Source organism: Schistocerca piceifrons, chromosome 1 (genome assembly GCF_021461385.2).
Source record: "Schistocerca piceifrons isolate TAMUIC-IGC-003096 chromosome 1, iqSchPice1.1, whole genome shotgun sequence".
Lineage (NCBI taxonomy): Eukaryota > Metazoa > Arthropoda > Insecta > Orthoptera > Acrididae > Schistocerca > Schistocerca piceifrons.
In genome coordinates this window covers 738,474,875-738,763,232 of record NC_060138.1, presented here as the reverse complement: position 1 = coordinate 738,763,232, position 288,358 = coordinate 738,474,875, and the positions used below count along the sequence as shown (strand labels likewise).

The window sequence follows — 288,358 nt, the reverse complement described above, 5'->3', positions numbered from 1 at the left end:
GGTGAAAGTGTGACACTCAACATGACAAACACCAAGAAAACTAATGCACGCACTTGCAACGGTAGCATATGGCATGTTGACCATGGCAACTAGTTCTTCCCACCAAATCAGCCAATGCGCCAGCGCGAAACCCAGCAGTGAAATTGAAACAAACTGGACATTATTGTTAGCGCACTAAATTTAAATATGTAATGGACTCACATGTTATGTATATAATATTTTAATTTCTTGTGGAACTTTAACATACAGAGGATAAACTGACATGTCCATTCCATTAAATAAAAAAGAAGCTGACAATAAAGGTCATTGCCCCTATCAGGAAATGTGAGTTAAAAAAACACTGTACGTCTCCATAACATGTCAACCTCCAGTGTGGGGACAATTGTATAAGTGCATGACAAAAGGTCCCCAGGATGCTGTAAAATTAAGATTTAAAAAAAATTGAAACACCAAATAACCAGAGGGTTTGGCAAAAACGTTAATTATAAATGTGCGATAAGGCACAGACAAACGAAAATATTTTCTCATTCAGCTGGTTGTACAGTTTTTTGTTTTAGACAGACTCTTACAGACTCTCTTGTACGTAGAAGGACGTTGAGGATGTGCGATTTTAGAGATATATTATGTGTGTGAGTGAATTATATAATGTTAAAAAAACCGTATCAAGCATTTTATTTATTGAACTGAAGAGAATGTTCGTCATCACGACGAGCGCCAGTGTCCCCAGAGACCTCTGCTGCCAGCAGCTTCAACTAGGTCAGCGAAGTCCCATCGCCAAGAAAAATAAGATGAGCACAAACATTTTAACAATGCAACAATATTCATAGTCATTTTAAATTTTTAAATATATATATATATATATATATATATATATATATATATATATATGTATGTGTGTGTGTGTGTGTGTGTGTGTGTGTGTGTGTGTGTGTATAAGTTACATAGGGTGTTCCATTCCTCCATCAGCATAATTGACAAGTGCTAGATGGTTGTTGCTGCATGTGGACATGCTGCAATATGTCCCCAGACGCATTCCACACTTGTTCAATAGGATATGAGTCGTGGGAACAGGTAAATGAGTTCACTCACTGAATATCCTCTCGTTCCAAGAGATCCTCCACCTGTGCGGTTTGATGCGGTGGCATATTGTCATCCATAAAAGTGAGGTCAGGGTTGATGCACCCTTGAAAACTGACCAGTGAGAGTCCTGTGTTCAAAGATTTGTAGGTTAGTATGCTTATGCAACATCATGTGTCCCAACACCATAACACATGGACCACAAAAACAGTCATGTTCAACAGTCTTCCTAGGTGCATTGTGCATTCCCATTTCTCACCATGATAGGATGTCCAGCATCATGAAACACAGTGACTTCATGTAATTATTGTTTCGAATAAAAGTGTCATTTCTGTTTATCTCAGTCTGTTTCTCTTCAGTTACCTTCTGTACTACACTGTAGCAGTTGTTTCGATGTATGGTACAAGTTTCATTGAGCTATGTTACCTGGCAGTGACACATCATGCAAAAATTACTTTTACCCTTGAGTGTATCAAGAATCGGAGTGAACCTATAATTGAACCCTGTAGGACACACTTTGTGATTTCTACCCAGTCACTAAAATTTTCAACCCTTCTGACATTGTCTGGTTTTTTTTCAGCACAAGTTATTACATAGCTTTTGTTAAGTATGATTCAAAGCAGCTGTGCATAAAGCCATCAATTCCATAAAGACCGAATTTTTCTAAGATAGTAACATTATCCACACAATCAAATGCCTTGGAAAGATAACAAAACATAGCAACTGACAGCCTTTTATTATTTGAGGCTGGGAATATTTGGTGAGAGATTGGTTAAATAGTTGAGCAGTGCTTTTGAAATACAAACTGTAGTATGCTAAGTATATTGTTTGTACTTAAATGTGAGACTACTCTTGAGAATATTATTTTTTCGAATGTTTTGGAGAAAAACTTCAGTAAGGAGATGGGATGATATTTATTTGAGTCTTTCTTGCCACCTTTCTTATAAAGATGTTTAATTATTGCACACTGAAATGACTGGAAAAATTCCATGTGCCAATGATACATCACTAACGACATTACCTGTTAAGTTAGGACAGATTTTCAAAATTCCATCAACACTAGATGAACTTTTGTTTTTTAGAATTTTTATAAATCTATTAATGTAAGAGAAAGATAATGGTGCTACTTTTAATTGACATATTAATCGTATATAGTTGATATTCCTGAGACATCCTTACCCTATGTCGATCATTCCAGTTTCTTAATGTATTGTAAAATGACAGTTTTAATTTATTCACTTCTCCCATTAACTGACCCATTTAAATCTATTTTTGGTGCTACATTTAGAAAATGATTATTAAATTACTTGCAACTCAAGGATTATGTCACAACATTGTCATTTAGCTTTATTTTTATTGTATATTATAAATGGAATCGTTGTCCTAACTCCTATTTGACAATCTTATTATTTGCAGTATTAATTTTTGTCAGGACACATATAGTTCTTCACATTTTAATGAGCTTCCCTAAAATGTTGCAATATTTTTTGTAATATGCAAGTAATGTTAGATCTTGATTTATTCGGGCCCTTAGATAAATTTTTGCCTTTCTCTTATAGAAGATTTTAATGTTCTTAGTTATCCATGACTTGCTTGATTTTGTTAAATGGATTTTCTGGATAACTGTTTGTGAAAGCAACTGTTAATGTTATCAGAAATTTTTGGTGAAATAAGTTGAAACTGACATTTACATTTCTTTTTATATATAACTTTCCATACCACTGGTCTTTCACTCTTAAAACATTGTACATTGTTCTTATTAATAGGATTCATTGTTTAGTATGAACTTGCCATTGGATATAATGTATTATATTGTTTACTTCTATTAACAACAGGGCACATATTAATTGTTTCAGGCTGAGCACTGTCTATAAAGTCCGCAGCTTGTGGTCTAGTGGCTAGCGTTGCTGCCTGTGGATAATGGGGTCCCAGGTTCGATACCTGGCCAGGTTGGGGATTTTCTCTGGCTGCGGACTGGGTGTTTCTTTTGTCCTCATAATTTCATCATCATCATCATCATTCGTGACACTGGACTGTGTAAAAAATTGGAGTGTGTAAAAATTGGGACTTTGTACAGGCACTGATGACCATGCAGTTGAACGCCCCACAAACCAAACATCACCCTCAAACTGTCTATAAAAATGTTGTCAGTGAAGGCGCTACTATCTTACTGCAGATGTGAAACTTCCTGGCAGATTAAAACTGTGTGCTGGACCGAGACTCGAACTCAGGACCTTTGCCTTTCGTGGGCAAGTGCTTTACCAACTGAGCTACCCAATCACGACTAACGCCCCGTCCTCACAGCTTTACTTCTGCCAGTACATCTTCTCCTACCTTCCAAACTTTACAGAAGCTCTCCTGCGAACCTTGCAGAACTAGCACTCCGGAAAGAAAAGATATTGCGGAGACATGGCTTAGCCACAGCCTGGGGGGGGGGGGGGGGGGGGGTGTTTCCAGAATGAGATTTTCACTCTGCAGCGGAGTGTGCGCTGATATGAAACTTCCTGGCAGATTTAAACTGTGTGCCGGACTGAGACTCGAACTCGGGACCTTTGCCTTTCGCGGGCAAGTGCTCTACTTGCCCGTGAAAGGCAAAGGCCACAGGTTCGAGTCTCAGTCCAGCACACAGTTTTAATCTGCCAGGAAGTTTCATATCAGCGCACCCGCTGCAGAGTGAAAATCTCATTCTAGTTACTGCTGATGTGTTGGAAAATTGGCAACTGAAATTAAACTGAAGAACTCAATAATTATCCCTTTTCATTTGTTCTGTCTGTGTCTTTTAAGAAATCTAGATTCAGAAATTGCTAACTATTTCTTCTTGACTGACAGGTGGTTCAATAATGCTGCTGGATGTGCAGCGGATCCTCAGACTTGTAAGATCCCCTCGCTTCTAAACTGATACTGTTATTACTCAGCTTAGCCGCGAGTCCGTAGAGGGTGGTATATGTGACGTACAGTATAACTGGTCAGCACTTCCACCCAGAATTTGCGAGTGTAAGTCGGACCTTCCTTGATCCGCCTTGGTGGCTCGTGTCGTCGGATTTCCTCCTACCTGTGCGCGGTGCAGCTCTCGTAAATGTCGTCCAGTGGAGATTCTTCATTGGCGCATTGGATGTCTGTGTCGGTGGAAGCTAATTATCTGAAATTGCTGTCGATCAACTTTGGGCTATTTATTTATTCGAAATTAACATTCAGAATGCCGTAATATCACTTTTATTCCTATTAGATCAATAATGTAGCACTCATGTCACAAACTACTCGTAACCGAGAGCATGGGTACCATCGAACAAGACAGGAAGAGCTGTTAACGCCGGCTGCCGACTTTGGCGCGCAGTCCGTATCTCTTACTAGTTTCGTCACAGTTCGTGGATTTCCGATCAAGTTCGTACTTACTAAGATATGCATTTGTTAATGAAACTAATAAAAGATGAGCTAACCCAATATGTCGGTAAGCCAGTTACTGAACATGTACTCACTGAACTTGCTCCATCAACAGCTGCGCAGAAAGGCATGGTATCTCAGTTAGCGGAAATTAACAAGGGACAACAGACTACGTCAGCACAAATGACGACGTTAGCGTCGGATTTGGCCAGGTTCACGGGTCAGGCAAGATACAGTAGAAACAGATATGTGTAACCTCCAGGTTGCTAACCGTGAAGTTCCGGAAACAATCGATGAAAATTAATATCCAGGAATGCAGTGACGCGCTAGAACTGTTTTCTGCTAATCAATAACAAAAATTTAATTAATTCCTGCAGCAGAAAGAAACAACTCAACGAGATAGTTGCTTTAGAGGTAAAGCAAGCTGTACACAGTTCTGTTGATTATATACCCACAGAACAGACAGAAGCATAGAAGTAAACTAGGACGGATCTCAGTCAGATTAGGGGAAACTCAAAATAAAGAGATATCCGAATGGTGAGATAGAGTTAATATCAACTCGGTAATCTACAAAAAGAATTACCCAGGACTAGAGAAATACGTAATGACAGTTCCAATTTAGCAAACAGAACATGGGATTTAAATGGTCATGTGATACCAAGTGAGCGTTTTCTTAGGGAAATAGCAAACTGTAACAATCTGGCGCCTGCATTCACTGCATATAATATGGGTAAGGGCCAACACTGTCTCCTGTGCTATGGGAAGAAACTGCTTTGAAGATCTGACAATCACAAAGATTCATTCCTAAAAAACGTAATTCACACCCTGCGGTGTTCATAAGATCGTTTAGGGGTATTTTACCAAATTCATGGCCAGAGTAACAGAAAATATAATACGTGGCAGGACTCATTCAAGGCAACATGGCCCTCTGGGCAACTGAAACTGTTGAATACTGTCAAATATCTGATCAGTTTGAGCAAGCTTTCCTTGTTAAGTACTGGTTGCAAGTTATTAAATAGCGACTGAGCCAACTGATTTTCAATCCTGAGAGGTACAATAGCAAGAACAGTAGTTTACAGAAACATTTTGAGAAGTATCTCAATAAGATAAAGTATTGCAGTGAACATTTCTCAATGAGGTGTGTTGAGGATACTAAAAACCAATTTACCCTTTGATATCAGGCAAAAGCTCATTGGGATACCCATAACCAATATAGAACATTTTCTTTCTGTGCTTGACTCCCTTGATGGGTATTATGAAGATATCAGATGTGTTCTAAATGGTGGTTGTATTAATGGCAATGATTCAGGTTACCAAAATGTTCCACGTCCATCATGTTACAGTCACGATAGGCCACCTTTCCCCAATGTGAAAGGTGGTGGAGTGGTTTCTAAGCCTGCATGGCAAAATTCAGACCCTCATTTATTTAATCCAGGGAATCCTAGTAAAAAACGTAGATCTCACAGTAGATTTCAACCACGACATCGCAGCATTGGGGCAGTTCATGGTATATCAGTAGTAACAATGGTAATAATGGTCAAAAACTGGGGTCCTACTGGAGTAAATCCACCATGTAACAGCAATAATAATAGTAATATTCACCCAGTGCATAACCCGTGACAAGGAACAATTTCAGTCACCACTGGCATCCTCCCAATGCGCCCATGAACATAATTGAAGTGACTGAGGGATCACATCCTCAGGTGACTAATTCGACATATTAAAGTCGGCCACATCTTGCCCTCATGTGTTGGTCAATGAATGGAGTGAGGACGAAATTCTTAAAGAGGTTAATCGTTTGTGATACAATGATGATACTGGTATGAGACAAGAATTATTGGAAGGATATAATACCTGTGTAGAGAAACCCAAAAGTATTGTACAAGCAAAAGCCAAAGCAGTGGTAGGCAATATCCCAACAGGTGTCATTCTCGATACAGGTGCGGCTATCAGTGCGATTTCCCAGAACTTATTTGACCAAATAAATAATGGTAATGAGGTGTCAAAGTATCTGGTACAGAACGTCGAGTTGTAGGTACTTTTGGCAGCAGGTAACAACCTATTAGGTGGCAAGCCTGTATCAAAGAAGAACTTGCAAATGGACAAATTGAATGCCTGTTGATTGTACTAGGCAAATTGATTACTGGCTGCATTTTTAAGCTCGATTTTCTTACGGAAAGGGTTGCGAAGATTGACCATTCTTAAGGTAAATGATATCTGTTGTCTAAGGGCCAAGTAATTATAGCAGATCTTTTACATACTGAGTCTTTATATGAGAAATATTGTCGAGGAATAAAGCTAAAATTTTTAAAAACTGAAACAGTATCTCATGGGGGTATATTTGATAGCAGTTATGACATAGAGGACTTAAAAATGACAATTAAAGAGATACACTCCTGGAAATGGAAAAAAGAACACATTGACACCGGTGTGTCAGACCCACCATACTTGCTCCGGACACTGCGAGAGGGCTGTACAAGCAATGATCACACGCACGGCACAGCCGACACACCAGGAACCGCCGTGTTAGCCGTCGAATGGCGCTAGCTGCACAGCATTTGTGCACCGCCGCCGTCAGCGTCAGCCAGTTTGCCGTGGCATACGGAGCTCCATCGCAGTCGTTAACACTGGTAGCATGCCGCGACAGCGTGGACGTGAACCGTATATGTAGTTGACGGACTTTGAGCGAGGGCGTATAGTGGGCATGCGGGAGGCCGGGTGGACGTACCGCCGAATTGCTCAACACGTGTGGCGTGAGGTCTCCACAGTACATCGATGTTGTCGCCAGTGGTCGGCGGAAAGTGCACGTGCCCGTCGACCTGGGACCGGACCGCAGCGACGCACGGATGCACGCCAAGACCGTAGGATCCTACGCAGTGCCGTAGGGGACCGCACCGCCACTTCCCAGCAAATTAGGGACACTGTTGCTCCTGGGGTATCGGCGAGGACCATTCGCAACCGTCTCCAAGAAGCTGGGCTACGGTCCCGCACACCGTTAGGCCGTCTTCCGCTCACGCCCCAACATCGTGCAGCCCGCCTCCAGTGGTGTCGCGACAGGCGTGAATGGAGGGACGAATTGAGACGTGTCGTCTTCAGCGATGAGAGTCGCTTCTGCCTTGGTGCCAATGATGGTCGTATGCGTGTTTGGCGCCGTGCAGGTGAGCGCCACAATCAGGACAGCATACGACCGAGGCACACAGGGCCAACACCCGGCATCATGGTGTGGGGAGCGATCTCCTACACTGGCCGTACACCACTGGTGATCGTCGAGGGGACACTGAATAGTGCACGGTACATCCAAACCGTCATCGAACCCATCGTTCTACCATTCCTAGACCGGCAAGGGAACTTGTTGTTCCAACAGGACAATGCACGTCCGCATGTATCCCGTGCCACCCAACGTGCTCTAGAAGGTGTAAGTCAACTACCCTGGCCAGCAAGATCTCCGGATCTGTCCCCCATTGAGCATGTTTGGAACTGGATGAAGCGTCGTCTCATGCGGTCTGCACGTCCAGCACGAACGCTGGTCCAACTGAGGCGCCAGGTGGAAATGGCATGGCAAGCCGTTCCACAGGACTACATCCAGCATCTCTACGATCGTCTCCATGGGAGAATAGCAGCCTGCATTGCTGCGAAACGTGGACATACACTGTACTAGTGCCGATATTGTGCATGCTCTGTTGCCTGTGTCTATGTGCCTGTGGTTCTGTCAGTGTGATCATGTGATGTATCTGACCCCAGGAATGTGTCAATAAAGTTTCCCCTTCCTGGGACAATGAATTCACGATGTTCTTATTTCAATTTCCAGGAGTGTATTATGAGATGCTGTAGAGACTGATAGGACCCAACAGAATGATCTAGAACAATCTACTCTAATTAGGAATGATGTAAATATTCCTTGTAGAAAAGATTTTTTATTCTGTATATTATAGCATTCTTTAGTTTTAAGACTTTTTTCTCATAATAGTAGAAGTCAGGGAACTCATGGTCCTCACTAGACACAGTATAGTAATTTTAAGAGGGAGTCATAGATTTAGCTACAACTTTAACTATGTCATTGGTGTCATGTTCTATAAAAAGTAGAAAATAATAGGTTGTTGTGTATCCTTGGACTTTACACATAGGTATTCAGTAAAAGATACAGACTTGATAGACTAAGAGAAAGAACACTATAGTATTACAGAGATGTAACTGTAGATATCTTGCAAATATATATTTGACCAAGTGGTTATTTTATTTAGTTATTAAATGAATATGAAACAGATGAAGAGATGTGTCTTGTTCCAAAGAACTTGCCTATAATGCTGTGTGCAGAGGTTTGTAATTATTTTCCATAACCAAAACTGATAGAGGGGACTGCGTTATAGGTACCAATGATCTTTGCCACCCGCAGTCCAAGCTAATCACAATTGTGATAACAAGAATTACTGTGTGTCACAGTGTCTTTGCTTCTGGTAGGCAGTTTATGTTTGTTAGTATGTACCTGAGGACAAAAGCGTCAAAGGCAGATGGGTGTATACTCTTGGGAATACCAAGATGACGTTATTCTTGCCTTCTGCCAGCACAGCCCATGATGCATACTGCATAAATTGTATGTAAACCTGACGTAAAATATACCGATTAAAGTGATGAATTTGGTATCATTAACGTCCTCTGTAAAGCATATGTAACAGAGAAAAATGAATCAGCACTGGTCGCAATATATAGCGTGAGATTGTATATAAATATTGTTAATATGTGGGATTTTGCTTACTGATTGGTCACATGTGTAAAGACAGTAAATTAGAAAGATACTGACTAGTAAACGATTTGGAGCAGTTTATAATGGTGAGTGAAGTGGGATATTGTAAATGTGCTAAACAGAAAGTAACAGATCAGCATCGGACACCTACTGTTAGTCTGACACGAGATAAAATTATTTTGTAGATGTGAGAATTGCTGGAACGATATTTTTCGTCCTGGTATATTAGTAAGTGTGTTATCCATAGTGGCGATTACGGTGTGCTATGCTTTTGACACACACTGTGATGGTCATAAGCAGATGGTGACGAAATGCAGAGAAGTTAATTAGATTAGATTAGATTAGATTAATACTAGTTCCATGGATCATGAATACGATATTTCGTAATGATGTGGAACGAGTCAAATTTTCCAATACATGACATAATTAGGTTAATTTAACAAAATACTTAAGTTAATAAAACAACTTTATTTTTTGTGTTTTTTTGTTTTTCTTTATTTTTTATTTTTATTTTTTTTATATTTTTTTTCTTAATTTATACCTAAAAATTCCTCTATGGAGTAGAAGGAGTTGTCATTCAGAAATTCTTTTAATTTCTTCTTAAATACTTGTTGGTTATCTGTCAGACTTTTGATACTATTTGGTAAGTGACCAAAGACTTTAGTGCCAGTATAATTCACCCCTTTCTGTGCCAAAGTTATATTTAATCTTGAATAGTGAAGATCGTCCTCTCTCCTGGTATTGTAGTTATGCACATTGCTATTACTTTTGAATTGGGTTTGGTTGTTAATAACAAACTTCATAAGAGAGTATATATACTGAGAAGCTACTGTGAATATCCCTAGATCCTTAAATAAATGTCTGCAGGATGATCTTGGGTGGACTCCAGCTATTATTCTGATTACACGCTTTTGTGCAATAAATACTTTATTCCTCAGTGATGAATTACCCCAAAATATGATGCCATATGAAAGCAATGAGTGAAAATAGGCGTAGTAAGCTAATTTACTAAGATGTTTATCACCAAAATTTGCAATGACCCTTATTGCATAAGTAGCTGAACTCAAACGTTTCAGCAGATCATCAATGTGTTTCTTCCAATTTAATCTCTCATCAATGGACATACCTAAAAATTTGGAATATCCTACCTTAGCTATATGCTTCTGATTAAGGTCTATATTTATTAATGGCATCATACCATTCACTGTACGGAACTGTATGTACTGTGTCTTATCAAAATTCAGTGAGAGTCCGTTTACAAGGAACCACATAGTAATTTTCTGAAAGACAGTATTGACAATTTCATCAGTTAATTCTTGTTTGTCAGGTGTGATTACTATACTTGTATCATCAGCAAAGATAACTAACTTTGCCTCTTTATGAATATAGAATGGCAAGTCATTAATATATAATAAGAAGAACAAAGGACCCAAGACTGACCCTTGTGGAACCCCATTCTTGATAGTTCCCCAGTTTGAGGAATGTGCTGATCTTTGCATGTTACGAAAACTACTTATTTCAACTTTATGCACTCTTCCAGTTAGGTACGAATTAAACCATTTGTGCACTGTCCCACTCATGCCACAATACTTGAGCTTGTCTAGCAGAATTTCATGATTTACACAATCAAAAGCCTTTGAGAGATCACAAAAAATCCCAATGGGTGGTGTTCGGTTATTCAGATCATTCAAAATTTGACTGGTGAAAGCATATATGGCATTTTCTGTTGAAAAACCTTTCTGGAAACCAAACTGACATTTTGTTAGTACTTCATTTTTACAGATATGTGAAGCTACTCTTGAATACATTACTTTCTCAAAAATTTTGGATAAAGCTGTTAGAAGGGAGATTGGACGGTAATTGTTGACATCAGATCTATCCCCCTTTTTATGCAAAGGTATAACAATAGCATATTTCAGTCTATCAGGGAAAATGCCCTGTTCCAGAGAGCTATTACATAGGCGGCTGAGAATCTTACTTATCTGTTGAGAACAAGCTTTTAGTATTTTGCTGGAAATGCTATCAATTCCATGTGAGTTTTTGCTTTTAAGTAAGTTTATTATTTTCCTAATTTCAGAGGGAGAAGTGGGTGAGATTTCAATTGTATCAAATTGCATAGGTATGGCCTCTTCCATTAACAGCCTAGCATCTTCTAATGAACACCTGGATCCTACTATATCCACAACATTTAGAAAATGATTATTAAAAATATTTTCAACTTCTGACTTTTTGTTCGTAAAGTTTTCATTCAATTTGATGGTAATACTGTCTTCCTCTGCTCTTGGTTGACCTGTTTCTCTTTTAATAATATTCCAAATTGTTTTAATTTTATTATCAGAGTTGCTGATTTCAGACATGATACACATACTCCTGGATTTTTTAATAACTTTTCTTAATATAACACAGTAGTTTTTATAATTTTTGATAGTTTCTGGGTCACTACTCTTTCTTGCCATCAGATACATTTCCCTTTTCCGGTTACAAGATATTTTTATATCCTTAGTAAGCCATGGTTTGTTACAAGGTTTCTTACGAGTATATTTAACTATTTTCTTGGGGAAGCAGTTTTCAAATGCATTTACAAAAATGTCATGAAATAAATTATATTTTAAATTGGCATCAGGTTCATGGTACACCTCATCCCAGTCTAACTGCTGTAGGCTTTCCCTGAAATTTGCAATTGTTAAATCGTTGACTGAACGTACTACTTTGGAGGACTGTTTAGTATTGCTGAATGGAGCTATGTCATATATTGTAACTAGCTGTGCACCATGATCAGAAAGACCATTCTCAACAGGCTGAGCATTTATCTGGTTAAACTTATCTTGGTCTATAAAGAAGTTATCTATCAGTGAGCTGCTATCCTTTACCACCCGAGTAGGAAAATCAATGACGGGTGTCAAATTGAAAGAACCGAGTAATACTTCAAGGTCATTTTTCCTATTACCCTCTTTCAGAGAATCTACATTGAAGTCCCCACAAATAATAATTTGCTTCCCCCTGTCTGACAGATAGCACAACAAGGAGTCCAAATTTTTCAGAAATAGATGAAAATTTCCTGATGGGGACCTATATACAGTTACAATTATAAATGTGCCTTTATTTAATTTAAGCTCACAGGCACATGCTTCTATATGTTTCTCTACACAAAACTTTTTTGTTTCTATACTTTTTGCACAATGATAACTTTTGACATATATGGCAACTCCTCCTTTCTCCATATTTTCTCTCATTACATGTGCAGAGAGCTTATAACCACTTACATTTACCTTATCCATATCAGTAACAATGTGATGCTCAGACAGGCATAGTATATCTATTTCATTCTCAGCTTCTAAATCTTCTAAACAAACCAGAAGCTCATCTACTTTATTCTTTAAACTCCCAATATTTTGATGAAATATACTTACATTATTTTTAATTATACTTTTACGAGAACCTTTCCTTATTCTAATATTTGCAGTACTCTCCTGTCTGGGTTTCTCATTGTGCTTAGGCCTAGTTCCTATACCAGTGGTCACATGGTGTTCAGAGAGGCAGATTATGTCAACTGGGTTGGGTGACTTTAATTCATCAATGCAATTACCTAGGACTGAGATACAACTTGGTGGAGATAAAATTTCTGGTGATTGGTGAAAATTTATAATTGATAGCTGTGATTGGTGATCCAATGTGCTAGAATTGTGCTGTTTAATTTCTTTCCTAAACTGAAGATTTGTTTCAATCCTGACCTCTCGTAGAACTTGACAACTTTCTGTCTTACATATCCTAAAAAAGGTACTGCTCCAACACCTGTAACCACTGGTATTATACCATTCATGGCAGTGCCTCCCCCCCTAAATTTCCTGCTATTACCCCAGCCAGTTTCCCCTTCCCTTTCCTGTCGAGATGTAGGCCATGCCTGGCATAGTCCCACCTACTGAGATGATTGTTGGTAGACTGTTTTCAGAGAGCTCCAGGAAGAATAATTCAAACTTCACGGCCAGCCTGCTGGAGACAAACTACTACGAACATGTCTTGATGAGCACATGTGTTAGTATGAAATGAACATTTCTTAAACCATAATTATATGTGTGATGCTATCTAAAATATAGATAACCAAAATCCTCAAGCTAGTATAGACTATGCAAGTAATAACATAAATTAATAACGTCATGTCGTTTTTTTGTGGGACATAAGGTGTTAGCACATGTTCTTTTTCAGACCATAATATGTAGTAAAAATGCAGTACATATAGTAATCCTGTTGTGTAATTTTACACATACTCTTTGTCAAATGGTGAGTGGTGACAGAAACTGTTCATATTCTGGATAAATCAGCTGAGACGAGATAAATTATCGATGGGAGGAAAACTAGTCGTAGCCCACAGTATGTACAGGTTGCTGAGCCTTTACCCTGCATGACTTTGGACGCCAGTTTCCATGGTGCACAGCTGCCTTAGGAGCCTTCTGTCAAACGCAACCCATTTCATAATTGTAAACTGTTGAACTTAATATGTTAAAAATATGTACTCATAACTACATACTTGAATGGAAACTATTAGATGATCGTTAAAATCACACAGATTTTTGCGGAAACTTTGTGAACACTTTACTGTAATGTAAATTTTGTCTATTTGCTCAACAAAAAGCTTAAACGTCTTTAATAAATATTGTCTTGTACAGTAAATTACTTAATATTGAATTTTATAAAGTTCTGATCAAAATACACCAATATGTTAAATTAACAGGAATTTATCTTTACCAGAGTAAATCGATGAATGTGTAACGAATGGAATTAGTACTACTGTCTCTGGAACAAAATTTTTTCTCTATAAAAAATATCTGTAAATTTGCCTATCTTTATTGGTAAAAGCCAAAACTTTAAAACATTCCTGTAATGTGCAAGAGTAATTACTGTTTAAAATTAGGCCAAAATTCTCTGAGTTCTGTATGTTGTGTTTATAATAAAATTACTAACTTACCCAATGTTATCTAATAATTGGTGATGCATGATTTCTTACTTGGAGACAGAAATAAACTAACAGGATAAAACCCTTGTGGATTTTGTAAATAATTTTGGCTAACAAAGATACTAGCTTATGAAACTGAGCTACAGTTACATTGTCAGTATTATATATGGCTTTTTAACTCTATTGCAAGGGAGTTTACCACTACATAAAACTACAGTACTAATATTTGTATACTGTTTTGTGCAAACCTATCAGCAAATTAGAGTAACTGTCACTTGTAAAAAGTGTACTAAGTGTTATGGTAACCTTTATGCCCCAAACACTAGCAGAGATGGGACGACATGTGTAATGGTGTGTTCAGTTAGTGTTTCACATGGTAATTATGAATCAGTTATCAAATTGTGACCTGTACAATGACAGCAATACAACCAGACAGATGTGAATGGCGGCACCAAAGACACTAAGATCATGCACTGCCACTGCAATTCAGAGGGCTGTGTAACGCCTCCAAATCGACTTAGAAATTTCTGTACAAAATCATGGTTTATGAATACTGCATTGGAGAGTGATAATTATTAGCTTGATCATTTTTCCAAAACGTTAACTGCAATTCTATGAAAATCAAAGGAAGGATGTGATTGATCTAATATCAGTGAACTCTATAATATCTTTTGATGGACGATAAAAAAGACTAGCGACTACAGGACTCTTTTCTTTGGTATCTTGAGCCAAGCACATTAGCATCTGTTTTAATCATCATCATCATCTTGGACAGTTTCCAGCCACTGGCTGGGTCTGTCGGAAACACAAGCCTCTCCATCGTGTTCTGACTTTCCACCATTTCCCCTCCTCCACCTTCGTCCAGTTCTCTCCTCTTCTCGTCACACATTCCTTCACTCCCTTCACCCATCTATCTCTTGGTCTTCCTCTGAGCCTCTTCCCCTCCAGTTGCAGATCAAACATCCTCTTTGGAATTCTTCCCTCATCCATTCTCTTCATGTGTCCATACCACTGCAGTCTTGATTTTTCTATCCTGTCCTGTACTGGTTCCTCCTTTAGTCTTTCCCTCACATACACATTTCGCAATCTGTCTCGTCTTGTTACACTCAACCTGCTATTCTGGAACTTCATTTCACTAGCCTGTATTCTACTTTTGTCGCTTTTGTGCATTACCCATGTCTCACTTCCGTATGCCAATATGGGGACAAAGTAGGTTCGGTATATAATTCCCTTGGATTTCTGTGGCACCTCCTTGCTCCAAATAAGCCCCCTAATGCATTTGTAGAACTGCCCTGCTTTTCTGCACCTTTCATTTATTTCCATTGCGTTTCCCCCCTTACTTTCAATCATGCTTCCCAGGTACTTGAAGTTCTCTACCACTTGTAGTTTTTCCCCTCCACAAGTTATATCCACATTTGGCCTATTCTTCTTCCTTGTTGTGACAATTATTTCACTTTTCTTTGCAGAGAAATGCATTCCATTTTGCATCTGCTTTAATCCATTAGTCTAATTTCATTAGTTGAATAATAATTAATTCAAATAGTAATGTGTTTTATTTCAAGTAGTATGACATGTATCCCGTTCATAAATGTTAACAAGAATTTCTTTGTAACTCATAAGAATTTGGTAGCATTACATTGACTACAAGGTTCCAGCGAATGACAACAGCCAAGGATCGAATCTTCTTAAAGTATAAATCTTGTTCAAAAAGTAACTTTACTTTTTATATAGCAGATAATAATCAGATCTTTTCTAAGTCAATGATCATGGAGCATGGCAGTTTAAATTTTTCAATGTAGTCAATTACTGATGTCCTGCTAAGGATGTATTTTATGCACAGGCGGGCCTGCTGGATAAAAAGTAGAGACAAGTTTTCATTCTAACTTTCAAGGAGAATAATCAGTTGAGGAATCATTTTAAATTTTAGCAGTTCAGTGTGTAACTGAAGCCAAATTAGGTACTTTGAACTAATGTAATGGGACTGCCAATTATAACGTTTCTACCCTCCCATGTCGTAATACAAATTCAAATATTACTTAAGGAACAGTTTATTTCCTCATTCTCTTACTTGCAGAAACGTTATGGACTGTCTGCCTATAACATGACTCTAACCTAAAATATTTAACTGCAGTAATCTCTGGCATTTTGTCTTGTGTGCTCATGGCTTTCCTTGAACGTTCTGCAGTATATGCTCATCTAATCTGTCCTTCCCATCGTATTCAGATGCAGGCCATGATTTGTGTATCCCTATCTTCGAATTGCAGCAATAGGCATACCACAGATACAAGACACTGTTTCAGTCAAAAGTAAAACACTCAGCTCTTTGTTACATAGCTCAAAGCAAATTTAACCCAGGGCTGGTCACAACACTGTAAAATCGCCACACAACCCAGACTAATGTCTGTTGTTGGTGGTCCTCTTTCCTGAGGGTCACCTTTAAAAGTACGCTCTAAGTCGCTAGCCAGGCTGTTTCCTACTTATCCTGCTACAGCTACGTGTTTCTTTCCATCAAAATTTATACACAAAGTCCTTATGTTCTCTGTTACCTGGTTAGGCTTGGCACTAGATTTCACAATGCTTGTGATATGGTTACCTGTAGCATTTGGCCTAACCCTTCCTGTGACTATTACCTTTCCTACTGACCTAGCGTTAAAGTTGTTCCTGAGAGTCTACTGCACTCAACTGTGCTCAAATGCTGTTGAGGCTCTTCTGCTTCAAGTAACAAGTCAATCTGATTGCTAACATGATTTTGAAATGTGAATTCTGAGTTTTTCTCCTTTTGCTTATTATTTGTCAGCTTTTCCCAACATCCATTGTCTCCTTCCCTCTTCAACTTACCCAATTCATAAAATGGTATATCATTTACAAGTCTGCATGAAGGGCACAAATCTTTCTTGCCTGTTCCACGGTTCTCTTGTCTCGAGTACATAAATTACGACACCATGCGAGAGCCTTATCTATCTGTTTACTGGCTTCGGCATTACATCACTCCGGTGAAACATCAACTCACTCCTGACATGTATCTTTCCCACTAACTAACCAAAGTCAAGATCCATATTTGTCACACATGACGCTATTTTGACAGTGAACTAAAAAATATTTAAATTGTAATAAAGTAATAATTTTTAAAAACTTATATTTCAGTGAGCTGTGCAGCTATTTCCTATGTGCCAAGCGGATGTGAAAACACAAGAACGTAAGCAACACACAGATGTTCACTGAAATTAAGTTTTAGGTGGTAGAAGAGATGAAATGAATGAAAACTAAAAAAACGATATATATATTTAATAAAACACTTAAACAGACATTATCAGGAAATTATGAGAAGCACTTTAATGCATCCAAACAACACATAACGACTAAGCAGTGGGCAGGTGTTAACACTTTAACGTAAATAACCCACAGATAATCACTGAACATAATTTTAAGTCACAGAATACATGAAACGAATGGAAACCAAAAAGCACAATATTTTAACAACAGTACCAGACAGACACCATCCAGAAACTTTGAAAAGCTTGACAGTGTATCCAAAAAAATACATAGCGTTCTCCAGTTACTGGTGTTGGTGTTAGAGCACTTGCAGAGTATGACAATCTGCCATGACTACCATCTACCAACTTCCAGATGTTAGAACTTCGTACAGATACTTTAGGATAGCTGTTTGTAAATGAGATGGGATGACAAGCAACTATTTCCATTCCATGGAATCATAGTTGAACTTCTAGAATGTTCCATTTATCAACTGAAATTCTCCTGTGCGCATTGCCTCCATCTTGAAGAGTCATACGGTTTCCATAAGTGCTGGATCTTTCTTCCATTTAGCAGCAATTTTATTCATGCAGCGTGACTGAGGTTTCATCTTCATAGTTGTGGCCTGCAAAGGATTCCTTGAAATGCAGTAGGCATGGTTGTATTTACGTTAACAGGTATTCCGAGCGGGTTGTGGCCCAAAGTGTGTCACCAATGACGTCACTGATGAGTCATGAGATTCCCAACCCCTGCTGCTCTGACAAAGGCGCTATGCATAAAATGGTGGGACATTCAAATTTTGCAAGGAATTTCAATATTGGTGGCAAATTCAAAAATAGCCCAATTAAACTAGTGTGTTTCCCTCCACTCCTGTGCAAGTAGGACTGTTGTTCTAATAATAAATTGACGGAAAATACAAAGTAACGCACTGTCATGCTGGCTAACATGGAATACTGCCACTGGCCCTATGAGGTCAGAGTTCAAGACCTGGAACAGTGGCACAGGCTCTATGACTTCAGAATCCAAGATGGCTGACCTACAACACTGACCCTGGCTCTATGATGTCAGAGACAAAGGATGTTGTGCAGTTCCACGGGATTCTGCTTGACAAAGGATGTCCTACTTGTTTCCCCCAAACCACTGTTCACTCAGAAGTGTATGGTCACTATGTACTACTTCTCCTAGCTCGATGTTTGATCATTCCACTTTATATCTTTAACACCACAGTGGAAGGGAAAGTGCTCTACCTCTTGGTCTACCTTCAGCATTATTTGTAACAGGCACGAACAAATCCATATCAAATTGGTCGTAGAACTGTAAATGTGAGAGTTTGCCTGAGCTGGTCGCTCAATTAAAGTTAGACTTACAAGGTTTCCCGGGTAATACGACCAAGCTAAAAACTACTGTAGAATCAATCATGCAAAAGATCGAAAACTTGGAAGTAGATCATCAGAAACACATAGATGAATATTTGGTTAAGAAGAGGATACGTCCGAATGGATGGAAGCCAAAAGTGCCGAAGTAAGGCCTCTTCTGAAATAGCTACAGCAATTCAAAAAACAAATAAAGATTCAAATACGCAGGAAATGATCGAAGAAATGAAGGCTGAGTTCAAACAAATAAAAGATAAGGTGATACTTGAACTCCCGAAATAGCAGGCTGACATTAGTCGTAATTTTACTGCACACGAAAACTATGTTTCCTTTGGAACCAACAAAAAGCAGAGCGAGTTTCCAAATCGATACAAATTATCTGAAAATGATTCACCTAGTTAGAGCTGTGGCAATGAACAGCGTGATCGGAAAGCAATGACGACTGTCTCTATCATTACTGAAACTTGAGCAAAGTATAATTAAAAACCGGTAATCCCACACACACTCCTCAGAAACTGATCTTCCACGCCCAACAGTATTCATCAAAAGTTTAGGAATATTTGTCCATGATCCCAGAATGAATATTAATAAATCCAGCTCGTTGTCTCAACGAAGTCCTGGAATTACGCAGTATGTGAGAAGCTTTAGAACGTAGGTTTGTCCCCATATTCTTGTCCTCTTGCAAAGAAGAAAAACTGAGAAAGGAGATATACATTCCTGAATATTACAGTCCGAAAAAAGGTAGCTTGCGAAAATATTTGAGCACTACGTAAATAAGACTCAATATTGGGATGAGCCAATTTTACCTTGAGAAGTGCTCAGAAATTTGAAAGCTAAATTACCAGTCAACATTAGGTGAAAAATTATCTGTGTTCCTGAAACCGATCTCGAACATATCTTATGAACAGCAGATTCCCTGGATCTGACCCACAAGGATCTCAAACAATTGAATGGAAAGAGAAATAACAAAAACCTTAATGGAAATTATAATAATCATAACAACAGCAGTAATGGTTCCTATTCCGAAAAGAATAATCAACATTACATGAGAAATAGAAATAGTATTGGGAAGGGCAATGTAAACGGGAATAGAAATTTTACATATAATTCAAGTCCGCCTGTAAATTTCAATCCTAATTTCCGTCCTTACTAACATCAAAACGAAAATCGATATGCACAGAACTACAACAATCCGAGAAAAAGAAAGTACAACTATAATGACAATTACAGCGTTGGTAATTACAATAATGATAACCAAAATATGAATCCTCAGTGGCATAGTAATAATAATTTAGCTTCTTGCCAGCCTTCTGGTGCTGCTGTTCCAACTGAAAAGCATTTGCAAATGTAAATCAGATGAACAATCATGTAAATAATCCTACACCCCTGCCAGGCCTGTCAAAATCTTGGCCACGGAATAAGAGTATAGTCAATGTTATGGGAGAATCCCGTAACGCACTGACTTACCAAGAAAAATGAATATGACAAATCTCTACCTGCCGAGGCAGGTCGCAGAAGAAGAGGGACGCAAATGTCAAAACCGATTTCTAATGCTAAGACACAATGATGGCAAGAAAATTCAGGCCGAATTAAGTAAAGAATATCTAGAATGTAAATCAGGAAAGGGCAAAAGCCATGGTTAAGGCATCAATTAATGACATACCTACTGATATAATTATAGATACGGGGCTACTATATCCATTATTAGTTATAATTTATAAAAACAGATCAGTGCGATGAATTTTAGGAACTTTATAGGTTTTCCGTAATTTCAACGCCAACCAGTGACATGGTAGCATGTTTCCCAGTTTCTGTATCATCGCTAAACCATCGCTCCACCATTTTGCGTGTACCATACAGTAGATTGCGAATGTAGATAAATGGCTGTGCAGTACGTCCATTCATGGTTAATTCTCGAACATATACACCGAAGTATACCAGACAGCACCCTATACCGATGCAGTTAGGATATCCACATATTTCTAACACTTTGGTCATAGTGCATAATTTACGATTGCGATTGGTCATCTCTCCGTATGTGGATGGGAGTCACAGAGCATTCTCGCACTCTTAGGATAAAATTGGAGATTGGAAAGATTTCCCTTAATTTTGTCTCTGACCAACCCTCCCTACAACACTGTCACCGATTTAATTTGCAGCTGATGATAAGCAGGAGGGTACTATACTCGCTACACTTCACACCTGGTGAAGGAACGGAGCAAGCAGAGTCTGTAACTGCTGTTCAGCGAAGACTGTTATGCACCAGTTTTACTCACAGCGCCCATCCAAGTGCACAAGATTTCTCCAGATGCACGCCTGTCGAGGATGTTAGCACCCCTTATCAGAGTATAGTAAATGTGAGAGTGTTGTGATAATATAACACACGGTTAAGAAGAAACGTACGATTTATCCGTGATGGAACTCCAGGTGGACGTAGTTTGAAACATTTTACATTAATCAACCATGCTATCAATTCTAAAGTATTGTTCCAGTGTTTGGTCTCCATACGAAGAGGTGACAGGATACATTCAAGTATAGTGCTATACTATATCGTGTGACCAGAAAAATGTTGCATTTGCGCTAGGTCTTGACAACTGTACTACAATTACAAGCAATTTTAGAATATGTGGCGAGAAGTGTTATCGTGATAGCATGGGTAGAAGTGAAATAAAATCGATAAATTTATGAAACATGACGGAAAACATTTATAAATTGATGGTAAATACGCCTAAACGCGGGGAAATTGAGAGCAAATGATGGAGTACTGCATGTCTTCTGCTTGGTGCAGGAAAATTCTTGTACATGGGAACAAGTAAGCGACAGCATAACGAATGCAAAAAAAAAGTTGACAGGGAAGCACCGGGAACCAGGGGAACAATCATTTTTCGTCGACAGCGATAAGACGATTGGAACAGAAAGTTTAACGTGGATGACCAGCAAACACAGAGTAATAAATATGTACTAGGTGATCAAAAAGTCAGTATAAATTTGAAAACTGAATAAATCATTGAATAATGTAGATAGAGAGGTACAAATTGACACACATGCTTGGAATGACGCGGGGTTTTATCAGCACCAAAAAAATACAAACGTTCAAAAAATGGCCGACAGATGGCGCTTCATCTGATCAGAATAGCAATAGTTAGCATAACAAAATAAGATAAAGCAAAGATGATGTTCATTACAGGAAATGCTCAATATGTCCACCATCATTCCTCAACAATAGCTGTAGTCGAGGAATGTGTGAACAGCACTGTAAAGCATGTCCGGAGTTATGGTGAGGCATTGGCGTTGGATGTTGTCTTTCAGCATCCCTAGAGATGTCGGTCGATCACGATACACTTGCGACTTCACGTAACCCCAGAGCCAATAATCGCATGGACTGAGGTCTGGGGACCTGGGAGCCCAAGCATGACGAAAGTGGCGGCTGAGCACACGATCACCACCATACGACGCGCGCAAGAGATCTTTCACGCGTCTAGCAATATGAGGTGTTTTTTTTTTTTTTTTTTGGTTCTAATAAAACCCTATGTCGTTCCAAGCATGTGTGTCTCTATCTACATTATTCGTGGTTTATTAAGTTTTCAAATTTATAATGATTTTTTGATCACCCGTTATATATGTGGATCACAAACACAAATGTGACCCTAAAGCTATAGGAAACCGCCTTATAAACTTTTAAAAGTATTCTTAGCTAAAGAGCGTTGTATTACCAGCTGGGGTGACTGCAATACATAACTACAGGATGGATCGCGTATATGACCCTGTTCATTATTATTTAGGTGTTTTAAACCCTAACAATCAATATTTACAATGTTCTTCTGTGAACTCCCCACCAACCGCGACTATGCAATTCTGTCGTATGTCTACTGAGATAATAGTGACACATTCAAGTTGACTGCTGTCTTTGATGCTTTCGTGGAAAAGAGAGCCACCTGCCTCTAAACTGTGTTAAAGAACGAAAGAAAGTAGATGGAGTGATCGGTTGAAAGAGAGAGAGAGAGAGAGAGAGAGAGAGAGAGAGATGTTGTTGCAGGTCATTTATCACGCATTTAACCATTTTTTTCGTTGTTCTCTTGGGGTGTATCAGCTATACGGCATAACCTGCAATCGACTCATATACAATTATGTGTTCTGTGTGTGACTTAGCACTATCTACCAGCGATCGTTAACAGCAAACCTCTCCACACCACAGTCATCAAAGGACACCCATCACAGTGTGATGAAATATGTTCATTGATGGAAAACCTGTTTCTGTACCCTCCTCTAGACGAACGAAGATGTATGCGAAGTATCCATTTCTATGGACCATCTTGGACATAAACCGAGTCTTCAGTTTCATATAGGTACGAAGCGAATGCTACTCTACTTTTCATGCTCGTCCTAACCTAAATGCATGCAAGTGGAGCACTGGGGAGAGGGCAAGTCTTAGAATTTTTTAGTAGGTTTGTGTATAAGATAAGCAAATATTCTCGTAGAAAATCAAACTGCACGTGATTGTGTCAGCAATATGACCATACACATGTGGAAAACTATGGGGAAAATGTGGAAAATTAAATAAAATCGGTAAATTTCGGGGAAAACCGGATATAATCACGAAAAATTTATGTGGAATACTTAAAAATTACGGGAAATACTACGAAATACGTATAATCGCGAAAACCTAGGAAAATTGAGGAAACTGATTGAGAATACATAAAATTAGGCACAAAAACCCTGAAATGAGCACTGAGCAAAATCAATAAAACTGGGTGTTTTGGAGGGTAGTAGACTGATTCTATACATACATACCTTAATAGTGGAAAGAGGGTGCATTCTAGAGACGTAGTGTCAAGGCGAAATGGCCATATTATTCCGCACATGAGCAGTACAACTTCGCATTGGACCACGACTTCTGTATGCAAGAGAAAGGTTACCAAGGGCAGTGGTAAACTGCGGTAAGACTGTTACATCTCGTCTGGTTACTGACTGCGGTGTTTATTTCCTCATAAGATGTCACTGTTTCTTCTTATGCAATTTGGCTGTCGACGGACATTTTATATGGCTGTTGTGAACATATCATCATTTACGAGCCTTAGTTGGGCTTGAACTTCGTAAACTGCAGGCGTCATACACCTCTGGAAATCTATGTAGTGTTTGTGTTACGAAGAATAGATGTTTTCTTTAGTTTGCAAGGTAGTAGTTTCGTCTCCATAGTTTATCGTAGAGAAATTTGCAGGGAGAATGTGTGTCATGCACTGGGAATATATTTCTCACATTGGAATATTTACCGTGTTACATTGCGAACGACTAATGGGTTGGAAGCCGTTCCGCTCTAGTGTTATAGTGTGTTTAAGAGCAGAACCATGTAGCCTTAGGAATGCATGACTGTGTTCCACAATCATTTCTCTCTTACCAATACCTTCTTGGTACTGATACCACGCACTAAAATAATGCTTCTGAATTGATAGTGCAGTTGATTTATGTAAAATTCTTCAAACTACATCTGTCTGGCCCTCCATCACGCATAAAACACATGTTTCTTCTTATAATCGTCCGCTATATCATCACAACAGTCTCATATCTACTATACACCGATGATGGATGCTGACCTCCTCGACATGCACGCATCTGGAGAGGTCTTGTGCACTTGGAGGAGGGCCGTGAGTAACATTGGTGTGGAACAGTCTTCGCTGAACAGTAGTTACAGAGTCAACTTGCTCACGACACATGGATTGTAGTGCGTATAGTAGCCTCCTACTTCTCATCAGCTGCAGGTTAAACCGGTGAGAGTATTGCAGGAAGGGTTGGTCAAAGGCAATGCAGGGAGATCTTTCCAATCTCCAACTTTATCCTAAGAATGCGAGAATGCTCTGTGACTCCCATCTGCATAGGGAAGGATGGGCAATCGTAATCATAAATTGAGCACTGTGATCCAAGTGCTAGAAATATGTAGATCGGTATAGGGCGCTGTATGGTGTACTTTGGTGTACATATGCTCGAGAATTTTAACCACGAATGGAGGTACTGCACAGCCATCTATCTACATCCACAATGTAGTATATGGTACTCGCAAAGCAGTGGAGGTGTGGTTTGGTGATGATACAGAAATTGGGAAGCATCCTGCTATGTCATTGGTCGGCATTGAAATTATGGAAAAACTGGTAAAATTGCTCAAATTGATCGCACTACAAACTGTGGTGCTTATTGTAGTACATCAACAGTGTCTTTCCTGTCTCATCTGTCCACTGCTATGCTATTGATTACCGCATATTGATTGACTGACATCACTTGCTTGAGAGGGGGATAGAGTGTTGGTGGGAACAACATGTACAGGATGGCAGCCGAATACTTTAGGTAATTGGTTTAAGAAATTTATTTCAAAGACCCAGTGGAATCTTTCCTAGTTTTCTCTCAGAGTAATTCACACCATGTCTACGTGACACAAGTCGCTTGCCTTTCAAAACCGAGGCGGTTCTGTACAGTTAAAGCTGCTGACAGGAGACGTACTGAGCCCTCTCCTGAAACTGCTAGTGAATTCACGCCATTGATTTTAGCCAACAGCGTGCGCATGATACCGATCATGTGTGTGGACGCCGGAGCGTCCTGCGGAGCAGACCTCGAGCAGAACAGACGTCTGTTTGGAAAGCAGAGCCTCCGGCTCTGCTTTCGCGACTGGCCACCAACGTAAGTTAACATGAACCACTTCCCCTTCCGTTGCCCATTTTAATTAATTACTCGACCTCCTAGACTGGCCTAAACCTGCTAACTTCCGACGCTAGGCACGCCCTTTGTACTCCGTATGTTGAAATATATACTGTTCATTGTACTTAATTTCCTGTTTAGTTATTTAATGGCAGCCCTATATTCCCACTATCAAATCCTGACCGCTCGACCTCCTGCACACTGCCGCCACGAGGCATATTTAACAGCCTTCTTCTCCATTCCCTGCCAAGCTATACATTAACATCGGTTGCACAAGTCCCTCGTAAACTACTCCTAACTTTACAAACACCCTGCAGGGATGAGCATCACCAAAACATTGATCATGTTCATAGCTGCAATATGAGGGCATAATTTGCACTATGTAATGTCCAGTTTCCTGTGAGAACCAATGGATAGAGATGTGTTAATGTCGGTTTAGCACCTGACACAGACCTCGAAGTTGCGATGGAAAAAACAAAATGATGACGGTGTACGTAGCTGTAGTCATACACTGCTGGGATGTGTTACAGCAGAAAATAGCAATGTGTCAAACAACGACACAGGGAGCCTCTCTTGTGATAGATAGCCTATGGGATATAATCCTCCTACAGGACATGTGACAGAATTTTACACTGGTCAGTGGAAGCGACTTTGATCATAAGCTTCCTGCTCAAATGGACCAATACCTGTATATTTAATAGGATCACCACATATGCTCAATGCCCACAGGCTGGTGGTATTGGTTTTAGATATATCAGAAGAGAGGGATGCGGTAATATCTTATCAAGTTGTATGTTGGGTGACATTAGTGGAATTTTACAGTTCATAGTTTTTCTCTGTTGGATGGTACAAAATAACAAGAAGGGAGGAAGTTTCCAGTGACAGCGATGCACCCTGAAAGACGCAGATCTTCTATGGACTGCAGTATATGTATTTAGTTTGGAGACATACCACAGCGCAGCAGCAAAAACCTCATTCTTCTTCCAGTTTCTGTACGATACTGAGTCTTCGCGATTTTCCTGATATAAAAGGCCACCGTAACTGCTTGTGCTACCTTTTCTACTACCTCGTATTGCATGACAAAGCTTTGTTTTGGGCTGGCCTTACACATTGTACATTGTTGGCAGAGGTATGACAACATGATCCCATTTCCACCGAGAGGTCAAAACTTGGTCTTGTCTCATTAACTCCACTCATTCTGTTTCTCCACAGGATGCAGTAGGTATTAGATATAGCACTCTCCGACTTTCTCTCATTTCCGACTTAAACTGAACCGATCACATGGACAAAGCTGCAGGAAGGGCCGGGCAGAGATTGAGGAAGAGCTACAAGATGCAGAGGGACTGTCTAAAACCATATTGAGTTTTGCTGTATGTAGTCCTTAGCACATAGGATCGAAAAAGGTGACTCGTTTCGAGTTAGAAGAGTGCCACAAATATGATTTGCCAGTGGCTGTAATCATTAAAAGATATCTCCAAAGGATCCAACACAAGTATGGGTTGAATGGATAGACTTGATTCCAAATTGGAGACAGCATTTCTACAAGAAAGTGTAATGCTATCAGTGATTCTTGTGTGCACCTGTAGAACCAAGACAACATTTCCTGTGGGGTGATGGTAACATAGGCATTGTGATCCTGTTTTTAATAGGATGGACCTTATGTAACATGCATTTTGCCAGCGGCAGAATCCTTCTGCAGTAACCTTACAATGTCGGTTCTCAATAGTGTTCCTTGAAAGGAACATCATTTTAACTCCAGGAGTTCCCATTTGAACTACACGACTGGCCATTAAAATTGCTACATCAAGAAGAAATGCAGATGATAAACGGGTATTCATTAGACAAATATATTATACTAGAACTGACATGTGATTAAATATTCACGCAATTTGGGTGCATAGAGCCTGAGAAATCAGTACCCAGAACAACCGCCTCTGGCCGTAATAACGGCCTTGATTCGCCTGGGCATTGAGTCAAACAGAGCTTGGATGGCGTGTACAGGTACAGCTGCCCATGCAGCTTCAACACAATACCACAGTTCATCAAGAGTAATGACTGGTGTATTGTGACGAGCCAGTTGCTCGGCCACCATTGACAAGACGATTTCAATTGGTGAGAGATCTGGAGAATATGCTGGTCAGGGCAGCAATCGAACATTTTCTGTATCCAGAAAGGCCTGTACAGGACCTGCAACATGCGGTCGTACATTGTCCTGCTGAAATGTAGGGTTTCGCAGGGATCGACTGGAGGGTAGAGCCACGGGTCGTAACACATCTGAAATGTAACCACCATATGCACAGATTGCTTGGGGTCTGGGAAAGTGATGTGTCAGTCAGCAGCTGCACCATGCATCAGAGTCCAAGAGGTGTCCTCGCAGACCCAGCGACTGACAGATTGGATGTCAAGCTAATCCCCAAATAAAAGTACCCAAGAAATTCCTGTCGAAACACTAGCTTTCTCTCTCTCTCTCTCTCTCTCTCTCTCTCTCTCTCTCTCTCTCTCTCTCTCTTTCTCCTCCTGTAACATGGCACTACTGGCCCTGCACATGCTGTCAGTCGTGTTCAAACAGAACCGCAAGCAAAGCAATGTTTACCCAGTAAACCCCTGTGAAATACTGATACACGCAAAATCTCCTTCAGAGGAAATACCTGATGAGAATGAATTCCGCCATGGGGCTCTAAGCTGTCGTCTGTGCTGGTAAGGATAGATCTCATGACAGGAAATTCAGTTGTATAGCATACAACCTACCATTTATTTATAAAATTCAATTCACAGTGGCTGGATCTCACTTTTATTTGGTGGGAGAAGCTCACATCCAGCAACTACATGTTCTAATTGCGTAATTATATTGATGCAGATTGGAGGTATCGTCTTATTGGAAAATTTTCATGTGTGTGCCCACCTTGACATGCAGATGACATCCCACCCCCTACCCCTACTCCTTGCCCCCATCCCTCCCCATCCATCCCTGAAAAAATTGGTAGGAAAAAGACACACTCTGTGCTGCAGAGGAAGAATCTCATGACGTGAAAAGTCAATAATATATTGATAGATATTCTTTATTTAATCAGGTCGCTAAAGATGAGGTACTCCCACTTGGGTAGACATCATGACTGCACTCCCAACCCTTGTTCTCCAACACAAAATAACTGTAATCACCACGGAATGGTTTGAAGTGCAGTATAGTAGCCACTATTTTGTGTCTCCTGCGCATGTGTCTATCGTCAGGGCGCCGCTATGAAGGTCCAAATAGCTGAGTGTCCTAATTACAAATCACGTTACTATACACTACCAACCACGGACCAGATATCGGATTCATTTTATCTAGAGGCTACCAAACAAAGCATCAAGTGTTGGCATTCTGTTGATCGGCAAATTCCAGACTCGCTTCCTGTCTCTGTCGCTCTCAAGAGGCCACTCCCTGCTTGTCTCTGTGAGCCAATGTCTCCAAATATGAGGATGAAGGTTCTCATCTCTCCTCAGAATAATGTATTGTTATTGACTAATGCTGTAGACAAAGGGAAAGCTGACGCAATTTCGCTATCAAAAATTGCGGGAAATAATCAATTTTCGTTACCCTGTCAAATTAACTTTTTAATAATTTGCAGGAGTCAAATAGATCGCTTAAAACACTCACTTCCACATTACGATGATCCTTCTTCAAAATAATATATATTTTAAACATTTGAGTATCACTCACAAACATTACACAAATCAACCAATGAAATTTCCATCGGAAATAGACCGTAGTGCTAAATGTGTCTGAGGTTTTATATGCACCTACGTTTGAGAGCATAAACATCCACCTGCGCCACAACATCACTACTAAACATAGCTATTGAAAAAAAAAAAGATCCTGATGATCTCACAAACTGGCCATACCCACGTGTACCAAATGTATGCATCTACGCAATACAACTATTAGAAACAGTAAATTGATCAATTGGGAATTTGATGTCGCGATTGGGTTTTTAAACGTATTCCAGACTTCCTAAAGTGGTTCTCTCAGCTACATCCAGAAGAAGGAGGAGGAGGAGGGGTCAACTGTGTGAGCAACTGTGTGAAAGTATACAACCACAGCAAATACTACTACATGACAGAGTCCACTGTGATGTATTGAGAAGCGCTAAAGACGACACACTTAAACCACGATCTAGTCTGTAGCAGTAGCTACCGTGGGTAGATGTCGGAGATCACTGAAACACTCACACATCCTGCGCACTCACCTCACTGACGTTCACATGCAGCGCGCCCGTCCACTTCTACACCGCCAGTGCCGACGTTCAGGACCAGAGGAATCTACATCCGCAGCCACAGCCGCACTCATGGACATGCATGTATGCCAGAGTGCACCACCTCCGGCCGTGGAGGGCATCCTGGAATGATAGGAGTGGTAGGAATTCGGATGTTATCAGTACGTTCAGTGCTAACATCCATCACCTTGAATTTTCTCCCGCCTGGCACACTGGTCACTTCGCCAGTCTCTCTATTCAACCACATATCCTATGGAGACGTCTTTTAATGACTACAACCACCAGTGAATTGTATTTGTGCCACCTCTATATCCCAAAACGTGTCACCTTTCTCGTGCCTGTCTGCTATAGTAAAACCCCAATGTGGCTATAGACAGTCCCTCAGATTAATCAATGTGATTGTCCCAATTTAAGTCGGAACTGAGCAGAAGTCAGAGAACGCTATAATTACCATCTTCTGCATCCCATGGAGAAACAAGTTGAACTGAATTAATGTGACAGCACCGTCTTCTTTGACCACTCGGTGGAAATGGGGACATTTTGTCATAACTCCGCCAATGGTGGATGATGTGTAAGGCCAACACCAAAATGAAGCTTTCTCCTGCAACACTAGGTAGTAGTAAAAACAGTACAAGCAGTTACGGTGGTGTTTCTTATCGGGAAAATTAGGAAAACTCCACATCATACAGGTACTGCAGTCCTAAGGAGATCTGTACCCATCAGGATCCATACACAACTATCACTCAAACATTCCATTATCGTTATTCTGTACCATCCAACAGCAAAAGATTATGAACTATAAAAGCTAAACTAACTTCATTTGACAGAGAAATGAATAAGATTTTTACCGCACCTCTCTCTTCCAATATATTGAAGACAAATACCGTTTGAAATCCGGAATCGAGCATATGTGGTGATCCTAATAAATATACAAGTGTTGATCCAATGGAGCAGGTGGACAGTGATCGAAGTCGCTTGCACAGACCAGTGTAAAGCTTCACTGCCTGTACTGTAGGACCATGTCCCACAGACTATCACCCGCAAGAGAGGGTCCTTGTTTTGCTGTCTGATACATTGCTTTTTTTCTGCTGTAACAAAAACAAGCACTGTATTATTACAATTTTGTACGCAGCCATACTTTTTGTTTTTTCCACCACGACTTGGAGGCATGTGACAGTTTCTAAACTGACATTAACATGTTTCGATGCATTGGCTCTCACACAAAACTGGACATCACATGGTTTAAATCATGTTGCTGCTGCTCTCAGAACATACACACACTGGATGACTGAAATAAAAGACAGTCGCAATATAAGGAAGCTGGAAGAGTTTTCGCCGGCCGCAGTGGCCGAGCGGTTCTAGGCGCTACAATCTGGAACTGCGGGACCGCTACAGTCGCATGGTCGAATCCTGCCTCAGGCATGGCTGTGTGTGATGTCCTTAGGTTAGTTAGGTTTAAGTAGCTGTAAGTTCTAGGGGACTGATGACTTCACATGTTAAGTCCCATAGTGATACATGCAAGCTGACTGCTGTCTTTGATGTTTTCCTAGAAAAGAGAGCCATGTGCCTCCAAACTTACATGGATCTGCATTATAGGACGATAGGAAGTAGATGGAGCGATCGCTTGAGAGGGAGAGAGAGAGATATGTTGCTGCAGTGCAGAGCAGTACATTTACATAAAATGCTAAAAACTATGTCTGTCTGGATCTACATCATGCATAAACCACATGTTTCTTCTTCATAACAGTCTATTATATCATCATAAAACTTTCATATTTACTATACACCGATGATGGATGCTAACCTCCTCGACATGAGAGCACCATGAGAGATCTTGTGGTCTTGAATGGGTGCTGTGAGTAAAACTGATGTGAAACAGCAGTTACGGATTCGGCTCCTCTGCTCCTTCACAAGACGTGAAATGTAGCTGTCTGCTTTTGGTCAACTGCAAATTAGAGCGACGATTATCCTCACAATGCGAGAATGCTGTGGCTCCCATCCACAGAGGGAAAGACGGGCAATCGTTATTGTGAATTATGCCCTATGATAGAAGTGGTAGAACTGTGTAGATCGCTGTCTGGTATACTTTAGTATATATGCGTGTCCAAGAATTAACAGTGAATGGAAATACTGATCAGTGATCTGTATACATTCGCTGTCTAGTATATGGTACTCGCAATGTAGTGGAGGGGTGGTTAAGAAACTGGGGAGCATGCTGCTATGTCACTGGTTGGCGTTGAAAAACTGGTAAAACTGCTAAAATTGATAGCACTATCAACTGCGATCCTTATTACAGAATACTGATGCTGTCTTTCCCAACCCATCTGCCCACTGGTATGCTATTGATTTCCACACAATGATCGACTGATATCACTTGTTTGAGATGAAGAAAGAGTCTTAGTGGAGGGGCAGCATATTCAGGAGATGACTAGCACTGAAACAATGGTTGCATGCATGACGGCAATATAAGGAATCAGTCTAAATGGAACACCGAGCCACCTGCTACCCTGTCACTTTGAAAGATAAGTTTAAATGTAGAGGTCATCATAGAATCACGCATTTCCTCCATCCGAAATACAGATGACCTTGAAAAGTAGTTGAAACTAGGTAGTTGAAAGCGTAGTGAGCCCCTTTTCCATACCAATAAGAACCAGTAGCTGCCACGTGGGATTCAGTAGCGTACATAGCCCACTTGATGGAGCAGGACAAGGAGTTGCTGTTGTCTCTCCCACTCATCGATTTGTGTGATTAGGTCACGCGTTCTGCCCCCAGCACATCGAATGCTGTTGCTGGCGGTGTTAAACAACAAGATGGAGGTCAGTACTGGTCACCAACATATGAGCCATCCCAGCAGAACATCCCTCTGATAGTGCAACCACAGAGTGCAGATACTGTGGATAAGAAGGCGTCGAGTGCACCTATACATTTCACCTCCATATACGAGGTGCATTCAAGTTCTAAGGCCTCCGATTTTTTTTCTCCGGACTGGAAAGAGATAGAAACATTCGCATTGTTTTAAAATGAGGCCGCGTTCATTGCCAATACGTCCCAGAGATGGCAGCACCGTATGGCAGATGGAATTTTACTGCCAGCGGCGAGAGTGAGAACTGTTTTAAATACTTAAAATGGCGACGTTTTCCTTAGTTGAACAGCGTGCAATCATTCGTTTTCTGAATTTGCGTGGTGTGAAACCAATTGAAATTCATCGACAGTTGAAGGAGACATGTGGTGATGGAGTTATGGATGTGTCGAAAGTGCATTCGTGGGTGCGACCGTTTAATGAAGGCAGAACATTGTGTGACAACAAACCGAAACAACCTTGGGCTCGCACAAGCAGGTCTGACGACATAATCGAGAAAGTGGAGAGAATTGTTTTGGGGGATCGCCGAATGACTGTTGAACAGATCACCTCCAGAGTTGGCATTTCTGTGGGTTCTGTGCACACAATCCTGCATGACGACCTGAAAATACGAAAAATGTCATCCAGGTGGGTGCCACGAATGCTGACGGACGACCACATGGCTGCCCGTGTGGCATGTTGCCAAGCAAAGTTGACGCGCAACGACAGCATGAATGGGACTTTCTTTTCGTTGGTTGTGACAAAATGAGACGTGGATGCCATTTTTCAATCCAGAAACAAAGCGCCAGTCAGCTCAATGGAAGCACACAGATTCACCACCACCAAAAAAATTTCGGGTAACCGCCAGTGCTGAAAAAATGATGGTGTCCATGTTCTGTGACAGCGAGGGCGTAATCCTTACCCATTGCGTTCCAAAGGGCACTACGGTAACAGGTGCATCCTACGAAAATGTTTTGAAGAACAAATTCCTTCCTGCACTGCAACAAAAAAGTCCGGGAAGGGCTGCGCGTGTGCTGTTTCACCAAGACAATGCACCCGCACATCGAGATAACGTTACGCAACAGTTTCTTCGTGATAACAACTTTGAAGTGATTCCTCATGCTCCCTACTCACCTGACCTGGCTCCTAGTGACTTTTGGCTTTTTCCAACAATGAAAGACACTCTCCGTGGCCGCACATTCACCAGCCGTGCTGCTATTGCCTCAGCGATTTTCCAGTGGTCAAAACAGACTTCTAAAGAAGCCTTCGCCGCTGCCATGGAATCATGGCGTCAGCGTTGTGAAAAATGTGTACGTCTGCAGGGCGATTACTTCGAGAAGTAACGCCAGTTTCATCGATTTCGGGTGAGTAGTTAATTTGAAAAAAATCGAAGGCCTTAGAACTTGAATGCACCTCGTACAATTTAACTCCCAGTGGATCGAAAAGTGTGAACATTGCTATAGAAGTGCATCATGTCTGGGGCTTGTATGAGAGAATGGAAACTGAAAATGTATCCAAGTGTGTAAAAATGCCAATTTCCGAGTTCGACTGGGATGAAATATGTCGTGCAGAGCGCTGCATCAATCATCAGATGACTATAGGGTATTACCCAACTCGTTCTCCCCCAGACATTCGCCTTACTGGTGTGGCACTTCCTATTACAACAGTGTATGATGACTGTGCATTATGTGTGAAATCAGGTGACAACTGTGTTTATCTAAGACATGCCTTAGTTATGAAGTTATACGATCTGGATACTACCATACATCTTGTACTGGACAGATGCAGGCGATTTGCTATATAATGGACGTACATTGCCCATAACCACCACAATAGCGTAACATGCGCGCTAGAAGACACATTAGAGGAGGCGATCGTGTTCTAAACAAACTACCTGTGGAATTACACACTCCTGGGTATAACTACTGTGGGCCTGGGACAAAGCTTCAGAAACGCCTGGCGCGAGGCGATAAGGGAGTCAATCTGCTCGACGAAGCGTGTATGCAACACGACATTACATACACAGCAAATAAAGATCTATCAAGTCGTCACATTGCAGATAGGATTTTAGCGAATAAGGCTGAGGCAATAAGGAGAAGAAAGGATATTGGCAAAGGTCAACGCATCGCAGAATTTGCAGTTGATAAAACCATGCATGGAAAAATCAATTTGGGTCTAGGAGTGATGAATTTGGTGATTGACGGTTTGAGAGAACACCCGACTAAATGAATCTTATTTTCCTAAGACCTCCCAGAAACCTATAAATTATCTATTTTGAGGTAGAGTTTCAACAAGTTTCTGAAGTGAAGTCTCCAAAAATTGTAAATAGTCAAGGAAGCGGAGTGTAATTTTTGGCGTCATTCGATTTGAGAAAGAAATGTACTTCTCGACACTTTCAGGCAGGACACTGACCTGATCTTTCTTCATACCGAAATTATCCAAGTGCTCAAAAGACAGGTATGTGCCGTGGTAACTTATACTTCAAATTGCATGCGTTATGAGCTGCACCACAGAACTTTTCCATAAGATGGCAGTGATCTCTACGGGGAGTTTCCACTTTCCTATCTAACGGTAGCCCACAAATATGACAATTAACCGCCTTTTCATACATTTCATCATCTTCCTTTGATTTGGTCATGGGAATTTTGGTGCTGTAGAGCTTATAAACTTCCCATGAAAGTTTTTCAAGTTCAGTGAGAAGCCAAACTGCAGGATCATCCCCGACATAAGTCTCGTAGCGGTTAAGTTTAGAATCATATCCACATACAACTTTGAACGCTGCACAAGGTACGCGTTTCTCTGTGCCGGTTGTATGTGAGGCTAAGGGGTTCCCTTTATAGGGAGTAATAGGAGCCAGCAGACATTCAGAGTCGGCGCACACTAAAAATGGGCATCATTCCTGATGGTGAGCATTTTGAAATTTAATGAAGTTATTTTCCTCTGTGGGCATAATAACACACACAGGGTGCTTGGAAGCACAATCTAATAGATGTATCGCTATTAACTCTTCTGATGAAAACTAATTCGGACACCTTAACCAAATATGCTCTGTATCGTTATTTCTTCAGAGAAGAGCAGCATGTTTACATGCAGCTCTCACTCACCTGCAAATTTTGAGACATGGAGGGGACCGACGACGGTGTGCTTGTCCTGCTCATCTGACTTGTCGTTCTTCTCCAGGCCATAAACGTGAACCTATATTCCGGTATTCTGAGCCTCAAATTTAGGTATGTCCTGGATCTTGACCGAGAACTCTATACTAACGTGGTAACTGTTCGGACACTGCGGATGATCTGTGTGTTTGTATTTTCTCTTGCAAGCCAGGATTGACCATGCAAAACAAGCTTGATCCTTTCTATTTTCGCCATCAATGCACGCCTTCTTGTTAGCTATGTCTTTAGGGAGCTTGATATAGCTGGACCCTCCATTTACTGGATCATAGACATGTATATGGCTGTCAAGGTGTGGTAGATTGCTGAGCGCTTTAGTGGATCCACGAACTTCCACCTTGGAAAACTGGGCCATAATAGCGCTCAAGGTGGATTCATGATATCATTCAGCAATGGAAGTGCCCCAAGAAATAACGGCATTATCACCCCATATATAGTGCTGAGTTGTAGCCCCTGCATCACCAGGATGTTTAGGTGGGTGATTCAACTCACAGCTTAGTACTGCGCTGCAGGTAATGGCGTTAAATCTCGGATCGTCTAGGACTTTGAGGAGCTTGGTCTCCAGGACAGGCAGGCAAGCTTCTAAAAATCCGACAGGATTGCGATACCTCCCTCCCGGATTCTCAGTCCCTGTGAATGAGATACGCCCCTCAAAAGCCCTAGCAACTGCTGAGTATTCTAGAGGGGTCATTATACCACTATTCTGATGTCCTTCACTATCAATAGGAAAGGGGAGAAAACTAACGCTAACCATAGAATAATTAATATTACTATTACTACTACTACAACTAGGAGTCCATCCCGTCGATGACGGGGCTGGTGAGGGTGCGTTTGCTGCGAGGAAACATACACCTTTTGTTGATGGCGAGGACGTGACAGAGGAGGAGGAGGTAGTGTGGAATCAGACCATTGCAAGCAGTCTGGTTGCTGCAGCCATAACCCGCTAGCCGATGGACGCCAGAGCGATGCTGTAACAGTCATGGCAGCTGGGACGGGATCCGAGGTAGTGGCGGCGGTGGTGGCGGCGGCGTGGGCAACTGCGTTAGCAGCTTCCCGGTGAGAGCACCCTGGGCTTGCTTGGTGCAGGTACAGGTGGAGGATAGCAGATGACGCTTACCCCACCGTCACTTAGCCCTCAGTCACTTGCAGAGGCGCTTGCAGCCTCCTGCAATCCCTGACGAGCAGCCAACAAAGTGGTGAGAGCCGGCGACGTGTGATAGTGGGGACCTGTCACTTTCGCAACCTCGTGTGCATCTGGGGAGGCTGCTGAAGCGCACACCATGCGCTGAGAAGGTGGTTCTGTAAAGATAGGATGGAGGCAATAAGATCGATATTATATTAGGAATAGAGCACTTGTTGATATAATAATAATAATAATAATAATAATAATAATAATAATAATAATAATGGTAATTATCTAATTCACCCTGCTGACAGGACTGCATCTCCTCCCAAATATCCGCATTGAAGAGTATATCTTGGGCATGGTTGGATGTTGTATATCCCCGCTCCTCAGCCATTTTGTGCACCTACTCGGGCACTGGTGAGGAGGATGGATGTGGATCTATAGACTCTGTAACATGAAGCGCATGAATTAATCAAAGAAAGTTCATATAGGTAAGAAAAGGGGTTCGCTACACTTTCAACTACCTAGTTTCACCTACTTTCCAAGGTCATGAAATCACGCACTTCCTGCATCCGAAATACGGAAGAGCTTGAAAAGTGGTTGAAACTAGGTAGCTGAAAGCGTAGCAAACCCCTTTTCTTACCTATATGATTAACGGAGTTTTCGCGAGCATGCACATGCTTTTAGCGGTGAGAACGTTTACTTATATTGAAACCAGGAAGGGTAACACTTGATGGTTGGGGTGCCACATTAGTACCGTGAAGAAGAATGCATTCGGCGTTGAAACTTCCTAGCAGATTAAAACTGTGTGCCCAAACGAGACTCGAACTCGGGACCTTTGCCTTTCGCGGGCAAGTGCTCTACCAACTGAGCTACCGAAGCACGACTCACGGCCGCTACCCACAGCTTTACTTCTGCCAGTATCTCGTCTCCTACCTTCCAAACTTTACAGAAGTTCTCCTGCGTTTCATATCAGCGCACACTCCGCTGCAGAGTGAAAATCTCATTCTGGAAACATCCCCCAGGCTGTGGCTAAGCCATGTCTCCGCTATATCCTTTCTTTCAGGAGTGCTAGTTCTGCAAGGTTCGCAGGAGAACTTCTGTAAAGTTTGGAAGGTAGGAGACGAGATACTGGCAGAAGTAAAGCTGTGGGTAGCGGATGTGGGTCGTGCTTCGGTAGCTCAGTTGGTAGAGCACTTGCCCGCGAAAGGCAAAGGTCCCGAGTTCGAGTCTCGTTTGGGCACACAGTTTTAATCTGCCAGGAAGTTTCATATCAGCGCACACTCCGCTGCAGAGTGAAAATCTCATTCTGGCATTCGGCGTTATTCCGCACTATTTTCGTAAACAGTTTCTGTTAGGGCAAGAATTTCCGTGCATACAAGTTGAGGCACAAAGAAAGAGAGCATTGCCTATTTCTGGGACACTATACAATTTCCGAGAGGTCGACTTGGCTCTTATTTTACATAGCCATGTGATGTCAATATAACATTGAGAACAGTTTAGATGAGGAGTCGCCATGCGGACGTTTCGCAGCAAGGTGTCAGTCAAGCTGGGGCAGGTATGCACGGCGTGACGCAACTCATTTGTTCCGTTAGGATCGCTGGAGAGAAAGCAGCCTGTGCTATTCTGGAACAGATTTCTATAGCGCGGTCTGTCACGTCAGTATCCATAGGTATAGCGTCAGCAACGGTAAACACACATGATGCCTGGAGGCATTTCGCATATGGGATAGATTTGACCACGCCTTGGAGTTCAGTGACGAGGATAACAGGGGTGTGTGCTGTACCTCATGTGATCGCCGAGGACGTGATGGTGGATGAGGAGACGCTGCGGAATCGGGCCGCTGCGAACAGCCTGGTTGCTGCAGCCCTAACCCGCTAGCCTGAGGCAGGGCGGTCCATGGACGGAAGAGCGATGCTGTGGCGGCTGTGGCCGGGGAGGGGTCGGGACCAGGGGCAGTGGCGGCGGCAGCGGCGGCGGGGGCGACGGCGGCGTCGGGCGTCGAGTGGCGGGATGCGTTTTCTATTAGCAGGCTTTTGTTTAAACCGTATTCCATCGATTTCACCGACCAATAGGATGCTGACAATTTAAAAAAAAAATGCTACCCCATACATGTGAAAAATATCGATTTAATTAATTTGCATAAATTAGTGGTAAAATACTTAAGGGGAGGGTGTGCATGAGTGCGTGACATGGAGCACAACAGCAGGTTAAGTGCAGAACACTAGGTTAATTTGCATAATTTTCATATAAACGCAGTACAAAAGTTTAAGGGGGTGTGTCACAAAGAATAATGCGACAGAAATGACGTTCAAAAGCATGTGAAATTCGGAAAGTGTACCAGAAAATGGTGGGAGGACATAACTAATTACTTAATTTGGTTTCAAAGATGGTAAAATAGTTTAAGGAAATGGGGGTGACATGGGAAACCACTTAACAGAACAATAGGTTAGGTGCCAACAAAGGGCCAAACATTAGGTTAAGACACCCAGAGTACAGTGCCAAACATTAGGTTATGCAACATGTTTGCTCCATGTAATTAATTCTTACAAGACCTACATGTTTAGAAACAGCAGAGAATGATGAGCAAGAGAAATCCAACCCCCACAAACTGATTTTTTAAATAAATAAACAATATATCCTCGAATTTCCTGTTATGAAATCCTTCCTCTCCACCACCAGACCGCCGTCTTGGATTATGTCATGGGAGGCGTTACTGTGTACCACGTCAGTTGGACTCTGAGACTGTGGCGACCACACTGTTTCTCGCCATTTTCCACGCCATCTCGGCCGGCAAGAGTGGCCGAGCGGTTCTAGACGATACAGTCTGGACCTGTGAGACCGCTACGGTCACAGGTTAGAATCCTGACTCGGGCATGGATGTGTGTGATGTCCTTAGGTTAGTTAGGTTTAAGTAGTTCTACGTTCTGGGGGACTGATGACCTCAGTCCCATAGTGCTCAGAGCCATTTGAACCATTTGAACCACGCCATCTTGGCTTACATCACAGAACCAACGACAGCTACTTTGGCAGCAGCACTGTGTACTAGGTCAGTTGGAGTGCAGACCTCATGGCAAACACACTGGATGGTGGTACTGCCTCTAATTGTTTAAATAAGTAGTGCATGCAAAATAAAGGCTTATGTCCAGAATCAGTCAAGTGCTTTTCCCACCAATTCCTAGGAAGAGGTGGCAGTCAGGTACCTTACGTTAGTGGATGTAGCCCAAGTGCTCTTTCTTTCCTGCCATTTTCTTAGGTTAGAAGAGATAGTCGAATTGACCTATCTTTCCTCCAAAATTCAAACTTCGCCCCAATCCCTAGGAATAGGTGGCAGTTAGTGGAGGTAGTCCAAGTGACCTATCTTCCCACCATTTTCTTACGTTAGCAGAGGTTGCATTGTCCTGATGGAATTTGAACTTCCCACCAGGGTGGGCCTGGCAGGGGGGTGTGGCACCTTCCAACCAGAGAGGTTAATTAATTGATCAATTTAATTAATTAGTCAATCAAATCGATAAGGGTGAGAGGGTGCCCACTCCAATAACTCAGACCTGAAAGTGTACCTGTAGCATGGAGGGGGAGGGGGTTTGGGTAGGTGGGGTGGGGGGGACGATAGGTTAAGTGCCTGTCAATCAAAAGAGAATAATAGGTTTGCCACTGAGTGCATACCATCCCCTGATGTAAGCAACCTGTACCAACAATATGTGCTCATTCTCTCCTAGCTCCACTACTACTGTATCCTTGTGTCTATTAAAGTCAAGGACAAAGGTTTTGTCTGAGCGACTCAGTATTTTAAATGGGCTCTCGTATGCAGGGGAGAGTGTTGGCTTAACCACCCCTTTGCAAACCCAGACAAAAGAGTAGGATTGCAAGTCTTAGTAGCAAAAGATCGGTTTTGAACATGACGCACAGAGTGTGGAGGTGCAAGTGTGTTGATACGTGATTGCAATTTGTGTAAAAAAAATTCAGTCTACAAGACACATGTCAGGTAAGGGGGTCTGGAACCGCACTGCTGCTACAGTCACAGGTTCGATCCTACCTCAGGCATGAATGTGTGTGATGTCCTTGGGTTAGTTAAGTTTAAGTAGTTCTAAGTCTATGGGACTGATGACCTCAGTTCTTAAGTCCCATAGTGCTTAGAGGCATTTGAACCATTTCAGGTAAGGGGGAAGGAGAAATGATTACACCTGGAACGTTCAGAGTTTCGCTATGAACAAACTGGTCGTTGAAACAGCCGATATCTTCCTTCAAGGCTGTACACTGGTCATGCAAAATCATGAGAAGAGTGTCAGACGATGATTTAGAGTGACAAGCCAAGGCCACCTTAAGTCGTGATGTGGGTGCGACACTAGCTTCTAGTGCAGATGTGGCCACACCTGCACGAAATCAATATCTCTGAAAATATTTTGCTTCAAATTGTTTACCTCTGTCTGTAGTAATGGCGTCAGGGATGCAGAAACGTGGAAACCACGTAGTGATCAAAGACCGAGCAATGGAAGAAATGGAAATCTCCTACACTGGGATAGCTTCAGGCCAACATATAAGTAGTGGGTCTATGTGGTTTCTAGGACAGCTTGCATTGCTGCGCGATCTATCTAACTTAGTGGATACAAGATGGTGGCCGTAGATGTGAAATGTCACACTGACGCCAAAGTGGGAAATTCAAATTTTTGGGGGAAATAAAGAAATTTGGGTACCTCCATTAACTCCCGCACCCCTCCCCACATTCCTATGACGTCACCTAACCCCACCCCCTCTCCACCTCAGAAAAAATCGGTAAAAGGTCAGTCTGCAGTGAGCTGCAGGAGAGGAAGGACATAAGATGTTGTTTTATTTATTTTTGGTGGGAAATATGTTATTGGTGGCGTTATCCTGCTTGTGGGTTGTCCTCCACACTACGCCAGTTCCTGCCCCCACTTTCTCCAATGTTGCGTGTGTATGTTTGTCTCGAATTTTGACAGTCCTAGTCCACCATTCCGCCACCACAGGATACTCGAAACTATCCTAGAGCCACCCATTGCTTTTCTCCACCTCCCACCCCTCCACATTTCGAGTTTCAGTTGCTCGTTTGGGGGCACTCTCAGAGAGAAAAAATTTCAGATTCATACAGCTACTTTGGTATTCATCACTTTTCTGAAACGCTGAGTGGGCCTAGTTTTTATTTGCTTTCCTATCGGTCTGAAATGCTAGGATGGTAAATCAAGGTGTCACTAGTTGGACTGATGTCCCTGTCTTGCTCGAACACGTCTGTAGGTACTCCGATAAAGGGCGTCTTTTAACTCTCTGAGGTCATGGAACTTCCTGTGAATGGAGCATCCAGAATGGTTTTTTACTGAATTTACTCGTCAAATGCTATTGTTGGTATGGGAGCACTGTAAGCCACTTTCTACTGATGGGCAGTTAACAAGAATTTCAGCAGAGAACTATCTTTGTACAGCTCGAAAAAAATCATACAGCAGTCATATTGCACTGACAGTTAAGCCCTGAAAAATGGTCTACAGGTCATGGAATACTGAAAGTATTGCCAGAAATATTTATGGTAGTAAATGATACTGCTCTGCTACCATCGAGGAAAGCTTCAATTTTTCGGCGTGAAACCGATCTCCAACCAGGCTATATCACCACTAACTATTGTGCCACAAATCCATTTCGCTATGTCTTACAAAATCATCACTTCAGCATTCTGCATATAGCTATCGACCACCAGAAAATCATATATATACCACTAAGACACACAGGTCCCAAAAATAGAAGCAGATGCGCCATATACAGTCGCAGTGTTTGCCCCTGCATGCACTGGCCTGATTGCATACATGTGCACATATAACTACATGCCCACTTTGATTTTGACTTAAAATGCTCTCTAACCATCACCTGATTTGTGAACCTCCCATCGTATTCAAATGCTGCACGACACTTAAACGATCACAGTTCATTAAATGTGTTAGTTCTTGAGTACCCTGACATGGCTCAATGGTGCCGACCGGCCGCCGAATCATCCTCAGCCATAGGCGTCACTGGATGCAGATGTGGAAGGGCATGTGGTTAGCACACTGCTCTTCTCCTCAATGGGTGGTAAATACCACCTTAGCAACTCGTCCATCTGTAGCGGTGGCGAGGGCGATTTTGGGCTGTCGACTAGTGGATCTAAAATAATGAAATTAGCTGTATGGATATCTCTCTCTCTCTCTCTCTCTCTCTCTCACACACACACACACACACACACACACACACACAGAGAGAGAGAGAGAGAGAGAGAGAGAGAAAGATATATCAACTGCATAATGAATTTAGCCACGAATTTTGCTCTGAGTATGTTGAATTTATGTGCAACATCGTCTTATGACACATTCTACGAGGAAGACCTCTGGTTCACTACTCCTCCGTAATTCTTCAGTGTAAAAATTGGCAGTTTCGATACTATCGCTGTCCTTTGAGATGTAAATTCTAGGGTTTGTTCGTTGCACCTTGGATAGTGTAAATATACCCATTGACCAGTTTGGGAAGTGTGATTTCACAAATGCTATCTTATGTTCTGGAATATATACAAAATCAACGTCATTAAATTTTTGTTTGCTTCGATCTACAATTGTAACATGACGATAAACAGAATTCAGAAGCTCATTATCATGTACATCAATTTGCATAATTTTTATTGTCCTATGGACAGAGAGATTCTGCATGTTGCCCATTTTAAAACAACCACAAAGGTTTAACACTCACCCACATTGCCCTTTTATTGTCCCATTCAAACGCTCCACAATACATCTGAGAGAGCATCAAATATTGACATATTCCATACCCTTGAAACATATGAAGCCATTCAGAGTTCTTTTTCTTTTCACTTTAAAAATCGCAGTTGGGTTAGCAGATGCCAGTAAAGCGCTGGTAATTCGATAAATTATTAATTATACTGCACAATTAGGTGCATATTAAATAAGCTGTTGAGAATGGTTGAGTTCTGCTTTTGGTTTGTGCTTGAAGGCATTATAAGTTGGCCTTAATCCTGTTTCCTGAAAGCGGTTCCACCCCTCCGATGGTAGAAACGGCATTTACGACTTGTAGTTGGGTCCCCGGTGGTGGAGGCAGCTAGCAGAGCCCTGCGCTGTGTCGCTTTCTAACAGGCAGGGGTCACAGAAAGATATGCAAAAGTGATTCGATAAGTAAAAATGGGAATCTAGTTGTAGTTGAACATAAGCTTGTTAAGTGTATAAGTTGTGTCATACATATTCAGGTTGTTATGAACTTCTTCAAACAGTGACAAATTACTTAACCAATTAGAATGCTGTGTAGGTCTATATGTCTTCATGAATCTGTTCAGTTGTCTGAAAATTCGTTTAGTAGGATTAGATTGTGGGCTAAACTTTGAGATAAAGATGCTCTTAATGCTATTGTCCTTTAAGAATTTACGCCATTTGTACCCTGTGTAGTAAGTGGTGCTGTCAAATAAAATTGCCTTGAGTTTTCCCACGTGAGGAATGTAGTCATATGAGAATCGTCTGATGATTGCGTTATCAGTTGCAGATTTTATGGTGTACAGCTCCACATCTATAGAAAATATATCATAAAATGCTAAAATATACTTCACACCACCACTACTTCTTGGATGTGGACCACTAATGTCTATACTTACTGTCTCCAGAGATTTGCAGGGTAGTGTGGAATGTAGATCTGTCTTTGAAGATAGATTCTGAGGTTTGAATTTCTGAAAAGATATGCATGTTTTAAGTACATTGTGAATTTTTCATCCCATATTAAATAACAACACATGCTAAGTTCTGCAACGCGCTTTTCCGTTCCATAATGTCCCCAAACTGTGTGTGCCAGATTAAGTTGTGTTCAGAGTTCTTGGGAACACATACACAACAGTCAGAGCCATCAGGATGACGACGATAGAATTATGTATCAGATAATGGCTAGACAGTGGATAGCCAGGTTAATCTATGATTAAAGTTCTTACCTTGTTGCCGTGCGGATAAGATTTTTGTAAAGCTCACATATATCTACACAAATCAATGTAGTATTGGTAATATTGTTTATGCTGCATTAGGAATATTGTGTAGTCGTTCACATTATCAAGATCATTCATACCTTCTGGAAGATGAGACAAAGCATCAGCAATTATGTTTTCTTTACCTTTAATATACACAGTCTCAAATGAGTAATTCTGTGGAGATAAAGACCAGCATGACAATCTAGGATGAACTAACTTAAATGTTAACAAAAATGTCAGAGCTTGGTGACCTGTATAATTTTTGTCTGGTTACCACACAAATAATAGTTAAACTTTTTGAAAGTCCAGACAATAGAAAGAGTTCCAAGTTTGATGGTTGAATAAGTACGTTCAAATTAACTAAAAGTATGGCATGCAAATCCAATGATTTTTACCTGTTCCTCGTCTGCATTCTTAACGACTTGAAATAGGCAGCAACCCAAGCTACTGCATGACGTGTCACATGTCATACAGAAATCTAAACTAAAGTCTAGATAGTCTAAAATGCTTGCATTCCCCAACGTGTGCTTAATGTTATCAAAATCTTGCTGGCATTACTCAGACCAGATCCGTACCTGGTTCTTCTTAAGTAAATCTAGGAGACGCTTACTATTCAATAAATGTTGTGACAGGAAACATCGAAAGAAGGAACAGAGTCCTTGTTTTTTAGTGTGAGGACTTGTCCAACTTCATGGATAAGGGTGTATACCTTGTGCATTAATTATGTCTCCAAGATACCTAATCGCACTACAAGGATATTTTGACTTCTTTAGGTTAGCTGTTACACCAGCTAGAGCAAATTTGTCCAGAACCTTTTCAAGGGTGTCAAGATGCTCATTCCAGGTCTTAGTATCTATCGAAAGATCATCGACATAATGTGTAACTGTCGTAGCAGCTTCTTGTCAGTTAGAGGGCCCAGACAGGCAAGGTGGGCTGCCAAACTCCCTTCAAGAGCTCAGATCGAAACATCGCCAGTGGATGCAAACGATAACAGGCTTTCTGCATAAACATGGAACTACTTCGTGAAAAGCCATGTGACAGTGATCCAACAATTGGAACTAAGGTGACTACGTGTAGCACTCACTGTGCATGTTCAGCTTCTTCCCTCTGCTGTCCCTCGTTTTTTTAGGGCCTGCCCAGTCCCCTTTGCTCTCCAAGACAAACTCCAGGTGGAACTTCGCCGCTTACATCCATTCTACCGTCGCGTACAGTCCCTGGGCGACACCTATCGTGGTAATCGAGAACCCGAACGGTGCTTTACGCATCTGTGTCGATTTTAAGGTGACAGTAAATTCTCAGTCCATCATCGATGCATGTCCTGCCCATTGGTGGATGACATACTCACACGTCTTGTGGGCTCAACCGTTTTCGCTAAAATTGATTTGTGCGATGCTTATTTGCAGCTGCCATTGGATGAGGAATTGCAGCAGATCCTAGTCATCAATACCCCATCTGGACTTTTCCAATACAACCGCCTCCCGTTTGGCATTGCCAGTGCCACCGCCATTTTCCAGTGTTATTTGGAACGCCTCACAAGTCAGGTGCCCAGTACAGCAAATTATCTGAACGATGTCACTGTCGGTGGCTCTTCTGCGATGCACCTCGCAGACAAGCTGGATAGGCTGTTTCACGTTTTTCGAGGCTAACCTGCATTGCTAGAAAGAAAATAGTGACTTTTGTGTATGAGAGGTCAGTTATCTCAGGTTCACAAGTGATGCCAGCGGCCTACAAGCCTCTAAGGAATATGTCAAGTTGATTCAAAACCTATCTCCTCCCAACAACACGAAGCAACTGCAATCTGTCCTTGGTCAAATAAATTAACTATCTGTGTTTTCATCTGCAGACCAACCGCAAAGGTTTGGTTTCTTTGTTTGTTGTGCCACAGTGCCCACATGGACAGCGCGCTGCCTCCAGCATTGGGCGCTCTTCCTGGCAACATTGAACTTTGATATTGTCTACCACACCTCTGAATGGCACGCAAACGCAGATTTTCTGTACCAGTTGCCTTCCAGGGCAGACCGTGAGTTTGATGCCTCCCCCTTGGTTTGTTTCCATGTGGAACCAGATGTGGACGCAACTCTGGATGCGCTTCTGTTGGGTGTCGATGTGGTCCAGTGGGCCACTACTCAGGATCAGACACTGCAAGCTCTCTGCCACCAAACTGCAGTGGGTTGGCCGACCAGCCGTCTTAGCATCCGTGATGCAGAGGTCCAGCATTTTTGGGATCATTGGCACTCTTTATCGCAGTTGCGTCGTCCTTCTGAATAGTGATTCAGACGTTCGCTGGGTAGTCATACCGCATGCATTACGCCGCCTTGTCCTTGACCTCTTCCATACTGGCCATTGGAACATCGTTCTCACCAAACAGCTGGTGTGCCAACACCTTTATTCGCGCGGTTTGGATAAAGACATTGCCTCCCTTGTGTCAGCCTGCACCATGTGCCAAACACATCAGGCAGTAACTGCTCTGTGGGAACGTCAACATTTGGATTTTGCAGGGCTGTCTCATGGTTCCCAGTGGCTCATACTGATCGACTCCAGGTTGGGATACCCTTATGTCTCCCACATGATGAACACCACTACTGCTGAAAAAATTCTCCGGCGCCTCTTTGCTGTCAAGGGACTCACCAAAACGATCGTTATGGATAACACTCCACAGTTTACTTTGACCGAGATTAAACAATTCTGTACTGCCAATGGAATTTCCTTCATCCACACTGCCCCATTTCACCCTGCGTGAAACGGCTGGGCTGAACGTTTTGTATGGATGTTCAAGACACAGCTCGATAAGCTGCTGAACCATTATCCACTGGAGGAGGCCGTTTTTTTCTTTTTTTTTTTGACTACGCACCACACTGCCCCCCATACCGCTAAAAGTCCAGATGAGATACCTCACGGTTGACCATTCCACTCTCCCTATCTGTCCTTTTTCTCGAAACTTCTCACCCTCCCATCCACACTCCAGCACACTCCTTCCGTATTGGGCAGGCCTAGGAGCGGATCTTCTCTCATCCATGGGCGGTTCTGCCCCCCACTGTGACCTCAACCAGCTCCGCCCCCACCTGATGGGCCACAACACCCCAGGAGAGCTGCCAGCGCCTACCGCCAACTGCCCTGTGATGGAACCTCTGCTTTCGCCTCTGCCTCAGCCACTATCTCTGCCACCAGCTGCCCCTGCTGCATCGCTGCTTCCTGCCCCTACCAGCCAGGAACCCATGGACATTGAATAGGACGCCCCTACTCCTATGGACATTTGGGTACTATGCATTTTTTCCAGGGAGAGAAATGTAGCAGTGGCCTCTCATCAGTTAGAGGGCCCACACAGCCGACGAGCAAGGTGGGCTGCCGACCTCCCTTCAAGAGCCCAGATCTAAAACATCGCCAGTGGATGTAAACAGTAAGGCCGTGTCCTACGTGAGCGACAGAAGCGACTGACAGCACGCAACAGCTTCAGGCGACAAAACAAAACCGCAAGTGTAGTTACGGAAGTGCCCTACGTGAGCGACATCTGTGTCGCTCCCTGTCTCTCGCTGCAACTGGCGACGTTTGAATTCAAACGTGTTTGAATCTTGTTGCTGCAGCACGCGCGACACAGAGCGACAGCCACGTGCCTTCTTGGCAAAGCAGTGGAGCGGAGTAGACGGCAGCTATGAATTACTTAACATCCGATTTTAAGAAAACTATTTGGTGAAAAAAATTGATTCTTCCGCAATCTATGGCTTGGTATCCTTAAACGATAAAGGTCGGAATTTATTTTCGTTATTTGTCATACTTAATGTGCTGCACTAAATCACATTGTGTAGACTTCCCGTATAGTTCGATTAAGGCCACACATTATTGCGTATGAAATGTAACCAATATATCTAAATTGTATTTAAAGTTGACATCGGAATGATATCTCTTTTCATTCTTGAGATATTGGTTGTTATACCCGTGGACGGGTCGCTCGCGGCGCGTCCGAACCTTTCCTGCGCTTCGGGAATCAATTGGTCGTAACAATCGTCATATCTCATAAAAGGTTCAAGATATCGAAACGACGAATTTTGGAAATGACAGCACACAGAAAGGACTATTTTATCATATGATTAACACTCAATGATTTTTGTAAACGCTTGATCAGAGCGAAAACAAGACTCCCTATAACTTACACCATGAGGTTTTGTCCAAATTTTCATAGCCAAACAAAGGGAGAGATAAAGATAAACGGGGTATCAAAGTAACCAGCATGAGGTCTAGTTTGGCATGAAAATATTTAACTTCTTGAAAGCAATCACGGTAATGAACGAAAACTTAATTAATAAGGTGAGGAAAAATTGAAATATTTCACGAAAAGCTGCTGTAAATGAAGTGTCAAAAATGTCATCTGTTCAAGACCTAGTTATTTTGCACATAAAAAGATACATTGGTGCGGTATTTAAATGTCAAAAAGGCTTCCTTCGAATCAAGTACATTAGGAAGACAAACGGGGAGTCAGTAAGATCGTGCTTTCTGACTAAAACTTGAAATTAAAAAATGAAAGGAATCAGTCAAATATTTTACGAAATGATCTGCGTAAAAGAAACAAGTAGATCAGAGAAACATTTTGCGTGCCTTTGAATGATGCTCGAAATCATGAAAAGAAAATGAGATGCACCAAACGTTTCCCTAATCTTTTTTACTTCAAACTTTTAGACAAATCATTACACAAAACGTTTGACTTTCTTTTCAAAAATTTTGTAAGCTTTACTTTTGCAGACTATTTAAAGTAATTGAAATGCTTGGCCTTAACAATGACTGCTGATGAATTACGTTCGCAACATCAAATATCTGTTAAATTTCGTGGTTCATTGTGATTTATTAGGAATTAAATGTGTGTGATATACTGGGATAGGTGTAAAGATCAAGTTCTTTGGCAAGAACTTAAAAATATACTTAGCAATGCGGTGTAAACAGTATACATAAAACGTAGTATACAGAATCGTAAGTGAGACAGTAAAATATAAGAACTTGCGGGAATCTAACCCAGGACCTATTCTGACAAATTATGAATTTGTGTACACTAGCCCTACATCACACCTAGCTATTGTTCACTGATATCAATCTGTGTGCTTACGTTGGCATTTAGCGTAGTTAGTCATGTAATAGTCATTTTTCCCCATTTATTGGCTGTAAAAAAAAAAACATTGCTATTTAATTTATTGATGAGATAGTTGAATGCTCCTCTGCTCATTCACGTGTATTCGAAGAACTTGTCTGGTGATCTTTGTAGTTGACGATACTTATGAAATTCTCCGTGGAGATTCCTCCCTTTGCAAATTTCATGCACAGCATTCCTTTTCGCTTTATTTTCTTAAGTACTCTCCAGCTACAGTATTCTACAGGTTAAGGACGCCGTTTTATAGAAACAGCCGGTTGGCTCTAAGCAGCCATCTTGTAGCGCGACATTGTCGCTTGCACGCAGGACACCCAAGGTTTTCGCCTGATGTTGCTGCTTCTCACTGGAGTGTCGTGTCTCCAGAAGTCGGTCGCTTCTGTCGCTCACGTAGAACATGGCCTAACAGGCTTTCTGCATAAACACGGAACTACTTTGTGAAAAGCCATGTGACAGTGATCCTCCAATTGGAACTAAGATGACTACATGTAGCACTCCGCCAAATCGGCGTTATAAACACGCCAGCAGTGTCAGACCGGCAGTCTGAACCCACAGATAGGAGAGCTCTGGCCAATACTTCGCTGGCTGTAGCATAGTAGACACTCACCTTAGTATTCAGTACAGTATTGTGTCTTTGTAATTGGTAGAGTAATATTTTGGTCATTATTTTCTTTCCATTGTCTTGTAATCTTATACGTCTGGGGTTTTTATGCCACCACAAGAATTGTTGTGCTTCTTGCTGCTCTTGCATTTGAAAATTAGTGCACGCCAAGAAGGGGTTTTTTTACTATAATAAAGTATGTTCAAACTTGATTGTCAGTCCTTTCCCGCCAACCACAGAACTCTACTGTAACAGTCTAACTAACTCTCCACCAATCAAAGTATCCAAAGCAGTAATAAATACGCTTGAACTGATGCTCAATCTGAAATGAATGCAGAATTGATATGTTCGCCCTCAAATACGAAATAAGTATATTTTCTGGAATCAGGAGTGATTGTCACTTTCCACAAAAAATTTGTCGATTGTGGAAAAGTGCTTAGCATCTAAAAATTTCTGTAACTGTTCCATTAAATTTTCTGGTTTAGTGCATGTTGTTGTTGTGGTCTTCAGTCCAGACACTGGTTTGATGCAGCTCTTCATGCTACTCTATCCTGTGCAAGCTTCTTCATCTCCCAGTAGCTACTGCAACTTACATCCATCTGAATCTGCTTGGTGTATTCATCTCTTGGTCTCCCCCTACGATTTTTACCCTCTACACTGCCCTCCAATACTAAATTAGTGATCCCTTGATGTGTCAGAAAATGTCCTTCCAACCGATCCCTTCTTGTAGTCAAGTTGTGCCACAAATTTCTCTTCTCCCCAATTCTGTTCAATACCTCCTCATTAGTTATGTGATCTACCCATCTAATCTTCAGCATTCTTCTGTAGCACCACATTTCGAAAGCTTCTATTCTCTTCTTGTCCAAACTATTTATCGTCCATGTTTCACTTCCATACATGGCTACACTCCATACAAATACTTTCAGAAACGACTTCCTGACACTTAAATCTATACTCGATGTCAACAAATTTCTCTTCTTCAGAAAGGCTTTCCTTGCCATTGCCAGCCTACATTTTATATCCTCTGTACTTCGACCATCATCAGTTATTTTGCTTCTCAAATAGCAAAACTCATTTACTACTTTAAGCATCTCCTTTCCTAATCTAATTCCCTCAGCATCACCCGATTTAATTCGACTACATTCCATTATCCTCGTTTTGCTTTTGTTGAAGTTCATCTTATATCCTCCTTTCAAGACATTGTCCATTCCGTTCAGCTGCTCTTCCAGGCCCTGTGCTGTCTCTGACACAATTACAATGTCATCGGCGAACGTCAAAGCTTTTATTTCTTCTCCATGGATTTTAATTCCTACTTCGTATTTTTCTTTTGTTTCCTTTACTGCTTGCTCAATATACAGGTTGAATAACATCGGGGATAGGCTACAACCCTGTCTCACTCCCTTCCCAACCACTTCTTCCCTTTCATGCCCTCAACTCTTGTAACTGCCATCTGTTTTCTGTACAAATTGTAAATAGCCTTTCACTCCCTGTATTTTACCCCTGCTACCTTCAGAATTTGGAAGAGAGTAGTCAACATTGTCAAAAGTTTTCTCTAAGTCTACAAATGCTAGAAACGTAGGTTTGCCTTTCCTTAACCTATTTTCTAAGATGTCATAGGGTCAGTATCGCCTCACGTGTTCTAGCATTTCTACGGAATCGGTTTCTGCAAGTTTTTCCATTCGTCTGTAAAGAATTCGTGTTAGTATTTTGCAGCTGTGGCTTTTTAAACTGATAGTTCGGTAATTTTCACATCTGTCAACACCTGCTTTCTTTGGGATTGGAATTATTATATTCTTGAAGTCTGAGGGTATTGCACTTGTCTCATACATCTTGCTCACCAGATGGTGGAGTTGTCAGGGCAGGCTCTCCCATGACTATCAGTAGTTCTAATGGAATGATGTCTACTCCTGGGGCCTTGTTTCGACTTAGGTCTTTCAGTGCTCTGTCAAACTCTTCAGGTAGTATCATATCTCCAATTTCATCTTCATCTACATCTACATCCATTTCCATAATATTGTCCTCAAGAACATCGCCCTTGTATAGACTCTGTATATACTCCTTCCACCTTTCTGCTTTCCCTTCTTTTTCTTTGCTTAGAACTGGGTTTTCATCTGAGCTCTTGATATCCATGCAAGTGGTTCTCTTTTCTCCACAGGTCTCTTTAATTTTACTGTAGGCAATGTCTATCTTACCCCTAGTGAGATAAGCCTCTACATCCTTACATTTGTCCTCTAGCCATCCCTGCTTAGCCATTTTGCACTTCCTCTCAATATCGTTTTTGAGACGTCTGTATTCCTTTTCGTCTGCTACATTTACTGCATTTTCTTATTTTCTCCTTGTTTAGTACATACAAGTAGTATAATTTTATTCATGGCACGTGCATCCAACACCACTCTAATATTTGTTAGGTTTCTTGACAAGTAATGGACTACAGTAGGAAGATGTGGAAGGTTCCATGATCTTCCACTCAAGTTCTTGGCACACCACTGGTCGTTGAGGTAGTGGTACATTATAGGTTTTGTTTCAAAATAATGATTCAAATGGCTCTGAGCACTATGGGACTTAACTTCTGAGGTCATCAGTCCCCTAGAACTTAGAACTACTTAAACCTAAGTAATTGAAGGACATCACAAACATCCATGCCCAAGGCAGGATTCGAACCTGCGACAGTAGCAGTCTCGTGGTTCCAGACTGTAGCGCCTAGAACAGCTCGGCCACTCTGGCTGTCGGTTTTGTTTCAGTTTTATAAACTTATGTCTTAATGACACCTGGTCTTTAGTAACGCTCTCTATATACGTAGATAATACTTCCTAAAGCTCATTACATTGATTACCAGTAATAGCAGTGGTTTACTTAACTTATGGCTAATCAGTGTTTTCAAATCATCATATTCTGTAACAGGTGCGAGTGTCTGTATGCTTGTCGCTCTCTTGCAAAACTTGAATTATGTACCCAGTACAAAACTTATCATGTTTGGGAGACCTGGTATCCAAGTCAATCGTGATTTCACTGCTCTTAAGTCCAAGGAAACATTTATGTTTCGATAAGTCAATAATTCTGTCCTTCACACATCTAAGCCTATAATACAATTAATAACTAGGCTCTGGAACACGAGGAATGGCCACTGTAGTGTTCCATTACCTATTTTAAAGGTCACAAAACCTGTTTCACAACTCTACTAGACTTATTATCGACGATATTTAAAATCTTATACTTCTGAACAGGAAACTCTCATAGAGGTTCAAATTCAGTCATTTTCTAACAAAAATTATATGACAAAACACTCACACCCGCTCCTGTGTCCAAAACAATACTGGTTGGAATACCTCCCACTATATCAATAGTTGTAGCTAGAACTATTTCGCTGCTAGATAACGACGTTGTGTATTTTCCTGCAATAGTTCATCAGATAAACTCTCATCGTGATTGTAGCATATAAATAACAGTGGTTGCTGCTTAAAACTATTTGCTACATAATCATTGTGTTGTTCATCATCAGTGATTGTATCAAACGATTTGATATCGAAGTCGCCACCCAAACCTTCTTCAGCCACGACCTGGGGCACAGTAGTGATTGTCTTTAGTTTGATGTCATCGTAATTGGTGCAGGTGATAATACAGGCGGAGGTGGAGTTTCTCATGACACTTCTATTATGTTTACACTGTGGAATCGTCTATTCCACTCTCCAATCTGTTGTGGCTTTTGTGGTTGAGCACCTTGACTTACCTGCTGATTGGTAGGTAAAGTCCAATTTTGATTTTGTAAAGGCTTTGGCGCCATTTGCCTCGTTGATGTTGTACTGAGTTAGTGGACCAGTATTTTGGTACTTATTATCGTAGTTACTGTTCCAGTTTTGCTGTTGATTTTGTACGGGCTGATAATTGTTTCTGCTTTTGTTCCAGTTCTTGTTTCCGTTATTGTTATTTCCATTATTGTTGCTGCGGTGCCTCTTGTGTGGGTTGTCGCTTGTTGTTTATGATATGTTATGATTGTTGTTCAAAATGGGATGTGTCTGCTGTTTTTGGTAGGTGTATTGGCTTGCGGAAGGAAGCTGTTGATTCTGCTGCGCTACGTAACCAACAGCTTTCAGTGCACTGAGTATATCATGCGTAGCTACAGGTCCCATATCCAAATATTTCTCAAAATATCGGCCCACATTGCCATGATTAGCATTGAAAGGTTTTGATTCCACAATCGGTTTCCTTAGACTTTCTTGTACGGACTGCAACCAAAATTTGGAAAAGAAAGCTCATTCAAATTGCCCATATGTCATGCATCTGTTGGCTCCATTATATCCCCAGAGAGCTGTGTCGTCCTGGATGTAGCCTACAATGTAATTTTCTTTCGGTCACGCCATGCTCTTGGGAACACATTTCCAAACGCTTTCAGAAAAATTACAGAATTTACAGTACGTTTTTCTAGAGTAAAGGGTTTAAATGGCCGATATTGAATCAAGACTTTCTTCTTTGACAGAGTAATTTCGATTGCTTTCACTGTAATTATTGTAGTGATCGGCTGGTGGATGCAAAGGAATGTACTGCCCATAAAAGTCACGACTGTAATTAGGTATCATGTGTATGGGGGTGTCTGTTGTGGCCACGAGGTGTGTGTTGTGTACAGAGGATACGTGTCATACATATATTTTTGTTACCAAAGCGAGCATTATGATTATTAGCATAACTACACTCCGGTCATATGTCATCGTTTAGTTGTTTCTGTTGGATTAAGCTGCCTCAGCTATGACATATGTATTACTTTTGACAAATTCGGCTACGGTGTTATGCACAACTGTCAGTAATTTTTCCTCTATACATTGGTCAAAATATTTATTTTTCTGATCAACCCAATCGCGAAATTATTTATCTTGGCAAAATGGTTGTCAGTGTGTAATTACAGTTTGTTAAGCCATAGTGTTAACTTTGCCTTCAATTACAGTAATGCATGTTATTATTGAGTCATGAATAGACGGATAAGATTTGACTTGAGTGGCAACAGCTTCGCATTTAGCATTTAAATGTTTGACTTTAGTTTGAATATCTTTCACGTCATTTGTAGTTTTTTCGTGCTGTAATTCAATTTGGAAAATTTTGAGTCAAGTTCTAACACTGTCCGCTCATTCTCATGTTAATCTCGTTTACTCCTACACACAAAGAGTAATTACAAGTTCAGCTTTAATCTCGTCATGTCGCGTTTTTTTAAACTGTCATGTGTTCATCAATGCCCTTTTTGTTTTGTCATCTGATTTTTGTTTTCAGTCATTTGCTTGACAATACCTTCAAATATCCTGGCAATATGTGTCAACTGAAACTGCACTGCCCCGGCCACACAATGGGCTCTGAGCTGTATTTAGCTATTTGATTAGTGGTCAGCCTATTTACGAAATTTCCGTCACTAGGCATGTTTACTGCTGATTGATCGTCACTATTGGAGGCAACTCTGGACTCAATGTCACTGCTTTGTTCAATGTCTACAGTTGGATTCGGTTTGCGTTTGTTGTCAGTCATGTACCATTTTTGCTAATTGTGTGTTACCACCATGCGAGAAAAATCTTTGAACATGTTTGATAATGCATTCATGAAATTAATTCAGTATGACAACAATGTTGACTTAACTGAGCAAGAATTCCAATTAACGGTGAAATAATTAACATTAATGGCTGCTTGCCATTTTATGGTGCTTATGACACAATTCGGCCACTTTGTGGATATGGTATGACTATTGTTGTAAGAAAGTGTATGATAAAAATAATTTGGAATACGCCATCTTGCGCAAAAATGACTGCTACGGTTACAGAAAATTTTTGCAAAGCTGGTAAGCAAGCTACAATTACTAAAAACTCTTGGACTAGCATGCTAATGTAAAAATGCCATGTCTTGCCTTGGATCCAAGTATGCAGTGTAGATTCCAGGTTTCATCAACAGTTTCAATGGTTCGTCTTTTTGGTTGGTCTTTACAAATATTCAATGTCAATGGTTCGTCCAACGAGTTAAAATTTCGTTGGGTTCGTCAGATATGATCCCATTGTCCATGCAACAAAGAAAAACAATGTAGCAAATACAATAAAAGGTCGAGACAGGAAGTCGCCAGTTTGATTTATCGTTGCTTTTCCTGTCTGGTTTGAGAATATCAGAGAACAGACAAATAATAAGAGGTAATGATAATAGTGTGTCATTAGTTTATACAAACTCTCGGCGCTTGAAATTGTAAGGTTGACCGTGACTGACTTTTCTGAAAATATTTCTTCATCGGACTTCTTAGATTGAATCCGAAAATCTGGTTCGTGCTGGTCTGCTGGACCATTTGTAACACAGAACCTTTAGTGCCAAGATGCCGTTTAATGGGAACAGCTTGCAACATAAATGAAACACAAGTTAAAATAATATCACTCTATTCACAAAATATTATACTAAATCAAATTATATTGATACATTAATTCTGTTGCTGTATGCAACTATGAGTACGTCTACTGAGACTGTCTCTAAATGAAATATAATAATGGCGTTGTGCCAAACAATTATCTGCAGCGATGGTAGATATGCGTCCGATCTCGACGCATACAAGGCCAAAAAAGGTGCCATCATCCTGGCAAGGCAACTGAACTGCGTAATCACTCTAAAGTTTAAGCAGTTGCACGCCACAATCAATAGAACCACTTATACTAATTTATATCTTGGGTAATTCTTTATTTATATTCTGAACTTGTATCTACTTTTTTGCAATATATCCACGCCGATCCTGCAAATGAGCCATTAAAAACCCTAACAGCATAAGTAGCTGAGCCTACACGTTTCAGCAGGTCATCAATTTGTTTTTTCCATTTCAATTTTTCATCAATGCGTACACACAGAAATTCTGAATATTCTACCTTAGCAACAGACTTCTGTTCAAAGTGTATATATTTATCAGTGGTGTTATGATATTTACTGTGCATAGCTGTATATACTGTTTTCTCAACATTTAGTGAGAGCCCATTTTCAGAGAACCATTCAATAATTTTGTGAAAGACGTTATTTACAATTTCCACAGCCTATTCTTGTTTGTTGGGTGAAATTACTATACTTGTATCATCAGCAAAAGGACTGAACCCCATGGGACAGCACTCTTGATACCTCTGCAGTTAAAGGACTCTCTGATGTTTGCAGACCATCTGTACTACTAATTTCAACCTTCTACATTCTTCTAGTTAAGTATGACTTAAACAGTTTGTGCACTGTCCCACTCATACCACAATACTTAAGCTTATCTAGAGAATTTCATGATTAGCACAGTCAAAAGCCTTTGAGAGCTCACAAATATCCCAATAGGTGATGTTTGTTATTCAAAAGATTAAAATTTGCTCAGTGAAAGCATATATAGCATTTTATGTTGAAAAGCCTTTCTGTAAACCAAAGTGACATTTTGTCAGTACTTAATTTTTACAAACATGTGAAGCTACCCCTGAATGCATTACTTTTTCAAGAATTTTGGATAAATCTATCAGAATTGAGATTGAGCAGTAGTTGTTAGCATCAGACCTATTCCCTTTTTTGGTGGAATGGTTTAACAATAGCATATTTCAATCTATGCAGAAAAATGCCATTTCAGTGAGCTACTACATATGTGGCTGAGAATCCTACTAATCTGTTGGGAACAAGCTTTCAGTGCTCTGTTGGAAATGCCATCAATTCCATGTGAGCTTCTACTTTTGAGTGAACTTATTATTTTCCCAATTTCCTTATATTATGCCATCAGTGTATCCAGCTACAGAGATTACCAGAGGCCAGCAAACAATTTGAGATGACCAGTTTGGATATCATAGGCCCTTTCAGGTAAGGAACTCCAGGAAACTGTTATATGTTAATGACAGCAGATCACTCCTCAGGCTATGTAGAAATGGTAGGCTAGCTATTTTGAATCAACAAGTCAACACATATGTTGATTATGTACCAAAGTACTAACTTCAAGTTAGAGCTGATAAAGTAACTTTGTCATTTGTTATGAATTTGTTAAATTAAGGACAAGCACGTTACACCAAGTAAACTGTAAAATGGAAAGGGTTCTTAGGACAGTAGGGAAGATGATTGAGTCACTATGTCAACAGTCATCATAATGACTGGGATATACTATTACCTTAGTCTGTAGGAGCTTTTAACTAGAAAACTAAATGAATGTATGCATCTACTGGTGTATGAGATAGTGTATGTATGGAAGACACCATCAACATTTGGGATAGTGAAACCCAGAGTGATGGAAAATTGTGCTTCAGTGTATAATTTTGCAAAGATCTGTCAGGCGGTATGTCAGCAAGTGCAGAAAATGAATACAATGGCCCTAGAAAAACAGGAGTGAATGAGACTGGAATTCCTAGTTGCTCAAATGCAATATAGGATAATGTGTGGCACTAATGAGCCCTTACACACCATAGGGAAAGGTTTTTAAAAAATTATGCTTATTCCCAGTACTCATACAATGTGGTTGAAATGACTTTGCTGGTAAATGTGACATTAGATCTCCTAACATGAACAACAGTACTCCATGTTTGTTCATTGAATATTTCAGACACACTGGAGGGTTTACACCATTATTGTCATTGATTCCAAACAAATGGGGAGGGGGCAAAAGAGGAACTGAGGCCTGGCAAAATGAGCAAGCCACTCCCATGCGGTCAACATGTACTTTGGCGAATGCATTAAGATCTCAAGCAATGCAGCATAGAGAAGAGAGTTGTGACTGGGGAAGCAGGCAGTAAAGGAAAATATAAATGTTATACAGTACGCTCATACTTGGCAAAATGGACATTTCATGGAAATGTATATATATTAGAATAAAGGAGTTTTCGCTAGTTACAATGATGGGAAGAGCCACATATTGCTGACAGCAGAAGAGCTATGCTGATGCCAGATGGGGCAGGTTACAGTACACCCCTGCATGGTGGTCCAGATTGTCATGGAGACATGCAAAAATGAACTATCACTGGGAATGAATACAGGAAGATGCTTGTGGGACATTCTTACAACCCACCTCTCAAAAAGTAGAAAATCAATGGCCTTACTTAGTGTATGACTCAGTCGTACCTGTCACTGTACAAGCAAGGATGCTCTAGGGAAGGTGAACCATTGGAATTATGAGTTCAGTGGGATACTGTTATAAAGACTCAAAGTTTCATCCTGTGTTTTCAGCTTCCAGTGAGAATAATGAGTATGCCTCTGAAACTGCTGTATCTATTCAATAACCCTTTTGAAATACTGCCAGCAAACAACCTAATAGTGCCCTTGATCACACCATACTTAATTTTCCCAACAGGCTATTAGTACCACAAAATGGGCACATTAGTGCACAACAGTTGTTCCAGCACTGGGTCACAGTAATGGGAATTCTGTCAGGGAAATTCTTAATCCTGATTGTTGCTTGTGTAGCCTATGTCCATTACTGGTGGAAAGCCTCCACTCACCTTGACTCGAAGTGCATTATCCACCCATTCTGTGGATCAACCACAAGACTTGATCGAAGTGATGGAATCTTGTTGGTGAGTTTGTTGCTGTACACTGGAATGTGTACAGAAGAAGACCAGACAAAGTGTAAATTGCAAATAATGGTGAGAGTGCACTGCAGGTGCTAGGAAAATTGTAAACATGCCAGTGCCATGCCGTTTTAGGTGTCAAATTCAGCAGCAGCCTCAAATTTGGAGGGCCGAATTCTCCCAAGAGAGGAGGAGTCGCCGCAGCACCAATCACCGGCACAACATAGCAGCCACTCAGAGAATATGCAGACCAGCCACTTTTGTAATTTATGATAATGCTGGCATAGCATTCTGTAATGCAGTAGTCTACCATAGTGATGGACTAAATGGCTACATGCTGTAGCATAATGCATTGTATGCGACAGGAGCGAGCTTCCATCATAATGCTCCCGGCTGGAGCAAGAATATCATTTATTACCAGGTCTTCGTTGTTCACCAGCCATGGCTGGACAGACTGAGTCAAAGTTACAATCAAGTGATTTACAATATAATGAATTTCAGAATAGCACCAAACCTTTATACAGGTAATGTATATAGACTATGTCATGTTCACTGTGGCCATTCACTTTCTTCACAGTCAAAGAATTCTTGGACCGAGTATAGGGGCATTGTTTTAGGCCTTCAGCAATTTGTTTCTTGAAGTTGTCCAGCAGTAAGGCGTGCAGTTCAACAGGTAGTTTGTTGAACATCCTCACAGCGATCACCCGAAAACTGTCTCTTGTTTTGGACATTCAGCAGGTCTTCTTTGCTGTGGGTATTATGTTTATGGATGTAGGTGTCAAGGTTTTCCCTTATGTGGATAATACATTATAATAATACGTTGTGGCTATAAACAGTCATTATACCCAATGTTCTGAATAACAGTCTGCAGTGTTCCTGGCTGCTGCTCGATGTAATAATTCTTATTGCCTTCCTTTGCAGCAGCAGCACATCCTTGCAGACTGCTAGCAGCATATCCTTGCAGCCTGCCAAATGACCCCATATCTGTAATTCATACACAATGTGGCTATGGAACAAAGCATAGTAGACAGTTATCAGAAACTGGCCTGTAATCACTTTTTTTAATCTTCGTAGGCAGTATATTACACGAAGAGAGTTTCTTGCATACATGCACAGTGTGTCCATTCCATGAGAGTTTGTGGTCTATTGTGAAGCCTAACAGTTTCACAAATTCTGTATGGTCAGAGTGTGTGTTTTTTCTAAGGCTGCATACCATACACTGGGTTTTTTCTTCATTTACTTTCATCTAGCTGGCAGTGAACCATTTTTTAGCGTTTTCGAACTGTACATCAGACTTCATGACTGCTTGGGCAGAATCTTCCCCTTTGGCAATAAGAGTGGTGTCGTCCGCAAATTGTAGTCTCACACCAACTTCACTTAGATCATTCACAAGAATGAGGAAGGTGTGCGGCTATGACCAAACCTTGTGGCATGCCGTGTTCTACCTTCTACTCCTGGGATGTTGCTCCTTGGATTGTTTCTGTTTTCCAAGAAAGACTGAATTGTAGCTAGGGCTGTACCTCTCACACCATAGCATTTTAGTTTTCTGAGCAGGATCTTGTGGGGGATGCAGTCGAAAGCTTTGGTTAGATCGCACAATGTGAGTGCCACAAACTCTCTCACCTCCAATGCCTGCAATACTTTTCTTAGTAAGTCTAATGCTGCAATGGTACAGGACTTTCCCTTCCAGAACCCGTGTTGTGCATCTTTGAAGAGATTGTTTTCTTCAAAATAAGTTAGGATCTGATCTTTCATGATGGATTAAATCACTTTTGCTGGTATAGGAATGATTGATATTGACCTAAAATTTGACACATTATCTAAGTTTCCTGTTTTTGTAAACTGGTTCTGTCCTTGCAAGTTTCGAGAAATCTGGGAAAACTCTTGCAGATAGGCAGTTGTTTATAGCTGTTGCTAATGGCTGCGCTATTTCTCCAACAATTTTCTTTAGGATAGTACAGGACATACCGTAGATATCTTGACTCTACGAAATTTTATAAGATTTTACTATTTTCACTATGTCATTTGCATGTACTTTTTCATGTTTCAAATTTACTGTGAGTTTTATGTGGTAAGTAAACAGCAGGATCTATAACCAAGTCTGGGATTTCAGCAACAGTGTTTTCTATAACTTTGATAAAGTAGTCATTGAAGTCATCAGGACTGCAAGCATTAGAAGAGGAAGTTGACTTCTTCCAATTTTCATTTACTAGAGTCCAGGCTGCTTTGCATGGATTATAGGCTTCTCTTATGAATATCATCCCCCCTCCTTCCAGCTTCTTCAACTTTTTTCTGTAAAATCTCTTGGCCTCTAAGTAATTGCTGTGTAACAATTGTTTACTATTTGGATCTGTGGCTGCTTTGGCACAGTCTTGGTTTAAGGTGTGTTATGCGATGCAAACAACTTTCCAAGTTAGTGATAAAAGTTTTCGAAATTTCCATTTTGTGAATGGTACAATGAAACAATAATCATATTTATATCTACTAGTTCTAAGCCAGACAGTTCTAAATCCATATCTGAGCAGTAATTTCTCAGGTCCACATCCCTACTGTTGAGATTTTTATTGGCATACACAGACACGCCTCCATGAGAGGTAGTTTCTTGATATCATGAGCTCACCATCTCTAGGTATTCAATGCATCTGTAATCTTCATCTTCTTCTTTGTCAAGCCAGTGCTCACATACACATATCACATCTGACTTTGCATCTTCTACAAATATAGATGACAGATCACATTTTGTTCATAGACATTGAACATTTACACTAGCTAAAACTATGGGTACATTATTTTGATTCCAGTTTTGTTGACCTGCAGTTGCAATAGTAGGCTCTATTGTACTGCTGCCTTTAATGTTCTCCAGAATAAAAAAAAATACTGTAATACTACAGTCTTAGGCCATATGGAACTGTTCATTACTTTTTTCTTTAGTTCGAAGTCAACGCCAATTTTGAAACTGCTGTTTAGACCTTTTGTAGTAAGTTTTTCTACTTCAACAGTTCCCAGGGGTTGTACTTTGTGAGATTACAGACTGTGTGTTTATACAAAGTCTTGTGAATAAAACCCTATTGAGAATGAATCTAATTATATCATCCCAAAAGAACTCGTTTTACTTCCAAATTGTGTGGAACAAAACATCCTTGAATAAAATAGTCTCCTAAAAGTGTAAATCCCACACTATTCTACTAATAATCCTGTAACCGCTGAAGGTTTAGGCTTTACTTCTTTACACTTATCCCTTGTAACCAACAAAACTCAATGTTTCTAGTCATGATAGTGTGGTAACATGACTGAGTACTATGTTAACATAGTCTGTGCGGTCTCACGGCTGTCACATTCCATTTTACCCTCACCACAAAGCTTGCACCAATAGTGAATAAATCCTATTGGTTGGTGCCCAGAAACTAATGGCGGACACCACGATTTACACGTGCCAATGTGTCACACAATAAACTATGCCTACTCACTTTTGAATTAATACTATACTCACATTTATAACACTCTCCTCCATAAGCAACACAAACGTACATGCAAATACAGCAATGTTCACTTAAAATGAAATATAGATGTGTGTGTGTGGTTTGAGGTTTTTGGGCGCTAAACAGCATGGTCATCAGCGCCCAAACGCATAGAAACAGGAACACATGCGATGAAGCGACGAAGACGGACAGCGAACAAGGACAACGGCTAAAAGACACAGACCGAAAGAAAACTGCTTACAAATAATGGCAGGTCAACAATACCTGCAATGAAAGCTAACATTTCAATGAAAGTAGTTTTATTACCATAGGCAAAGTTAAACAAAATTATGGTTTTTAATGGAAATAAGTGAATTTAAAGGTTCATCAGCTGAAGTACTGTTTATTCACACACACACACACACACACACACACACACACACACACACGAGATTTGCACCGAAAACCACGACTGCGAAATCATCACGCTTGGTGGGGATCAGCATGTTCATAGCACACAGTTTTTAACACGCCTGTGGTACAGTTAATAATTATTTACTCTGTTCTCAGCCACAACACAAACATACATCGAAGTTCTGAAACTTTCAATGTGCCTGCGATACTGTCAAAGTGAACACAGTTCCCCTCAAAACCCGTAATTGTAATGTCGTCCATACACAGCTGTATTGTCGTAGTTACACGCCCCAGTCCAGTTGGCGGCTTTACACAGTCCAACTTCTCTGTCCACAATAAACATTTTCAGAATCCGGTACAAAAAGAACAGAAATATATATCACCATTATTGAGTTTCATTTGCACCAATTTGAAAGAAAACAAACACAGACATCACACCATACGTGTTCGCACCTCCTCCATCCAACGCAGACTCTTCACACACACACACTCCATTTACACAGCATCTCAGTATATTTTTAATTGTACCAACTATTTTAATCACAATAAACATTTTCAGCGAATGATGAGCAAAGAATCAAAATATTTTAACTACGCAATAAACAAGAGAAACCTATTTACTGAGGCAAAAAATTAATTTCAAAAACATATTATCTCAAAATAATACAGGACAAATAAACACTATGCTGTATCCTCGGAAATATACACATACATATGAAATAGAAAGAAAGAAAAGAAAGGAAGAGAAAAAAAAAATTATCTCCCGCCAATAGCAATCCCTTCACAACTTCCACTGGCATTGTGCATTAACTCCGCACAGTCTATGTGCCAAACATTGGTCAGATGTGCAGCCAATCAGTAACAGCTAATCAAGCAACACAATCTATTAATTTAGCCAGTGGTCTATGAGCTGTTAGCTAACCCTAGTGTTTCCAAACTTGGAACTGGATCTCATGAGGTGAGAGCATCCATTCATTGCCTGACACTCCAGCCAGCCTTTGAGAGTTCCAGGCTTGACATGGGGTGTTTGCTCACTGCTACCAACAGCCACAGGCAGCTGTACTATGGAGCTGACCACCAGTCTTGCACTGACAAGACCAGATCGACATCAGCTGCGGGTACATCAACTCGGCATTCTATTTCCTCAGTGAGCTTGCTCACTACTGCCAGCTGTGCTCAGTACATGCGTACAGCCATCGACCTATTGTACAACAGACAACAAATAATGAAGATGTTTTGTTGAGCCAGTATTCTTGACGCCACACTTGACTGGATGATCCTACATCCATAACCTCCTACACCCACCATTTCTTGGGGGCAGAAGTGGCCATCTCGCAGCAATGGAGTCAGCATAGTGGTCAATACCAACATTATATAATCCGATTATTACCAAATTATAAAATTTGCTTCTTTGTTGAGGGTTTGGAGTGAGATTTTATATATAATAATTTCTCATTTGCCACATTGCAAGGTATTTGGAATACCTGTAATTTGAAAAGGTAATCAGAAACTTACTTATTAGTCACTCCTTCTATCTCTTCATCCAGATTACAAGATTAAAGATTCTTATTAACTACATAAAATTTAACAATGACATTGGTAAAGTGGCCTCTATTGTCATGGTGTGTCAGTTAAGTGCCGTGCTAATTATTAATGTTGTCCTACATATATTGAACTAGTTAAAAGAGATGTCATAGCTAATTTAATCAAACAGATATTTAGTATAAGGGAACAGTAGCAGTAATGTCAATCATAATGATTTTACAACATCAAATTCAGCCTACAGAAGCACAACTATCTTGTAGAAGTGTACTTGTAGTCAGTTAATGTTACCATTTCTCACAACTGCTTCACTTTGTTAATGAATTCTTTGCATTACTGCACATTGCTGAATGTTCTCCATCACAAGGTCCACAGAATATGATGAAATTAAATCTAAATTCTCAAGTCACTGATTGCTATTGGGATCTTCAAATGCTGTAATACAATGCAAAAGCTTGTAAACTGCATTGGAAACATTAGTGATGTTTTTCAATTAGTGTAGAATATGGAAGATATCATATTTCTTTGCAGGGTATTTAGAAATTTTTCTAAAGAAGACAACTTTTTCATTACATACCAAGTATTTTACTGCAGCTGGAACAGTTGTGAGCTAATATCATGCCCAACCATCCAACACCCAAATGATGTCATTCAGCAGAGGATGACATTGCAGTCTCTTGTTAAGAGCTCTAAAGTGCATGTTCCCTGGTGTTTCAGCATATATTTGCAATTTTCTTCATGCAAAGTGTAGATACAGTCAGTTTAGATAAATACTGTTCATCATGTATATCATGTTACGCCCAAAATTGAAGGAAAATCCCTTTAGAAACAAAATGTTTTTCAAACTTGATTTTTACGTAATAATTCAGAAATGGTACTGATAATAATTAGTTAAGAAAGGTATCTGAAAAGGGACAGTGAAACACGATGAATAACGAGTACCATGGCAGTGACTTGATGGTGCTGCTGAATGACAGCACAGCACGCAAGATGAGAAGAGTTAAGTTGGGTAAGGAAGATGTGGCAAACGAGTGTTTATTGACTTAATAAGGGCAAGAGAACACTAGAGCTGTATTTTTTATATTTATTTATTTAGCATTAAATTCCAGTGCACAATGAAATATAATATACGCTATTGTGTAAGACACATGAAAACTTGAAGCACCACACTGTTTTGCGAGAATGTCTTTGAAAATCATATTGTACAGGATTGTATTAATACTGCTGCTGAGTGCCTTTCTCTCTGTCAGTCTCTAAGGTGATTGATAACAACACAAGATACCAAAAGTTCAGTAGACATTTTTTTCTTCTTACACAGACTATTCCTTCCTGTGTTTTGGCCAAGCCTACCCCAAGCTGTTTCTGGCAGTTACTGTCACTGCCAGAATACTCGTTATTCTTCATATTTTCCTTCCACTGTTAAGACACATCATTGAACTGAATATTGTGTTTGACTAATCTGAGACTTCTCTATAGACCTATAAGAAACAAACCCATATTTTTGTTGATAGTAGATGTTGCATGAAAAACATAATGAGCAGCATTTCTTTAGACAGACTCCTTTTATTTGATCAAACAACTAAATTGCAAATATCTGCTACAACACAAAAGAAAATATGCCTGATCAGGATGACCACTCTATTGGCTGACTGAATTTCCTTGATTCTTCCAGAACATTTCCAGAACTTCGTTATATTTTTCCCAAGTAGCCTTTTTTGCAGAGATACGAGTCATCTTTGTTTCTTTAAACCTATGTTAAATTTTAGTGTAACATTATGGGCTTAAAAAGACAGTTTCAAATATGTGTATATCATAATATTTAAGCGAATAGTATCGTATTCGTCCTTCGAAGTGGCATTGTCCAATGCAACCTTTCCTGTTGATCACTGAGGAACTTAACAGGGAAGGCGTTTTCCTGCTTCTCGATAATGCCGAAAGGTGACACGCGAGGTAGCTGGAGAGAAGGGTACAAATGTGCTGCTGGGGTAATGAGACATCCCATTCCATCACAGTTTCTTGGAGCAGACATGTGCACCAACGAAACAAAGTTATATATGCTTCTAGTGTATGGTGAAAGCAGAAGAAATGCTGTTAGAGCAATAAAGTGATATGGAGAGCTGTATCCTGATTGTGAGCATCCTAGGCACCAGCTTCTTACACGTATTTGCAAGAAACTATTTGAATCGGGATCATGGAACGCCATACAGAGGACAAGGCAGAAAACTGCAACTGACGAAGTACATGTAGAGGGCATTCTAGTGTTGCGCATAACGACCCTATTATTTAGTCACGACGTATCGCCTCAGAATGTGGTATAAGTCAGCGGAATGTGGTATAAGTCAGAGAAGTGTTCTAAACATATTGAACTGACATAGATTTCACCCATTTCACCTCTCATTACATCAAGCACTCTCTGGTGTGGATTTCGAATGGCACCAGGAATTTTGCTGGTTTGCTCTGCAGCACCTCCAAGATGATCCAACGTTTCAACAGGCGCTTTTTACTGATGAAGCGACTTTCACCAACCACGGCAATGTGAATTTGCTTAATATGCATTACTGATCAATAGAGAACCCTCATTGGCTTTGACAGGTACAGAATCAGCAACCGTGGAGTGTTAACATGTGGTGCGGCATCGTCGGAAATGTCATTGTGGGGCCTATGTCATTCCGGGTATACTAAATGGCAATAACTATGCACAGTTCCTGCAAAACATTCTGCCCGTTTTGCTGAAAGGGGTACCACTAACTATGCGTCAATGTATGTGGTTCCAACAGCTGCCTTGCTCACTCTTCCTGTGTGGCTACAGAGCTGTTAAATGAAAAGTTCCCGGATTGTTGGATATGACAACGTGCTGAAATGAAGTGGCCAGCCCGGTCTCCTGATTTGACCCCTCATGATTTTTTTCCATGGGGAGCAATCAGACATAAAGTGAATGCTCAAATACCAACTATGGCAGATGACATGAAGCAATGTATCATCAAAGCATGTGCCGATATCTCATGTGACACCCTCACAGCCATTCACAAATCATTCGAATGGTAACAAGAAATGTGTGCTGCAGCAGAGGGGAAGCAGTATGTATTTTGCATCTTTGTGTGTATTTGCTTTGTATTGTGATCAATAGTAAATATTTTCAAATAAATAACAAATAGGTATGAAATAATTGTGACCAATAAGGGCCTCCTCATTTACATTTGTATTTCTGTTACTTAAAATGTATTAACATCTCGTAGCATTTTAATACTGTATGTTGTCTAGTATTTTGGTATCACAGTTGTCAAATAATTGAATAATAATTACGCGACATCATCAGTTAATTTTTGTGCAAAATATCACGGTATATATTACTATTATTGGATAAATGGGTGTGTTTGTGTAAGGATGGACTCCCGACATTTACCATCTACTCTACACAACAGGAAAGATCGCATTGGACAACGCCGCTTCAAAGGACAAACATGATATGAGAACATATCTGTGTCTCATAAACTATTCGCCTAAATATTATGATATACACATATTTGAAACCATCTTTTTAAGCCCATCATGTTACGCTAAAATTTAACATAGGGTTCCATTTAGAAAAACCAAAGATGGCCTCATATCTCTGTAATAAAAAATAGCACAAACATTAAATGTGATGTATTCAAGTAGCCCGTGTCCCTGCAATTCACTGTCCAAATGGCATCTTTGTATCTATTACAGTTGGGGAGATACAAGGGGTGTTATGGCTTAGCTGTCTAACCCTGTATATTAATAAAAGTTACCATATAATGTTAGTTAAACAAGGATGAATAAATATGTGTGCCATGTATTAATTGTAAAAAAATGAAATTCAAAACTTACCTTTCAACATATACTGAAAAGAAAAGAGTGGCGTGAAGTAATGAAGCATGGCTCACTAATATAGGTTTTGCCAAGTAGAGAAATTGCGCATCTTGTGACATCACCTGGTTCAAAAAACTAATAGATAGCAGTTGTGCTGTGGGACAAATACCTCTCGCTACTGACACTAAATATTTTTGGTTACTCTGTATGCAGTACCCCATAAGACTTTTTTGGAAGACACACACACAGTCCATGCTGTGCAAAAATCAATTTATTCTGCTACCTATTGGAGGCATATGCAGACAGTTTTAGCACGACTGTCATTATATGTATAGTTTGACTATACAGAGAAGAAAAATGTAACACCCTCAACAACTATGTACATTGGCTCCAGGGTAGTGCTAGTGAGGGTCACAAAATGGGCCTGTGGGAAGCAGGATGGATGTATTGATGGGTTGCTGTACAGGTTGATGAGTGGGATGCATTAGTGGCGTCCTGCTGCCTTCAGCAATGGTCTGTGGAACATTTCCATACCATTAGACCACATTGTGGACGTCCTTGTAGTACAGACATACACTGAGATTGGTAGATGTTGAAAGCAGCAGTGGTTGAGTGAACATCATCCAGGAAAGATATCTGGGCACAAGTTGCACCTGATGTGTCACCAAGGAATATTGGGAACCATCTGCTTGCAGCAGGACTGAAACCATATGTGCTTCAGGCCAGGATACCATGACACCATCAAGTATAGCTATTCTGGTGTTGAGAAGGAGTTGACTGGAGAGTGGAATGGCACTTTGTCATCTTCAGTGTGATAGTAGATTCTGTGATGGATGTACACATGTATGGCACAGACCTGCTGAGTGGCCTACTCCAGAGTGCAGTCATGTAAGACGCACAGGTCCGAATCCAGGCTTCGTGGTGGAGGAGGGTGCAGCATCAGTTGCAACTTGCAGTAACATCTGGTGTTCCTGCAGCGTAATCAATGCCTGCTGAATTGCACAAGTCATTGTCTCCACACCAGTGTCATTTTTTCAACAGGAAGGTGATGTACTTGTTCAGCAGGACAATGCACATCTATATATGGCTGCTGTAATGCAACATTCTCTTCATGTTATCCAACAACTGCCCTGGCCAGCAAGATCACCAGAACTCTCACCAACTGAACATGTATGGGACATGGTGAAACAGGAACTTGCTCATTCTCCAGAGTCTGGAAGAACTATTGCCGAATTGCAAAATAAGGTGTAAGGTGCTTCTGATAATCTTATCGCAAGATAACATTTGACATCTCTACGATCCTTTCTCCAGAGTCTGGAAGAACTATTGCCGAATTGCAAAATAAGGTGTAAGGTGCTTCTGATAATCTATCGCAAGATACAATTTGACATCTCTACGATCCTTTATACACAAGAATACATGCCTGCATTTCTGCCAGGGGGTGATACACTTTCTATTAATGTGATTGTCTGGGCGCTGTGACGTGTATTTTATTTGGTCTGCATTTGTTATCATATATGTGATGAAGTATCTGTCATTTCAAATGTCAATAAAATGGCTGTGTCCTTCAGGGTGTTGCATTTTTTTCAGCAGTGTGTATAAACCATTAGTTCCAGAATGACTTTCAGGATTCTTTTTATTCAAAACAGCTCATCGAAACAAGGGCATAAATCTGATTTTTCTTCTTCTAATTTTTGACGCAGCTGCTGAAGCTCTCGCAGTTGGCACTGCATTTTGCTGACATCAGTGATCATATTCCTTAGGCGAGTTTCCTGAAAAATATGAAACATTGTGAAGAGATGCTTAAAGAGAAATGTTTCTTTCATGAAAATAGTTTAAACATGTCTTTTGTGCAATAAATACGCCAGTTTTCCAGTCATTCTGCATATATTGTTCAAAAATATAAAATTCTTCCCCAAAAAGTTTTTTCCACATAGTAATGTCGTCACTTAATACTGGCTCCTGAGACTTCATAAGCAGGCTATTGAGTGATAGTTTGTGTCATTCTTCAAGTGCTTCCAGTTAAAACCTTTCAACACCTTTTCACAAGTGAAACGAAATTGTGACTACTCATGCATCTTTCTTTCTTTACTTTCAGTATCTGATATTATTGTTGATTGGATACCATGCTCTCGCTGAATATTCTAGGATACATCAAAAGAGGATTTTTACAAACAGCCTTCTTTGTAGGCTAGTACCATTTTAGCAGCATCCTACCAATGAACCAATGTCTGCCACCTACTTTACTTAACAACTGAACATATGAGATCATTTCATTTCATATCTCCACAAACTGCTAAACCGAAATATTTGTATGAGTTGACTGATTCCAATTGTGACTTACTGATATTGTAGTGAAAGGATATTACCATTTTTGTGTTTCATGAAGTGCACAATTTTACATTTTTTTAAAAATTTTTTGTTAATTTAGAGAAAGTTGCCAATCTTTGAACTGCTTGAAAAACTTATCAAGATGTGACTGGATACTTGTATACTTTTCTTTCAGACATTACTTCATTATAGACAACTGCATCATCTGCAGATGGTACGACATTACTATTAATATTGTCTGTCAGTTCATCGATATATAACATGTAATATATGATATGAACAGCAAAGATCCTAACACAATTTCCTGAGTCACACCTGAATTTACTTCTATACTTGTTCAGTGACTCTCCATCTAGCATCCTGCTTGAAACAAATACTCAATGCTGTCAAACATGATCCAGATGGCTTAGGATGTGAAGCAGAGCACGTTGTGTTCAGCTGCAATGTAGGCTACTGGGTGGTCAGCTTTGTTCTTGACCACATTTTGGAAATGGCAATTCATTCTGATGAACAGCTGGTCAGTTGACACACCAACGTAAAAAGTTGTACAGTCATTGCAGCAGAGTTGGAGTATGACATGGGTACTTTTACAAGTGGCCATGCCTCCAATGGGGTAGGAGAAACCTATGACAGGACTGGTTAAGACGTGCCGGGCAGGTGGATTGGCAGGCCTTGCACCTGAGTGTGTCTCATGGATAGATTCCTGTGGCAAGGGGCTGGGATTAGGAGGGGTGTAGAGATGAACTAGATGTTGTGTGGGTGATAGAATACCACTTTAGTAGGAGTGGGGAGGCTCTTGGGTGTAATGTCCCTCATTTCAGGGCACAATGATAGATAATCAAGGCCCTGGTAAAGAATATGGTTTAATTGTTCTAGTGCAGGGTGATATTGGGTGACGAGGGATGCACTCCTTTGTGAGTGGTTCCTGGGTGTGATGGGAGATTTAGGGATGTGTGAGAATATAGTACAGAAATCTGTTTGCAGACTAAGTTTGTGGGGCAGTGCCTTTCTGTGAAGGTTCTTGTGAGACATTCAGCATACTTGGCAAGCAAGTTCCTATCACTGCAGATATGCCATGCACAAGTGGCCAAGCTGTAGGAGACTGGAAGGGATGACAGCTGTAGAAATGCAGGCACTGTTGTTGGTTAGTCAGTTTCATATGGATTGGAGCCATCAGAGAGGTGGAGGTCAATGTCCAGACTGGTCACAAGTTGAGCTGTGGATGGGAGAGGTGGCAGTGATTTTGTGAAGGAATGATGATAGTGCATGTTGGTCCTGAGTCCAGAGGATGAGGTTATCGTCGATTAATCTGAACCAACCTAGATGTTTGGGATTTTGGGCGACTAGGAACACTTTCTGTAGATGGCTCATGGACATGTTGTCATATGAGGGTGCCAAGCGGCTGCACATCCCTGTGCCACAGATTTAATGTCCCCTCAAATGAGAAGCAGTTGTGTGTCAGGATATAGTTGATGAAGTACTAATGATGTTGAGAGAGGTAGCATTTAATAGCAACAAGGTAATGGGGATAAGGAATGTTGGAGTATGGGGAGGTAGCATCAACAGGGATGCAGGATGTAATGGGTGTGGGATGGTGGATGGTTGGTGAAGGATGTGGTAAGTATCTTAGATGCAGAGACTAGGTTTTGGGCAACTGGATGGAGGTGTTGGTCAACAAGAGCGGAAATTGTTTTGGTAGTGGCACTATAACAAGCTGCTTTGTAGATTTAGATTACAATGTAGTGCCCAGGATAGTTGAGTTTATGGATCTTGGGGTTCCTCCACCTACAAGCTTTGTGACAGGAATCCCAACATAACATCCAGTCCCTACAAAACTGTTAGGTTCATACCAGAACCTCTCCCCACAAGTCCATCTTCCTCCTCACCCCAGTGACACCTGGTACACCCACCTTCTGTCCATCTTCCTCCTCACCCCAGTGACACCTGGTACACCCACCTTCTAGATATTTTACATACTCCCCAAAATCCATATACTGAACAATCCAGGACACTCCACTGTAGGTGGTTGTTGTGCCCCTACTGAAACAATTTCTGCTCTTTTTTCTCAGTCATTATACACTGTACCAATGTTCTGACATACTAGTACTTCTCCTTTGAGGACAAGGTATATAAACTGAAACACGGTCTTGGACACCTGCATGATACACCCCTATGCTAATCTTTTTAGGGGCAATCTAGAGGAAACCTTCCTAGCCTCCCAAAACCCTTACCAGATATCTTCATCATCTGGACTCGGGACCCAGGCAACCTATCCTCATTCCTTCATAACCTCAACATCTCTCCCATCTGCTTCACCTGGACTTCCTCTATCCAGCGGGCCACCATTCTGGACATTGACATACACCTTTCTGATTTCTCCAGCCACTCCTCTCCCACATTAAAACCACTAACCACCGACAGTACCTGCGTTTTGACAGCTGTCATTCATTCCACACCAGAACGCTCTTCCCATACAGCCTGGCCATTTGTACATGGTGTATCTACAATGATGAGAAAACACTAGGCCATCCCTTTGTACTTCCACTCACAACCTCTTGCCACAGGGATCATTTCCCTTTGAAAGACCACGATGTAAGACCTGCCCAGTCCACCAACCCACACTTTCTACTCGTCTTGCCACAGGCTTCTTGTAACTCATCAGAGGCGCGGTCACCTGTGAAAGTAGCAATGCCATGTAGCAACTCTGCTGCAATTGCTGCACAGCTTCCTACATGAGTATGACAACCAACCAGCCACCCATCAGAATGAATAGGCACCACCAATGCACAATGTGCTTGAATTCAATGGCTGCTTCACAACCAGGTTATCTGAGTTCTTCCCTTCACCACCTGCTTATATGAACTAGGCAAGTGGTAGTTAGGCTTGTAACATGTGCTTGGCTCCTGTAACCCTCAGTCTCCATTAACCAACTGTCCTCACACCCTCCATCTAACAGTTTCCCCTTCCACCATCCTATCACCCTCCCAGCCCATGTCTCCACACGGCCTACTTTGTGTGCCACTCTGCACAGGATCCAACACCCACGCATCATATGCATATCCAGTGCACCTGTCACCCCTCCCTCCTGCAATCCTAGCCAGCAAACCAACTTCTTCCCTCCGTGCTACTAGCTATCCAACCCCAAACTTTCTTCATGCCTCTCACCTCCCCCTTTCTCTAACCACTCTACCATCCCCACTCGGTAAAACCCCATCCCAGTCCACCTGCCAAACGGTAATCTTGACACTGTGCATCCAGCTGGCACTGTGTCAGGACATAGGTGCACTTGTGTGTGTGTGTGTGTGTGTGTGTGTGTGTGTGTGTGTGTGTGTGTGTGTGTGTGTGTGTGTACCCCACCTCAAGAACGGGTTCATTTTGAAAACTAGCAAGTTCTTTTTCTTTTTGTGTGTGCCTGTTGATGACTCAATGGCTCTGCTTTTTGGTGAGTGGTCTCCTTTGCTCCTAAAGCATTTACTTTTATTACTGTTGTTTTGCACATTTTGCCATGCTCATCATGCATAAATGTGTAATTATCACAGTTGATTGTTGGATGACAAGTAGTCTCTTCCAGTGACAGTGATTTGATTGCTTGACATATGTATGAGCAAAAAATGCCTTACAAGCCCTCCACACACAGTTATATAGCAGCCCACAATGAGATGCGCATGACTGAGCCATGTAGGGGGCTTAACAGTTCTTGGCCCTATGCCAGAAGTCGACAAAGTCTCTGGTTCAAGCCTTACATTTAGCTAAGAACCATGTAACCACAATCGGTTCTAAGGACAAACCCACAGGTTAAGAGTTTCTGCCAGACAATGGAATGGCCCAAGTATGATCTTGGAGCCCTGAGAACAGTTGTTTGTTCCATGTTCCACAGTCTGCTGCTGGTTGTATCCTTTGGTCTCAATGGCTACTGAGATAGCCTTTTCAACATGCAGAATGAGACACCAACAATACAACTGCACAAAGTGATTCTTGTTATTCCTTGCTGCCATTTCCCTGTTGGGAGCCATTATTCGCCATACAGTCGAACTGCTTACATTTATAGATCGCTACCCTTTTGCTCTCACTTCTCCCTAGCATGAGACACAGCAGAGGAGACAGTAGCCATGGGAGATGATAGTAACAGGTACATTTGTTATCGCTGGTACAGGACTCATGGAAGTTCCCTCAACCTATTCACACTGGCTCCCAGTCACACAACAGCAACCAGAGTGATTTTTAGCTGCTTATATGTGGCAGTGAAATCACTCAGGCATTGAAGCTGGTGTGATGTTATTAGAATATTAAACAAAGAACTTCACATTAACATTATTCTTTTTTCAGATTTTGTTATGCTAAATAGGTCACAAGTACCCATTAAGAACTGAAACTACAATGCTTAAGAAAATGGTTTCCATTATAACAAGAGAAAGTTTTACTTATATACTGAAGATATTTTGAACTTGTACATTTTGTTATGTTGAGGTTATGCTCACTTAAGAGACTTCATAATAAATCCAAAAATAGTGCAAATTTATGGCAAACACAAATAGTACACAGATGTTTAGAAGAAAACTAACTGGAACATAATATGGCAGTTATAATATGTGCAATGTAATGGCACAACAATTGTCTTTGTAAAGCTGGTAGGGGACACACAACATATTACAATGGATGAAAAGAAATAGAAGTAACTTCAATTATGCCCAGGGAAGTGTGTTGGGATTTTTGCCATCCATGTTATATACTAGTGGCAGACAATATTAACAGTAATCTCATACCTTTTGCAAGTGATGTAGTTAATTATAATCATAATCTCAAAAAAGCTGGACAAATATCCAGGCAGATCTTAATAAGTTTTCAAAATGACAACTTGCTTCAAATGCACAAAAACATAAAACTGCTCACTTCACAAAATAATGAAATGTAGTATACTGTGACTATAATAACAGTGAGTTACAATTTCAATCAGTCATTCATACAAATATCTGGATGAAACCCTCTGTAGGAATATGAAATGGAATGATCACATAGGCTCAGTTATAGGTAAGGTAGGTGGCAGACATAGGATCATTGGCTGGGTGCTGAGCAAATGCAGTCACTCTACAATGGAGACTACTTACAAATCACTTGTGTGGCCAGTTCTTAAATAATTGCTTTTATTTTTATTTATATTAAGTATGGTAAATCACATGTTGTACAGGCAGTGAACTAGTAATATAAGAGAAATCAGAAGATAGAATACAGTATTACTCTAAGGAATACATTTTAAATCTAAGAACTCATTCATTTTATAAAAAAAGTTTGATCTGCAAGGGATGTTTCCAGGTGAGAGCTGCAAAGCCTGGGTAGAAATTTTTGAATTTTTATGTGAGCAGCGAGTATTGACACATGGACATGGATGGGCAGTTGAATTAAAACACACACGTCGTCACTGTTGATAAATGTATCAGAAAACACACACATTGCAATATACAGAATAGCACTACCATCACACTACATTCTTCTACCATTGTGTTTTTTCGCACCCTACTCAAACTGCACCAAAGAAGTACAGACAGAGAAAAGAAGCATACACAAGAAACCCTTGCCTTCCGAATGCTCTGAAAATGGCACTGAGTTTGAGTGATGGTCACCACATTAAGTAAACCTAATTACAACACTTTCCCTTGGTGGGCATCATGAGAGAATAATTTACCAGTTTTACACTGCAAAAATACATTATTAAACATAAGAACACAGATGAGACAAAATTTAACAGGCTGGTAGCCCAACATGAAATAATACTTATTTTAATCCTAACGTGTCTCTGAATCCCTCAGTTTTAACACTGCTAAGACCTTTAGTTAAAATATCTGCAACATTGTCATCAGTTGAAACATACTTAAACTTCAGAAAACCAACCAGCACAGTCTGTCTGACTTTATGATGGCACACACTGAAATTTTTGATTGTTTCTGATACACTCTTTTTCTTAGTAATCTCAGTGGCACCTGTGTTAGCAGCATTGACCGGCAGGAGTAGTCTAACAAATTCAGAACACATGATTCCATGTAAAAAGTTACAAACCATTCCACCTCTTTACATGTCTCGAACATTGCAATGTATTCAGCTTCTACTCTGGAGTTGGTTACATGGATTCCCTTTTACTCTTCCAAGTGACAGCTGCTCAAGCTAACAAAATTGTATACCTCATTGTAGATTTACTAGCAGCTGGGTCATTTGCCCTGTCAGCATCACTGAATGCACTAGGATCAGAACAACTGGCACTGAAACATAAGATCAAATCTTTAGTTTGCTGCAGGTAACAAAACACCCTTTTTACTCTGGCCCAAAGAGAAACACGTGGTTTAGAGTTGAACAGACTCACCCTTCCTGCAGTAAATGCAATATCAGATTGAGTACATGTGGATACAGACAACAAACAACCCACTGTCTTTTAGTACAGTTTTTGCTCAAATGGCTTGTCATTCTCATCTTCACCAAAATAGTTGTCATTATGTGGTGTAGCTATGCCCTTGCAGTCATGCACTTTGAACTCTCACAACGTCAGCTGAAAGTAACTACTTTGGTTTAATTTCACTTGCCCTTGAGACTGCTCAACCTTAAGTTCTAAAATAAACAACATCTCATCCATTTCTTTAATGCTAATGTGAGATTTCATGATATTCTTGAATTTTTCAATCCTCTCTTCCTCACCTACTACAACATCATCCACATGAACCCCAATGATGAAATTATTAGGGAAAAATACACAAGAATCCTTTTCACTTTGTTCCTAACTAACTGTTTCGTCGCAGAGCAGAAAAAATCATTCCAATCCTAATCTGCTTGGTGAAGCCTGTAAATCTCTTATTCAATAAAGAGACTTTATTCCCCTCACTAAACAATTTTGATTGCTCCATGAAAACGGCACCACTTATGTGCCTATTACTATAACCAGTTTCTACATCAATGTGTGTGATTTTCCATTCCCTAAATACTGCAATTACTCTAGCCTTCAGAGGGAATAATGTCTCATCAGACATGACATCCCTTCTCAAAAGGATTTTTCTTTGTCCAAGATTCGGCAAGACAATGTCCTTTTGATGCTGCTTCTACTCCAAGATAAACATATTCTTCTACCCATTCCCCAAGTTTGTCAGATGTCAATTTGCTTGTCCAGGCTCTGCACCCAAACACTTTGGGCATTTTCAGGTCTTCTTTAATAAGTTATTTCTGCTTCCAGACTTCATATGGGATTTTTCCACCAAGGGATCTTGTTGGGCACCTCTTTCGCATGTAGTATGCCAACATCAAAGCTTCTCCCCGAAAGTTCTCAGGCAAACCACCTTGGAATGGTACACACATCACATTGGATATAAGTGATTCAGGTGCTCTGCTTTCCCATTGGATGGGGGAGAGTAAACTGTGCTTTTCCAGTGTAATATGCCCTCTTTCTTGAACAACTGTTGAAATTTGCTGTTGATGAACTCAAACCCTTCGTCTGATTGTAAACTTCGCAGTTTTCTCACTGTCTCACAATCTGCACACTCCTTAAACTCCACAAATGAGTCAAACACATCACTTTTCTGCTTTAGCACATTCATTACCGAATATCTTGAGTGATCATCCAGGTAAGTAGTATAGTATTGTGCTCTACCTAAGAAGGTCTGTCTAATATATCCCACATCGCAATGTACCAGTTCCAGAACATTTTCAGTGATAGTTTGGCTTTGTTTGAAAGGCTGTCTTTTCATTTTTCCTTGCACACACAAAACATTACTCTTTATACCTGGTGACTCCACATACTCTGGGTGAAGTTATTCTGTGTGCAAGTCTTTGGTGCCACAAAACTTCTGCATATATGGCTGTTGCTTCATGTTCCGCTGGTTGATGAGTTTTGTCATTGTGGGGCATCACTGTCTTGTTATTAACTTTTTACTATTCACAGTGCACTAAATAGATCACTGCTTGATGATCTTCCTGTCAATACTTCCTTCTCACCAATAGACACATTAACATCACTGTTTTTTAATCTAATGCACATTCCTTTCTTGTCCATTTCTTTAACAGGCAACAAGTTCCCATACAGTTTGTTCACCAGAAGCACGTCTGTTCCTTGGATTGAGTTATCCCCATATGACATTTCTGCTTTCATGACAACACTTCCCTTACCACTCACTTAAGTAACTTTCACATCAGCCAGTTTCATTTCTCCAGTTGCCCATCTCTAAGGCCTGTAGTATCTTCTGGTGACTAGTCATATGATGTGATGCTCCTGAATCCAGAAACCACACTTTTCCATCAGCACCTCCTCCACTTCTGGCCAGTATCACAGTATCATTTCATCATCTTCCTCTGCACTTCCATCTTCGCTGTTTGGATAATTCTTAGCACTGTTGAGTGTACACCCACTTGCCCTGTATGCTGAGTTCTTGGGAGCATTCTGTATGCTTGGTGCACCCACTCCTTGTTTTCTGTGGGAATGCGGGCACTCCTTGGCAATGTGATCTGCTTCACCACAGGAGAAACATAGTTTGTTTCTGCTGGTTGTGTTCTTTTCATCTTCTTGGTTTTAAAGTGGCTCCACCCAAACTTGTGTTGTTTATGCCATTCACCTTGTGCTGCATATGCTTTGGCTTCTTCTCAGCTCTCAGTGGACTTCAAACCTGGTTCCAGGTGTTTCTCTTTTAATTCTTATCAGTTGATAACAAGGTCTGTGGTCAATCTGTCCTCGTCTCTTTCTAAACTTCTAGTGATACCTTCATACTTCTCTAGAGCCAGTCCTAGGAGCATGAAGCCTGCAACTCTTTTGTCATCAAAGGTAAGGCCCCCATGCTTCACTCATCTACTGACAGCCAGTATCTTCGTTACCTGGTCATCCATAGCCATATCATCATCTTCCTTGATATTCACTAACCCACTTCACAAGTTTTGATTGCCAATCGTCTCTAGGTAGCAATCTGCAACCAACATTAAAATAATGGACAAGGCCCTCTTATTTTTCTCCATGTCCCACTGATCATAACATGTTCCAAATCCTGGTTCTATGGCATCCCATTCCTCACAATGTTGTATCAGTGAATGAACACAGACCATGTAAAATAGTTATTGCTGCACAGGTGATCAATCTTGACAGTTGGTTCCGTCATTCTGAATTGTTTCCTTTGCCACTGGATAAGGTAGAATATCAGATACGTTGTCTTCATCCTTATCTTGCACCTCGTGTTCTTTTTTCCTTGAACTCAAACACGCTCACCACACCCATGTACTGGGTGCATAACCTGTTATAATTTTTATGTGAGAAGTGAGTATTGACACACAGAAGTGGGTGGGTAATTGAATTAAAGTACATACATTGTCACTGTTGAAGAATGTATTACAGAAACACATTCACTGCAACATACAGAATGGCACTACCATCACACTACATTCTTTTCACATACCCAGACTGCACCAAAAAAGCATGTATTGAGAAGCATACACTAGAAACCCTTGACTTCTGGGTGCTCTGGAAATGGTGCCGAATTCAAATAATGGGTCACCACATTAAGTAAACCTAATTACAACAATTTTTCACCTGTCTTGTTGCATGGTTGAGAATGTTGTAATCTGCCTGAAAGAATTCACTATTGTTGGCTACAAACATTATCGATCAGTATATTATATTAGAAAAAATCGTTATTTGTGGCATCAGCCGTGCAATTTTGTTTATTCTCTGCTGGTTTCGGTGCTGGCTACCATCTACACAGGAGATACTGCACGGCAAGAAACAGGATACTAAAAGTACATGATTTCCTACAATCTTACAACATGGAAGTAGTTTCCTTCAGTTTAGAAATCGAGTTGAACTCACAAGGGCTTAAGTCAGTAGGTACAGAAAGTGTCACCACTTCTTTCTCTATGCTGTTCATTTTTGGAACAAAGCCTATGACCAGCTTAGAGACAGAAGTGATGACACTTCCTGCAGGACCTGACCATCATTTTGCAGGACAATGCTCAAGCACATACAGTGCAAGCTATTACTGATTTGTTTGACTGATGGGACTGCTAAGTGCTATACCACCTACGGCACTCCCCTGACTTAAGCCCTCATGAGTTCAACTCGATTTCTAAACTGAAGGAAACACTTCACTGCATTTGCTTCAGAACTGCTATAAATTTGTTGAGCAATAGACCGCACCACTTGAACTGTCAACACAACTGGCACTGCTAAGAGTATCCTACGACTTCCACATTGCTGGCAACAGGTTGTACACAATGCTGGTGACTACTTTGAAGGTCAGTAAAACTTTGAAACACGTGTCTATTTTGTACGAGCTGTAAAAAAATAGTTGCCACTATTAAAGTTCCAACCTTCATAGAAACAAAAATCTTCCATAGTCAAACCATAGTAATTCTGTAATTAATCTTATACTAGTGAATATCTTCTTAAGCAGCTGTAAAAATTAGTCCCTACACAAATATTAAAAACTCTTTTCTATGGGATGATTTACCAATACTTCAATTATATTAATGAATTATAGAGGTAGGTGGAATAATACAATTATAAAATGGTACTGATGAACAGCTTTAGTCTGTTCTCCAAAGTAACATCCAAAAAGAGTAAAGGACATAAAGTAACAACAACTGATTTTCCAACAGTGTTTCTTGAAACAGATGTGGGTCCCAAAATGAATATTTTATCTGTACAAAAGAAAAAATTCTTCAGAGTGTCATTAGAAAGTCAGAAACTGTGTAATATCCACAAATTATTAAAAATACCCAGAAAAAAGTAAAGAAAATTTGAAGTGTCGTTAGGCCTGAAAGAAACAAATGTGGTACAGGAATTAATTTTCAAATTCCTATTGACAGAAACTGTGACACAGAAGATATTAGACTGATCAGTTGGGTCTGATTCAAGAGACTGAGAAGGTCCAAAGAAGAGCAGAAAGATTTGTGACTGGTACATTTAGCTATCGCGAGAGCGTTACAAATCTCATAGAAGGTCTGAAGTGGGACACACTTGCAGATAGATGGTGCAATAAGCGAAAGGGGTTGCTCACTAAATTCTGAAATCCGATCTTCGCCGAGGATGTAGAGCATGTATTATTACCACCGACTTTCAAAGAATTTGCAAGAGAGATGACAAAAATCGTAAGGTAACTGAAAAGCAATAACACTTCTGGGTATGATGGTACTCCATTCAAAGTACTAAATGTAAAAATTGTTCAGACTTGGTAGCATCACACTTGAATTGTGTTGGTAAACTGTAAATGAGTCAAGGTATATTTCCCGGAAGACTGAAGTATGTAGCAGTAACACTCATTCATGATAGTGTAAATAAGCAAGTGACCTTAAATCATAGACGTCCTTCTCGTGTACTCAAAAATTTTTGAAAAACAAAGTTACAGCTGAATACTGAACCATCTTCCTTAGAATAACCTTTTAACAGCAATATTTTCTGATATCTTGCTAAGTCCTTGGATTGCATAATCACAAAATTCTACTAAAAAGACTAAAATGATACAGAATTAAAAGTAAAGATTAATGGGCACACTGACTGAGGCTCCATGAGTGAAGTTCCTAGGCATCCATATGGATAATAAATTTGAGTTGGTACCAGCACATATATAATCAAACCAAAAAACTGTTCTTTCGATTTGCACTTAAAAACCTCTTTCAATGAGTCAACCTACAGATGAAATGGTTACCAAGCTTTACTAGATACTGCCTTATGGTTTAACACAGATATGGCAAAGAAGTATTATATTCTACGGAGAGCATCAGTAAAAATATTGTGTACAGGTGATAACCAGTAGGGGGCTCTTTAGGATCCTTAAGATTCTTACACTTCTCATGCCAGAACATATATTCCTTATTGATGTTTGTGGTTTTTACAAAGATAAATTTAAAATGAACTGTGCAATTCACAACTACAACACTAAAAGCACAATAATTTACATAAAGATTATAAATCACGATTTAGTGTTTAGAATGGAATTTTATAGATTAGTATTGGTAAAATTGAAAATCTACAAATATTCAATAGCAACTCCTTCTTCAATTTGTCAGAGTCTTTGCACTCAGAGATGTAAATTCCAATTCCACACAAGTTTAATATTTTTATTAAACAGACCTTTACTTTAACTGTATATAGATTGACAGAGCTGGGTAAAGTTGAATAAATGCTTTGTTTATGGTACTTGATAAAGCTAAGTAACATTGGAGAAGGATAAAAGGCTTTTTTCAAAGGAACAAATTCCTATGTTTATTAGTGTAAGTGTATTAGCACTGATAATAATTTGTAACTGATATACTTTATAAAGGTAATGTGAAGTGGTGCTTCTGGCTGTTAATTTATTACTTGACTCATTCCACATCCTTGAAGGTTTTCCTTCATTATGGGATTTAAAGAACATGACGTGCGAAAGAACAAATGGATAAATACATATGGCTTATGGATCTGAGTGTAACATTCTTGCTCTGAAGACTGCTACAGAAACTACTTAACAATGTATTAAATGTTTTCATTGACATTCATTTAATGTAAATTAAACAAATAAATGTAGTGAACTAGATGATTACAGCACTAGCCTCAAATATAAATACCGGTACTTGGAGAAAGGAATGAAATTAAACTGATAGATCAAATCACATATATTAATGACTTGCTTGAGCACAATGAACTGCCAAATCCTTTAAGAATATACAGAGTCCGCCAGAAAAATGTATACACTCTTTGTCAGGCTCTATCGAGATATCAATATTGTCGTTCAATTTGAGTTAAGAGTGTGAGGTAGTATGGTCTTTGTCTCAGTTAGTACTTTCATCTTAGTATTGAGAAAACAAGATGGCTGGAACATGCTTGACATTTGAGTGATGAAAATGTATTGTGAAGTGGTTTTTCAAGTTTGATAATGCTGTTGAAGTGCAATGTCAATGGAAGCAAGAGTCTGAAACAGAACTGCCAACCCACCTAACAATTAAATGAATTTCATAGAATGATTTGTGATATTCACAAAGGAAGATCAGGAAGACAGCATACAACTACAAGTCCTGCTTCATTGGCTCTCGTGTTGGAAACATTTGTTAATTTTCCACAGAAGTCTGCTATGCAATGTGCACATGAAGTGGGGATTAACAGAACAGGTTTACAAAAAATTCTGAAAGCTGCAAAATGGAAAGTTTACATTCCACAATTACTGCACATGATTAATGATGTTGATCCTGATCACCGAATGTAATTTTGCAAATGGTTTCAGCAAATGGTACTGATGACAAACAATTTGTGACAAAGGTAGTGTGGAGTGATGAGGCACGCTTTAAACTTAATGGAACCATGAATTGGCACAACAGAGTGTACTGGGCACCGGAAAATCCACATATTTTTGTGGATAAAGCAGTCAGTCTACCAGGGGTTCATGTGTGGTGTGGACTATCATCTAGGGGCCTAGTAGGACCCTTTTTCTTTGATGCTACTGTCACTGGAGAAGTGCACCTGGAAATGATATGCACATCAATTTTGCCAGGTATAGGTGTGCTTTATGGAGCTGATAAAGAAGGACAGGGTGCCACCACACTAACACCTAGCCGTACGAGCTTTCCTGGATGACCATTTTCCAGGGCACTGGATTGAACGAAGAGGGCCCATTGAGTTCCGTCCACAGTTGCCAGATCTAACACCTATGGACATTTACTTGTGAGGAACTGTGAAAGATAATGTCTATCAATGTAAACCTCACACACTGGAGGAACTTCACCAAGAGATTACAGCAACATGTGCAGCAATCTCCACTGTAACACTGACGTAGTTGCGATGATCGCTCATCATTCTATTATGTGTATAACTGCCAACAGTGAACATTTTGAACATTTAAAGTAACCTTGTGCTAAACTGAAGGTTGTACAACATGTGTGATCAATTATTAAATGTAAAATAAACACATAAGTAATACTTTTTGTTCCTTAAAGTGTGTATACCATTTTTCTGGCAGATTCTGTATAATGGGAAGAGTCTGAAAGGCAAACTACAATCCTATTTATATAGAAAATGATTTTATTCATGTAAAGAATTTTAGATGGCATATCCAGAACCTCATCGATTTAACACTGGGCACTGCTTATGTTATACATCAGAAACACCAAAAAGAAACATTCTCGGAATAGCAATAGATTCTGGAAATATGTCCCAGTCTTCCTTATTCATGTTGGCAGGATATTTGGCTATTTATATTGCCTGTATAATCTTCCTCCTCAAGGTAAATGGCTTTTACACCATTACAAACTTCTTGAGATGATTTCTGTTTGCTGCAATTATCCTAGTGTTCCACCACTTGATGTTATATCTAATAAATGTTTCTTTCATGTTCAGATATCCATATGCTAATTGGTTGCCTTATCTCACCTAAATATGCTAGTTCACACTCACAGTTGATTTTGCAGACTTCAGCAGCATGTAGCTTGTCAACTGCATCTTCTGTTAAGCCAAGTACATCTTTTATTTTGTTACTGCTTCAGAAAAGTGACCGATACCACCTTGGTGGAGAGTTTTTCCCAGACATTCAGTGACCCCTTATATGTATGTTAAGAGGGCAGTGTTTTGTACGACCTTCTGCTCTTTTCTATTGCCTTCATACTTTGTTGCCATGGTTTTGCCTGTCATCTTCATACCATAGCCACCATAAAAGATATACTTCACTTAACAAAAGATACAATTGACAGGCCACATACTGCTGCAGTCTACGAAATCACATCATGGACATCTTAGAGGCATGTGTGGCACCCGATGTTCTCCAAGTATGTAGGCAAGACAGGATGAACAATTAGCACATGGATTTCTGAACATGAAAGATACATTCGTCTAAGACAGCATAACAAGTCAGTGGTGGCAGAACACCAGAGTGATTGCAGCAAACAGATAATATCTCGAGAAGCCCCTGCATTCACAAAACAGCACTTGCCTTGAGGATAAAATTATAGAGGTGATATAAATAGCTAAATGATCCACCAACATGAATAGAGGAGATAGGTATAGATTTCCAGCGACTCGCTGCCAGCAGTCATAGTGCTATGGGATGACAGCCAGCACTCGCTGTGTTATGGGGCAACAACTCTTGCATGGGAGACCACAGCCATCTTGGGTATATAGAGTACAGGCACACTTCAGCCGCTACTAGGCAGCCAGTAAACAGTGCTCTCATTTCTCATTTGCCTATTTTCGCCAGTGGCAAGAAATACATAAAACACCATGGACACCTATTTCCACCAATAACAAGAAATAAAACTAACAGCAATAAAGGACATTTAACACCATTCCTCATCATCCTCAGTATCCTATCAGATTATAAAAACAGCTTTGTCCACTAGTATATAAGAACTAAAGTTTTTCTCATTCAGTAGTAAGGTATACACCCTGAGGAAAGCCATTTGCAACAGTGGTCCAAACATCAGAGGACTTGACATATTGACAATGCGTTCACACACCCTGAAGATCTTTATTGCATGTATTGAATTATTTTTCAGAATCATGGTATGTATAAATTGTATTTACTCTATCAAACCCTGTCATATATCATCTGTGAAAACTATGTGCTAAATCACAATTTATAATGTATTAATGAATGCAAAAGATTCCTTAAATGAGACTGCACCCATAATAATTTTTTGCAAATAATTTTGTCTAGATCACTTAATGTGTATTTGTTTAGTATTACACATTTCAGACCCCTTAATTAAGATCAAAGTTCTCAGCATTGTGTTACTTTGAACATAATTATGGGTTCTGATGATAGCAGTAGTTAAAACATGTCATAATAAATAAAAATTCATTAAGCAATCTAGATGATATTATTCACAAAAAGATGTATGTTATTTTGTATTATACCTCATCAGGTGTAGGTGGAATAAGTTGATAGGCAATGCTATATCTGCATACAAAATTTCATAAAAAAACATTTTATGTCACTTGCATGTCTGTGATGTGTGTTGGCCCAGATTTGAGGAAAGTTAGGAATGTAAGTTACTGCAAATTAAAAACAAACAATAACTCAAAAAGGAGAGTGTGTTCAAAAGTGCAACATTTCCTATTACACCTTAATAATCTAATGTACTTAAAAGGATACGGCGGCACTGCTGAGGTCATGAAAAATATTTGGAAAGTTCCTGTTATTATTACCTGCATGTTTTAACTGGTCCCAGTCATGTTCAATCATGTTCATATCAGCAGATACCACAGGCCATTCCATCTGGTTAGTTCCTGCATCCTGAAGGAACATATTCATAACATGGGAACATTGTGATAGTGTATTTTTTGCCTTGAAAGATGAACTAGTCACCAAAACAATGACTGTAAGGCTAGACTAGGGTGGAGGAGCCTACCCCTATAATGCACAGCCCAAAACACCACTGATCGTGTTGAGAGGTGTAAGACATCCACACATGATAAGAGCCCAAAACATGACTTCCTGTTGCCCTGCTGATGCAATGGGACTGCCTGCCTGAGACTTGTTCTGTTGGTTAGCTGCCACTTATGTGAAAAGATTGTCAAGTTCCAGGTAAATCCTGCATTTGTCAGAGAAGAGAGTCCAATGCCACTGATCCATGTTCCATTACAGATGTTTTCTTGCTTACCTTCTTCAGTCATCACGGTGTGGGAATGTTTGGATGGTTGGGTATTTTCTGTGTCAACACAGCATGCAGTTCTACTATCTTATCCTCATATTATTTATGAGCCACAAGTTGAAGTAACAGTCATCAGCTAATATTATAAAGGGAAAGTGGACTAATGAGGTCAAGGTGTAAGTGACAAAACTGACCTTTCAAGATCTCAAAATATCGCAGAGAAGTTTGGGCATGTGGACCAATTTTGCTGCATTGCAGTGCAAACATGCATGATCCCAAGTGGGAGAGTCACTTTTAAATCCCCAACAAAGTGTTTGATCATAAGGTGCATGGTAGTCCAGGCGCTAGGGCTACCAGATCATGTATGCCAGTGGGAACCACATGTCAAGGTATACCCATAGATGTGTCACGCGTAACTGGCAATGAAGAACAGGGAATGTTCCACAATCAAAGAGGAAGAGGAATCATGTAACAAGTTCTGGATGTCAGGGTCTTGCAGTTGTAGGCGAGCTAGTTCTTTAAGTCAAGTGGGGGAGGAAATAGAATGCACACGTGACATATAATCACCCCTGATGTTGTCAGTTCCTTTAATGTGGTGGATGTCTGTCGTGTATTGGCAGATAAGGTCCATGTGCTGGGAACGGCATGGTGGGAGGTTAATAGAGTGCAATGTAATAGAGCCCTTCTGGAAGTGGTCAGTGATTGATGAAAACTATGACCTCTCACCCTTCTATGTCCTCACGAAAGTAACAGATGGCCTCATAGGTCCCTAATATTCTCTATCAAAGGCCAACCATTTGCAATGTGATGTGTAAATGTTTTTGGAAAAGAGGCATAGTGGCTGTGAGGTGTCACCAACACGCAACAGCACCAATCTACATCTACATCTACATCCATACTCTGCAAGCCACCTGACGGTGTGTGGCGGAGGGTACCTTGAGTACCTCTATCGGTTCTCCCTTCTATTCCAGTCTCGTATTGTTCGTGGAAAGAAGGATTGTTGGTATGCCTCTGTGTGGGCTCTAATCTCTCTGATTTTATCCTCATGGTCTCTTCGCGGGATATACGTAGGAGGGAGCAATATACTGCTTGACTCTTCGGTGAATGTATGTTCTCGAAATTTTGACAAAAGCCCGTACCGAGCTACTGAGCGTCTCTCCCGCAGAGTCTTCCACTGGAGTTTATCTATCATCTCCGTAACGCTTTCGCGATTACTAAATGATCCTGTAACGAAGCGCGCTGCTCTCCGTTGGATCTTCTCTATATCTTCTATCAACCGTATCTGGTACGGATCCCACACTGCTGAGCAGTATTCAAGCAGTGGGCGAACAAGCGTACTGTAACCTACTTCCTTTGTTTTCGGATTGCATTTCCTTAGGATTCTTCCAATGAATCTCAGTCTGGCATCTGCTTTACCGACGATCAACATTATATGATCATTCCATTTTAAATCACTCCTAATGCGTACTCCCAGATAATTTATGGTATTAACTGCTTCCAGTTGCTGGCCTGCTATTTTGTAGCTAAATGATAAAGGATCTATCTTTCTGTGTATTCGCAGCACATTACACTTGTCTACATTGAGATTCCCTGCACCATGCGTCAATTCGCTGCAGATCCTCCTGCATTTCAGTACAATTTTCCATTGTTACAACCTCTCGATACACCACAGCATCATCTGCAAAAAGCCTCAGTGAACTTCCGATGTCATCCACAAGGTCATTTATGTACACTCCTGGAAATTGAAATAAGAACACCGTGAATTCATTGTCCCAGGAAGGGGAAACTTTATTGACACATTCCTGGGGTCAGATACATCACATGATCACACTGACAGAACCACAGGCACATAGACATAGGCAACAGAGCATGCACAATGTCGGCACTAGTACAGTGTATATCCACCTTTCGCAGCAATGCAGGCTGCTATTCCCCCATGGAGACGATCGTAGAGATGCTGGATGTAGTCCTGTGGAACGGCTTGCCATGCCATTTCCACCTGGCGCCTCAGTTGGACCAGCGTTCGTGCTGGACGTGCAGACCGCGTGAGACGACGCTTCATCCGGTCCCAAACATGCTCAATGGGGGACAGATCCGGAGATCTTGCTGGCCAGGGTAGTTGACTTACACCTTCTAGAGCACGTTGGGTGGCACGGGATACATGCGGACGTGCATTGTCCTGTTGGAACAGCAAGTTCCCTTGCCGGTCTAGGAATGGTAGAACGATGGGTTCGATGACGGTTTGGATGTACCGTGCACTATTCAGTGTCCCCTCGACGATCACCAGTGGTGTACGGCCAGTATAGGAGATCGCTCCCCACACCATGATGCCGGGTGTTGGCCCTGTGTGCCTCGGTCGTATGCAGTCCTGATTGTGGCGCTCACTTGCACGGCGCCAAACACGCATACGACCATCATTGGCACCAAGGCAGAAGCGACTCTCATCGCTGAAGACGACACGTCTCCATTCGTCCCTCCATTTACGCCTGTCGCGACACCACTGGAGGCGGGCTGCACGATGTTGGGGCGTGAGCGTAAGACGGCCTAACGGTGTGCGGGACCGTAGCCCAGCTTCATGGAGACGGTTGCGAATGGTCCTCGCCGATACCCCAGGAGCAACAGTGTCCCTAATTTGCTGGGAAGTGGCGGTGCGGTCCCCTACGGCACTGCGTAGGATCCTACGGTCTTGGCGTGCATCCGTGCGTCGCTGCGGTCCGGTCCCAGGTCGACGGGCACGTGCACCTTCCGCCGACCACTGGCGACAACATCGATGTACTGTGGAGACCTCACGCCCCACGTGTTGAGCAATTCGGCGGTACGTCCACCCGGCCTCCCGCATGCCCACTATACGCCCTCGCTCAAAGTCCGTCAACTGCACATACGGTTCACGTCCACGCTGTCGCGGCATGCTACCAGTGTTAAAGACTGCGATGGAGCTCCGTATGCCACGGCAAACTGGCTGACACTGACGGCGGCGGTGCACAAATGCTGCGCAGCTAGCGCCATTCGACGGCCAACACCGCGGTTCCTGGTGTGTCCGCTGTGCCGTGCGTGTGATCATTGCTTGTACAGTCCTCTCGCAGTGTCCGGAGCAAGTATGGTGGGTCTGACACACCGGTGTCAATGTGTTCTTTTTTCCATTTCCAGGAGTGTATATTGTGAATAGCAACGGTCCTATGACACTTCCCTGCGGCACACCTGAAATCACTTACATCTGTAGTTATGGAGTTGCAAGCATTGGCAACTGGATGTGCAGGAGTGATGTCATTGGTAAAAGCTGTCTTGAGGACATTGAACACATGTCATGCCTTCAGATCATTGTACCTTGCATGCACAGGAATTGTTTCTTCCCAACAGAGCATTTGTCATGAGTGCCTGAAAAGAGGCAGTGTGAGAAATATGATGCTGGAAATTGTTCACTATGCCAGGAAACCATCTGAGGTTGGATAAGTTTCATGTCAATGCAGTGCATTAATAAAAGTTACATGCTTGAATGTTGGACAGACTCCTTCGGAAGTGGCAGTGTGGCCAACAAAGGTAACACTACAATACTCAAGTTGTGACTTATTCATGGTTGATCTCTATGCCTTTGTCTGAACACCTGAGCTAAGTGCCACTCATGCTCTTTGGTAGAGGCAGAGAAGATGAGGGTATCACCTAGGTAAGGTAAGCTAAGGAAAACAGTACAGAGTCAATAAACTGTTAATTTGTTTGGACAATGTTTTCAGACCATAAGGCATACAGCAAACAGGTTGAATGGTGTGATGATGGCTATTTTTGGAATATCATCCTTGTGTATCTGTATCTGGTGGTAAGCTTTCTGACAGTATGTTCATTGAACTCGCATTAGTCTCCACACAATTTAAAGGTCCCATCTTTCTTAGGAACCAAGAAAATACATGACAAACAACTGCTACCAAGATTGGCGCACAATACCTGTGTTTAAGAGTTCCTGCTTGGCAGCCTTTGCATGGTGAATTGTTGTAGCTGTAAGATGCGTAGCTTTTTAATGGATGGGAGGACGACCTATGGGAGGTACCTTTAGACATTGTGCCAATCAGGTCTTTGTAGCACTTGGGAGTGAGGACACATAGTTACATGAAGTGAGAGGGAAAATCTTCACATGAAACATTGGTAGTTTGTGAGTCACTGACCTGAAGTGTCTGCAGCAAAGGAGGCAATGAGGGCACGGCAAATGTGCAATGAGAACCCTTAACAGGGGATGGCCATGCACCAGTGAGGTCGTCGACCATGCACAGAGCATGTGCCATGTTGCCTGACACATTGTCAATCAGCTGATAGAGAATGTTGTCATTGAAACGAAGGGCATCAATGTCTTGGCACTAAGTCATGAGTTGACAAAGTTAGCTGTCAGGTGGGAACACTCAGAGGTAGTGTGAACAAGGGGGGGGTCACACTGAACTATGGATAGAGGGGAATCAGCAAAGGAGCCGGGAATCTGGATGCCCAAAGCGTAGTGGAGTAAGGCAGCAGAATGCAGGTTGGGGAGAGACGGAAATGTTTAAGAAGGATAGAGCCCTCCAAATCGGCCACATGTAAAATGCCAAGTCAACTGAAGGTCTGGCATAAGCTGAAGCCAAATATCTTTCAAGTACATAGTTTTAAAATCCTCTTACTGTTTTTGTGAACGCAGACAAAATAATAATTGTGCTGTTCACAAGAACAAACAATAAAACATTTTTATTCATGATTCTCTTGTGTTTTTTGGACTTATTATATGAGGTTTTGATTTGTGTGTACTAAAATAGACTCATGGTTTTGTAATGCACTTAATTTTCACTTTTAAATGGTAAAATCATGTACCTACATAATTGCTGTGCTCTTCAAAGTTAGGTAAATGCTACCCTGAATTATGCAAGTTCAAAGCCAAGTAACGAGAGGGGAGAGAACAGTACTCAAATGTAAAGAAGAGTCAACAAAATTAGAGTGCTTGTGTGATTCCTTCCCCAGTGTCACCAGACTTCAGACCAGTTGAGTGTATCTTCAGTGCAGCTGACTATACCTAGGACTCAGTTCCACCCTTTTCTCTTTGGGTTGTTGTCAATAATTGAGGGTCATGGATCAAGATGATTTTCTAATGGGTTTGGTATCTCACGGAGTTCATGTAACAATGTGCTGCTACTAACATCAGCATGTAATAGATACGCTACAGACAACAAAGGAGGTGTGTCTTAATTAGTTGCTTGTGAATGTATTTTATTAATTATATTAAATGCCTGATATAAATTAATAAGCTTCTTACCATTTGTGCAATGGCAGCAGAGCTGTCCTTTTTGTCTGCTTGTTTACAACATGCACAAGGCGGCTCTGGTTTAGGTACTACTGGACATGTTGACTGAACAGGTCCTTTAGGAATTGTAGCAGATCCCCCACAGCAGCAAGGTATATTTGGTGGTCCAGAGCATTGACAAGGTGGACAACAGAGGCAAGGAGGCTTCTGTGGAAGTGGGCAGTTACATACAGGCTTTGGTTTTGGTGGACAACAGCTGGGAGGTACTGGTTTTGATCCACAACATACTGGAGGAGCTGTTGATTTATCACAGCGACAAAGAGGTTTTGGTTTATTGCAGACACTGCATCTTGTCTGAAAAGTAGTAAAAACAGAAAGAATGAAATAAAAAATGTCAGTTTCATTTAAATTCTTAACTATGCTTCTATCCTAAACTGTAAACAGTGAAACATGGTAATTAAAAATGTCATATAAGGAGTAGCCTTCCTTAAAAAATGGAACAATATTATTTGATACTGATTTCCACTTGCAGCCAGAGAGCTAAGTCATCTCCCCCTCCCTCCCTCCCACTTATGTAATATACCTTAGATGGAGATAAACAACTATCACTGCAAGAAAACAAATAGTTGGTTGAGTGATACATCCAACACATCCAGCAGATTCTGATTACAGGAACTGAAGAGAAATTATCTTCAAACACTGCGGCACTTCCTCAAGAAAGATGTGAAAATAGGGTGATACACCAAAGCAGGCACTGAATTTGTGTATTGTACAACACACAGTCAATGTACAATGAGGCTAGAATCTAGAGAATCATATGCAGATAAGAATTGACAAATCCACTATTTTGACAGGCTACAAATTGAAGCATAACAAGGTAATCCTGCACCCTTGGCAGTGCTGACAAAGCTGTCTCTTGCCATTCCCTGATAAAACTACCTCTCTGCAATTTTTGCACACAGATATAATTAAATTTACAGTTTTGTAAGTAACTTTCATAAAAATAAAGCATTGTTAAAAAATATTACTAAAACAAACTATATTGCACACAACAAATTAAGTGTTAAAGAATAGACTTTATTTACTCCTCATAAATTATTAATAGCCACAAATTATTAATTAGCAATAACAGAAAAGATGCTATAATTAAGAGTTGAGAAACATTCCTCTCCAGCATTGTGTTTTTATTATAATTTTATTTTGCATTTCTGTGCTTTGAGCAGACTCACTGACATCAAGCTGAAGAGCTAAGTCATATTCTACTAACAAGGTAGCTAAACTTCACAGTCATCTTTAAAATGCAAAGTTGCATTCACAAGATGCTGCAGTCACATACATTGTAACACTCATAAATATCCTCAAAACTATTTACGTATTTGGATAATCATCGCCTAACTTATACTTTGGAAAAAAGCTTCAAAACATTCAAAAGGGAAGCTATTTTGCTAACTATGGCTGCTGTAACAATACCTCTGCTGTATTTCACATCAAAATCAGCTGCACATTTTTCAAGATACATACAGAATTTTTACTTAAGGAGTTTCCTGAAAAGAAATGAAAGTCAGATAAAGTGGTATGATATACAGGGTGTCCCATTTATCTTGACCACCCTGTTTGTCCAGGTGCAAATTACAAAATGTTTCAAACAAATGTTCTTTAGGCGTCATGCTCAAAGCATGGAAATGCAAAATAAAATTATAATAAAAACACAATGCTGGAGAGGAATGTTTCTCAACTCTTAATTATAGCATCTTTTCTGTTATTGCTAATTAATTATTTGTGGCTATTAAATGGCACCCTGTATTTTTCATTCAGTAATTCATTTCCTCTCCTAAAGACCTATTCAAAAATGTATCACAGTGTACCATTCACTGAAACACAACGTTATTAATTATATAACACAACATTGATGTTGACAATCCCAGCACTTAGTACAGGTACTTAGGGTAATGGAACACATCCACGTGCTGACGATGACAGATGACAAATGTAAACATAAGTAGAATGCACACCAATCATTCTGTTAACTATTATCAGTTGAAGATTTGTGTGAGTAGAATGTACACCAATGAAGAGATGGTAGAAATGCTACTCATCTATGGGGAATGTAAGTTAGCAGAACAGTAATTGCAATACTGTTTTCTTATGTACAGGTACATTTAGTCCAGTAGTTTAGTCCTTTTAAATACTTTGTGTAGAGTAGGCATACAGTAAAGGCTGTCCTTCCTACAAACTGCATCGACATAACGTTTCTTTTATTGTTATTGGAGGTAGGCGAAATGCTGCACAGGCAGCAGAACTGTGCAGAGAGCGATATCCTGACAAGAACCCACCTTCCTGATGGATGTTTTCTCATCTTGTTGCAATGCTTCAGGAAACAGGAAGTTTCAACACACGACAATGCAATCATCATAGCACTCACACAGACGAAGCTGCCGAAGTTTCTGTTCTTGCTTCCATTGCTATGAATCCACATGCGTGCACACGACAGCTTGAACATGAGATTGGCATTCCTAAAACCAGTGTACATCGTACTCTTAAATGTCTCTGGTTCCATCCTTACCATGTCCACTTACATCAAGAATTGGATGGGAATGATTTCCAGAATCGGGTACAGTTCTGTCAGTGGGCACAGCAGAAAATCCTCACCAACCCGAACTTCTTCTCCAATGTTCTATTTACCAATGAGTGTTCCTTCTCAAACAAAGGACAGGTAAATACAAGGAACATGCATTATTGGTCCAGTGACAATCTATGATGGCTTAGACAGGTGGAACATCAGCATCAATGGAGAGTTAATGTCTGGTGTGGGATGCTTGGTACTACAATTATTGGCCCTTATTTCATCAATGGTAGTCTAAACGGCACAGTGTATGCCAACTTCCTGAGACAAATTCTTCCTCCTCTTCTGGATGAAGTGCCACTAAGAACCAGAATGCTTATGTGGTATCAACATGTTGGATGTCCAGCACATAATGCCTTGCATGCACGTCATGTTCTGAACCCGAAGGTATCCTGCCAGATGGATTGGTCGAGGAGGAACAGTTATTTCGCCTGCTAGGTCTCCTGATTTAAATCCTCTGGACTTTTTTCTTTGGGGATGCATTGAAGACGTTGTCTATCATGATATTCCAACAACTCCAGAGGACATGCAGGAAAGTATCATGCTTGCTTGTAATTCTCTTCAGCAGGCAAGACTGGAAGCAGTAAATAATTCTTTCATTCAACAAGTGTGCCAGTGTATTGGTGTCCAGGGTCACCACTTTGAGCACCTATGAATGTTCTACTCTAGGGCAATGGTACAGGAGAGTCAAAGTCAATTTTGTGTTATGTTTTTAGTTGGTTTACATTTGTTTTCTGACAACTGGACAAGTTTGTGATCCCAGGCTCAAAGTCAATGTTGAGTTATGTAATTAATAATGTTGTGCTTCAGTGAATGATACACTGTGATACATTTTTGAATAGGTCTTTAGGAGAGAAAATGAATTACCGAATAAAAAATACAGGGTGCCATTTAAAAAAGTCATACCACCATTCACATCTTTGTAAAAAATCAAGCTACAATGAAGGCAATCATGCTGATTGATGTCCCCCTGATGGCTAAAGAACATTGCTTGAAACATTTTGTAATTTGCATCTGTACAAACCATTATTTAGGGTGGTCAAGATAAATGGGACACCCTGTATATATGAGATCTGTTTTCCAGTACACTTATTGGTCTATCAAATACTTGAAGCCCTATAGCTCAGATTGTTTCTCAGCGCATACCAAATGTGCTTCACACTCAACCATGTCTCAAACAATCGTATTCACTGTTCTGTTCTTTTTAAAAATATTGAAACTACCAGTACAAGGACTAATGGCTAATCTTTCACATACAGTTTAAATAACTGCTGATTTGTTCATTTCTACTTTCACTTGGATATGAACTACATATCTACTGTACTGTTATGTAGCTATGATTTTCGTCCATCAACTCACTTCTTCCAATGGAAATTTCCTTTTTTTTTAGAACATTTTATCAACAGTTCCTGGGATCAGGTACTACTGTCTGTTAACTTAGAAAGCTTGTGTGAGAATCCGCAACACACTATCATGCGCCCTGTCAGCACACCTGCTCAGTTAACAAACCTCATGATACCACCTAAATTCAGGCCAAATGTGAATTTCTTTTCATAAGTAAATAGTGTACTCAATGTTTGTGAATTTTTATTAATTTTTCTAGCTGTTTGGCACAATTTTTCCATAAACATAATTATAATTTTTCATTTTATTATCGATACAATTTTAAAACTTCAGTCTTACACTATGAAAATCAGTTGAAAAATAAGGAAAGGCAAACACTCTGAAAACAGTTCTACATTAATTTTGTTCAATCTTAAACTATGAAAATCACTTGAAAAATAAGCAAAGATAAATACTATGTAAACGATGCTACATTAATTTTACTATTTCTACTATTCAGTTTCAAATACATTTGAAGAAAATGTTCCCATTTATGTTTTTGTATTTATTTTACTGTTGGTATGTAATCAGTATTAAAACAGCAAATTTCTAATTTTCATATTTAGAAATTATGTAACCTCTTATCATTTGATATGATTACTAAAAATATTTACATACAGACATATCATCAGAAAACATAATATAAAATTAAATATTCTAGAAATAGCAGTTGTCTAATGATTGACTCATGTCATGTACTAGAATGTTCTGGAAAGAATTACATGTCTTATGTTGCAGCATCAATCTGATTCTGTTTTTGATTTGATTTAACATCTAGGAAAGCCCTTTGGAAATGGAAACAGACAATGAAAACCCCTCAGAACTGCATGCTTTGATTTTTATCTGTGACATACTAAAAATGTGTGTTAAATACTGTATAGAAGGAGAAATAAAGAACAATTTATCAGTTAATAATGTACCCCAACCTGTGTCATTGAAGAACCCAGCACCTATAAATGATAGTACGCAACACTCTATTGCCTTTGGACATTGATGCTGCTTTATAAAGCCAAATGAACTTTTTTGATGTTACTCCTCTGGAATATAAGAATGTATTATGTCAAAATAGTTTTAGTTCTGGAGCAATGTTTATGAAGTTTAAGTTTTAGAAGATATATAAAAAGAGAAGTGTGTCCTAACACACAGATACACCAATTTAATAACCAATAAAAATCTTACAGTAATTAACATGTAATTAAAACATTGAATAAAGATGTTGCTTAAAGAGTTTTGAAGTTGTAACATTCTGTGATGTGTCAGTTTTTTTAAATAAAATGTCAGTTTCCAATAGTAACTTAATTTAAGTAATTATTTAATGATGTACAAGAACTTTGATTGTAAATTAGTTATGAAGTGTGGCATAGCAGAGCCCACGAACATAGTCTTTGAGTTCAGTTTTGAGTCATGTTCAGTGAAGGGCAGTCTTTGTAAAGTAGCGTTTAGGTAGTTCAATATGTGTTTTGCATCTTTGTTTAATACTTTTAAAATGTATAAATTAATGAAGTCAATGCAATACATAATGGACTATTGTTATCAAGATAGTATAGGACTTGTCTGTAGGGCATGTTGTCTTTTCTGATATAGAATTTTTGTAAAAGTTTGCATTCACTTCAATAGGAGCTTGAGTAGATCTGCACTCTGGCATACCAAAATAATCTAATATTCATTAATATAGTTTTTTTAAATATAAAACTTAACCAAGGCAGGTCCGTGATGTTTTTTGTTCATGCCAACAACTAGTTCACCTCGTCAACAACTAACTCACTTCCCCAACAGCTTTCACGCAAAATTTCTCTGATCATTTCTTTATTTTCTACTAAGTGTCACTGATGTCTACCAGAAGTTAGTATTTTATCCACCCACACTATAAGGAATAGCATTTCATCCACCCACCCTGTAAGAAATAATATAATTGATGTCTCAGTAGCACAATATACAAAAGGATCAGTTCTTGGTCTTTTGAGTTCTATTTCAAGCAGTCATCCAATGTCTGTATTGAACAGCCTCTGTTTATGGACATAAGATGTAATCTTGTATTGGAGTGCCTGCTGATATTGTCACATCAGGTAACTAGTCATCATCATTGTTATCTGGCTGATATTCAGCATTGCCTCTTTTGCATATGTTTCTTGCATGTTGTCTTGTTTCACCTGTTTCTTTTCTTCACATATTTTTCTCTCAGATGTACAATATAAGTACACTTTATATCAGTTTTGCACATTTTCTACTCTTAATGATGTTGTACATGGCAAGATCAACCAAATGTTATACTTTAGTACACTCATAATACCATCTTTCCCAAACTGAATCCTATTTCTGGTATTTTTTCTTTGGGAGTTTAACTTGTCTTCATGGTTACTGTAAGAATGACATGTATTGGGGTGAAAAATATCTCCACTTTCTCCACTGATTACTGGTTTTGAAACTTTGTCACTAGGCTTTTGCAGGATGATTGGAGTCTATCTTCAAGAGGATGTCAATCCAGGTTTTTCAATATTTATGTAACATTATCCTGTGAATCAAAGAACCTCTGGGGATTTATGCTGCCCTTCTCTTTATATATTCAATACCCCCTGTTAGTCTTATTTGCTATGAGGTCCACACACTTCAGCTACAAACTAAGATGGTGATCTGTAAGCAGTTTCCTTTGTAGACTGAAAGCACTCTCCCATTATACTGCCAATGAACTGAAACCTACCATCTCCCTTACAACTGACCATATGTGATAATTCCATCTGCACAATTCTGGAATTACCATATGTGGGAATAAAGAAAATTTATACCTCACAGGGATACAGTTTACACGAGGCTACATATGCCAATGTGTTCATCTGTAATGGTTGTGGAGCTCTAGAAAAAATATAAGTGGTCATTAAAAAGTTTCCATATGGAGGCCAGTCCAGAATCAATATGCCAATACAGCAAAATTGCTGTGAGCATTGAGGCAATCTTGCCACTGATGCACCTGGTTGACAATATCCATTTGATAAAACTTGGTGTCCTGCTGTGTGAAGAAGTCTATAACTGCTTGCTGTGCATTCTTGTGTGACAGGAATTGTCAACCCTTCAAGGCCTTTTTTAAGGGGCTGAAGGTGTGATAATTACATGAAGCGAGATCTAGACTATAGGGTGGGTGCTTGAGTGTCTCCCACCAGCCTCTGTTGCACTCAAGGAATATGCTGCTTCTTGTGTCAACCTGTGCCCAGCACGGAACTTGGTGCACAGTCCTATGATGGTTTTCAACAGATATGCTGTACAACACACATTCTTTGTTTTCCGAAGGCTGTGTACTGGTGTTTGTCCTTCAGCAGCCAAGAAATGAGTAACAGTATGTTGGTCATCTTTCGGAAAGACATGAATGTCGCACTACGCCCTTACCTTCATCTTGATGCTCATATACCCACATCAGAGTCATGCTATGTTGCATATACACTGCAGTGATGACCTCAAACAGAAACTTTTTGATTTCCCCTTATATTATTGAATGGCTGTTTGATTTGCTCCACTTTGAGATTTGATTTGCTCCACTTTGAGACATGTCATGCGTGTGAGAGGTTTTTTTCTCCTTGCAAGAGACAAGTTTCCTTTCTTGGTACATTGTGGTAACTTGTATACATCTGTAAAATTTAAAATGTTCCATGTGCCAATGGCACAATTTGATGGCATTTCAAATATAAGATTAGCAATCACGTGTTTGTTTGTGATTAACAAATCCATGGTATTTATCAGTATAAATGGACACAAACGTTCCCTCTTACTTACTCAATGGTCATACCGGACTCGAGAGTCCATTACCGCAGCAACATACTTTTGCCATTTGTCCCTGTCTTGGGCTATTTCCTTCCATTCACCTTCAATACCTAGGCTCCTCAAATCAGCCTTCACATTGTCCTCCCATCTATGCCTCGGTCTCCCCACAGGACGTTTTCCTTCTAGGTGCCCTACCAGTACTCTGCGCGCTGCCCTGCCCTCATCCATTCGAGATACGTGACCCGCCCATCGCAGCCTACATGATTTAAAAATACTGATTATGTCAGGGCTTGAATAGAGTTCGTGAACCTCTTTGTTATGCAGTTTTCACCACTCTCTGCTAATGTCATCCCTTTTTGCTAGGAAAATTTTCCTCAAAATTTTGTTTTCAAATACTCGAAACGGATTTTCATTTTGCACAGTGAGAGACCAAGTCTCACACCCATACAGCATAACCGGTAGAATAATAGTTTTGTATATTCTAATCTTTAAATTCCTAGACAATATCCGTGGTGAAAGTAATCTATTCAGTGAGAAGTAGCACGCATTTCCCGCCCATAATCTCTTCTTCAGTTAGGATTCAATTTCATTTCTCGAAGTGATGTCCACGCCTAAATACTTAAATGTGTTCACTTTTTCAAACTGCATGTCTCCAAATCTTAACGTTTCCTGATCTATTGCTGTTGATGTTCTAGTAGTAAACAGGTATTTAGTTTTGTCTTCACTTATCCTTAGACCTACATCTTCACTAGCCTTGATTAACGCATTCGCATTTGCTGTTACAGATTCTTTCCTATCGCTAATGATGTTTAGATCATCTGCATACCCTAATATTTAATGCTTCTATTTAACTCCACACCCTCTGAATTATTGCCGCCATTTGTACAATATATTCTAGGACAAAATTAAAATGTTGCGGAGACAGGGCATCTCCCTGCTTAAGCCCATTCTTTATTACAAATTCTTCTGTCTCCAATTTCCCCACGCGTACTCTACCTTTGGTGTTTTTCAAACTCGCTTCTATAAGTCTAACATACTTCTTTGGTATTCCAAGTTCCAAAAGAATTCTGTACAATTTTGATTGCAATACTGAATCATATGCTTTTGTAAAATCTATGAAAAGATTATGAACTGGTTTATTGTAGTCCCATTTCTTTTCCAAAATTTGATGCAGGGTGAATATTTGGTCTATAGTTGACCTGTTCCTCCGAAAGCCAGCTTGGTAACACCCACAATTTCAGCTGCATATGTTGTAGGCCTGCTTAGCAGAATATTCGAGAAAATTTTGGAACATACTGGTAATAGCGATATCCCTCTATAATTACTACAATCCATTTTGTCACCTTTCTTAAAAATTGGGATCAGAATCGACTCCTGCCACTCTTCAGGTATCATCTCTGAGTTCCATAATTTAGATATCACTTTGTGAACTACTTCCACCAATTTCTGTCCCCCATTTTTAACTAATTCTGCAGTTATGCAATCTGATCCTGGTGCTTTCTGGTTTTTCAATTTGTTGATTGCATCTCTTACTTCCTTTAATGTTGGCTCAGGTCTCTGGGGTTCTGCTTTATGTATTTCGTATGCCTGCTCATTTCCTGCTTCCTGGTGTACATTTAATAGCTGCTCAAAATACGCCCTCCACTTACTTAATATAGCACTGGGGTCTGTCAGTATTCCCCCAGCATCCCCTCGAAGTTCATTTGTCCTAGCCTTGAAGCCCTTACTATACCCATTTATGTCTAGGTAAAGTTCCCTAATGTTTTTTGTTTTACTGTTTGTTTCCATTTTTGTAATTTGGTTGTTCAAATAATCCCTCTTATTTGCCCGTAGCCTACGACCAACTTCCCTTCTCAAGTTCAAGAACTTCTCTCGTTTTCTGTCTCCCATTCTATCCCAATCTAATCGTGCTTTTCTTCTTTCCTCTACCAATTTCTTGCATTCCTCATCAAACCACGGTTTCCTCCTGTTCTTCTTAATTGTACCTATTGTGAACTTCACTGCCTCTTTGATATTATTCCTCACAGTGATCCACTGTTTATTTACATCCTCATCTTGATCTTCGTGTGTCCTGAGAGCATCAAACCTATTTGAAATTTCTATCATGTACCTTCTTCTAAAGTTTTTATCATTTAGCTTGTCAGTGTCAAACCTAACAAGTTCTGCATTGTGACACCTTGATGTTGCTGTAGATAGACATTGGTGAACTTTGGCAACTACAAGAAAATGATCAGAATCGCAGACTGCTCCCCTGAAAGTCCTAACATTTTCTATACTAGTGTGCCATCTCCGATCTACAAGAACATGATCAATTTGGTTTTGGGTGTGTCCATCCGGAGGGACCCAATTTGCTTTATGAATGTCCTTCCTTTTGGAATATGTGCTCTCAACAATCATGTCATTTGAAACAGCAAAATTAACCACCCTTGTGCCATTATCATTCGAAATGTTATGCAAACTTTCCTTCCCAATTGTAGGCCGGAATGCTTCCTCCTTCCGTATCTTCGCATTAAAATCGCCTATAATTAATTTTGTATTGTACAGGGAGAACTCATCCCACAGTTCTTCATAAAAGCCATCTTTACCAACATCTTCAGTGTCCTCAGTTAGTGCGTGTACATTAATTATTACAAGTCTATTCCACCTGCCGGACAACACTATAACTGATAGTCCATCACTAATGAACCTTTTATCTCTGACTGCGTGAAGCACTTTTCTATGTACTGTGAAACCTGTTCCGAAACTGTGAGCTTCCGTACCTCCATAGAAAAATGTATAGTTACCCCTCTTTATGCTACCCTCCCCCTGTCTTCGAGTTTCTTGAATAGCTGTAATGTCTGCATCGCATCTATCTAATTCATCTAATAATGGCTGGAACGTTCCTGGCCTGTTGAAATTTTTAACATTCTATGTTCCCAACCTGAAAGTTCCTTTCGGCCTGAATCTCTTCAAAGTAGGTTCCGCCCGGAGATCCGAATGGGAACTTAGTTTACCTCCGAAATATTTTACTTCAAAGGGACCCATGCCCATTAATGTTGTTAATTCTTGATGAATAGATATGATAGTTAGAGAAGAACAAACGTTCCCTCACAGTCATAAAAATACTATGTGTAAAATTTATTTTGCAGTCATTTGTAACTATTGGACTAACCAACAAGAGATGAGCTGTATGTTTTTATATATGTGCAAGTATTATCCAACCATCATTTAATTTCTTCTGTTTTCATCACAATCACAAAGAAAATGACATTTCCATATTTGTTGGTCACTGCCCTATACACTTTATCAGTGGCCCCACATACTGGATACAGAGTTAAATCAATTTGTCATTCATGCTGAGGCACCTGAGTCAATGTACCACATGTTCAGACTCATCGAATGTGAAGATACTATAATACCTGCAATGAAATCTGCATCTTCATCAGATTTATTGGTCTTTATCTTCACAATATGACTCAACAGCTTTCTTTGGATTAGTTGATACCACACACGCAGTTCCAAAGTTCTAAATGTGCTCGTACAGGGAACTTCCAATCTCCAACTTATGGTCATTTGGTTTCTCAATAAGGAACTGATTTTGGTTGAAGCTTAACTTCATATTCAGCTGAATACAGGTAAAACAGAGTAAAAGTCCACATACACAAAAGCTAAATTTAATCTTGTCAGGGACTTTTCACTCAGCCTTTAATCAATTAGTGCTCTCAGTAACTCAAATACTTGAATGTTGCTGCGCATGAAGGAAATTTGTTTGATTATTAGTAATTAAAAAGAAAAGCCATCTCAACCATTAAACATAACAACAGAATATATACTTTTACTTACTCCAAATATCACACAACACACAGAACATAAACCTTACAACCAGCAAATACTTATGTATATGTTGTAATCTCATGAATAACTGTGGGAACATAAAAAAATGTATTCTGCTGCCTTACAGTGTATGCCATACATAAGTTCAACATGTATCTCTGTAATATAAAATTACCGTATTACTGATCCTAAATCATGAGTCAAAATGTTTGGCTCACATAACCATAACAGTATTTCCAAAACGAACAGCATAGAGACTGCATTGGTGAACACTATTTCTTAGCTCTTTCAGTTATCAAACACATTAAAAGACCAACTGTGAAATGTGGAAATATTCTTTTTCCCAACTTCCAATGGAACCAGCCCCAGAATTAAACAAAGAACAACTAGTATTTTTCCAGCATTATAATGACCTTAGAATAAAAGTTGACAATTTTCCTAGTATGGCTCTAATTATTGCAAAATTAACAAAACAGGGCCCTATCTTAAAGCATATATCACATCACACCAAAAACAAAGAAAAAAAAAGTAGCCCCAGCTGAGCTTTAAGGAATCTAAATTACACCCCTCTTCTGCTCACACACATGTACTGTCAGTTGCGCTAGGAGTAAAAGCTGTTATGATTCTCACCGATCAACAATGTGTTGTTGTCCCTCAAATCCTTCATCATAACTTTTTGGCACTCCTGTATAAAGGTCGCTGGAAGGTTAATGCCTACACAAAATCTTACCCAGTGGCATGCATATTGACCAAGTCTATTATTTGGTATTGAACACATGAGCCACACTTCTGCAGAAAATCATGCTGTGCCTGATATAAATTTTCCCACCCTGGATGCTCCCAGACAAGCCATTGCAGCATATCTGTGCCAATTTTATAGACCCGTCTTGAAAGCCAATGGATCTGGTCATTGCAAACATTTTGTTCTAGTACCCATATTATGTCCAAACACTGCCACTGACACTATCAATAAAAGCCTTTGCCATTAAATGGGTGCATAACATGACTGGCCAACCACCTTGGTGGGAAAGTTTCCATCAGATCACCAAAGTTATGTGCTGTTGGGCTTGGTAGCACCTGTCTGTGTCTGTTGAATGCATTGGTAAATGGAGTGCATGAAAACTGACAACAGCTGGGAGAGAGATGCACTAACTGCATGCCCCTCCATATCCACATCCAGCGATGCCTATTGGCTGAGGATCAGTTGGTACTATTGGGCTCTCCAAGGACCATTCAGAAGGAGAGAGAAGAGTTTAACATGACTGTTCTGACAATAGCCCACAATCAATTTCCCATTAATTACAGCATCTTCACTGTTTAACTGCGAGATAAGTTAGAATACAAGTTTGTTCCATCTGGAAATGATCATTCTCTCGGGCATAATTTGCAAGAACTACTGCCCAGTGTCACAGCAGATTACCATACAGCTGTTACTTGATACCACACGTGGCCACTTCAATGCAAGTACAGAAGCATCAGGTTTTGTGATATAATTTGATTGTGATGTTACTCTCTGTGACACATTATTGCTGCACATTAAAAATATAGTGTTACCTGAAGTGCCTTTTATCACGCTACTGCAAAATAAAATTTCAATTGTATCATATAAACTCAGCTGAACAACATTTTATATCAGTTCATCAAGACACAAATGGAAAAAAATTGTCACACACACACACACAAATATATATTAATTACATTATTTGCTTATATTGCAAGGGGAGAAAACTTTCAGAAAGGGATAATATTCACCTTGTCAGTAATTTCAGACAACTTTTTACTCAGAAAATTGTTTTCTTCAGTTATCAGCTTCATTTCTTGCTGGAGACTACTTAACTGCTTCAAAAGGGAATCCATTGTGATGTCTCCTTTGTAACTGAAACAATTAAACATAAAAATTTATGTAACCAGTTAATGAAATCAAATATTTAATGAAATTGAAAAGAGTTTCAGCATTTCTTACATTTCCTGTCACTTGTATGATTTTGACTCTAATTTAAAGAGACCTAAGGCAAAACCAAACAATGGAAAACCCAGAATGGAATGTAAAAATGTTATGAAAAGTATAGTTGCTACTGATTATATAGATAGCAGAGATGCTGAGTTGCAGATAGGTCCAACAAGAAGAATGTCAGAAAGTGAGCTTTTGCTCAAAAAGGCTTCTGTCAAAAATAGATAACATACATACATACACTCATGCAAAGACAACTCACAGACACATAACCATAGTCTCTGGCAGCTGAAGCCAGACATATATAAATAATATTACATAGATATTGCTTATCACATAACTAGGCTCAGATTATCATTATGTTTTGTTGACTACATTATATAGGTTATGTATAAGATTGTATTCACAGTTACATTAATAAAAGTTTATCACTTTTTTCAGTAGATAGAAATACATTAGTTTTAAAAATGCTTTTTTCTTTCAGCCATGTCTCTACCACCATCTTAAATTTATTTTCATGTAATTCCCTTGTGCCATAAGGTGTACTGCTGAAAAATGTTTTGACAGCACGTAAAAATTATTTTTAACTTTACTTAGCTGAGCCCAAAGAATGTCTAGTAAGTTCCTATTTCTGGCATCATGTAAATGCACATCTGACTTACTTTCACACTCATGGACGTTCTGTTTATCAAGCATAAGTACCTTTAGTGTGTAGAGGCTGGGGACTTTTAAGTGTCTTATGTTCAACAGAGTATTGTTTACAAGATGTTAATTTGCTTAAGTTAAATATACATCTGATATGGCCTCCTTCTGTTAGGTAAAGACCTCTTTTGCCCCAGTAGAGTTTCCCAAAAGAAGTATCCCATAATGTAAGTGTGTATGGAAAAAGGCACAGAATGCCATTAATCATGAGTTATTAACACACACATTCCTTGAGTTTCCTTAAAAGACATAAAGCTCTTGCCAGCTTCCTACAGAGCTTTTCTGTGTTGGTGTTCCAGTATAATTTAGTCTCAAGGTAGATACCTGACAACTTTACTGAGTCATTTTGTCCATTATAAAATTTCTAAGAGAAAAGGGGGTATGTTCAGTTTTACCATTATTTAATGTCAGCCTGTTTTTCTGGACCATCAGAGCATTGTGGCATTGTTCATTTGTTTGACAGCATTCACATCCTTTGATGATGTGATAAAGGTCTGTCTCGAATGGACAACAGAGATTTATACGGTAGTAAGTTAGGGAGGTCATTCACATTGACAACAAATAAGAAAGGACCCAGTACATCTTTGTGGGACTCCATATTTTACTTTCAGAAGATCAGATTAATTATTTGACTTTACAGCTACCACCAAGTTTGTACTTGCCAAATATGATTTCAGTAATGCTAGTTCTATTTTAGTTTCTCCATATGTTTCAAGTTTCTTAATAAAAATTCTATGTGAGACAGTATCAAATGTGTTAGGAAGATCTACTAGAGAGGCATAGCTGTACTGCCTATTTTCAAATCCAATAGTACTGATAAACAGAACTTCTTGTACAACCTTAAATGCTGATAGAACACTTCAGAACCCATATTAGGACCTGTTGAATAAGTTGTTACACTAAAAAAAATCATTTACGTGGTCTTTCATTAAAGTTTCAATAATTTTCGAAATTATTGGTACTGTAGCTATTGCTTTGTAATTTTGGGGTGAATTTATGTCTTATTTTCTGTATACAGGCAAGACAATTGTCAGTTTGTCTAGAAATGTTCTGTCTCTAAACATCCTATTTATAAGTTGAGACAGCAGACTACATATAGCATCTATTATTCTTTTTATGATGTATATCTTTGGTTCTGGTGTTGCTTAGTGATCTGGCAAGATCCAGTATGGCCTTACTATAAATAGTCTACTATCCAAATTCTGGCAAGTCTACCTCAAGCTCTGCTTCTTGTGAATTGGGAAGCCGGTCCAAATTGTCATCTAAATTACTTTCATTTGACATTTCCCAGAATTTATAAAACTATTATTTAGCTCACCTATATTTGGTAGGACTGGTAGATTTTCTGCAGAGAGCCCTGCTTCTGTATTAACTATTTTCCAAGAAGTTTTACCTTTCTTACTGGACTGGGAAATGTAGGTATCATTTGCTTTTTTTCTTTACAGAAATGACATATATTCTGTATTTTTTAATTTGTCATATGAATGTCTATTCTCATTAATAGTATGGCATTTGTTATAGTAAATTCTTAACAAAATTCTTAAATTTTTCAAGTAAGGTGTATACCAGGTAGTTACATTTTTGTTTTGTCCCTTCCTTACATTTGATTTCTTGTGCTTAACAATGAGGGAAAAGTACTCATTAAATATAGTTGTAATGACATGACATAAATAAGCATCATTCAATGAGTCATTCCCCATGACAGTGGTACACCCATCTATTGCTAAAAATCTTTTGTGTGCGATTTCTTACATTTAGTGGTTTTAACTGTCTCACAGGTCAAGGTTATATTGGTTGAACATGATCTTTTTTGGATCAGTTTACTTTCTGGAATATTCAATCATGGTCAGACAACATAGATTTAACAACACTTAAAATTATACAAACTCTGCCAGTGTTTGATGTCTTGGTAGGCTTATAGTTAAGATAAGAGAAATTGTACAACTTGTGGGTCTCCAGTAGAAGGTTACTTTTAGTTTTAATCAGCACAGTAGAAGGTTACTTTTAGAATTTTCAGTCAACACATCATTATTGATGTCACCAATAATTAAAAATTTATGACTCTTGTATCTAAGTAGGTACATTATCAGATTATTTATTTGCTGTATAAAAATGTTAGTACTAGCTTTGAGCACACAGTACTCGCTTGCTACCATGTCTTGCTGTCAGGGAAGTGAATGGCAGTAGTTTTAATTTCTCATTCACATACTAAATGCTTATCATCTATTATCTTAACTGTATAATAAAGGTCACTTTTCATTAGTAATTTATACCCCACCTTTTCATATATTTGACCTACAGTAGCATGTTAAAAGTAGTTACAAGTTTATAGCCAGCTGGAATATCCTATTGTGTTCATGTTCCTTCAATCAGTGCACTTTTTTTTGAGTCATCAGTCTTCTGACTGGTTTGATGTGGGCCGTCATGAATTCCTCTTGCGTGCCAACCTCTTCATCCCAGAGTAGCACTTGCAACCTATGTCCTCAATTATTTGCTGGATGTATTCCAATCTCTGTCTTCCTCTAAAGTTTTTGCCCTCTACAGCTCCCTCTAGTACCATAGAAGTCATTCCCTGATGTCTTAACAGATGTCCTATCATACTGTTCCTTCTCCTTTTCAATGTTTTCCACATATTCCTCCCCTCTCCGATTCCATGCAGAACCTCCTCGTTCCTTACCTTATCAATCCATCTAATTTTCAACATTCTTCTGTGGCACCACATCTCAAATTCTCTTGTGTTCCCATTTTCCCATAGTCCATGTTTCACTACCACACAATGCTGTGCTCCAAATGTACATTCTCAGAAATTTCTTCCTCAAATTAAAATCTATGTTTCATACTAGTAGACTTCTATTGGCTAGAAATGCCCTTTTTGCTAGTGCTAGTCTGCTTTTGATGTCCTCCTTGCTGCAGCCATCAATGGTTATTTTGCTGCCTACTTAGCAGAATTCCTTGACTTCATCTACTTTGTGACCATCAATCCTGGTGTTAAGTTTCAAGCAGTTCTCATTTCTGCTACTTTATTTTTGTCTTTCTTCAATTTACTCTCAATCCATGTTCTCTGCTCATATGACTTTTCATTCCATTCAGCAGATCATGTAATTCTTCTTCACTTTCACTCAGGATAACAGTGTCACCAGCGAATCATATCAGTGATATCCTTTCACCTAAAATTTAATTCCACTCCTGAACCTTACTTTTATTTCCATCATTGCTTCTTCGCTGTGCAGATTGAACAGTAGAGGTGAAAGACTACATCCCTGTCTTACACCCTTTTTAATCCGAGTACTTTGTTCTCGGTCATCTACTCTTATTAAGCCCCCTTGGCTCTTGTACATATTGTATATTATCCATCTGTCCCTATAGCTTACCCATATTTTTCTCAGAATTTTGAAGATCTTGCACCATTTTACGTTGTCGAACACTTTTTCCAGGTCAACAAATTCTAAGAATGTGTCTTGATTTTTCTTTAGTCTTGCCTCCATTATCAACTGAAACATCAGAATTGCTTCTCTAGTGCCTTTACCTTTCCTGAAGCCAGACTGATCATCATCTAACACATCCTAAATCTGCTTTTCCATTCTTCTGTATATTATTCTTCTTACCAACTTGGATGCATGAGCTGTTAAGCTGATTGTGTAATAATTCTCGCACTTGTCAACTCTTCCTCTCTGGGGGACACCACGTTGATGAAGCACTGTCCATGTGGGTGGAGAGGCTTGCGTATCCATGGGAAGCTGAGGGCTATGCCAAAGGTAGAGGACCTACTGCCAGAAAAGCCTCAGCCGATGGATCAGACTAAGAGTGTCCCACAACGTCCCATCTTCCCTATCCACTCCTAGTCCTACCCTATTCCCTGACCCAACCCAAGGTGTGATGCGATCCGTGCTGAGGGGTGCGTGGAACATGGGAAGATGTGTCGCAAATGGAGCCTCAGGGATATCGGGTGACCTCCCTGAGTAATTAGCCTTACACCTTGCGGGGTATTCGTGGTGTGGATCTTCTAGATCCCCAAATCTCGTGGGACCAACTTGGACACAACTATAGAAAATAACGAAAAAGAAACTGAGGGGCAAATTGAGACCTCAGATACCCAAACGTGTGGACAGAACTGATGGAAGGCATTTCCACAATTGAATCACGGTCTAGACCTGAGCCAGAAGTGGGAACTGTAACTGAGAAGCTAGACCAGATTAAGATCAAAGGCTTGTCTGGGGCCCAGAGGAGGAATCTACTCAGGGAACAGAGGAAAAAGGAAGGAAAAGAATGGCTTCCCAAGTGGAGGGAAGTAAAGGGACTAGAACCCAAGACCCCCAGGAAAAAACTGTCTCAGGTTGAAGGGGACACACAGACCCCACAACGTCAAAGACAGGTAGTAAGTGGATAAGGGAGGAATCAAAGACTCTCTCCTCCCTGAATAAGCGAGTCCAGAAGATACTGAGGCATGAAATAGGGAAACAGACCTATAGTACTGATAGTACTGCAGTCTCGGTTTTTAGGATGGCAGTTATCCAGGAAGGTTATCCACTGGTGGCCATTACCTCACAGCAGGAGGAACTAGTACAGATGGCCCTCTTTGAAAAGATTGGGGGGGGGGGGGGGGGGTGCTGGCCCAGGTCCCAACTTCAGGAGGGTCTATCTAGATCATGGTGCACTCATTTTTGTCTGTGAGGGGGTGCATACAGTAGAATGGCTCAAGGACAAGGTGCCCATGATATCCCTGTGGGAAGATACACAGCTGCTGGTCAAGATGGCAGTGGAGCTTCTTAAGATCACAAAGATATCATTATGGGTACCTAAGATCCTTAAGGAAGTCTCTCCCAAGACTATGTTCAGGAAAATAGGTGCCCAGAACCCAAAAGTCCTGACAGAAGACTGGAGAGTGATTAACCAGAAGGTTGCTCCGGAAGGACGAACCGTGTTGGTGGAGGTTGGTGAGAAGTCCCTGAAGGCGATGTGACAGCACAACCTGAAACTGTTTTTCGGGTTCTCGCAGGTCACCATCAGGGTTCTCAAAGACCTCAAAGATAGCAGTCAGACAGAGCCTGGAGGTGCTGCAGATTAATCTGCAGCACTATAAATGGGCCTCTGCTGCCCTGAGCTGCTGCCTGAGGAGACAGCAAGTGGACATGGTCCTGATACAAGAACCCTATTTATACAAAGGGGTGTATCGGGCCTCGGAGGCACTGGAGGTAAGCTGATTGATGCTAGGAATCTAAGAAACTCCAGAACACGCATCTATGTTATAAATGGCATTTCTTTCATGCCAGTGATGGATTTCTGCTCTAGGGACTTAGTGACCATCAAAATGCAGCTATGTGAGGAAGGTATCACGAGGGAAATTATTTTGGCCTCAGCATACCTTCCTTACGAAGACAGTTCTCCCCCTCACTTGGAGGTGAAGAGACTGGTAGAGACTTGACATCAGCAAGGTGACCAACTGCTGGTGGGATTTGACACCAGTGCCCACAACCTAGTGTGGGGCAGCAAGGACACCAACAGTAGAGGTGAGTACCTTCTTGAATTTCTCTTAGCTAACAACTTAGAGGTCCTGAATAGGGGCAATGGACCTACATTCAGGAATAGCAGAAGGGAAGAAGTGATTGACATAACATTTGGTTCCATGACGATGGGTAGCTATGTCAAACAATGGCATGTGGTGTTGGAGCCATCCTCATCGGACCACGTGTACATTAAATTCAAGGTTGAAATGGGAACCAGACAGACCATTACTAGGAGCGACCTTAACTTAGGCTTGACTTAGGCTTATTGGAAATTAAAACCACGATAAGGAAGCCAGTAGAATTTGAGGAAGTAGCAGAGGCTGTTACCTCTGCCATAGTGATCTCATGTCAGGACAACTGCACAATCACCAAGAAGTGCACAAATAGGAGTGTTCCTTGGTGGAATAACAAACTGGAAACACAAAGAAAACAGGTATGGAGACTGTTTAATATTGCGAGACGTAAAGGACAATGGGCTAAATATCGTGAGGCCCTTGTCAATTACAATCTTACAGTAAGACAAGCAAAGGAGGCATGCTGGAAGGCATTCTGTGAGGAAGTGGAGGGCTCGGCTTCACAAGCCAGACTTCACAAGATTCTCACTAGAGTACCAACCAATCCAGGAGATATGCTGAGGAAGGAGGATGGGGAATATACAAAGACAACACGAGATGCTGGAATTGCTCCTCAAAACTCACTTTCCTCAATATGCTCTGATGGATAACACAGACCAGTATGTGACCTCAGAGAGACAAGGGTTCTCAGGCACTCAAAGAGAGGACTGAGAATCGGCCAAGGAGTGTGTGAACCTCAACAAAATCCAGTGGGCAGTGGGAACATTCCAACCATTCAAGTCACCTGGCCCAGATGGAATTTTTCAAGCTCTCCTGCAACAGGCAGGAGGAAAGCTTATAAGAGCCCTATGCAGGCTATTCAGGGTTATCTTAGCAGTAGGAATCATTCCCAATACTTGGAGGGCAGTGAAGGTTGTCTTCATCCCACAGCTGGTTAATGTATATGTTGGCGAGAAGAGGCTAAGTAGTGTCCCTCTACAGCTGAATCACCACGCATACCAACCAGGTAAATCATGTGAGACGGCTCTCCACCAACTCGTTGGGAAGGTGGAAAAAGCACTTCACTTCCAAGAAATAGCCCTCTGCATCTTCCTGGATATCGAGGGAGCCTTCAGTAACACGACCTTTGATTCCATGGTAAGGGCAGCAAAGGTCCATGATCTTGGGACCACTGTATATAGGTAGACCGGGGCCATACTTAGTGGAAGGAAGGTAGAAGCTGCCCACAAGGAGGAGTTTTGTCTCCTCTATTGTGGAATCTAGTGGTGAATGAATTCATTGAGGAACTAAATTCCAGACAATGCTTCTGACACAGTCAGGAATATGGCACAAGGAGAGTTGGACATTGTGCAAAAATGGTGCATTAAACAGGATCTGAGAGCTAATCCTAAGAAGACTGTTGTGGTGCCATTTACGAAGATACATATTCAGCATGCAAGTTGAAATCTAAAGCTCTTCGATGAAACTCTACCTGTGAAGGGGTAACCTTGGATGAGAAGCTAACTTGGACCCCTCATATTTAAGAGTATCTGCTCCAAGGCAAAAAGTACTTTAGTGAGTATTAGGAGGGCTTGTGGCAAAAACTGAGGCCTAAGCCTCAGGGATATGCAGTGGATATAGACCACAGTGGTTAGACCTAGGATTTCCTATGGGGCCGTAGTGTGGTGGAAGAAGGTAGAACAGTGGGTTTCTGCTAAAGAGCTTGCTAAGGTATAGAGGTTGGCCTGCTTAGCCATAACGGGCAGAATTAGCAGCACACCAACCGCTGGAATGGAAGCCATGCTGGATATGCTTCCACTTCACCTTTGGTTAAGATGGAAGCAGCAACTGGGGCACACAGACTTAAAACTGGGTCTCATTCAGATATCCAGAATCACACACTAACATAGTGAGGTAAATATAGGTATGGTTGGGGAAATGCCTGCCGACTATATAATAACTCCCAACTGCTTCGACAAGCCTTACAACAAAATAATTGGAAGTAGGGAGCAGAGGTTGAAAACAGTTTGCACCCTATGGGGGACATCGTTTGGTTCACCGATGGGTCAAAAACAGACCAAGGCGTTGGGGCAGGGTTGTACGGGGTTCAGCCAAGACTGGAGAGTATCATTTCTCTAGGGAAACTGGCCTCTGTATTCCAAGACGAAATTACTGCAATCAGGGCATGTGTGGAAGAGAATATGCGGAGATGTTACGATGACCTTAGCATCTACATCTATTCAGACAGCCAGGCAGCCATGAATCATTGGCAGCTCCTGCAACAAGATCTAAGTTTGTTGCAGAATGCCACAGGGCTCTGGTGGAGCTAGGGGGAAGCAATAGGGTGAACCTAGTGTGGGTCCCTCGCCACTCAGGGATCTGTGGCAATGAACAAGCTGACAGGTTGGCCAGGATGGGGGCAATGACTCTATTAATTGGACCAGTACCTGTCTTGACAATCACCAAGGCTATGATCAAATTTGAACTACAGAACTGGCTTAGGAAACAGCACTTAGGATATTGGACCAAGGTCAATAAACAAAAACATTGTACGGTAATGATGCCCAAGCCATGTTTTAAAAGAAGCTCTGTAATCCTGGGACTGAACAGAAAAAGAGATCAAACTCATGACTGGACTGATGACCGGCCATGGGAACTTCAAAAAACACCTACACACAATGGGTATAACGGAAGAGGACCCTAAATGTGGGATCTGTGATGAGGGTGAAGAAACTGCATCACACCTAATCTTCGAATGCATGGCATTGGAGAGTAAAACATAAAGAATCTTCGGGACAACTAGACCTGAAGAAATTGTGTCTAACAAAAAACCTGGTAGAGGGACTCCTTGCACTATTTAAGGGCACTGATTGGCTTTACTAGATATACAGGGAGCGATACCGCACAATAAACCTAGTTTCAGTGCGGGCAGTGGCGTGTCAGACCTAAGCTGTTTTAGCTCTCCTGTTAAAATCAATCAACTCTTGCAGCCTTCAGAATTGTGAGGATGATATTTTTCAAAAGTCGTATGGTAAGTCACCAGACATTCTACACACTAACATGAATAGTCATTTTGTTGCCCACTTCCCCCAATGATTTTAGAAATTCTGATGAAATGTTATCTATCTACTCTGCCATATTTGATCTTAAGTCTTCCAAAACTCACTTAAATTCTGATTCTAATGCCTGATCCATAACACTTCTAGAGTGACTACTGTTTCTTCTTCTATCACATCAGACAAATCCCCCCCTCATAGAGGCCTTCAGTGTACTCTTTCCACCTATCTGCTGTCTCCTCTGCATTTAACAGCATAATTCCCCTTGCACTCTTAATGTAATCACCCTCCTTTTAATTTCACCCTAGGTAGTTTTGAATTCCCTATATGCTGAGTCAGTCCTTCTGACATCATATATATATAATTTCTTCACTTTTCCTTGCAGCTATTTCATCCTAGCTTCCCTACACTTCCTATTTATTTCATTCCTCACGACTTGTATTTCTGTATTCCTGAATTTCCCTGAACATTTTTGTACGTCCTTCTTTCATCGGTCAGCTGAAGTATTTCTTCTTTTACCCATGGTTTCTTCGCCGTTACCTTTTTTGTACCTATGTTTTTCTTTCCAACTTCTGTGGTTGCCATTTTTAGAGATGTCCATTACTCTTCAACTGTACGGCCGGAGTGACCGAGCGGTTCTAGGCGCTACAGTCTGGAACCGCGCGACCGCTACGGTCACAGGTTCGAATCCTGCCTCGGGCATGGATGTGTGATGTCCTTAGGTTAGTTAGGTTTAAGTGATTTAAGTTCTAGGGGACTGATGACCTCAGACGTTAAGTCCCATAGTGCTCAGAGCCATTTGAACCATTTGAGCTGTTCCTTATTGCTGCATCTGTAGCCTTAGAGAACTTCAAGCATATCTTGTCATTCCTTAGTACTTCCATATCCCACTTCTTTGCGTACTGATTCTATCCAACTACACTGCTGGCCACCGTAAATGCAACACCAAGAAAGACAAGATGTGGCAAAACAAAATTTATTTTGTAGATAACATGTTGACCAAGTATGAAATGATTACGTTTACAGATGTCTGTGACATGTGGTTCCTGCCAGAATCAGTAGCCAGAGTAGCCGCCATTGTTGGAGATCACCGCTGCCACACGTCTCGGCATTGAGTCAAAGAGACGTTGGATGTGTTCCTGGGGTACAGCAGCCCAAGCAGCTTCCACACGTTGCCAAAGATCATCTGGTGTGGCAGCTGGGGATGCAATCTGGGTCACTCGTTGAGCAACCATGGACCACATGTTTTCTATCGGCGAAAGATCCGGAGAGCGAGCCGGCCAGGGAAGCACTTCAATCTGGTTATTGACGAAGAACCTTTGGACAATGCGTGCTACGTGTGGTCGCGCATTATCCTGTTGAAATATGGCTGTGGCCGAGCTCTGAAGGTAAGGAAGGAAAACTGGCTCCAGCACCTCGGATATGTAGTGCCGGCTATTTAAAGTACCGGCAATGTGTACTAGAGGCGTGCGAGAGTAATATCCAATACCGCCCCATACCATAATACCCGGTGCAAGACCAGTGTGGCGGTGCATAATGCAGCTGTCCAGCATCCTCTCTCCACGGTGTCTCCACACTCGAATCCGACCATCGTGGTGCTGCAGACAGAAGCGTGCCTCGTCAGTAAAGACAACGTCATTCCATTCTGCCGTCCAGATCCGTCTGTCATCACACCATTGGCGATGGAGACGTCTGTGGTTCTGCGTCAATGGTAGACGAAGCAATGGACGTCTTGCAGACAGACCACTCTGCTGTAAACGGCGTCGAATGGTATGCGCAGACACTGGATGATGCGTTACAGATGCAATGTGCTGTGCTATGGTTCGGGATGTCACTGAGCGATCCGTCACTGCCATGCGCACAATTTGCCTATCAGCACGTGCAGTGGTGCACCGAGGTGAATGCGCTCGACCACGTTGGTCCGTCGTACCCTCCTGCATCCAACGGTCACATATCCACATTACAGTTGTTTGGTTTCGTCGAACACGACTAGCGATTTCTCTGTGTGATAATCCACAATCTCGGTAAGCCACTATCCTTCCTCTGTCGAACTCGGATACTTGATCAAACGATGTTCGCTGTTGTCTACGAGGCATAACTGATCGTCTTGTGAAACAACCACAAGGTAAACACATGTGCCGAACGTACACTCATCGAAATCGCCAAGCCTTAAATGGCGCTATGAGGTGGCGCCACAGGCGCGCGTGATGTGCGTCTTCGCTGAAATTCTAATCAGTTGCATATCTCATCGCTGCAAACCCATGGTGTAAATTTCACTTGATTCGGGTGCTTCCTTCAGGGTGTTGCATTTACGGTGGCCAGCAGTGTAATCTCTTAAACTTCAGCTTACTCTTCATCACTACTATGTTGTGATCTGAGTCTATATTTGCTCCTGGCTACAGCTTACAATCCTGTATCTGATTTTGGAATCTCTGTCTCACCATGCCGTAACCTAATTGAAATCTTCCTGTATCACCCACCCTTTTCCAAGTTTATTTCCTCTGCTTATGATTCTTGAACAGAGTATTTGCTATTAATAGCTGAAACTTGTTACAGAACACAATTAATGTTTCTCTTCTCTCATTCTTTGTCCCAAGCCCATATTCTCCTTCAACCCATTCTTCTATTCCCCTAAAACTGCATTTCAGTCCCCCATGGTTGTTAGATTTTCATCTCCCTTCACATACTGTATTATCCTTTCAATATCCTCATATACTTTCTCTATATCTTCATCTTCAGCTTGCGACATCAGCATGTACACCTGCACTATCATTGTCAGTGTTGGTTTCCTGTCGATTCTGATAAAAACAATCTTATCATTGAACTGTTCACAGTAACACATTCTCTGGCCTACCTTTCTATTCATAATGAATCCTACTCCTGTTATGCATTTTATGCTGCTATTGATATTACCCTATACTCATCTGACCAGAAATCCTTGTCCTCCTTCCATTTCACTTCATTGACCCCTACTATAACTAGATTGAGCCTTTGCATTTCCCTTTTCAGATCTTCTAACTTCCCTACCATGTTCAATCTTCTGTTATCGATCTTTTTCTCATGATCATCTCCCCCTTGACAGCCCCCACCCGGAGATCAGAATGGGGTATATTCCGAAATTTACTGCTAATGGAGAGATCATCATGACACTCGCCTTCTGCATCCTCATGCCATTGATCGTTGTTGATTCTTCTGCCTTTAGGGGCAGTTTCCCAAGAGAGTGCCCTGAACATCTGTCTGCTCCACTGCCCTCTTTGACAATGCCATTGGCAGAATGAGGGTGACTTATGCCAGAAATCTTCAGCTGCCATTGCACATTATTAATCAAAACTTAACCAGTGGCGGGTTTCAATCTAGGGACATTTTGATCACTAATCAAAGACACTACCCCTAGACCAAGGGTATCTGTCCTTATTTAGGCAAAGTGTACCACACCGAAATTCTCCTACAAGTAGTTCAAGTTCTGGAAGTTTATTTCTCATTAATTGAATGTTTAAATGGCAGAAAGACAGAGATCCACAGTCTTTAGCTATTAATTATTACACAGATTTATAATTACATGACTGTGTAGTTAATGATGATGGCTGTACTTTCACTAAGGCCTGTATGGACAAGGCTTGGTCATCACTGCAGATATCATTGGGACAGACACTCTTGTTCAACACTGTGGGCAGTGTACACAGATATTAATTTGTCATTTAAACCTTCTTCAGTTTCTTTCTATAAAACGAGTTTCCCATTAAAGTGCTGGTCTGTTTTGTGTAATGGTCCCTCTTAAAAGAGCTTGTACTGATTAATGTCACATCATTAAAATGATCACAAACTTCTTCGTATTTAATATTAGTTTTCAACACTCATTTGTTCACACATGAGGTTTCCATCTAGTCATGTTGATGTTGTATATTCACTATTAAGGCATTTGTATGTGTGAGGCTTGCTAGTGTTCTTTTGAGGGCAGAAGTCTCATCAGATGCTGAGTTTTTACTGACATCAGTTGATCCCCCTATTATTATAATAAAATCCTTAGCTGACCATCCACAGAAGTCACTTTTACCCACAACATCACTCAGACAGGCTCCAGGTTTAGTAAGCCCATCTACTTCAAACTTAGTTGAGTCATTCTGCACTGAACTCAATATATCAGACATACTGTGACTGTTGCTGCCTGAGAAGATCCTTATTTTCTGTTTCCTTACTGACTTTGACACACAGCTTTTCAATTTGCAAGTATTGGGTCCTTCCCTTTCATCTGTTAACAAGTTTTCTCCGTTATCATTTGACACTTTTCATTCATAATTTTTGGATATGGTTAGCGCTTCAAATCTGCTTTTTAAAGGAGGAAGTTGATTTAATAGTCTTTTAGCTTCTTTGTGGTTTTTTCCTTGGAACAGATCCCCAATGCCTAACATCGCTGCATGTTTAAATAGAGGTTTGAGAACTAGAAGTACAGTACATTTGTTAGACATCATATTATAGTCTGCTACAGTAACTTGTTTCTTTAGTCTCGCATTCTCTAGCTGGAGAGCTGTAATATACAGCTTATCTCTTTATGGGTGTGTCTATGTGCAGCAAGACGGCAGGCATTCTTGTCAGCCATACAGGTTGAGCATATGTTTCCTTTTGTATTTAGTTAACTATTACACTTCAGCACAACAAAAAGACTCCTTTTATTGCAGAAGTTGCACAGAATCCCATTACACACTATTTTGTTATACTTAACACATTTTACATAAATTAAAATATGATTATTTCCTTAAACTGAATCACATGCTTCTTCCCTAGCCAATGCCATCCTGTAGTGATGAAAGTGGAAGGCACCAAATCATCAGTAATTTGTTTGAAAAAATGATCTCAAAATAACCCTGCTTGTGTCACTATTTGAGGTAGATTTAAAGGGAGACTAAGAGGTGTATTAATAGTACTGGTTATAAAGGAGCTAAACCAATGAAAAAGGGTTACTTGCAAGCACAAGAAGATCATTGCAGCTGAAGGAGACTTCTGTGCTGAGAACAGCCCTCTGGATCTACAATGCACTAACAACAGTGCATAAAATACCTTGAGGAATGGGCATGAAACCTCTGTGCAACAATTCAGAAAAGTAAGAGACCTGAATTATATGTAGACTGATAGATTGTCTGTGTACCACCACCTTTTACACATTACAGTGTCTAAGTTCTTCTATGGAATAGGAATTGTCGAGGACAAAATTTTTTTCAGGTTTTTTCAAAATTTGGTTTTGCTGTCTGTCAGACATTTTATATCAATGGATAAGTGATCAAAAATTTTGGTGGAAGCACTGTGTGCTCTTTTTTGTACTAAAGACAACCTTAGTGTGGAGTAATGAATGTAATTTTTCCTGGTATTGTCATTATGTACATCATAGTTCCTTTTGAACCACAATAAACATCATGAGGGAACACGTATATAGTGAATTCATTTTCTGTGTCAGTTTGGGGACAAAGTATGAGTAGAGATGGAAGCTAATCAGCATTGCCTCAGAGCTGATACAGAAGTGAATGGTATTAGACCTTGTTTCAATGTCCATTCCGTCATAAAAATGTAAAACACATTCAACAGCTACTGAAACAATGGGCAGTGTTCTGTTGCCATGGGACAAATTTGTGGGTGAGTTTGGTGTGATCAATATTTAGGTGGCAAAATACAAAGTTTTGAGTGGGCTTCAGCTGGAGGCTTTAGACCTCGTACGTATTTGCCATCCCATTCCCCAAGCCTTAAGGATATGGTGCTAAAACTGTGGTGTCAAATAAGTTCCTGGTGTCTTCAGTTCTAATGTTTCCATATTGTTTGTAGCTTTGGCTAATTTATCAGCACATTCTTTACCTAGTATTCCCATGTGGCTTAACAACCAAATGAAAGTGCTGAGAATGCCTGCTCTGTGAAAGTAACGTACCGGATAATCAATGTTTAAAGAGTAATACAGTTCACGAGGAGCAGTGGTCTACTGGCCGCAATCTTCTGCTCAAACAATCATTATACAAGAAAAAGTTCTGGATTCAGATCATTCACGTGTGTTATAGAGCTCTAGATATGGCTTCTGATTTTGAAATGAATGCACATGCTCAGGAGAGAGCATGCTTTGTGGCTAACTATATATATGTAATCCCTATGAGCCATAGACTTTGCTACATTGAGGTGACTTGCGTGCTTCAATGACACAGATCGCTGTATCATAGGTGCACCCAGATCAAAGGTTTGTTTGTGGAGAGGAAAGACTAACATATGGTTTCAAAAGAGGGACAGTAACCTTTTTCAGGAGTTGCATGTGCAACTGTCTCAATGACTTGCCTTGCAAAATTAGCCAACGAGGCTTTGTTGTGTTGGCACTATGAACTGTTGAACGTAGTGGGAAACAACAGCTGTCAGATACTGCAAGAAGAATTTGAGAGAGCACTGAAACAGCTAAGTCAAAACGTGGCTCATGGAACTGACAACATTCTGTCAGACCTACTGATATCCTTGGGAGAGACAGCCATGGGATAACTACTCCACCTGGTGTGTAAGGTGCAGGAGGCACACAAAGAACCCTCAGACTTCAAGAAGAATGTAATAATTCCATTTCCGAAGAAGGTTGATGCTGACATGTGTGAATATTACTGGACTATCTTTTTAACAAATCATGGTTGTAAAACACTGACACACATTATTTACAGAAGAATGGAGACACTGGTAGAAGTTGACCTCGGGAAAGATCAGTTTGGGATTTGGAGAAATGTATTAACATGCAAGGCAGTACAGATCCTACGAATTACCTTAAAACAGAGGTTAATGAAAAGCAAAGCTACATTCAACACATTAATGGACCTAGATAAAGCTTTTGACAACACTGACTGGAACACACAGTTTGGAATTCTGAAGGTGCCGGGGGTAAGGTACATAGAGTGAAAGGTTAACCTAAAAATCAGGCTTGGGGGTAACTTAATAGAAAATCAAAAAAGTGTGGCTGAAATTTTTAACAAACATTTCCTGTCAGTAACCCAACAAATTGGCTGTAGGCCCTCTGTTGAGGAAGCTATGACTTTATGTCAGGATGCATACTCCAACATAATACCAGAAATGTACGTTAATCCTATCACTGTAGAGGAAATTCAAACAGTCATCTGGTCTTTAAAGTAAACTCTGCAGGAGTAGATAATGTATCCAATAATTTATTGAAATTTTCATGTATATGGATTAGTGATATTCTGTGCCATATTTTTGATGCTTCATTTCAACAAGGCATTTTTCCTGAAAGACTCAAGTATGCCATTGTGAAGCCCCTACACAAGAAGGGTGATAGAGCTGAGCTCACTAACTACCGCCCTATTTCACTGTTAACAGCCTTCTCTAAAATTCTAGAAAAATTAATACACAATAAAATTACTGAACACCTCATAATGAACAGACTTATCAACAAGAGCCAGTTTGGCTTTCAAAGGGGCTGTTCAACTGAGGATGCAGTGTATGCACTTACAAATGAAGTACTTGAATGTCTAAATCAAAAAATGATAGGAATTGGTGTTTTCTGTGACTTATCAAAGGCATTTGATTGTGTAGATCACCACATTCTCATGCAGAAAGCCAAATTACTTGGAATAAGAGGTGTCGCAGGTAACTGGCTGCAAACTTATCTTCAGGAAAGAAAACAGAAAGTAATTTTAAACAGCTCAGATGAATCAAGGGATACCTCCACTCAGTCTGAATGGACTTCTATTAGTTGTGGTGTGCCTCAAGGCTCAATTCTGGGGCCACTGTTGTTTTTTATGTTTATAAATGATTTACCATTGTGTGCAAGCCTGCCTTGCAAATTTACTCTTTTTGCTGACGATACCACCATCTTCATGAGTGGAAAATCAGATGTTAATTTCGAGGAGTCAGTTAACAAGATACTCTGAAGTGATTAACTGGTTCAGTGTTAATGGTCTCTCTCTAAAGTCAAGTAAGACAAATTTTATCCAGTTCCATAAAAAAACAAAAAAGTGAGAGAAATAAATGTAACATGTGGAAATCAACCAATAGAAAGAATGGATGTGTCTAAATTTCTTGGAGTACATATTGATAGCAAAATGAACTGGTCATTCCATATACAACAGACCCTAAAAAAATTGAGCTCGGCTATGTTTGCTATCAGAATGATGTCTTCCATTGGAGATTTAACCACTATGAAGTCCGCATACTATAGGTATTTTCACTCTGTTATGTGTTACAAAATTATCTTCTGGGGAAATTTAGCTTTGGCAAAGAAAATTTTTGTGGCCCAGAGTACCCCCTAGGACATCATGCCGTAACCTTTTCAAAAAGCTGCAAATAATGACCACTGTATCCCAGTACATAAATTCGCTGATGTGTTTTGTAATTAAGAACCCTGCACAATTTCCATCAAATAAGAACTATCACAAATATAATACAAGAGGGAAAGAAAATCCTCATTTGAGACTTAAGAACCTGACAGTTGTTCAGAGAGGTGTCAAATGGCCAGGAACAAAAAATTTTAACCATCTCCCTGACCAGATAATATGTTTAAGAGAAAATGAATCTCTTTTTAAAGCAAAACTAAAGGAATATTTGTTAACTATGTCTGTTTATACATTAGAAGAGTTTTATGATGCAAAAAGGGAAATAACATTTAGATAGAATTATCCATCTTGTTAACAAAGAAATGTGCTTGCAATTTTTCTCCAAATTAAAACATGAAATTTTGTATTAACACTCAAAGAAATCTGCTGTTATATGTACAATATCTGTTTTTCCTCGAAACTTTGTAATAACTATATGCAGTTGTGTAGAACATTTCTTATATATTTAATGAAGACTGTTTTGTATCTTTTTGTATGTTTGTTGTTTTGTATGTTTGACTTGTTCCACATCTCATGTGACGTGCTCACAATACGAGATCTACGGAACATGAAATAAATAAATAAAAAAATAAATAAACAACTTGTAGAGAAACCAGCTGGCAGTCGTAAGAGTTGTAGAGCATAAAAGAGAAGCAGTGGTTGAGAAGGGAGTGACACCATTGTAACCTATCCCTGACATTATTCAATGTGTCCATTGAGTGAGCAGTAATGGCAACCAAAGAAAGATTTAAGAAAGAATTAAAGTTCAGGAAGAAGAAATAAAAACTGTGAAGTTTTCCAATGACACTGTAATTCTGTCAGAGACAGCAAAGGACTTGGAAGTCTAGTTGAACACAATGGACAGTGTCTTCAAAGGACAATATAAGATGAAAGTCAACAAGAGCAAAACAAGGTTAATGGAAAGTAGATAAATCAGATGAAGCTGAGGGAATTAGAATAGGAAATGAGACACTAAAAGGGGTGGATGAATCTTGCTGTTTAGGTAGTAAAATAAAAGTGAAGTAGAGAGGATACAAAATGTAAACTGGAAATGGCAAGAAAAGTGTTTCTGAAGAAGAGAAATTTGTTAACATGGAATATAGATTTAAGTGTTATGAAGTTCTTCCTGGAAGTATTTGTGTGGAGTGTAGCCATGTATGAAAGTGAAACATGGATGATAAATAATTAAGACAAGAAGAGAGCAGAAGTTTTCAAGATGTGATGTGATGCTGCAGAAGAATACATTGGGTTACATTAAGTAGAGAGTGTAACCAATATGGAGGCACTGAACTGAATAGATAAAAAAATTTATGGTGCAAATTTGCTGAAAGAATGGCTCCTGAGGCATCATGGAATGGTCAGTCTGGGAATGGGAGAGTGGGCTAGAAGCTGTAGACGGAGTACAGTAAGCAGATTTAAATGGATGTAGGTTGCAGCAGTTATGTGGAAATGAAGAGGTTTGCCAGTATAGATTAACTTGGGAAGCTGCATAAAACAAGTCTTTAAATTGAAGACCACAACAAAAACATGTATATGGTGGTGTAGCTGACATGGTTGTTAACCTTGGAGCTGTGGATAATGAAGAACCAAGCAAAATATTTTTTGGAATGTTGATATATTTGTATTTTCCTTGGGGCCAAGAAATATGTCCATCCATATTAGTGGGCAAGGCACACACATAGAAGTATACAGGTGTAGCTGGGTCCTCATCTATGTGGGTCTTTGAAGCTGCTGATCCTTGGTGTGTAGTTATGCAGAACAGTAATACACTCCTGGAAATGGAAAAAAGAACACATTGACACCGGTGTGTCAGACCCACCATACATGCTCCGGACACTGCGAGAGGGCTGTACAAGCAATGATCACACGCACGGCACAGCGGACACACCAGGAACCGCGGTGTTGGCCATCGAATGGTGCTAGCTGCGCAGCATTTGTGCACCGCCGCCGTCAGTGTCAGCCAGTTTGCCGTGGAATACGGAGCTCCATCGCAGTCTTTAACACTGGTAGCATGCCGTGACAGCGTGGACGTGAACCGTATGTGCAGTTGACGGACTTTGAGCGAGGGCGTATAGTGGGCATGCGGGAGGCCGGGTGGACGTACCGCCGAATTGCTCAACACGTGGGGCGTGAGGTCTCCACAGTACATCGATGTTGTCGCCAGTGGTCGGCGGAAGGTGCACGTGCCCGTCGACCTGGGACCGGACCGCAGCGACGCACGGATGCACGCCAAGACCGTAGGATCCTACGCAGTGCCGTAGGGGACTGCACCGCCACTTCCCAGCAAATTAGGGACACTGTTGCTCCTGGGGTATCGGCGAGGACCATTCGCAACCGTCTCCATGAAGCTGGGCTACGGTCCCGCACACCGATAGGCCGTCTTCCGCTCACGCCCCAACATCGTGCAGCCCGCCTCCAGTGGTGTCGCGACAGGCGTGAATGGAGGGACGAATGGAGACGTGTCGTCTTCAGCGATGAGAGTCGCTTCTGCCTTGGTGCCAATGATGGTCGTATGCGTGTTTGGCGCCGTGCAGGTGAGCGCCACAATCAGGACAGCATACGACCGAGGCACACAGGGCCAACACCCGGCATCATGGTGTGGGGAGCGATCTCCTATACTGGCCGTACACCACTGGTGATCGTCGAGGGGACACTGAATAGTGCACGGTACATCCAAACCGTCATCGAACCCATCGTTCTACCATTCCTAGACCGGCAAGGGAACTTGCTGTTCCAACAGGACAATGCACGTCCGCATGTATCCCGTGCCACCCAACGTGCTCTAGAAGGTGTAAGTCAACTACCCTGGCCAGCAAGATCTCCGGATCTGTCCCCCATTGAGCATGTTTGGGACTGGATGAAGCATCGTCTCACGCGGTCTGCACGTCCAGCACGAACGCTGGTCCAACTGAGGCGCCAGGTGGAAATGGCATGGCAAGCCGTTCCACAGGACTACATCCAGCATCTCTACGATCGTCTCCATGGGAGAATAGCAGCCTGCATTGCTGCGAAAGGTGGATATACACTGTACTAGTGCCGACATTGTGCATGCTCTGTTGCCTTTGTCTATGTGCCTGTGGTTCTGTCAGTGTGATCATGTGATGTATCTGACCCCAGGAATGTGTCAATAAAGTTTCCCCTTCCTGGGACAATGAATTCACGGTGTTCTTATTTCAATTTCCAGGAGTGTATAAACAGAAGTAACATAAATACAATACCAGTAAGACTGAGTCCGACAGTAGCTCCAATATCATTTATTGCCATCACAAAAAGTGGTACACTCAGTACTGATCCCTATGGAAACGTACTTGTGAACATATTTAACTAAAACAGTTCAGATGACAGAGAAATTTTTGTACCTAAAAGGACAAATAGTCCTGAAAATTCACTTATGTAATCAAAATGTGGTAACTGCCTTGTAATATCACAAGCTTTGTGTAAGCCAAATAACAAAGTAGTAAGATGTCATTAGTATACAAAGCTATCTCAGTCAGCACAAGATGATGAGTGGACAATCATGGCAGTTGATAAACCACATGTGACCCCCCCCCCCCCTCAGGTCATTCGAAATGGCAAGCACCTCAAGAAATTCAACATTCATTTGCTAGCTATGGGCTTGGCAATCCTGGGTTTACTGAGCTGGAGACCTGTAGGTGCCACCAGCTGTCTGTAACTGTAAGCTGTGCGCATGCTTCAGCTACCACTTTGTAGCACAGTGGTGGAACATTGTGTGTTACAGAGAATGGGGATCTTGTCTTAACTGCCCAGATTATGAAGATGGTAAAAACTTCTATAAAAAAAATCTCAATCCTAAGGTGTACTGCATGCTGATAGAAAGTGCAGATGTAGAGGCAGAACAGTCATTAGCAGCGCATCAGTTGTATAAGGCAACCCTTATTTCCCTAGCTTCATGTCGGACTGAGATGGAACCTTCAAACTTTAATTTACCAACTTCCAATGGAATGTGTGTATCGTTGGTGGATATCAACACCTAACCTCACAACAAGGCTTGTGTAGCCAGTCCGCCTGACTCAGTAATTATTCACAAGGCTTGTACTTATTGTAACAGAACACATGCTGTTACTCAGAATGAGTTTATAATAGTTAAAAGGAAAGAGAGCACCTTTGAGAAAGTATTACCTTTCAACATCAAAAGAGTTTAGAGGGAACTGCTGGCACTTTAAAATCTATCATGTGATTGTGCAGTTGGCCACTGCTGGTCATAAATTCCTGGTCCTCAACAAGCAATGAACCTCAAGAAATCTAAATGCCTTTGGGAATTTGCAATTGAACCAGAGCTACACAGCACATTGAACTAAGGCAAAAGTGTTGTATCATGCAGAGATACGGTGGATGTTCCCAAAGAGGAACTGAAAACTGAGTGGGTCCAAGAAGGTATCATTGATGCACAAAATATAATGAAAAGGGCGAATGGCAGTCTAGTTAAATCAGACCCCTTTATTCTCACTTGCAATACCATGAAGCTATCAGAGCATGTCAAGGCAAGTTTTCTTTGCTTAAATGTGCAGCCTTATGTCCCAACCCAATGTGCTGTTTTAAATGTCAGTGTCATTTGTGGTAAGGCCGCCCATGAAGAAATCAGTTGTTCCTCTCCAAAGAGTGAAAATTGCTCTGTGGATCATCTGGAGTAGGGACTACAGCATCTAACCGAAAGAAAGGAACATACAGGAGCTGAAAACCCATATGATGGGGCCAAAAAGATCTGCAAACCCATGCAGCCTCCCATATTCACTATTAAAAAGCTTATTTCAAAAGCTGAAACCGCTACACAAACAGAGGTTGCCACTGTCAGCACTACTACCTGTGTTCGTGAGTGCACTTGTACAGGTGCTATTCTTCCAGAGCCCCGTAGGTCCCCCCAGAACCTTAGGAAAGACCACAGTTGCTGACAACAACGAACTTCTGGCACCTCACGTTGGGGGCTCCAGTAAACAGATCAGTACTGACACCACCACTGCTGTGGTTGTTCCTATGACAATTTCTTTGATGATAAAACCATATGGGAAGCATCAACCACAGAAGACAACAGTCTCTAAACCATCAGACCATGTAAATATCATTCTATCTGATGGTTCTCACGATTCATCTTCAGAGCCAATGGAACCTGAAGTCTGCCTGGGGCAAGCATCTTACGCCATGACTGAGCCTCCACTGCACGCTTCCCATCCCAGTGGAGAGACAGCATGCAAGTCCATCCCCCTAATAAATGGCTCTCATGTTACAGTGGAACATCAGTGGGTTCAGGACACAAGCAGAGGAATGCCCCCTGTGGTTGTGTTACAAGAAACAGATTTTGAAGCAACTGATGCCCCTGTGCTGCAAGACTATAACCTCTGTTGCAAGGATGACTTGACTGGAAAGAAGAGTCAATGGAGCTGTGACTGTCAACAAGACACACTCCTCCTCTACTCCATCCCTGGTTACTGACCTGCAAGCAGTTGCCATTAAAGTTCATGTGGGTCAACAGATTACCATCTGCTCTCTGTGTTTACTACCAAAGTGACTGACAGATTCTGAGGCTCTTCACAGATCTTTTAGAACAACTCCTCCATCCATTTCTCGTACTAGGAGACTTCAATTATCCATACTATATAATGGGGCTCCAACATTATTTGACCCAAGTGTCAAGTGTTAGAGAGCCTCCTTACATCTGAGGAGCTGTGCATCCTAAATACAGGCAATACTATTCATTTCAACACACCTACATGGTCCTCCTCAGCCACCGACATCTTGTTCTCCTCCCTGGCCCTTGCAAATTCGGGTCACTGAGACGTTACTGATGACCTTCATTCCAGTGACCACCTCCCTCCTGGGATTCACTTACTGGATTGAGAAATCACTGAAAGGGTGCCACCAAGATGGGTGATCAGCAGAGCTAACTGGACGCTTTTCAGCCAGCTGGCTGTGTCTGAATACCAAAGCAGCATCCAGGAATGGGTGGACCGCATCACACAAGTGATCCACTGTGCTGCTGGCTTATCCCACCCAAAGTCCTCAGGTCATCTTAGGAGGCAGCCTATACTTTGATGGATTAACAAGTGCTGTTCTGCAAACCAGATCAGTCGTGCGGCTGTGTGACGGTTTAAGTGCTGCCCAATAGAGGAAAACCTTACAGCTTTTCTAGTAGTGAGAGTGAGGGCTCAACACATACTCAAGGAGAGCAAGAAGATGTAACAGCAAAGATTCCTGCATTCCTAGATACTCTTAATGTCTCCTCTTGTTCTACAAAAGTATGGGAAGCTATCAGCAGGATTTCCAGTAAATGCAGTCGGTTACCTACAGCAGCAGTGCCAAAACAGGGATGTCTCTGAAAAATGCCCTGAGACATCACTCAGACAATGGCAGAGCATTTTGCAATGACTGTTGCCACTGCCAGCCATAATCTAGCATTCTGTCATTATCATGCCACCATGGAAAGGGGAGAGTTGGATATAATGTTCAACAGTTTGGAGTCCTGGAACTGCTCATGATGCTGCACCTACTCATGACCGAATCTCATACAGCATTCTGCAGAATTTGAAAATGTTATCATAGGATGTCCTCATACAATGTTTTAATTCTATATGGAAAATGGGCCAATTTCATAATTCATGCAGGGAAGCAATTTTGGTACCTCTCTTCAAAGCAGGAAAGGACCAAAAATGTCCCAGTAGTTACTGAAGTAATGAGCTGTGCAGGGATGACCTTGGAGTGAATGGTTAACCACTGTCTGGTTTGGATGTTAGAAACCAGGCGGCTCCTTAGATGCTCTCAGTGTGGATTCAGGAGATGTCGATCCACTGCCAACAACCTCACCCTGATAGAGGTGGCTATCCGGCAGGCCTTCCTATGTAAACATGATTGTGTCAGAATATTCTACGACAACAGTAAGGCATATGACATTACTTGGAGAGACCATATTCTTGGGCAGCCCCACAAATGGGGCACCCGTGGCCACATCCACATATTCATTTTGTCCTTATTATCTAACCTATAGGGAGTTGGTGACGTGTTGTCAGTCTCGAACAGGAGAATATTGCTCCTCAGGGAAGTGTTTGAAGTGTTACCCTCTTTGCCTTAGCCAGTCACATCTACTGTAAGGAGTCCTGTACAATGCTAATTATTTGTGGACGATCCTGCAGTTTTCTGTTCCTCCTCCAACATGGCAGGAATGACTCATCAATTGCAACTTACAGTTAAGAGATTGAAAGAGTGAGCTGCAAAGATAGGCTTTACATTTTGTGCAGATAAGTTTGTGTGTATTCACTTTATTCCTTTCTTGGCGTACTTTTCATTTATCTGACTTGAATACAGACATGATTCTACCTTTTAAAGAGTTGGTGAGATTTCAGGGCCTCATTTTTTATTTGAAACTATTGTGGCTACCACACCTAAAGCACCTGAAGGCAAGGGTCCAGAAGGCACTGAATATTTTAAATTTCCTGAGACACAGGTCTTGGGAAGTGGACAGGGTGCATCTGCTCCTGTTTTATAGAGCTTTTGTAAGATTGCAGCGACACTACAGTGCACAGTCTACAGACTAGCAAGATCTTCTTATCTGAAGATTATTGATGCTATCTTCCATGAGGGGGTCAGATCGGCCATATATGCTTACAGGAGCAGCCCCAAATCCAGTATCTGTGCGGAGACTGGGGAATAGATACAATCCAGCAGCAACTTCTCATGGAGCATCAAGCATTTAAGACCTCATCAGTCTTCCTACTGGTTTGATGCGGGTCGCCATGAATTCTTCTTGTGTGCCTACCTCTTCATCTCAGAATAGCACTTGCAATCTAGATCTTCAATTATTTGCTGGATGTATTCCAATCTCTGACTTCCTCTAAAGTTTTGTCCTCTACTGTTCCCTCTAGGACCACAGAAGTCATTCCCTAGTGTCTTAACCAATGTCCTGTCATCATGTCCCTTCTCCTTGTCAGTGTTTTTCACATATTGCTCTCTTGTCCGATTCTGTGCAGAACCTCCTATTCCTTACCTTATCAATCCACCTAATTTTCAACATTCTTCTGTAGCTCTTCTGTAGCACCACATCTCAAATGCTTCGATTCTCTTGTGTTCCAGTTTTCCCACAGTCCATGTTTCGCTACCATACAGTGCTGTGCTCCAAACATACATTCTCAGAAATTTATTCCTCAAATTAAGGCCTCTGTTTGACACTGACTCTTGGTCAGGAATGCCCTTTTTGCAACTGCTAGTTTGCTTTTGATGTCCTCCTTGCTCCATATGTCATTGGTTTTTTGCTGCGTAGGTAGCAGAATTCCTTAACTTCACCTAATTTTTGGCCATCAATCCTGATGTTAAGTTTCTCACTGTTCTCATTTCTGCTACTTCTCATTACCTCTGTATTTCTTCTGTCCATTCTCAATCCATATTCTGTACTCATTAAATGGTTCACTACATTCACATGTAATTCTTCTTCACTTTCTTTGAGGATGGCAGTGTCATCAGCAAATTGTGTCACTGATATCTTTTTACCTCAAATTTTAATTCCACTCCTGAATCTTTCGTTTATTTCCATCACTGCTTCTTCAACGTACAGATTGAACAGTAGGTGTGAAAGACTACATCCCTGTCTTACAACCTTTTTAATGTGAGTACTTCGTTCTTGGTCATCCACTCTTATTGCTCCCTCTTGGCTCTTGTACATATTGTACATTATCCGTCTCTTCTTGTGGCTTGCTTGTATTTTTCTCAGAATTTTGAAGATCTTGCACCATTTGGCATTGTTGAATGCTTTTTCCAGTTCGACAACTCCTAATAATGTGTCTTGATTTTTCTTCAGTCTTGCTTCCATTATCAGCCACAATGTCAGAACTGTCTCTCGGGTGCGTTTATCTTTCCTAAAGCCAAATTGATCACCATCTAACACATACTCAGTTTTGTTTTTCTCTCACTCCTCAGAATTCACCAATATACCATACTGTTGCTCATCCAGCTATGGAACACCTCTTCTACAGTTGCCCATGAGCAACAAGGCCCTTTGGAACCCAGATGAAGTGTGAGCTGTAATCATTTGGTGTGAGCCAAGTATAGGCCCAAATCCACTTTACCTCACTACCACCCAGGTTACCACAGAAACCCAAAGTAATTTTAGATTTAGTGCTGTACAAGGGAGATTACAAGTCTGCTTGTGTTTTTAATATGATGTTTTCTGACATTTTAAATTAGCATCACAGCTATGGAGCTGTATTCATTGCATCACAACTATGTAGCTGTATTCATTGATGAGTCTAAACAGGGGGATTTGGTTGGCTGCTCTGTCATTTTCCCTGACCATGTTCTCAAGAATCGGTTTCCTCAAGACTTCACTGTCTTTGATGCAGAGTAATAAGTGATGCTCAGGACATCGTAGCAGATGAAATGTGTTGTGCCTGCTAAATTCCTCATCTGTCCTGACTCCCTAAGTGCCCTGCAGTCTCTATGACACTTGTACCCAACAAATAAAGTAGTCCAGGATATCCAGGACACCCTTCTCCACTAAAGAAGGTCGTGCCAGGGAACATGCTTTGTGCCAGGGCACATTGCTATAAAGAGAAACAAAGTGGCTGATGTAGTAGCCAAAAAGGCATGTCACAACCCTCAGTCTGTCCAGTGTGCTGTCCCTCTGCATACTGCCGGCCGCGGTGGCCGAGCAGTTCTAGGCACTTCAGTCCGGAACCGCGCGACTGCTACAGTCGCAGGTTCGAATCCTGCCTCGGGCATGGATGTGTGTGATGTCTTTAGGTTAGGTAGGTTTAAATAGTTCTAAGTTCTAGGGGACTGATGACCTCTGATGTTAAGTTCCATAATGCTCAGAACCATTTGAACCTCTGCATACTATTGCCTCACTGTTAAGGTACAGCCTTGTGTGTAAATGGGAAGACGAATGAATGGAAGTGACAGACACCAAACTGTTGACCATGGTATACCTCCTTCCAGCCATGCAAACAGTATGAGAGCCTTCTCCTTTGTCTTCAATTAGAGCACAGCCCTCTGACACATGACTTCTTGCTCCTATGAGAGAACCTTTCTGTGTAGTGCTTTAGTAGACTGTATTTTGTATTGAGGCAATAGGGTGGCAGCTCATTTGTCAGCCAATTTTAAATGACAATGACATGAATGTTAAGTTTTGTGCAATGCCTGACTTATTCCCTAAAATTTTAAAGTGGCCATTTTAATGTGTTTTGAAGACAGTTGATTCCTTAACATCACAGTATCATACAGATTATTCTTCTGAATATTTCAGCCAAGAATATTGAAGTTTAAGCTCATAAACTTAAGTTCTGAGTATAACAATAAACTCTACATTTAAAAAATTACATTTGCTAATATAAAAGAAAGAGAGTTACAATTTTTATCATCATTAGAGTGTTTGCGAATTAATACTATGAGCCTGAAATACTTATAAGGAATAATGTTTCTGTTTATTTTTTATGAACTCATCTAGAAAATGAGTTTTCTTTTAAAATTTTTTAAGATGGTCTTTTAATATGCTAGATGTAACAACTGTAAGACATTTAGGAAGGGCAGTGGCTAGTTTCAGCCGAGCATGAATCATATCTTTTTCATGTAATGCTGTTCTGTGGCTATTTACTTGGTTACTGGAACTCTAGTATTATAATGGTGTAAGTCACAGTTTATGTTTGGACTCATTGTCTTTAAAAGCAATAGTACTTTTAACACATAATGCACTTATAATTTGCCCCATGATCCCAAGACACTGCTGAGGAGGGGGGTTTGTGTGCCTAACTGTGGAAAGGCCAGGTAAACATGTGGTTTCTTGAGGGGGGCAGCAGCCTTTTTAGTAATAGCAGGACAACAGTCTGACAAGAGTTAACAAAAATAATAATAATAAGTAGTATTATTATTATACAATTCTTAAAATGATTTGCAGTCTCCATTGTAACATCTTGCTGGGCTAGTATTGTGAACAGCTGAAAGAAAGGGTAAACTGCAATGGTAATTTTTCTGAGGACTTGCAGCTCTACTGTATGGTTCGAACATGATGGCATCTTCGTGGATAAAATACAGGGTGTCTCAAAGAGAATCATCCGATTTTAAAAAATCTTAGGTATTATGTTATCTGAGATACGTGCATGAACAACAACATACAGTTGGAAGGAGCAAACTCTCAAGTTTCACATGGTTCTCACTAGGTAGCAGCAGTATACACCCACTTCAGTTCTAGTAAAAATGGCGTCGGGACAACAGAAAGCATTTTGTGTTCAGTGCGGGTCAGTAATAACTATTTGGCATAACTTTTGTGTTAGGTGTGGTGTGGATCCTCCTCCAGCACAGAGAATTAGACAATGGCATGAACAATTCTGAGAAACTGGTTGTTTGTGTAAAGTCTAATTGCCAGGCCATTCCCATGTGTCTAACACAGACATCAAATGCATCTGCCATACTTTCATGAGAAGTTCGCTGTACAGCTCAATATGCCCCCGATGTCCATCTGGCATGTGTTGCGTTGACATTTACACATGAAACCATACAAAATTCAGCTACTGCAAGTTCTTTGTGATGGTAACAAACAACAATGTGTGGAGTTCTGTAATTTCCTTCTTGGCAAGATGGAGGATGATAGATTTCTTCCACACTTAGTGTTTAGTGACGAGGCAGGATCCATTTAAATAGAAAGGGGAACCATCATAATGTGAGAATATGGGGTACAAAACAAACACATGAAGTTGTACAACAAGAGAGGAACTTCCAAAATTTAATGTGTTTTGTGTGATTTCACAGGAAAAGGTGTATGTCCATTTTTCTTTGCCGAGAACACTGTTATGGAAGCACATATCTAGATATGCTTGAGAACTTTCTTTTTTCACAGTTGGAGACTGATTCGAATGACTTCATTTACAACAGGATGGGGCACCACCACACTGGCATCTGGAAGTGCAGGAATTTTTAAATCAAAGGATTGCTGAATGATGGATGGGCCACACTGGACCTAATGATTCAGCCTTACATTACTGACCTCCAAGGTCACTGGACCTGGCTGCATGTGATTATTTCTTGAGGGAGTTTATAAAAGACTCTGTTTATGTGCCTACATTACCAACAACAATGAATGAACTGAGACATGGCATAACAGCAGTTGTGGAAGCTGAAACTGAAGACACGTTCACTGCAGTGTGGAACAATTTGAATACCACATTGACACACGCCATGCATCTTGAGGGGGGGGCATACTGCACACCTATGAAAAGCATGGAAAAAACTTTTTGAGTTTCCCATTCACCAAAAAACAAAATTCATTGTATATGTTAATTAGTCTCAGAAACAGAGACGTGAAATTGAATGATTCTTTGTGATGCACCCTATGTTAGTTCTCAATATGTCGTCATTAGGAAAAACAAAACTGGCATTCTACAGATCGGAGCATGGAATGTTAGATCCCTTAATCGGGTAGGCAGATTAGCAAATTTATAAAGATAAATGGTTAGGTTGAAGTTAGCACATGGCAGGATGAACATGATCACCTGAGTACAGGCTTATAAATGCAAAATCAAATATGGGTAATGCAGGAGTAGATCTAATACCAGACACGCCGACATGAAAATATTTTAGGGGAGGGGGGGCAAGAATCAATTTATTAGGTACTACATTTGACAGATAACTTTGCATCTCCATCTACATGTTCGACACTCCAAACCAGTCCTATTTGCAGATGACACCATTGTATTGATTGAAGGTGGAAATAGAAAGGCTCTTAGGCTGTATGCTGAAGTCACAAATGAAAAGATTTCAGAGTGGTCTGTGAGGGATATACTTCTGCCAGTACCTCGTCTCCTGCCTTCCAAACTTTACAGAAGCTGGTTCGCAGGAGAGCTTCTGTAAAGTTTGGAAGGTAGGAGACGAGGTACTGGCAGAAGTAAAGCTGTGAGTACCGGGCGTGAGTCGTGCTTCGGTAGCTCAGTTGGTGGAGCACTTGCCCTCGAAAGGCAAAGGTCCCGAGTTCGAGTCTCGGTCGGGCACACAGTTTTAATCTGCCAGGAAGTTTCATATCAGCGCACACTCCGCTGCAGAGCGAAAATCTCATTCTGGAAACATCCCCCAGGCTGTGGCTAAGCCATGTCTCCGCTATATCCTTTCTTTCAGGAGTGCTAGTTCTGCAAGGTTCGCAGGAGAGCTTCTGTAAAGTTTGGAAGGTAGGAGACGAGGTACTGGCAGAAGTAAAGCTGTGAGTACCGGGCGTGAGTCGTGCTTCGGTAGCTCAGTTGGTGGAGCACTTGCCCGCGAAAGGCAAAGGTCCAGAGTTCGAGTCTCGGTCGGCCACACAGTTTTAATCTGCCAGGAAGTTTCATATCAGCGCACACTCTGCTGCAGAGTGAAAATCTCATTCTGGAAACATCCCCCAGGCTGTGGCTAAGCCATGTCTCTGCAATATCCTTTCTTTCAGGAGTGCTAGTTCTGCAAGGTTCGCAGGAGAGCTTCTGTAAAGTTTGGAAGATAGGAGACGAGGTACTGGCAGAAGTAAAGCTGTGAGTACCGGGCGTGAGTCGTGCTTCGGTAGCTCAGTTGGTGGAGCACTTGCCCGCGAAAGGCAAAGGTCCCGAGTTCGAGTCTCGGTCGGGCACGCAGTTTTAATCTGCCAGGAAGTTTCATATCAGCGCACACTCTGCTGCAGAGTGAAAATCTCATTCTGGAAACATCCCCCAGGCTGTGGCTAAGCCATGTCTCCGCTATATCCTTTCTTTCAGGAGTGCTAGTTCTGCAAGGTTCGCAGGAGAGCTTCTGTAAAGTTTGGAAGGTAGGAGACGAGGTACTGGCAGAAGTAAAGCTGTGAGTACCGGGCGTCAGTCGTGCTTCGGTAGCTCAGTTGGTGGAGCTCTTGCCCACGAAAGGCAAAGGTCCCGAGTTCGAGTCTCGGTAGGGCACACAGTTTTAATCTGCCAGGAAGTTTCATATCAGCGCACACTCTGCTGCAGAGTGAAAATCTCATTCTAGACACATACATACACACAAAATTCAAGCTTTCGCAACAAACTGTTGTCTCATCAGGAAAGAGGGAAGGAGAGGGAAAGATGAAAGGATGTGGGTTTTAAGGGAGAGGGTAAGGAGTCATTCCAATCCCGGGAGCGGAAAGACTTACCTTAGGGGGAAAAAAGGACGGGTATACACTCGCGCACACACACACACACACACACACATATCCATCCACACATATACAGACACAAGCAGACATATTTCAAGACCTTAAATATGTCTGCTTGTGTCTGTATATGTGTGGATGGATATGTGTGTGTGTGTGTGCGAGCGTATACCCGTCCTTTTTTCCCCCTAAGGTAAGTCTTTCCACTCCCGGGATTGGAATGACTCCTTACCCTCTCCCTTAAAACCCAAATCCTTTCATGTTTCCCTCTCCTTCCCTCTTTCCTGACGAGGCAACCGTTGGTTGCGAAAGCTAGAATTTTGTGTGTATGTTTGTGTTTGTTTGTGTGTCTATCGACGTGCCAGCGCTTTCGTTTGGTAAGTCACATCATCTATATATATATATTAAAAACAAAGATTCCATGACTTACCAAACGGGAAAGTGCTGGTAGATAGGCTAGGCACAATAAAAAAGCACACAAACACACACACAAAATATCAAGCTTTCGCAACCCACGGTTGCTTCGTCAGGAAAGAGGGAAGGAGAGGGAAAGATGAAAGGATGTGGGTTTTAAGGGAGAGGGTAAGGAGTCATTCCAATCCCGGGAGCGGAAAGACTTTCCTTAGGGGGAAAAAAGGACAGGTATACACTCGCACACACACACATATCCATCCACACATATACATACACAAGTAGCCATATTTAAAGGCAAAGAGTTTGGGCAGAGATGTCAGTCGAGGCACAAGTGCAGAGGCAAAGATGTTGTTGAATGATAGGTAAGGTATGAGTGGTGGCAACTTGAAATTAGCGGAGATTGAAGCCTAGTGGATAACGGGAAGAGAGGATATATTGAAGAGCAAGTTCCCATCTCCGGAGTTCTGATAGGTTGGTGTTAGTGGGAAGTAGCCAGATAACCCGGACGGTGTAACACTGTGCCAAGATGTGCTGGCCATGCACCAAGGCATGTTTAGCTACAGGGTGATCCTCATTACCAACAAACACTGTCTGCCTGTGTCCATTCATGCTAATTGACAGTTTGTTGCTGGTCATTCCCACATAGAAAGCGTCACAGTGTAGGCAGGTCAGTTGGTAGATCACGTGGGTGCTTTCACACATGGCTCTGCCTTTGATCGTGTACACCTTCCGGGTTACAGGACTGGAGTAGGTGGTGGTGGGAGGGTGCATGGGACAGGTTTTACACCTGGGGCGGTTACAAGGGTAGGAACCAGAGGGTAGGGAAGGTGGTTTGGGGATTTCATAGGGATGAACCAAGAGGTTACAAAGGTTAGGTGGACGGCGGAAAGACACTCTTGGTGGAGTGGGGAGGATTTCATGAAGGATGGATCTCATTTCGGGGCAGGATTTGAGGAAGTCGTATCCCTGCTGGAGAGCCACATTCAGAGTCTGATCCAGACCCGGGAAGTATCCTGTCACAAGTGGGGCACTTTTGTGGTTCTTCTGTGAAAGGTTCTGGGTTTGAGGGGATGAGGAAGTGGCTCTGGTTATTTGCTTCTGTACCAGGTCAGGAGGGTAGTTGCGGGATGCGAAAGCTGTTTTCAAGTTGTTGGTGTAATGGTTCAGGGATTCAGGACTGGAGCAGATTCGTTTGCCACAAAGGCCTAGACTGTAGGGAAGGGACCGTTTGATATGGAATGGGTGGCAGCTGTCATAATGGAGGTACTGTTGCTGTAGCACTGTAGCTTGAAATTTTGTGTGTGTGTTTGTGTGTTTTTTTATTGTGCCTATCTACCAGCGCTTTCCCATTTGGTAAGTCATGGAATCTTTGTTTTTAATATACACTCCTGGAAATGGAAAAAAGAACACATTGACACCGGTGTGTCGGACCCACCATACTTGCTCCGGACATTGCGAGAGGGCTGTACAAGCAATGATCACACGCACGGCACAGCGGACACACCAGGAACCGCGGTGTTGGCCGTCGAATGGCGCTAGCTGCGCAGCATTTGTGCACCGCCGCCGTCAGTGTCGGCCAGTTTGCCGTGGCATACGGAGCTCCATCGCAGTCTTTAACACTGGTAGCATGCCGCGACAGCGTGGACGTGAACCGTATGTGCAGTTCACGGACTTTGAGCGAGGGCGTATAGTGGGCATGCGGGAGGCCGGGTGGACGTACCGCCGAATTGCTCAACACGTGGGGCGTGAGGTCTCCACAGTACATCGATGTTGTCGCCAGTGGTCGGCGGAAGGTGCACGTGCCCGTCGACCTGGGACCGGACCGCAGCGACGCATGGATGCACGCCAAGACCGTAGGATCCTACGCAGTGCCGTAGGGGACCGCACCGCCACTTCCCAGCAAATTAGGGACACTGTTGCTCCTGGGGTATCGGCGAGGACCATTCGCGACCGTCTCCATGAAGCTGGGCTACGGTCCCGCACACCGTTAGGCCGTCTTCCGCTCACGCCCCAACATCGTGCAGCCCGCCTCCAGTGGTGTCGCGACAGGCGTGAATGGAGGGACGAATGGAGACATGTCGTCTTCAGCGATGAGAGTCGCTTCTGCCTTGGTGCCAATGATGGTCGTATGCGTGTTTGGCGCCGTGCAGGTGAGCGCCACAATCAGGACAGCATACGACCGAGGCACACAGGGCCAACACCCGGCATCATGGTGTGGGGAGCGATCTCCTACACTGGCCGTACACCACTGGTGATCGTCGAGGGGACACTGAATAGTGCACGGTACATCCAAACCGTCATCGAACCCATTGTTCTACCATTCCTAGACCGGCAAGGGAACTTGCTGTTCCAACAGGACAATGCACGTCCGCACGTATCCCGTGCCACCCAACGTGCTCTAGAAGGTGTAAGTCAACTACCCTGGCCAGCAAGATCTCCGGATCTGTCCCCCATTGAGCATGTGTGGGACTGGATGAAGCGTCGTCTCACGCGGTCTGCACGTCCAGCACGAACGCTGGTCCAACTGAGGCGCCAGGTGGAAATGGCATGGCAAGCCGTTCCACAGGACTACATCCAGCATCTCTACGATCGTCTCCATGGGAGAATAGCAGCCTGCATTGCTGCGAAAGGTGGATATACACTTTACTAGTGCCGACATTGTGCATGCTCTGTTGCCTGTGTCTATGTGCCTGTGGTTCTGTCAGTGTGATCATGTGATGTATCTGACCCCAGGAATGTGTCAATAAAGTTTCCCCTTCCTGGGACAATGAATTCACGGTTTTTCAATTTCCAGGAGTGTATTTTTCCCATGTGGAATGTTTCTTTCTATTTATATATATAAAAAATAAACCTGCCACTATACAAAAAAATTCCACACACAGAAAAATTAAAAATCCATTAAAATCAAATATTTCTTTGGAAAACCAAAACATTAAGTGTCACTGAAACAAAATTGCTTTGTTTACTTACAAGACAATCTGAAATGGAATTCCCACATCACATTCTTCAATTGTAAGCTATCTAAAATGACCTATGCAATGAGAATTATATGGAACAACACAAGTGCTGACGGAGAGAGGTGTGTTATACACACATACTTTCCCTTTTGAGTTATGACATCATATTCTTGGGAAATTCCCCTCACAGCATAACAGCTTTAAATAAACAAAAAAAATTGTGAGAATAATGAAAACTGCAAACAGTTGAAAATCATGCAAACTACGATTGGCTGGCGACTAGCCTATACCCCTCGACTCGCTTAAACGTCAATCACAGTGTCATTTCAGTCGGAGTATAAATCAGTAGTGGTACTAAACAAATACATAAATAAAGTTGAAGAAACATACCTTAATTTTTTATGGCAAATGTACACCTCCTCAGATCATTCCTGCATATGAACTCGTCACATATGGCATCAAGGTCGAGTTTCATCGATTCATCTATATGGGTATTGAGAATGGCGATGGCATTAAGACGATCCTGCCTCATTATAGAACGAAGATATGTTTTCACCCTCCACAGACAAGAAAATGATCGCTCAGTGCTGCAGTACGTTACTGGAATCGTCAGCACTACACGTATGAATTTCACTTGTTCAGGCAGTAGGTCAAACAGGTGGTTTTCCTGTTTTGGGTATTTCACTATGTCATCCAGCAAACTAATATTCACAGAATCACTACTTTGGATACTCTCATGAAACATGCTTCGGTGGAGAAGCAAACAGTCTTTGTCTATATCTGATTCGTAGAAAGATAAAATAACGAATGAATGTTTGTTATCACCAAGAAGAAATTGTTCAATTTGATTTACAAACATGAATGATTGAGTTTTGAACCATGATTCTAAGAAGCTGATGGATGTATCCATTGTTTCATAATACAATCTTCTATATTTGTCACATACTTCAGTGAATGTTTCTACAGATGAATTGATGGAGTCATCGTATTTCTTAGGGACTTTTCTTCTACGGGGTAATTTTGGGCAATCAACATCCATATCTTGACATTTTCAAGTTACTTCACCCCAGAATGATTCAAAATTGTTTCTCATAAATTTAATAGCAGTTACAAGAGTGGAAATCATCTTATTGGCCTTCTCTAAGTGTAGGGATTTCATCTTTAGTGCTATGTTTACGGTATCAATGTGACCATACAGTTTTACCAAAAGTGAAAGCATGAAAAAGAAATCATATGTCTGCATATTAATCAAAAAGCCATTTGCTTTGGCCCCAGTGTCTGAATTGTCATTTCTTGAAACTTTTAGAAAAAATTCCTGAAGTTCTGTATAGTTGAACAAAACTGAATACATTGCCAAGTATCTTATGGCCCACCTTGTAGGACAAAGTGGTTTCAAATTTGTAGAGGCATCTGCCTTCAGGTGGGCAAAAAGATCTAATCTTTTAAGTGAATCTTTCACAAAATGTATTAAGTCCTTCATAACATTCAATGCATTTTGACATTCTGGTGCTGCTTTCACAGTGTCTTGTAGTGTTACATTTAAACAGTGTGCAAGGCAGTGCACAAACATAGCTCTCTTCTCCATTTCCATAAACTTTGCCTTGACACCATTATATAATCCGGCCATGTTAGCTGAACCGTCAAAGCATCGGCCCCTATAATTAGATGTAGGCAGATCAAATCGTTTTGAAATGTCGATAATAATATCAAACAGAGCCTTAGCTGTGGTACTTTGTATTGAGTATAGCCCTAAAAAATATTCTTCTATCTCTAGCAAAGCATCAACAAATCTTATGCAGATACTAAATTGCTCTTTGGTGGCTATGTCTGTTATTTTGTCTGCTATTATTGCAAAATACTGTGCACTCTTGATATCCTCCAATAATTTTCTAAGAAGTTTATGACTTAAAATGGCCAAAATTTCGTTTTGCACATCATGGGATGTCCATTTGTAAGTTTCGCGCTGTAGCCATATTAAAAGTAGCTGCTTATCTTCACATTGAAGGCGTAATAAATTGTCAAAGTTACTTGTTTCATCAGTATGCCCATGTATTGCAAGCCCCTGCACTGCTAAATAATGGAGGGAAAATATGATTTTTAGTAAACAAGCTCAGTTTTCTTTCATTTGTGTCAGTTTTTCTTTGGAAATCTGGCTAAATACATTGACATTCGATTTTAAGGATTTGAATTTCAGTACAACTTCTCTGTGGCAGCCTGATGCTTCATGCACTTTCAATTTTTCTACCCCTTTCTTCCAGTTCGAAAAACCAGTTTCCATGAAAGTTTTTTCCGTTTTGTGAGAAAACTGAAAACGATTTTCTTCAAACATTTGTCTGCAAATTTTGCAAAAAATAACATCTTTTACCTTATTCTAATCAATCCATGCACATTGCTGTTTCCAAGAGGGCTCATAACAGCGTTGTTTTTTTCCGGGAACAGTGTTTTTTGTCACCACCACAGTTCTGTCACTATCAGTGTATTTGTTGCCACACACAGCACCACTAACACTGGGTCTAGCTTCACCATCGCTAACACTTGCCAAATTGTCACATTTCTTCCTAATTATAAACTTGTCCATTTTAAACTGGACAGTAAGGGATGAAAGATTAACAACTGAACCGAGTCACAGTAAGACTAACTGACCACTGGCGATGCCCAGCTCCGGAATATTTACGTTCGCTGCCAACATTAGCTGCGGCCTGCGTAACAGTACTGTGCGCCTAACAAGAAGTAGCCATGTAACAATAGTGTTGATTATTGTCAGGGCCGGCTCTAGGGAGGGGCGAACTGTGCCATCACCTAGGGCGGCAGATTTTTGAGGGTGGCAAATCCATCTTGCGTAAATGAAGGAATGTGAGCATAAATTGGAAATTCAGATGATTCATAAAATCAAGGGTCTTATTGAAAATTATCTATGGTACAGAAACAGTGTGCTCCAATTTACGAAAGAAACATTTCCTCCAACAAAAATGGCTTAAAATGTATTGCACTGACTGCTGCTTTGATCTTAAAGACATATTCACAACAAAGAGACTAATGAGCGTGATATGTGAAAATAGGGCATCATGTATGAAATATATTGTGGGAAAAGTTGACTATGTCGAAAAAGGGGGTGGGGGTGCGCTTGACATGTTCGCATGGGGTGGCAAAATCCCTGGAGCTGGTGCTGATTTGTGTGGTGTTGTACCTAGTGATTGTCAATAGAATGTACAAAAATGAATTAAGAGTCTTTAATGTTACCTAGTCCTAGTGATCGCCATCAAATTCGGTGTCACTATTGCTCATTAGTTTCTTTTACAAGCTGCCAGCAGACTGCTGTGGGAGGAAGTGGAGCTCATCCTAGCAGCCAAAGCACTGCGAGCTCATGTGAGCTTTTGTTCCCCGCGTACCTCCGTACCGTAAAAGTGTGCGATAGTACAGGTGCAGGGGACAAACCCTGTCATGACAGTTCGTCATATGCAGAGGTTGGAGGAGTAGCAGAAATGAATACGCAATAGCTTGTAAACTCGGTATTTTTTTCCTACATAATCATTGCATACTATTATGCAAAAATGTATGTGCAAGTTTTAACAAATTTCCCAGTAAAGGATGAGGAAGGGGGAGAGAGCAGTGAGAAATGCATGTTTGAATATTGGGGAAGGGGGGCGAGGAGAGGCCCCTACTTTTAACTATTGGGAGGGCACAAAGTACCTTGCCCCCCCCTCTAAGTCGGTGCCACTGTCTAATAATGAATAAAGCAATAAGAATGTGAGTAAGTTACTATGAGCAGCATAATGAACACATTTTCCTAGCCAAGATAGACCAAAGCCAACACCCACCACAGTAGTACAAGTTTCTAAGTCAACTAGCTCTGCAGATGATGAAGAGATAGAAGGAATGAATGAGGAGATAAAAGAAATTATACATATAGTTAAAGGAGAGGAAAATTTAATTGTTATGGATGAATGGAATTCAGTAGCAGCAAGGGGAAGGCAGAAAAAACAGTAGGAGAATATGGACTGGGGTACAGGAATGGAAGAGGAAGCTGCCTTATAGAATTATGCACAGAGCATAATTTAATCATTGATATATTCCAATTAAAATTAGTTTATTACTGACAGATTGCAGTGCCAGGGGTGCACTGTTCCTTGCATGCAATTAGCCACAATCTATAAGGTGCTGCACGTACCTATGAAACAGACAAAGCAGCGAGCAAGTATAACTCAAAAAGGAACTACAATTATATGGCAGCTGGCACCTACCACTCAACTCACTGAATCATCAATCACAAACTTATGTTAATCAGAGTTAACACTTTATATATAATCACACAAAGGTTGTCTATGTTGAAGAGACCTGCAAACACTGCAAGGTTTCAGATTGTTTAAATAATGGGAAGACATTGATTTCAGAAACAGATTCTAAATTGAAAGATATTTCGGAGGGCAGATGTGGATTCAGACCAAACTTTATAAGTTGTGAACCGTGGACTAAAAATGAAGAAACTGCAAAAAAAGTAGGAAACTAGGGAGATTGGACCTGGATAAGTTGAAAGAACCAGGGGTTATTAAAAGTTTCACAGGAAGCATTATGCAACGATCAACTGAAACAGAGGAAAGAAATACAGTTGAAGATGAACAGGGAGTTTCCAGAGATGAAATAGTGAAGGTTTCAGAGGATCAAATAGGTAAAAAGCCAATGGCTAGTACAAACCCTTGGATTTCGCAGGAGATGCTGAAGTTAACTGATGAAAGGAGAAAATATAAAAATGCAGCAAATGAAGCAGGCAGGCAGATGGGAATGCATATGTCTGAAAAATGAGACTTACAGGAAATACAAAATGGCTAAGCAGGATAGCTAGAGGACAAATGGTAGGATATAGATGTACACTCTAAGACAAAAAAAAGTAATGTGCCATGAAGGAATTATCCAAATGGGATGGATATTGGTAGAATGATAGAATGATTACAATTTCAGAAAAAATTACATGATTTATTCAAGAGAAAGAGCTTCACCGATTAACCAAGTCAATAACTCTGTGGTCTACATCTGGCCCTTATGCAAGCAGTTATTCAGTTTGGATATGCCCTTGGGAGACATTGTGCCAAATTCTATTCATTTGACACATTAGATCATCAAAATCCTGCAGTGGTTGGAGGGGCCTGCCCATAATGATACAAACCTTCTCCAATGGGGAGAGATCCTGCAACCTTGCTGGTCAAGGTTGGGTTTAACAAGCACAAAGACAAGCAGCAGAAAATCTTGCCGTGTGTAGGCAGGCATTATTTTGCTGAGATGTAAGCCTAGGATGGCTTGCTATGAAGGGCAACAAAACAGGTCATAGAATTTATTGATCTACCACTATGCCATGAGGGTGCTGCTGATGACAGCAAAAGAGGTCCTACTATGGAAAGAAATGGCACCCCAGACAATCACTCCTGAATGCCGGGCTGTATGGCGGGTGACAGTTAGTTTGGTATCTGACCACTGTCCAGGGCATCTGCAGACGTCTTCACTGGTCACCGGGGCTCAGTTTGAAGTAGTACTTATCACTGAAGGCAATTCTACTCCAGTCAATGAGAATCTAGTCTGAAGATGTGACTGGATAGGCCTTGGACAGAGGTGGGATACCAACATGACTGTCGCTCGCCATATGTCCTGGCGATCAGTAGTGATGGTCTGGGATGCCACTTCTTTTCATAGGAGAACCTCTTTAGTTGTCATCCAGGGCACCCTTACAGCACAATGGTATGTCAGTGATAGTCTATGTCCCTTTATGTTGCCCTTCATGGCGAGCCATCCTTACATTTCAGAATGATAATGCCTGCCTGCACACAGCAAGAGTTTCTACTGCTTGTCTTTGTGCTTGTCAAACCCTACTTTGGCCAGCAACATCACTGGATCACTCCCAAACTGAGAAAGTCTGGAGTATTGTGGGCAGGGCCCTCCAACCACATTAGGATTTTGATGATGTAACACCAACTGGGCGGAATATAGCAGCATACCCCTCAGGAGGATAACTAACAACTCTATCAAACAATGTCAAACCGAGTAACTGCTTCCGTGAAGGCCAGAGGTGGACCAATGTGTTACTGACTTGGTCAATTTGTGAAGCTCTTCCTCTTGAATAACTCATCTGATTTCTATGAAATTGTAATCATTTGTTTGTCTGTACATGGACATACATCTATTGATTTCCATCCCATTTGGATAATGTCTACAAGAATATAAAACAAATGTTTGTAGAAATGAAAAGCAGATGTATGAATAATCAAAAGCTCAGACAGAAAACCAGTACTAAGCAAAGATGGAAAAGCTGAAAGGTGGGAGGACTATATAGAAGGGCTATACAAGGGAAATGTACCTGAGGACAATATTATGGAAATGGAAGAGGACGTAGAGGAAGATGAAATGCGAGATATGATACTGTGTGAAGAATTTGACAGAGCACTGAAAGACCCAAGTCAAAACTTTTTACTCTTATTAACACATGCATGATGTTTAAGTAGTAATTTCTGTCTGCATCCTACCTTGTCTTCCACCTTTAAGCTCTCAGTTTTTCAAATCTTGTCCGACGCAGTCCCAAACAATCAGTCTTTCCTTCTTGTCCCGTACCCTAACTCTCTCCTGACCCACAGTTCTGGGTGACTTTCCTGAAATCTACCCCTTTTCCTAGACCTCTCCAGTCCTTTTCCTTCACCTTCAATCCTTCTCCCTGAAGAAGAAGCCACTGGCTCCAAAAGCTTGCCAATTACAACAGTCTTTTATATGTGTGTACCGCCGTCATTAGGTGGGTAGGTTTTTTATCTATCCAATATAATAATTTATATCTAAAAACAAAGATGATGTGACTTACCAAACGAAAGCACTGGCAGCGATAGACACACAAACAAACACAAACATACACACAAAATTCAAGCTGTCGCAACCCACGGTTGGTTCGTCAGGAAAGAGGGAAGGAGAGGGAAAGCTGAAAGGATGTGGGTTTTAAGGGAGAGGGTAAGGAGTCATTCCAATCCCGGGAGCGGAAAGACTTACCTTAGGGGGAAAAAAGGACAGGTATATACTCGCACACACACACATATCCATCCACACATATACAGACACAAGCAGACATATTTAAAGGCAAAGAGATTGGGCAGAGATGTCAGTCGAGGCACAAGTGCAGAGGCAAAGATGTTGTTGAATGACAGGTGAGGTATGAGTGGCAGCAACTTGAAATTAGCGGAGATTGAGGCCTGGTGGATAACAGGAAGAGAGGATATATTGAAGGGCAAGTTCCCATCTCCGGAGTTCGGATAGGCTGGTGTTAGTGGGAAGTATCCAGATAACCCGGACGGTGTAACACTGTGCCAAGATCTTCCAGTCAATATTGTCAAAAGCCTTCTCCAAGTCAGCAAATGCTAGAATCATAGGTTTGCCTTCCCTTAATCTATCTTCTAAGAAAAGTACTGACTCATGTGTTCCAACATTTCTACAGAATCCAAACTGATCTTCTTTGAGGTCAGCTCCTACCAGTTTTTCCATTCATCTGACGAATTCATGTTAGTATTTTGCAGCCGTGACTTATGAAACTGATAGTCCAGTAATTTTCACACCTGTCTACACCTGCTTTCTTCGTGGAATTATTATATTCTTCCTTCGTGGAATTATTATATTCTTCTTTAAGTCTGAGGGTATTTCTCCAGTCTCACACACCTTGCTCATCAGATGGTAGAGTATTGTTATTGCTGGCTCTCCGAAGGCTATCAGTAGTTCTAATGGAATGTTGTCTACTCCGGGGCCTTGTTTTGACTTAGGTCTTCCAATGCTCTGTCAAATTCTTCACACAGTATCACATCTCCCATTTCATCTTCATCTACATCCATTTCCATTTCCACCTTTCTGTTCTTTGCTTAGAAATCTTCTTCATATGAGCTCTTGATATTTATACAGGTGGTCATCTTTTCTCCAAAGATCTCATTAATTTTCCTGCAGACAGTATCTACCTTAGTCTTAGTGATATATGCCTCTACATCCTTACATTTGTCCTCTAGCCATTCCTGCTTAACCATTTTGCAGTTCCTGTCGATCTCATTTTTGAGAAGTTTGTATTCCTTTTCACCTGCTCCATTTACTACATTTTTATATTTTCTTTTTTCCTCAATTAAATTCAGTATCTCTTCTGTTAACCAAGTATTTCTACTAGCCTTCACCTTTTTACCTACATGATCCTCTGCTGCCTTCATTATTTTGTCTCTCAAAGCTACCCATACTTCTTCTACTGTATTTCTCCCCCCCCCCCCTTCTTGCCAGTCACTCTCTAATGCTCTGTCTTAAACCTTCTACAACCTCTGGTACTTTCTGTTTATCCAGGTCTCATCTCCTTAAATTCCAATTTTTTGCAGTTTCTTCAGTTTTAATCTACAGTTCATAACCAATAAATTGTGGTCAGAGTCCACATCTGGCCCTGGAAATGTCTTACAATTTAAAACTTGGTTCCTAAATCTCTGTCTTACCATTATATAATCTATCTGAAACCTTCCAGTGCCTCCAGGCCTCTTCCATGTATAGAACCTTCTTTCATGATTCTTAAGCCAAGTGTTAGCTATGATTAAGTTATGCTCTGTGCAAAACTCTACCATGCAGCTTCCTCTTTCATTCCTTACTCCAATTCTGTATTCACCTACTCCTTTTCCTTCTCTTTCTTTCCCTACTATCGAATTCCTGTCCCCCATGACTATTAAAATTTCATCCCCCTTCGCTATATGGATAATTTCATTTATCACATTGTACATTTCCTCAATCTCTTCATCATCTGCACAGCTAGTTGGCATAAACTTGTACTACTGTGGTAGGCATGGGCTTCGTGTCTATCTTGGCTATAATAATGCATTTACTATGCTGTTCATAGTAGCTTACCTGCACTACTATTTTTTATTCGTTATTAAACCTGCTCCTGCATTACCCCTATTTGATTTTGTATTTATAACCCTGTATTCATCTGACCAGAAGTCTTGTTCCTCCTGCCATTGAACGTCACTAATTCCCACTACATCTAACTTTAACCTATCCATTTCCCTTTTTAAATTTTCTAGCCTAACTGCTTGATTAAGGGAGCTGACATTCCATGCTCCAATCCGTAGAACGCCAGTTTTCTTTCCACTGATAATGACATTCTCCTGAGTAGTCCCCACCTGGAGATCCAAAAGTGGGACTATTTTACCTCCGGAATATTTTACCCTACAGGATGTCATTAAACATAGTTATCTAGCAGTAAAGCCCTATACGGCTGAAAATAGTGAAATTGTGGTGCCTTGATGTCTCAGAATGTGTCCTATCAACTGATCACCTCTTCTAGTCAGGTTGTGCCAAAAGTTTATTTTCTCCCCTATAATGTTCAGTACCTCCTCCTTAGTTATCTACCCATCTAATTTTCAGCATTCTTCTGTAGCACCACATTTCAATAGCTTCTATTCTCTTCTTGTCTAAACTATTTATCATCCATGTTCCACTTCCATTCGTGGCTTTCAGAAAAGACTCCCTAATACTTAAACCTATATTTGATGTTACTAAATTTCTCTTATTCAGAAACAATTTTCTAGCCATTGGCAGTCTACAATTTATATCCTTGCTACTTTCGCTATTGCCAGTTATTTCACTGCCCAAATAACAAATCACATCTACTACTTTAAGTGTCTTGTTTAGTAATCCAATTCCCTCAGCATCACCTAATTTAGTTTCACTACATTCCATTATCCTTGATTTGATTTTGTTGATGTTCATCTTATATCCATCTTTCAAGACAGTGTCCATTCTATTCAACTGCTCTTTCAAGTTCTTTGCTGTCTCTGGCAGAATTACAATGTCATCAGCAAACCTCAAAGTTATTATTTCTTCTTTATGAACTTTAACTCCTTCTCCAAATTTTTCTGATTTTCTTTACTGCCTGTTAAATACACAGATTTAATAACACACATTTCGCTTCCTGTATTTTACTCTGCTACCTTCAGAATTTCAAAGAGAGTATTCCACTAAACATTACCAGACACTTTCTCAGAGTCTACAAACTTATCTGCTGACATAAGTTGTAGGGTCAGTATTGCCTCACTTGTGCTTGCATTTCCTCAGAATCCAAACTGATCTTCCCTGAGGTTGGCTTCTATCAGTTTTTCCATTCTTCTGTAAGGAATTCACATTAATATTTGGTGACTATGACTTATTAAACTGATAGTTCAGTAATATTCACACCCTTGGAATTATTATATTCTTCTTGAAGCCTGAGGGTATTTCACCTTGTATATTTTGTGTCCCCCCCATGAACCATGGACCTTGCCGATGGTGGGGAGGCTTGCGTGCCTCAGCGATACAGATAGCCGTACCGTAGGTGCAACCACAACGGAGGGGTATCTGTTGAGAGGCCAGACAAACATGTGGTTCCTGAAGAGGGGCAGCAGCCTTTTCAGTAGTTGCAAGGGCAACAGTCTGGATGATTGACTGATCTGGCCTTGTAACAATAACCAAAACGGCCTTGCTGTGCTGGTACTGCGAACGGCTGAAAGCAAGGGGAAACTACAGCTGTAATTTTTCCCGAGGGCATGCAGCTTTACTGTATGATTACATGATGATGGCGTCCTCTTGGGTAAAATATTCCGGAGGTAAAATAGTCCCCCATTCGGATCTCCGGGCGGGGACTACTCAAGAGGATGTCGTTATCAGGAGAAAGAAAACTGGCGTTCTACGGATCGGAGCGTGGAATGTCAGATCCCTTAATCGGACAGGTAGGTTAGAAAATTTAAAAAGGGAAATGGATAGGTTGTGGGAATTAGTGGGAATTAGTGAAGTTCGGTGGCAGGAGGAACAAGACTTCTGGTCAGGTGACTACAGGGTTATAAACACAAAATCAAATAGGGGTAATGCAGGAGTAGGTTTAATAATGAATAGGAAAATAGGAATGCGGGTAAGCTACTACAAACAGCATAGTGAACGCATTATTGTGGCCAAGATAGATACGAAGCCCACACCTACTACAGTAGTACAAGTTTATATGCCAACTAGCTCTGCAGATGACGAAGAAATTGAAGAAATGTATGATGAAATAAAAGAAATTATTCAGATTGTGAAGGGAGACGAAAATTTAATAGTCATGGGTGACTGGAATTCGAGTGTAGGAAAAGGGAGAGAAGGAAACGTAGTAGGTGAATATGGATTGGGGGACAGAAATGAAAGAGGAAGCCGCCTGGTAGAATTTTGCACAGAGCACAACATAATCATAACTAACACTTGGTTTAAGAATCATGAAAGAAGGTTGTATACATGGAAGAACCCTGGAGATACTAAAAGGTATCAGATAGATTATATAATGGTAAGACAGAGATTTAGGAACCAGGTTTTAAATTGTAAGACATTTCCAGGGGCAGATGTGGACTCTGACCACAATCTATTGGTTATGACCTGTAGATTAAAACTGAAGAAACTGCAAAAAGGTGGGAATTTAAGGAGATGGGACCTGGATAAACTAAAAGAACCAGAGGTTGTACAGAGATTCAGGGAGAGCATAAGGGAGCAATTGACAGGAATGGGAGAAATAAATACAGTAGAAGAAGAATGGGTAGCTTTGAGGGATGAAGTAGTGAAGGCAGCAGAGGATCAAGTAGGTAAAAAGACGAGGGCTAGTAGAAATCCTTGGGTAACAGAAGAAATATTGAATTTAATTGATGAAAGGAGAAAGTATAAAAATGCAGTAAGTGAAACAGGCAAAAAGGAATACAAACGTCTCAAAAATGATATCGACAGGAAGTGCAAAATGGCTAAGCAGGGATGGCAGAGGACAAATGTAAGGATGTAGAGGCCTATCTCACTAGGGGTAAGATAGATACCGCCTACAGGAAAATTAAAGAGACCTTTGGAGATAAGAGAACGACTTGTATGAATATCAAGAGCTCAGATGGAAACCCAGTTCTAAGCAAAGAAGGGAAAGCAGAAAGGTGGAAGGAGTATATAGAGGGTCTATACAAGGGCGATGTACTTGAGGACAATATTATGGAAATGGAAGAGGATGTAGATGAAGATGAAATGGGAGATATGATACTGCGTGAAGAGTTTGACAGAGCACTGAAAGACCTGAGTCGAAACAAGGCCCCCGGAGTAGACAGTATTCCATTGGAACTACTGACGGCAGTGGGAGAGCCAGTCCTGACAAAACTCTACCATCTGGTGAGCAAGATGTATGAAACAGGCGAAATACCCTCAGACTTCAAGAAGAATATAATAATTCCAATCCCAAAGAAAGCAGGTGTTGACAGATGTGAAAATTACCGAACTATCAGCTTAATAAGTCACAGCTGCAAAATACTAACACGAATTCTTTACAGACGAATGGAAAAACTAGTAGAAGCCAACCTCGGGGAAGATCAGTTTGGATTCCGTAAAAACACTGGAACACGTGAGGCAATACTGACCTTACGACTTATCTTAGAAGAAAGATTAAGGAAAGACAAACCTACATTTCTAGCATTTGTAGACTTAGAGAAAGCTTTTGACAATGTTGACTGGAATACTCTCTTTCAAATTCTAAAGGTGGCAGGGGTAAAATACAGGGAGCGAAAGGCTATTTACAATTTGTACAGAAACCAGAGAGGCAGTTATAAGAGTCGAGGGACATGAAAGGGAAGCAGTGGTTGGGAAGGGAGTAAGACAGGGTTGTAGCCTCTCCCCGATGTTGTTCAATCTGTATATTGAGCAAGCAGTAAAGGAAACAAAAGAAAAATTCGGAGTAGGTATTAAAATTCATGGAGAAGAAATAAAAACTTTGAGGTTCGCCGATGACATTGTAATTCTGTCAGAGACAGCAAAGGACTTGGAAGAGCAGTTGAATGGAATGGACAGTGTCTTGAAAGGAGGATATAAGATGAACATCAACAAAAGCAAAACAAGGATAATGGAATGTAGTCTAATTAAGTTGGGTGATGCTGAGGGAATTAGATTAGGAAATGAGGCACTTAAAGTAGTAAAGGAGTTTTGCTATTTGGGGAGCAAAATAACTGATGATGGTCGAAGTAGAGAGGATATAAAATGTAGGCTGGCAATGGCAAGGAAAGTGTTTCTGAAGAAGAGGAATTTGTTAACATCCAGTATTGATTTAAGTGTCAGGAAGTCATTTCTGAAAGTATTCGTATGGAGTGTAGCCATGTATGGAAGTGAAACATGGACGATAAATAGTTTGGACAAGAAGAGAATAGAAGCTTTTGAAATGTGGTGCTACAGAAGAATGCTGAAGATTAGATGGGTAGATCAAATAACTAATGAGGAAGTATTGGATAGGATTGGGGAGAAGAGAAGTTTGTGGCACAACTTGACCAGAAGAAGGGATCGGTTGGTGGGACATGTTCTGAGGCATCAAGGGATCACCAATTTAGTATTGGAGGGCAGCGTGGAGGGTAAAAATCGTAGAGGGAGACCAAGAGATGAATACACTAAGCAGATTCAGAAGGATGTAGGTTGCAGTAAGTACTGGGAGATGAAGAGGCTTGCACAGGATAGGGTAGCGTGGAGAGCTGCATCAAACCAGTCTCAGGACTGAAGACCACAACAACAATATTTTGTGTGCCAGATGGAAGAGTTTTGTAATGATTAGCTGCCCCAATGCATTCAGTAGTTCTGATCGAATGTTGTCTACTCCCACAGCCTGGTTTCGACTTTGGTCTTCCAGCACTCTGACAAATTCTTCAAGCAGTATCATATCTCCCATCTCATCTTCATATATGTCCTCTTCCATTTCTATAATACTTCCAGCATGTTCATCTACTTTAAACCCTCTATGTACTCCTTCTACCTTTCAGCTTATCTTCTTTGCTTAAGGGGCACCGGACAATGTAAATGACAAAATTAAGGCTTTTTTTTATTATTATTATAAAATTATTTGGAGTTTTCTGAATAAAACAAATCAAGCTTCACCCTTCTAAGTGAATTCTAAGTGTGTTTTTTATTGCTGCAAAGTTGACATGCCACGTAAACGGTTGTAGCGACTTGGTGTGTCACCTCTGACGACGCAGCTCGCTGGCTGCAAGAAGGGTATCTTTGCGGAATTAGACAGTGTTTTGTTTTCCAACGTTGTATGACTATCTCTGCAACAAGTGACTGTTCATATTGGTAAACATAACCGATATACCATGTGTGTTGACTTGTGTTGTTTAGCTGTTCAATTTTGCAGATTTTACGAATTTTGCTCATACCTATTTTACGTATTTGGTTTGTGGATATCAATATGCCCCATTTCAGCAATTGAGTGTTTAAGAAAAGGCACAATGAGTGGAAGAAGAAATCTTTTGTTGTTTTGAAGGGAGATGCTGCTCAGACTGCTTCACCAACTACTCCAAATGAATATGATAGAACTTTCTCCAGCAAGAAACTTTGTAAAAGCAAAGAAAAATCTGAAAACTATGAAAGTGACAGTAATGATGTGAATGAAATAATTAACATTTCCTTGCTCTCTAATATGTCGAAACATAATGTATTATGCCAAGTTTGCAAAGAAAGAGGACTGGAATTGAAAATAACTTCGCACATTGGTTTGGCATGTAAAATGTTATTGAAGTGTAACAAATGTGCTGCAGAAATTTTGTTTTCTAATTCTAACAGTATTTCTCATAGTGTTAATAGTGGAAAGGTGTGCGATATAAATGTTAGGCTAGTGTATGGCTTGCATTGCATTGGCAAGGGCAGTGCTGCAGGGACAACGTTATGTGGAATTATGAACTTGCCAAAACCACCAACCAAGTTTGGATTTTATAATGAATTGGTGGGATCTTCTGCTAAAGATATTGCACAAGCAACAATGAAGAAAGCAGTTGAAGAAGCTGTGACAGATAATGGGAATTGTAGAGATTTTACTGTTGCTTTAGATGGATCATGGCAACTTAGAGGTCATAAATCTCGAAATGGAGTTGTGACAGCTACCAGTGGAGACAGGTGCAAAGTAATTGATGTTGATATTCTCTCAAAACATTGTATATATAAGGGAAGTACCAAGGACGAACATAGTGAAAGTTGTGAAGCAAATTTTCATGGCACGAGTAGAGCGATGAAAGCAATTTTTTCCAGATCACAGGAGTGGTATAATGTACGATACACTAACTATCTAGGAGATAGTGATTCTATGGGATATAAAGCTGTAGAAGAACTCAAACCTTATGACAATGAAATTCACATTAAAAACAGGAGTGCATTGGAGATGTGCAGAAGCGATGGGGGCTCGCTTGCACAAACAAAACCAGACATTAGGATTCCAGAACCTTAGTGATGGTAAGACCCTTGAGGAAGAGGAAGATTGACAGATGAAGCAATTGACAGATTGCAGAAGTATTATGGGTGTGCTATTAGGCAAAATACAAGAAGCGTTGAGCATATGAGGAGAGCAGTATGGGCAATTATTTTTTCATGCAGCATCAACAAATGAGCACCCACAATATGCACTGTGCCCCACAGGTGATGACTCATGGTGTAAGTACCAATCACGAATGGAATATACCCATAAAAACAGTTTGCCAAATTCTGTAATTGATGTAATTAAGCCCATATTCAGAGATTTATCACAGCCAAGTTTATTGGAAAAGTGTTTACATGGGAAAACACAAAATCCAAATGAAAGTGTAAATAATTTAATTTGGATTAGGATTCCCAAAATAGTGTTTGTACAGATAAAAACATTGCATTTTGGAGTGTATGATACAGTGGCAACATACAATGAAGGAAACATTATCAAATGTGATGTGCTGAAACGTTTAGATTTCCAAGCAGGACACAACACCATTTCCACAATGCACCTAATTGATAAAGAAAGACTAAGAGTTGCAGGAAGAAGAGACAAAAGCCTACAACATGCAGCAAAAGGGAAGAAAAAACAGTGAAAAGGAAACTAACACTGGAAAGGGCAGGAATGTATTAAAAAACTTTGGAAGCCATTTCCCGTAACTTTAAAATTTTCATCTTTGAGGAACATTTTCTCAAAAACTGCAAACAGTATATCAATGAAATTTATACACAATATTGTTTACTTCTTTTCCTTCATTTTTATAACAAATTGTAAAAAAATATTGTATAATTCAAGAGTTATAGAAGAAAAAGTGCAAAATTTTAGACAAAAAATAAGCATCTGTTTAAAAAAATTGTAAAACAAAAACCAATACACATTTCTTAACATGGCATTATAGCTTTGTAGAGAAATATTCACTGAACATGTAGTCCAAATTTCAGAGCAATATGTTTAATGGTTTTAGAAAAAATGTTCCTTCTATTTTCTAAAATTAACATGGAGGAGATGGATCGTTCCGGCTTCCCTTAAGACAATTCTTCCATCTGCGTTCCTAATATTCATACTGCTTCTTTTCTCCATATGCCTCTTTAATTTTCCTGTACACAGTATCTACCTTTCCACTAGTGATATATGCTTCTAAATCCTTACAACTGTCCTCTAGCCATAACCACTTAACCATTCTTCAATTCCAGTCAATCTCATTTTTTAGACATTTGTATTCCCTTTCGCCTGCCTAATTTGCTGCAGGTTCATATTTTCTCCTTTCATCAATTAAATTCAATATCTCCTGTTGTATCCAAGAACTTCTATTGGCATTGTTCTTTTACTCATTTGATCCTCAGCTGCCTTCACTATTTCATCTCTCAAATCTACTCATTCATCTTCTACTGTACTCCCTTCCCCTGTTCTAGTCAGGTGTTGCCTAACACTCCCTCTGAAACTCTCAACAACCTCTGGTTCTGTCAACTTATTCATGACCCATCTCCCTAATTTCCTACTTTTCTGCAACTTCTTTAGTTTTACTCAACAGTTCATAGGCAATAAATTGTGGTCAGAGTCCACATTTACCTCTTGAAATGTCTTAAAATTTAAAATCGGTTCCAAAATCTCTGTCTTTTCATTATACAGGGTGTACATAAAGTCCAGGAACACTTTCAATTATTTATTGCACAAGAACTAAACATTGTACAGATGTCATACATATTGCATTTTGGAGAGAAACTCTGAAAGTTTTTTCTATATGCAAACCATGAGTAACCCGACAAACGTCAATACGGTAATCGAATTCTTGCCATACCCATCCCAGCATGGCATCATCAACTATAGCAGTCGCTTCCTGTACTCTCTCCCAGAGCTCTGCTTCATCACGTGGTAGAGGCGGCACATACACCAGATCTTTAATGTGTCCCCACAGAAAAAAGTCTGGCGGAGTGAGATCTGGTGCTCGGGCAGGACATTTCATGAAACAGCTGTCCCCTTCTGTAGCATGGCTGATCCATCAATGCAGCAGTCCCATGATCAGGTACCAATGAACTTCACAATGAAAATGGGGTGCAGACCCATCCTGCTGAAAGATGAATGGAGAGTTCCGTTGCATTTTAGGCATCAGCCATTGCTGCAACATGTCCAAGTAGGAATATCCAGTGACAGTGCTCTCGGTGAAGAAGAGTGGCCCGTATAGTTTTTGACATGACAAGGCACAAAAAACATTTACCTTTGGGGAATAATGCTCAAATACAATGCTTTCGTATGGATGATTTGTACCCTAGATTCAACAATTATGTCTGTTCATTTTTCCATTAGTGTGAAAAGTGGCTTCGTCACTAACAATTAAGCAATCAACAGCGCCATCCCCACCCTCATTCAGTTGTTGCAACTGTGAACAAAACCCAAATTCTTGTCTTTCTCATCGTCATTGAGCTTCTGCACTAACTCCAATTTGAATGGTTTCATAGATAGCTTCTGTTGCAGGGATTTCACCACTGTCATTGGAGCCATTTCGAGTTCACGGAATGCATGATGCACCAATTTATTTGGACTCCTTATAAATGTCTCTCGTTCGTGCTCCACATTCACTTTACCCACACTGGGATGTCTGCTTCTCTTTGCCGGGCACAAGCAACCCATCATAACGAATCTGTTGTGCCAGTTGTAAATGGCCTTCCTTGTTGGTGGCTTCTTACTGCACTTGGTTCCAAACATCCATTGAACAGTTATAGCACACTTGTTTTTGTCGAACTTCAACACACAGACAGCTTGCTTCGCACTGAACTCGCCATGTTTGTGATTCAGGTATACATGACAAAAAACTTTCAGGGTTTCTCTTCAAAATGACATATGTGCAATATCTGTATAATGTTTGGCTCTTGTGCAATAAATAAGTGAAAGTGTTCCCAGACTTTATGTACATCCTGTATAATCAGTGTGAAACATTGTGGTGTCTCCAGGTCTCTTCTTCTAATACAACCTTCTTTCATTATTCTTAAACCAAGCTTTAGTGATGACTATATTATGCTCTATGTAAAATTCTACCAGGCGGTTTCCTCTTTCATTCCTTCACCCCCCCCCCTCCCCCCTCCACCTCCTCCCAGTCCATATGCACCTAGTATTTTCCTTTCTCTTCCTCTTTCTACCAGCCCCCTACCACAATTAAATTTTTATCTCCCTTAACTATCTGAATAATCTCCTATATCTTGCTGGCTGTCACATCTATAAAAAAAATGCAAAAATAGGAAACAAAATGACTGATTGAACAGTTTAACAAACCCAAGGGTCTTTGTTCATAATATCAAGGATAAGTACTGTACTTTTATTTAGCTTGATGCATTCCCAAGCGCGCACGAGGTGCAAATCATGTTTCATAATTACAGTAAGACAAATGCATCTAGAAACTTTTTTAGATTTTGTCATATTAAATGCATGATTGATTATGTTTAAAAGTTGAAAGGTAAAAAGATAAGTTAATGACACAGTACTGATTCAGAATAAAACCATGCACAAATTAAATATTCTCAGGAACTAGAAGATTGTGATTATAATCAGCTGTACGAATCTACATTTGCATCTATATCCTGCAGAACCACTGTGCCATGTGTAGCAGAGGGGAAGGGTGGGGTACTTCTAATTGCACCACATATTAAAGTTTCTTCTAGTTCCATTTGAATATAGAGCTCAAGGAGGACTGCTTAAATTCCTCTGTGTACACTGTAATTAGTCTAGCCGCTTGTCTTTGTGGGCCACATGAGAGTCATACATAGGGAGCCATACTATATTCCAAGATTCATTGCTTAATAATTGCCCTTGGAACTTTGTAAGTAGACTTTCTCAGGATAGTTACAGTGTTTGTATTGTGCTGCAACAACTCTTATTCTGTTGAGTAGCACATGTCTGGAACTAAAAGTAATTTTTTCCATTGAATCTACTGCCATGCAGGAGTTTCATGAATCTTAAAAGTATGTAATCAATATGTAAATTAGAAATTTTTATCTACAATCATCATATTGTAACAGCTAAACTAATCATATCACAGACTGAGATAAACTGAAATTGTTTATAATGTACTACAATTTACTTGTTAATTCTACAATCAAATAAGTAACTCTACATACCCTGCGGTATCACCACCAATACCTCCAAGAAGTATCTGTAAAACGAAACAACATTACAGTGCGAAGTATAGTACAATAAATATGTTCATCAAAAATCAAACTGCATTTGTATGTTTTTCCCCTTACTGGATGCTTAGCACAACAACACTTCAGTAAAGGTTCTTCTTTCTTCACTGTAGGCTCACAAACAACAATTCTTGGAATATGATCTTCGGAACCACAAATTATTACTTTAGGAAGACTTTCATCCTCAATTTCCAAATCAAATGTTTCCTTCTCTTCACCAGGACGTGGGCCCTCCAGCAGGCATAGTTGAGACTCTGTCAGATGACTAAGTTTTAAAAGGGTTTGTATCCTAATTGTCAGAGCTCCAAATTCACCAAGCTTTGCCATCAGTTCATCCTGTTTTGATTGCAATAATGCTGCATCTTCAGCAGAGAGCATTTCTTTCTGTAAAAGATTATTATCTTGTTTGTTAAAAATTAATTTTATTTGTATTCTAATATTCAAATAAGCTTGAATTTATTCAAGACACTAGAATGCAATTTTCAAGTAAAATAAACAATATACACTATTAATTTATGTTGTCATTAATCTGTAAATAAAATATCTATCATATGGTAGTTTATACACTCCTGGAAATTGAAATAAGAACACCGTGAATTCATTGTCCCAGGAAGGGGAAACTTTATTGACACATTCCTGGGGTCAGATACATCACATGATCACACTGACAGAACCACAGGCACATAGACACAGGCAACAGAGCATGCACAATGTCGGCACTAGTACAGTGTATATCCACCTTTCGCAGCAATGCAGGCTGCTATTCTCCCATGGAGACGATCATAGAGATGCTGGATGTAGTCCTGTGGAACAGCTTGCCATGCCATTTCCACCTGGCGCCTCAGTTGGACCAGCGTTCGTGCTGGACGTGCAGACCGCGTGAGACGACGCTTCATCCAGTCCCAAACATGCTCAATGGGGGACAGATCCGGAGATCTTGCTGGCCAGGGTAGTTGACTTACACCTTCTAGAGCACGTTGGGTGGCACGGGATGCATGCAGACGTGCATTGTCCTGTTGGAACAGCAAGTTCCCTTGCCGGTCTAGGAATGGTAGAACGATGGGTTCGATGACGGTTTGGATGTACCGTGCACTATTCAGTGTCCCCTCGACGATCACCAGTGGTGTACGGCCAGTGTAGGAGATCGCTCCCCACACCATGATGCCGGGTGTTGGCCCTGTGTGCCTTGGTTGTATGCAGTCCTGATTGTGGCGCTCACCTGCACGGCACCAAACACGCATACGACCATCATTGGCACCAAGGCAGAAGCGACTCTCATCGCTGAAGACGACACGTCTCCATTCGTCCCTCCATTCACGCCTGTCGCGACACCACTGGAGGCGGGCTGCACGATGTTGGGGCGTGAGCGTAAGACGGCCTAACGGTGTGCGGGACCGTAGCCCAGCTTCATGGAGACGGTTGCGAATGGTCCTCGCCGATACCCCAGGAGCAACAGTGTCCCTAATTTGCTGGGAAGTGGCGGTGCGGTCCCCTACGGCACTGCGTAGGATCCTACGGTCTTGGCGTGCATCCGTGTGTCGCTGCGGTCCGGTCCCAGGTCGACGGGCACGTGCACCTTCCGCCGACCACTGGCGACAACATCGATGTACTGTGGAGACCTCACGCCCCACGTGTTGAGCAATTCGGCGGTACGTCCACCCGGCCTCCCACATGCCCACTATACGCCCTCGCTCAAAGTCCGTCAACTGCACATACGGTTCACGTCCACGCTGTCGCGGCATGCTACCAGTGTTAAAGACTGCGATGGAGCTCCGTATGCCACGGCAAACTGGCTGACACTGACGGCGGCGGTGCACAAATGCTGCGCAGCTAGCGCCATTCGACGGCCAACACCGCGGTTCCTGGTGTGTCCGCTGTGCCGTGCGTGTGATCATTGCTTGTACAGCCCTCTCGCAATGTCCGGAGCAAGTATGGTGGGTCTGACACACCGGTGTCAATGTGTTCTTTTTTCCATTTCCAGGAGTGTATTTGAGGTCTCATCCACAACAAATTTTTCTTGCATTTTCCAGGATACAGGTACACCTCAATTCTTTTAGGTGGGTGTAAATCTCTAAGAAGGAATAAATAAAAGCACAAGCTCAGAGAGGATAAGAATAGGTTGAAAACTGGCCACAATCTTTTCAAAGGTACTATTTCAATATTAACCTTACGTGATTTATATAAACCACAAAGAGCTTAATTTAGATGACTGAATGGAGATCTGATCCCCAACCATCCTAAATACAAATCCAGTGCCATTCCCACTCGTTTGGAATAAGTCTGTTGGAAAAAATGTAAAAATCGAAATAATCATTCTCACTTAAGACTACAAAATGCATGAGTTTATCTTCACCCTCTAATAAACTTATGTTCAGCCATGCGGGATAGCTGTGCAGTGTGAGGTGTCTTGTTACAGTTTGTATGGCTTCCACCGTCAGAGGTTCGAGTCCTACCTTGGGCGTGAGTGTGTGTTTTGTCCTTAGCATAAGTTAGTTTAAGTTAGTTTACTTAGTGTGTAAGCCTAGGGACCAATGAACTCAGCAGTTTGGTCCCACAGTCCTTACCACAGACATTAAAAAAATTATATTCAAATTATAATACATACGTTTCCTACAACGAAAAGAGTTTAGTACGAAATTTCTACACTCTGAGAAAACAATCAAACAGAACTCACTGAAAGAGGACAGAACAATAGGAGTACAAAATAAACTGAAGTAGTAAAACAAATAAGGCAATGAACAGTTTTTGAGAATACAGAGAAATCTTCAACCTACATTTCACATTTACTAACAATTGTCGTCATACACAATTGCAGTTAAGTTCCTGAGATTTCCTCATTTATAGGCAAGAGATTTTACTTTTGAAGGTTCCATAAATAATCCTGCAGTATCGCTATGTACAGCTGTGTTTCAAATAGAGGTTTTGAGTGAGTAAAAGATTCAATCTTTGATGATTGTGTCAGAAGATATGTACCTCTCTTCCATTACATGAGGCAACAGCAAATGTATTTGCATGTCAAATTTTAAGTTCAATATGTGTTAATACTACATAGCAATCCTAGAAAAGGTTAACTCACCATATAGAGGAGACAATGAGTTGTCGACGGGCACAATGAAGACACTGCTGTATGTTTAAACTTCTGGTCAAAAGGCCTTCTTCTGGAGTAGAAAACACGCACAAATTCATACAACCACAACTCGTACACACGTATGTGTGTGAGTTGTGTTTGCATGAATGTAGGCCTTCTTCTGAAGTAGATAACAAACACACATTCACACAATCACAACTCGCACATACACATGTGTGAGTTGTGCTTTTGTGAATCTGTGTGTCTTTTCTACTTCAGAAGAAGGTCTTTTGGCCAAAAGCTAAAATGTGTAGCAATATTTTTGTTATGGCTATCTGTGACTCAATGTTTCCTCTGTATGGTGAGTAGCAAACTATCATGCTCATAATAATATTATTTTTATTTCTTTATGTGTAAGAGAGGGAAGGCAGGAAGATTAGGGTTTAATGGTATCCACAATATGGTCATTAGGGATGGATCACAAGCTTGTAATGGACGAGGATGGAGAGGAAAATTATCTGTTTCCTTTACAAAAGAACCATCCTGGCATTTACTTTAGGAAATTTATAGAAGCAATGGAGAACCTAATTCTGGAAGGCAAATTGAGATTTGAACCCCAGCAGCATTGTTTTGCCAAAAAGAATATTGGACATACAACTTATTCACTACACAAGAAGATAAATGATGCCTGGGAACTGATGGAAACTCCCAAGGGTGGCTTTTTAGAGCCAAGGTAAAATCAAACTTTTTTTGAAGGTAGAAGAGAATTTGCTGAAAATTGGATGAAAGTAGCAAATTTCAATGAGTCACATCACCTTCCATCACAACTGGAGTAATACATTCCTTCTAATCACTGGCACAAAAATGGACAAAAACAGATGTCCCAGAAGGTACACAAGAGGGTAAACCAGATAATTAAAATGGGATGTATACTCAAGAAGAGAAGATGTTTGGTGTTGCTCTTTACTAACATGCACTGTGACCCGAGATGGCTAGATGTATCACTGACCACTAATGATCATCTGACCACTGATGACTGACCTGCTGCTAAGCTCTGTGGAAATACACGTTAATGAAATGCCGTGTGACTGGCTTCCATTACCTAACATCTGTATGGTCACTGACTGCAGCAAGGTATGCAATGAAGGCCACCTACTAGCCCATGATGAAGGAACTTTTGCTTTTCACAAGGAGTAACTCTTCACTCAATTGTTATTTGTAGTTAGTGTCATGTTCCATGGTTTATTTTTATTATTAATTGTAATGATGCAGAACAAGTCATTTTACATTCACATGTAAATACAACAACATGTTGACCATTTACAAGGTTTTCCCCCCAATAATACAGATGTGAAATAGAAGTTGCTATCCATCACCTTTTACACATTGAACAAACAAAAATTCTTAGAATGGAATAGGATTGGTTGTCAAAGACAAAATTTTTCAGATTGTTTTCAAATTTGGCTTTGCTGTCTGTCAGACATTTTATATTATTGGGTAAAAAAAGTGATCAAAAATTTTGGTGGTAGCATTGTGCACACTTTTTTGTACAATCTTAGTGTGGAATAATGAATTTCATTTTTTCTTCTTGTACTTTAGTTAAGTACATTATGGCTCCTTTGAACTGTATTGGATTATTTACAATAATCTTTGTGAGGGTATAAATACACTGTGTTACGTAGTAGTAGTAGTAGGCTTGTAAGGGACTTGAAGGTCCCTCACCGATCTCACATGATTCCTCCAGATGCTCCTGCCTTGTGCTGCCTCTTGCTAGTTATTTATTTCCAATCTTTTGCATATGCTATAAATTTCATTGTGCCAAGTTCTCCTATGTCCCCGTCCCCCCCCCCCCCCCCCCCTCTTGGTCATTTGTCATATGGCTTCTCCCTGAATATTCTTAAGACAAGTTGGTCTTCTTTCATTCTCATCAGATGTCCAGCCCATTGCAGTCTTATAGCATTTATTATGTTTACTATCATTGGTTGTTGTGATAGCTCATGGATTGCTCTTCCAGCATTGTGATTCGTTGTCATAATATGGACCAAAGATTTTTTTATAAACTTTATTTTCAAATACTTGTAAATGGTGGTGTTCTGTTTTCGTTAGGCTCCATGTTTCTACCCCATAGATTACAACTGGTCTGATGATTGTGTTATATAACTTTATTTTAGTTTTCCTAGTGAGCACCTTGGACCCTAAGAGATTTTTTATAGCATAATAGGCTCGATTAGCATTTTGCAGTCTCACTTTTCATTCTACCTCTCTCTGATTTTGTTCATCTAGCACTGATCCCAGAAATTTGATATGTTCAACATGCTCGAATTTGTGTTCATCCCATTGATCTCTACATCTTTGAACTACCATGTATTTTGTTTTCTCGTCATTTACTTTCAGGCCAAGTCTTGATGCTTCTGTTGCAAGCTCCACAAATAACTGCCTAATCTCTGTTTCACTGTTTCTGATGAACTCTATGTCATCTGCATATGCTAACTTGTTAATTTTGCTTTCTTGGAGAATCCCAGCAGGTACCAGTTTGAGTTTCCTCACAACTCTTTCTAAAGCTGTATTGAAGAGAAAGTGGGACAAAGCATCTCCTTGTCTTAACCCAGTTTTATTTTATAACTTTAATCCATGTAGTAAAACCCTGCTTGAATTTTCATCCATGCATACTTTGCAGAGATTTATCAAATTAATTGGGAAACCAAATTCAGTCACTACATTCCACAAGCTTTGTCTATGGATGGAGTCATAAGCTTTCATGAAATTGATGAACAGATAATGTATTTTATGTTTATATTCTCAAACTTTTTCATTTATTGATTTTATTGTAAGTATGTTATCAGTGATGGGTCTGTTTTTGCGGAAGCCATTTTGATAATCCCCAATTATATTTTCTGCATATGGTTTTAAGCGGCATAGGAATAAACAAGATACGATCTTATAACCTGTATTGACTAATGATATTTCTCTATAGTTTCTGAGATCTTCCCTGTTTCCTTTTTTATGAATAGGGACTATTAATGATTATCTCCACTCTGTTGTAATATTCTCCGTTTTCCAGACTATCTGTATAAGGTGAAATAAATGTCTGTGCAATGGTTCTCCTCCATCTTTTAGTATCTCAGCTGAGATGAATGTGAGTGAGTACCACATATTATTCTTACACCACATTTCTGAACAGTGAAGACTTTCTTTCTTAAAGATGACATGCCCCAGAACATTATTCCATATGGCATTACTGAATGAAAATACATAAATATCAATACACTTATATGCCTCCTCCAAATATTTGCAATAATCTGAAGTTAGAATTTGATGAAATGGGAGTTGTCTCAGGTTCAGAATCTCATCAATTTTGGCATATAAAAACTTTGAAGAAACTGACAGAACATTTGTAAAGTACATTTATCATTCATCCATGACAATGTTCTGCAAAGTACCAGGAAATTATTAAATTCCTTTGTATTATGGCGAATATAAAGGTTGTTGTTGTTGTTGTTCTGGTCTTCAGTCCTGAGACTGGTTTGATGCAGCTCTCCATGCTACTCTATCCTGTGCAAGCTTTTTCATCTCCCAGTACCTACTGCAACCTACATCCTTCTGAATCTGCTTAGTGTATTCATCTCTTGGTCTCCCTCTACGATTTTTACCCTCCACGCTGCCCTCCAATACTAAATTGGTGATCCCTTGATGCCTCAGAACATGTCCTACCAACCGATCCCTTCTTCTGGTCAAGTTGTGCCACAAACTTCTCTTCTCCCCAATCCTATTCAATACTTCCTCATTAGTTATGTGATCTACCCATCTAATCTTCTGCATTCTTCTGTAGCACCACATTTCGAAAGCTTCTATTCTCTTTTTGTCCAAACTATTTATCGTCCATGTTTCACTTCCATACATGGCTACACTCCATACGAATACTTTCAGAAATGACTTCCTGACACTTAAATCAATACTGGATGTTAACAAATTTCTCTTCTTCAGTCCTGAGACTGGTTTGATACAGCTCTCCATGCTACTCTATCCTGTGCAAGCTTTTTCATCTCCCAGTACCTACTGCAACCTACATCCTTCTGAATCTGCTTAGTGTATTCATCTCTTGGTCTCCCTCTACGATTTTTACCCTCCACGCTGCCCTCCAATACTAAATTGGTGATCCCTTGATGCCTCAGAACATGGTATTAAGGTATTAACCTTTTATTTTTTTAACATATGTGGTTCCCAGTTAGCAGCTTTCTCTTCATGGAATCTGTTAATAACTCTATAAATCTGATTGTGCTGATTTACCTTCAGCAATCAGTAAAAATAGTTGATGCACAAGAGAGCCATCACATCAATTTGACACTGGACATGGGGCTAAAAACGCAAACAACAACATAATTTGGCACCCAGAATGCGGAATGATATTGTAACAGGATTTACTGTAGGGTAGCGTTGGGCGAGTGGTTCTCTGTTGGAGGTTGGTAATGGAGCAGGCGAAGAAGGTAGCCAGTCAGTTGACAGAACACTTGAACATTTTACTGATGAACACAAACAGATATGTTTAAACATTTTGTGGCGGTGTTCGTAGCGACAAACACTTGGCTGTAGAAATGGCTTACGAAGTCACCGCCACACTTTTAATAGCGGGCCGACCGGTCCGCTGGAACAGTAAACAGAAAGATGAAAAACCAAACACTCTGATTAAATAAAAGTCGGTACTTATCTTTATTGATAAAGATACAGAAACACAATAGGGAACTCCGTGTCTACAGAGATCTGTCTAGTTCGAGTCGGAGCGGGTAGGTCAGCGTTGGCTGACGACAAACAACAACTCTGCTGCGATGAACACACAACCGACTAGCAAGTACACAATTTGGTGGCGAGTATACAACTGAGCAGCGAATACAGAACTGTCCTAGCGCTCGCGACTCCAGCGCTTAAGAAGCCAGAAGCCAGCGGTGGCGCGTGCAGACTTGCGGCGATTTTCTCTCTCGCTGGCGCTGCTTATGCGGACGGCGTCCGGACTTTGATGCTGCCAACCTTTTGGCAGCGGGCTCGGTTGGCATTACTGGCTAGGACATAACAAAACACATCTGAAACAGACAGATTTCAGATGACCTGAGGTGATCCTCAAACCACAGCACATTGCTATGTCAGTGCCAAAGCAGGCATTTCATGTCGACAGTGGTGGGAACCTGGCTACCATAGCGTGCTGGTGGATGGTGGTTGACAGCTGTGGGGTGGCGGCGTAGCAGTGAGGTGACATTCTTGTGCCCGGGTTGGACACTCAGGCAGTGGTTGTTAGTTCATGACGTGGCAGAGGCAGTGTAATTGATGCTGTGACCAACATGGGCTCTGCCTCACTGGACAACCCAGCTGTGATGACTTGCTGACAGGCTGGTCCTGTGTTAAAATCCAAGTTCCACATGCTGACAGTTGTGGAAGGCTCCCCAAGGCAGCAACAAACGTCTGGAGCAGGTGGGGGGGGGGGGGGGGGGGGGGCTGGTGTGGCATAATCAGTAAGTTGGTCACTCATTGATGAGTTTCTGCATACAATTCCTCACACAGAAGTGACAGCTGTGGAAACAGTGTCTGCTGATGCTGCTGAGCTGGCAGCGCATTGGCTGGTCAATGCAGCCTGGTTTCAGTTGCTGGGCTGCGGTCCCAGCTGTCTGTGTTTGAGCCGTTACATTTCTGCCCTCCTTAGATTAATCCAGTCTTCCAGATTCCTGTTTATTTGTTCTGAGAGTAACAGACACTTCAACATTTATCAATGTTTCTTCACTGCTTTAACAAGACTTCGGCGTGTCCTCCTTTACATTTTATTTTACACTAGATACAGAATCTCACTCCTATTACGCTTAAGCACTGAATTTTTGTGCTTCCCTTTTTTCTTTCACACTTCATTATTGTTCACTGTAATTGAGTCACTTCTGCACTGGTACTGGCATGACTAATGTGGACTCACAGGTTGAAGGAAGGTAAGGGTGGAATTTGGGCAACTATATAACTGAGATGGCAGTACACAATACTTATTATGCTCAAAATTACACAAACAGATAATGTGCTAGCCCCTGTGGCTTTGAGTCAGTTGCATCGTTTATTCTGATGTTTTCTTATGTTTCATTGTCAAATGACCATTTTGTGCTGCCATCATTTGGCCCAGAGTAGCCAGGTGAACTGGGTCTAATGTGGTGTTTAGGAAAGTCTGGTTTTACTTGTACAGGATTTTGAAATGCAGATCCAGTAGGTACATTAACGAGTAGATGGTGTTTGGAATTGTGGTTCTAGTGATGAGATAGTAGGTAACCGGAAAGTGGAACCTGCAATGCCACATTGCCTACCATTCATTAGCAATCCCTGATCTTGTAGCTCTGGGCACTACTGAAATGTCCTTGGTGATAGCAGGTGTGAATGACTTTACCTGTTTTGGTACTGAGTAGTCAGTGTGAGTTTATCTTCTGGAAAAATTCAGTTTCACTTGTAATGAGCTCTCTGGGGCTGTTAGGTGCTGGCTTCTCAGAGTGAAACATAATATATTCGCATGACTCAGGTATGGTGCATATTCTCTTTGTGGGGCACACAGTGATTTGCCTGGCTCAAACAGCAGTGACTCCATGGTTGAGAGTAGTACTTCCTCAAATCCCTCATAATCTTAAATGACTGAATTAGTCCAGAAAGCATATGTTATAAAGAACCTTTAAACTTAAAGTTACACTTCAAAGCATGTCTCACATATACTCACTCATTCTTACTTAACTACCAACTTACTTCCTGTCTGCTTATCTACTTCTATACCAACCACATAAAAAACAAAAACAACTGACTTTAATCAGACATGCTAATGTGCAAGGGCTTCTTGCTGATGATTCAGCTAGGCTCTTTGAGCATGACGGATGCAGTTCTCTATGTAACACTCATACCATTACCTCATTAGCCACCAGTAATTTTCCGCAATGCTGCAAACCCTTGTCATCCACTGTGCCCAGCTAAGATGGAATCATGAGCTTGCTTCAACACTTCATTCTTTAAACAGGTTGGCACAATGGTACAGCAGTTGCATCTTGTCTGCTTGTAAGCCACTCATCATCAGAGATGAAGTGCATGTTTTGCATATTGCTGACAGTTGGGGTCACAGGCCTCTGTGCCACTCCTTTCCACTTATTCTGATGGATTCTGTGGCATGTACTTTACAAATTAATCTATCAGCTTTACCAGGAGACTTATCTGGATAATGCACTACCTCACAATCGAATTTACGAGGCCTTAAGGCCCAGTGGGATAGCTTACTGGTTGTATCTTTTAATCGTAGAAACCATTTTTGTGCGGCACGATCTATTATGACCTTAAAACGTCTCTCATACACATAGCAACAAAAATATGTGACACAAAAAATTAGCACCAGCATTTCCCTTTCTGTAGTTGAATAGTTTTTTCTGCTTTATTCAGTTGTCTCTGTGATGTTAGGCATGCGGTACGCATCAGTGACCGTTCACTGAAATGGAAACCTGTAATCGCAGCAGGACATATAAGCATTTTTCCTGTCTGAGGACTCCTTGGACACACTACCAGGGCTGACTGGGGGCTAGTCACTTTCTTCTGTGATTACATCCCGAAGCTGTTTCTCTATGAACTCTTCCATTACCAGTTGCAAACAGTGGGAGACATGGTATGTTTTCCAGTATACTGGTTGCTCATTCCCAGTGGGAAAGCTGTGTTGTACCTGCGGCGTATTTGGTAGTGGCCCAGGCAGATTAAACATCCTGCACATTCTTCTAATAACTTCTCCATATCTACTCTTTCACGACCATACAAAAGCGACACTTTGCCCTCAGTGCAGTTATATTGACATATTGTCCCAGCTTTTGATATTCTCCACTGAAATCCTTTCTAATTCACCCTCTAAAACCCCTAAGTTACAGGGTTGCCACAAGTACCCCCAAGTGAAATTCCTTGATATTTCCCTGATTTTGAGACAAGTTTCAACACTTTTCCCTGAAAAATTTTGAGGTCAAGGGTAAGTAAAGACGTAAGTTGACAGTCTGTCTTTGCACCCATGGTACGAGAAACAATAGTACCTAATGAGGAAGTATCTAAATAAAACTTGCAAGCAGGTGGTGATTCTTAATGTGAGCAAAAACCTTAAGTAGCAGCATCAACATCTTTTGTAATGAACTGTTTTTAGATGGAGAAAGCAAGCCAAAGTTATATGTTTTTCATTAAGACCACCAATGTTATTTTATTTCAATAAAATGAAACACATTTGGTGACAAAAATACACATTTCCCTGGAGTCACAAGACACATTTTAAGTACCTTTACTGATTTCAGAAATAACCTCAGAAAAACATAGGCCTCGCGAAAGAAGTGTATAAGGTGGGGAAGAGTTGTGTAAACCAACAATATAGGTGACCACCAATAGAATGTTGGTTCTACTATGTTCATTACTGTCAGTTATGTTAGCAGCAGACACAGTGGCTGCGCCAAAGACTGAGACGGCGTGGAGTTTTACAGTTATTTATTGAACTTTCTTTACAATTTCTCCCTCGTCGTCGCTGCCCAGCCCTGCGGGATGCCTCCGCCTGGCTGCTGCTGTGTAGATTCTCCGACAATGTGTGCAATGCATGCCGCTGATCACACTTGGGAGCTTCAGGCCACCAGTGCTCCGCTAAGCCAGGATGCCCTATGGTTGAGATGAACTCGTCGCCGCTTGGCACCCCAGTACGGGCGTCCTCAGATCCGAACTGCTTCCTAATGGCTCCTGTCTGTTGCTGCCTGCACTCCAGTGTTTATATCCAGCAGGAGGCCGTTTTTTACCTTTGGTGGTAGCTTTTTGTTATTACTCCCACAGTATATTGCAGTGTAACTTAGTGTGCTGGCCTCACTTCCCCTTACTCAGCACTCTCCAGGCTTCGCTTGGCGCTTGGTCTGTGTGCGTCCTTGCGTCAGCCTGCTGGTAGACTGCTGCTGTCAGTAAGGCTATCTGTGCCTGCCTACTTTGCAATGCCTCAGTCGCCGGCGTGCTTCTGTTTTGCCATTCTCCACTGCGTGAAGCAACGCTTACTACATGTGGCCGCAACAGTTATTACCCACTGTGTTACATCTATTATTTTACAGGTATTATGTGATTTTTCTTTTGAGAAATATTTGAGTACATAGCGACAAACTGCCATGACTGCCACAAGTTTCCTCTGCTTATTGTCTATACTTTCTAATAAAATGTCCATAAAACACCACACCTTGCAATGTACTTGCAGTGAGACAGTCATGTCCATGGTCGCTGGCCTGTTGAGGAGCACTGCAGTCCTGGAGCCATGAATAAACGATGAAACTCCACTGCATTATGCCACACACAAACAGACTTAGCCTGCATGCAGATTAGTGAGACTGGGGAAGGACCCACACATTAGTGGGAAATGAAGAACTTCAGATCAGCAGGGCAGTCCATTAGAGATATTCACAGAAATGGCCTGCAATTTTGGCCTTTCGTGGAAATCCACTAGTGTGGTCAGCTGTTCAGGAGTCACAGACAGCATGTTGATGAAATGGGACTGTGGTGATCAATCCATGCAGCAAATAACTTGTGCAAATATCCTGAGAATCAATAATAATGAGGATAGGTAGCAACTCACCATAAAGATGGTCGCTGAGTCACAGACAGGCATGTAGAAAAGACAATCACACTCTCACAACAAAATTTTCGGCCATAGCCTTCATCAGAAAACGAGAACACGCACACATTCACACTATCACTCAGACACAACTCATGCACACATGGTCGCCATAACCGGCCACTGCGTCTACAGTCTCTGAAAATCAGATCCAAACAAACCACTCCTCTTGTCTCCCTGCCTCTCGTCTGCAGCTGCTAGGCTATCCGTGACAACTGGTGGCAGCACTGACTGCAAACTGAGGGGAGTGTTAGGAATGGGAGAAGTAGTAGTAATAAGGAAATATGGAAGCGGCACACGTGCTCAACTGAACCCAACCAATGATGATGCATGACATCTCAGTAATCAAACCATTTCATCTACTAAGACAAAAAAGAGATTTTTCCAATGGATTTTTTTTTTTTTTTTAATTTCCCTGGTAAGTATGAAATTCCCTGATTTTCCTGATTTCCAGGTCCTGTGGCAACCCTGAAGTTAGGTATTGGGGTTCCTTTTGATAATCTTACCACCTCTGAAACAAAATTATCTATACTGATGGGCACTACTCAGCTACTGTCTATCTTTCACACATATGACAAACTTTGTCCTACAAAACACTGGTGCCTGATCCAGTACCTCATTCTCTGGCAAGGACTCTTATGACACACGCAGTATTAACTGGCAGATCAGCAGCTACATTAATCTAGACCAGCATTCCTGCACCTTTTGGTATCGAACCATATTTTGTGAGTCGAGTCTAAGTGACTGTGTATGCAGTTTACCTGACTTACCTGATGTCTCAGGTGTTCCTTGTGACAGTTCAAAATGTTCAGCTGTAAACCTGAGACAAAACAATGTCCCATTCAGCTTTGCATTGCATTGCTGCAGACTGACTTTACCGTGACGTTTACTTCTGAAGTCCACATGCGGAATGAAGCTGTAGTTAACACCAGTGCTGTTTTTCTGAGGGAACGCTGGGGGATGCGTACCCCTAAACTTTTTCATTGACAAAGTAATCTTTTTACAATGCTGAAAACTTAGAAGAGTGCCAAAGATTTATTTCACGGACGTAAATTTTTTATTTCATTTTTTCATGTTGGTAATTGCAATACGAATGATACCACACAGTTTTTGGTGGAAAAATCGATGTCATTGACTGTTTCAAGCATTTCGAAGCTGCGGCAACCATTCTTGACAACTGAATCGCTAGCAGCCAGTTTGACAAGCACGTAGTGCCTTCGCTGGCTAATAGTGGGCGATGGTAGCACTAAACGGATATGTGTACGCTCAAATTGCATGCTTCATTTGAGGTGATGTAACCTGAAGTGTTCGATACCACATTCTCTTGTATGTTTGTGAGTTTCTTTTTTTTTGGTTCGACATGTTGATGACGTCATGGCTAAAAGCAGACGGGTGATATCCTATGCTTCAGTTATAACTAATTTTCACTGCATTATATCTCATGTTGGAGTAACCCCAAACTTTTTTTTAGAAAAAAGCACTTGTTAACACGCATATAAGATAGAACTTCCACATATATTCAGCAGTCTCCCTCTCCCACTCAGAAAACCAGCAACACGGAACCTAAAGAACTCATTTATTCGTCACCCACACCATTTAAAATACATCATGGTGGATACAAACTCCCTAAACTCAATACACTCTGGCTAGCCATAGAAACCAGCAAGCCTGTATCTAACAATAACTTACAGGGTTTTCCTTTTATATAGCCGAATAGACAAATCTCTGCCACTGATTTTGCACTGGGGTGCCCTTGATCGAACTTACTTGGTCATGTCACCCAAACTTACTTGGTCACATCATCCACTATACCACTTAACACAGGGGAATGGGTGTTACACTGTTTCCACCAACTATGCGTCCGTGGACTTTTTAAACAGTGTGTTCCATTTGCTTGCACCTTGTACATTATGGTTTCGTACAGAAATAATGAATGTGGCCTGGAGTGCCACACCTATAACACACAATCTCCATATTAAACACTACCTGCTGCTCCCTTGGTCTAGTTACTGAATCAGGTTCAGTCAAAGCTACTGCAGTTAACACTATCTTATCCAAGGTTCTCAAAAACTCTATATACACTTTCCATGACATTTTGGATGGCAGGCCCTGCAAAAACACATCAAGCGCCCATTGTTCTGCCTCCTGGAAAATGGCTTTATTGGCATGATCAGCATTCATTAATCATACATGTTGTCATTGATTTGCCTGATGCAATCCACAACAACTTCTACTGATTCTCCCTGCTTCTGTACTACACCATTAAATTGTTCATGATAATACCGCAAGATATTCTTCTTCCTGCATCGATCCACTAACATCCCTTGAAAGCTGGCAAAGGCCTGAGTGCGCTGCAATTTTTCATGGTATATCATGTATGTCCTGGCACCCCTTACCAATTTATACTTCACCAAGTTACATTTAACAAATTGCTCATCACTCCAGTTCCATAAGGTCACAGCAGCATGCATCCTATCCACAAATACAAAGATATCTTCCCCAGATTTACCAGAAAATGGTGCCCCGACTGAGGCCATACCAACATCCAGGATAGGTGAAGACATCCCCAAAGATAAAGATGACTCTTCCCTTCTTTCACCCTTCAAATGATTCACTTTTCCATATGAAACTGCACTATCAGCTCTAACCTCAGCTACTTCAATCACATTTGCTCTCTCCCAATCTTTCTCACATTAGCACACTGTGACACTCAATTAGACAAAACAAACAAATTGTTAGCAAAGTTAGTGTCTTACAACATTTATTACTGAAATATAATTACACGATCAGAAAAGACACAAATGTAGAAATTGTTGTTGGTATATCACTTACATAAAAGCTGCTATCCTCTGCAAACATTAAAATCTCCTACCAGGAAATTACTCTCCCCCCATGAACCATGGACCTTGCCGTTGGTGGGGAGGCTTGTGTGCCTCAGCGATACAGATAGCCTTACCGTAGGTGCAACCATAATGAAGAGGTATCTGTTGAGAGGACAGACAAACATGTGGTTCCTGAAGAGGAGCAGCAGCCTTTAAAGTAGCTGCAGGGGCAACAGTCTGGATGATTGACTGATCTAGCATTGTAACACTAACCAAAACGGCCCTGCATGCTGATACTGTGAAAGGCTGAAAGAAAGGGGAAACTACGGCCATCATTTTTCCCGAGGGCGTGCAGCTTTACTGTATGGTTAAATGATAATGGCGTTCTCTTTGGTAAAATATTCCGGAGGTAAAATAGTCCCCCATTCGGATCTCCGGGCGGGGACTACTCTAGAGAACATCGTTATCAGGAGAAAGAAAACTGACGTTCTACGGGCTGGAGTGTGGAACGTGAGATCTCTTAATAGGGCAGGTAGGATAAAAAATATAAAAAGAGAAATGGATAGGTTAAAGTTAGATATAGTGGGAATTAGCGAAGTTATAAATACAAAATCAAATAGGGGTAATGCAGGAGTAGGTTTAATAATGACTAAAAAAATAGGAGTGCGGGTAAGCTACTACAAACAGCATAGTGAAAATCTTATTGTGGCCAAGATAACATGAAGCCCACGCCTACTACAGTAGTACAAGTTTATATGCCAACTAGCTCTGCAGATGATGAAGAATTTGAAGAAATGTATGATGAAATAAAAGAAATTATTCAGATAGTGAAGGGAGACAAAAATTTAATAGTCATGGGTGACTGGAATTCGATAGTAGGAAAAGGAAGAGAAGGAAACATAGTAGATGAATATGGACTGGGGGTAAGAAATGGAAGAGGAAGCTGCCTGGTAGAATTTTGCACAAAGCGTAACTTAATCATAGCTAACACTTGGTTCAAGAATCATGAAAGATGGTTGTATACATGGAAGAAGGTTGGAGATACTAGAAGGTATCAGATAGATTATATAATGGTAAGACAGAGATTTAGAAACCAGGTTTTAAATTGTAAGACATTTCCAGCGGCAGATGTGGACTCTGACCACAATCTATTGGTTATGAACTGTAGATTAAAACTGAAGAAACTGCAAAAAGATGAGAATTTAAGGAGATGGGACCTGGATAAACTGACTAAACCAGAGGTTGTACAGAGTTTCAGGGAGAGCATAAGGAAACAATTGACAAGAATGGGGGAAAGAAATACAGCAGAAGAAGAATGGGTAGCTTTCAGGGATGAAGTAGTGAAGGCAACAGAGGATGAAGTAGGTAAAAAGACGAGGGCTAGTAGAAATCCTTGGGTAACAGAAGAAATATTGAATTTAATTGATGAAAGGAGAAAATATAAAAATGCAGTAAGTGACGCAGGCAAAAAGGAATAAAAATGTCTCAAAAAAGAGATCAACAGGAAGTGCAAAATGGCTAAGCATGGATGGCTAGAGGACAAATGTAAGGATGTGGAGGCTTATCTCTCTAGGGGTAAGATAGATACTGCCTACAGGAAAATTAGAGAGACCTTTGGAGAAAAGAGAATCACTTGTATGAATATCAAGAGCTCAGATGGAAACCCAGTTCTAAGCAAAGAAGGGAAAGCAGAATGGTGGAAGGAGTATATAGAGGGTTTATACAAGGGTGATGTACTTGAGGACAATATTATGGAAATGGAAGAGGAGGTAGATGAAGATGAAATGGGAGATATGATACTGTGTGAACAGTTTGACAGAGCACTGAAAGACTTAAGTCAAAACAAGGCCCCAGGAGTAGACAACATTCCATAAGAATTACTGACAGCCTTGGAAGAGCCAATTCTGACAAAACTCTACTATCTGGTGAGCAAAATGTATGAGACAGGTGAAATACCCTCAGACTTCAAGAAGAATATAATAATTCCAATCCCAAAGAAAGCAGGTGTTGACAGATGTGAAAATTACCGAACTATCAGTTTAATAAGTCACAGCTGCAAAATACTAAAGCAAATTCTTTACAGGTGAATGGAAAAACTGGTAGAAGCCAACCTCGGGGAAGATACTCCGTAGAAATATTGCAACACGTGAGGCAATACTGACCCTATGTCTTATCTTAGAAGCTAGATTAAGAAAAGGCAAACCTATGTTTCTAGCATTTGTAGACTTAGAGAAAGCTTTTGACAATGTTGACTGGAATACTCTCTTTCAAATTCTGAAGGTGGCAGGGGTAAAATACAGGGAGCGAAAGGTTATTTACAATTTGTACAGAAACCAGATGGCAGTTATAAGAGTCGAGGGACATGAAAGGGAAGCACTGGTGTGGAAGGGAGTGAGACAGGGTTGTAGCCTCTCCCCGATGTTATTCAATCTGTATATTGAGCAAGCAGTAAAGGAAACAAAAGAAAAATTTGGAGTAGGTTTTAAAATCCATGGAGAAGAAATAAAAACTTTGAGGTTTGCAGATGACGTTGTAATTCTGTCAGAGACAGCAAAGGACTTGGAACAGCAGTTGAACGGAATGGACAGTGTCTTGAAAGGAGGATATAAGATGAACGCCAACAAAAGCAAAACGAGGATCATGGAATGTAGTCGAATTAAGTCGGCTGATGCTGAGGGAATTAGATTAGGAAATGAGACACTTATAGTAAAGGAGTTTTGCTATTTGGGGAGCAAAATAACTGATGATGGTCGAAGTAGAGAGGATATAAAATGTAGACTGGCAATGGCAAGGAAAACATTTCTGAAGAAGACAAATTTGTTAACATCAAGTATAGATTTAAGTGTCAGGAAGTCGTCTCTGAAAGTATTGGTATGGAAGTGAAACATGGACGTTAAATAGTTTGGACAAGAAGACAATAGAAGCTTTTGAAATGTGGCGCTTCAGAAGAATGCTGAAGATTAGATGGATAGATCACATAACTAAAAAGGAGGTACTGAATGGAATTGGGTAGAAGAGGAGTTTGTGGCACAACTTTACTAGCAGAAGGGATCGGTTGGTAGGACATGTTCTGAGGCATCAAGGGATCACCAATTTAGTATTGGAGGGCAGCGTGGAGGGTAAAACTTATAGAGGGAGACCAAGAGATGAATACACTAAGCAGATTCAGAAGGATGTAGGCTGCAGTAGGTACTGGGAGATGAAGCAGCTTGCACAGGATAGAGTAGCATGGAGAGCTGCATCAAACCAGTCTCAGGACTGAAGACCACACCTACAACAACCCGGAAATTTACGTAGAAGATCAAGTACAATAATAAATCTTAAAACATGGACTAGATTAATTTCATTGGTGCTTAAAATGAGGGCAAATGTTCCAACAGATTGGCTTCTGTCCTGCTGTTATGACACAAAACACAATCTATCAAAATGTGTGAACTGTAATAAGTATACCACAAAGTAGTTTTTACATCTCAGAAGGCAGCCTTGGATCAGAGAGCTATGCCCTATTTGAAAATGTGTTAATCGGACATTATCACATCGAACTGGCTGAAGTGAGTTGCACTATGTTCTTACAGTTGCTTTCATCGATCACAATTTGTTATCCGTCACTTCCTGCCATTTTCATCCCACAGACACATTACAGACCTTCTCAACAATGACATCATGGCTTGAGAGGGATAGCAAATTGGATCACACTATACAAGGTTGATGCCTCTTTGGATGCAGTATCTACAACCTCATTCCCATGAATTTTTCGAGTCTCAGTACCCAGCAGAATGACATCTGAATGAAATTTTCACTCTTCAGTGGAGTGTGCACTGATATGAAACTTCCTGGCAGATTAAAAATGTGTGTCAAATCACAACTTGAACTTGGACCTTTGTCTTTTGTGGACAAGTGCTCTACTGACTGATCTATCCAAGTTCAAATCACTATCCATCATCAAATCTTTACTTCTGCCAGTACGTCATCTCTTACCTTCCAAACTTCACAGTTCTCCTGCAAAACTTACAGGACCAACAGTCATGGAAGTAAAGATATTGTGGAGACATAGCTGGGGGATGTTTCCAGAATGAAATGTGTGCTGATACAAAACTTGGAAGGTAGGAGATCAGGTACTGATGAGAGTAATGCTGTGAGGACAGGTTGTAGGTTATGCTTGAATAGCTCGGTCAGTAGAGCACTTGCTTGCAAAAGGTAAAGGTCCTGAGTTCAAGTCTTGGTCAGCCCATAGTTTTAATGACAGGAATGACACTTCCTTCCCCTCTCTTTGCAACTGGAAAGAAGCACACTGGGGCATACATTACAGGTAGGCATTGGCATTTTAACATGCATAGTCCAAGGTCCAGATGCATAGCAGCTGTCTTGCTTCTTCAATCCTGGTGATGAGACATTTGACATAATCTTCCTCAACATCATCAGCATGAAACAAAAATGTATCCAGTGTTGTTCTAGCCTCTGAAGTCAGGGTCAGGAAAAAACAATGTATAACGAAGTGTTTTACTTCAGTGTGTTGTATGGAAATGTGTTAACAGTATTACGCCTCGTCTCTCTGTTTTACATCACTGTACATATCTGCCAACATTGTATTAGAATTTTCTGTGAGGCCACTCATCTGCAGCTGGTAGGCACTTGGGTCATTCCACCTCAAAACATTCAATAATTCAAGGATTTGCAGCCCTCTATCTCAGATTTTCACAAAGCTTTGCATGTTTTCTTATACATATATAATAGAAACTTTTGGAAAATCTTTTTGGTCTCAGACTACAACTTATTTTATATCGAATTTTAAATGTAGTGGTATTCTGATGAATGGGCTCTACAAGAATGTCAATGCGAAATTGTACTCATGTACATAAATGCCTATAGCTCAGATGTTTGTGAAGCTCTTGATTTGGAAATTTTTCAGAAGTTAAGTAAAGCATACAGTTAACAGATACCCAGTTATTGAAGTAGTAAAGTTACAAAGAATATTTTTAAAATATATTAATGTATCTCAATTTTTGATTTCAGAAAAATTGCAAGGATGTGGAAAAATGCTTACATCACATTTCTCCAACCTGCTGGGAACCTGTTTTCCATTTCAAATAACCCCCTAGATTGTAAGCTTTCTAATAAAATAAAAACTTTAATGGGTCTTGTGCTAATTGACACACACATCTGAAATATAATAGTTCATGCTGTAATAGAAAAGAGTCACTTTAAGTAGTAAGTTCATCCACTCACTGTCTCACTGCCTCAGATGCAATGGTATCAAATTAACACTTCAAGTGTAAAAATTTATTTCCTATCATTTGACTAATTCAGTTATTTTTTAAAGACTATAATATACACGATCTATATGTTCGCCCAATCATCCGTTCCCAGTGATAAAAAAGTGTTCTTAAACAGCAGTAGCTTGTTTGAAACCTTTATAGGCATGAAAACAGAGCAGCAGTTGCTGAAATTCATTGTTGAGATTAACTGGCATGCAACAGTTAGTGGTCTATTTGGCCTCAGTTCCTCTTTGTCTTTCTGTGAGGCAGGCCATGTCTGTCTGTAGTGCAGTCCCAACATTCCACTTGTATAAAGTATGTTTTAAGTGAATTAGTGCTCAGTTAATTGCAGTGGAAAATGTGAATCTATGCACTGTTGGAAAATTACTAAAAACACCATGTCATTTGGCAATCTATGCCTAAGTAAAAACTCAACAAAAAATAGAAGAGCTGAGTGAAGACCAACGAGATTTGACACTGCTGCAATCCTATATAAGCTTTCCATAAGATCAAGAACGTGCTACTATATGTGGACATCACAAATACTATTACTTAAAAGTTTTTGAAAGTCATCAAAGAGCCGGCCCGAGTGGCCGAGCGGTTCTAAGCACTACAGTCTGGAACCACACAACCACTACGGTCGCAGGTTCGAATCCTGCCTCGGGCATGGACATGTGTGATGTCCTTAGGTTAATTAGGTTTAAGTAGTTCTAAGTTCTAGGGGACTGATGACCTCAGAAGTTAAGTCCCATAGTGCTCAGAGCCATTTTTTCATCAAAGAACTTGTTGTGATTCTTTCAAAAAACACAAACAAATCGTTAAAAATTCTTTGAGGTCAGTTTGCTCGTCTTTGTCTAAAATATTAAGTGCTAAAAGAATCTTTGTAAAACTAGGCCAAAAACTGTGCACGACACGTTATAAGATTTGTGAACAGAAAACTGACAGTGATAGAAATGAAAGTGATGCAGACGAACTGGAGGTGACATTTCACGAATCAATACTAAAAAGTCAAAGTATGGAGGATGCAAATAAAACTTTACATTATTTGGGGTGCTCTCCCTTAAAACTTCACTCCATTCCAAATCACAGTAAGGCTTCATATGGCAAAAAGAAGCTAGAAAAAGTTAAGTGTGTTTTGGTAAGAAAAGTGTGCCAAGCATTAGATGGCAGTGTTGTAGATTCTGATTGTAGAGAGGAAAAATTTGATGATGAAATTGTTAAGAAAGCCAAAGATTTTGGTGGCATGATACTGTTAATGAAAGAAAAAGTGATCAGTGGAAGAGTACGTGAAAAAGTTGAAATTTTAACTTTAGCTCCACCCTCTTGGTCAAAAGAAAACAATGTCAGAATGCAATGTTAGTGAGTATGTGGTTCGACAAGCAAGGAAACTGAAAACAGAAATGGGTATTTTATCAATCCTGAAACCAAAACGGGGAATGTTATTGCTGATAAAGTGGTAAAGAATGTCATTGATTGCTACCAAAGGATATTGCAAGGGCAGGATATACTAGAGAGACAATTCCCATCTGTGTACTTCATCATATCCTGCACCCTGGCAATCTACCCTCCTCCTATCTCTTTTTGCTGTACCATCTGTACTCCTTTTGTTTTCTGTGGCTGTGGAGTCATCTGTGCAGAGACCTGCCTGTTTTCTGCTACACACTCTTTGTATCCCTCCCTAGCCCCTCCCCATCTCCATAAGCTCAGGCAACTGCTTTCAGTAATTGAGTATCAATAATCAGTCTTGCCTTGCTCATAGGAGTGTGCGTTTGGGTGTCAGTGAGGTTTGTGTGTGTGTGTTTGTGTGTGTGTGTGTGTGTGTGTGTGTGTGTGTGTTCACTTCTAATATTAAAAAAAGCTAGTGCTTGAAAGCTAGAGTGAATGCTGTCTTCAGTTCCAGGTTTCTGTGCTCCACGCATAAATCTGCAGTTGCTGACTGGTTGCCTTTCCCTTATTCTTCATATTGCTCCATCCAGGATCTTCCATTATTGTTACATAATGGAATAATGAAAACACACATTCATTTACCTGCAAGATGTCTTGTATCAATTCCTTCTGCAGCTGCTTCATTACATCTTACTGGATTTGACCTCTTACGAGGTTTCCCACACTGACAAATGGTAATGAACGGATAACAGTATCAACTGACTACCTCACCCAATCACCTTACCTTTTCCCTTCTGTCCACACCATTCCTTCTCCATCCAGATCATGCATTCTCCCATCAATACCCCCCCCCCCCCTTTCCACAGTCCAGTCATGCAAGTACTCACTCTCTCTCTCTCTCTCTCTCCCCCCCCCCCCCTTTCTTTTCAAACCCTCTCACCTCTCCCTTCCTCCTTCCTCATCTTCATCCTTCTCTTTTCTCCCCCCCCCCCTCCCCTTCACCTCCACTCCCTCTTCCTACATCTCATTTTGCTCTCCCCCCTGTACTCTTTTCATCTTGTTGTGAAGCTGAGCAGTTATCTATTCAAAGACCTGCCTATATCTCACTACACCTTGCATCATTTCCTACCCCATCTCCACTTTCATCAGCTCAGGTAACTGCTTTCAATAATCAAGTATCAATAATCAGTTTTTTTGTGGTCACGGGAGTGTGCTGTGTGCAATTGAGTGTCTGTGTGGTTGTGTGCATGAATTTGTTTAGTTTTGCTAGAAAAGGAAGCTAGTGCTTGAAAGCTAGTGTGAACGCTGTTTTCGGTTAAGTGTTTCTGTGCTCCACAGATTTATCTGCTATAGGTGAGTGGTTCCCTTTCCCTTATTTTACATACATGCTTCCATTAATGTCATTTGCTACAGTACCCGACATAATACCTGACAGATCATTTAGTTGGGTAGGGTACACAGCCAATACATATTTTCTGACTGACAATTATCTTTATCAAAAATAGATTACTACTACTACTACTACTACACACACACACACACACACACACACACACACACACACATACACAAACACACAAATGCAACTCACGCACAAATAGCCAGAAATAGCCAGTCTCTGGCAGCTTGAGCCAGGTGACTCCAGCTGCCGGAGTCTCTGGCCACGTGTGTGTGTGTGTGTGTGTGTGTGTGTGTGTGTGTGTGTGTGTGTCTGACAAAGTTCTTGTTGGCCGAAAGCTATTTCCAACAGTCTTCTTGTTGTGCCTTTCTGTGACTCAGTAACTCCACTTTATGGTGAGTAGCAACTATGCTTTTCATTATATAGTTACTTCCACCTACGATTTTCCATTGTTAGGTTGATCACTCAATGTTAAAATGTGATTGGGTGGCTGGATTTCAAAATAAACAACATGCTACCAGTATTTCTTGAACAGCTACCAAGAGCTGTTCAAAAAACACTTTTCACGTTGTTTATCCTAAAATCTGCTCATGCCACAGCATTTTAATAGTGTATGACTTGTGTACATTTTGCGGCATTCCAAGTACATCTGTTTGATGGTTTATACTACACACTTGAAAATAGCTTCACTGCCGAAACTGTGCAGAAGTGAAGAATATTAAATAAAAGGTTATTTTAAGCTGTGTAATGAAAGGGAATGTGGCAGATTGTTGTGGTCTAAAACAGCAGCAGTCAGCATTAAAGTAGGAGACTTTAGCAGCAAAACTAGATACTCTAGCTGAGATAATGGGCATATATTCTAAATTTAAATGCAGCTCCTCTGTGTCCCACAGGGTACCATTTCCTCTGTACGAATGATGGCCACACTGAGATTTTCAGTGGCACATTTTTATCAGGCCTGCTGTAAACATCTGGTTGCTAACTCATACTTGTGTGAATTCATAGCTCAGCAGTTTCCAATGTGTGGATCAGCTAAACAAAGGACTTTGAGCAATGGGCCCCCATTCCAGGAAGCGAGAAGAAGCAACATTTAACCCTGCCCTCACCAGATGCCACATTAGTGACAATCATTATTCTTATTTGTGGCAAAGAGGGATAAGGCACCATTCCTCACAGCCATACATCACTAACACCAGCTGCCACAAAGACTCACTGCTTCCTGTGCCACTGCTGCCGTCACCATGAGTAAAACAAAATGTCATGCATGAATGAAGCAGATGTTTCTACCATAAAGCAGCAAGGCTGTTTATCCGCATTACAGACGCCCTTAAGCTAATTCCCCAGTCTTCTGATGTCACTGAAGATAAATTAAATAAATTCCTTATAAACTGTGATACAGCATTCAAATTAGATTCAACATCAAAACACAATATCCTCTTGAAACTTGTTAAAACTAGAATAGTTGGCTCAACCCAAAGTAAGCTAATTGTTAATGTCTTAACAGTAACTTGGCATAATGTCAGGATATTATTATTGGAAAATTATACAAATGAAAGAACTTTGAATTACTGTGTACACAAGTAGTTTTTAAGCAGTCAGTAGAAAAATGAACCTGCCATACAGTGAGGCTCACAAAATCAACTGAGAGAGGCAATTCACACGGTGATGCAGCCATCAGAGTTAGAAGGTAGCTGAGTGTTTGCCTGCAAGTTAAGACATGCAATTTTCATTCAACAGATATACGGTGGGAGAATCGATATAATAGTATGAGCTAGAGGGAAATGTATTATGCTAAGCAAAGAAAAAGAGATTGCACTCACTGAAGAATTAGCATCTGTATCACTCAGAGGAAAGAAATTTGGTTACAAAGCAAGCTTCCTGAAGTTCAGACATAACAAGAGAGTCAAATGCTACATCTGTGGGAAGCCAGGGCAGAATGCAAGAGACTGCCAAACCACCAGCAGATATGTGAAGTGTGGCAGAAGTAGCCATCAAACATGAGAGTGCAGATATAAAAAACGGGTACACACAGTCAATTCAACACCACCGTACAAACAACACAAGGGGGGACACGCTGGACAATGGATCAGTCACACTTGCTATCCATTTTTGAAGAAATGTGCAAGGAGCTATGTGAATTAGAGAGAGAGTAGGAAGAACTGGAAAAGTAGATATGAAGGACAGGGATTTCTATCGAAACCGTACAAAGACATGGGCTACAAGTCACATGGTGTGAAATGTAAAATTTACTGGGACTCAATAGTTTCTACATGAATGCAGTACAAGTGGCATGTTACAAATGTAAGAGACAAGGGCAGCTAGCTCAACACTGTATGGAGTAACCCTGGATTGTGTAAAGAAAGAAGTCGAAGAACTGGGAAACAGAAACAGGCATAAGGGAGCAGTCAGTTTACGCCAACCGAGGTAGCATGTTGTCGACAGATAGTGGGAACAAAAATGAATTTATTGAGTTATAGTGTCCACAAAATAATACCAAAATATTGCAATTGCTCATAAGCAGTGTAGCACAAATCATCCTTACACACAAGAAATCTTGAAGAGATAGATGTTGACACAAATCATAATGGATCATACAAATTAAAAGCTTATTTTGTAAAGTGATGAATAATGATGGAACAGTATATACAAAATTGAAAATTGGTGGTGGTCTAGAAGTGACTCAAAAATCTTACTTTGTGGGGGACAGGTAGAGCCTGCATAATGTGGAGTAATAGGCAGTATTTCTTTAAGAAACACAAAGACAGTCATTAACCATGCAAATGAGAAACTGAAATAGAAACTTATGGGTCAAGTTAACGCTAGCATCAAACATTTGAATGCCCTGGAAAAACAGTCAGTTCTAGAACTCTGCACCACTTACAGTAATGTATTTCATTTAGTGAGTGATCATTTGACCCGTAAAAATACTGCCACGCATAAGTCATTGTGATTAGCTGAGGCATGTGTAATCTGTTCTAGACCATACAGTGTACCACAAGCACAGAAGCGAGAGCTACAGCAAGTGTTAAAAGACAATATTCAGTTTCAGATACCGACAAATGGAACTTCCCACATATAATGACCCCAAAGATAATGGACAGCAATGATAAACAGAAAGGGTGGATAGTGGCTGATTATTGTCACTTAAATCATTGCTAAGTCAACAGTCTTCCCTTTTCCACATGCAGATAGATAGTTTATGGATAGGGAAGTATTTCTCAACATTAGATCTGACAAAATTATACTACCAGGTATTACCGGATGAGAAGGACCAACAAATAAACAACTTTCAGTACACATCATGGGCACTATGAGTATAAAAAAAACGCCCATGGGATTGAAGACTGTGTTGGTACATTCCAAAAATTAATGAATTTGGGCATGATGGGTTTGCAAGTCGATGAACTGTTCATATACTCAGACAATGCTGTTGTTTTTAGACAGTCCTTAGATGAATATAATGCCAGTTTGGTAGAAGCATTTGAAATATTGAGGCTGCATAGCTTGAGATTACGGACTGATAAATGTGAGCTCTTATGCAATGTTGTTGTTGTTATTGTTGTGATCTTCAGTCCAGGACTGATTTGATCCAGCTCTCCATGCTACCCTACCCTCTGCAAGCAATCTCTGAGTAACTACTGCAGCCTACATCCTTCTGAATCGGCTTAGTGTATTCATCTCTTAGTCTCCTTCTACGATTTTTACCCTCCACACTTCCCTCAAATACTTAACTGGTGATCCCTTGATACCTCAGAATGTGTCCTACGGATAAATCACTTCTTTTAGTCAGACCAGTGCTTCCCTTTCATGCCCCTCGTCTCTTATAACTGCCACCTGGTTTCTGAACAAATTGAAAAGAGCCTTTAGCTCCCTGTATTTTACCCTTGCCACCTTCAGAATTTGAAAGAGGCTATTCCAGTCAATATTGTCAAAAGCTTTCTCTAAGTCTACAAATGCTAGAAATATAGGTTTGCCTTCCCTTAATCTATCTTCTAAGATAAGTCGTAGGGTCAGTATTGCCTCGCATATTTCAACATTTCTACGGAATCCAAACTGACCTTCCCCGAGGTCACCTTCTACCAGTTTTTCCATTCATCTGTAAAGAATTTGTGTTACTCTTTTGCAGCCATGAAGTATTAAACTGATAGTTCAGTAATTTTTGCACCTGTCAACACCTGCTTTCTTTGGGATTGGAATTACTATGTTCTTCTTGATGTCTGAGCATATTTTGGCATCTCATACATCTTGCTCACCAGATGGTAAGAGTCTTGTCATGGCTGGCTCTCCCAAGACTATGAGTATTTCTAATGGAATGTTGTATACTCCTGGGGCCTTGTTTTGACTTAGATTTTTCAGTGCTCTGTCAAATTCTTCATACAGTATCATATCTCCCATTTCATTTTCATCTATGTCATCTTCCATTTCCATTATATTGCCCTTAAGTATATCACCCTTGTATAGACCATACTCCTTTCCCCTTTCTGTTTTCCCTTCTTTGCTTAGAATTCATTTTCCAGCTGAGCTCTTGAGATTCATACAGGTGGTTCTCTTTTCTCCAAAGGTCTGTCTAATTTTCCTGTAGGCAGTATCTATCTTACCCCTAGTGAGATTAGCCTCTACATCCTTACATTTGTCCTCTAGCCATCCGCGCTTAGCCATTTTGCACTTCCTGTCGATCTCTTTTTTGAGACGTTTTTATTCCTTTTTGCCTGCTTCATTTACTGCATTTTTATATTTTCTCCTTTCATCAATTAAATTCAATATTCCTTCTGATACGCAAGGATTTCTACTAGCCCTCATTTTTTTACCTACTTGATCCTCTGCTGCCTTCACTATTCCAGCTCTCAAAGCTACTCATTCTTCTTCTAATGTATTTATTTCCCTCATTCTTGACTATCGTTCCCTAATGTTCTCTTATGAAATAAAGTCACTTATTTCGTACAAGCCCACAGATTCTTTAAAACCACACCTAATGAAGGTTAGTGCTGAAAAATAGTACCCACAGCCATGTACCACAAAAAAAAAAATAATTAAAATTTAGTCTTGGATTAATAGTATACTACCAATGGTTCATAAACGGTTGCAGCAGGACAGCTAGACTATGACATGAACTCTTAAAGGGGGGTAGGACATCAAACAGGCCGACTTGGAGCAGGAGAGGCATCACACGAAATTTTAATTTCCAGTGTCTATACTTTTACAAATAAGTTCATAAAACTTTGTCAGCATCACCAGGAAGGATTCAGGATTCACACTCCTTGCAGTGCAAATTTGATAACATAACAAAATAATTTTCTTTTTTACGTGCGAAATTTCATTATTTTTTCACTTACTAATGGCTGCATTTGTTGCTATAGGTACACTTTTCTTCATAAGTTAGAGAGATTCTTCAATGAATTTTGCACAGCATACATACCATACTTACAGGTGTATTAAACTCTAGAATTTATTTAATTTATGAAAAAATGAGTGAGCTGTTATATTTTAAACTTCATGTTTAGAAAAAAACACAAATTTTATAGTTAATTACCTCAATTTTTACCACAGTTTTTAATAGATTTGGAAAATTCTTGAGTTTCATACACCTTTAAGTATGGTTTGTATGCTGTGCAAAATTCATTGAAGAATCTCTCTTACTTATGAAGAAAAGTGTACATATAGCAACAAATGATGCCATTAGTAAGTGAAAAAAACGATGAAATTTCACATGTAAAAAAATTACTTCGTTATGTTTTCGAACTTCCACTGCTATGAGTGTGAAAATTCTGAATCCTTCCTGGTCATGCTGGCACAGTTTTATGAATTTATTTGCAAAAGCATAGACAGTACAAATTAAAATGTCCAGTGGTGCCTCTCCTGCTCCAAGTCGGCCCATTTGACGTCCTACCGCCCCTTAAGGAAAAAAGAAAAATCTGAGTGGGAGAACAAGCTTGAAGATGCATTTCAGATGTTAAAACAATATAATACACTGGAGAGCCAAAGAAACTGGTATACCTGCTTAATATCACATAGCGCCCCAGCAAGCATGCAGAACTGCCGCAACACAACATGGCATGGACTTGATTAACGTCTGAAGTAGTGCTGGAGGGAACTGACACCATGAATCCTGCAGGGCTATCCATAAATCCATAGGAGTACGAGGGGGTGGAGATCTCTTCTGAACAGCACGTTGAGAGGCGTCCCAGATATGCTCAATAATGTTCATGTCTGGGGAGCTTGGTGGCCAGTGGAAGTATTTAAACTCAGAAGGTTGTTCCTGGAGCTACTATATAGCAATTATGGATCTGTGGGGTGTCATTGTGTCCTGCTGGAATTACCCCAGTCCGTTGTAAAATGCAATGAACATGAATGGATGCATATGATCAGGCAGGATGCTTATGTATGTGACACCTGTCAGAGTCATAGCTAGACGCATCAGGGGTCCCATATCACTTCAACTGCACACACCCCACACCATTACAATGCCTCCAGCAGCTTGAACAGTCCCTTGTTGATATGCAGGGTCTATGGATTCATGAGGTTGCCTCCATACCTGTACACGCCCACCTGCTCAATATAAATCGAAACATGACTCATCCGACCAGGCAACATGTTTCCAGTCATCAACAGTCCAATGTTGGTGTGCAAGGGCCCAGGCGAGGTGTAAGGCTTTGTGTCATGCAGTCAACATGGGTACTTGAGTGGGCCTTTTGCTCTGATAGCCAATATCAATGATGTTTCGTTGAATGGTTCACATGCTGACACTTGTTGACAGCCCAGCATTGAAATATGCAGAAATTTGCAGAAGGGTTACACTTCTGTCACACTGAATGATTCTCACCGTTCTTGCAGGATCTTTTTCCACCTGCAGCAATGTTGGAGATTTGATGTTTTACTGGATTCCTGATATTCATGGTACACTCATGAAATGGTCAAATTCCCACTTCATCGCGACTTCAGAGTTGCTGTGTCCAATCACACATGTGTCAACTATAACAACATATTAAAACTCTCTTAAATCTTGATAACATGTCATTTTAGCAACAGTAACCAATCTAATAAAAGTGCCAGACATTTGTTGTCTTATACAGGCGTTGCTGACCGCAACACCGTATTCTGTCTGTTTACATAGCTCTGTATTTGAATATGTATGCCTACGCCAGTTTCTTTGGCGCTTCATTGTAAATCCACCGCGCAACTGCTACGGTCGCAGGTTCGAATCCTGCCTCGGGCATGGATGTGTGTGATGTCCTTAGGTTAGTTCGGTTTAAGTAGTTCTAAGTTCTAGGAGACTGATGACCACAGATGTTGAGTCCCATAGTGCTCAGAGCCATTTGAACCTTTTTTTTTTTGTAAATCCACCAATACTGCATTATTCGGATTTTACAAAATGGTTCATTATAACTATCAATGCAAGCCAGGGTGCACTTGGAGCAGTACTCGGTCAGGGCTAAACAGGAAATGACCTACCTGTTGCCTACACCTCTAGAATGCTTCATAAAGTGGAGCATATTACAGTACAATAGAACAGGAACTGTTGGTTATAGCATTTCAGATCACATGTATTCAGGAGAAAGTTCACTACATATCCTAAGCTACTAGAACGTGTAGCAAGTGTGACTGATCTATTGTCCAGCCTAGTGAAGTTCAGATGAAGTTTGACGAATTTGATTACAAGACTATATACAACAGTGGCAAAAGTAACAAAGGACCTGATGCAGTGTCACACGTAAGAGATTTGCATAACTCAGAAGATGATGTTGAATACTCTGTGGGTCTGGAGACACACTTGCAGAGCTATAAATAAGTAAGAGAAATAAAAAAAATTTTGAAGCAATTCCATGAGTTGCCACAAGGCAGATGCCAATAAATATTTTCACATGTGCAAACATATGAAGAAACACCAAATGTGATTGGTTATGAAGCAAGATACTGCACAAAACATGTGAAAGTGAGAGAAGTCATGCCAGATGTGATATTTGAATTGCTAGAGAAAGGTAACCAATATGTTTTAACATTCCAGGCTGCACTGACAAAATTCATTGTTGCTGAAACAATAAAAAAACAAGATACTAAAATAGTAGTTTGCATCTTAGTGGTGAAGATTATTTTACAATTCAGACTACTGTATGTGTTATTAAGTGACCAATAGAGTAACTTCATGAGTGACATGCCGAAAAGAATGTGCAAGCTACTCAAAACAGAGAAGATACATACTACTGTGCACCTTCTGCAGAGAAATGGGGTTTAGAATAACTGCATACAACCCTAATGGAATTTCTCAGCAATTACATCAATATGGCTCAAAATTATTGGGATCACTTGGGTACTTCTCACTTTATGAATAATACCACACCACATACAGCAAAAGGATACATTCCACAGGAATAATTTTTTGGAAGAGTGTGCAAAATACCAGGCACACTGTGGAAAGCACCTCCCCCCCCCCCCCCCCCCCCCCGTATAATACAATTATTATGATGTTGCACTTGAATTAAAAGAGAAAAATGAAACAGGTGCACCAATGACTGAGGGAGTTCAGCAAACAATGTAAATTAAAAAATAATGAATATTATAACTGAACATAAAACCATAAGGCCAATGATACAGCATTATTGTACGACGAGAGCATATGACAGGGTAGATAAAGAAACTGGATAGTTTATGGAGAGGACCTTTTATGGTTGGGCGAACATAGGGGCCAAATGCAGTTATTCACATTAAGAAAAATAGGTACCTCCTGGCGATGGAAATTCACTAAAGGAATTTTTATAAATTTCAGATGAAGATACTGAAATTATGTTTTGCAGCCATATCCCAAATGCACTGCTTATCATGAGAATCTTAGGACAAAACCAGGACTTTCACGCTGAGAAATTCCACTCATCGCCAGGACAATTCTATGATAGTGAAAGCTCACAAATTTGGGCAAAGCAGAATGTGAAAAGGTACAACAAGCCTTAAGTTGCGACATACTGAAAATTCATAATTTTCAATGCCTAAAGATGAAGCACAAATTGCCCAGTCATAAAATGATTATTGTTATTCGATAATTTGACACATCAGTAGAGATCTGGCCAATGATTCCTTCCTCTAATTCTGTTAAGGTTCTTTGAAAATTCCAAACAACATTAACACAGAAAGTCATGAAAATACTTCAGGATGACTGGCTGTATGAGCTGGGATGATGAGCAATCATTTCCATACCACTGGGCCATAATTTGTTAAACAATATTCCATCTATTAATCAAAATTTTCCAGTGACCACTCCTTCCTTTTCTAAGGCCTCTATGGACTTCAGAGCAATGTTGGATCTTCCATTTGTTTGGCAGAAATGTTGAGTAGTGTTGCAATGATTGGGATATCACCAGTGTTGCATGTTCTTCAAATGGATTCCACAAAAGAGTGTCAGTATCCTTGCGTCCATGCCCATTTTTGTATACTACTCTGATCTCATGTTCCTAAAGCTTCAGTAACCATCTTGCTAATAGCCATGATGGATCCTTCAGGTTTGATAGCCAGTATAAAGAACAGTATTTAGTGACAACAGTACATGGTGTGCCACATAACTGGTCACAGGATTAACAGATTACCCAAACAACTGCAAGACACTCTTTTATGGATCTGGAGCATCTTGGAGAATACTCTGGAGGAGTAAGCAATGATTCTTTCAGTGCTTTTCTGGAGTGGCACAAGAACTACATCTAATCCATTATCATAGTACTGACACTACGTACATTATGTACATAATATCAGTACATATAGTATCAATACATCAGTACTACCATAATATACATAGTACATTACTGATAGTACTATCACTATGCATTCCATCTCAGCATTCTGCTTGACAAGAGCCAGTAATAGTGAAGATATTTATGTGGAGTAATGTTGTTGGTGCCAAGAAAGGCACATAAAATGGAAAGTACAGAGCATTATGTTTACGTTTTAGGATGAAAGAACTGAAAAAGGTTCAGATAAGACTTACTACTATGGACCTATAATCAAAAACATTAGGTGTTTTTCACACTGAGTGAATGATAATAAATTAGAGGTCAATGGGCCACAAAAGAAAATTAATAATTTACAATTGCAAGGATCACAACTATGTTTCATTTGGGAAAGATATTTGTGTATTTAATGTGTTATAAATCAAACAATGGAAACACCAGATAGGAATACCAACAATGTAGGAAAAGACAGGTTGCTACTTACTGTAAAGCCTTTGTCAGTAAAAGAAACATACACATAGCACTATTCACACACACATACAAACACAGAAAGAAGTAGGAAAATATGGGCTGAGGGAAAGGAATGAAAGAGAAAACCACATTTCAAAATTATGCACAGAGCACAGTTTTAATTATCACTAACACTTGGTTTAAGGATCATGAAAGAAAGTTGGAGATACTGGAAGGTTTCAGATCGACTATATGATGGTAAGACATATTTTGGAACCATCTTATACAAAGTAAGATATTCCCTGGGGCAGACGCGGACACTGACCAGAATGTACTGGTTGTGAACTGTAGATTAAAAATGAATTATTTTCAAAACGGTAGGAAATTAAGGAGATGGAATGTGAGAGTTTTAGAGGGAGCATTAGGCAATGACTGGCTGATACAGGGGAAAGAAATACAAGGTAGCTTTGAGAGATGAAATAGTGAAGGCAGCAGAGGATTGAATAGGTAAAAAGACAAAGCCTAGTAGAAGCCCATGGATGTCGCAGGAGATATAAATTTGAAATGAATAGTTTGGCACTCACCGTATAGAGGAGATGTTGAGTCACAAACAGGGACAGTGAAAAGACTGCTATGCATTCAAGCTTGCGGCCAACAGGCCTTCTTCTGAAGTAGAAAACACACACCCACATTAGCACAAACACAACTCACAGGCATGGCCACTGTCACTGGCTATTGTCGCTAGACTCACCCATAACTTTGTACGATGACAGTAACAGTGCAGTGGTGGGGCTAAGGAGGAGGTTTGTTGTGGGGAGGAGGAAGGATAGCAGGGTGGGGTGGGGGTAGGTACAGTGCTGCTTGTGGAAGCATGCAGGGATGTGGTGGTGACAGGGTAGGGCACTTTCCCTTCTTTCCCCTCTCTCCTCCCTGATGAAGGAACAAAGTTCCGAAAGCTAGGAATGTAAATTTTCAGTTCTGTTTTATGTGTATCTATCGGCTGTACTGAGCTGAGGTAAGTACTGGCCAGCCCCTCTATCTCTTTGTTAGTATTTGTTTCACATCTTATATGAGATTTTCCATTAATCATTTAGATCACCTATATGGTCCACATCCTTCATTGTTTTGTCCCTTTTGTCAGCTATCACTTACGTCTGTCATCTTAACACTTTCTCTTCTTCAGTGTTTTATATATACATAAATAAATATTTTCGTCACCAACTGTGCTAGTTTCATCTTCCTCCTATTATCTTGTTCCGTTTATAGTCCTCTTCTCTTTTTTATTTATTGATTTATTTATTCAACATTCCATAGTTTTAACGTTCGTTATCCGCTGTTTCCCAGCCAACAATCACTGCCAACAATCTCTTCCACACCTACCAGTATCATCCATTTCCGTCGATTTCTTGTTGCTGGCGATATTTTTGTGCCATTGGCTATCTTTCTCTGCCACAAGAAAAATTTTTTGGGACATTTCTGCCCCACCCGCGATCTTTTTTGCGGCACACGCGATCTTTTTTGCGGCACGCGCCATCTTTTTCGCGGCACGCGCGATCTTTTTTGTGGCACGCGCGATCTTTTTTCGCCACTCGCTATCTCTGTTTTTGAGCTACGTGTGTTCTTTTTCCCCTGATCTGGACATACTTGCTTGGTCTGGTCAACTTTTTCCGTATTTTTCTTATTTAGTGGTCTTCCTTTGGTATTGAACATTACCAACACAATTTCTTTCCTTCTCGTCCTTCCCTCCGTGTTTTACTCTTTCTTATGATTACTATTTCAACTTTAGTTATTTAATTTCCCTACCCACCAGTTACCCACTATGTACCCTAATCCTATACCACATTATTTACATTCATTCCGGAAACATGCATTCACCGTAGCCAAACTGCAATCCCACATACTTTTCCTCCAGTCCTGCTTAACCTTTGGAATTACCCCTAAAGGGCTTACCTTAAAAGTTCCCATCTCCGGGTGCAATTCCTCCTTCCACCAGTCTCTCCTGGACTTCCAGAACCTTCAATCCTTAGCCCTTACCCAACTTGTCCTGAATCTCTACACTACTTCATGTAACCACCATTCCCAACAGCTCCTATCTCTCTTCAAAGTCCTCCACCTATCAAACCCTTGCTTGGAGAACACACTGAGGAACATCATCCTAGAAGCCAGCTGCAAACTTGAGTTCCATGCCACACACCACCTGAAAAAACTATCCACAGTGCTAGTGTAACACCTAAGAAGTGGGGTCCCTCTCCCTATCCCTCACAAACACCAACCACAACAGAACCTTCAACAAACCCCCCTCATAGCCAACAAACCTAGCCTAGCCACCCTCCCCTCCCCATCCCAGCACATACCCCACACAGACCAAATCTCAACTATAACCACAGTCAAATGCCACATATCACCAGTCCCAATTCAGTCCTAAACCTCCTCCAGAGACATCTGTTCTATCAAAAGGCTTAACCTTTAGCCCCACACCTAAATTCAACCACACTGCCCTGGTTAAAGATCTCCTCTCATTCACCCGGAACCTCAACTGGAAATATCACTTCACTACCCAAACACAGCCCCCAAGTACTAGACCCAGTGTTGAACCCTGTCTAGAACAGTTCCGACTGCCTTCTCAAAGGGATCCTCCTCCCCTCCCCCAAAACCATCCCTTGCAGACATTTCAGGAATTCCTCACATCCAGTGTTGCCTCCCAGTCCTTCTTGAAGAACATCCCGACAACCCCCAACATCACCCCAGCTGAATCCCGTGCCATTAAGGAGCTGAAAATAGACCGCTCTATTGTCATCCTCCCGGCGGATAAAGGCTCCACAACTGTTGTACTTGACCGTGTGGAGTATGTGGCAGAAGGACTGCGTCAGCTCTCTGACACCTCAACCTACAAAGCTGTTACCCAGGATCCCATTCCCTCCATCCAGACTGAGCTGCAAAAAATCCTAAAAATCCAAGGTCCCTCACAAGGCCTCACAACGGCTTCCATAGACTTACTCACTCCACCTGAGTCACGTACCCCTACCGTCTACCTATTACCCAAAATCCACAAAGAGAACCATCCTGGCCGTCCCATTGTAGCAGGCTTCAAATCCCCAACCGAACGTATCTTAGCTCTGGTAGACCAGCACCTACAACCTATCACCCGCAGACTCCCATCCTACATCAAAGACACAAACCACTTCCTAGAACGCCTCAAATCCATTCCCACTTCTCTTCCACCTGAAACCTTTCTTGTCACCATAGATGCTACATCCCTTTACACAAACATCCCACATACCCATGGTCTCTCTGCCCTTGAGCACTACCTCTCCCAACGCCCACCCGAAGATCTTCCAAAAACCTCGTTCCTTATCACACTTACCAACTTCATCCTCACCCATAATTACTTCACTTTTGAAGGCCAGACCTACAAACAAATCAGGGGAACAGCCATGGGAACCAGGATGGCTCCCTCCTATGCTAACCTCTTCATGGGCCGCATGGAGGAGGCTTTCCTGAAGACCCAACAGCTGCTTCCCCTGGCCTGGTATAGGTTTATAGATGACATCTTTGTGCTCTGGACTCATGGTGAAGAAACACTCCTTAATTTCCTCCATAACCTCAACTCCTTTTCGAATCTGAATTTCACCTGGTCCTTCTCCAAAACCCAAGCCACCTTCCTGGATGTTGACCTTCATCTTGTTGAAGCTCACATCCACACCTCTGTCCATATCAAACCCACAAACAAACAACAGTACCTTCACTTTGATAGCTGCCATCCTTTCCACATCAAACGCTCCCTTCCCTACAGCCTAGGTATTCGTGGCAAACGTATCTGCTCCAGTGACGAATCCCTCAACAACTACACCAATAACCTGACCAGTGCTTTCCTCTCCCGCAACTATCCTGCAGACCTTGTCCACAAACAGATTTCCCGAGCAATACATTCATCCCCGTCCAACGACAATGTTCCTACCCCCAGACCACACAGAAGCATCCCCCTTGTCACCCAATATTATCCTGGCCTCGAAAACATCAACAAATTACTCCGCCAGGGATATGACTTTCTCAAGTCAACCCCTGAAATGAGATCATCCCTTGACAAAATTCTCCCCACACCACCCAGAGTTGCCTTTCGTCGCCCCCCTAACCTCCGTAACATCCTTGTTAAACCCTACAATATTCCCAGACTACCTTCTCTACCCAGCGGTTCCTACCCCTGTAACCGACCCCGCTGCAAAACCTGCCCCATGCATCCCCCCACAACCACCTACTCCAGCCCCGCTGCTGGTAAAACATACACAATTCAAGGCAGGGCTACGTGTGAAACTACACGTCATTTATCAACTGACATGCCTGCACTGCACAGCCTTTTACATCGGCATGACAACAACCAAACTGGCTGAGCGCATGAACGGACACAGACGAACTGTCCGCCTAGGAGATGCCCAATACCCAGTAGCGGAGCATGCCCTCCAGCATAATTCTAGGGACCTAGGAACCTGCTACACCGTATGTGCCATTTGGCTTCTCCCACCCAACACCAGTCCCTCTGGACTGCGGAGATGGGAACTTGCACTCCAACACATCCTTTCATCCCGCCATCCCCCTGGACTGAACCTACGTTAAACAACCTCACTCCCATTCACTCTTCAGTCTTCTCCTCTTTCCCTTTCCTCTTTAGCCATTCACGCATCTTTTCATCCTACATAGTTGTGTTTATCTTTATACTATATACCTCTTTACTTCTGTATGCATCCTCTTTGGTTTGAAGCTGGCAAAGTACTTACAGTAGAGTATCTTTGGCTTCCCTCTGACAACCATGCCTCCATCCTTGCTACCCTCCCTGTTTACCTTTCCCTGTTGCTTCATAACCTGGGTTGTGAGTAACTGAATCCACTTTCCCTTCTTCCCTTTTTTCCCCTCTCTCCTCCCTGATGAAGGAACAAAGTTCCGAAAGCTAGGAATGTAAATTTTCAGTTCTGTTTTATTTGTATCTATAGGCTGTACTGAGCTGAGGTAAGTACTGGCCAGCCCCTCTATCTCTTTGTTAGTATTTGTTTCACATCTTATATGAGATTTTCCATTAATCATTGCTCTTATATAAACAGACATAGGTTTTATTAAAAAGGAAAACACTGCATTTTCTGCAAAATTTTGCAGAACTTCAGGAAGTTTTTTTTTCTTTTTAATATTGTTAACATGTTCTGCCAAGCACTGACAGAAAATTCAGTTAAAGACATAGAGACTGCAAATATTGTGAAATGTTGGTGTTTTTTGTCTTTATGAGCAATCAGGCTATATCTGTATTACATGTTGTCATTCTAAGATTTTTCTTTAGAGAAGCCCTGTTTTTTCCATTTCACACCAAAACTTCAGATGGCCCAAAATTGCTATTATAATCTCTCTCTCTCTCTCTCTCTCTCTCTCTCTCTTGTGATTTGGGGATGTGAGTGGAAATTATTAACTATTAGTTCTTTCAACTTAGTCATCAGCCCATTGAAAAATGAAGTAGACCAATTCTTATCTCACAAAAAATGGGTTATGATCTGAAAGTGTTGGTGACAACCATTTGTTACATTTGCTTGGGAGACATTGATAAATACGGTAGAGAATGCTCGCATACAGCTCCTACCCCTTCAAAGGCAGGGCTACCTGTGAATGTAGTAATGTGATATACAAATTAAGCTGCAACCACTGCGCTGCTTTCTACATGGGCATGATAACTAACATTCTATCTGCACCGATGGCCACCGACAAACTGTGACCAAGAGACAGCTAGACCACACAGCTTGAACTTTCTGCCCAACACCTGTGCTTCATTTCAGTGACTGCTTCACAGCAGCACCATCTAGATCCATCTTATCAAGGCCAGATGTTCTGAGTTGCCTAGGTGGGAACTCTCTCTGCGATATTCCTAAGTTCTCATAAACCACCTGGCCTCAAACTTCACTAGTCCCTGTCATAGATCTACCAATCCCCCTCAGTGTTCCCACTCCAGCACAACACAGTCTTCTATTCTGTCCACTAGTCCTTTTCCCCTTCTCTACTTCTCTCCTTTTCCACTCCCCCCCCCCCCCCCCAATCAAACCTTATGACTGCAGATAGCAGCCCTACCCTGTCACCACCACATCCCTGCATGCTTCCACAAGCAGCACTGTACCTACCACCACCCCACCCTGCTATCCTTTCTCCTCCCCACAACAAACCTCCTCCTTAGCCCCACCACTGCACTGTTACTGTCATCGTACAAAGTTATGGGTGAGTCTAGCGACAATAGCCAGAGACAGTGGCCATGCCTGTGAGTTGTGTTTGTGCTAATGTGGGTGTGTGTTTTCTACTTCAGAAGAAGGCCTGTTGGCCGCAAGCTTGAATGCCTTCACTATTTCATCTCTCAAAGCTACCTTGTATTTCTTTCCCCTGTATCAGCCAGTCATTGCCTAATGCTCCCTCTAAAACTCTCACATTCCATCTCCTTAATTTCCTACCATTTTGAAAATAATTCATTTTTAATCTACAGTTCACAACCAGTACATTCTGGTCAGTGTCCGCGTCTGCCCCAGGGAATATCTTACTTTGTATAAGATGGTTCCAAAATATGTCTTACCATCATATAGTCGATCTGAAACCTTCCAGTATCTCCAACTTTCTTTCATGATCTTTAAACCAAGTGTTAGTGATAATTAAAACTGTGCTCTGTGCATAATTTTGAAATGTGGTTTTCTCTTTCATTCCTTTCCCTCAGCCCATATTTTCCTACTTCTTTCTTTTCTTCCTCCCCCTGCTAAGGAATTCCAGTCATCAATCACAATCAACTCTCCTTTCCCTTAACTACCTGAATAATTTTCTTATATGATCATATATTCATTCAGTCTCTTCATCATCTGCAGAGCTAGTTGGCATATGAATATGTACTGCAGTAGTAGATGTTGGCTTTGTGTCTATTTTGGCTGATCTCATACAGTCCGTATTACAGTGTAATACTGAATACTGTGCAACCAACATTGAGCAAGTGAAGGCTCTTTTAAAACAGGCATATCAAAACTGTGCTACATCGAGCTTTGCCAGCGTACCATCTTGATGAAAAACATAAGTTACAGACAGTTCTGTTTTTATTTGTGTCTTCACATCACTCAAAATAACATTCAAATCAACATCTTATGTGACAGTTTCTTTGTGTGTGTGTGTGTGTGTGTGTGTGTGTGTGTGTGTGTGTGTGTGTGTTTTTTTTTTTTTTTTTTTTTTTTTTTTTATTAAAAATGTGGGTATATGACATGTCCCTTGCTGGACACAACACTTGGCACATGAAGATCAGTGACAAATTTTGTTCAGGAAACAATGAGGGCATCTCCAGATTGTATGTGGGCCAGCAGTCTTTTCTCAGCTTGATTTTTGCTTCTGATGTACAAATCTTCTTGTCACAGAAGAATATGGTCTGCCCCGCAGGATCACAGAGCTCATCAAACACTGAAGTAAATTGCAGTAACTGACTCACTTCACTCTAGCTGTCTAGGACAGCACATATCTTACCTTCAGTGTGTAGGAATTCTCAGAGATCCTTCTTGACGATTCCATGCATTTTTGGTTCATTTACACCAAAAATCTTTGGCAAAGATCACAAAGATTGACTTGGATTTTCCAAAATCAGCACTTGAACTCCCCATGATGTGTTCTTTCAAGTGATGCTTCTTCATCAGTATACAGGAATATTCATTTCACTGTACTAAGTCTGAATATTACGCCACAAAATTATAAATTGTGAATGTCAGGTATTTAAAGAAGCAAACCATACTTGCTGCTGTGCATCCCCGTGTGAAGGTCTTTTATTGTATTCTGCTCTTCGTTCTAACATCGTGGCCATTTTGAGATTACAACTGTTTACCAAGAACAATTGGAAATGCAGACAGAAAACAACAAACTCTGTTGGAAACGCAATATGGCAGGAAATTTAAATTTAGATTTGTCCAGATTTTGGTGATGCATCTGTATTCTTAGGTCCTTGATCTCATTTTCACTGCTACCAGTTCACATTACAATTATACATTAACTAAAACTCTTCCCTACTCATGCCAAATAAATGATGCCTCATACAAATGGATCACATTTTCCTCATGTGTTGGCATTGCAAGCCCACCAGACTGCACATACACTACGTGATCAAAAGTATCCAGACACCCCCAAAAACATACGTTTTTCATATTAGGTGTATTGTGCTGCCACCTACTGCCAGGTACTCCATATCAGTGACCTCAATAGTCATTAGAAATCAAGAGAGAGAGAGAGAGCAGAACTCCGCAGAACTCACGGACTTTGAACGTGGTCAGGTGATTGGATGTCACTTGTGTCATACATCTTGTAACACCCCAAGGACAGAAAACCCCAATTAACAAACTTTGTGAAAACTTAAAGTAGGGAAGTGAGTCATCTTGACAGTTACAAAAACTATTGGTGATAAAAAAAAATTAATTACACTGATAATGTTTTGATTAACAACTATAACACCTAAATACTGAGAGTAACACACAAAAAGGAGATAAAAGAAAAAGGTTGTCATGCATTGTCTTTTAAACATCTATAGAATAAATTTAAATTCATATGAACGAAGGTTAAATCCAAGGAGGTAATTCGGTCAAAGATAACATTTACCATGGAAGACAGTTGTAGTCACATCGAAAAGGAAATTCAATGTGCTTACAATGCAACTCGAATATGGAAATGTTTAGTTAGTTGCTCTTGAGTCGCTCTAGAGTACTACTGCAATAGTCTTCTGGAAGCAAACACTATTAGATTGTTTCAGTTGTGAAAGTTCGATAGTTTGTGAGAGAGAGACTAAAGCCATACTCAGTTATTTGACTGAATAAAGTAATATTTATTGTTATCAACACAATGGTGATTTTAATTGAGTGATACTGATTTACTGGACTTAACCTTCGGATCAAAGAACAGTTGCGAACTTGATAGTAATGGATCAGTGACAAGTAAAACTATTCGTAGTCTTGAGTAGGATACAATAATATAAAGTCATGGAGAAAAATCAATACGCCGTTCAATCAAAAGTTGTCAGTGTCATGATTACTGGACTGATGAGAAGTTAATCTCGAATGACATATCGGTATGTGTGCATGATAGGGACAAACAATTAATTACAAAAAAATTAATAAAGTATTAGTCAAGAGATAAATCAGATGTGTCGCCTACATGAGTCAAGGAATAATATTACGTATTTTCATGCTAGTGATTGAGTCTTTTAAACAATTTAAGTGACTGTGTGAAGACAGGAATAACTGACGGTGAAAGGTGAATAACATAAAAATCACCATTACAGTGTGTTACAAGGATGTTTCTTTAACATAAGTGATCTCTGGAGATACATTGGGCCGTTGTTAATAATTTGATGTAGCAACGGCATAGCAAAGAATTACAAACAGCATTTATTAATCCTCACGAAGGATGATGTGAAAAACAACCGTAATGATAGGATTAAGAACCAAGATTTCACTGCTCAATGAAACTAACTGGGCATAAGATAAAGATAAACAACTGCAATTTATCAGTTAACAAAAATTGATAAGACTGTTAAGCAAAAACAACAGATTATTTCTTAAGTACGTGAAGAGCTGTGTTTTATGAGAGTTACAGGTGCTGTTCCATGTCATACTGACAGGGACAAACATCATTATGAGTCACATCTCCTCCCAATGAGTGCAGGAGGAAGGAAGGATCGTCACATCAGCTGGCGCCTGCAACGCGGGACCCAACGATGACAAGTGTCACATTAGTTGGCATGAGGGCTGACAACGCCGGACCACCCATCGTTTTGCGATTCAACCAGCCGAGACAACGTGTGGACCTCAATGCCTCTATGATTGCTACGTGAAGGTCAATGCTTCGTGACTACAAGGTATCTAAGTACGGAGCAACGCAATGCGTTGGAGAACTGTTTGAGCGCATAACGTTGTTCGAGACAGCAACATAAGTACAGACATGGGCAAAGCTGCAACAACACCAAATAGATGATAAACAGTAAGCTCTAATCAAAATATGTGATTATTCAGCTACCGTAGATTTCATTATTTTACTATATTGGTAACAGTAACATGTTCATTGTGCTTGTGTCAAGTAAGAGTAAAAGCAGTGTAGTTTGAATATTGTAATTGTAATAACTGTAATTAACAAGATTTTCCATGTCCAAGCAAAGTAGGAGATTATATAGTGATTTTGACAAAGCCATTCCAGAATCTGGTGATGAATTAAGTGAATTATCTGGACATGAGGAGATTAATAGAACAATTGTTAATGTAGGTGGAGAATAGCTTTACAAAGCCAGACAAAATTATTACTCCTAGTGTATCTGGTTCTGGAATGGAAAGTAAGGTTATGGAACTAGATGATAATAATTCTGATTCCAAGGAGAAAGCAGGCAATGAATGCATGATGAATGTTGCACACACCAGTTCAGGACATGTAGATGTACTTAGTGCTATATTATCAATGTTAAATATGTGATTTAAATACTAAGATAGCTGAACAACAAACAACTTTAGCTGAACAACAAGCAACTTTAAATACTAAATTCTATGAACAACAAGAAACTTTAAATACTAAATTTTCTGAACAGTGGGAGATGTTAGAAATTAGATTATCTGACATTGATGCTAGGATAATGGAGCAGCAAGTATCCATCGATGCAAAATTTAGGCATCGACAACAGGCCTTAGAAAATAAATTTGCAGAACAACAGGCTGAAATGGTCGCTGCTTGGGAGGACAAGTTAAGTCAACAGCAAGTTGATGTGGATCATGTACAATGATTTCTATCAGCAATCGATTCGATTGATATGCTGATGGAAGATGCGAGACAATGGCAGAATAATAATAGTAATTATTATTCTAGGAATAATATGGGTAGCAATCAATGGAATAATAGTAATCGAAGTAATGGCCATTCTCCATGCTTCAATCAAGGTAACAATAACTTTAAGAATAATAGTGGACAGGTGGATTGCTCACAAAACAATAATCAAAAATGGAATATGAATTACAAATATGCTAAAGGGAACTTCATAGGAAATCGTAGCCAAGTACCAGGAGCAGGAGGTTTTCAATGGGTGAACGTTGTGACTACAAATAGGAAAAGAAAGTTTGGGGAGCAGCAATCATCAAACAATACATGTTGCAACGATGGCCGCAGGAATAATTGCGCTCCTATGGAGCCACCAAATAAAGTAAATTGGGGAATGTATCAAACGAATAACACAGGTTGGACGAATACTAATACAACAGGTACGTATTCTGGTGCTACTGGACCCATACCATTGACAGATGGGAGAAATGTAGTTGTGGGCAATACATAGCCCCAAACAGGAACTGAAATTCATTTGGTAGAGGTACATGAACCGCCGAGGAACCTGAATGACGGATGGTCAAACTAGTACCAGTCATTTTAGGCCTTCCTCGGGTGGCTTGTACTGAGGAGGGAGGCAAGCATCATGCGTCAGTAAATATTCTCGAATATAATACGGAATTGGATATTTGGGAAGATCTCATGAAAGAACCGAGGAATGAAACGAAGGAAGAAGGGCATACTTTGCAAGCGATTGTAGCAGCAAAGATAAATAATGTACTAGTTAATGTGCTAATAGTTACAGGGGCGACGGTTAGTTGTTTGAATAAGGTTAGTCAGCAACAGAAATTACTCTTCTTACCAGTAACAGGCTGCACAGTATCAGGAGCATTTGGCGTGAAAGTGCAATGAGTAATTAAGCAGATACGGGTGGAAATGGAACTACACTCCTGGAAATTGAAATAAGAACACCGTGAATTCATTGTCCCAGGAAGGGGAAACTTTATTGACACATTCCTGGGGTCAGATACATCACATGATCACACTGACAGAACCACAGGCACATAGACACAGGCAACAGAGCATGCACAATGTCGGCACTAGTACAGTGTATATCCACCTTTCGCAGCAATGCAGGCTGCTATTCTCCCATGGAGACGATCGTAGAGATGCTGGATGTAGTCCTGTGGAACGGCTTGCCATGCCATTTCCACCTGGCGCCTCAGTTGGACCAGCGTTCGTGCTGGACGTGCAGACCGCGTGAGACGACGCTTCATCCAGTCCCAAACATGCTCAATGGGGGACAGATCCGGAGATCTTGCTGGCCAGGGTAGTTGACTTACACCTTCTAGAGCACGTTGGGTGGCACGGGATACATGCGGACGTGCATTGTCCTGTTGGAACAGCAAGTTCCCTTGCCGGTCTAGGAATGGTAGAACAATGGGTTCGATGACGGTTTGGATGTACCGTGCACTATTCAGTGTCCCCTCGACGATCACCAGTGGTGTACGGCCAGTGTAGGAGATCGCTCCCCACACCATGATGCCGGGTGTTGGCCCTGTGTGCCTCGGTCGTATGCAGTCCTGATTGTGGCGCTCACCTGCACGGCGCCAAACACGCATACGACCATCATTGGCACCAAGGCAGAAGCGACTCTCATCGCTGAAGACGACACGTCTCCATTCGTCCCTCCATTCACGCCTGTCGCGACACCACTGGAGGCGGGCTGCACGATGTTGGGGCGTGAGCGGAAGACGGCCTAACGGTGTGCGGGACCGTAGCCCAGCTTCATGGAGACGGTTGCGAATGGTCCTCGCCGATACCCCAGGAGCAACAGTGTCCCTAATTTGCTGGGAAGTGGCGGTGCGGTCCCCTACGGCACTGCGTAGGATCCTACGGTCTTGGCGTGCATCCGTGCGTCGCTGCGGTCCGGTCCCAGGTCGACGGGCACGTGCACCTTCCGCCGACCACTGGCGACAACATCGATGTACTGTGGAGACCTCATGCCCCACGTGTTGAGCAATTCGGCGGTACGTCCACCCGGCCTCCCGCATGCCCACTATACGCCCTCGCTCAAAGTCCGTCAACTGCACATACGGTTCACGTCCACACTGTCGCGGCATGCTACCAGTGTTAAAGACTGCGATGGAGCTCCGTATGCCACGGCAAACTGGCTGACACTGACGGCGGCGGTGCACAAATGCTGCGCAGCTAGCGCCATTCGACGGCCAACACCGCGGTTCCTGGTGTGTCCGCTGTGCCGTGCGTGTGATCATTGCTTGTACAGCCCTCTCGCAGTGTCCGGAGCAAGTATGGTGGGTCTGACACACCGGTGTCAATGTGTTCTTTTTTCCATTTCCAGGAGTGTATTAGGCATAGCCTACATAGTGCACTTTCTTGGTAGTGTCTAGAATGTCCATGCCATGTATTTGGGGTATGGATTTTTCATATGATTATGGTGCAGTGATTGATATGAAGGAAGGTGTGTGTACTTTTGTAGTTGAAGGCAAACCACTCAAGGTAACTTTATTGAAGACGGAAATTATTTTAGGAAAATATTCCCAGAACCTAACCATTAATTGTCTTCCTGTTAATGCTTTGCATTTTAAGAATAATGATTGTGTTAGGCAAACTGATGATGAGATCAGTGTATCAAGTATCGCTGAAAAGATACAAGAATCAGAATATTTATTGTCGCAACAACAAACTGAATTGAGAGACAGTCTTGCAATTATTTTTGCCAGTATTTAATACAAAAAACAGGTGTAATTAAAGACTTTGAATATAGTATCGAAACGTACCCTCATTCAACTTTTTGTAAAACTATGGATTCAGTCCCTTGGTTGAAGAGAGAAGCCATAACTAAAGAGATCAAAAAGATGATAGACTGGGGAATTATTGAAACTTCAACATCCAAATACTCAAGCCCATTACTGGCAGAGACTAAGCCTAACGGTGACATTCGGTTAGTCTTAGACGCTCGTGATATTAATAATAATATTAAGCCTGTAAGGACTCGCCCAGAGAACTTAGAAGAGCTATTACAGAAATTTCATGGGGTGAAGTTCCTGACCTCCCTTGACCTCCGAAGCTCATATTGGCAAACTAAGATATCTAAAGAATCAAGGAAGTATACAGTGTTCATTTATGTAGGACGTAGTTACCAATTTCAAGTAATGCCATTTGGGCTGAACATTAGTGGTGGTGTTTTTATAACTGCTTTAGATGCAGTGCTCGGTCCGGAGTTGCTAGAGCAGGTCACAGTATATGTTGACAACTTATTGATTGCCACAGAGACATGGGAAGAACATATTGAATTGATGAATCGTGTATTCGAAGAATTCCTAGAGTATGGAGTTATGGTTAATTTAATGAAATCCAAATTTGGAAGAAATCAGATTAAATTCTTGGGTCATATTGTAATTCCTGAAGGAATTATTCCTAATCCTAAAAAGTTGGATGCAATAAGGAATTGCCCGTATCCACAAAATAAGAAACAGTTTAAGTCATTTTTAGGTTTGGTGTCCTTCTTCAGAAAATTTGTATCTCAGCAGTTACTAAATAAAGACTGTCTGTTGCAACTGTCGAGGAAAAATATATCATGGCACTGGACAGAATCTTGTAGTGAGGCCTTTGACAAGATTTGCAATGCTTTAGTAAATGCTCCGTTGTTGCATCATCCACAGATGGATAAAGATTTTTTCATAGCAGCAGATGCAGCAGAAATGGGACTAGGAGCTACATTATTCCAAATGGACAATGAAAATAATGTAGAAACTATAAAAATAATTGCCTTTGCTAGTCGAACCTTATCAGGTTGTGAATGCTCATACAGTACTACTTAGTTGGAAGTATTAGCAATTTTATGGGCCTTAAAAAAGTTTTGATATTTTGTGTATGGTAAACGGATAGTGATATACTGTGATCATAAAGCAGTGACATTCTTAATGATGAGTAGAATGTTACAGGGCCAACTTACACATTGGGATTTATTATTACAAGAATATAACATAACTGTTAAGCATGTTAAAAGGAGAGACAATGTTGTCGCTGACACATTGTCAAGGTTACCGACTACCAAAATCAATGAGGTTGAAGAAGAGCGAATAACGGATTTCAAGGTGGTGATGTTAGGAATATTTCACTATAGGAGAGAGGTTAACGAAATGTGTTCACGAATAGGGAAAATGCAGAAAGTAGATAGTAAATGGAGAAAAATAATCAATGATTTAAGAACAGGAATGATTGATAAAGTTAATAGTCATTATAAATTGCAGTAAGGCATATTGTTTTATCGTAAAACTGATAAGAATGAGTGGAAGGTATGCATTCCTTCAAAGAGTGTTGATTACATATTGTGGTTCACACATGGGAGATGGGGGCATTTCGGAGTGCGTAAGTGTGTAATGAATTACAACAACTATGTCTCTATCCAAATTTACTGAAAAGAGCTCAAGAAATACTCAAGAGGTGTAGGCTACATCAAAAGGCGAAGCTGGTTAATTATTGTGTTAAAGATGTATCCGATTATACCTAGGAAACCTCTCAGCATCATGTCTAGTGATACGTGTGGGCCATTTCCAGTAGCAAAAGGAAATTTTAAATATGTATTTGCGATGTATGATCTTTTCACAAAATATGTAAAATTGTATGTGTTATGATCGACTAACGTGAAGCTTATGTTAAGAAAGATTATAGACGATTACTTAGTTAAAGTGGGGAAACCTGCAATGCTAATTTCTGATAATGCATCGTATTTCCGAAGTAAAGCGTGGCATGAAACAATGAAGACATGGGGAATTCCTCATGTATTCATTGCCCACTTCAACCCATCAGGGAATCCCATAGGAAGAGTTTTCCGGGTAGTAAACAAATTCATAAGAACATATATGTATAACCAACATCAAAGATGGATAGAATTAATCGGAAAATTTGAAGATATGTATAATGAATTACCACACATGTCAACTGGTTATTCACCTAATGAGATTTTATTTAATATGCAAAATAATAATGAGTGGCTTGGTAAATTACCATAATTATGTAATAAGACAAAGGATTGTGAGGAAGTTATACATAAAGTGTATTTAAGGTTACAACATAAAGCTAATCTTTGAAAAAATCAGTTTGATAAGAAGCTAGGTTTAGGAGTTAGCTATAAAGTTGGGGATTGTGTATTATTAAGTAATCATCCCAAATCTTCAAAGAAAAAAAATTAATAGAAAATGGTGTAGCTTATTTAAAGGACCATACAGGATTATTGAAATCCCACAAGCAGGAAGTTACCTTCAGGAAGATGAAAATGACAAGAAGATAAAAGGAGTATACCCTCATATATAATTGAAGAAATATTTTCATTGATCAAGAATTTAATTTTTTGTATGTATAAAGTAGAATTAGATAGGAAGCAAGAAGATATGAACAATGTTTGTGAAATTTTCTATGTAGAATTTGGATACAATTAATCAATAGTAGTAGTTTTTATAACACTGAAGTAAATGTTAAGTCATCAAAGACGATAATGAGTTCCATTAAGAGTTTAACGAGTAATAGCAACATGTTCATTGAGTTTTGTTTAATAAGCCATTGAGAAAGATGACAGCTTTTATTAAAAGTTATTAAGTAGTTAAGTATGTGCCTATTTTAAGTTAAATATTAATGTTTGTTGGTTATTCTTTGCTAACATGCCTCATCATGTTATACAATAAACGAGGCATCAAGTACGCAAGCACACTGAAACATCTTGTCATGATCATTCCGGGATAAGGAAATTGATTAAAAAAGAGAAAAGATCACTTATTTTGAGAAAAGAGAGAGAAATAAAGAGGAAAGGTAAATAAATATAAATCGATCAACTCATAGACTTAAAAAGGGGGAAAGGCATTGCAATGATAAACATTACTAATACAATAGTGACAGTGTTTAAAAACTGTACTGGTTAATAGACCGATAAGACACACGTGAAGTGACAAAAAACTTAATCAGACTAAATACAAACATGATCAATTACGTGCGGAAACAATGTGCCATGATAAAAACAATGAACATGTAGTGCCATGTATGTGCATAAGAGAAGAGTGAATTAATTGTTGCAGATTAAGCGAGAGTGGTGATGCGGACCGGACCGTCTTACAGTAGATTGTACTGAGTTATTAGTGCAGTCTACCAGGAGAGCAGCCACTAGACAACGCAGGTCACCAGATGAGCACGGGTTATCAGATTATACTCGCTGGCTTATACGATCTGATGCTGTATCACCCTCGCCACGGTGCCTGAGAAGAAGAAACTGGCTTTGAACCGGGCCATGTTTGCAGCTTGCATGGCCTGGTGCAGACACAATGTCAGTGTGGCGATGTGCCAGAAAGGAACTCAACAATAATAATGAAATTTTATAAGTTGTGAAACTTAAGTTCAGATGACTGTACCACATTATGTGACAATTCAATTTTGTGTGTGTGTGTGTGTGTGTGTGTGTGTGTGTGTGTGTGTGTGAAAAATGAAAACAAGGATCTGACCCGGCTAGGGACATTGAAGCAGGAGGTCATGTACCCACTTCATCGTCCAGGGGGTATGTGCAACGACCCAAGGACAGAAAACCCCAATTAACCAACTTTGTGAAAACTTAAAGTAGGGAAGTGGGTCACTTGACAGTGACAACATCTATTGGTGATAAAAAAAAAATAATTACACTGATAATGTTTTGATTAACAACTATAACACTTAAATACTGTGAGTAACATAAAAAAGAGGAGATAAAATGAAAGGGTTGTCACGCATTATCTTTTAAACATCTATAGAATAAATTTAAATTCATATGAATGAAGGTTAAATCCAAGGAGGTAATTCGGTCAAAGATAACATTTACCATGGAAGAGAGTTGTAGTCTCATCGAAAAGGAAATTCAATGTGCCTACAATGCAACTCGGATATGGAAATGTTTAGTTAGTTGCTCTTGAGTCGCTCTAGAGTACTATTGCAATAGTCTTCTGGAAGCAAACACTATTAGATTGTTTCAGTTGTGAAAGTTCGATAGTTTGTGAGAGAGAGACTAAAGCCATACTCAGTTATTTGACTGAATAAAGTAATCTTTACAGTTATCAACACAATGGTGATTTTAATTGAGTGATACTGATTTACTGGACTTAACCTTCGGATCAAAGAACAGTTGCGAACTTGATAGTAATGGATCAGTGACAAGTAAAACTATTCGTAGTCTTGAGTAGGATACAATAATACAAAGTCATGAAGAAAAATCAATACGCCGTTCAATCAAAAGTTGTTCTCAACTTCACGATTACTGGACTCATGAGAAGTTAATATCATATGACATATCACCAGTGAAAGGTGAATAATATAAAAATCAGCATTACAGTGTGTTACAAGGACGTTACTTCAACATAAGTGATCTCTGGAGTTACACTGGACCATTGTTAATAATTTGATGTAACAATGGCATAGCAACAGAATTACGAACAGCAACTATTAATCCTCACTAAGGATGATGTGAAAAACGACTGTAATGATAGGATTAAGAACCAAGATTTCACTGCTCAACGAAACTAACTGGGCATAAGATAAAAGATAAACAATTGCAATTTATCAGTTAACACAAACTGATAAGACTATTATGGACGAATAGTAGAATATTTCTTAACTACATGAGGAGCTGTGTTTTATGAGAGTTACAGGTGCTGTTCCATGTCATACTGATGGGGATGAACATCATTACGAGTTGTGTCTCCTCCTGATGAGTGCAGGAGGAGGGAAGGGACACCACAATCTCTACACGAATTTCAACACTCCTAAACATCCCTAGGTCCATTATTTCCTATGTGAAAGTGAAGTGGAAACGTAAAGGGACACTTACAGCATGAAAGGGTACAGACCGACCTTGTCTGTTGACTGACAGAGACTGCCGACAGTTGAAGAGGGTTGTTACATGTAACAGGCAGACATCTATACAGACCACCACATAGGAATTCCAAACTGCATCAGGATCCACTGCAAGTACTATGACAGTTAGGCAGAAGATGAGAAAACTTGGATTTAATGGTTGAGCAGCTGTTCATAAGCCACACATCACACCGGCAAATGCCAAACGACGCCTCGCTTGGTGTAAGAAGCGTAAACATTGGATGATTGAACAGTGGAAAAACATTGTGTGGAGTGACAAATCACTGTACACAATGCGGCAATCCAACACCAGGCTGTGGGTATTGCGAATTCCCAGTGAATGTCATCTGCCAGCGTGTGTAGTGCTAACAGTAAAATTCGGAGATGTTGATGTTATGGTGTGGTCGTGTTTTTCATGGAGGAGGCTTGCACCCCTTGTCGTTTTGCATGACACTATCACAACACAGGCCTACATTGATGTTTTATGCACCTTCTTGCTTCCCACTGTTGAAATGCAATTCAGGGATGGCGATTGCATCTTTGAACATGATCGAGCACCTGTTCATAACGCATGGCCTGTGGTTGAGTGCTTACATGACAACAACATCCCTGTAATGACAGGCCTGCACAGAGTCCTGGCCTGAATCCTATATAACACCTTTGGGATGTTTTGGAATGCCCACTTCGTGCCAGGGCTCACTGATCGATATCGATACCTCTCCTCAGTGTAGCTCTCCATGAAGAATGAGGTGCCATTCCCCAAGAAACCTTCCAGCACCTGATTGAACGTATGCTTGTGAGAGTGGAATCTGTTGTGAAGGGTAAGGGTGGGCCAACACCATTCCAGCATTGCCAATGGAGGGCACCATGAACGTGTAAGTCATTTTTAGCCAGATGTCCAGATACTTTTGATCACATTGTGTAAGATATTTGCTGGAAACAGAAGACCACACTTCCATTTACAACACAGCCTACTGGCTCATTTGACAAGTGTCCAAGCTTTTTGTCATTCTCAGACTCGCAGAGTGCCTGGAATTTTGACATATGTTTCCAATGCATGGTTTACGAGAAATTCTTTGAGAAATTATTGAGTGTCTGAAGATGTATTCTTATTTCCCATCCACAGACAATGTTTACATATGAATATCAAACAATGGAAAATCCAGGATGGAATGTAACAATACCAGAGAAGAAAAGTTGTTACTCACCATATAGTGGAGATGCTGAGTTGCAATAGGCACAACTAAAAGATTCACATAATTATAGCTTTTGGCCATTAAGGCCTTTGTCAGCAGTAGACACACGTACAGACATGCACACACACACTCGCACAAATGCAGCTTGCACACACAAGTGCAGTCTCAGAGAACTGAAACCACAATGCGAGCAGCAGCACCAATGCATGATGGGAGTGGCGACTGGGTGGGGTAAGGAGGAGGCTGGGGCGGGGAGGGAGAGGGATAGTATGGTGGGAGTGGTGGATAGTGTTGCAGTTTAGACAGAGGGCAGGAGAGAAGGTGTGGAGGGGGGAAGGTATAAGTAGTGGAAAGGAGAGAAATAAAAAGAAATTAAAAGTTTGGGTGTGGCGGTGAAATGACGGCTGTGTAATGCTGGAATGGGAACAGGGAGGGGGCTGGATGGGTGAGGACAGTGACTAACGAAGGTTGAGGCCAGGAGGGTTGCGGGAACATAGGATGTATTGCAGGGAGAGTTACCACCTGCGCAATTCAGAAAAGCTGGTGTTGATGGGAAGGATCCATATGGCACAGGCTGTGAAGCAGTCATTGAGATGAGGAATATTATGTTTGGCAGCATGTTCAGCAGCAGGGTGGTCCACTTGTTTTTTGGCCACAGTTTGTCAGTGGCCATTCATGTGGACAGACAGCTTGTTGGCTGTCATACCTACATAGAATGCAGCACAATGGCTGCAGCTTAGCTTGGAAATCACATGACTGGTTTCACAGGTAGCCCTGCCTTTGTTGGGATAGGTGATGTTAGTGACCGAACTGGAGTAGCTGGTGATGGGAGGATGTAAGGGACAGGTCTTGCATCTAGGTCTATTACAGGGATATGAGCCACAAGGTAAGGGATTGGGAGCAGGGGTTGTGTAAGGATGGACAAGTATATTGTGTAGGTTCAGTGGATGGCAGAATACCATGGTAGGAGGGGTGGGAAGGATAGTGGGCAGGACATTTTTCATTCTGGGGCATGATGAGAGGTAATCGAAACCCTGGCAGAGATTCAGTTGCCCCAGTCCTGGAGAGTTACAAGGGGAATGCTCCTCTGTGGCTGGACTGTGGGTCTTTGGGAGGTGGTGGGAGACTGGAAAGATAAGGCGCAGGAGATTTGTTTTTGTATACGGATATGAGGGTAATTACGGTTATCTTCCATTTCCACAGTGGTTTCATACAACAGCTTCTTCATGTGCCCTCAGAGGAAAAAATCTGGAGAAGTGAGGTTACTTGACCTGGGTGGGCAGGCCACAGGGGCACCTCAGCTGATCCATTGATTTCCGATGGTAGCTCTCAGATGATTCCTCACAGCAGTGCTGATATAGGCTGGTGACCAATCATGCTGGATATACATCCTTCATCTAACATTCAGAGATATATCCTCCAGTAGTTCTGGGAACACATTTTCCATGAAGATGTTAGATCTCCATCCATTGAAGCAGAACTGAAGAATATATGGTCCAGTCAACCTATCACCAAGAATACTGGCCCACACATTAACACAATATCACTTTTGATGAGCACAAGGTCAAATACCTCATGGATTCACATGCCACCAAAGGTACAAATTGTGGATATTGAAAGGGCTTTAATGAGTAAACAAAACCCCATCGGTGTACAGGACCTCAGCCAGAAATAAAGGGTGCAGGGCAGTTTGTTGTAAAAGCCATTGTGCAAACTGCACATGATGGGGAAAATCTTCAGGTGCTAGTGCTGCCATGTGCCGGAGGTGCATGGGATGAAGCTGTTGGTCATGTAACACATTTCACACGAGGCCATGTTTGGCACCAACGACGTGTGCAAAAAGTGTACTAGGAGTTATGTCAACTTGTCGCAGAATCTTGTCTTCTCTTTTGGGAGTTCACACTGTTCCAACTCCGACCTGTATCATGCATAAATGCGTGGAAAGTGCCTGTTTCATATAGCAAGTGATACAGACATCAGAATGTTTGGTGTTGCGGAACACATTGGTTAGAAAAGTGTTGTCAGACACTCCCTCACCGCAGATCATCCATTTTCACTCACAGATCTTTATACCTGATGCATGTCAGCTATGTCAGCATATGTGAGCCATTCCATGTTCACTGTTGGTTAACAAGTGGTAACGACTGCGACTGACTAGTCTGTTTACAAGGAAGTTACCATTGTTGTCACAAGGTAGTGATGCTTGCAAATGAATCAGTGAAGCAGACCTCAGAGCCAACTAACCATACACAGAGCTGTTTTGAATGTCGGTACAAATTCCCAGTCAGCAACACTGACACTACACCTAACATCAGCACTGCTACCAAATATTCCCTAACATTACAAGTCGACTTCAGAGACCATATGTTCCTCATTGATGTTCTCTACTTCTTGCATTAATTTGAATGAATAGTTTCAGAACACCCTCTATATCCCTAGAACACCCCTGAAAATGTTTGCAGTTTCCCACATGGACTTTCATTTCACAATGATATAAAGGATTATTGATATAACTTTTATATGAAAGGCTACAGAAGTTTTGTATAATATTGACTTAATGTGTGAAAAAAGTATTACGTGACTGCTGTAATTCAAGCAGTTCACAATTACAGCAACCATCTACAAAAATTGCAATGCAAAAAAAAAAAAAATCAAATATTTTCAAATTATCCTAGGTACTCCTTATCTGACCAAAGATGCGAGAAAATTTACATTGTAACTGACTTCACATATTACACTGATTTATAATTGTAGATGTGCACAAAATACCATACCCACCGTCTGAAATTCTTTAACAGATGCTTTCAGCGACTCAATCATAGCTGCAGCTTCTCTTGCTTGACCTCCAGCATTCATGAGTTCATTGAATACATCAGATTCATCTGATATTATCCCTTCTCTTTCTTCTGGCTGAATCTCTTCCCCACCCTCCTCTCCACCTTCACCTATCTCACCCTCGCCTTCTCCTTCCTCACCCTAAAATTAAACATTTAAAGAATAGTTGTAAATTTATTTATTTACAGTAAGAGAGCATCACTGAAAAGGATAAGTAATGACAGACACCATTATTAATGAGAAATGACAAAAATAAGAAAAATAACTTACAAACTGATCATCCATTTTCACTCACAGATCTTCAGGAAGTAAAATTACATTATGTAAGTAATAGTGAGAGCATTCCATCAGTTTTATTTACTTTTCATTGTCTTTTGGTCAGGTTTCTCGGTGTTCTATTAGACTTGCACAAGATACACTTCTGAATTCTAGAGGCTAGTATGTCAGTAAACATTAAAACACTTCCAGTCAATTTAAGAAGACATTACTGTAGTAAATAGTTTTATATCATAAAAATAATTTGATACAGTTCAAAATACACAACTAAAAAACTCAATGTTATTGCAGAATCAGACAAGATTATGAAGTTCTGCCATCCTGTTCTCTAAGAAAGGGTTTGAATGTTTGAAATTAGTTACAAAATTAAAAATAGTATTAAACAATACAAAACTGAAGTACTTGCGACTCTCAATTTAAGCTCCTTAATCTGATCCTATTTTTTTGGATGTAAATCACAATAAAGGTCTAGAAATACAATAGATATTAACATCACTGATAGTATCACCCTGCCAAAATTTATTCCTATGAGTAGCTATACATTAATTAAATAGTATAGAATTTAAAGTTATTTTTCAAGTAGAGATTTCACAATGTCATTTTTACTTCTATGCATCTCTCGTAGTTTGGAGTTTTTGAACTACAGACTACTTCTCCTACAGCAAAAGCCACAATGGGATCAAAAAGCAAGAAGGTGATGCAGAATTGTATGTTGTGAGGCATGTCAGAGGCAGTGATACAATAGAATGAGTAAAAGAAATCAGATAAATATAATTTTAATACAGTCAAAAATATTCATGGTAAGTTTCAGGACTAAAATACAAATATGTCCCTTTCCACCCCTTCCTGTCTTATCAGCCAAAAGTAACAAAGTATTTCTATTGTTCAAACACTTGCTTCCAGTTATTATAGACAGATAAAAAATGTAATTTTTTCTTGTTTTTCATGATAGATACTACTGCTCTGTCTTTCCTCATGTTAGAGATCCACGCATCATGGATACTCCGTGACTGGATGTCATTTCTGTCCCCAAATCATAAGATAGGATAGGATGGTTAGACAATTTGCTTGAAGTTTTATTGTGTGATGCATTTCTTAATTGGAATAGGACAACATGACTGGCATTTCCTTACTTTTATGAGGAAATCAGACTAAAAACCATCTGTCTGGCGACTGTACCCACATTAATGGGACTAGAACTGAACTAGTACTGTTAATTTACTCCTCTTGCTAGCAAGTACTATCCCTTTTATTTTATAATGTTAAGCCTACTTTTATTGCGGGAAAATAAAACAAAAACACAAATGAGATTGCTTAAAGGAAAAAAATCATTTTGTTACAAACAGTTCAGACTCTGGTAAGTTCTTAGGGATTCGAAGCGCCTTATATTTTTTTACCATAAAAATAACAAAAAACTGTTGGTCCAAAGATTATAATTTGAAATCAAAGATAAATGAAAATGAATGGGAATAATAGTTTACCTTCACCTTAATGCCACAAAATGAAAGATGATCTAGCTAGTATGTAGAAGTCCAACTCTCAATATTAGAAGAAACTGTGTAGCACACAAGAATGTTCTTACTTTTAGAACCATAGATTCCTTCTCCAATGAAAGAACACAGGAGACAGTTGTGTGAGGTAGTAGAAAAATGCAGTAGGAGGAGGATTATGTTATTAAGAAGACAGATGAAGAATAATCATGAGGTGCAAAAAGAAAGGAAGATGAGGAAAATGGAAAATAGAGTTTTCTGGTGAAATGTTATGGGTTAAAATCCACTGCAAGTCAGATCAAACACGAGACAAAATGGAATAAAAAGGTTAGAATAAAAAATAAAAGCACTGCAAGATGAACTAATTTAGAGACAAGAAAGGAACGGGGAAAACTGAAATGTCTGTGTATGTTCAAATGTTCTGACTGATTTCTAGTGGCCATCCCTACATGACATGCTGTACAATGAACAGATGCCCATTAGTATGTGAAACAACCAGTCACACCAATGGCTATGAATTTACCAACATTTGAGCTGAAGTATGTGAATGTAGTAGGTGAGTGTACGGTTGTATTTGAGTGGAACTGCTTGAGGGGGGAAACAATTGCAATAAATTTAACTTACATCTTAAGTGCTTTCAAGAGAACAGTAGAACTAAGAAAAATACTGAAGATATGAAAAGTTTAGTGAAGGTGAGAGTCAACACTTATAGATAGTGGTGTTATCTGGGTAAGAGCACTTAATTATGGTTAATAGCAACCAAGCTAAAATAACTTGTTACCAAACTAAATTTAAATTAATGAAGAATGTGCAAAATAGTAAAGACTTGTAGGCCAAAACAAAACTTGCTGACCAAACCCTTTTTATTTTCAACACATACAGTTGTTAGAAGGTAATAAGATGAACTTAAGTTTATTTTTGTACAGTATTATCACAAAAAATTGAGAAATAGTTCTCAGCTGAATTATGGAGTACCCTTAATTACTAATTAGGGATGCTTTTCCAAAATGTTCTGTACCAACAATTGAATGACACAATAACATACACTGAAAGGTCCTGTTTTCTTGGCAAAGAAGGAAGTCATGTGACAGAGGGCCCAATTCTGGAGGCATGTTAGATGGATGACATTTTGACTCAAGGATTGCACAACAGTATGTTAACACAGCTTGTTGCCCTCGTCCTCAACCCCTTCTCCTCCCAATCAAGATTGGACACCAGATCATATGACATTACTTCACAAGTAAATGATGATCTCCCAGATGAGAATGTGGTGACAGACTAAATGCGGACAATGTCAACCTATTGGTCATTAAATCCTCCCTTCAGAAAACACTGCACTAGGAATAGACCTCTCAATGAATTTAACGGAAGTAATCATTTTCATGGTATTACTTCATTTAGGTGCTGCAAGAGCAACACAATCTTTAAACAAGACTTTTCAATGGCATTGGCACATCTGAACCATTTTGTGGCTAACTGGGGCTGAGAATCTTCCAAACGATAATAATAGCTGCTTATTAGGTAGCACTTATTTTTAACTTACTCCTTATATGGAGCATTAATACTTTTTGCTGATATAATTAATACAGTGTGTGTCTAGTTTTTATGGAAAAGAGGGGAGGAGGGCATTCCCGCAATGTGCATATCACATCTTTCACCATATTCTCAAAATTTTGTATCATATTTTCATGGAAAAATTCAGATTCAGGAATCAATCCAACAAAAAGTTAAAATAAAACTAGTTGCTCCTAATTATCAGCACAGTAGCTGAAGAGCATATCTGTTCCTTTGAATAACTGAATAAATTTCAATTTCTGTATAGTATTTTTAAGCAAATATCTTCACATCTATACTGGGCAATCCCACATACATCCAGAATGAGTAAACAAAATGCTTCGGTAGCTCAGTTGGTAGAGCACTTGCCCGCGAAAGGCAAAGGTCCCGAGTTCGAGTCTCGGTCGGGCACACAGTTTTAATCTGCCAGGAAGTTTCATATCAGCGCACACTCCGCTGCAGAGTGAAAATTCTCATTCTGGAAACATCCCCCAGGCTGTGGCTAAGCCATGTCTCCGCATATCCTTTCTTTCAGGAGTGCTAGTTCTGCAAGGTTCGCAGGAGAGCTTCTGTAAAGTTTGGAAGGTAGGAGACGAGGTACTGGCAGAAGTAAAGCTGTGAGTACCGGGCGTGAGTCGTGCTTCGGTAGCTCAGTTGGTAGAGCACTTGCCCGCGAAAGGCAAAGGTCCCGAGTTCGAGTCTCGGTCGGGCACACAGTTTTAATCTGCCAGGAAGTTTCATATCAGCGCACACTCCGCTGCAGAGTGAAAATCTCATTCTGGAAACATCCCCCAGGCTGTGGCTAAGCCATGTCTCCGCAATATCCTTTCTTTCAGGAGTGCTAGTTCTGCAAGGTTCGCAGGAGAGCTTCTGTAAAGTTTGGAAGGTAGGAGACGAGGTACTGGCAGAAGTAAAGCTGTGAGTACCGGGCGTGAGTCGTGCTTCGGTAGCTCAGTTGGTAGAGCACTTGCCCGCGAAAGGCAAAGGTCCCGAGTTCGAGTCTCGGTCGGGCACACAGTTTTAATCTGCCAGGAAGTTTCATATCAGCGCACACTCCGCTGCAGAGTGAAAATCTCATTCTGAAAATGAGTTACAGTTTTTTCTAAGTAATGGCAGACAATATGTTTTTAATGTTTATAGTGGCTGTAATATAACACTGACTTTTTTTAATGGATATATGAACTATTTGTATAGTGTGGGAAAGAGCCTCCTAAGAGAGCTTCAGTGATGTAACATGTACGGAACTTGATCAAATAGTATGAGGCTTGACTGAGAAGTAATGCCTCCACTTTCGTTAACTCTTCAACAGCTGGCAGTATTGGTACGCTGCAGGTACTGGCTTTTTCCATAGCCTCTTCTCTACAGCTCCAGCTGACAGGAAGCCTTAGCATTGAACAGTTGTGGTATTACAGTGTAAAGTATGGAACCTTGCGCAGACACTCGGTTGATGCGATTTAAGCAATGTGCAGTCGTTGAATTCTTGACAGCAGAAGGTGTCACCCCAAAAGAGATTCATCAGAGAACGAAAGCAGTTTATGATGATTGTGTTGATGTGAGTACTGTGTGTCATTGGGCGAGTAAATTTAAAGATGATGAGGCAGGAACATCCGAAATGCGTGACAAACAAAGAGTTGGACGTTCTGTGACAGCAACCACCGAGTTTCACAAGCAAAATGTTGACAGATTGATTCAGGATGATCGTCGTATCACTCAGAGAGAAATTGCAAGCACAATCACCGTTTCACAAGAATGTGTGGGTCACATTATTGCTTTGCTTGGCTATCAGAAGATCTGTGCGTGATGGGTACCCCAGATGCTGACGCCTGAAACGAAAGTGCACAGACTTAATGGGTACACCATTACGACCCGGGGACAAAATGTCAGTCTATGGAATATCGACACAAAGACCTGCCCCAGAAAAAGAAATTCAAGATGCAGCCCTCAGCTGGAAAAATCATGGCCACAGTGTTCTGTGATGCAGATGGTGTTATCCATGTTGATTTCATTGATGGTGGAACAACAATAAATTCAGAGCGTTACCTCAAAACACTGCAAACTCTGAAATGACAGCTAACAAGGGTCCGAAAGGAAAAGAGAAATATTTTCCTGCAGCATGACAATGCCAAACCACACACTTCCAAGTACCACCACAGCAGAAATTCAGGGACGTGGCATCCTCCATACGGTCCTGATTTAGCAATGTCTGACTTCCATCTGTTTCTGATAATGAAAGACAATCTGTGGGGCATCATTAAGCTTCTGATGAAGATGTTGAGAGAACTGTGAGACTGAGGTTGTGGAAACAGAGTGTCAACTTCTTCCATGACGGCTTCAGAAAACTTGTTCATCGTTGGCAGAAATGTATTCAATTGGCTGGTGATTATGTGGAAAAGTGAAAATTGGTAATAGATCACATTCTAAGGATTATTTCTGTGTTTGATTCATTAAAATATTCCCATCCAAACCCAATTAATGAAGGTGGAGGCTTACTTTTCATTCAACCCTCGTAACAAGATAAAAGCTCCATAAACCACGGTTCCACCACCAGAATAAGTGATTCCGCAAACGCCTGCCCCACTTTACCAGACACAAACAAAAATGCCACTCATGTATGGCTCATGTGTGCTTGAAGCTGATCAGACTCTGCTCTGCTGTTGTAGCACTCAGACAATTTACTCGAGAAATGATTCAGAGTTTCACAACACATACTATAGTCAAAAAATATACACATCAGAATATTGAAAATAGCACACCACAAAGGGAGCATCAAATTGAAATGAGATGTATTAGACATATTGATACAGATGAGAGATTCACTTGAGCCCAAAATCAAAACATGTAAACAAATAGAGTGAATATAAGTAAACAAATGTAGTGTAATGTCAAAAATTCACTAAGCAACCTTCTGATCTAATACATGCCGCAAAAAGGTTCAGCTCAAGCTGATTAGATGTCTGTTGTTTTGAAGCAGAATGGCCAACAAATCTTGAACAGCCACTTCCGAATCATGTACAGAGTGACACGGTGGCATCTGGCATTTCAGATGGTCCCATGCATAGTTTGGGGAGCAGCTAAACCATGAAAGAGTTGGAACATGACATAGGAAGTCTTGAGCATCTTGAGCTGTATGTGGACGAGCATTACCTTGCTGGAAAAGTGCCCCTGGTAGACCATGCAGGAGAGATACCAACTGCAATTGAAGAATGTCATGAACATAACACTAGCATGTTAAGGTTCCACATACCACAACTAGAGGGGAGCAGCTATCGTAGGCTATAGCCCCTCAGACCATTATCCCAGCTGACAGTTGTGTGGGCTGTGTGCATAGACAGTCAACAATGTCTCAGTGTTAATGGCAGTACATGAAAAGGATACCTGAATTGTAAATTCACACACGCAAGATGTCTGGAAATGGATTGTGGAACAACTGGCACCTGTACATCTGCTTGTATTGTGGAGCGAGTCATTGTAGGTTCACTGATCACTTGCAACAATCTTTTGATATTCTCACCTCACTGTCTTGCTAGTTACTCCAGACCTAGTAACTTGCACATGGATGCCATCTTGTGCCCACTGCTCCCAACATTGTTTGATGGAAAACACTGAACAATCGACCTGGTGAGTCATATGGCATGCTGACCAGCCTGTGTTTTCATGCCAATAATTAGGCCCCTCTGAAACTGGCTTAATTGTGAGAAATGTCATCTAACACATCTACCTGGCATTCTGCACCTACTAACATCCTCCTCAAGTCAGGATGTGACCTTCACATGTATGATTCGTCTAATATGTGTCATTTAAATAGGGTCCCCTGCCTGATTGCAGTACCACTGCAGGGTCTGTGGGCTTGTGTATTGGCACCAAACTTGGCATTCACATATTGATCTCACCGTACTTATCTGCAAAGATTCACATATCTACCTTTCTTCCCTCTGTGTGCACTGTTTTATGTTCCTGAGTGTATATGGTTCTCATTTATCACAAATGTCACCAAACTGTTCGAAGACAGGTGGAGTTACATGACAATGCCAAGCCCTTATGATCCAATATGCAAACACTTAAAAAAATGTGTAAAATATTCTCTGTTTCCTAATCACATGAAATCTTAGTACAATTTTCAGTGTTCGAGAAATCCTCATTCATCTTCATCAGAGACAACTGAACGTCATGACTGTTGTTGTGTTAACCATCTACAGCCCAAAGATGAATTGTTATTGATTGGTGTACAGCAGCATTACATCATGTGCCCAGAGCTTGTATTTATGTCTGCACTACTGGTGCAAGAACACAAACAATTCAATGCATTTCTGTATATCTTCTCAGTATCAATAGCTCACTTCCATGCAGTGTCAAGATTATAGCTCTGTTCCAACTGAAGTTGTTTTTGCACGCTCTAATTTCTACTGCTTCTTTGATAATAGATCCCAGTTTGTGGAAACATGGGAAAAGATTTTAGTTTCATCCAAAATTATTCTGTGCTCAGCAACTGCTGATTTCTCAAGTTCTCAATTAGTAATGTGCCTTCAGTGTTCTGCCCAGATGTTGGTAGTAGTACGGTTAGATTAACTGTTGAAGTTGCTACTGCACTCACGACGAATCATAACATCATGGGTCCTAAGATCAAGACTTTCCTTAACCAGATGCAGCATCTCCTCTATCTTCTTGGCTGATCAGGAAATAAGCCATATGCCTACACTTTCCCAGTAACCTACCTATTTTGTTAAATGTAATACTGCAGAAAGGAAGAATTAAAATAAGTAGATTGACACATGATTGTCCAACTTTTTCATGTTTCCATTCCTTGGAGGTTGCTAACTTTATATTTTGAGCCCTGTAGCCATTCTTTTGGGCCACACACTCAGAAATCAGGTTGTCCTTACCATAATCTACTGTAGCTCTACATACGAGGATCATTCAATAATTAAAGAGACAAATTGGTCTAGGGAAAAAACTGTTAGTAGGGGAAGTTTGGTACTTCTACGGCTTTAAGTTGGCATCACTGGGATGAGCACTGATCAGCTAAAGTATCAACATTGTTTTGTTTATAACCTCAAAAATACATTTCAAGAAGGCGAGTCAGCTTGAAACATCCAAATTAGTTGAACAACATTCTGTTATTCATTTTTTACTTGCTGAAGGCGAGAAACCAGTGAATATATATGTAGAATGTCTAAAGTTTATGGTGAAGGTTGTATGAATTGTGCAAATTTTTAGAAGTCGGTAGAGCAGTCCAAAAATGGTTGCGATTCAGTGACTGACAAACACCGTCCTGGCCGACCAGATCTGACTGCACCAGATATTATGCACATTGTTGTATTCAGCTGGGTGTCAACAAGCCTTGTATGATGACTGTTCATCCAAACAGATGCACAATACTCAGCACTTGAGTACACCAAGCCCAGAGCTGAAGATCGCAGGGTGGTTGCTGAAGATCCCCAGGCAGTTCCGCATACCTTACGGAGGATGTTGTTTCGATTCCTCAACTTTTGAGCTAAGGTAAGAAGGTGTTGTTTGAAGCATAGTGTATGGTCCAGGATAACACCAAGATCTTTTGGGTTCCAATTATGACAAACAATTCTTCCTCTGAAACTTACTTCCAGTTTTACATTCAGCAGCTGGTTATTTAAATGGAAACAACACACTTCTGTTTTACTCACACTGGGTTGGAGTCTCCAAATTTTGAAGTAATTATCTACTACAGACTGGTCACTGATTAGAATCTCTTCTGTTGTCTTCATTTCCTGGTGTTGTACAGCTAAAGCCAGGTCATTAGCATAGCAGAATTTTCTGGACAAAGTGTCAGGTAGATCAGATAGGTATAGATTGAATAGTAATGGTGAGAGAACTGATCCTTGGGGCATTCCATTATTTAACTTCCTCTCCTTACTTATGTTGCTTCCAGTGATTACCTGGAACTTCTGATTGCTTAGCATGCTGTTAATTAGTAGAGCCATTGTTCTGCAGGGTATGATGCTGAGAAATTTGTAGATAAGGCCTTCCCTCCACACAGTGTGAAAGGCGGCAGTTAGACCAATAAATGCTACAAATGTTTTCTTCTTCATTTGGTATCTTGACTCTATGAGGGATGTGAGAGAAAATACTTGGTCACAGCAGCTCCGCCCTGGGCTGAAGCCTGCCTGATCAACTTGAGCATTCTCTAGGACAGCACTGCTTATTCTGTTATACACTAGCCTTTCAAAAGGCTTATAGCAACAGCTAAGTAGGGCAATGGGGCGATAGCTTTCTACCATGTTGCTGGGTTTGTCAGGTTTCAGAACAGATATTATCTTCATCTTTTTAAACTACAATGGAAATTAACCAGTCAGCAGGATGTCATTGAAGAATTCTGCCAGCCATTTCTTAGCTTGTCCTCCCATATGGATAAGGAATTCTGCATGGATACCATCGAATCCAGGCAGCTTAAGAGGTTTGAGATCCTTCAGTCCAGAGTCAATGTACGAAATTGTGAAGGGACGGGCATAATCAGATGAGAGAGATGCCATCTTTTTCGGGTCATGAAGCTGTCATCTGATATGTCTTGTATGTTTCTTGTCGGGAGGCACTCTTGATGTAGTAATGATGTGGGAAGCAATTTGGTCTGGTGTTACTTCAGAATTTTTTCTGCATGCTGGTGCACTGCATGCTGGGAGGTAGCATTGCTCTTGTCCATTGGTTTAACTTTAAAATACCCTACACGTGCCTCCTGGGTGGTGCTAATTGAGCAACAGTGATTACAGGCAGCCAGACTATCCATAGGATCTCCTGGCAATGACGTATCAACTAAACAGCAGAAACAGTTCTTTTTAGAGCACATTAACAAGAAACATTGGACCAACTATCAGCCTCCTTCATCTGAATACTGAAAGCTTTAGCAGGGCAAAGTGTAGCTATCTGTCAAAATTTTTGCTGGACGACAATATCGATTTCATCGCCATTTGGGACTGCAGTTTATGTAGGAGACTTCAATAGTCACCACAAACTTTGAAAGTACTCTCAAAATGATGAAAATGGGAGCATGCTTGCAGAATGGATTGAAGAGAATGATCTTCATCTAGTGTTTGATGCCAAAGATCAAGGCATTTTTAGGTCAGCCACTTGGGGCAAGGATTCAAATCCTGACTTATGCTTTGTTAGCTGTAACGAAAGTGGCTTTCCCATCAATGCCACAAGGAAAGTGACAGATGCCTTTCCTCACAGACCTGTAATAGTACAAATTGGCTGCATGGTTCCTGTCATACGATCACGATGAAATTTCCAGAAAGCTGACTGGACAAAGTTTTCAACAGAACTGGATAAGACCTTTCGCTGGATACGTCCATCACATAAGAACTATCAATGCTTCATTGGTGCAGTGACAGCAACAGCTAAAAAGTGTATACCAAGAGGGTACCAAAAAGAATATGTTCCAGGATGGAGTGATGAAAGTGAAACACTGTACCAACACATCCAGCAAAGTGGTGACCCAGAGATAGCTATGGAACTATTGTCCAGCTTGGACATGTCTTGGAGGCAGAAACGAGCAGAAACAGTCGAAAATATGGACTTTACCCACTTGAGTAGGAAAGCATGGAGTTTTCTGAGAAGATTGGGAGGAAGTGCACCAACATGTTTTGCAAAAATAAATGCTTTTTCTTCCAGACCAACTTATCTCTGTAGTTATGGAGTGACTCTCATATTAACATATTTAAAACAAGTTCTCTTCTTGGCAGAGTGGTGAAACCTTTGTGCACTAAGATATAAATAAGTGTGTGTCAGCTTGCAGCCTACTGAGTGGCTGAGCCATACAAGAAAAACATCTAAAAATGGCAGTTTTCCTTCTCCTTCTGACTTTACACTGATCCAGATGTTCCGATACATGCTGTGATGTGACTAGTGAAGTGCTTCAGAGTTTTGGCACCATACGGCTGCACCCTAAATCTGTCACAAACATGCCCCCTGAAGGAACTTTCATAAACAAAGTGACCATATCTGGGTTGATTAATATATTGTTTGGATCAGCTCTGATTTGCATGATTTTGTCAATGAACATCTGAGAGTTTTAAATATGTTTTCAGTGATCAACTATGGAAGTCATTAGCCTGATAAGATAATTGGCAAGCTTGTTGATGGGGGAACCAATGGCACTAGTAATAGGTCCCAATGGAATATCATCTTTGTGGATTTTTGGTAAGCTTTACAGCCTGGAAGGTCTAGGATCTTGATCTCTGAAATTCTTCATGACATCATCAGGGAGACCAGAACTGAGGCATCAAGAAGCCCAGGGGAATAAGTCACTATTTGAAAAATATGAGTTAAGTGCAGATTCATAAAGTTAAAGTACATTAAAATATCTTGGCTAAAGAATACAAGTGAAAATTCAACAGTGCTGATAAGTACTGGCAACAAGTTGATGTATGGGGGGAATGGTATCCTTGGAAGCCAACAGGGGGTAAAACTTCATCTGAAAGCCAACAGTCATGTGTGACGCATTTACCTCCATTGCTTTCTAACAATACAGCTGTTTACACAAATGTCGTGGTGAGGTGCTGCCAATTCAGTGATGTTTACTTTGAAAGAGTTTCATGACTGTTACTCTTATTGAACTACAAATGAATACAGATGGAAAAAAAAACAGTTTTTGATGCTTGGTTTTAAAAATGTTGTTTAAATGGTATTAAGCAGTTTAAATTGAAAGTTGTGAATGATTCTTCTGGTGAACATAACTTGTAATTTGATGGTAAATAATAAATATCTTTTTAAGTTCACACACAAATTTAACTTTATTTAATGAATACAATAATTTTCAATTTCTCAGATTATTGTTTATTTCTAGACAGTGGCAATGACAAAACATATATGACTGTTTTTATGTTTGGATGACAGTAAAAACTACTAGTCTACATATTAAATTCTTTATTATGACCTAATGTAGTAGTGACTGCTAATGTAACATGGGTGACCTTAACCTGTTTTCTTTTACTGCAATTTTTTTGCCAACTGATAATGAAGAGATAGTCAATGAGACTGCATCAGATGATGCTTACTCTTCCAAAACAAAAGTAGATCACTGTTCCAGAACAAGACACTTCAGAAGAGAACACTTGTGAAAGCAAACAACAGCACATGAAAACAAACTCTGGGAAAGAATCTACAGACAGGAGAGGAAGTTTTCATGCTGGTGAAACACTGAAAAACAATCCTCAAGAATGTAGATTCAAGTGCAGTATAAATGTACCTCAAATGAAGTAGCAAGAGATTATTGATGATAACTGGAAACTGAGTAACCATGATTTGTAAACTCATTTTCAATATTCTTCAGTCACACTGAAAGACCAAAAAAGAATTAAAAAAAGAAACAAAGTAAAAGACAGAAAATTAAGTGCTTAGTACTGCCAGTATTTACTTTATTGGTTCATAGTATTATTTACTTACATTGACTTTATAAACACTCAAATCTTTTTAATACTATTTGTCATAGTAAAACTGTTATTTCTTAGGTAACTATGATGCAAAAAAAAGTTTTGTATGTGTGAAAACGCTGGTCCGATGCAAGAGAGGGCCTAATGGCCCTAATCAGTGTAGGTCCGATAAATAAATAAAAACAAATATGTGGGGGAAGTGTTTGTAAAGAATTTTTCACTTAACTTTGTATTAGTCTAACTAGAGGATTGACAATGTTGTATCAAAAAAAGTAAAAGGCTCTAACACCATAGTTTCACATAAAGACCAGAGAGGAAAGGAAGAGTCAATCAATAAACTCTCACAGGAATTAACTGATTTACTAAAAGACCACATCACATCAACAATTTCCCTAAGCATATGAGTTGCTGTACCAGAGCAAGACACCCGACAAATAAGTTTCTTTCTTCAAATTTAAATATTAGGAAATTTATTGACCTGTATAAAGAATTTTGTACAACAAGAAGAGCTGAACCTGTAAAGATTCCATTTATAAGTATATATTTGCAAACCATTTTGATCTCAAGTTCTTAGCCTCACTCTGATTTGTGTATGACTTGTGACAGACTGGAAAACCTGAAGAAGAATGGCAATGAAAATGTTAGTGCACTCAGAGTTCAAAAGGGGATCACAACTGGGGAATGTAGAAACTACAAAGCAGGCAAAATCTAATGCAGTTGAGTATTTTAGAGATGAAGAGACTACTGCAGTTACATGCTTTGATTTCAAGAAAACTTCCCAACCCCAGTACTTGCTTGTAGTTGGTGTTTTACTGCAGACAGTTGTGGACATACAATTTTTGCATCCACGATTTAAAAACTTCTATGGTCACAATGTTCATGTGGCACAAAGGTCAAGCTGAGCAAGGTCACCAGGAAATTGCAACCTGCTTATTAAAATATATTGAAAACTTTGCATCTACCATCAAATGCATTGTTGCATTTATCGATAATTGTGGAGGACAAAATAAGAGTGCTGTAATGATCAGGTATTGTTCTTATATTGAAGTCAATACCCAGAATGAGTGTGTTGATCACGGCTTTTTTGTACAAGGTCATTCATTTATGGAGTGTTACTAAGATTTTGTTGTTGTTGAAAATGCAAAGAAAACATTTCAAAAGATGTTTGTCCCACAACACTGACAAAGACTTGTAGTAAAGGCCAGCTGCAAATTTCTAGTAGCTGATATGTGGAGTTCCTTCTTCAAATTGGAAGACTCTTCAGACAAATACCTTGGATCAAAAGTACTCAGAATACAAAAGATGACATGGTTTTGACCAGAAAAGAAAGATACTTTTACTTCACTTTTATGAAGACTATCTCAGTGCGCCAGTGGCTTTTGCCAAAAAAGATTTTAAACCTTAGAAAACATTGTGCAGATGGTTTCAAAGATCTCCAGAACTTGAGCAAAAAATCATACCGAATCGTATCTATTTAGCAAAATACAACAGTCTTCTAAAGCTTCTGGATTCCTCCTCCTCTCCTTCTCCCTGTCCATAACAAATTCATTCTACAAAGAGCTAAAATATGTAGCAAAGGCAGGATAGAAAGGAACAGAGGGGGAAAAAAGCATGACAAAGGGAATGGTAACGATGAAGAAAACCTAGACTGTGAGGCACCAGATAACATTTATTTTACTGATTTTGATCAAGAATAAAATACCTTCTGATACGTAGAAAGGAAACATTGTTGCTTAACATCTATTATTTCAAGTATTTCCTAAAATACATTGCTGTGCTAATACTTTTCACTTCTTGTACTATTATTGTATTAACATTGTAAGAATTTCCTGCAATACACTGATGAACTGACTTTCTTTTTTAGTTCAACATTTTTGCTTAGAGGTTGATAAGGCTAAGTGCAGTGCCTCATCAGAAACGTGCTGATAACAGTAATACCATTGGTTGAATAATGTTACATTTTTGGAAAGAGAAATAAAACCTTAATGCTAATAGAAATATAAAGTTTTAGAATGAAACATTTACAGAAATAATTATAATCTATAAATTTTGACATTACTTTTCACAGAATTTAATGTGTCACCTCCTTTGGCATCTTTCCACCTCAATTCTTCAGCAGATCTGCTGCTTGTCTGCTTTCTGACACACTAGGGACACATTTTAGGCATTTGTACATATTATCCTTGACAGAAATGACACTTTGTTATGATACTCTGAAGCATCAGGAATCGCCCTGGCATTTCATCCAGAAGCACAACCAGATCTTCATCTCTCTACAAATCACAGAATTCCTCTCTCTCTGCTCCACTGATTTTTTTTTTTTTTTTGCTTAGTAGACTTAACTGTGGCTAATATCTGACTTTTGGCAAGTCTTACCCTGTCAACAACACCTGGTTCCTTTTCATCCTTGTTAGGTAGCTTGTAATTCATAAGGGCAAAATTCAGTTCTCTGTTCAGGGCCAGAATGGTTCCTTTGTCTAGGCTCATCCAAGAGTTTGATGGAACATCAGTCTAGGTCATCAAGAAAAATCTGCCATTTCTGAGCACTGTCTTGATATAGGACATGGCATGAACTATGGAAAGATCAAGATTTTCTCATTCATACCTATGAACTGGAATGGAACCAGCATTAAGGAGTCATCAGCTACAGATAAACAAATTCAGTGAGATAACACTGATGGGATATTGAAACCAGGAAAGCTAAGCCAGGCACCAACGTCTTGCCCATTCACTTTGAACAGAGTCTGTGGCTTGCAGCCGAATGCCCTTGTACTGCACATGCTGAATCAGTGGCTTGTTTCTCTGGCAGGGCTCTCTGATGTCACTCTCTCCTGTGATGACATTACAGCATCACCTCTTGGCACCTGTACTTTTCTAATGAATCAGTGTGTAAATTGGTCAGCCACAACAGGTATCCCCATTTGCACCTGAAGATGATGAGCAGCTGCCTCACCCAAATACTGTGCACTTTACACAATACGATCCAACACAATACCAGAGAACCTTCCAAGCAGTACAGCAACATTTGTTGGATCTCTTTTCCTGATGATGGGATAGTTGTTCATAGCAATGCTATCTTTTTACTATTTTATGAAGTTCCACCCTTCAAATGGCACAGTAAAAGATATAATTGTCTACTTAAAAACAAAAAATTCTGTGTCGTAATTCAGTTGCTATAACAGTAAAAATTATTCTGGATCCATCAGAAAATTTGTCACACTGTATCCTATAACCATGTAAAAGATGCATCTCAACATGCTTTCTCATTCTATATATGTCTCGGGTGTCATCTCTTAACAGGCCCATCCTGTATCTACCTATACAACCTTCACAAACTGTCAGGTTAAGAAATTAGTACTTATGTCTGATGAGCAAACATAACTTGTAATAAAATTTCCTCAAATTTTTATTACTGGTGACACAGATAGCACTACGTATCAACTGACAACTTATCTGGTATAGAAGTAATAAATTTTATATACAAACCATTCTTGTGAATCAGTTTTCTAACAGTGAATACTGTATCAAAAGCCCCACAGCAGATCCTGAGATTTGCCTTCAGATACTAACAAACATGGAGAGACTAATTTATAATGTGTGTAGATAATACAGGATGTGTTACATAAGACAGAACTATTTGAGATATATAAACAAGGTTTTTGGCAAGGGGCTAAGAGGCACACACTTTTGTTATGTCATAAATAGCCTTAAATTATGAGCCAACTGATATTCAAACAATTATGATTTTTTTAAACAGAATGATATACTTTTTTTAATGGCATCCGAAAGTTTTGAAAAGGTGAGTACATTTATACAATTCTTGTTAATTTTGAGGTTGAAATTCTTCACAAAAAACACATTCATGTCGGGCTACGTATCTAGCCTTTCAACTGTTTACATGTCTGCATTGCAGAACTAACAGAGCTAGCAGTAGGTCATTTCTGCTTCAATATTTCTTGCACACAGTCATGTACACCAATCAGAAAAAGTTAGACACGTTACTTTTATATGGTGAGTGTCAAAGAAATGTTGTTGAATCAGTATGGCACTATAGGGATGTCTATCCTGATAGTTGCTGTTCTTAGTGCCAGGCACTTGCATGAATTATTGGGTCAATAGTGCAAGTAAGTAGCTTCGGTGTCACGAGGATGAAGACTGCAACTGACAGAGTGCTTGAAGAAGCTGTCCTGGTTACAATGCTTTTCAGTCTGTGTGGTGGCACTAGACAAATTGCCAAGGATTGTAATATCAGCCAGGCAAATGTAATTTGCATCTTGTGTGCCATGAATTCCACCCTTATCATCTGTCATTCCATCAGCTACTTGGAGGGTGTGACTTTGTACATCATATAAAATTTTATATGTTTGCTCTGCAGCACCAGGATGATGACACTACATAATCCAATGCACACTCTTTACCGACGAAACAACTTTTACTAATCATGTTAATGTAAATTTATGTATTTTGGGCTACCGAACAGCATGCAATCCATGCCACCTTCTTCATCAGGTACAATACCAATGACCATGGAGAGTAAACAAATTGTGTGACATCCAAGGAAATTCCACTGTGATACCTTACTTGATCCCAAGGGTGTTAAACAGAAAAACATATACACATTTTCTTATGAACATTCTACCACCAAATAAGCAAGAGTGCATGTGGCTTCAACACAGTGGCTGCCCAGTGCACTGACTGTTGGTTAGGATGGAAAGTTGCAGTACAATGGCCAGTTCTTCTTCACTTCTTTCTAAGGGCAACACTAAAAGATGCAGAGTATCTTGAAGCCCCAACTACACCAGACAATATGCACCATCAAATTGCCACAGTATGCAATGGAATATCATTCAATTTACTTTCATCTATTTATCTCTTGAGCAGTGGTTGCATATGTGCCTTGTAGTAAATGGTAAAAAATTTGAGAACATACTTAAGTAAACTGCAAAACTAAGTTTTACTGAGAAAAGTATTTATTTTGTGGCTGACAAGTCATCAGTCATTTTGAATAAAATATTTAGTTTGTTTAAAGTATGTTCCACCAAATTACAGTATTACAGTTTCAAGTAGTATCTACAGATAAATTTATCCAATAGCAGATTTTTGGTTTTATGAAGCATTCAGTTGTCTCCAAGCAGATAGGTCACATATTATTATTATTATTATTATTATTATTATTATTATTATTATTATTATTTCCCCAGTTAATCCTATCTCACCAGGGGCCAGGCCTCCTGTGAAAGCGCCCATGTCAAATATCAACTCTGTTGCAATCACTGCACAGTTTTTTATATTTGTCTGATTAGCAACTAACTGTCTGCCAGTATGAATGGCCACCACCAAACTGTGGCCAAGAACAAAGTGGACAACCCTGTACAACATCTACCTCAACATAACACACTGGATTTCAATGGCTATTTTGTAACCCAGGCCATCTAGACCACCTTCCATCATCAACAGTTCTGAACTGCACAGATGGGAGTTATCCTTACAACACATTCTTGGCTCCTGAAATTATTCTGGCCTCAATCTGCAGTAACCTATTGTCCCCACATCCTCCACCCAACAGTTCCTGCCCTCTCTGTCCTATCACTTCCTCCCAATTCAAATCCTCTCACCCTCAATTGTGTTCTGCCCCCTGCCAATGCACCCACTGATCTTTTACCCTTATTTGTTCCTCTCCTTTTACACTCATTCTCCATCCCCCTGTCCACCCCTCCCTCCACCACAGCCTCCTGACACCACACCTGGCACCCTTGTCATGCTGCTATCTAATACTTACTCACCACCGGATAGTGCTCTACTCTCCCTCTCCATTCCCCAAACCTCACTGGATTGATGCTTTCATTCAACACAAGAGCTGCAGCTGCCAGAGATAGCACCCTTGTGTGCTTGAGGTGAGTCTGTTTGTGTGAATGTGTACGTGTTTTCTATTCTGAGAGCATCTTCATGCAAAAATTCAATGTGTAACAGTCTTTTCATTGTGTCTGTCTGCAACTCAACATGTCATCTTTACAATGAGTAACAATCTAGCCTTTTCATGATATTGTTAATACAGTAGTTTCTTTTTTGTGAATAGGGCTGTTTATCATTATGAAATATGAGGAACTGACACTTCAGTTTCAGCTCTGACAAGTAAGCAGCAATGGGGAAAACTGCCTCATGTAGCTGTAGTTTGTTTTAACAAAAACCTGGAAACCTACACACATTTGAAATAGTTTTCCTAAGCCCTGTCTGATTCACCAAAAGCTAATATGTATCAGAGCTCTACATACAAAAATCTTAGCTGACCCCGTATCTATGTCACGAAGGAAATGTTTCATCTTAGTATCACATGCCTGTCTTGGCATATATAATGACAGAGCTTGGCATGAGAATTCTGCTTGGCAGTGTTTACAACCAAAAGCCAATTCTGGCAGTATTGCTTTTCAGTTGTAATAGATTTGTCAGATTCTTTTGGAAAAGGTACCAATATCAACATTAACAAGTGCTAAATCCTTGTAATTGTCTTTCCAAGAGATAATGAATACAGTTTCATTAAAAGCAATTCCATTAAATATGGTTCCATTAAAAAAGAAAAAAAAGTAACAGTTTCAATATCCCCGTTGATACCAGGGCCCAGGCAATTATCCCTACAAAACATAACGTAGCCCCTCATTATACTATGAATTGTGGGAAATCTCGTTTTGATATCTGGAACCATTTATGAAGTAAAAGGCATGTTACGCCTTACGCCATTCTGTAGATAGATATGTATACATTCTGGTCAAGCTTTGCTGCTCTCTAGACTTGCGGTGGCTGTTCACTTTATTGCTTTTCGTGCCATATATTGCCTCCTCTGTAAATGACTGCAACAAGAAATTTAATGGTTCAAATACATCCTGCCTGCTCCAGTGCACTTTAACATCATGTGTACCTCTGTGTCATAGACTGTTAAACTATATAGTAAGATCTTGAGGATATGACTGGGGAACACCATAGAGCAGACAAGGTTGTCACCCTGCTATAAGGAAACTGAATTTCTTTCAGTGGTTTTAGTTTAAATCTCCTTTACTTGTTTGAATAAAATAAAGATATTCAAGGGCACATCATTTACATTATATCTGGCAATACTCCACTGTACTGTGTGGTGATATGTTGCAGATTCTCCTAAGAGAGCATGCTACTGCCACAAATGATGGCGACCATGATGTTGATGGGTTCAAGGTGCTTAAAAGTATGGTGGTCAGTGCACTTAATGAATATCAACATACACATCTCATGGTTTGAACAGTCTCTATTCTTACAGGTGAAATTGCTGTGATTATTCCCCATGAACAAATGCCAGGCTAAATCAACCCAAATATACAGGGCTATTACAAATGATTGAAGCGATTTCATAAATTCACTGTAGCTCCATTCATTGACATATGGTCACGACACACTACAGAAACGTAGAAAAACTCATAAAGTTTTGTTCGTCTGAAGCCGCACTTCAGGTTTCTGCCGCCAGAGCGCTCAAGAGCGCAGTGAGACAAAATGGCGACAGGAGCCAAGAAAGCGTGTGTCGTGCTTGAAATGCATTCACATCAGTCAGTCATAACAGTGCAACGACACTTCAGGATGAAGTTCAACAAAGATCCACCAACTGCTAACTCCATTCGGCGATGGTATGCGCAGTTTAAAGCTTCTGGATGCCTCTGTAAGGGGAAATCAACGGATCGGCCTGCAGTGAGCGAAGAAACGGTTGAACGCATGTGGGTAAGTTTCACGCGTAGCCCGCGGAAGTCAACGAATAAAGCAAGCAGGGAGCTAAACGTACCACAGCCGACGGTTTGGAAAATCTTACGGAAAAGACTAAAGCAGAAGCCTTACCATTTACAATTGCTACAAGCCCTGACACCCGATGACAATGTCAAACGCTTTGAATTTTCGGCGCGGTTGCAACAGCTCATGGAAGAGGATGCGTTCAGTGCAAAACTTGTTTTCAGTGATGAAGCAACATTTTTTCTTAATGGTGAAGTGAACAGACAGAATGTGCGAATCTGGGCGGTAGAGAATCCTCACTCATTCGTGCAGCAAATTCGCAATTCACCAAAAGTTAACGTGTTTTGTGCAATCTCACGGTTTAAAGTTTACGGGCCCCTTTTTCTTCTGCGAAAAAAACGTTACAGGACAAGTGTATCTGGACATGCTGGAAAATTGGCTCATGCCACAACTGGAGACCGACAGCACCGACTTCATCTTTCAACAGGATGGTGCTCTACCGCACTTCCATCATGATGTTCGGCATTTCTTAAACAGGAGATTGGAAAACCGATGGATCGGTCGTGGTGGAGATCGTGATCAGCAATTCATGTCATGGCCTCCACACTCTCCCGACTTAACTCCATGCGATTTCTTTCTGTGGGGTTATGTGAAAGATTCAGTGTTTAAACCTCCTCTACCAAGAAACGTGCCAGAACTGCGAGCTCGCATCAACGATGCTTTTGAACTCATTGATGGGGACATGCTGCGTCGAGAGTGTGGGAGGAACTTGGATTATCGGCTTGATGTTGGCCAAATCACCAAAGGGGCACATATCGAACATTTGTGAATGCCTAAAAAAACTTTTTGAGTTTTTGTATGTGTGTGCAAAGCATTGTGAAAATATCTCAAATAATAAAGTTATTGTAGAGCTGTGAAATCGCTTCAATCATTTGTAATAACCCTGTATGTAGTTCATCATCAGACCTTCCAGAGCAAACCAGTGCTGCATGATCTCATGGCTTATGGCTTTTTTTTTTTTTTTTTTTGAGAATTCAATTGATCAGTTACCTGTCACACATTAAAATCCATCCTGGTGTCTTAGCAATTGAAGAAAACTGCAGTTCTTGGCTGGAAATGCTACTTAATGGCATGAGAATCAGCTGAATCTATCCCTCCAAGGACAAAAGTCTTTACAGGTCATCTAAAGCCTTCAGAATGACTGCATCAGTATCTTGATGCGTCAGTCATATTACGATTTGAAAATGCAACCATTGTCTATACAATGTCCACTTATCCTTGCTCAGCATCAATTTTGGTGAGGTTCTTTTGGGCACTACTTAATTTCATAGATGTAACTAAATTCAAACACTAACAGCAGTTGCTTGCATGAGAGTGCTGAGGAGTCAAACCACCTTTAATCATCTGCCCATGGAGGACGTCGTTTCTATAGGAGACTATGTCCATTTAGTACAGAGGCTTCAACATGCGTTTTCTGGAGATATGAAAACAGAGTCCTTGTTGTTACAAGTGTTTTAATACAATCACAGGAACCATGATTTCATTAATATTCCATGGGAATATAGAAGCCATTTATTGGTGAGTCTTCTCCATTTCTTTCTCACTGCCTTTCCATTAAGGGGAGAATTTATGTGAGGCACCGGATAATTGTCCAGGCAAACCTAATTTTCAATGTGGTCATGAAGAATGTCATCATCAGACCTTTCAGAGAAAACCAATGCTGCACTATCTCATGACTTATGACTTGTTTTTCTCGGTTTTTGCTTCTTTGATAATAACTCTGTTTGTGGAGAGGAGGAGGCTGCTGTTGCTAACACTCCACTGACTTTTACACTCAATTTTTTAACACTTTTATCTCTGACTGTTGGCTTCATTTTCTTCTGTTATGTATTATTGTTTGTAGTGGTCTGGGAGACGTGCAGTTTCAGGTGATCTGCATGTCACCAGTACTGCAGGCTGTATGATTTTCTGTTCTTGCAGCATGATGTACACAGTCTTACTTACCCTGAGTACCTGAATTTTCTTTCTTCAGTGTATGTTCAGCAGTCTCTGCTTGAGAAAAAGTGCGTGCTTGAGCAATTTCTACTGGACCAAGAACGTGAATCATGCTTCATGAGCAACTACCTCAGGTATGGATATGTTGTGGCATCTGAAGCTCATAGTTGTTGGAATGAAAATTCGTAGCTGAAGTAGTAGTAGTTTTGATATATTCAGCTAATTGTCAGTGAACTGATAGTGAAACTGAAAGTTGAAATTTTCCACATCTCTTCATTACCTCTTGTCATAATATTTTTTACTTCCTATCCCCTTCACTTGCCCATCCCTTTCAAATTCAGATGCCCCAACATTAGATGCTGCATGTAATCACATTTTCATTGAAGTTGAAGCTGAGGTTGTTGTGTAAACCAGATGTTGTGAGATATTCACCAAGCTTCTTCATGCATGTTAGTCTTACTGCTCTGTTCATCTGGCACCCAATGATCTAGATGTGCTCAGACAAAAGCTTTACAAAACTGAAACATATCTGCTCTCGCACTGTTCCCCATGTCAACAACTAAGCCATTCTAAGGTATCAGTATCATGAGGAAGAAACGAATGTTAAAAAATTCAGCACCCTGGTGACAGATCATTAGAGATGGAATAGTATTTCAGATTGTAAAAGACTGAGGAGATCATCTGGTCAATGACTTCACTGAAGAAACCTTTTTGGCAGCCTCGTCAAGTGATTCATGTAACACCATGGAAAACACAAATCAAGATGGCAGCACAGGGATTCGGATCTCACTTCTCTCAAATTTAATTCTGCAGTATCTTAACAAAAGTGTCATATATACTTAGGTACAGTACCTTTTACTCTCTTATGTGTGATAATTGTAATTGCTTTTATCTAAAATGAGGATCAAAACACTCACTAAATCTCTAAAATATAAACTGGTCTCTCGTTGGCAAGATAAGTGGCTAAAAGACTCATTGTGAAAGCTGGAATCTTAAAAACCTGAACTAAATGTGATCTGCCTGCACTTCCAACACCCTAATTGCCAATTAAAGCTGACCATTTGCTATTTCAGAGCTGCCAGAGAAGCAAAATGCGGGAAGTCGTCAAACGATAAGTAAAATTTCAATGAACTTTTTTTTAAATGGTATACTACAGTATCTGCTTTCTTAGCTTTTTCCTCCAAATATCAACTCCTGTGTGGAGCCTCTTTATCATGGCTTGACAATGGACAATGTATTTATTATTTATTTATTTTATTTATCCATCCGTTGACAATGAATATTGTATGGATGTTGTCAAGCCATTTCAAAGAAATGGACACAAACAATATATACGTAAAAAAGTACAAAACAAAATAATACAATGAGGTTAATAATAATACAATGTAAGTAATATAGCCTATATACATCCCCGCTTGTTATTTTAAATGCATAGTCTGTTTTTCATAAGGCTTTAGTTTTGTCCTCCCTAAACGGCAAGTCCTTATATACACCACACTGCTTAAGTATATATTTACATCACTCAACAGCTGTCCTTTAAGTATGTAATGTAATGAATGATTAGGTAATGAATGATTAGGTAGGGCCTACATATTGAGTATTTTCCATTTTGCCTTTATAAATATCATCAGAAAATATTTATTGAGCTACATAGTCATTTACACAATAAAAACATTGTTCTACTAGAAATTTTTTAAATTCTGTTTTAAATTTGTCATCATATTCTAACTTCCTGATGTTGACTGGCAGTGCGTTGTACAGTTTTGCACCGATATGGCTCACATGCCTTTGTGTATTCGTTCTTCTTGTTCGCTGAGTATGGAGTGCTGCGCTATTATGGGTATTGTAGTTATGAAAGTCGGCATTTGTCTGAAAACCTGCAATATGGGTCCTGACATACAATACCCATTTGTATATGTATAATGATGGTATAGTAAGTATTCTAAGCTTTTTGAATATGGGTTTGCAGTGTGTCTGTGGATGACTGTGACTTATTATTCGGATGGCCCTCTTCTGCAACAAAAACATTTGTTTAGGCGCCCTGTTGTGGAACCCCAAAATATTATTCCGTATGTGGCAAGAGATTGAAAATAGCCGAAATATGCCATTCTGGCACCCTCTGAGGTCAAACATTTGCAATAATTCTGAGAGCAAAACAGGCTGAATTAAGTTTCTGTGCAAGTTTTATTACGTGGTCATTAAAATTTAAGTTTTCATCAACATGAATCCCCAGCAATTTTGTGGATGTCACTCTGTCTAAGGCTTTGTCACCCCACACCAGATCAAGATTTACATTTTGACATCTTTTCCCAAACTGCATATAATTTGTTTTATTTACATTCAATGTCAACCTGTTTGCATTGAGCCAAGAGTGGATGTGATTTAGTACTTTATCAGCAGTTGTTGGTAGCAACTGCTTTGGTGCACTTATTATCACACTAGTATCATCTGCAAATATTATTGCTTTGGCTGCATCATCTGAGGTGTGAAAATCATTTATATAGACAAGAAACAATAGGGGCCCTAAGATGCTGCCTTGTGGTACTCCTATTTCTACATTTTTTGCCTCTGATACTGAATTTATTTTGTGGTTGGAGTAAGTTGATGTCAGTCCTACAACCTGTGTTCTGTTTTTTAGGTATGATTCAAACCATTTTTTTCCTATCCCATGTATACCCAACGATTCCAATTTTTCTAGGAGAATGTCCTGGTTCACCGTGTCAAAAGCTTTGGAGAGGTCTAAATTTACTCCTACTACACTATAATCTTTTTCCAGATTTTTGATTATTTGTTCAGTGTAGCACATTACTGCTGTTTCGGTATTTTTACGTGCTTGGAAGCCATGCTGATTTCTGTTAAGTAAATTATGGTCGTTTAGATATGTGTTGATTCGGTGCTTCATCAGTTTTTCTAATATTTTTGAAAATGCAGGGAGGAGAGATATTTGGCGATAGTTTTCTACCTTATACTTGTCGCTGTTTTTAAATAATGGCTTCACTTTTGAAATTTTCAGCCGTTCTGGAAAAGGTCCTTCACTGAATGATAAATTGGCTATGTGTGCAAAGGGCTTTGCGATTTGTGGTGCTGTCCTTGTTATGATTGACACAGGCACCTCATCTATGCCAGCCGACATTTTGGGTTTCAAGCTTTGTATCACTTTCAACACTTCACCCTCATTTGTTGGCTCTACCCTCATCCTACAAGCTGTTTTTGGATATTCAGGTTTTTCTTCATTTGTAAATTTTAAGCTTAATGAAGTTGTTGCATTTATGAAATAATTGTTAATATAATTTGGCAAATCTTGTTTATTAATATTGACATTTTTTTAAATTTTTGAGGCTAATGTCCTGGTTTTCACAACTCTTCCCCCTTTCAGTCTTCACAATACCCCATATGGCTTTTGATTTGTTTTCAGACTGTCTTATAAAACTATCATTACTCATGAATTTTGCTTTAGCAATTACTTTTCTATATACCCTCTTGTAATTCCTGACATATTCTATGAATTGTGGGTCTGTGGATGTTTTCATTTTGGAAATTAGTCTCTTTAGAGTTCCACAGGAAGTTTTGATGCCTGCTGTGATCAAACAAGAACTTGGCTTTGTATTACCATGTGACCTGATTTTTGACAGATTTTTTGGAAAACACATTTCAAAATATCCCATGAAAATGGAAGAAAATGTGTTATATGCATCATTTGTATTTGTTAGGGATAGTACTTCTGCCCAAGCCTCATTAGTTAGCATATTTATGAATTCTACACAGTTCTCTGTAGAAAAATTTCTTTTATACATGAAGTGTGTTTTTCTCTCTTTCAGTGGCCTTGAAGGGAATTTGAGGACAAGAACATTGTGGTCTGATAATCCCAAATCAGTATTTGTCACTTCAACTTCTGTGCGTCCTACATTTGAAAATATATTATCAATAAGACTGACTGTATTATTTGTTATTCTTGTGGGTGTGTGTATGTGTGGAAGCAGGTTGAAACTACATAACAGATTTAGGAACTTATCTTTTAGCCTACTTTCACTCATAAGATTAATATTGAAGTCCCCACGCACAACTACAGTGGCTCTATCGGTGAACAGAGTGTTAAGCAATATTTCTAATTGGTTAAAGAATATGTCTGCATCACCAGTAGGTGGTCTGTATATTGCTATGACTATGACTTTTCCCTGTATTTCATTCAACTGCACAGCTGCAGCTTCAAAATGATTTTCCACACTCAATGATTCAGCTTCACACCTTCTTTTATAGCTGATACTTGGTTTGGTAAATATACATACACCTCCATTTTTGGTATTTTTTCTACAATATTGGCTTGCCAACTTAAACGGATGAATATTAATGCTACTTAGTTCAAAACTTCTGCACCAATGCTCCACAATGCACATGCAGTCAATATTTGCACTGTTCATAGCTACCTCAAGTTCTAATGATTTATTTCTAAGACACTGAATGTTTAAGCTTAGAATCTGCAGGTGATGAGGATGAGAACTGGTTACATTTGTATTTAGATTTTGTGGTGTCATACTCCGTTCCTTGCCCTGGCGAGGTACCAAAAATCCTCCAGAAGGACAGGTTTTCTGCACCTTGTAGGTCGTTCACTGGGATATGGTGAGTTGCTTGCTGCTGCTGCTGCTGGTGTAGCTCCCGGTGTCATTCATGCTGTCATTTCTGTTGTTGCTGTTGGTGATGGTGTATCTGTTTCTGATACTTCAGGTGTTGGTTCTGTTGTTATTGATATGCTTCCTTGTGAACTGCTAGTACTTGGGGTGTTTTCTTGCAATGTCAGAACATCACACTTGTCTTGTAGTGATGATGCTTCATTTTCAGATTCACCAAGTAGTTTGTGGGTTTTGTCCTTGAGGGGAATTACGTTTGAAGTGTCACAACTTACTTTCGTTTTGGCATTTACTATTTCTATTGTTTTTGCAATTACGAAATTTTTTCCTAATCTATTTAAGTGGAAACCATGTCTAGTATGGAATCTCCTTCCTAGTTTGCTTATATCAATGAAAGTCACATTTTCGAATCGTTTGTATATCTGTTTCATCTCACTATTTGCACTTTCCACTTCTTTGTTAACGCAGGACCATTCCGCTAGGTCATGACGATGTGGTACTGAAAATACAATGACGTTAGTACATCTTAGTTCATACAGTCGCCTTTTTAGTGAAAGCAACAGATCTTGTTTTTCGTTTCTTGCGACGTCGTTTGTTCCCGCTAGGAAAACGGCAAAGTCTTTGTTGCTTAATGTGGGAATTTTTTCGTGGCAGAATTTCGCACCTGGTTTCACCATGGAAGTTAAGTTCACATTGCTTTTATTACGAAAGTCAGTAGCTATGTTTCGCCCTTGGCTGTCTGAATATATTTCGATTTTTGTAATTGTTTTGGAGCTACAAAATGTAGGCCTAACTGAGCTGTTTATTTCCTCTTTCTTTTTCACACAAGCCGGTAATCCATCAGAACTACATAAGGTCGGCAGATGTTTGTTTACTAAATTTGCGTCGGATTTCTTATTTTTCTGCGTCAACGAATTCTTTTGCTCTGGCTTATCTACAAGATCCTTTTGCTTTTCACATGGTTCATGAGCACTATTACTAAACACTGCACTTCCACAATCTGTTGTGGAAAGTACTTGAAATAAGTTGTCGTGCACGAAGTTTACATTTATTTCACAATTCCCTTGATCTTGTACTTTTTGTTTGCGGCCACTGCACTTCACCTTTGTCCACTTTTCGGAAACTGTCAAATTATCTTGCCGAAAACGTGGCGTGTTCACTTCGGTTTTTCTTTCTTGAATTTTAGTAATATCCATTTTCAGGGCATTTATTATGAACTGTAGGCTACTAATTCGTTCATTTAGCTTCGTAATTTCGCCCTTGCAGTTTTCACACGATTTCTTTTTTGTCGCAAAATTTACGTTTTTGTGGAGAGACACATTTCGAACTTTTACCTTCGACGCCATCTTACTATGTAAACTGACATGGGACTGTAAATAGCTTCAAGGTGCTTTTAGTTTAGTTGCATAATATCTGCTCAGAAGAAGAAATATTTCTTCCTTACAAGTTTATCAGTACACACCATGGAGATGGACATGTTTACAATACAATCGAACAATACTGAAACTATTTATTTTTGCAAGATGTGATATTTTTTCTTTGTGTCTACCCTACATTTTTTTTCATGGTTGGTCATTTCTTAATCACAAACTGTACAATAAAAAATCAGTACCATACTAATGGATACAAAAATGAGGTAATTTGCTTTGAATGCCATCATCATGGGCCTGTGGGGAATGATAAGACTTTCTGTCAAGAAAATCTGTCTGTTATATTATGGCAGTATTCATGATTAAAATATAAGTATGATCAGAGCAGTTATAACTTCTCATTCACTTTCCTCACTATGTTTCACACAGCTGTTATGTCTAAATAACTCACTGTTCCTTCAGATTGATCAACTGCCTTAATAACTTGTTAAATCATTTCACTCTTGTTGAAATTATTAAGGACCTGACTTCATAAGATACTTTCCAAATTAACTAGTAAAATTAAATTGAGAAGTAACGCAACCAGATGGTTTGTTCAAGTTTCAATGGGAAAGTACTGTATCCATAATGTTATATTTTTTGTAACTGATGGGAAGAATCAGAGAAATCCACATTAAGCCTTTGTAACGAGTGAGTTCTATGCTTGAAATTCTGGTAATGTATATACCATAACATAGTGAAGAATGGCAGAATTTCAATGATTTGGATAGAAAATTAAAAGAAAATATAACTTGGTATTTGAATGGCTCACAAAGTTAAAAGATGATCTGAGTGATCAAATTAAAGCAATGAATAACAAATCTTACAAAAACGAATAGTATGATACTGCAGTGCATGCATGTCTGAGGAACAGGCACTACACTGATTACAGCTGTTCTGAAATACATGAAATGTATTTGCAGTTGTGAATGTGGACAACCTTCAGTTGTATGATGGAATGACAACATTGAAAACTTTTGCCAGACTTGGACTCTAAACATGGACTCCCTGCTTATAGTGAGCAGTATGGAAAATAGTAAATTAAGTAAATAATTTTTGCAAGCAGGAGACAATCTGAAAAGTGTGATTCAGAAAAATAATGTTCATCTTGCAGAGTTTTAGTCAGAAATTTGAAAATAAACAGTTGCTGATGGATCAGGGCAGATGAAGTCAAATCCTCAGGTGGGAGTTAACTTAGAAGTTGAGTGTAATTAACGATGAAAATGTTAACATCATGATGTGGCTAAAATTAATGATGATGTAATTAATTTATGTAATAATTATGTGGAAGCCAAAGTTTTGAATAAAGCACATGGATGATGAGATAAAATGTTCTCACTTTGAAGTATGTGTATTTGCCAGAAGAATGAAAAAGTGCGAATTGTTATTCTGTAAAAAATAGATGAATTTTAAACATTAAGTCCATATAACTATCTGAAATCTAAATTTTATAAAAATGAATCTGTGTTGGAAAAGCTATCTAAATTTTGTAAAAAAATGTTTTTGACTGATGGGAGAAGTATCAGAGCCAATTTTGTCAACAGTTTAAAAATAAACCAAAATAAATTTTTGACAATGCAGTAAATTTTGTTAATCCATATGAAATGTGTGCTGAAATGTGTGCATCTCATAAGAAGTTACATAATGTCAATTACATTAAGAAAAAGGGTTGCTGCAGTTTGTGGCTGTAGAGCTATGTTTGTTTTTGTTCAAAATGCGTAGTTTTAACAGTAGGGTTATGGAAAAATTATCTACAAAATGTAAAAGTAGAATTATGTATGGTACTATGAGGGAAAAGCTACCACAGAATGCAAATAAAAAAACACCAGATTGATTAACATGAACACAGAAACAAAAGTTATGGAGCCAGATACATGTCCATGTGAGAACTAAAGGATTTTTTTTCTTTATTTTATTCACTGTATGAACTCTTATTTTTGCTGTGTGGAGGTTTATATTAAGACTGTACGTTGTGCCAAGACTACTTCATGATTATTTGATTCTTTTGTGTATCGTATGCTAAGATTTATGCTGTACTATGAACACTGATAACTAATGATTTTTCTGATGATTCTTTAATGATTTGTCTATTTTGTGGTAGAACTAAAGTCATGTTAGGAATATTTAATAATTTAGTCATTCTCACACTATATGCCAAAACTGTAGTTAGTTGTGGTGATTGATTTGCTAATTATGCTGTTCAGTGGTTAGTACCAGAAATCGTGTTGCAATATGTTGTGTAACTTACTGATTATTCTGTGTAGGATTTTATGCTAGGGACTATTTTGCATTATGCTCACTTAAAAATTTGTTATGCTGTTTAATTTACTGATTATGATGTATAGTGTATGCTAAGGACTATGGCATATTGTGATAACTTAACGATCTGAGAATTGTCCTAAGTTTCATATTTTGGTGAAGTTTGAAGCTGCAGTACTTGGTGTTTGCTTGGAGGTTAAGCTTTTCTTACTGTCATTACTATTCATTCTGCATTACTTTGTAATTATAAGTAAATCAGTTTGCAGTTTATATAATTAAATCTGTTGCATCTGGAGTTACTTGCACATCATATATGTTTACATAATCATTATACTTCTGACTGAAGTGATAAATGTTACTGCGCTGTAATTATGTTTTGTGCAGCTTGTAAATCTATTACTGTCATTACTATGCATTCTCTGTTAGTTTTTAGTTGGAAGTTATTTATGATACACTCCACTTTTGCTGAGTGATACAGTAAGATTTCACAGGTATTAAAATTTTTCAAAATATACTTATGTCCACAATTGATAACTATTTTTATGAAATAATCTTGTCGTAGTAACATAACAAATGATGCAGCAATCTTAGTTTAACAAACCAGCTCTGAAGGAGATATCAATTTATGGAGTAAATGTTTTGAAAATCAATTAATGGAAATGCCTCAGTGTGCTTCTGAATCTTGCTATGATGTAGTTTACGCTAAAACTTACAGTTTATTATGAGTAACAACTGTTGATGACTTTTCTTTGTCTATTTACTGAATTATTACCATGTTTCTTTGTACACTAAATATTTCTTTGTCTATGATGTGCCTTTTACTAGGAAATGTAAGCTATTACCCTAACTGTCCTCTTGAAGACGCTATGTAGTAGTTAGTAAAATAATGATATGAAATTGCACTCTGCTCATCAATCAAACCATCATCAGTGTACCTTTGGGAAAATTTATGGAACTATTACCTAAATGTCTTACTGACTGAAGATGACTACTAATAAACGTATGAAAGAAAGAGAAAAGTAAGGACTGACACATACACTGCTGACTACGAGTTAGTGAAATATTGTACATTTTCAAAATTTTCACTTTCTTCTAGATATGTACTTACTTGATTTAATCATTAAGTGTTTAATAACAAATGTCACTCACTATTATGCTGTCCAAGTTACTCTATTAATTTTGTGGTAACCTGGCTACAGGGAACATCACAATTAGTGAAATAGTTCTTATAAGAAATGTGGTGATAAGGGAGTTACGATATGGGAAATAATTTTGCGAAAACTTTCTGTATCCAGATACCAGACTGATTTTTTTAACTTACTTGCACAAACATATTTCTTAATTTTTATGTTTTAGTTGGAGCAGGAAATTTGTAATTAGGCTTTGTGTAGTACACCGCCAGTACATTTTGTCATGCTTTTGGGTTACAGTCAAATAATTATTATGACGTGACTTGCAAAGTTACAAGTATAACAATGATGAAACCAATTAATGGGAAGACAGAGAATAAAACCTGTAGTTTCTACCATCATGCTAAAATTGTGAAGACAATGTATTGACTATTCTCATGGTGGAGCTTGGTTGAATATGATATATAGAACAGCTTTCTCAATTATTCCAATCTTACTTTGAAGTACTTAGTGAGTACTGGAGAATAAGGGAAGTTTTTGTGCACAGTAATATTATACTATGTTGAAGTTAAAAATCTTCTCATTAATGTGGCTGATGAAACAGAGAAAGTGAATGAGGTTGTGACAGCTACAATGGCAATAACACTGATTGGAAATAACAAAGTCAAGTGAGATCAATTTTTGGTCAGGCAAGACTTTCCCATGTAAATGGACTGAGGTGTAGAACTTCCTTAGAGTGTTTGGCTCTCACAGTCTCTGAGCTTTCATGTTGATGTCACTAGGGCCAATGTGCTTGTTCAGAGCTATGAATAATAGTTACCGTGTGTTTAAATGGTATTACTCATACTTAATTCAACTGCCTATGCCAGTTAACTACAATGGTGACCCTGACTTTGTGGGTTCTTCATTACTTTGAGTTTTTTGACATTGTGCCAACATGGAACATTTGCTCACAATGGCTGATCTGTATCATCAGCCAGAGTATGTGTTCTATCTTTTGAAGGAAGAATCAAATGACAAACTTCACACCATCATTACTTCATCAACATAAGAAGACTCAAATCAGAGGAAATGAGGCAATGACTATTAATTTCATGGACTGTAGTGCTAATGGAGGACCAATATGTGAACAAGTAACAGACAGCAACTGTGTCAAGGTGTGGATACAACCATGTGTCAGTGTGCTGCCATGTACAGTGAAACCTAGATATGCAGAGATGCGACAGTTTTACAATCAGCCAGTGCTATTGCAAGAGGCCATGGTGCCAGATACTACCATGCTGGTTCATACCTCACATTTCCGCCCACTTTGCATTATACACTGTGGCTGTTGGAGCAGCATGATGTGTGCTCCAATGACTCAACCTCACTAGTATTAACAGTATACTCACGTGAAATGTGGATCAGGTGTTCAGCATGTCACGAACTTTCATCGTACATATCTTGCAATGCAATGCCTCTCCAGTGGGTGATTAGTGCTAAACAGTGGCAAGGGTAAGTCATACTAAAGTTATCGGCACTCCAACCGAACCAACCACAGATCTGCTTTCAAGTAATTTAATTCATTTTACAAAGTTAAGGAATGATGGAGGATACACATAAATTTGTAGCAGTGCTAAACAATTTAGCCAAACATTCTCATGTCATTAGTGACATTATTGACATTCCACTACTTCAGACAAGTTTGATGCGATAAAAAAGGAATTATTGTTATGCCTGTAAAACAAATATGCAAGGCCTTGTATGAAGAGGACATCTGAAGCAGAACACCTTCACAAACAAGGCAGAACAAGAGGCACACAGTGGGTCACAAGATATATTCAGATGGCATCTTACAGAGAATATGGCTGCTCAAGCTTCCACAACCAGTGCAAGCTACACTTATCTCCAGAGAGCATAAGACTGTAGCACCGATGAAGTCGACACCAGCATCGATCTGAGTATTGTCTTTGAACTAAGCTAAACATTATCTTTGTGTAGTTCTGCCATGTCAGTTCTGTGTAAGCCTTTGATGTGTTCACGTGAATAAACGAACTACTGCAAAATGGGAGTGTTGTTTGGTGTAACTGACCCGAACTTCCTCCTCACTGGTGACCCCGAGCTGTAACATGTTCCGTTTTCGCCGTTTTACTGTGTCCGCGACCTCCGTGTCCGTTATTTTCCCGTGTATTACATCGACACAGCTTTCGAACAATGACTTCGGCCCAACGCCTAACACCGGATTTTGTGATCGACATGCATCATGTTGCGGGTGATGTACACCTGCCAGGACTGCAACACGATGCCTCTCACTCAACGATTACACCGATTTCGCCGGACGTTTTCGAGCCTGCAACAATAAGTGAGGTTAGGAGTGTGCATGACTCCGGCTATCAAATGCCTTTGTTCCCACCACATGTGCCCTCCCTCATCGACTGTGCAGTTACTTCTTACGGATCTCTGTGCAGTGTGGGACCAATGCCAATTTTTGCAGATGCGTTGTTGGAAAACCTACCACCGCCAGGACAACGATTTGCTACACCTCATTCTGTGCAGTACCATACAGATACCTGCCACGTGGCCGGAAATGCTTCGTTCACAGGTCAACCTACTCAGCATTCGACCACGCCCGCGCCTGCCTCGGTTTAGCATCAGCAGTTGCCTTCCTACTTCGATACCTCAGCCTGCAACAGGAACAATAACTTGTTGTCTGTGCCTGACCTCCACCTCCGTCCCACTGCTACGCCTCAGTGTTTTGTACCACGACGTTCACCTTATCTGCACACCATTTTGAGTGGAGTGACTATAACAGTGAACTTTCACACATTCCATCCCATGTTCGACATCATTTCCCACACTGTGCTTCTGAACAGCCTGCACCTCTGCAGCCTTCCTGCAACACAGGTGGCCCCAGCTCTGATCCTACATCAAGCTTTACGCGGACTAACACATGTTCTCAAACTTTGAACTTTTTCTCACCTGTCGCCCACACGCCAGCTACAGTCGAGCTTTCACTACTGTTCTCGGCACATCTCGGTGCCTCATCTGCATTGGTCTTCCGCGACGCATCAATTCGAACACACCCGCAACATTTTGAGCTTCCGCAACTGCAATCGACACATCGTGGTATCTCACCCGCGTCAGCCATCCGCGTCGCGATGGATCGCGCTCAACCACAACGTGTCACCTTCACGCTGCCTCCCGAACAGCCGTCGTTGCCACATTCCCTGGAGGCACACTCTCCTGGAATACTACCTCAACAACAGCTCATTTCAGGCAGTGCCCCGACGAACTCAACTCAACCTGTTCTTCCGAACATTCTACTATGTTTGCCAACGCTGCCGCCGTTTAATCCCGACAGAGCTACAACCTGGTTCAAAACTGCGGACGAAGTGTTCGACCATTACAAACTCGACAAGTCAACCAGATTTCTATGCCTCATCACCCACCTGCATGACCAGGAGGACTTGACTGCTGACCTGGTTGACGCCCCGGACTCATCTAACCGGTACACTCTAGCCAAAGAGACAGTTCTACATCGGCTTGCACACTCAACTGAGGCAGCAATACGGCAAGTGCTCCACATCGAGCAACTAGGCAATGACAAACCTTGCCAGCTCTGGAGATGGCTATGTGCCCTGGCCAGTGCTGATCTATTCTCTGACACAGCTCTCCTTGCCATCTGGTCAGATAAACTATCTCCTCACATCCGCTTTGCTCTGTCTCAAAGGCCTCCTGAACCTGTCGAGTAAAGAATGACGATTTCTGACAAGCTACACGATGCATCACTGCTCCACTTAGCCAGCCACTGCCTACCTGACAAGTCTCAGGTTCAGGCTCTTCGCCCTGTGGCCAGACGCGGCCAGGGCCGTACTGTGCCGACCGTTCCACTACAGCAGTAAAAAAGCAACTGGGACATCACCGGCTCTTCCCGCGGTCACGCCCCCTCCTGCAACCGAACCTGCTGCGGTCACAAAACCTCGGCCACCGCCACTGGCAATGAACTTTCTGAAGGAAATGCAACCGCATTACCCGTACTGTTACTTCCACACACGGTTTGGTGAGGCAGCACAGAACTGCAGACCACCCTGCTACTTTTCCTAGTGGATACAGGCGCTAATGTTTCACTGCTGCCCACATCCTTAGCGTCATCGAACATCCGCCCTCATCATACTTCACTGCAAGCCATGAATTCAACTAAACTACAATGCTCGGGTTCAACTTCATACGTCATCTCTCTTTCCGCAAACTGCAAACTATAGTGGACTTTCTTAGTGTGTGAAATTGACGAACCTATACTAGGCATTGACTCCTTGCGACACCACAAACTTTCACCCGACCTAGTGCGAAACACCGTGTTTCACCATCTGTCCAAGACTCACTTCCCCTGTGCTCTGTCGAGCAAACCCCACCCCACGTGACACATCAGTCCGGGCTCATCTCATCCGTACATGCTTGTCTCTGTCGACGCCGTTACAAGAAACCACGCATAAGTGCCTTGTCGAGCTCTAACACGTCGCTCGCCTACGCAAGGAAAACTCCGAGCTCTCCCTCCAGCTCCATGAAACACAGCTCCAGCTCTCCGATGCAGCAAAGGAATTACAGACACAACAGCAAGGACAAAGCAAGGTCAGTAAGTGTGCCGAATCTGCTTGCAATGCCAGCAATTGAGCTTCCGTGTGTCTACCACCTGATACCCCTCGCAACTGTGCTATCAAGACTGCCATAACGTGTACTGACAGTTCCACAGGGCCACACCCTCCTAACATGGCAGCGTTTGACACTCGGCTGGACACGAGTGTGTATGCACGACGAGCATCATGTGTTCCCGAACTGACAGCTCCTACCCCGCCCCTCGCGGACAGCACCTCAAACAATGCAACTTCGGCTCCTGCACACCGCCGTGAGACCACCATTGACAACACAAACAGTGCGCTCGCGCCAAGCGTTTCGCCCGCGACTGTGCTGCCACAGGCTGCGCCCTCGGACAATGGATTCACTAACGCTTCACGAGCTCTACCGAGCTCACCTGACCACGGTGCCACTGCTTCGGGCAGGCAGCCATCTTGTCACGTTGACTCCTGGGACACTTCACCGCCTCAGCTCCAATCGGATCCGCCGAGTGGCTCCGAACGCCACCACCACGCCTCGCCTGCCCCTCCCACCATACATTGTAAACAAACCGCCTCCTGTGGCACTGGCAACATTTCCGTCATCACCAATGGCACGGTTCACAAGCTGCGCCTCACGCCAGGCACCCTAATCTCCAGTAAACCACGTCGACTTTGTCCCGAGCGCCTCTCCGACCTAAAAACAGATTTCTGAACTACTAAGCTCCGGCATCATTGAACCCTCTGCCAGTAGCTGGTCTACGCCCATATATATGACACCCAAAAACGACGGGTCGTGCCGCATGTGCGGAGACCACCGTCGACTAAATGCACGAACAATTATGGACACCTACCCCATACCCAATATTGCCGACTTTACCAGTTCTCTCGCTGGTGTGACCACGTTCTCTGTCATTGATTGCAAACGGGCCTATCACCAGATCCACATGGCACCTGAAGACTTCGAGAAGACAGCAATCAGCACCCCGATCAGGTTATTTCAGTTTCGATTCATGCCCTTCGGTCTGAAAAATGCAACCCAGATCTGGCAACGCTTCATCAACAAAGTGCTATTCGAATTAAAATTCTGCTTTGCATATCTTGATTACGTTATTGTGTTCAGCTCCTCCGTCAAGGACAACATTCGACATGTGCAAACTGTTATGAACACTCTTGCGGCAGCAGGCATCGAGACCAACCAGGACAGATTGCAGCTACATCAACCCGCTGTCACTTTTCTTGGTTTTCGGGTCTCTGCCAACGGCATCTCACCGTCCCCTGAGAAAGTACAAACAATACTGAAAGTTCCCAGACCTGCGTCATTCAAAGAGCTCCGGCGCTTTCTGGGGATGGTTAATTATTATCACCGACATCTACCTTGGGCTGCAGAGATTCAGGCTCCACTAACGGACACCTTGGCAGGCACCCACACTTCTGGATCTCGGCCCGTTCCATGGACCCCTGCTATGACTGACTCTTTCACTGCCCTCAAAAATCTTCTTGCCGAGGCCTGCACCATTGTGCATCCTCATCCCAATGCGCAGCTTTTCATCACCACAGACACGAGTGATACTGCCATCGGCACTGTCCTTAGCCAAACAATCGACGGTCAGACTTCGCCTCTGCAGTTCTTTTCGCGCAAGCTTACCAATGCACAACGGAAATATTCTGCGTTTGACAGGGAGTTGCTCACGGTGTACAAAGCGATCAAACATTTTAAGACTGACATTGAGGGATGCCCTTTCTATGTTTTAATGGACCACAAACCCCTGTCTGCGGCCATTACAAACCTGCCAGCTGACCCGCCTCCTTGCCGCTTCAGATACTTGGACTTCATATCTCAGTTCACCACCCATGTCAGACACATAAAGGGTGCTGACAATATAGTTGCTGATTTCCTTTCATGAGTCGACGCTGTCCATTCCCTGTTAGACCTCTCTGAACTGGCTGACCTCCAACTCACCGACGAGGACACACAAAACGTGATTTCAGACTCTACCTCTTCACTACACTTCGCCCGCACCACCTTCCCTAGCTTTTTCTGGTGAGATCTGGTGCGACGACAGTACGGGCAAGGCACGCCCCCTCATCCCAACCACGCTCCGTCGAGCTGTCTTCAACGCACCCCGGTGTTTGTGCGTCCACCCACCTCATAGCGGAGCACTTTGTGTGGAGAAATGTCAACAGGGATTGCCAGCAATGGGCACGCTCCTGCGTCGTGTGCCAGCAATGCAAAGTACACAAGCACACTTCAACCCACCTCGGTGCCTTTTCGATCTCTCCTGGGCGTTTCCAGAATATTCATATTGACATTGTCGGCCCTCTACACCCCTCCAATGGCTTTCATTATGTTCTCTCGTCTATCGACCAAACAACTCGCTGGGACGAGGCTGTTGCAGAAACTGTTGCTCGAGCTTTCATTGAGTCATGGGTATCGTGTTTCGGATGTCCAGCTATCATCACGACTGACCAGGGCAGACAATTTGAGTCGGCTCTGTTCAATGAGATTTGTAACATTTGCGGCATCTGGCGCATCCATACCACAGCATATCACCTGCAAAGTAACAGGCTAGTTGAGTGCTGACACCGCACTTTCAAAGCGGCTCTTCGATGCCGCGACTCTCTATGGATGGAGACCCTTCCCCTTGTGCTACTCGGCGTTCGTGCGATCTTTAAGGAAGATCTCAAAGACACAATAGTCGAGTTCATATACGGCCAAAATATTGTTCTCTCTGGCGAACTCATGAGCCCTTCTGCTTCTCTCCTTCAGTCTGACTTACCTTCCTTCGTGGACCACGTCAGACGCCACTTCATCAACCTCCACATCCTTCCACCTGCCAGCCATTCCTGCGCTAAGGTTCACGTCCCGAAATCTCTGGACAATTGAGAGTACGTCATGCTCCAAGATGATACTGTCCGTGCTCCCCTCCAACCTCCATACAACGGCCCGTACTGCGTTCTCCAGCGCTCAGCCAACACCTATGACATCCAGATGAAAGATTCAGCTGTCACAGTCTCTATCAACAGACTTAAGCCTGCTCATGTCGAGCCTTCTTCTACCCCCCTTGAGGGCACGACCACGCCACTCACTGTCGTGGCTCACGACGCTCTGACCACTCCCTCCAGGTCGGACTTACACACTCAATAGAGTGACTTCCAGCTCCAATCGTCGAGCTCTACTCCGACCTCGCCCCCTACTCCGGTGTCACGCACTCCGTCAAGTGACCCAATGCTCCCCACGTCGAGCTTACCTACGATCACGCCCTCGCCACCAGGCCCTTCACCGGTCCCTTCGACCTCTCCCCCGTCGCCTACCTCGCCATGTTGAGGTTTCTCACCCCCCCCCCCCCCCCAATCTTGAACATGCTCTCACTCGAGGTGTTTGTGCCAGTTCCCCTGGACATAATCCACGACATCTCCATAATACTACGCAATGATACACTGTTTGTCGTGTGTTTCCCTTCGTCCGGTGCTCACGACACAACCTCCCTCATTCCCTGCCACCTGATGAAATGTGTTCCCCTCTCACCTGACGTTGACCTGGACATGCTTCGTGTGTTCACCACGCCCACTGGAGACATCGTTGTTGTCACTCCGTTACACCTGCAAACCGCCTGCCTACCTATCGTCGCACAACCAGCACGCCCGGTACGACGCCCAGCACGCTTCAACAACTTCCATGTTCGGTGGCCAAACCTTCCTTCACGACATCTACCGACACAGCTCCCCGACAACGCTGTCGAGCTGACTGTGGTCCGGCTCCCGTGGACCACCCCTGCCGATGCCATTGTCCCCCCCCCCCTCGGCCTCTCAAGAGTATTCCGTACTGCAGGCTATGTGGTGCCGATGAGGTCGACACCAGCATCGATCTGAGTTCTGTGTAAGCCTTTGCAGTGTTCAGGTAAATAAACAAACTACTGCAAAATGGGAGTGTTGTTTGGTGTAACCGACCCGAACTTCCTCCTCAAGACTATACATATCAAATTACACTTGGCTAATAGACTCCATGCAGTACTGCAATTACATAAGGAAACAGAGTAAAATGTAAGAAATATTACTAATACTCTGCAGGGAGCCACAAATTGCCACAACAACAGAGGAGTGGTACCGGAGATGTATGAACACTTACAAACTCACATGAGGCTGGCAGTGTGTGATGTGAGAGAACATGGGATCCATAAGATGGCATAGAATGCCAATTAAGCAGAAGCAGCTGACTCCTCCCAATGGAAGAGGTTGATCCATGGTTTGACTCTTCCCAATGGAAGATGTTGATCCAAGGTTCTTGGCCTCATGCAGAGAACATATCAATACATCACGTAATGGCAGCTCACCGCTGAAGGACATACACTGGTTTCATGAGAAATTCAGAGCAACAGCACACAAATGTATTTCCCCTCACAATTTCACATATCAGCAACACATACTACCATCGGCATGATGGACAACAAGACTCAAGAGAAATGCAGTCTATTATGTGAAAAGGACCAGAATAGCATTTTCTTTTTTGAGTTTAAGGATGCGAGGCTTTATGTGAGGGATAGGGTGCCCAGTCACTTCTTCCTGGTAAACTCTGGTTCCGCAATAAGCACCATACCATGGGAACATTCCCACTCAGACAACAAACCAATAAGGACCTTGCTATATGCCATTAACAACACACCAGTGCATCATTGGAACATGTCACTATGATTCCAGCACACTTTCAATAGGAATTTTGTGACAGCAGAAGTATCTGTGCTAATTATAGGGAAAGATTTTCCTCACTATCACAAATTTTCATTAGACTTAGCAAAAGGAACGATTAGTTGTTCTCTTACTGAGCATTCAGCGCAGACGCACAGACAAATTTAGTCACAGCAGAATATGAGATAAAAGAAACTGGTTAACAAAAATTATAGCTGATGCAGAAGTGGATATCACCAGGACTCACACCAAATTACAGGAGGTGGCAGAGCAGAAAGAGTTACTAGTCACGAAAATTCTGAATACAAGAAGCCATAAGAACTCATCAAGAACAGTTGGATAGCATGGACAAGAGACTAGCAGCTTTGTTGGATCAGAATTAGCAGCCTCAGCCTCTTAGGTGGAGCAGAGTATTGACACACTATGTTGGAAATTCATTTTTCATGTTGGAAAGGGACAAAAAACACAGGTCAGTGGAGTACAAGCCACCAAGATTTTACCTGGTTATGGTGGCACATGGACAAAAAGCATTCAGAGATGTTCAAGGAACAAAGCATTATGTCCATACATCGAAAGGTCCTCTAGTCTTTGCCACAGCAAGGAGACTTGCACCAGACAGCGTTGGGGAGCTAAACAAATTGTAAACAAACTTTTGCACTTAGGCATTGTTGTTCTGCTAATAACTGGGCATGACTGATCAATTTAGTACCTAAGGAGGACAGTTCTTAAAGATTGTGTAGAGATACTATACCAGATAGGTATTGTATTCCCAACTTAAGGGATTTTTCACACACTCTGGCAGGTGCAAATATGTTCAGCATGAAAGATTGCAAAATTCCTACCAACTGATTCCAATGGCACCAAAAGACAGTCCAAAAATAGCAATTATCATTCCCTTTTGAATTTTTTTAATTTGTGCAAATGTCTTACAGGTAAAAAAAAAAGCAGCTCAGACATGATAGTGCTGTATCAACTCAATATTAGGAGAGTTTCTATTCTGTTTTTGTTACTGTATGATATAGTGGAACTCTCAAAACAAGCAGAAGAGCATGAAAGACATTTAAAATTAATTTTTATACTCTGAAGTGTCATGGTCAATGAAGAGAAGTGTCAACTTCAGAAAAATGAGGTAACCTTTTTGAGTTATTCTGTAACTACATCTGGTATTCAGCCCACAGCTGATAGGATTCAAATTATCAGCCCCAAGCCTCGACCTACATTCAAAAAGCTAAGATTTCTTAGAACAACCAACTTTTACAGGAGACATTTGCCTCACACAGTGCAGTTGTGCACACCTTTGACAGATGCCTTGGTGGGGGAAAATAATCACATTAAGCATGAGCTGAAGCTGACGGATGATATACAATAAGCTTTTGGGGAGATCAGATGCAGCTTAGAACAGGCAGTTACATTAGCACAGCCAGGAGAGGGTGCCCCAATAACTATGACAGCAAGTGTTAGTCACGTTGCCACTGGAGCAGTTTTCCATCATATAATCAATGGAAATCTTAACCACTGAGATTCTTCTTTTTTTTAAAAAAATAATAATAAATCTGCTGTTCAACGCAGGTGGTCCTCATTAGAAAGGGAATTGTTCACAGTTTATCAAGCAGTCAAGTATCTTCAGGCGGACATCGCAGGTTGACAATTCACAATATTGACAAACCACCACTGCTGGAGGACATGATAAGGAATCTTAGTCAAAACTGCCTGCCTCGATGTTTCTAGCACTTGGATTTGATGAGCCTATTCTTAATGGATGTGGTACACATTGAAGGGCAGATAACACTGTGGCAGACTACCTTTCCAGATTAAAGTTACTGTTAATATGCCTTGATCTCAACACCATTGCAGTGGCCCAATAAAATGACAAGGTGCTCCAACAATTGTTACAAAACAACACAGACAAATGACTGATACAGCAGGCAGGTTATGGTTTGATGCAATACAAGGATGCACCAGACCAATTGTGCGTAAAACATATAGATATATGATCTTTCAGAAACTGCAAGGATTATTGCAGCCAGGAAAGTGACCATCTATGAGACTAGTGACCACCAAACACAAAAAGAAATTATAAGCTTTGGACTCAAGCTCATGTAGAATGTCAAAAGAGCAAAATAGGAAGACACAAAAGCCCTGCTTTAGGCGCATTTGATGTTCCAGCTGGCCATTTACAGCACGTTCACCTGGATTTGATTGGCCACCTTCCCACATTGAGGGGATTTAAATATATCTTATCTGCAATCAATGGAGTGACAACATGGATGGAAGCCATTCCATTAACTGACATCATAGCTGAGTCAACATAAAAGCATTCGCTGAAATGTGGATGGCTCATTTTGGAAGCCCAGGGGCCACCACAACTTAGCAAGGCCGACAGTTTCAATCGGCATCGTTCATGAGCCTTTGTAACATGTGCAGTGTGAAATGTTTAGAACCACTGCTTACTATGTCCAGTGCAAAGGGCTGGTAGAGTGGTGACACACATTGCAGACAGCATTAATGTGTTAGGGGGGCGAGTGGCATGAATCTCACCCTTGGATCTTATTAGGACTCCAATCAGCATTCAAAGAAGACTTACAAGGATCATTAGTGGAAATTTTGTATGGACAACCTCTAAGTCTTCCAGCAGCCTTACCAAATTCTGGGGAGTTGCCAGAATTAGCACAGCAAGCGAAACTTTACATTTACAATATCCATACTCCTCCCCCGTGACCACACCGTGTTTCATATGTTTTTCTACATAAAAGACTGCAGAACAATGTTTTCATGATGCTGAGGGGTGATACTGTGAGGCCAGCACTCCAACCATCATATTTGGGTCCACATTGAGTGATACACCAAGGTGACACTTTCAACATTATACTCAATGGAAAACCCTCTACAGTCTCGTTTCTTAGGCTGAAACCAGCATGGATGCTGCAACATGGGGACACAACACAAGATTCACAGAAATGTGAATGTGTGGCAAGTCTCCCTTGGTCTGGGGTTCAGGGCAACTTTTTGGAACTCTACCCATTTCCTAAACCTCAACAGTCCTTTTCCTTCATCTCTCTTCCTTCCCCTTCAACCTTTCCACTCTGGCTCTGAAAGCTTGCAAATGTGTGTTTGATGAGTAGGACAACATCTAAGTGAGGTCTTGTAAAAGTGTTAGCAATTGAAACAACAATGTTATCAAAAAGCAATTGAAAGTTCTATGGAACTGACTGTTCACAGATCACATCTATTAAGATTTGACACAGAAAACAAACTCTTATGAAAATTCTGTTTACATCAAATACTTTTTGCCTTTTTGCAGAGCATGTAGTTGTATTTGGATATTTGTGAACTCAATTTTTCACTATAATTTTGTTAATGTAAATGTTTAAATGACAGATTTATAAATTTGCCTTGTTAAATCTTTAAAAAGTCTACAGAGGCTGAGGCCACCAAATCTGTTGTAGCATGAATTCATGTTAGCACCTGTTCATGTTAACATAGTGGATATTGTAACAAACTTTATCATGAGTTTTAGGGCAAAATTACTAATGAAAAATATACAAAACTGTGAATGTAGCTGCTGCTACTGGAATGAATAAAAGGAAGATCACATGTAAAAAGTTGTCAAGTTAATTTTTGTGTAAAAATATTGGACATAATTATTCTACATTCAAAGCTAAGTATTTAAAAATTAATTATTTTCTAACTACTATCTGAATTTGTTGGCTTGCTCTTCCAATTTGATCACCAGCTAATTATGAATACACTTCTTGCTAACATCAAATAATGATTTTGATTATATTTAACACTCAGTAATGTTAGAACTGTCATTGACAGTTATAAGTATTAACATTTATTATAGTTTTCAATCTGACAGAAATTATTTTCGAAAGAATCAAGCAATATTTCTTTTCAAAATATCGAGACAAAGGACAGGCAAATATTTTTAGCTCACTTAGGTATATATAGGAATAACAAGTAAGTAATTATTAAGTTCCTGGCATTCCATAAAGTCATAGCTATTACATATATTTATTGACTATTAAACAAAACACTGACACTATTTTTCTTAAGTGTTTTATACAAAACCCTATATGCTTTATGCCTCCAGATAAGACTTAGCTCTGAGAGGAGCATCTTTGTTGACTCAGTTAAAAGCAATCTACACAGCAATTGTTATCAACTACAGGGAAACAATTTTTTTGAGACTTAATGTACCTGCCTAATGCAAATACATATAAGTGTGTAATGTTGCAGTAAAAATTGGCACAAATGTTAATGTACAGAAAGTCTCAATTTTCTTGCCTCTGGTGCACCTTCCTCGCCTTCTGCGGGAGCTTCCTCGCCTTCTGCAGGAGCTTCTTCTCCTCCTTCCTCTCCTTCTTCACCAGGAGCCTCTTCAGCGGGCTCTTCACCCTCTGCGGGGGCATCCTCTGGGTTTTCTTCATCTGCCATTTTTCTTACAATATTTTAACAAGTGTGTAGTATGAATTTAAGTTGGAGATGTTGTGAGCAAATTAACCTACAAAAAATTAATTTAAAGTGATCAGTGAATGTGCAAAAAACTAGATCCGCATGTAAATTAGAAAATAACATTAAAATTAAATATATTAGATTACACATTTGTCACACGATTGAGGTTAACTTTACTTAACAATTTGGCCTTTTTTTTTAAATTTTACTTTTGTGGCAGAATGCCCTTCCTGCCACCATATCATCAGTTTTTTAAACTGAGCAGGGAAACAGTATGCACTATCTGTAAGTTACATATGTTTGTTATCACATTTTAACTGTTTGTTTATAGTGTTTTCTATACCAGAGATTGGGGACCAGTCTGCAATTCGCCTAAATGAGTTTGAGAAACCATCTAAAATCTGAACCCAGGTGAGTCAATGTATCAATTAAATAGTCATTAATCCAGCATGAGGATTTGATCTAGGCATTGCTCAGATCTACTTGTAAGTTATTGCACTGTGATTAAGCTACATAACTACAAAAGAATGTCATGTAGAACATAACAGCTAAATGAAAACCATCTCTGAGAATATTTTTAGCCTTGGCTCATGATGCTAAAATTCTCAGCAGGTAAGTAATTGCGAATCCAGTACACATTATCTGATCAAAAGCATCTGGACATCTATTATGGAGATTAATATCAGGGGAGGGATCCAGCCTTTCCCTTTATGATGGCTTTAGCTCTGACATAGGCACTTTCAATGAGGTGCCTGAATGTCTGTGGAGGAATGGCAGCCCACTCTTCCTCAGCTGCAGGAACCGGAGAAGGTAGTCATATTGGTCTCTGGAACAAAGTCGACATTATCACTCCCCCCCCCCCCCCAAATGCATTCCATTAGGCTTGCCACACAAGTCCCTTGCAGGAAAGTTATTGTCAACAAATCATTGCCTCACAGTTGCTGCCATTTTGCAGAGTGCATTGTCATACTGATTCCATCAATCATCATCTCCAAATTGATCCCCTGCTGTGCGCAGGACACAATTCTGTAAAATGTGTCCATATCCTTCTGTAATTAGTATTTCGTTAAGTGCGATAAGGGGATAGATAACACTGTAACAGTGAAAAACACCCACATACCAGAACACCACATTCATTATACTTCACTGTTTACATTACAATTGATAGCAGGTAATGTTCTCCAGGCATTCACCAAATCCAAACCCTTCCATCAGGTTGTCACAAGAAATAGCATGATTCATCACCCCAAATCACTCGTTTCCAGTCATTCACAGTCCAGTGGTGTCACACTTATACCACTTCAAGTGTTGCTTCCTCATCAGATGTCTTTATTTGGTGTTTGATACTGGTATTTCTTGGATGGAGTGGTGGTATGTTCAAGTTACAGATTTTACCACCACATGTGCCTGTGTACACTATCTGATCAAAAGTATCCAGACACAGCTCTGTAATACAGAACTGACTAGTGATTGTCACAAGGGAGGGGGGGGGGGGGGGGCATCAGTATGAAAGGAGGTGGAGAAGCAGGATGGGTTTGTCAAGAGAGCTCAGTGACTTTGAATATGGACTAGTCGTTGCATGTCACCTGAATAACAAATACATCAGATATATTTCAACCCTTCTAACACTGCCAAACCAACTGATGGTGACGTGACTGTGAAGTGGAAACCTCAGCTAAACCAAGAGCAGGCAGACTTCAGCCTCGTATTGGCAGACTGGGTTCATTAAGTGCTGCAGATGGTAGTTGTAAAACATCACATGAAATCAGTAGAAAGTATCACCCCTGAGTTGTAAATTGTTACCAGCCGTCCAGCTAGCACAACAACTGTAACTGCAAGGGCATTAACAAGAATGGGGTATGATGGTCAAGCAGCTTCTCATAAGCCACAAATTTCTGTGGTCGCTGCTAAATGGCCCTTGAAGTGGTATAAATAGTGATGCCACTGGACAGTGGATGACTAGAACTGAGATATGAATCATGCTATACCTCATGGCAATCTGCTGGAAAAGTGTGGGTTTGGTGAATGCCTGGAGAACATTGCCTGCCATTATGTATAATGTCACAGTGAAGGATGATGGACGTGGTGTTACTCTATAGGGTATTTTTTATGGTTAGGATGTGGTCCCCTGCTGTGCTTAAGAAAATGTTAAATGTAGGAGGATATGAACACATTTTACAGCATTGAGTATGTGTGTAGTAGATAAACAATTGGGAGATGATGATTTTATCAGCATGACAATGCACCCTGTCATAAAGCAGCACTTGTGAGGCAATAGTTTGTGGCAATAACGTTCCTAAAATGGACTGTCCTGCTCAGAGTCCTGACCTAGACCCAATGGGACATCTTTGGGATGAGTCAGAATGTTGACTTCACTCTAGATCCCAGCATTCAACAACACTGGGTTCTCTGGTTTTGGCTCTAGAGGAAGAATAAGCTGTGATTACTCCACAGACAGACACCTCCCTGACAGAGCCCCTAGTAGACCGAAAGCCGTCCTGAAGGTGAAAAGTTGACACACAAGCTGTAAACAGGAAAAATGATGATGTCTTCACCGTAAGTGCTTATCTTTAAAATAATATATGTTAAGTGTCTACAAAAAAATATTGTGATCCACACAAAACAACAGTATATGAAAGCTGTTAAGAAAACACTGTACAGCAAAGCCAGGCCTGCTCTATTTCAAAAGAATTATGATTAAAACGATCAGAAAATTTATGTGCATATTGTCACAAATGCTGTCAAATACCAACAATGATGGTACTGGTGAATACTTTGTGCAGTGATAACACAGAAATGACAGAATTATGGAAAGAAGAAGTAATGAAGCATTTAAACACTACTTTCACAAAAGTAGGGTATTCATCTTTGAAATTACTTGGACTGAATGAGGACTGCAAAAATGATGTATTGAAAAGTTAAATTTGAAAAACTTGGGCAAAATGCAAAAAAGAAAATGAAAACTGCTTTAGTTCAGGGATTTTCACACTGTGCATCATGCCTCCCACCAGGAACATTGTGGACTTACAGTTGCTGTGGTTTCATAAAAATAATATTTGATTCATTTGTTTTCAAAGTAAAGAAACAATGTGTGCACTAGTTATTGATATCTAGTAGACTGGCAAGTAAGCGTTGTTAGTATGGAAGAGTTGTAGATGGTAATTGAATCAAACTATGTGACTGATTTAAATTTGTATTCAGTAACAATTAGTCTGAAGATTAATTGTTATTTGTCTTCTGTGATTTGTTTTCTCTGTCGGCATGGATAAATTTTTAACAGTAAGTACAAAAAACAGTATATGAAACACATCACACATTTTGAATGACATGAATAGACAGAAAGAAGGAAATATGAAACTTCCTAGTTGATTAAAATTGTGTGCTGGACCAAGACTAGAACTTTGCAGGCAAGTGCTCTACTGGGAAGTGCTCATGAAAGGAGAAGGTTCCGAGTTTGGCTCTAGAACTGGCACAATTTTTTAATCTGCCAGGAAGTTTCATATCAGCACACACTCCACTGCAGAGTGCAAATTTCATTAATGAAGGAAGTATGATTGTTAGTTACTTGAATACCCACAGTGTGTCATTGGTTTCACAGTCTAGGCTACTGAAATCTGTTTCAAAGTACCAGCTACTAAAAGGCTGCTTCTTAATAAGATGAAGTGATAACATTTGGGATCAAATCACAGTAGTTTGGTAAACAAACCATGGAAAGGAGGGGAGGGGGGAGCCTTTCACTAAATTTTGATTCCTACAATGGCTCATCTTTCATCTTACAAAGTTGCCTTTATGGAGCAAGGACCTCACATTATGGCAGAAGACCTCAATTACCAGCTGCTCGCGACATGGGATCTATTAAGACAGGTGAGTCAGAACCAAGCAACTGGCAAGTATGCCTTTGCTAGACAATGTTATTAGTCATCAAAGACCCAGCTGGCTGATGACATTAGGGATCAATTGGCTCACAAATTAAAGCTAATGGTGATTTTGCTATTCTGTTGGATGAAACTTCTGCTAGCTACAGTTATGGACGTTTGATTTGTTATGTGGTTTATACAAGATAACAAATTTCATGAAGGCCTTCTTTTCTTCAGAGAAATAACTCTTGAAACAAAAGTAACACACCTCTTTGAATACTATGAGCTTTTATGGAAGAAAGTAACATTGACATGTGTACACATGGAGGTCGTAGTATGGCTGACTGTTACACCAGACTGCAAGCTCTGATACGTAAGGAGATTCTCATGCTACTTGGGCACAAAGTTTTATTCACTGAGAAGCACTGACATCAAATTGTATGAGCTCTGTCATCATGATGCGTAAACTTCAATAAAAGTCGGCCAGTTAAGTTGAGACATTTTCAAAAAATGTGCATTGATGTGGGGAGCTGAATACATGCTTCTAATGTATTACAGCAACTCTCACTGGCTTTCATGTGGGATGTCTAAAAATTCAGTAATTCAAGAGAAACATTTTGAGTTCTGACTTTTTTTTGAAGTTGGTATATGTTTGTGACATCTCTGAAGAACTCAACTTTTTGAACACTTCCCCTCAAGGCAATGAGACCAACAATCTGCAAATATCAGACAAAATTTCATCCTTCAGGAAGACCAAGTTGGCTGATAAAGATATACATTGCATTTTCCCTGCTTTTCAAACAGTTTTTGAAGACACTGACTATCAATTGGGAGAAGAGTTGAAGTCTCTTTTTGTGATCATTTAAATGAACATAGTGATTACTTTCTGAAGTATTTTCCAGAACAATTTGATCAACACAACTGGATTAAAGATTCTTTAAGTACAGAACTTCCATCAACACTTGCCATAAAAATAAGAGCGATTTATTGTGAATAGTAATAGGGTTCTGTGGGTACAGGTGGGCAAATTTCTGACACTGGAAACCCATATTTATAAGATCTGTTCAAAAGATGAGTACAAATATGTCCTTGATGAAGAAAATGCCCTTTGCGGTGGACGCAGAAATCTTGCTAAAAATGTAGTACGGACTGAGCTTCCCGCACATGTTACACGGCACATCAATATCGGACAGAGCACCAGAAGCAGATATTCAGACAATTTTAAAACAACAAGAGTAGGTCATGCATAGAAAAATAAATTCATTGGAATCCTGTAAAAACAAATTTAAACAATTTAAAATATTAACTGTATGTACATAAGAAAATAATCCATTTAGTAGGAAACTGAACAGCATCTCTCAACAAAGGTTTTCTGATAACAAGAAAAGAAGTTGAGAAATTACCATATCTGCTGTATAAGGCTGAAAATAACAGACAGAAATGTAGATAACTTAATTCATAACATACTGCCACTTAGCATAAGGAATGTAAACAACTAAACATCTTCAAAAGAAAATTACAGGAATATTTCATTTCTGGATGTTGCTACAAGCTGAAGCAATACTTGCAGGAAAATTCACAGAGAAAATAAATTCAAAATTGGGAGTGGTATGAAACATTTCAAGTGGAAACAAGTTTTCCTGAGGAGGCGACAAAGGGTGGTCAAGTGCAGTGCTCAGAATATAAAAGAGAAACATTGTTTTTCAGGAGCTGCATATTACTCAAAATGTGACTTAAAAACTAGTTTATTTTCAGTTTGTATATATCTTCAACATCTGGTTACTGCTGTTTATCTGTTATTATTATTATTATTTAAAAATTTTGTTTATTCTATATCAATGATCAATTTTTTAGCAATTTTGTCTATATTGTATAAAACGTGCAAAATGGCGTGTCTAACATCATTAACAAATATGATCTATGCATAAAACTATGAACTAAACCACCAAGGTCAACACTGTGTTTCTACTGACACTGTCATATTCGCTATATGAATTTACTGTATCATAAAAGATATTGATCAATTATTATGAAATGGTTTTCATTTCCACCAAAAATTGTAGTGGTTGTTCAAGTTGTTAGCATGAACAAAAATTGACTTATTCGATCCGATATACAAAAAGCAAAGTACAAGGTTGAAAAAAAAATGGATATGATTAGCACCACAATCTTTATGTTGAGATCTGTGGATAGAGAGACATCATACACTTACCCGAAATTTTGAAGTGAGTGTAAGGTTTCCAAATTGTCAACACATTATGATGTATAGGATCATGTTAGACGCAGTTTAACCGTAAATTTTTGCGCCTCCATCTCGTAGCCTAACATAGCTACCCCGTTGCATCAACGCCGGGATAAAAAGCAACATACTCTTCCTTTCAAATTTGCGATTCTCACAGAACTTACATAAGGCGCCAAGGAATGCAAATAATTAACAAAGAATACCCGTGGAGTACGAAAATCCTTAAAATATAGAATCATATCTACTGGTAGGGATTTTGACAACTTGGCAAGATGACACAAGCTGGCAATATAGCTGGTAGTAAATATTGCAAATACTTGTACATACCGTTACTGAACAGCTGGTTCTGCCAGAAATTTTCCGACCTATTCATAATTTTTTTGTAATGATATGTCCGTAACTGCGGTTTTACAAAGAGCTATCAGTGTGTCCGGAGTGCCACCTTCAATCTCGGGTTTGTAAATATTTTATTTACGAACAAAAAGGTATAATTATTGTCTGTAATAAAAAGATTAATATTTTAAGCAACAGTTCAAACTGCTTTATCTCTCTGTGTCGCCTTTTTCGGACACTGTTGGGCCACCATAACGAAGCAGTAAAAATGTACTATTGTAGGCGACAGATCAAACTTATTTTCCTCTCTATCACATTTTTTCGGACACTGCTATACCGAGGCATACGACACGTGAAGTAACGTGTCACATTATGACATTGGCGAGACACCATTCAAATTTCTTAGGCTGATTGTTGCCGCTGCTTGAGCGACATTATTTGACAGTTCAGTTGACGATATGTTCTATCGGGATTACCGGGTTCTTCGAAATTTTGAAAAATAATCTGTGGCTGTTTGAAAGTATATGAGCAAACACGAAATGCTGAGTAAATCTTCTGAAATTCTGGCATGTTGTCTCATTTAAAAAAAAAAAAAGAAAGAAGCATGACTTTACATTTCCCCTTCCAGACTTAATGCATCCATGTTGCCCCAGAATTACGTATCTATCCGCAATCTCTGCACATCATTAGCAAGTGCATGCCAAGGGCACAGAAGAGGCAGTTTACAGAAGGAAGGCAGAGGGCGACCCCTTTCGTTTATATTAAATCAAGCGTTGCGCTCGACACCATATTGAAACCGACTAACCCTGAAACGATAGCGGGCTCGTAATGTATACTGATACGAAATAGGAATAATCTAGCCGAATAAATGGAAAATTTTATGAAAGGAAACGCTAGTGAAACAAGTTGTGACAAATATATAGTCAAAACCTCACCACATAAGCTTTCGAATTCATTACCGTAAAATGGTCTAATTTCGGCCTCCTAGGTTAATTCCGGCCAGTATGCTGCCTTTTTTTTGTGGTGCTGCCATATGTTGAATTCGTGGTTTAACTATTTCGAAAGCTGTAATGTGTAGTGGTCAAAAGTGTCTGAGATCCTTACTCTTTCACTTTGCGCTCCAAAAGTGCCTTACACTGATCGTTGATTTCCGGTCAGCGCGGAAAAACGCAGTGCTGAAGTGTGAAAACAAACTTCTGCACAGTTGAAACTTGATTTCGTAAACGGAACTGTTGTGTATATATCCCTCAGTATATACACAAAAAAGGTATACTTAAGCAACATTCTAGGAGATTCCCCTCGTCAGGTCTCCCTTCTCCTCCAATAATCTCCACCCACTTCCCAAGTCTTTGTTCGGAACTGTACCCCTCTCCACTCTTCCCCCAGCCCTTCACCAAACACCCACCTGCAAATTCCCGTCTATGCTCTACCTTTAAATGCTACGTTTCCCTGATACCCTCCTTGGCAGTCTATTTCCACTCATCTCTTCACTCACTTATGTATCTCTTATAATAAGTCACACATTGGCCTTTTCGTTTTACTTTATGCACCTTTCCATCTGTTTTTATATCTTCGTGTGTGACACTCATTTTCCATTCATCTCTGAATCAACTTTTTATATTTTAACTTATGCACCTGACAATCTATCTTTTTATTGTACAAAACGTTTATTTTTGTCAAATGCCATGTCCAGTTTTTGTATTATTATTTTCTTTTTTTAATTTTCCTCTCATGTGGCCAAGAGGTGGCAAATTGTATCAGTTAAATCCCATCTCCTGACTATATGGGATTTTTTTTTGGGGGGGGGGGGGGGATGAAATAAAATAACAAAAAAATTGGTTGAGTCAGTTTAAAGATAGGTGCTATGAATTTATGGGTAACTTCAGTCATGCCAGAAGTGTATAAGAAAAGCAGGAAGGTGCACCTGTTGTAATTACGACCAGGTTGGTCTACAAAATATATTACAAGACACTTAGAACGGGAAAATATCGTTATATGAGACCACCGAAATTTTGCTGCAGCTTGAACAAGTCTCCAGGACAAAAAGAAAGAAATTCATACAGGAAAAGCCAGGCGTTCTTTCTGTGAAGGTCTGTTAATTTTCACATTACTATTCTTATTTAGGAATTTATATTCTGAAATGCTTAAATTTCTGACATACACTATGTGATCAAAAGTATTCGGACACCTGGCTGAAAATCACTTACAAGTTCGTGGCGCCCTCCATTGGTAATGCAGGAATTCAGCACGATGTTGACCCACCCTTAGCCTTGATGACAGCTTCCACTCTCGCAGGCATACATTCGATCAGATGCTGGAAGGTTTCTTGGGGAATGGCAGTGCATTCTTAACGGAGTGCTGCACTGACGAGAGGTATCGATGTCGGTTGCTGAGGCCTGGCCCAAAGGTGTTCTATAGGATTCAGGTCAGGACTCTGTGCAGGCCAGTCCATTACAGGGATGTTATTGTCGTGTATCCACTCCACCACGGGCCGTACGTTATGAACAGGTGCTCAATCGTGCTGAAAGATGCAATCGCCATCCTCGAATTGTTCTTCAACAAGGTGCTTAAAACATCAATGTAGGCCTGTGCTGTGGTAGTGTCACTCAAAACGACAAGTGGTGCAAGCCCCCTCAATGAAAAACACGACCACGCCATAACACCAACGCCTCCGAATTTTGCTGTTGGCACTACATACACTGGCAGATGACATTCACTGGGGAGTCACCATACCCACACCCTGCCATCGGATCGCCACATTGTGTACCATGATTCGTCATTCCACACAACGTTTTTCTACTGTTCAATCGTCCAATTTTTACGCTCCTTATACCGAACGAGGCGTCGTTTGGCATTTACCGGCATGATGTGTGGCTTATGAGCAGCCACTCGACTACGAAATCCAAGTTTTCTCACCTCCCGCCTACCTGTCATAGTACTTGCAATGGATCCTGATGCAATTTGGACTTGTGTGTGATGGTCCGGATAGATGCCTGCTTATTACACATTACAACCCTCTTCAACTGTTGGAGGTCTCTGTCAGTTAACAGACGAGTTCGGCCTCTATACTTTTGTGCTGTACGTGCCCCTTCACATTTCCACTTCACTATCACATCGGAAAAAGTGGACCTAGATTAGAGATTAGATTAGATTAGTTCTTGTTCCATAGATCATGAATACGACACTTCGAAATGATGTGGAACGTGTCAGGTTAATAAAACGTGTCTACACAAGATATCACATTACACAAAATATTACATGACATTCAATATTTTTAATTTTTTTGTGGGGGTTGGGGAACTTATCAACTTACTATATCCAAAAATTCATCTAATGAGTAGAAGGAGTTGCCATTAAGAAATTCTTTTAATTTCCTTTTAAATGCTGTATGGCTATCTGTCAGGTTTTTTGATGCTATTAGGTAAGTGACCAAAGACATTTGTGGCAGCATAATTTACCCCCTTCTGAGCCAAAGTTAGATTTAACCTTGAGTAGTGAAGATCATCCTTTCTCCTAGTGTTGTAGCCATGTACACTGCTATTACCGTATTTACTCGAATTTAAGCCGCACTCGAATCTAAGCCGCACCTGAAAAATGAGACTTGAAATCGAGGAAAAAAAATTTTCCCGAATCTAAGCCGCACCTGAAATCTAAGACTCGAAATTCAAGGGGAGACAAAAGTTTTAGGCCGCACTTCCAAATCGAAACAAAGTTGGTCCATTGTAATATGAGACGCAATTTAGGTTGAATGAATGACGATACAGCTGTAGTAGTTTGGTTCGAGTTGTAAGCTTAGCAGTTAAGCTTTACCAGGTAGCCGTTGTTATGCGTTAGGCGCTCCGTCCGTATTTATACGGGTACCCTTCCTTTTTCACGTCCGTCGTCTGGTTTGAATTGATTGCTTATTTTTCTTTGATCTGACAAGTGCAATTCTCTTTGTTATAGGTGTTTCCGCCACTCAAAGCTGAAAATGCATTACTGTACTGTGTCATGCATTGTTTGTCGCATTCTGAAAATGAGGGTTTACGGTCTGTCGCGGTACGCTACCGCCGCTTACAATTAAAAAAAAAACAAAGAGAGGAATCGTCTCATTAGCGAAACAATGGCAACTACTTACACTGCTGCTTTCTTTGATAATGATCAACAAGAACCAAATAATAGACTGCGTATGATAGAAGATGTTCTGAACGAGAATTTAGCGAAAATTTTTTCCGTTTGAAAATCTTTGCAGACGCCTCTTTAGTGCATTAAATTATGCACAGAAATTAGAGTCATCTTAGATTTAAAAATCTAGTCAATTGCCGTGCTTCATTTCTGTCTGTATCACTATTAGGCATAAGAATAATACGAATATACACATGACATGGTATGTATATTCTTTCGCGTCTGCTGTTGTCTCACTCTAGTTTCGTAGTTTATTAGGCGGACAGGATTTAAATGAGATAGCAGCAAACACGAAAGCATACATGGCAAAATGTTTATATTCGATTATTCTTATGGTGAAGAGAATACTGTATGTGATTCACAATTCATAAAAGTTCCTATTAGCAACCATTTCTTCTCACAGTTGGGAAAAAATTCAGAAAGCAGAGTTGGCCATATTGACAAATATCCCAAACAGTCTTGCCAGTCGGATTTTCGTAGTACATTGAAATGCTGCTACGTTCGAAGAGGAGCAATACGGAATTTGTATTTACTTCGTTGGATAATGTATGAAAATGCAGTGGTCGAAACTCGGGGCGGAGAAAAAAGCTCGTCTTCCACCTTTTTTTATTTATTTACTGACGCAGAGGTTTTGGTGCCAGTATTTGTCTTTGTGCCTGCGAAGCATGCCTGCGTAGCGCTACATATATTCGACGACAGAAGTTAGTTGTGGCGGTACCTACCAACATTTTTCAGAACTTCCGCTTACTTTGCACTCGATTCTAAGCCGCAGGCGGTTTTTGGTTTACAACAACCGGAAAAAAAGTGCTGCTTAGATTCGAGTAAATACGGTACTTTTGAATTCGTTCAGATTAGCAAATTAACAAAAATTATTAACAAATTTCATATATATTGGCAAAAAGTACCAGCTTTCCATCTTCGTGAGTATAGAATGGCAAGTCATTAATATAAATTAAGAACAGCAGAGGACCCAAGACCGAACCTTGCAGCACCCCATTCTTGATTGTTCCCCAATTTGAGAAATCACCAGTTTTTTGCATATTATGCGAACTGCTTATTTCAACTTTCAGCACTCTTCCAGTTAGGTATTGGTGGGGCTATGTGAACAAACATTTTCCAGCGTGCATAGTGGCGCACAGAATATGAAGTGCACAGTGCATTAGACTCTATGGAATATACATGTTCTGTGTTTGTAGTTGGGGCTACGGAATATAATTTGGTAGTCAGATGTATTAATATGTGTTGTGCGAATAAAGCATAAGTTTATTTTGTCCCTTAAATCGTGTTACCTTTCATTTAGCTGCGTTAACCTGCGTAAACTACAACAGATTATGGGCCCAGGTACTGGACTAAAGAAATAATAAGCTTTAAGGTGACGTGTATTTGCGCAAAAGGTGCGCTAAAGTTCGTATAAACTTGGATGGTGTACGCTATACGAAGAAGAAAATAACTGTAAAATGAGTACAACACAGATACCGCAAATAGGGCGGCTTGTAGGGCACGAAAATTACGAGACCTGGAAATTTGCCGTTGAGGCGTATTTGCACCTGGATGACTTATGGGACGTCGTAAACGGTAAATTGGCACCTACGGAATCAAGTTTTGCTACTAAGGATCGGAAGGCGAAATCAAAACTAATCCTTTTGATTGATCCAGTGAATTATGTTCACATAGAAAAGGCTACGTCAGCAAAGGAGGTATGGGACAAACTGAAAAACGCATTTGAGGATGGCGGTTTAACCTGAAAAGTAGGATTACTTCGTGAGCTGATAACCACAAGATTGAATAAGTGTAAAAGCGTCGATGAATATGTGAATAAGATAATTTCAATCAAACAGCCAACTGAATGGAAGACTGGAATAGGAAATATATGTGATTCCACCTGATGAAGTTAAGCGACCTTATCAAGGGAAAAGGAGAATTTGGCGTTTGAATAAAGGCATATATGGCTTAAAACAGAGTGGCCATTGCTGGAATAAATGTTTGCATAAAAGTTTGATAAAACTAGGCATGTTACAATCAAAGGCAGATCTCAGTATATATCATAAAAGGAGCAATGAAGAAATTGCGATCATGGCCATATGGGTAGATGATATTTTTTTATTTCAACCAATAGTGAAAACCAGATGGGACTTTTTTAAAGAACAGTTATGGTCAGAATTTAATATGCATGATTTAGGGGAAATTAATCAATACTTAGGCATGTAGATTCTAAGAAGTGCCAACAGAGAAGAATTATGGATTGATCAGTCTCTGTATACCAGGAAGATCTCAGAAAACTTCAATATGGAAAATTATAAACCTATTTCTACTCTTATGGAAAACAATGCAAAATTGCTAATAACTGATGATAACAAGAAATGTAAGGAAAGTGTACACTATTTGGAAGCTGTAGGAAGTCTACTGTACTTACCACAGACTTCCAGACGAGACATTGCATTTGCCACTAATGCAATACCAAGTGAGGTGATGCAGTGGTAAGACATTGGACTCGCATTCGGGAGGACGACGGTTCAATCCCACGTCCAGCCATCCCGATTTAGGTTTTCCGTGATTTCCCTAAATCGCTCCAGGCAAATGCCGGGATGGTTCCTTTGAATGGGCACGGCCGACTTCCTTCCCCATCCTTCCCTAATTCGATGAGACCGATGACCTCGCTGTCTGGTCTCCTTCCCCAAACAACCCAACCCAACCAACCCAACAAATGCAGTAAGCAAGTTTTGCAGTGATCCGAGAGAAAAGCACTGGATGGCAATCAAGAGAATATTCAGATATTTAAATGGAACTGCTGATTATAAGTTAAAATTTTCTAAAACTTGAAACATAAATTTGGAAGGATACGGTGATGCAGACTGGGGAAATAGGTTGGAATGCAGACACTCCATCACTGGAAGTTGTTTTAGACTAATGGGAGGATTGATACCATGGTCATGTAAGAGACAAAGAATTGTTGCTTTGAGTACTGTAGAAGCTGAATATATGGCATTGTACTCCACTATCCAAGAAGCTCTTTGGATCCGTACACTGATGAGTGAAATAGGATCTCCTCCTACACTGAAGCCAACTGTGATATTTTGTGACAATATGGGAGCTATTAAACTAGCAAAAAATAATGTCACCAGTGTAAGATCCAAACATATTGACATAAGGCATCACTTTATAAGACATCATGTGGAACAGGGGAATATAACCTCAGTTATTTATGCACAGAAGAAATGTTATCTGATCTCCTAACCAAGCCTCTCAGTAAGGACAAATTTCAGAAGCTGGTGAAACATTTTGGTTTAACCTGGGATGTATAGTGTTGAGTAGCTGAAAAATATATGCTCAAGGTGGAGTGTTGGGGATATGTGAACAAACATTTTCCAGCGTGCATAGTGGCGCACAAGATATGATGTGCAGAGCACATTAGACTCTATGGAATATACATGTTCCGTGTTTGTTGTTGGGGGAACGTAATATAATTTGGTAGTCAGATGTATTAATATGTGTTGTGCGAATAAAGCATAAGTTTATTTTGTCCCTTAAATCGTGTTACCTGTCATTTAGCTGCATTAACCTGCATAAACTACAAACAGGTATGATTTAAACCATTTGAGCACTGTCCCATTCATATCACAGTACTTGAGCTTATCTAGAAGTATTCCATGATTTACACATTCAAAAGCCTTTGATAGATCACAAACAATCCCAATGGGTGACTTCAGGTTACTCAGAGCATTTAATATTTCATTAGTGAAAGTATATATAGTATTTTCCGTTGAAAAACCCTTCGGGAAACCAAACTGACGTTTTGTTAAAACTTTATTTTTACAAAGGTGTGAAGATACTCTACAATACATTACTTTTTCAAGAATTTTGGGTAAGGCAGTCAGAAGAGAGATTGGGCGGTAGTTGTTGAAATAAGACGTATCCCGTTTTTTATGCAGTGGTTTAACAATGGCATTCTTCAGTCTATCTGGGAAAATGCCCTGCTTCAGAGAGCTATTACATATGTGGCTGAGAATCCCACTTATTTCTTGGGAACAAGCTTTTATTATCGTGCTGGAAATGCCATCAATTCCATGTGAGCTTTTATTCTTGAGAGAGTTTATCATCTTCCTTATTTCCTGTTTAGGAGTGTGGAAATCTCACGTGCAGACGTATGATACAAGTGACACCCAATCACCTGACCACATTCGAAATCCGTGAGTTCCCCGAATTGCTCTTCAACAGTGGGAAGCAAGAAGGTGCTTAAAACATCAGTGTAGGCCTGTGCTGTGATTGTGCCACGCAAAACAACCAGAGGATGCAAGCCCCCTCCATGAAAAACACGATCACGCCATAACACCACCGTCTCCGAATTTTACTGTTGGCACTACACATGCTGGCAGATTTCTAATGACTACTGAAGTCGCTGATATGGAGTATCTGGCTGTAGGTTGCAGCACAATGCACATAATTAGTGAAAGTATATATAGCATGTTTTTGGTGGTGTCCAGATGCTTTTGATCACAATGTGTATGTTTTCAAGAATGTGAAAGATAGTTTGGACAAATTTTGAAATGTCGTTTTGAAGTGTAAATACATTCATATTCTTATGTTGTAATGTTTGCATTTGGTGAACTGAAAGTCTTACAATAAAAAGAACAGTATTTATCTTATAAGTCATGATGTTGTCCGAAATTACTTTTCAATGCACTGAGTTATAAAATTATTTGTGTAGTTAATTTCTTAATAGAACATTTAGTCAAGACAATTAGAGGAAGTTACTATGATCTTATAGACTCAAACCTCCCATTTCAGTAATATTTTCAAACAAAATGCACCCTGACAGTTATGTTTCCACTTGATTGTGTGTAACATACCATGGAGCATTGTCATTAATTTAATCACAACGTTTAGTTTTCATTTTCATATTAAAATTCATAAAAAAACTTAACTATTGCCAAAGTTAGTGACATCGGCAATGAAAGCCTGCAGACTTACATAAAACGAAAGTTCACTAAACTGAAAAAATACTGCAAGTAAATGAAAGCGAAGCTACATCAACTCTTGGAGTTAGGTTTTCAGTAGAGTTTCTGCGTTTCCTTTAAAAAATAACTAAATAAGACTTATCTCGTGACACCATTGAGAAATTAGGACTACATGGTTGTGTAAAACTGAGACTATATGGCCTTCCAATAATTTGTAAGAAGAGTGTTCCAGTAAGTCCAATAGTGAGTAAAATTTGGACATACATATGATTTAACCAACTAGCTCACTTCTTTCCTTAGACCATTGGTGGGCAAACGCCCACATCACATCCATAATCCAGCCAACTTAATCAATGGATTGAGTGCTCCCCATACAACCAGCTATGACCGTTTAGTTAGCTTTGATGTGGTATCAAATTTTACAAAGGTCCCTCTCATGGATTCTTTTACTCTAATTAACAAAAAGTTTGAAGTGAAAATCATGGCTTTGTTTTGACGAGCTCTACCCTCAACCTCTTTTATGTTCAACCAAGAATTTATTGAACAGACTAACAATGTTGACATGGGCTGGCCTGTATCCCCCTTGGTGGCCAACCTTTTTATGGAAGATTTCGAGGAAAGATGGCTTGAATCAGCTGCCATTAAATCAACTGTATTTTGGAGATATGTGGACGATACTCTCATATTGTGGCCTCATGGAGAAGATAAATTGATAGAGTTTCTTCAGTACCTCAGCTCCATTCATAACATTTGGTTAACTATGAAAATAGAGAAAGATGGTTGTTGGGGTTTCTTGGGTGTCCTGGTTAATCGAAAGAACGATGGCTACCTGGGGCAGTCAGTTTATCGTAAGCTCACTCATACTTATTTCTATTTGTAAGTGTCAAATTGTCATCACTTATTGCAAACTATGGGCATGCTTAAAACACTCATACACAGAGCTCACAGTGTCTCAGATCTAGATACGATAGCATGCCTAAAGAGATCGCCCATCTAAAGACAGTGTTCAGAGGCAATGGATATTCCAGAATGAAATTTTCACTCTGCAGTGGAATGCGCGCTCATATGAAACTTCCTGGCAGATTAAAACTGTGTGCCAGACCGAGACTCGAATTCAGGATCTTTGCCTTTCGCAGGCAAGTTCTCTACCTACTGAACTATCCAAGTACGACCCTCGCCTCCTCCTCACAGTTTTAATTCCGCCAGTACCTCCTCTCCTATCTTCCAAACTTCACAGAAGCACTCCTGCGAAGCACTTGCCCACGAAAGGCAAAAGTCTCGAGTTCGAGTCTCGGCCCGGCACACAGTTTTAATCTGCCAGGAAGTTTCAATGGATATTCCACCTGGCAGATTAACAAAGCTCCGTCAGCTAAAAACAAGAATCAAAAAGTTGATAAAGAGGAAAACACTCCGGCAGGATCTTTAGCTTTTCTTCCTTTCGTGGGTGACATTATGTTTAAAATAGCAAGAATCTTCGTGAATTTCAATTGAAAGTAATTTTTCGCCCACCATCTAAAACCACTTTCGGGATCAGTGCAGAATGCCGAAATTAACATGATAACTTTTCAGTGTGGTAGGGCTTATATAGACAGTCCACATGCACTGTGAAAGACTGCTGCACTGAACAACAATATTTCACTCGTATTTTGCAGCCAAGCAAGTTGGCTGTTGTGTTGCCAAATACTGTATACCCATTGGACATTCAATGGAGTATGATAAACTTATGATTCTGACCACAGCAAAATCTTCTTGGGACTCCATCATTAACGAATCCGTGGAAACGCGCCTGGCAGAAAAGTTGATGACCTGTGATAGCGACTACCACTTGGACAGTGCTGGTGACCCTATCACTTTCACGTTTTGTTTCAATCGCAGACGACAGAGTGCGCCAATGACGACGGCGCGTGGTAATGCAGAGGACAGCTGAGTTCCACCAGCGAGGACACTGCCACAGAGAACTGTGATCCGTCTGTCAACCTGATTTTGATGCGTACACAGAATGCTTGCAGTGCGCTATATATTGCGGAATGGAGCAAGTCTTGGACAGTCTTTGATGGCTCACCTGGAAATGACTGGCAGGTGCCAAGTTGAAATACAATGGTATAAAACAAACGACGACTGGCTACAAGCCTGAAATTTTTTCGATATGTTAGCTGCATTTAGTGCACAGCAATGTATCACCTAAAAAGAAGCAAACGTAAAATAGCCAAGAACCATATATTTCATTGAAATCCTTCAAATTTTATGCTGCAAAGTACTAGGAAATTAAGTATGACCAATATCGAAAAATCACACATGTTATCACAACACTGTGATATTAATTTGTAAGGTACAAAAGAAATCACCCAGTAGTTTCCTCAGAATTGATACAGCAGTAAAGAAATCGAGAAAATGCGAAACAAGTCTTACATATTTTTTAAAGGAAAAGCGGAACCTCTACCGAAAAATTAACTGCAGGAGTTGATGTAGCTTTGCTTCTTTTACTTGCAGTATTTTTACAGGTTATTGAACTTTCCTTGTTAACAACAAGAAAATCGGTAAATTCGTTTTTCTCACGCACTACTATCAGTCGCTTCATGGGAACCACTTGTTACTTTCCTGTGAAATCTTTTCTCTTATTACTCATCATTGTCCAGATTCCTCTCTCCCTGTCTGGACAGACCTTGGAAGGTCCAATGGTCTCAACCAACCCTCTTCTCATCCTCAAGGATAGGTATCACTGGGTGTGGATATGGCAGGGCATGTTATCAGCGCACTGTCCTCATGGTCGTTGTCAGTTTTCGTAACCGGAGCCGCTATTTCTCATTCATGTAGCTCCCCAATTGGCCTCACAAGGGCGATCAAATATAGGGTGAAGAAAAAATGCTGCACACGGCAATCAGCATGTGATTCCTCATCCCAGTTCAAAACAGCAAAACCTAGTCCTGCCAATAGCTTTAAAAGAAATGCGATTTAAAAACGAGGCCGCGGAAATCCTGCAACTGCATGGAGCATGGCCAAGAACAAAATGCATGAACTCTGCGCTGTGCCAGAGCTGTCCCATTAGCTCTGTGAGATGAGGCAATGCCATGGGGAATGATACGCAAACTTGCCGATCTTTGTGTCACCTTCGTGCCAAACATTGTTTTTTTTTTCAGTTAAAGCATCAAATTGTGTCCAATGTACGTCTCCATAATGCGGTATCTTGTACTTTTCCTTCTATTACTGTTACCTTCATTTAAACTTTAAAACATAAAACTAACTACTTACAGACATAAACGACCACTTTGTTTCGTTCATGACACAAACAAAACCAAAAGAAAATAATAATGAATACAATAACATGATCTGTGTCCAATAAGGTACAAAAAACATAATAGGTAAGCAACATTAGACTACACACTATGGTGTGCGCAATAATTCCATTCTGTATATTTGACGCCGGCCGCGGTGGCCATGCGGTTCTGGCGCTGCAGTCCGGAACCGCGGGACTGCTACGGTCGCAGGTTTGAATCCTGCCTCGGGCATGGGTGTGTGTGATGTCCTTAGGTTAGTTGGGTTTAAGTAGTTCTAAGTTCTAGGGGACTTATGACCTAAGATGTTGAGTCCCATAGTGCTCAGAGCCATTTGAACCATTTTTGTATATTTGACGTTCAAGCTTATCTTCACAGAGCCAGTATGTACAGGTATGAGCAATGTTTGCTTTAGAGAAGATGTTCCGAGTGACCACCTTGTGTTGACGAGCACTTTGTCATTCATTGGATCATACTTCACTGGACCATGTGCAACATACCTGCATCCACCACAGCCTTAGCAGCATGCATGTGAGCTCTAAGGTCGTGTACATCCATGGGTGGAGTACTAGAAACTTGTTCCTTTAATTGTCCCCACAAATAAGAATTAGTGGATTAAGGGCCAGATAACCTGGAGGCCAGAACAATGCACCTCTGTGACCAATCCATTTCCATAGAAACGCTTCATTTAAATAGTTACACACATTTGCTCCAATGTATGGCGGTACACCATAATGATGAAACCACAGCTGTGACCAAGTACCAAGTACAACGTTTTCTTATGCGTCAAGCAAAGTACTGCAAGGAAACGGACGATAGAGGGGCGCATTCAACTTGTCTGGCAATAGGTAAGGGGCCAAAAGCAGTCCTCCCATAATTCCAGCCCACAGGTAGACACTGAAGTGTACCTGGAAGCCACATTCACGTGTGATATGTGGGTTGTGTTCCGAACAGTAATGGCTGTTGTGGATGTTGAAAATACCTTCACAAGTGGAGCTAGATTTGTCAGTCAATATCACGTTATTTAAACATGTTCATTATCTTCCTTTTGGTGCAAAAGCCATTCACAAAGCTGTATTCGTCGAATGCCATCTTCTGGCCGCCAATGTTGAGTTAATGTGTAATAATATGGATCCATTTCTTCCTCATGAAACACTTCAACATCCAGTGTCTGAGATGTCTGATATCATGGCTACTTCGCTGAGGTGATTGGCGAAAAGTTTCAAGACTGGCGTCCTCTATTTGTAGAGTCCTTGGACGACCTCTGTCCATCACTTGTGGATGAAGATTGCCAGTTTCCTGAAGGCATTGCTCCAGGCGATGAAAAATATTCTTACCAGTATGGCGCTTCTGAGAGGATTGTGTAGCACATGCACACGCAGCAGCAGCAGCCCAAAAACATACTCCGTCTGGAAATTGCCCTACATGAACTTGACAGGACCATTTATGTGGTTGAGCTCTGCTCAGTTAGTAGACACATGCACACAGTTTAATGGATCCCTCTGTCATATGTCACGTGAGAAAATGATGTCCTGCTTATAAACGACGAGAACTAGGGAAGAGACAGCTAAAAAAATAAAAAGGGTCCCTGGTGAAGATCGAACCATGGCTCCATGGTGGATGTGGGTTTCATGTCCTGGCAGTCTATTCATTGAGCTATCGTGGCTTGTACAGCAGTATGAGGTGATAACGTTCCTCAGTATATTCCAATGCGCTGAACGATATGACAGTGTGGCCAGCTTCCCGTTTTCATACATATGTTTTCAAAATGCACATGGTCTCATTTTACTATATAAACTTTTCTCTTGACGGTGAATGAGGAATCGTATGCCGACCTCCAAGTGTAGTTTTTTATCTTCACCCTGTATATTTCTAACTTTAACAGTACATCAAACAATTGTAGGTAAGTCCAGCAGCTACAATTCATAGTTAAGAAAGTAGAAAAAAAACGTATCCATTCACCTTTGACTTCAGACATAGCCATTTACTCGGCTTCAGCATAGTAGATTTCGAGCATGCGCAATAAATTTTGGCACTTGGATTGCAGCCGAGTTTCCATTCTGTATACTCTCTATTTTGTGGCGAGGGTACTTCCCTTCTTCCAGTTATTAGCGCTTTTTTCCAATTCCATATTACCACCCTTCTGACGGCACAATCCATCCCTGTGCTTTGCGCAAGTCGAAGCAAATTTTTCCTATGCGGGTATCACGGTCGACGCCACGAAATTCGCGCTGGTGGTCAGCCAACAAAATCACCAGTATATATATATGGAGCAAAGGGAAGAATGTTTCCTTACACCACTTATGTGCTGTTTTCACTAGTAGTCTAATCTTGTCTTCATGATCCCTATGCAAGCAGTAGGTAGGGACTTTTAGTATATCCCGAGATTCATCAGTATAAGTTGGTTGTTGAAACTTAATAAGCATCTTTACTGGATAGTTTGCATCTGTGTTCAATCATTTGCCAGTTCTATTCTTCCTACGTCTCCATGACACTCTCCCATAAACAAACCTGTGACCATTCATGTTGCCCTTTTTTCTATACCAGTACGTTCAATATCCTCTGTTAACCCTATCTGATCTGGGTCCCACACATTTGGGCAATATTGTAGGATGGTTTTCATGAGTGTCTTGTAAACAATCTTCTTTGCAGCCCCATTAGCCTACATTTTCCTAGTATTCTAAAAATGTAATGAAATCTGCCACCTGCTTTATCTGCGACTGAGCCTATTATCACATCAACAGAGAAAAAGGGTCAATTCTTGTAAAGAAAAAGTAAGTAAAATTCAGCGCAGTAGCGGAAATCGGCAGGTTGCCAGGCGTCACTGCGTCATTTGATGGCTAGTACACAGCGGATGCCAGGATGTTGGCGATCTCTGGATGGGATGTGAACACATAGACATAGTGTGAACACAGTAGCATTATAATATATCCCTGCCAAGTATACTCAATACACATCTAGATCAAAGTAAGGGAACGGAAAGATTTCTAAAGTAACAGTGAGCACAGAGATAGAAGAGGACAGTGAGAGGTGTTCTGGAAAGGGAACCTGTGGCGTCTTCTGTCATCGTCCAGCGCCGTGACATGCTCGCGTGTTTGGAAGTACAATGCTCCGAAACTTTCCCGCTGGACGCCAGAAACGCTACACACAAGCAGCATTTGTTCTGTGTTTTATTATTTGATTGTTGATTTGAGATCCACGTTCTACTCTGTGGCGAAAACGTGAATCCAAGTGCGTTAGATACGGAATAATGTACCGTACTGAACTTTTCTCACGCATTCGCACGAGTTACCGGTTGCAGTGTAATACTGTCTGTTCCGACGCAGGATTTCGTAAATAAATTATTCCATCAAGCTGAGACAAGCCTACTCCTCTTATTCAGTCTACAAGCTCACGCAGATGTTAAACCGTCGATCGCGGTAATTCAAACCGGTACCGACAAGGTGGTGACCACGACGTGATCTCCTGCGTGCACGCCGAATTTACGAGAAGTCCTTGCAAGAAACTGAGATGGTGAATCCACCAGAGCCGACAAATACTTTTGTGGCGCGTCTAGCGGTGCAACTACCACCCTTCTGGCGGCACAATCCATCCCTGTGCTTTGCGCAAGTCGAAGAAAAAATTTCCTATGCGGGTATCACGGTCGACGCCACGAAATTCGCGCTGGTGGTCAGCCAACAAAATCACCAGTACGCCGCTGAGGTTCAAGACATCATAATTAGCCCGTCTGGAACGAACAGCTACCACCGATTGAAAGCAGAACTAATTCGGCGCGTGTCCGCTTCGCATGAAGAACGAATCCGGCAGGTGCTTACCCAAGAGGACATAGGCGATAAGAAACCTTCACAGTATCTACGTCATCTGCGGAGTAAAGTAGACGCAGATACAGTCCCGGACAGCTTACTGCGCACGATCTGGAGCAGCCGGTTACCACCACCAGTGATGGCAATCGTGGTGCCGCAGAATGACGCGTCTTTAGATGCAGTGGCCTTTTTAGCCGATAAGATCCAAGAGGCAAGACGCCGTCAATAGTTAGCTCCGCCACCGCGGCGTGTGCCTGCGCGGCGACAACTGTCTCGCGCGCGGATTATGATTGTCTCGCCAACAAAGTGGACTTATTATCACGGCAAATCAACGAGCTGTTACACTGCTGCGACACGGATAACAGGAGACGACATCGATTCCGTCGTCGCTCACGCAGCCGATCATCGACAGCCTCGACTACGACAGGGACAGAACAAACAGTCTGTTGGTACCATCGCAAGTTTGGCGAGCAAGCACGTAAGTGTACGACGCCCTGCGCCTACCCAAATGGTAGTGGCGATCGGAAGTGAGCGCCTCCTCCGGTTGCTGTCCGAAATCCAGGCGCATGTTCGTAAGTGACCGACGTTCCACCTGGAAGTACTTAGTAGACACTGGTTCCGATTTGTCAATCTTTCCTCGAACCATGCTACGTCAGAAGCGACCGTCTACGCCCATATGCCTCAAAGCTGCTAATAATTCCCGGATTCACGACGTATGGCACGATGCGCTTGGAATTCGACCTCGGGTTGTGGCGCGCTTTCGCGTGAGACTTCACCGTCGCGGTTGTCGCCGAACCAATCATCGGAGCCGACTTCCTCGCTCACTACAACCTGCTGCCTGACATAAGGAACTCTCGCCTGGTCGACAGCACCACCGGCCTAACAACTTCCGGATTCCATCGAGATGCCACTGTCCATACTGCCAAGGTAATTCAGGTAGTGCATGGCGAGTACACGGAGCTGCTGCGAGGATTTCCAGCCCTGATGCGACCACCTGGACCACCGAAGGAGGTAAGACATGATACCGTCCATTATACTGAGACTACTGATGGACCCCCTACCTCTTGTAGGCAGCGACGTTTAGCTACAGATCGCCTCAAAATAGCAAAGGCAGAATTTGACTGTATGTTGCGCGAAGGTGTAATCCGACCTTCCAACAGCCCTTGGTCCTCACCATTACATCTAGTGCCAAAGAAGGAGGGTGCATGGAGGCCGTGAGGCGATTATAAAGCCCTGAACGCCCGAACAATACCCGATCGTTATCCCGTACCCTTGTTGCGCGATTACAATTACGCATTGAGTGGCTCAGTAGTGTTCACTGTGTTAGACTGTGCAAAGGCCTACACACAGATACCTGTAGCCGAACGTGACATTCCAAAGACAGCCATCATCACTCCTTTTGGTTTATTCGACAGCATGTTCATGACTTTTGGACTGAGGAATGCCGCACGGACATGGCAGCGCTTCATAGATTCCGTGCTACAGGGTTTACCTTTTGCGTTTGCATACCTGGACGACATTTTGGTTTTTTCGTCGTCGCCTGAGGAACATCGCCACCATCTAGCCGAAGTATTCAAGCGACTGGAACACTACTGAATTGTGCTCAATACCACAAAATGTGTCTTTGGTCGGCCTGAAGTAGACTTTCTCGGACATAGAATTTCTGCGGCAGGATCGCTACCACTACCTGAGAAGGTGGAAGCCATTTCGCGCATTCCGAGATCCGCTACAGCCAAGGAACTACTGTGTTTCCTCGGGATGTTGAATTTTTACCGCCCCCATGTGCCACACTCTGCTGAGCTACAGGAACCTTTAGTCGCAGCGCTAACTGGTCCGAAAGCCAAGGGTAACGCGCCCATAACTTGGACTCACGAAATGATTGTCGCATTTGAAGCGGCCAAGAAAAGCATCGCCAACGCAGCCCTGCTGGCACATCCAGATCCTACCGCCACGTTAGCTCTGGTAGTCGACGCTAGCCAGACCGCAATCGGCGCTGTGTTGCAGCAACAATGTAGTGACGCGTGGCAGACAATCGCATTTTTTTCACGCAAGTTGACAACCTCACAAAGACTTTTGAGCGCATACGACAGAG

General features: G+C 40.6%; 1 protein-coding gene, 1 long non-coding RNA gene and 1 other non-coding gene across 4 annotated transcripts; 2 read left to right on the top strand and 1 right to left on the bottom strand.

Moving 5' to 3' along the window:
• Positions 1–70,932: 70,932 nt before the first annotated feature.
• On the bottom strand, positions 70,933–269,897 carry LOC124711630. The gene is made up of 8 exons (XM_047241812.1): positions 269,710–269,897; positions 263,473–263,689; positions 217,975–218,172; positions 161,603–161,926; positions 161,477–161,511; positions 106,784–106,907; positions 93,475–93,816; positions 70,933–71,086 (listed from the first exon to the last, which is right to left on the bottom strand). The coding sequence occupies exons 2-8, from the start codon at positions 263,620–263,622 to the stop codon at positions 70,955–70,957; spliced, it is 1,305 nt and encodes a 434-aa protein (XP_047097768.1). The 5' UTR covers positions 263,623–263,689; positions 269,710–269,897; the 3' UTR covers positions 70,933–70,954.
• Trnas-cga lies at positions 137,534–137,608 on the top strand. Its single transcript has one exon. It is a non-coding gene; the product is annotated as a tRNA-Ser (tRNA).
• LOC124711635 lies at positions 161,603–219,038 on the top strand. Of its 2 annotated transcripts, none has more exons than XR_007005491.1 (3): positions 161,603–161,822; positions 163,573–163,689; positions 218,933–219,038. It is a non-coding gene; the product is annotated as an uncharacterized LOC124711635 (long non-coding RNA). The 2 variants fall into 2 exon arrangements; XR_007005492.1 differs by lacking the exon at positions 218,933–219,038 and adding an exon at positions 182,097–182,215.
• Positions 269,898–288,358: the final 18,461 nt, after the last annotated feature.

Coding starts and splice junctions, on each gene's coding strand:
- LOC124711630 (XM_047241812.1), bottom strand. CDS start 263,622: ATGGCAGATGAAGAAAACCCAGAGGATGCCCCCGCAGAGGGTGAAGAG. Junction 106,908..161,476: donor ATTGGTGGTGATACCGCAGG/GTATGTAGAGTT, acceptor TAATTGTTTCAG/TTACAAAGGAGACATCACAA. Junction 71,087..93,474: donor CTGCTGCCATTGCACAAATG/GTAAGAAGCTTA, acceptor CATATTTTTCAG/GAAACTCGCCTAAGGAATAT.